Genomic DNA, 288,358 nt, shown 5'->3' with positions numbered 1-288,358 from the left:
TGGTGCTGTGCTGGTCACATGACAAAAAAACCCTTTCATAATAGTGAATTAATAAAGAATTGAAATATCTAATTGCAATCAAGTGTTTTAAAGCTTCATTCAAATCTGTATTTCAAAGCAAATGTTTATTGTTTTTTAGCAATAACATGGTGAAGGTGGAATTTAGGTAGACTGACAAAAGCTTTCGCAAAGCTGAACTCCAGGCAAACTGCTACATATACAGATAAATTAAATATATGAGAACTGTTCTACCTGCAAAAGGATTTGCATTTCTGGCCATCCCGTACTGAGATTTACACAGCTCTGCCACACCTCACAGTCATGTCTGGCAGGGATTTTCTCTGCTGCAGTTTCACTTTCATTTAACTGCTTGACCTCCAGAGGATTTACCCCCCTTCTTGACCAGGCCATTTTTTGCGATACGGCGCTGCGTTACTTTAACTGACAATTGCGCAGTCATGCAACACTACATAAACAAAATTTATAGTTTTTTTTCCCACAAATAGAGCTTTCTTTCGGTGGTATTTGATCACCGGTGCGTTTATTATTTTTTGCGCTATAAACAAAAAAAATCGACAATTTTGAACAAAAAAGAACAATATTTTTGACTTTTTGCTATAAAACATTTACAGTAAAAAATTTTGAAAATCAAATTTTGTCTTAAATTTAGGCCAAAATGTATTCTGCTCCATGTCTTTGCTAAAAAAAATCCCAATACGTGTAAATTAATTGGTTACCTGAAAGTTTACAAATGGTGGCATAAATACCCGAATTTTTATTTTAATTTTTTTTATACTAGTAATGGCGGTGATCAGCAACTTAAAGTGGGACTGCGGTGGGCATTCTGACACTGGGGGAGAACTGACTAACTGCCACTGACATCCCAATGATAATAATAGAGTGATCAGTGCTAATATAAAGCACTGACATTGTACTAATGACACTGGGCAAGAAGGGGTTAACATCTGGGGCGATCAAAGGGTTAACTGTTTGCTATTTTACATAATGTACTGTGTGTGTTTTACTAGGGAAAGGTACTGCTGTGTATTTCTCTGCTGTGCAGAGAAATACACAGCAGCATGTCCTTGCTGGCAGGAGGGAGACCTGTGTTGTTTACACACAGCTCTCTCCTGTCAGTGTTACTTGGTGATCGCCGGGAGCCAGCGGGGAATCTCCGGCCGGGACCCAGTGATTGACATCCATAGCCGCCAATGGCGGTGTGGCCAGGACGGTGTGCGCACGCCCCCTACCCGGAAATGCAAATCACCCACACACACATATATACGTGATTTTGTGCAGCCCTGCTGCTCTGTAGCAGGTCTGAAGAAGTAGCTGAGGTCTGAAGAAGGAGCCTACTGAGCATACTCCGAAACGCGTTACCACCCCCTTCACCTCCTACATCCGACTCTGCTCTCCAAGCCTCATTTTGATACACAGGCACATCCTAGGCTTTACTTCCTGATCCTATAGACAGAGTTTGCTGCTGGACGGCTGGATGTGTCCCCTGGAGGATCTTATTACACCACACAATGAGTCTTTTTAACTTTTTCTTGTAAGTGCAATTTATCTATTGCTCAAAAATAAATTGTCCATACTGCACTTAAGAGGCGCCTTCCTCTCTTTTTCATGTTTACTGCATTAGAGCCTTGCTTCCATTCTAAGAAGAGCTGCCTCAGTGTTACTGCTCCTGTAAGGGACCACCTGGCGGCACCTCTAGCAATCCACTGGTCAGGTTTCCCCAGAGCGCGGAGTCTAAGTCCCGGGTCACTTGTTCACCAGGGCTCCTGATGGTGGGGATGGACTTGGAGCGTCCCGAGACCAGGTCACAGCTACTGGGTATACCCACCAGTGGTAGAGGAGCCCGCCAGAGGTTCCTGCAGGGTAAGAGCCTGACGTGAGGAGGCCAGGAGATCCCGGCGGGATGAATGGATGAGCAAGTGCAAAGTCAGACAAGCCGAGTCGGTAGCCGTGGGGTCGGTGCGGTACAAAGCAGCGGGCAGAGAATGGTCGGGTCACACGCCAGGTCAGTAACAAGAGGTCAGATCTACAATGGGGCATCCAGGAGCAAGGTCAGGCAAGCCAGGGGTCAGGACAGGAGAAATCAGCAAGGTCAGGCAATCCGGGTCAGCAATACTCACAACTACACAGGTTCAGGAACAGGGATATCAGAAAGACCATACGGCAACCAGTGACAGCACAGGGGGGATTTAAATACCGCGCCCTGCGCTGTGATTGGTGCCCGGCGCGTACTCGCGAACGCCAGTGCACATGCGCAAACTCCGTCGCCGCGGCTGGCCAGGACCTAGCACCCGCATCCCCGCATGAGACGGCATACTGCGCCTGCGCCGGGACAGCTCCCATCCATCCCTGATATCCATCTGGCACCTTTATCCTACAGCTACAGAGGTTGGGCTCTAACAAGCGCGTCCTATATAATATACATTTTAGGCTGTACGGAGCCCCGTGATTTCTAACAGCAGTCCTGCATACCTTGTGATCAGGCCTTAGACCTCCGTAACGTTAGTCTGCTCCCGGAGAACGGAGGAAACGGACAGCTAGGGAGCGAATCAGAGCACAGACCCCCCTTGCTACCAGAGGACCTGTCACCTACCAGGTACCACACCAAAGGGCTGGTTGCTGCAGCTGTTCTTCCTTTCAGTTACCCATGGAAACTACCTTCTCTCATTTGCCTTTGTGAGTTAAACTTTCACAGTGGTGTTATACATACCCACAATACCATGCAATTACAGATCCAAATTCTTTAGGAATACTCCAAAACCCAGCATGCACCCCTTGAATAACTTCAGGCCAGGCTCAAAGCAGTAGAAACAATTTTACTGTAGACTTTGCATGGCAGATACAACAGAGCAAAATGTACTTTCCCTAACTAAACCTTACTGTGGCTGCCCCAGCATACCTGCGCAGGAAAAGTCCTTGTGGGTGTAGTCCATATTTGACAGATCCAGAGTGGCAGTTTTTATCATTACGGTGTCCCAACGAATCAGTGTTCCTTTAGTAGACCTCTGGTCCTTGCAACCTTCTTCAATAGTTCCCGTTCACCCCGGGGCCCGAACCTCTCCCCTTTTATAATGCAGAAGGAAAAAAAGCACACGAATTCGCCCAGAGAAAACAGCAAACTGTTAACCCCTTCTCCCTGCTTGGGCAGCCAAGCTGCTAATTAAATATAGTAAGCAATCTGCCAACATGTCGCTCTCAGCCTCCTCCAAATTTCTTTTTTTTTTTCTTTTTTTTTTAGCTGCTGTGATTCGACTCCCTGTTAGGGGGTAGCTACGTTTGTTCTCCATGGTCCCACTGTGTGAAGGAACCTAGCCACCTTCTTGTGCTCACTGCTGAGATAGACTCTGGGATGTGTAGTGTACCTAGAGCAGTGCACATGGTTGCTACTACTATACACTGCTTGTTCCAAACATATGGAGGTGAGAGCAGTGGTGTATTTAGGATTTGTGCTACCCTAGGCAACACAAAAATTGGCGCCATCCGCCAGCAAGAGCCTGACATTGACCAAGAGCATCCCTGCCCTCCACCTGAGCCTTCCACTACCACTGCCCCCCACACCATCCCTCATGGCGAGAGAGAGAGAAAGACACTCACTTCACAGCTCCAGACACCCCCAGGAATGGGAGTCGAGCTGTGCATACACCATCATGAAACCCACAGCCTCTCTCGGAACCCACTAGGTCCCCATGCCGCATGTGTCCCTTCTTCCATCCCTTCTTCCAAGGGGTAGTGCTGCCCCCCCTGAAAAATGCTGCCCTAGGCAAATGCCTTGTTTGCCTTGTGGTAAATACACCTGTGGGTGAGAAGGGAAAGGATAGGTTCAAGAGCTTATGGAGGATGTTACAAGGAGGAAGAAAAACACAATAAGAGACAAAAATAGATTACAAGGCCATTAACCTCTCTGGCGGTATTCCTGAGTGTAGCTCGGGGTAAAGTTTCAGCACCACAAGCAGTAACCCTGAGCTACACTTGGTAATACACTGCAGCGTGGCTCCGGGATCCCTCCTGCACTTACCTTGTCCTGCGCTACCGCGATGTCCCTCCTGCAGTGTCCCCCGCCATCTCCTCCAGCCGATGCCGGCATTTGTCTTCTGGGTTCCGTTCCCTGCGACGTCAGGACGTACAGGGGCCGGAACTGGCAGGAAATTTAAAAATGTTAAAAAGTGACATTCACTAAATACACTAAAATCACATAGTATTACATTACTGTATCAAACCATTTCACATACATTTTGTCCCGAGTGCTTTGTCCTGTGTCCTGCCTGCACTTTTACTGTTCCTTCTGCCTGGAAACTGAGAAACGTTCATGGCGTCCAAGAAGCGTCCCTTTCAAAAGCGGTTTTAGACCAACTAGAGAACAGCGATAGTAAATCAGAACCACTTGCAGAATTGAGTAAAAATGATTCGTGGGGAAAATTCGTCATCAGACACTGAAAACGATTCTGCGGCTTTGCTCAGTGATGTGCGAACTTGGCGCTCTATTTCAAATTTCAGTGTTTTTGGTTTGATTATATTATTGAATTAAATTTATTATTATTATTTTTTATGATTATTTATTAAATTATAATTTATGATTTCGTGTTTCAAATTTTATCATACCCGGGATGTTTACTAGACTCTTGTCCTGACAGATTTCAGTGAGTTATTCCTAAAAATTACAGGCCTACAATAAAAAACTACATATTTCAATTGAAAACAATGTACTGCTTTGAGCACAGAAATATGGACATAATCAGACCGCTAGGGAGGTTAAGTAGTGGATGTGTATGGATTATTTTTGGAGAATAAAGATTTTGTTTAGTTTCCCTTTAATTCGTGTCTTTTATATTTCTGCCCGGAGTTCAGATTTAAGAGTTCCATGTAGTCTTCAGTCACGATATGTCTATTCTATAAAGCCGCCTACCTCGCCTACACCACCTCCCTCCACGCCGCCAAGCAAGCCTATTTCATAACCCTTATCCGCACCCTCTCCACCTGTCCTCGTCGGCTCTTCTCCACTTTCAAATCCCTGCTCTCTCCCCCCCCACCCCCACCCAGCACCTCACTCACCGCCCACGAGATTGCCACTCACTTCCAGAACAAGATTGACGCAATCCATAAGGACATTGTGAACTCACAATCCACCTCTCCACCCAGCCTCCCACCCTCCTCCAACCCCTCTAACCTCCCCTCCCCTGACCTCATAGCCGCACTACCCCCCACTATACCCAATGCCTCGCACACCATCACCTCCCCAACACTCCGCTCCTTCAGCCCAACTACCTCTGAGGAGGTCTTCACCACCTGCCCCCTGGACCCTATCCCCTCACAGCTCCTCCAGTCACTCCCCCCCCCCCCTCCATCATCCACTCCCTCACCCACATCTTCAATCTCTCCCTCTCCACAGGCACCTTCCCCTCCCCTCTAAGGTTGTTAAGGTTAGTGGGGTCAAGGGAGGGTTTTTTGAGTATGGGGGTGATGTGTGCGTGCTGCACACATCACCCCCATACTCAAAAAACCCTCCCTTGACCCCACTAACCTTAACAACCTTAGACCCATCTCCTTGTTGCCCTTCACTTTCAAGCTCCTTGAGCGCCTGGTCTACAATCGCGTAAGCGCCCACCTCACTGATAACATCCTCCTTGACCCCCTACGGTCCGGCTTCCGCCCCCTGCACTCCACCGAAACCGCCCTACTTAAAATCACCAATGACCTGCTAACTGCCAAAGCCAATGGCCACTATTCTATCCTCCTGCTCCTTGACCTCTCCGCGGCCTTCGACACTGTTGACCACCCTCTCCTCCTTGCCAAACTGAACTCCCTTGGCATCAAGGACGCTGCTCTCTCCTGGTTCGCCTCCTACCTATCCCAACGCTCCTTCAGCGTCACCTACAACACTGCCACCTCCCCCTCCCTCCCCCTCTCTGTCAGGGTCCCCCAAGGCTCTGTCCTTGGGCCCCTCCTCTTCTCCATCTATACCTCCTCCCTTGGCAAACTTATTCACTCCCACGGCTTCAATTACCACCTCTATGCCGACGACACCCAAATTTACCTCCCCACCCCCCACCTCACGCCCTCACTCTCTGCCCGCATTGCCCACCTCCTAAATGACATATCAGACTGGATGTCGCTCCACTTCCTCAAACTTAACCTATCCAAAACCGAGCTCCTGGTCTTCCCCCCACCCCATGCCCCCCCATCCTCTCCATCACTACTAACAACGCCACCATCTCTCCCACCCCACACGCCAAAGTCGTGGGTGTCACCCTGGACTCCCACCTCTCCTTCCTACCCCACATCCAACTGCTATCTAGATCTTGCAGGCTCCACCTCCGCAACATCTCCAAGATTCGCACATTCCTCACCCCAGACACCACCAAACAACTCGTACACTCCCTCATCATCTCACGCCTGGACTATTGCAACTCCCTTCTCACTGGCCTATCCAAACGAATGCTATCCCCACTCCAGTCGATCCTAAACTCAGCGGCCAGACTCATCCACCTCACCAAGCGCTCCACATCTGCCACCCCCCTCTGCCAATCCCTTCATTGGCTCCCGATTGCCCAACGCTTCAAGTTCAAGCTGCTAACCCTGACCTACAAGGCCACTCACAATGCCGCCCCGAACTACATAACTGACCTGATACCCAGATACTACCCTACCCGTGCCCTCCGCTCCTCACAGGACCTCCTGATCTCTAGCTCCCTGGTCTCCTCCTCCCACGCCCGATTGCAGGACTTCTCTAGGACTTCCCCCATCCTCTGGAACTCCCTACCCCAATCCATCAGAATATCACCTAACCTCCTCACCTTCAGGCGCACCCTGAAAACCCTCCTCTTCAGGGAAGCCTACCCCAACCTCACCTAACACCCGACCTCACCTAACAACTAACCTCCTTTACTCCACCCACCACTCCATCCCCCACAGCCATCTCCTCCTGTGCCACCTTCCCCTCCCTCCTAGATTGTAAGCTCGAAACAGCAGGGCCCTCGAACCCCTCGTGTAGTGTATTGTTACTGTATTGTCTCATGTTCTGTCCTCCTTGCTACTGTACAGCGCTGAGCATACCCTTTGGCGCTATATAAATACTGTATAATAATAATAATTTCTCTTTGTTGCTGCAAAGTAAATGACATGAATTCTTGTATCGCTGACATTAAAATGAATGCTTTTAGGATGCCCAGAATTTTGGCTGTTGCAGCTTATTTATTCTCCATCTGACTTTCCCAGATCTGTCTGCTCCTTTTCAGGGCACGGCTGGGGAAAATTCCCACACTCCTCCAGTATGTGCCCTGCAGCCAGTATTTACATAACGGCATTCGCAAGATCATGTGACCCCGGCAAGCCGAGGGGAAGCGCCTTTCAGCCTCGTAGTGTCATCATAAACCAGCGGCAGTTTTATGTGAGATTTTTATGGTTAAGGCTTAAAACATATTCCACAGAAATTAATTCTTCATCTAGAAAAAACCAAATATATAAATATATAGAGAGAGAGAGAGAGAAAAAAGAGAGAGAAGCAACACTCTTTAGCTGCAGGAAGTATGCCAATTATTAATACATGAATGAAACTTGTGCTTGCAAAATACTTGATGAGATCTTACAAGGAGACTTAAGTTGGCCATACGCCGGTAGAATTTTGTTACAACATTTTTCATATCTTAATTGTACAATACAGGACAGAGGCTGAGTATACATAGACCCTGCGTTATAGGCTTGCACCTTCAGGTGATTGGACACTGGCAAACCTTTGGAGCAGCCTTTCTCAACCAGGGTGCCCAGGCACCCCGGGGTGCCTTGAGGTTTCTTCAGGGGTGCCTTGGCAAAATGTCTAAAAATTGCCAAAAACTTGTATACAAGCCAGCGGGTGGAACAAGCCTGACTTTTAGTTACACAAAGCCACAGGTCTTCATTGTGCACCATTACGACCTTCTAGCCACCGGCGTCCTGACAACCAATGACATCATCAGTTGATAAGGAGGAGGTCAGTTGCCTGCACAGCATCCTAGTTTGACCCTCCCCACCCCTCTCCATCAGTGCTGGGGTCACAATAGCTCAGTGATGGAGAAAAACTGAGAGAAACACTGTAATACTACAGTAATCAGGACCAGTGTGCAAAAGTGTATTTGCTTTGGAAGAATAAATCACCTCAAATGTTGGGTGTCCTACATGTGTGGATGTTGCTGCGTTATATTAAACTATTAGAATAGTTTTTTACATTTTAGAATGGGGTGCCTCAAGTCGGTCCATCATTTTAAAGGGTGCCTTGAAATTGTTCATAATTGTAAAGGGTGCCTTGACTGAAAAAAGGTTGAGAAACACTGCTTTAGAGGACACCCCTGGGTGCCTCCCCTATAACCCGACCTTACTTTGTGAGTCCTCCGTTTTTTGCTAGTGTCCTAAGGTGATGGACCCCTTCTATAGAGAAATCACTCTAGCCTATCTAGCTTATTAATTTATCTTTAGATTCTTCAATCAGCTCTTCACTTTATTCACCAAAATAGAAGCTGTCTTTCTGCATTGGTGCAACCTCATAAAACCATATCTGGACCCCCATGCCATGGGGCCTTTAACCACTTTCCTAACGGGCACTTTTACCACCTTCCTGTCCTGGCCAATTTTCCGTTTTCAGCACTGTGACACTTTGAATGACAATTACGCGGTAATGCAACACTGTACCCATATGAAATTTGTATTACTTGTTTGAGACAGACAGAGATCTCTTTTGGTGGTATTTAATCAAAATTGGGGTTTTGATTTTTTTTGCTAAGCAAATGAAAAAAGAGAAAATTTTGAAGGTAAAATTTTTTTTTTAGTTTCTGTAAAATTTTGCAAATAAGTAATTTTTATTTTTTACTGATGTGCACTGACGAGGCTACACTGATAGACTGCACTGATGGGTACCGATAGGTTGCACTGATGGGCACTGAAGAGGAGACAGTGATGAGGAGGCACAGATATGTGGCATTGATGGGCACAGATAGGAGGCACTGATGGGGATTGATAAGCTGCACTGATGGGGAACGTTAGGCTGCACTGATGGGGAATGATAAGCTGCACTGATGGGGAATGATAGGCTGCACCGATGGGGCTGCACTGATGATCAGTGCCCTGATTATCCGTGAAAACGATGTCCTCTCAGGTACAGCGTGGGAGGAAAGGAAAGCCGATAGCTGGCAATCTGTTTACATGTGATCATCTGTGGTTGGACAGAAATTAATTCATGGTAACAGGACCCAATTTGAACACCAGTCTCTGCATCTGATTCTAGTTCTATTTCAAGCAAGTAAGAAGCGGCCTACCGTACAAAGGCAGATTTTTCTGTAACTATGTCACTAATTCTCTGACAACTAAGGGCTTTATTGCAAACAAGAGAACATGAAACAGGCTCAAATATTCCATAGTGTAGTATTGAATAAAACCATGGAAATGGATGAAAATAATACATTGAACTCACATGGGCAAATTGGGGCAGGTGGGTAAAGGTAATTGTGGTCAGATCAGGGGACCAGCAGCAAGTGGTGGTAGATGGTGGACCTACATCACAGACTAGTAAGATGGAACAAGTAATGCTATGATGGAACCAAAACTCATCCATAAACAGAAAGTGTGGCTGCAGCATCTGGGTCCTCCTCTCTCTGACGTCACGCAAGCAGCATGTGCAATCGATACACATTTTGATGCATGAGCGCCTCTTTATCAGCCTCAAGTATATCCACTCAATTTATATACAGCTACTTGCAAAGCATGCCAATGCAGGACCCCTAGCAGCTAGGCACAGTAAAACAGCCAACACCACAGGAGGCTCCAATAATCCACTGGAGAATCCAGATAAAATGTATACATATACAGTGAAGGAAATAGGTATTTGATCCCCTTCACAAAACATGACTTAATAGTTGGTGGCAAATCCCTTGTTGGCAATCACAGAGGTCAGACGTTTCCAGTAGTTGGCTACCAGGTTTGCACACATCTCAGGAGGGATTTTGACCCACTCCTCTTGGCAGATCCTCTCCAAGTCATTAAGGTTTGGTGGATGACGTTTAGCAACTCGAACTTTTAGCCACCTCCACAGATTTTCAATCGGATTAAGGTCTGGAGACTGACTAGGCCACTCCAGGACCTTAATGTGCTTCTTCTTGAGCCACTCCTTTGTTGCCTTGGCCGTGTGTTTTGGGTCATTGTCATGCTGGAACATCCATCCATGACCCATTTCCAATGCCCTGGCTGAGGGAAGAAGGTTCTCACCCAAGATTTGACGGTACATTGCCCTGTCCATCATCCCTTTGATGCCTTGCAGTTGTCCTGTCCCCTTAGCAGAAAAACACCCCCAAAGCAGAATGTTTCCACAACCATGTTTGACAGTTGGGATGGTATTCTTGGGGTCATAGGCAGCATTCCTCCTCCTCCAAACATGGCGAGTTGAGTTGATGCCAAAGAGCTTGATTTTGGTCTCATCTGACCACAACACTTTCAACCAGTCCTCCTCTGCATCATTCAGATGTTCAGTGGCAAACTTCAGACAGGCCTGGACATGTGCTTTCTTGAACAGAAGGACCTTGCGGGCACTGCAGGATTTCAATCCTTGTCGGGGTAGTGTGTTACCAATTGTTTTCATTGACAAGATCCTCACGTATAGTTTTGGGATAATTCCTCACTGTTCTCATGATCATTGACACTCCACGAGGTGAGATCTTGGATGGTGCACCAGACCTAGAGAGACTGACAGTTGTTTTGTGTTTCTTCCATTTGCGAATGATTGCATCAACTGTTGTCACCTTCTCACCAAGCTGCTTGGTGATAGTTTGGTAGCCCAGTCCAGCCCTGTGTAGGTCTACAATCTTGTCCTTGACATCCTTGGACAGCTCTTTGGTCTTTGCCATGGTGGAGAGTTTGGAATCTGATTGTTTGATTTCTCCTGTGGACAGGTGTCTTTTATACAGGTAACAAAATGAGAATAGCAGCACTCCCTTTAAGAGACTGCTTCTAATCTCAGCTTGTTACCTGTATGAAAGACACCTGGTATCCAGAAATCCTGCTGAATGATAGGGGATCAAATACTTATTTCCCTCATGAACATGCAAATCAGTCATCATGTCTTTTGAATTTTTTGTTGCTATTCTGTCTCTCAGTGTTACAATACACCGAACATTCGATTTTTAGACTGATAATTTCTTTGTGAGTGGGCAAACATTCAAAATCAGCAGGGGATCAAATACGTATTTCCTTCACTGTACAGTATTTAAAAAATGGTTACATAAACACCAAAATGAAAAAACAATCAGGAAGCAAAAGATTAATAAGTGAATTATTGTCAAGGTGTTGGTGGAAATATGTAAATGTAAAAATGTGTACAAAACACATTTGCGTTTGACCTCGTGGTCTGTAAGGGATTGTTGCCCGTGTGTGACAAAAAGCGCATGTCAGACAATTGTATTTTTTACACTGAAACATACCATTAAGGGCTAGAAAGGTGAGTAATTTGGGTCTGGAACCAGAATTGTGCTGGGTCAGTTTGCTGGGAGCGATAATGTTTTCAATGTTCCTGGATCTTCTAAAACCCACCTTAAGATAATCAGGTAGCCATGGACTCAGCTCTTGGACACACTTAAGCATGCTCTAGTTTTTCTTGAAGATCTGTTTGATGGATTGAAAACCACTATTTACTACATTTGGTTTACTGAATACCAAAATTTGGATCTCTATTCTCCAGAATTTTTGTTTGTTTCTGTTCTTGTGGCCAGGGCATCGTCATTATACTTGTCCAAGTACCTGTCAAAGGCTAGATCGATTGAGTCACTGCTATAGCTTTTCTGGTAGATTTGTTCCCTTAGAACTTGATTGGGAGCCCTTGCCTCCGGCTCCCAATTGTTAACAATGACCTGGAGCTCAGCGAGCACACAAAGGAGCAGTATGGACACATTCCTGCCCCTGGTCCCTCTGTCCCGGCCCCCGGCCCCTCGGCCCCTGGTCCCCCTGCCCCTACCCCCCCTTGCCCCCCTGCCCCTGCCCCGGTCCCACCCCCCCCGGACCTGTCCTCCCAGGAGGACTTCCCGCCCCTTCCCCCTGTCACCCCTGTCAGCAACTCTGCGGCGGGGTACAGGAAGCGGAAGAAGGAGCAGGCCAGCCCGGCGGCGGAGGACACCTCCTCTGCCACCAAGCGGCCTGCCGTCCTCCAGAATGCCGCAGGCCCCGACCCCGTGGGGGAGGACCTCGACACGCTGGAGGAAGAAGAGGTGGAGGAAGAGATGGCTCTGACCCAGTCGGAACCAGATCTCTCCACCGACTTCAATGAGGTCCTCAACGAGGTCCTCAATCAGATTGGTCTGGGCCAGGACACCTGTCAGGCTGCAGAGGTCACAGAGGTCGCCCCCCCTCCCCAGGGGAGGTAAGCACAGCCCCTGCCGACTAACCCCTTCATCTCTTTCCCATGATGGCTGAGATATCTATCTTTTCCATTAATGTGAGGAGCATAAAGGACGTGTCTAGGAGGCAGACTGTGCTGACCTTTCTTTCCACACAGCAGAGTGATGTGTACATGCTTCAGGAGTGCGCACTTCCCCCTCTGAGGAGGTACACTCATTTGTCCTCCCAGTGGACCCATGGTCCCTCCTACTGGTCTGGGGGTGGCGATTGCAAGTCCGCAGGGGTTGCGGTTCTTATCAGGGGAAGACGTTTCACTGTTGACTCCGTCCATGAGCTCGTCTGTGGCCGCCTTCTGGTCATAGATGGTTCGTGGGCGGGGAGCCCGTTAGGCTCATCAGCGTGTACGCTCCCCCGGAGAAGAACGCGCGGCTGGAACTTTTCCAAACCCTGCGGACGCAACTCGCCACAACGAGAACAGTAGTAATCGGCGGTGATTTTAACTGTCCGATAGAGGAGGATGGGCGCAGCTCCAGCATGTACGCAAAACTCGACGCCACCTCGAAGCTGCTCCGGGAGATGATTGCAGAGGCCTCCCTGCGAGACGCAGTGGGATCCGTGGGGCGCGGTTCCGTGAACTACTCATGGAGCCGCCCCGACGGATCCGTGCGCTCCAGGATTGACTTTGTGCTCACCTCCAGGGCAGTCAGGCACCGCGGGTTCTCCATGGTTCCCTGCTTTTTCTCTGACCACAGGGCCATTCACTTTCAAGGTGATCTGGGAGAGGGCTTTGCCCCGGGCCCAGGCTCCTGGAAGCTGAATTGCACCCTGCTGGGCGATGAGGAACTGCTAGCGGAGCTCAGGGAAATCTACGGTGCCTGGCGAGAGGAGAAGTCTTTCTTTCCTAAGGTCAGCGACTGGTGGGAGTTCGTGAAAGTCAAGCTGCGCAGCTTCTTTCAGGCCAGGGGACGCCAGCAAGTGTGTGCCAGGAGGAAGGAACTCAGGAGGCTTCAGCGTCAGCTGCAGTCCCTGCAGGACCTTCACCACTGTGGCTGGGACATGAGGCAAGACCTGGAGGACACCAAGAAGTGCTTGAAAAAGCACTTTGAGGAAGAATCCAGGCACATTGTCTTCCGTGCCAAAGTGGAGCATCTCGAGAAAGGTGAGAAGTGTAACTCTTTCTTTTTCAGGAAACTCCACTCAGGACACACACCCCTGTCGGAGCTGCGTGACAAGACTGGAACACTCCAGAAGGGGAAGGAGGCCGTGATGGAAGTGGTCAGCGACTACTACTCCGACCTCTACTCCCCTAAAGAAACAAACTCGGAAGCGGCCGACAGGTTCTTGTCAGGTATCTCTAACACTATTGATCCTGCAGGTTTGTCGGCCACCAACGCCCCCTTGACGTTGGAGGAGCTGCACTCTGCCGCTAAATCCTTTAGGCAAGGCAGGACCCCGGGCTGCAACGGTCTCCCAGCGGAGCTTTATGTAGCGCTGTGGGATCTCGTGGGCCCGGACCTGCTCGAGCTGTACGAGGAGATGGTGGTGGAGGGCAAGATGCCTCCTTCGTTGAGGGAGGGGATGATCACGATCCTGTACAAGCGTAAGGGGGAGAGATGTGACTTGAAAAATTGGCGTCCCATCTCTCTTCTGAACGTGGACTACAAGATCCTCGCCAAGGTCATGGCGAACAGACTGAAGGCTGTCATCGGACAGATCATCAACCCGGATCAGACTTGTGGCATTCCTGGCCGCAGGATTGCGGACAGCCTAGCGCTTGTCCGGGACACGGTCCAATACATCAAGGACCGCCGTGTGCACGCGGCCCTGGTCAGTCTTGATCAGGAGAAGGCCTTTGACCGTGTCTCCCATGGGTTTATGTGCAGAGCCCTGCGCAGGTTTGGTCTCGGGGAAATGTTTTGTTCATATGTTGACATCATGTATAATGACATCTGTAGTTCCGTGCAGGTGAACGGCTGGAAGACTGACCCCTTCCCGGTTCTCTCCGGGGTCAGACAAGGCTGTCCTCTCTCACCTCTGCTTTTTGTTTGCTGTATAGAGCTCTTCGCCGAATGCATCAGACGGAATCCAGAGATCGGGGGAATCACCGCACCGGGACCAGACAGACGGGAAGTGAAGTGCTCGCTCTACATGGACGACGTGACGGTGTTCTGTGCCAACCAGCGCTCCATCGACCTGCTCGTCCAGACCTGCGAGGACTTCGGCCAAGCTTCGGGGGCAAAGGTCAACTGCGGGAAGTCATGCTCTTCGGAAAGTGGTTCCTGCCTTCTTCTGCATCCATGCCCTTTGGCATCAAGACAGACTTCATGAAGATTTTGGGAGTTTGGTTTGGTGCCGAGGGCGCAGCCCTGAAGTCTTGGGAGGAGAGACTGGCCAAGATGCGCCAAAAGTTTGGACTCTGGAGCCTCAGAGACCTCACCATCGAAGGGAAGACACTGGTACTCCGCAGCGAGATTCTCCCTCTGTTGCAGTACCTCACCCAGGCCTGGCCCCCTCGGGTCAACACCTGCAAGGCCATCACCAGGGCGGTGTTTCACTTCATCTGGGGCTCCAAGATGGACAGAGTGAAGCGGGCAGTCATGTTCAAGGAACCCCTCAAGGGCGGTAAGGGCGTGCCCGACATCGCCACCCAGCTGAGGGTGTTCTTTGCTTGCAACTGCGTCCGCAGAACTTTGCCAAGACGGACTACGGACTCTGGCGGGAACGCAATGTCTCGCTTCTTCCTGTTGCCTCTCTGGAGGTCCCTGGGGTGGGACACTTGGGATAGTTCCATCCCCTACAACTGGGACACTCCTTGGTTCTACTTGGATACCTTCAAGTTCATCAGGGAGCAAGGGCTGCAGGGAGTCAAGCCGGACTTGTGGAAGCCAAAGACGATCTACAAGCTCATCCGAGCCAGCGACATTTTGGAGTCGGTTCCAGGCCTGCCTTCAGACACCTGCAAGGTGGTCTGGAGGAATGTTTCTTCCAACATCCTCTGTAGAGAGGCCACTGCTTCCTTACGGAGAGCAAGCATCCTCCCCTGTAACATGCTGGCAGGGGACAAGCTTTTTTTACTAGGGCTGGTTAGGGTGCATTCACAGTATTGTGTGTATTCACGTAATGCGCAATAAAAAACACGTGTTGCATTTCCAGTGTCATTCGTTGTTAATGCCATCCCAAAATGCATCAAGTAGACACAAAAAAATTGCAGCAAAGTGAGCAGTAAAAAAATGCGTGGAGTTAGAGGCTGAAAAAAGGTGCCTGAGCTACCTTGTCCTGCATAAGGTGGGTCATTAAAATGAATGGGCTGCCCCATGTATGTAGTAGGAGATTTTGCATATATGCAATGCCTGATGTTGGGCGTCACAGTGTGAAGGGGTATTTGTTTAGATTGTACGCCCCTTGAGGGTTAGGGACTGATATACAATATATATATACAATATATATATATGTAAAGCGCTGCGTAAATTGATGGCGCTATATAAGTACCTGTAATAAATAAATAAATAAAATGTAATCCTTCTTCATGGTACAGGTCTTTTGGAGCCTACAATACTGGCTGGCAGGGATTTTGCATATCCAAGGAGGGTAGTGGTAACTTTTCCGATGTAAATATTAGTTCCTCGCTGTTTGTTTGAAGTTTAATTTGGATCTGTTAACACACAAACCTTCCCTGCTGAAGACTGAAGTGAACTGCATGCAAAAGGGATTATTGATGCAGAAGTTGGCAAACTGGAGTCCTCAGACCATTGCCAGATGATGATAACATCACTGAAGTATCGGCCAGAAAAGATGATCTGTTTAAGGAAAGGATTATTTGGCCATATGTATAAGTCCTGCCAATATCCCTTGAAAATGTTTGTATAACTGGGAGCAAAACTTGCCCCCATAGCAGTGCCGACCCTCTGCAGAAAGAATTTGCCCAAAAAATTGAAATAGTTCTGTTTTAGTATGACACATGTGGCTTTGACTATGAAGTTGGCTTAATGGTTGTTAAAACTATTGCTTTTAGCAAAGAAATACTGTAGAACTCTAAGGCTCCATGCACACGGGCCGTATTGATAACGCTGGAAATGTTAGCTGTGTAAAGTCACTTTAAAAATGAGTTTTTTCATCTTTTTTAGTGTTTTTGCATTAGCGTTTAGTGGCTGTTTGCCGTGTTTAGCAGCAGTATCCCGTGGTTTTTTTAGCATTTTTTGGTGCAAAAAATGTCAAAAAATGCTGGTTTGCGGCGTTTTACTGCATTTTGCCACGTTTTTCAGAATTAGAGCGTTTTTACAGCTAAAAAACTCCTCTAGAAACCCACTAGTCCTGGGTTTTTTTCCAGCCAAAAAACGTCCCAGCCAAAAAACGTTGATTACAGTCTATGTGTACATGGACATATAAGATAACATGCTGGGGGGTTTACTAGCTGTAGAAAAAAATATCAAAAGCCACAAAAACAGGAGCTGGAAAAACGTCCCGTGTGCATGAGGACTTAGGTCAAACTCTGGCAGGATAGAGGTGTACTGTGATGTGGCGTCCACACATACCCAACCGCAATCTGGTTCCCATTGATAATGTGTACGGGTATCCAGTATGTGGCCTGTATCTCTGGTGTGAGCAGATAAGGCTGTAACTAGTGGCTGCAGGTAGAAATCAGAGTAGCCACATAGCCCACTGTTAGACAATCCATTGAAGCCGAATTGGAATGAACCAGGGGAAAGTAGTATGAATTTGTGCATTTTCGGCAAGTGGTCCTTTTTTCGTCTACTATTACCTAACGGCTTTATTACAGCCATCTGTGTCCAGCGCTCCAAAATGCCAAGCACCTTTTTCAGTTCCTCAATCTCTACCTGAGCCAGGTCCTGATATGCCCGACCTAGAAAGAAAGAAGAGGCAGTGTTGGAGGAGGCTGCAAAGATTTCTCACCTCCAAACTGCTATGCTTTTGAAGCTACAGCTTTTGTCCTGATAGCTGATCCTGCCATCTCAGTCAATAAACATTGTACCAATTGAAGATGTTCCTTCATTTAAAGATTCTGAAGATAGGAAGTTTGTGATACCCTTAAGGGCTCTCTTTACACTTGCAGGCCCAGCTTCAACCAGCTATGGCTGTGATTTCTGTCTGTAAAACTGCAGCTAACTAGATTAGGGCAATGAGCAACCAACATGATCCTGTATTCCAGGACCATGCTTTAACTAAGCAATTACTGCAATTGTCTCCTGCTCTGCTTTTCTGTGTAGATGCCCTAGAACATGGGTGTCACGTACCTGGTTGGGGAGCCTGATGTGGAGAGAGGGCGTCCTCTTACGACTCCCGCTCGGAGCCCCTGATAGTGGGAACAGAGGGCGCAGAGCCAGGAGTGGCACGAGTGCCGGGTGGATCTGGAGCTGGTGACAGGTAGCTAAAGATCCAGGAGATCCGGATGCAGGCCAGGTGTGGATGCAAGAACGTAGGTGCAGCAGCAGGCAGGTATGGCGGCAATCAGGAAGCAGACTGGGACTGGACACCAGAGCGTGGATGCAGTAGCAGGCAGGTATGGCAGTGACCAGGATGCAGGCCAGGTGCAGGACCGTGGGTGCAGCGGCACGTAAGTATGGAAAATGTCAGGATACAAGCTAGATGCAGGATCGTGGGTACAGCGGCAGGTAAGTATGGCAGCCGTCAGGATGTAAGCCAGGTACAGGTGCAGGTAAGTAGATGCGGCAGAATCAGACAAGCCGGGTCAGTATTAAGCAGGCAGATCAAGTACAAGGGAGCAGGGATAGCCAAGGTCGGTGCAGGCAGAGTTCTTTCTTAGGCAAATCAGAATACAGACAACAGGATCAGGTAATATGTGCGGGAACGTTGTAGACCAGAAGGCATTGATTGTCCTGTATTGCAGGTTTAAATAGCCCGCTTAGTGGTGACGTGGACTCTACTGCGCATGCGCACTTCCGTGCTTCTGCGCATGCGTGCCCGCACGCTCCCGCGCATGTGCACTCGCACCGTCGCGATCTGAAGGGACCTGTCGCCGTCGCACGGCAACAGGGTCCCTGACAATGGGTGTCAAACTGGCGGCCCTCCAGCTGTTGCCAAACTGCAAGTCCCATGAGGCATTGCAAGACTGGCAGTTAGAAGCATGACTCCCACAGGCAGAGGCATGATGGGACTTGTAGTTTCAGAACAGCTGGAGAGCCGCCAGTTTGACACCCCTGCCCTAGAACATGTAATGAAACAAATTTCTTTTTCCCATTGAAGGGTTTCCTCTACTCCTAAGAGTGGTTGGGGGGGGGGGGTAGCTGTTACAATTTGCCTCTCTCTGGGACCCAGGCCTATTGGTTTAATCAGTGGTTTCAAAGGGGTACAATAGAGAGTTGAAAACTCTACCGCCTCACTGCTTTCTTCTCACAAATCTGCCTAAGGACGGTCAGATTTGCAGAGTATCCTGAATCAACTCTTGTCCCAAGTTGTAGTTATACCAATACCCTCATGAGACAGCTTCAAATGATTCTATGCAACTATGTTCATGGTACCAAACCCAAACAGGGGTATTTGTCCTATTCTGGACCTAAAATACCTCAACCATTTTAAAAATTTTGCATGGGATCTGCAAGGTTAGTTGCCTCTCTGAGACAAGGGGAATACCTGGCATCCGTAGCCATCCAAGATGCCTATTTCCAAATTTCCATGTATGCACCTTATCAGTGCTTTCTGCACTTTGCAGTGGAAGACAATCATTTTCAGTTTGTGGCACTGCCTGTTGTATTTACAAAGGTCCTTGCACCTCTCCTTGCCCTTCTAAGAGGTTATCTGGATGATCTCCTTTCCAGCTGTCTGCAAACATCCACAAAATAATTCAGATGCTCTGAGCCTTCAGTTGGCTAATGAATTTTAAAAAATCTGCTCTACAACCACAAGAAAGGTTTTCCATCCAAAGAAGCTCAGAGTTAAGATCTTCTTCTCAGAGCTCACCCTCAGAAACTGATGTCAGAGAGACATTCCACAATGAGATTCTCTATAAGAGTTCTTGGCCTCATTGTTTACTCCTTGAAGGCTGTACAATTAGCCCCATTTCATTCAAAACCTCCAGCCCAACATCTTGTTGACCTGGAAGAAGCATGCTCCTGACCAGCCAAACAAGGAATTCCCTAGCTTGGTGGATCTCCTGCTCAGCCTTAACAATGGGGAAGTCTTTCCTTCCTTATCACTGGAAAGTGATCACCACAAATGCCAATCATTAAGGCTGGATAGGAGTGTTCCAGTCCCCCACAGACCAAAGAAACATTGCCATCTGTTTAAGTCAAGCTCCCCATTAACATCCTAGACCTCAGAGCAATAAGGATGGCTTCTTAGCTCTGGACCCTCCTTCTGCAAGGACTCTTAAACAAGGTGCAATAATAAAATGACACAGCTCTGGTTTACATCAACCACTATGTGGGCACCAAGAGACATGCAGCCTTGAAGGAAGCAAGCCAGATCATCTCATGGATGGAGACTCAATGTCCACTGTGGTCCACATTCCAGGAATGGACAACTGGAAAGAGGACTACCTAAGCCACCACTGCCTAGATCAAAAGGAATGGGCCCTTCACCCAAACATCTTCAACCTGATATATCAGAGATAGAGGGCCCCAGATGTCGATATCCTGATCTCCAGATTCAACAAAAACTACCTCTGTTTGTGGCCAGGACAAAGGACCCTTTATTGCTGGCATTTGATACCTTGATAATTCTAGGTCTTGTATGCATTCCCTTTAGTGGAAATTCTACCTTGTTTACTCCACAAAATAGAGCAAGCTAAGAAGCTAGTGATTCTCATTGCACCAAACTGGCCCAGAAGAACATGGGAGAAGATGTGTAGGCTTGCTCCTGAACAGGGCAGTGTGTATCCATAGATACATACAGTGAGGCTCTCTGCTGCCAGGATTTGATTGACAGCAGAAGGAACTAATGGCTCCGGCCATTGCTTTTCTGTCCTGTGAATGCAGGGAGAGAGCTGCAACAAATCAGCACAGCGCTGGATTGTGTGTGTATTTAAAGGGTTGAGGAGGAAATACAGCTACTGGGACATTTTTTTACTTTAATGCAGGGAATGCATTAAGATAAAATTGTCTAGCCTTAGAACCACCTTAAGCACTCTGAAAGGACAGGTTTCAGCCTTGTCTAATCAATTTAAAAAATATCTGGCTTCGCTCTTCCTTGTCAAAACTTTTATTTAAGGTGCATCTCAGATCAGGCCTTCCTTGCCGCATTTGGACAGGGTCTACTTACCCTGCACGTGGCGATACTTCTTCCCATGAACGCATTCACCAATGCCCAGGACCAGGCAGGGCTGTGTTCATGTGCTAGTCAGCATTAAGATGAAACCCTGGCTTAGAGGTGAGACGAGCCACCTGTAACTTCCTTCTGTATTATACTTCGTCCCATATAGCTGCACACCTCATCTTCTCCCAACTCTTAGGACATCTACTACATACCAACCTGATTTCCCTTCCTTCTGTAATTCCTGTATCCAGTTTTACCCCTCCTTCTACCAAGCATTTTTCTCACTGCAAGTGTAGTTTCAGTCTCCGGTTGGCATTTGGAACCTTAATATACAGAGAAATTTTAGGAATGTACAAATGTAACCTTAATAGGGTCTCATGGCTTGAAAAATTATGTTGGTGGACTAAAGCTGGCCATACCCTAGTATTTTGAACAAACGTTTGTATTAAAATTTTCAGCAGTACATGCAATGATATGGTGAATGCCGTTCAAAATTACTATTTTATTATTATTATTATTATTATTTATTTCTTGTTGGATGTTTATTTTTCTTTTTTTGTATGTATATTATGTATAATTGAAGTTATATTCTGTTTCTGTTGTAGAGAATTTCCATCTGTGATGGTTAAGTTTGACATAATAGCATCCAAAGTCCTGAAGAAGCATCTTTGTCCATGAAATGCGTAGACCACAGTCATTTGACATCCAGGATGCAACTAACTCTATCAATTTAAAACTTGTTACATTGTTGTTTTTAATTGTACATATTGCAATCATTCATGGGTCACAATTTTTATGGGCTATGTGATTATACAATAAAAAGCAATGTTTATAACATCTTTTGGTAATTTTGTGTATACATATGAGTTCCCAGTTGGCCTCAACAGAGTCCTATATATCTGAGGACTTCTTGTTTACTTCAAAATTGGGCATTGGCTTTTAGCATTCGATTTTGGAATGGTTGGATATTCCTGAATCAAAACAGCCTGTAATGTTAGAACTTTGTTCAAGAAAAAAATTTCCATCCTAATAGTCTGAATTTTCTTGTCAAAAAGGAATACTTTGACCCCACTAATGGTGAGAAAATCAAACAAACATTCTTACCGCTTCACGCACAATCACATACATGAACCTCATTGTGTTCAAGCGGTTATGACATGGCCATGGCTGCAACTGCCAGCTATAACCCCGGTATTAAAATGTTCAGCCCGCAATTGCCTAACCTATAAAAGTGATTTCAGCGGGTGATTATCTGCTGGATCACTCTTACAAGCAGTGGGAGGGGTCATTCTCCCCCTCCTCCTGCAGCTCTCTGGTGGGCGTACCTGTCGTACCGAGGAGCCTGGGACCCGATCCGGCGGTTGCAGCCACTTACAATAGAGGAGCTAGGAGAAAAATGTCCCCGATCATCTCTATGGGTTTGGAGACTGGATATGATGAGTCATTTGTCAAGGGTAGAGGAAAGATCTGGGGTCTTAAAGAGGACTTGTCAAGCTTTATTATTATCACAAGGGATGTTGACATTTCTTGTGACAGCATTAAAAGTGAATAAAGAAAAAAAAATTAAAAGGACAGTGAAAAAAAGTAATAAAATAACATTGATTTTTAAAGCGCCCCTGCGCACGCATACATAAACAGTGTACACACCACACATGTGAGATGTTGCTGTGAACAGTATATCGAGAGCGATAATTCTAGCTCTAAACCTTCTTTATTACCAGGGATGTCCCTAGGGTTGGTGTCACCCGGTGCCGGAACACTTGGTGACACCCTCTCCGTCGATCCCCGCAACATGGATCTGATTTGCGGATTGAGCATAATGGGTTGGAGTCCAATCCATTATGTTCCCCACTCCTCAGATCTGATCCATCCTACAGGGATCATCGGCTTGCAACCTATATGGGGTTAACTGATCTCTCCACGAGCTCCATGAAAAGGTACGTTTTAAAGCAAGCCCACAATCCTCTCAAGATGGATCGGATCTGCGGATTGGGGAGCGTAATGGATCGGACTCCGATCCATTATGCTCAATCTGCAGATCCGATCCAGCCTCCAGGGATCGTCGACTTGCTTTAAAACTTTTCATGGAGAGGGTCCGGTGTCACCCCGTGCAATAGGTGTCACCCGATGCGGCGCGCACCCCCGGCACCTGCCTAGGGACGCCCCTGTTTATTACTCTAAGCGTTGCCTATGGAGCTTTTTAAATTTCATAGTTTGTCAGCATTCCACAAGCATGTGCAATTTTAAAGCGTGACATGTTAGGTATCTATTAACTCGGTGTAACATCATCTTTTTATTTTAACAAAAAATAGAATTATATACACATTTAATTGCATTAAAATTCAATAATGTGTATCTTTTCGAAAAAAAAATAGCATTTGAAAAACCTCTGCACATAAAAAATTGCAACAACTACCATTTGATTCTCTAGGGAATCTGCTAGAAAGTATATATAATATGTGGGGGTTCTAAGTAATTTCTAGCAAAAAGTGTGTCAGAAAAATCCTGATCTTCAAATGGTAAACAGTGATTTCAAACAAAATTCTACTAGTGTATAGCCAGCTTTAAGCCTTCTTTTACGTTCTTGCTTCCCAATATCTTGCAATATGATGTTTTCATACCGCATATAAAAATGTAGGAAATATTTGCTGCCGTCCTATTTAAATCTGACTTTTCTAAGCGTGCGTCTGTTCAGTGTAATCGGTCCATCACTAAACAGATCTGTAGCTCTGCATTAATAGAATCTGCTGCTGCAATGAATTACTGCCAAGACACACTGCTATTTTAGTAACCAATCCCGAGATGCAGTCATCATCATCATCATCATTGACTTTTTATTTTCTGTTACTTATTTTAAAGGTCAAACAAGCAGTCCAAAAAATGCATGGAATCTGCAACAAAAATATTTTTTCTTTTGATTTAATCTGCAAACTGGAAGCATGAGAAGCAAAAGAGATGGTAACAGTATTTTAAAGCACAATGCAAGTCAGAAATACAACAAAATACGTGAATATGCCATTCAAAGATAAACTAAAAAGCAGCTTTTGTTACATATAGTTACATAGTTAGTCTGGCTGAAAAAAGACAAAAGTCCATCCAGTTCAACCATAGGAAAAAAAAAAAAGTTATATACCTACACCCACAGTTGATCCAGAGGAAGGCAAAAAAAACCAGCAAAACACAATCCAATTTGCTCCTGCTGGGAAAAAAATTCCTTCCTGATCCCTCGAGAGGCAATCGGATATTCCCTCTCTCCTTCGGTCTGGAATTGTCCTCCAAAGTAGTTCTACACCAGATGTCCTTGGTTTTTTAGGGGTTGAATGGCAGCCAGAGTCATTTAAAGTGGATGTAAACCCTTACATATACTCTTTGAAGGGACTATCCTCAGGTGATACACACAAATGAAACAAATCCTCCTACATAAGTTGTACCTGTTTGTCCGCAGCCCTCTCTTCTCTACATCCATTCAAAGTGCTGAGTTTATACGCTTGTCTGAGAGTTTTGAAAAAAGGGGATTGGGAGCTGAAGTTACATTCTGCAGAGCTCAGTGAAGAGAGCTCTGACAGTTGATTGGGGGTAAGAGACACACCCCCTTCACACAGCTCACAGGAACAGAGCTGCGGCTGTTGATCTGCTGGAGGTCCCTCCCTGTCACAATTTTTCTCTTGATGTCAGTAAAACTCATCAGAAGTGTCTCATGCTGATAGCAGAGGAGCAAAGCAGCAGACAGAAATAACACTTAGTGCTCTTAAAGTGTTACTAAACCCAGGACCCTGCATTCACTATATCTGGTCTCCCCGGACCCTGCATTCACTATATCTGGTCTCCCCGGACCCTGCATTCACTATATCCAGTCTCCCCGGACCCTGCATTCACTATATCTGGTCTCCCCGGACCCTGCATTCACTATATCTGGTCTCCCCGGACCCTGCATTCACTATATCCGGTCTCCCCGGACCCTGCATTCACTATATCCGGTCTCCCCGGACCCTGCATTCACTATATCCGGTCTCCCAGGACCCTGCATTCACTATATCCGGTCTCCCAGGACCCTGCATTCACTATATCTGGTCTCCCAGGACCCTGCATTCACTATATCTGGTCTTCCTGTACCCTGCATTCACTATATCTGGTCTTTCACAGTACACACAACATGGAAATGCAATTATTTTAGTAAATATAAACTGCTGTATACCTTTTCTTATCAGCAGTTAGAGCAGTCTGGTGACTTATATCAGTATTCAGCCAATCTAAACTTGTAGGAGGACTTTTATTTCTGCTCTAGGAGGATGCAGAACCCCTGACCCTCTGTCTGGACAGTGCTGATTGGCCCTGTGCTGATCACATGCACCCTCCCAAGAAATAAAAAAACCTTTCTAGCAATACACTAAACTGAGCATGTGCAGAAGGGCTACGGGTTCAGTCTGTCTTATCAGGAGATAAGATGTGGACATTTGAACAAGAGGAGGAGCAGAGAAGTCAGGATCAAACAGCCTTTTTACACAATGCAGAGGATTAACCCCTTAGGCTCCACAGTGAGTATAACAAGCATGCTTTACTGCATATACATTCTCATTTTACTGTTGTGGGTTTAGTAACACTTTATCCCCTTGGCACCAGTGTCTCCCAGCCCTTTAAGGGCTTTGAGACTCCGGGAGACAGTGCGAGGTTTAGGATCATGTGACCGCAGTGGTTGGCTGTTCAGTATTCAGCGAAGCACTAGCTACAGCTTGTAGGAGGAATTTTCTTTCTGCTCTAGGAGGATGTAAAACACCTGACCTCTGCCTGGACAGTGCTGATTGGCCCTGTGCTGATCACATGCACTCACCTAAGATAAAAAAAACCTCTCTATCAATACACACTAAACTGAGCATGTGCAAAATGTCTACGGTTCAGTCTGTCTTATCAGGAGATAAGAGGTGGTCGCTTGAAAAAGAGGAGGAACAGAGAAGAAAGGATCAACCGGCCTTTTTACACAATGCGGAGGATTAACCCCTTAGGTTCCACAGTGAGTATAACAAGCATGCTTTACTGCATCTACAGACTGATTTTACTGTTGTGGGTTTAGTAACACTTTAACAGGTTCCGTCCCACCCTATAGCAGAAAGTCTGCTACATGGCATCACAGGTGCATAAAAGCATGTACCGTATTTGCCGGCGTATAAGACGACTTTTCAACCCGTGAAAATCTTTTGAAAAGTCAGGGGTCGTCTTATACGCCGGTATACGAGGGGCGGCGCCGCCCCCCCTCCTCCTCCAACGGACACCAAGTACAGGGGTGGGCAGAGGGGCTGCTGTACCTTACCTGGCTCCGGTCCCGGTCCCACGACGATCCGGACCAGGAAGCGCGGCTGCTCCTTCTTTCAGTTCGGCCGCTCGATGGTCCCGCCGCCCGCTCGGCTCCGCCTCCTCACCGGTGATTGGGCGCCAGCACTGGAAAGGCACACAGGCGACCAATCACCGGCGAGGAGGCGGAGCCAAACGGCCCCGCGAAAATCAAGCGGCCGAACTAAAAGAAGGAGCAGTCGCTCCTCTCCCCCACTGACACTAACGATGGGGCACTATTCCTCCTCCACACTGACACCAACGATGGGGCACTATTCCTCCTCCCCACTGACACCAACGATGGGGCACTATTCCTCCTCCCCACTGACACCAACGATGGGGCACTATTCCTCCCCCACTGACACCAATGATGGGGCACTTTTCTCCCCACTGATAAAAAAGATGGGGCACTATTCCTCCCCCACTGACACCAACCATGGGGCACTATTCCTCCTCCCCACTGACACCAACGATGGGGCACTATTCCTCCTCCCCACTGACACCAATGATGGGGCACTATTCCTCCCCCACTGACACCAATGATGGGGCACTTTTCTCCCCACTGATACCAATGATGGGGCACTATTATCCCCACTGACACCAACCATGGGGCACTATTCCTCCCCCACTGACACCAACCATGGGGCACTATTCCTCCTTCCCACTGACACCAACGATGGGGCACTATTCCTCCTCCCCACTGACACCAATGATGGGGCACTATTCCTTCCACTGATACCAATGATGGGGTGCTATTCCTCCCACTGACACCAATGATGGGGCGCAATTCCTGCCACTGATACCAATGATGAGGCGCTATTCCTCCCACTGACACCAATGAAGGGGTGCTATTCCTCCCACTGACACTTTTGATGGAGCACTATTCCTCCCACTGACACTAGTAATGGGACACTATTCCTCCCACTGACACCAATGATGGGGCACGATTCTTCCCACTGACACCAATGATGGGGCACTATTCCTCCCACTGACACTAATGATGGGACATTATTCCTCCCACTGACACCAATGATGGGGCACGATTCTTCCCACTGACACCAATGATGGGGCACTATTCCTCCCACTGACACTAATGATGGGACACTATTCCTCACACACTGACACTAATGATGTGGCACCATCATTGGTGTCAGTGGGAGGAATAGTGTCCCATCATTGGTATCAGTGGGAGGAATAGCGCCCCATCATTGGTATCAGTGGGAGGAATAGTGCCCCATCATTGGTATCAGTGGGAGGAATAGTGCCCCATTATTGGTGTCAGTGGATGAAATAGTGCCCCATCATTAGTGTCAGTGGGAGGAGTAGTGCCTCATCATTGGTGTCAGTGGGAGGAATAGTGCCCATCATTGGAATACCATACTGAAATACCATACCATATTGAAATCAAATCTGATGTTTTTTCATTTTTCTTTGGTGTGTGTTGTAAGAGGGGTAGTCTTATACGGCGAGTATAGCTCAAACCCTATATTTTAACAGGAAAAGTAGGGGGTCGTCTTATACGCCGGCAAATACGGTATATATATATGATTTTGCAGCTCTGGGTAGGGGGCCCACGCCCTACCCACGCCGCCATTTGCGGCCTCGGCTGTCAATCACCGGGTCCCGGCATTCGGCGATCTCCGAGGATTTCCAATGGGGGAGAGACCTGTATATAAACAATACAATTCTCTCCCCTGTCAGCTTCTGCACACTACTTTGTATGGCTATGCATAGCAGAGCCATACAAAGCAGTGTACTTACAGTGTAAAGCACACATAGTAAAACAGCACACAGTTAACCCTTTGATTGCCCCAGATGTTAATCCCTTCCTGCCCAGTGCCATTAATGCAGTGTCAGTGCTTTTTATTAGCACTGATCACTGTATTGGTGTCACTGGGTATGTCAGTGACACCAAGTCAGTTCCCCCCAGTGTCAGAATGCCCACCGCAGTCCCGCTATAAGTCGCTGATCGCTGACATTACTAGTAAAAAAAAGATTCCAGTATATACACCGCCATTTGTAAACGCAAAGTAACTTTCACGTAAACCAAATACTTTACACATATTGGGATTTTATTTTTTAGCAAAGACATGGAGCAGAATACATATTGGCCTAAATTGATGACAAAACTTGATTTTTAAAATTTTTTTTACTAGACATAACAAAAAGTCAAAAATATTGTTTTTTTTCAAAATTATCAGGGGTTTTTTTTTAGTGCAAAAAATTAAAAACGCACAGACGATCAAATACCACCAAAAGAAAGCTCTATTTGTGATAAAAAAGGACATAAATTTAATTGCATGACCGCGCAATTGTCAGTTAAAGCAACGCAGTGCCGTATTGCAAAAAATGGCCTGATCAGGAAGGGGGGTAAATCCTCTGGAGGGCAAGTGGTTAATAGAGACAAGTACACACTATAGAGAGATATGATTTGTTCATATTTCATGTCTGAGATTTACAATCCCTTTAACTCACTTTATCTGAGCCCAGGACATCATGGGTCTGCCACCAGTGACTGGAGCTCATTTTTAGATTACTCTGTGTTCTCCTCCTTTCAGCGCGTTTCTTGTCAGCACATGAACTTGTCACCCTCTGTGTGATCAATGTATATTGCAGGGATTTTACCAGCAGATTCCTACCTCTTGTTGGTCTGAAGAAATAGCTGCTTGTTTCACCATGTCCTTTGCAGGCAAAATGTGAATAGGAGGGTCTGGTTCATTATATTCACCCGGCAAGGGCGAATCAGGGGCAGACTGACCATTTGGAAACTCGGGCTCTGCCCAAGGGCCCGGGGTCAGTAGGGGGCCCCATGAAATGCCCCTGGTACCTTTTTCATAGGCTTTTTTGAGTTTGGGCAGGGACACAGGGGCCCCATGATCCCCTATTGCCCGGGGCCCCATGAGTTGTCAGTACGCCCCTGTCACCCGGTGATATTCATTGACATGGATGGAGGCATTTGAGGAGCAGTAAAGCAAGCTGACCGCTACACGTTGGATAAATTTAGGTGCGACACAACACAAACCAGGGGTGGACTGACAACCCATGGGGCCCCTGGGCAATAGGGGATCATGGGGCGCCTGTGTCCTTGCCCAAACTCAAAAAAGCCTATGAAAAAGGTACAAGTGGCATCTCATGGGGCCCCCTACTGACCCCGGGCCCTCGGGCAGTGCCCGAGTTTCCAAATGGTCAGTCCGCCGCTGACACAAACTAAAACAAACATGAACAATCCTGTCTGCTGCGATGTACACAACTGACGCAGAGTGTTGACAAGCGTTCGCAGGACTTCAAAAGCGCAGATGAGGCGCCTCCTTATGCGGCTAGTGCAACCTTCGCCTTGTTGCCTGTTCTGACTGTGGAATTCATTGGCAGAAATGTGCCTTGCTGTACATTGAAGTTTAGCAGGAACAAGTTTCACACTTCTAAACTCATTTTCAGCTTCGAGAGAACAAAACCAAAGCCGCTATTATTATCGTATTGTTACTTTCATGCAAGAAGAGCATTCTCACTCCAAATGCAATTTTGTTTTTGTGTGATGGGATTTCTCAATGCCTCATGAATAACTTATTAATCTCTCGGCTACTTTGTACCCTTTAACACATCCTTTATCAAAAACAAAGGCAGTTTCTCCTCTGCAGGTGGATGTAGTAATTGCTACGTTTTCTTCAATCTGCTCTTTAATTACTTTTCACTGTCTTCTCAACAAGATTTATTGTCCGGGGAGACATCAGCATCTTGTCAAAACAGCTAAGAATTAGACAATTTCATTTTTCTTGGTAATTGTGTGGTTCGCTCTGCTGTTTATTTGCTGCGTTCTAACGCAGAAAACCTTTTTTCTATTTAATGACACATTGAAATTAGACCCATCTATACTTAGACCAGCAAATAAAAGCATATATGATGTGAATAGTCAAAGTCCATCCGATAAGTTGTAAAAAATATGTTGTATTTTTTTTTATTGGACACCTCCTGCTGCACATACATCTCTTGGCTAGGTAAGGATGATACATGTAACTAATGCTTGGTATCTGTAGCCTTCTAATGGGTATTCTATAGAGATACTTTCTGGTTGAAACTCATAGAAAAATTAGCTGAACAAAGAGTACAAGTGTACCTCGGTTTACGAATTTAACCCCTTGACATCGCGCCTCCTGGCCCTTTAAGGGTTCCAGAAGTTGGGAAGCGGGGCAGGGTTTTAGGGTCATGTGACTGCTGTGATTCGCTGTCATGGCGGTCACATGATCGGGAAAGGTCCCTATCGAAGGAGGAGATCAGGATCTTTGCATAAGTACGGAATGTGTGTGCTGGGAGCGTGCAGGGCGCGTGCTCTCAGCACACATTTTTTTTTAATAGAACGCAAATGTGCAGCCGCTCGGCGTCTAGGCCCAGACACCGGGAGGCTGCACATTTGCGTTCGGCCAGCGCCAGGAGGTTAATGCGCTCTGCGGGACTTTTCGTATTGCAAAAAATTTGTAAACCGAAACCTGGTTTCCCATAGGAATGCATTGAAAACCAATTAATCCGTTCCAGAGGTCAGAAAAAAGTAAAAAAAAGTCTTATATGTTCAAAACTCTTTATAAAGTGCACTTTAAAAGCATAGTACTGTACAGGGACATGATTAAAAAAAAATTGTAAATGCATTGAAAACCAAATAATCCGTTTGTATTGCAAAAAAAAATTTGTAAACTGAGGCATTATTTTTAATGGATTTTCATTCATAAACTGAAAATTACGTTAACCGAGGCGTTCGTAAATCGAGGTATGCCTGTAGTTGTAAACAAAGAATAGGCCGGAAACTTGTCTACTTTAGTGATGGGCTAAACACCCCTCCCTGTTTGGTTCGTGGTCGAACATAACAAAAGTTCGACCGCAAACTTTGAACAGAGGGGATAATTCATTAAGTGGTATCTTAGTATGTGGTAAGATACCGCACAGCTACTCAGATGCGGTAAGATACTGCTTAGTGAATTTTCCCCTCTGTTGTTGGGTTTCTGGGTTCCCCGATGACAGCTGAATGTAAAAAGAACTGCCAGCAAAAAAAAAAAACGTGTGAGGTTCCCCCCCCATCCATCCATACCAAGCCCTTTGGGTCTGGTATGGCTTTTAAAGGGAATGCCCACACCAAAATTTCAACAAAAATGGCATTCCCCCAAAACCCATACCAGACCCTTATCTAAGCTGCAGCCTGGAAGGTCAGGAAAGAGGGGGGACAAGCTAGTGCCCCCCCTCCTGAACCATACCAGGCCACATGCACTCAACATGGGGGGTGCTTTGGGGATGGGGGGCTCCCCCTCAAAGCACCTTGCCCCATGTTGGGGGGGACAAGAACCTCTTCCCCGCAACAGTGGCCAGTGGTTGTTGGGGTCTCCAGGCAGGGGGCTTATTGGAATCTGGAAGCCCCCTTTAACAAGGGGCTCCCCAGATCCCACCCTCCCTTATGTTAATGAGTATGGGGTACATGGTACCGCTACCCATTCACAAAAAAAAAAAAAGGGTGGAGGAAAAATGACAGGAGACAGTCTTTGACAAGTCCTTTATTAAAAACAAAAATTAAAAAATGTCCCCCAAAGTAGATCCAACATCAAACATGATGCCCTCCACCACCATCGACCTAAAAAAAAAAGAAGTTCCGCTCTCGACGCTGGCTCTCGCCACCTGACAGCTGCGCCAGAATGACAGTTCTTAAATAGTGTGATGATGTCACAAGGGGGCGTGGTCACCCCACCCTTGTGACATCATCATGCGTTGTGATTGGCCAAAGCATTGCACCTGACCATATCTGGCCAATCACAATGCGTCAGGGCACAGTGCATTGTGGCGTGTGTGTGTGTGTGGGGGGGTGTATAGACCCTTGCCTTTCATGTGTTCCCTCCACTCAACTCTCAGATAACACTCAGCTCTGTGCTCTATGCTGTGCAGTGTGTGACATCAGATCCACACCCCTTCTTTCTGAGGATCAGAAATGCTGTGTAAATTGAACACTTTGAATGACAGTGAATAAAAGAGTGCTATAGATAAATAGGTGCAACTTATGTTGGATAATTTGTTCTACCTCTGTGTATCACCTGAGGCCAGTCACTTCACTGGGTATATGGAAGGATTTACAACCACTTTAAGCACTTCAGGATTGGCATGTTATACTCAGGGGTGGACTGACAACTCATGGGGCCCCCGGGCAATAGGGGATCATGGGGCCCCCGTGTCCTTGCCCAAACTAAAAAAAGCCTATGAAAAAGGTACCAGGGGCATTTCATGGGGCCTCCTACTGACCCCAGGCCCTCGGGCAGTGCCCGAATTTCCAAATGGTCAGTCCGCCCCTGGTTATACTCCCTTCCTTACCAGGCCATTTTTCAGCTTTCAGTCCTGCGATAGTGTGAGTACTCGGTCATACAATGCTATACCCAAATGAATTTTACATATTTTTTTAAGACAGTTGGTGCTTTCTTTTGAATGGAAAAAAGACAAAACACTTAAAAAAAATCCCCTTTTTGGATTGTGAACACCTCAAAGTGATCTCATTTTTTTCACAGCTTTCTGGAAATGTACAAACTGATACTGCATTGGCCAACAAATAAATTACCGTGCACCTTAAAATGTCGTCCACTGAAGCCAAGTGCAAGTCTACTGTTATTGGCGGATTATGTTCCCTGGAGATTAAAAATTCATTGTACTGAAATTGCATTGTATGATATGACTAGAGGCCAAGGATAAATCCAAAACACTTTACCACCCCCCAAGACACTCCCACAATTATTGGTGGTCAGTGTTACTTTAAAAGAGAAGTTTTTTGGTTGTTTTTCAAATCATATCGAATCAAATTGATCTGATGCTGCATCTGTCCCCCGCCAGCTCTAAAGGTAAGAACTGAGTGATCGGACACAGGTGAAAGTCTAAAATTCATGAGATTATTTATTTATTTATTTCAGGCACTTATATAGCTCCGTCAATTTACACAGCACTTTACATATATATTGTACATTCACATCAGTCCCTAACCCTCAAGGGGCAGGGGCAGGGGCAGGGGCGGACTGACCATTTGGAAATTGGGCACTGCCCAAGGGCCCAGGGTCAGTAGGGGGCCCCATGAGATGCCCCTGGTACCTTTTTCATAGGCTTTTTTGAGTTTGGGCAAGGACACAGGGGCTCCATGATCCCCTATTGCCAGGGGGCCCCATGAGTTGTCAGTCCACCCCTGGTCTTGTATCAGTGAGAGGAATAGTGCCCCAAGGGCTGGATAAAGGCAAGCAAAGGGCCATATCTGACTGTCAGGCCACAGTTTGGAGACCACTGCTATAGAGGAAGAGTTACTCCAACATGTGAGGAGGGCCTGGGGTCAGTAGAGGGCCCCATGAGATGCCCCTGGTACCTTTCATAGGCTTTTTGGGTGTGGTTTGAGTGTGGGCGAGGACACAGGGGCCCCATGATCCCCTATTGCCCGGGGGCCCCATGAGTTGTCAGTCCGTCCCTGTCAAGGGGTGTACAATCTAAGCTAGAATATGGTCACTATGGTTCTTATCTGACCTCATTTCAACTGATCCGTCTGTTATTGTCTGGACTTGACTTGCCATACCCTACTTGGAAAACCCTTGGGTTGTTGCTTACTCACCCATCCTCATTTCCCTTCTCCATTCCACCACAGAGCACGCCATAGCTCTCCTCTATACCTTGCTAACCTCACTTCTCCTTCCCCCTATCTCTCAGCCTCCAGCTCTCAAACACTTCCAATTCTTTTCTACCCTACCCTACCCTACCCTACCCAACTTGCAAGTCTGGTGGCTTCTTCCCTTCTGTTCTGCAACAGCTACTGTATGTGTTCAACAACTGAAATGCCAATTTATATTGTCCTTGTATTTTTCAGAAACACTATTACTACCTATATTTTTCCATCAAATATTAAAATAGAAAAAAAAATTAAAAGATAGAGTCCTATTGTTATGGTGGGCATACCATTGACATTTGTTCCTACAGACAATTTCATGCATCATCTATTTCTGTTCTGATACCATAGATAACTGCTGTGTGTAAGAGCTGTGAATAACTTGATATAAAACTGACAAAAATGTAAACCAATGAGAGTCATTTCTTCACTGGAGAATTCCATCGCCGTTTCCAAGAGGGAAATCACGCTTGAAAATAAACAACACAGTGGATAAAAATAAAACTCAATAAAACTTGTAAAAACACAGCGAAAATTTCCCATCCCGATGAAATGTATTCAGCACTCTGCGCCTTGTTTGCTGCCATTGTTTGCTATTTATGTGCATAATAATGTTATTTTATTGGTTTGCCGTTTTATCGCGTCTCAGGCATTCAGAAGAGGCTTTTCTTAACAGAAGCCGATCAATCATTTTTTTAAGATCCTATTCATATTTAATAACAGGCTTCAGCAGTTTAATTTTATTTTTTGTGACAGTTTACATTGGTGATAAGTTAAATGCTGCCACAGCTGCTTCTGCATTAAAGGTAATATGGATTTACAAGGATCTCAGTCTTAAGCCCCTGTTCACACTTAGCGTGAGCTTAGCCAAGCTATTATTGAGGCTTTTCTCTTGTTCCTGCATTTTTTTGCATGTTTTATGTGCTATTTGTAGTAAAGGAGAATCACACATTTTTGGCCCATAGACTTTTAAATGGGATTTTTAAATGTGTTTGAGCCGCCCCCATGTTTTATGACTGCAAACGTCCGCATGCATGAAGCCGTACAACCAAATACATGGATTTTTTTGTTTTTACAGAGCTAATTTAATAAAACACTATCTGCATTGTCAATGGGTCAGATTTTTGTAGTTAATTAAATAGTCACCTAAAGTGAACCTTGCAGTAGCAGGCAGTCTGCTTACATAGTCCAGGCCCCATCTCCCTTCACAAATCACCTGCTATTTAAATGTACTTGTAAAAAACAAAAGTTGGGGTTATACATTATATTGGGGGTTATATGATCATTGTCAATGGGTCAGATTTTTGTAATCAATAAAATAGTCACCTAAAGTGAACCGTGCAGTAGCAGGCAGTCTGCCTACAGAGTCCAGGCCCCATCTCCCTCCACAAATCACCTGCAATTTAACCACATACCGCCCAGCCACTGTATAAATACGGCGGCAGGGTGACATGGCTGGGCAAAACCACGTTTTAAAATGTGTGTTTTGTAAACAGGTAGGGGGCGCGCGATGTAGATGTCAGTCGCCGGGTCACAGCCGGTCGTTACCGGCTATGTCCCGGCGATCGGCGGCAATCGCTGACAGAGAGCACAGCTGCAGTAGCTGTACTTTCTGTCAGTTCCCTGACAGCTCCAGGACAAGCTGATCGGGACAGAAGAGTTTCTCTCTCCCGATCAGCGGTGTTCCCTGCAGTACACACCCCCGCCCCCTAGTAAAACACTCCCCTTACACAGATAACCCTTCCCTGAAAAATAAACTTAACCCCTTCCTCCCCAGTGCCATTAGTACAGTGTCAGTGTTTTTTTGTTGTTGCACTGATCACTGTATTGGTGTCACTGAGGATGTCAGTAACCCCAAGTCAGTACCTCCCAATGTCAGAATGTCTGCCGCAGTCCCGCCATAAGTCCCTGATTGCCGCCATAAGTCGCTGATTGCCGCCATTATTAGTATAAAAAAAACCTAAAAATCCCAGTATCTTTCCCGCCATTTGTAAACGCTATAACTTTCATGTAAACCAATTCATTTACACGTATTGGGTTTTTTTTTTTTAGCAAAGACATGTCGCAGAATGCATTTTGGCAGAAATTTATGACTAAATTTGATTTTTAAATTTTTTTTTACTGGACATGTTTTATAGCAAAAAAGTCCAAAATATTGTTTTTTTTCCTCAAAATTGTCAGCCTTTTTTTTATAGCGGAAAAAATAAAAACCGCACAGGCGATCAAATACCACCAAAAGAAAGCTCAATTTGTGGGAAAAAAAGGATGTAAATTTCATTTATGTATAGTATTGCATGACGGCGCAATTGTCCGTTAAACTAGCGCAGCGCTGTATAGCAAAAAAATGGCGTAAATTGCAGTATCTATACCATAGTTTGTAGACGCTATAACTTCCACACAAAGCAATCAATATACACTTATTGGGATTTTTTTTACCAAAAACATGGAGCAGAATACATTTTGGCCTAAATTATAACCAACTTTGAGTTTACTATATATTTTTTATAGCTGAAAGTAAAAAATATTGTTTTTCTTCAAAATGTTTGGCCTTTTTTTGTTTATAGCGTGAAAAATAAAAAGCGCACAGGTGATCAAATACCACCGAAAGAAAGCTCTATTTGTGTGAAAAAAAAGACGTAAATTTCGTTTGGGTGCAGCATTGCATGACCGCGCAATTATCAGTTGAATTAGTGCAGCGCCGAGTAGTAAAAAGAGGCCTGGTCATTAAGGGGGGTAAATCCTCTGGAGGTCAAGTTTAAATGTACTTGTAAAAAAAGAAAAGTTGGGGTTATACATTATATTGGGGGGTTATATGATCAGACAAACAGCAAGATGCAACTTGAGGTTTACTGAATGACTAAAGCAGGCTATACTGACAATGCAAACAGGATGGTAACTTAGGTATACAATAAGCACAGAACAACTAATAACAGACAATGCAACTGTCACAATAACAGGTGCTGCCTAGGAGAAGTGTCCTAAAAGGGCACTAAGTGGAACTACAGTAAAGTCTATGGGACACTTAACACCTTTCTGCCTGCCCCGTTGTTACTTTAAGAAGTTCTAAAATAAGGGACAGGAAAGATCGGTGATCATGTGTCCACTCTGATTGGCTTTCACAGTGGTCACACGATGTGGAGCTGGCTCTTACCATCTACTGATCTTTATTTGTGACCAAGAGCTGTCTTTGACAGCTCAGTCTCTGTATTGGGAGTGCACAGTAAGCACACTTTCAGCACATAAACAGCGGCCACCCAGTAACAAATATGTATTGTGGGCGCAGAGGTGGACTGACAACTCATGGGGCCCCCCGGGCAATAGGGGATCATGGGACCTCTGTGTCCTCGCCCACACCCAAAAAAGCCTATGAAAAAGACAATGAAAGGTACCAGTTGCATCTCATGGGGCCCCCTACTGACCCCGGCCCCTGGGGCAGTGCCCGAGTGCTTGAATAGTCAGTCCGCCCCTGTGTGGGCATTAAATATATGTGGTGCGTGGGCGTTAAAACCCACCCTTTTGCCCCCACACATACACTATATTGCCTAAAGTATTGGGACACCCCTCCAAATCATTGGATTCAGGTGTTCTAATCACCTCCATGGCCACAGGTGTATAAAATCAAACACCTAGGTATGCAGACTGCTTCTACAAACATTTGTGAAAGAATGGGTCGCTCTCAGGAGCTCAGTGAATTCAAGCGTGATCCCGTGATAGGCTGCCACCTGTGCAATAAGTCCATTCATAAAATGTCCTCGCTACTAAATATTTGGACAATTTCATGCTCCCAACTTTGTGGGAACAGTTTCGGGATGGCCCCTTCCTGTTCCAACATGACTGTGCACCAGTGCACAAAGGAAGGTCCATAAAGACATGGATGAGAGAGTTTGGGGTGGAGGAACTTGACTGGCCTGCACAGAGTCCTGACCTCAACCCAACAGAACACCTTTGGGATGAATTAGAGCGGAGACTGCGAGCCAGGCCTTCTCGTCCAACATCAGTGCCTGACCTCACAAATGCGCTTCTGGAAGAATGATCAACCTTGTGGACAGCCTTCCCAGAAGAACTGAAGCCGTTATAGCTGCAAAGGATGGGCAAACTCAGTATTGAACCCTATGGATTAAGACTGGGATGCCATTAAAGTTCATGTGCGTGTAAAGGCAGGCGACCAATACTTTTGGCAATATAGTGTGTGTGTTAAGTGGGTTGGCAACAGGTTAAATAAACTATAAGGATGGCAAACGACTAATTGCATTTCCCTTGGTATAACGTCTCTCACAAGGAGGTAGACTGTCTCCAGGTAGTCCAAGTGACCGGCTTGAGGTTTCCCCAGATCTGTTCCACAGGCAAGTAGCATGAAGAGTTCCTGGTCTGGACCCCTGAGTGGATAGCTGTAGGTGTAGGAATACCCCACGGGAAGCTCAGCAGCCTGCAGACAGTTCAAGCAATGCCCTCTTCAGTGACTAAGTGTTCTCCTGAGGTTGTGTGCTACTGTGCCCTGAACTGGCTACCTTCAAGCAAGATAAAATAATGGTGGACCAAACATCTGGTGACAGACCTTATTCACAGTCATCTCTTTCTCATCAGGTGCAATCTCTATCGACTGATGGCGATGGGAATCAGGGATGCTTATATGGTGTGTCCAGGAGCCCAGGGGATTGTGGGAGGAGGAACTGAAGGAGTCTGCACCCACCACTGAACAAAGCCATACGATAGTGACCCAAATGCTTGGCAGGGTGCATAATGTGCCAGGGCACCCCACTTATGGAACCTCTGTCACCAGCCACCACCTACTCCCTCTACCGAGCTGGCTGCGCCTCCTTCAATTTACTTCAAACTCTTCACCATCCAGAGGGTTAACTTTACACTTTGTATCTTAAATAGTTTTCACTGTAGCAATTAGACCAGATGTTACTTATTTAAAACTTCTTCTACAGAAGTAAATCACTTGTACATACAGTTCCTTTAGTTGTTAACTACAGAACGGTGCAACATCCCAAAGAAACATGGTATTGTCCATTCTCTATTTTAAGTGCTTTGACTGTGGTGCTTGTACCTTTTTGTTGTACTTATTCCCCAACAAACGTATTGTGAGATTTAGTCCTTCGTCCCGTTTCAGGGTCCCTTTACAAGATAGCTCCACTCTTTGCAAGCAACTACTTCTCCGTGTGTATGGTCACACCCGTTACTCCCAACAGACCACAAGACCCAACCTCCTCCTGCATACGAGGTGTGACAATTTAACCTCCCTAGCGGTCTGATTATGTCCATATTTCTGTGCTCAAAGCGGTACATTTTTTTGCATGGAAATATGTATTTTTTTTATTGTAGGCCTGTAATTTTTAGGAATAACTCACTGAAATCTGTCCAAACAAGAGTCTAGTAAACATCCCAGGTATGTTAAAATTTGAAACACAAAATCATAAATTATAGTTTAATAAATAATCATAAAAAATAATAATATAATAATAATAAATTTAATTCAATAATATGATCAAACCAAAATCACTGAAATTTGAAATAGAGCGCCAAGTTCGCACATCACTGAGCAAAGTCGCAGAATTGTTTTCAGTGTCTGATGACGAATTTCCCCCACAAATCATTATCATTCAATTCTGCAAGTGGTTCTGATTTACTATCGCTGTTCTCTAGCTGGTCTAAAACCGCTTTTGACCTAAAGGGACGCTTTTTTGGACGCCATGGACGTTTCTCAGTTTCCAGGCAGAAAGAATAGTAAAAATGCAGGCAGGGCACAGGACAAAGCACTCGGGACAAAATGTATGTGAAATGGTTTGATACAGGAATGTTATACTATGTGATTTTAGTGTATTTAGTGAATGGCACTTTTTGTAATTTTCAAATTTCCTGCCAGTTCCGTCCCCCGTACGTCCCGACGTCGCAGGGAATGGAACCCAGAAGACAAATGCCGGCATCGGCCGGAGGACATTACAGGGGACACTACAGGAGGGACATCGCGGAAGTGCAGGACAAGGTAAGAGAAGAACAGATCCCAGAGCAGCGCTGCAGGGTATTCCCGAGTGTAGCTCAGGTTACCGCTTTTGGTACTGAAACTTTACCCCGAGCTACACTCGGGAACACCGCCAGGGTGGCTACTTCCTGGAATGCCTGCGGTGTAGCACTACAGTGTTGAGTTACACACCCATTCACCTTCCAGCGTGTTCTGGCCTGTTCTATCTTGCACTCACCTGGGTCACAGAGCAGATGACTCAGTCCTTACAGAGTAATAGAAGAAATAACATGTATGTGCATTTCTCTGTTAGTGGAAAATCTGAAGCAGTGGATTGACATCAAATTTTGAGTGAAATTTGGCAAAAGTGTGGGTGAAATTTTAGCTATGTTACAACAGCCTTGTGGTGAACAATGCATGAAGAAATCAAGTGTTCCTGAATGGCATAGGTGGTTTAAGGAGGGGCCAGAAGATGCCTACAATGATACAGGAAGTGGACAACCAAAAACACAAAGGATGGATGCAAATGTGGAAAATGAAAAGGTTTCAGGAATCTGTTTGGAGGAAAAGACCAGAACTCTGGCCTGTCAAGTGGATTCTCCATCAGGACAATACTCCTGCACATGATGCGTTCAGTGTTTTCACGAGTTCCTGGCCCAGAAATCCATTCCAAAACTCGACCAACTACATTATTCCCCTGACTTAGCACCCTGCAACTTTAGGCTGTTTCCAGAATTGAAAAATGCCTTAAAATGGCACAGATTTGATGATGTTCCAGACATCCAGCACACCACGGCAAAGATACTGGAAACGAATTCCAGAAATGTTTCCAGCAGTGGTACAGTCTTCTAGAAAAGTGCACAAGGGGACTACTTTGAAGGCAACAACAGCCACTAGTGTACAGTTGAGTAAAAATTTTTTATTTACAGTCCAATCCCGGAATTTAATTCCTGAAATCCCCTCTCAATGAAAAGTGACACATACAGGGGGGAAGACACCATCGAACACCATTACCGAACATTTAACCGATTTGTACCCAATATTATAACATTTAGGCACCTGCCAAGGCACTGTGTAAACTAAAGAAAATACAGCGCTAATGAAAGAAAATTAGAAAATGATAAAGTCCAAATTAAAATCTTGAAAATCCCTCAAAACATTATAAAACAAGAATGTAGGAGACTGGTCTTGACCATATACACCAACACCATACACCCGGAAATGATGGCCCCTTACCAGACACTTTGACTGTATATAGCGGTCAGTATGCGCAGTGTGATGAAGAGTAGATATGAAGACTAGTTTCAATGGATATCATCTCCCAGATGCAATAATGGCTCCGTGATGGAGAATCTTCCATAGTACCAGTCAGTAAGCACCATATAATAGGGACCCAAAATGACAGGTGATCCACAGAGGAAATCCTCTTGCACATATAAAATGAGCTTTCCACTTTACGATTAATTATACTTCCAAGAATCTCCCATCCAATGATCAGAAAAGGAATATAGAACAGAAAAAGCTCATAGTGTAGTAATTAATCAAAATGTTGGCCAATTTATTAAAACATCCATGTACATCAACTAGTAATATAACCAGCAAAACAAAAGTTTCCAACCAAGAAAATGGCCAGCCTCCCTCCAGAACGTGGTGACATCACATGCCGAACCTGCCAACGCACTACTTTCAAATAGATCCTGGGGAAACAGAGCAGTCAAAATAAAATTTTGCATGAAAACGCTCTTGTAATGGACGGGAGTGTTTTCACATGAGATTTTGCATGTTCTGCATTCCTTGGGAGTCTTTATGGAAGGACGGTGACGTCACTCCCAACCAGAAATTCTGAAGGACCCTCTGCACACTGGTATATACCCTTTCAAGCAGACTATGCAATAATAGGGATATTTAGTTCACACATATTGCAATACATGCTTAAGCTGGCCAACTGCGTCAAAGTAATCCCTCTATGGCCAGTCCTACTCTGCTCTGCCTACGCAAATGCTACTGTGGGCACAATTGTCACTCCCAACCAGGGGCGGACTGACCATTTAGGAACTCGGGCACAGCCCGAGGGCTTGGGGTCAGTAGGGAGCCCCATGAGATGCCCCTGGTACCTTTCATAGGCTTTTTTTGGGTGTGGGTGAGGACACAGGGGCCCCATGATCCCCTATTGCCCGGGGGCCCCATGAGTTGTCAGTCTGTCCCTGCTCCCAACAATACGGATGACAGGTTAAGGTAAAGAATAAATGTAATTTTTATTTTCAGGTAACTTTTACACCAATATCATGATATCATTTGTAGAGGGGGCCCAAGCCATTTAATTAGACCTTGCATTTTACTGCGTTTAATGTGTTTACAGTCCTTTCTGTCCACTATCATTCAGTCTGCACAATGTCTGTCCTTCAGCACAACTAGAAAGACAGCAATGCTTTCAGCTGCACTATTGTTCCATATTGTTCATTTGAGGTACACACTGTTCCGACATCGCAGATGTGTTTGTTTTTTTTGCAATACCTATTCCATTTTTACTCCAGCCTTATTATTTTACTCCTTAGGATGAAAATTGCAGCAAGAACAAAATGTCAAGCCCAGTACACATTTCAATCCGCTTACCGTAATTATTAGACTAACGAGGTCTGGAAAACACAAGACTGCCGAGGGAGTCTGGGGGGGTTCTGTCACAGTTGCTCACATGTTTGCCTTGAATGAAGCTTTCTAATGTAATAACTGATGGATGTTTTACTTAGGTAGGATAAGTGAACCCGGCAATTTTTCTCCCATTTGCCAAGAAAGCCTTGTTTCACTAGTTTGTAAATAAATAGCTGAAATAATGTAAGAGTGCTTTCCTTTCTTCACATTTCCTTCTATGAATAGATTCCGTGAAGCTTTTGAGAAAGTATATCACCATGCCAAACTTTTTGTGTAGAGTAGAACTTAAAGAACCCCTATCAGATTTTTTTTTAATATTTGCTGTTTGCATCCTGTTTTCCTTATACATCCTGTTTTGGAAGCCCAACTGAAAATGAGTGTAAATATCCCGGTCGAAATTCGACTGATTTTTCATCCGAAAATCGGACCTAAGAATAATCGGATGATTTCACTCTGTTAGTGGGTCAATGGCACCGGCTGAAAATTCATGAAAAACTACTGATTTTCGACTCAATGATGGTCAAATTGTACGATCATTTTTCCAAAAAGAATATGCGCATGTTATATGGGGTGAGCTTTATGACTTGGTCAGCCGATTTTCGAAATCATTGTTGGCACCATCGGATTACCGAGCGAACGACGTTTTCAATTTTCGGACGAAAAATAGTTCAGAATTCGAACCATGTATGGCCTGCATAAGGCCTCTTTCACACGGGTGTTCCATATGTCCGTTTTTCATGTGTCCGTTTACGGATGAAAAATAGACAGCCATGTACAGTTGCAAGAAAACGTATGTGAACCCCTTGGGATTACGTGGAGTTTTGCATGAATTGGGCATAAAATGTGCTCTGAACGTCATCTAAGTCACAACAATAGAAGAACAAAGTCTGCTGAACATAATACTACACAAACATTAGATGTTGCCATGGTTTAATTGCACATAACATGTAAACATTCACAGTGTAGGGAGGAAAAAGTATGTGAGCCTTTGGACTTAATAACTGGTTGACCCTCCTTTGGCAGCAATAACCTCAACCAAACGTTTCCTGTAGTTGCAGATCAGACCTGCACAACGATCTGGAGTAATTTTGGACCACTCCTCTTCACAAAACTGTTTCAGTGTAGCAATATTCTTGGAATGTCTGGTGTGAATCGCTCTCTTAAGGTCATGCCACAGCATTTCAATCGGGTTGAGGTCAGGACTCTGACTGGGCCACTCCAGAAGGCGTATTCTGTGCTGTTGCAGCCATTGTTTTGTTGAATTACTTGTATGCTTTGGGTCATTGTCCTGTTGCATCACCCATCCTCTGCGGAGCTTCAGTTGGCGGACAGATGGTCGTACGTTTTCCTGCAAAATGTCTTGATAAACTCTGGAATTCATTTTCCCATCAATGACAACAATCCGTCCAGGCCCTGAGACAGCAAAGCAGCCGCAAACCATGATGCTCCCTCCGCCATGTTTTACAGTGGGGATGAGGTTTTGATGTTGGTGTGCTGTGCCTTTTTTTCTCCACACATAGTGTTGTGTGTTCTTCCCAAACAACTCAATCTTGGTTTCATCTGTCCACAGTATATTTTGCCAGTAGTGCTGTGGAACATCCAGGTGCTCTTTTGCAAACTTCAAACGTGCTGCAATATTCTTTTTGGACAGCAATGGCTTCCTCCGTGGTGTCCTCCCATGTACTCCATTCTTGTTTAATGTTTTCCTTATTGTAGATGTGTCAACAAAAATGTTAGCATGTGCCAGAGATTTCTGTAGGTCTTTAGCTGACACTCTGGGATTCTTCTTTACCTCATGCAGCATTCTGCGCTGTGCTCTTGCAGTTATTTTTACAGGACGACCATGCCTAGGGAGAGTAGCAACAGTGCTAAACTTTCTCCATTTGTAGACAGTCTGTCTTACCGTGGACACATGAACATCAAGGCTTTTGGAGATACTTTTGTAACCCTTTCCAGCTTCATGCAAGTCAACAATTCTTGATCGTAGGTCTTCTGAGAGCTCTTTTCTGCGAGGCATGGTTCACATCAGACAATGCTTCTTGAAACCAGCAAACCCAAAACAGGTGTGTGTTTTTTAAGGGCAGGACAGCTGTCAGCAACACATCCAATATCATCACACTGATTGGAGTCAAGGTTGGCTCACTCCTGGCTCCAATTATCTCTGGGAGAAGTCATTAAGCTAGGGCCTCACATACTTTTTCCTCCCTGCACTGTGAATGTTTACATGTTATGTGCAATTAAACCATGGCAACAGCTAATGTTTGTGTAGTATTATGTTCAGCAGACTGTGTTCTTCTATTGTGACTTAGATGACGTTCAGAGCACATTTTATGCCCAATTCATGCAAAACTCCACGTAATCCCAAGGGGTTCACATACTTTTTCTTGCAACTGTATTTCTATGGACTTGTGGATGTAAAAGGATGAACTCTTTATATGATCTTTTTCCATCCATTTAAATCCGTTTTTTTCTTTCCCCCTCAAAAAAAACACGGAATGGATGAAAAGCGGATGGCAATGGATGTAAATGGATGCAAACAGACTAAAAATGGATGTAAACAGACATAAACTGATGAAAAATGGATGTAAACTGATCTAAATAAATGAAAACGGATGTAAACCAATGTAAACGGATGAAAAATGGATGTAAATGGATGTAAAATGGAAATAAATGGATGAAAAACGGATGTCAACGGATCTAAACGGATGTAAACCAATGTAAAAGGATAAAAACGGATGTAAACAGATGAAAAAAGGATGAAAAAATGGATATAAACAGATAAAAAAAATGGATGTAAACTTTTTCTTTGAAAAAATGTGACTGAACTGAAGAAAAAAAAATGGAAAAAACCCTAAAGTCACTGGAAATCCCACAATTGCTAACAGTTGTTTCAAATGTTTCAGTAAAAAGAGTGACATTTTGGATTTTCCATCACTATCTGTCCTACTGACTATGGTCACCAGAACAAATAGGGTGGATCTCTCCAATGAGGATACAGACAACCAGAAAAATGTAGAAAATACATTTGAAAGGATAATGCTGGAACCTTAGGATTATTATAATAGAGGAGTTATAGGGGTGTAAAGGTATTTGATTAGGCTGTCTAGATTCTTAGGCCTGGCAGCATAGGTGTGCTGGCTAGACCCGCCTCCCTGTGCTACCATACCCCCCCCCTTCCCTCTTGCCATCTTTCCTCCTCTCTTTTCATGCCAGCTGCTGCTACGGAGACATAGAGTAATGTTTCAGGATGGAGAGTGAGGAAATGGGGCTGGCAATTATGTAATTTACCAGCCCCTTCTTTTCTGAATGAACACAGTGAGTGATCGTTACTGTGTTTGACAAAGTCCACTGCCCTATTGAAACCATTTTCTGCTCAACTGACTGACTCCAACCACTGTCCTACTAAACACATCCAATGCTCTACCAACATCATCCACTGCTCTACTGACTGATACCCTTCACTGTCCTACTGACACATCCAATGCTCTACCAACATCATCCACTGCTCTACTGACTGATACCCTCCACTGTCCTACTGACACATCCAATGCTCTACCAACATCATCCACTGCTCTACTGACTGATACCCTTCACTGTCCTACTGACACATCCAATGCTCTACCAACATCATCCACTGCTCTACTGACTGATACCCTCCACTGTCCTACTGACACATCCAATGCTCTACCAACATCATCCACTGCTCTACTGACTGATACCCTCCACTGTCCTACTGACACATCCAATGCTCTACCAACATCATCCACTGCTCTACTGACTGATACCCTTCACTGTCCTACTGACACATCCAATGCTCTACCAACATCATCCACTGCTCTACTGACTGATACCCTTCACTGTCCTACTGACACATCCAATGCTCTACCAACATCATCCACTGCTCTACTGACTGATACCCTCCACTGTCCTACTGACACATCCAATGCTCTACCAACATCATCCACTGCTCTACTCACTGATACCCTCCACTGTCCTACTGACACATCCAATGCTCTACCAACATCATCCACTGCTCTACTGACTGATACCCTCCACTGTCCTACTGACACATTGACCGCTCTACCAACATGTTCTACTAGCACTATCCACTGCTATACTGACACCGTCCACTGCCCTATGGACGCTGTCTATATTTTACTTGTATTTATAAGAGTGTGTGTGTCTGTATATACTGTATATGTTGAACTTTGGGGTGCACACCCATGCAATAGGCCGCACACACCTATGGCTGTCCATACCAAATGACTTCAACTGTCTCCTTGGTTTGCAAGTGAGAGAATCTAAGACTAAAACACCACAACAAAATTGAACTGTCCAGACAGGTCAGATGAGATAAACGTTGTCAAGACGTTAACAAGTTTCAGGGGCTCAACATTCTCCATTCATCAGGGAACTCTGCAGTTTTAAAAGTTAATTCAATGCTCATTCAGTGCACATGAAAAGGAATCTGGGGCAGGGGCGGACTGACCATTTGGAAACTCGGGCACTGCCCGAGGGCCCAGGGTCAGTAGGGGGCCCCATGAGATGCCCCTGGTACCTTTTTCATAGGCTTTTTTAAGTTTGGGCAAGGACACAGGGGCCCCATGATCCCCTATTGCCCGGGGGCCCCATGAGTTGTCAGTCCGCCCATGATCTGGGGGTTCTGTTCACTCATTCTCCATGTGTAACAGTAAGTTCATCAGAGGTGACCTTAACTTATGGTACTGTGAGGTTCCCTGATAAAGAGTGTTGAGCACCTGAAACTTGTTGACTTTGTGACAAAGTTCATCGGATCTTACCATTGAATAAATCTTTATTTGGATGATAACATTTTGGTGTGGTGCTTCAATCTCACATTCCAAGAATTAAAATTTTGCAAGTTATCTAAACCTTCCCCACTATATCCAAACCCCCCAAAAATGTTTTGGCTACAAATACACTTTAAACATGACAAAACTACACAGCCCAAGTACAAGTACATGACCCTGATCCATTTGATGGACTGATGGACTTGATGGAATTCAAAACTGTTTGCCAGCTCCTGAGAGTAGTGTCAATCTTCTAGGTCCCCCACAATGCTCACTGGCTCCTGCTGCTGCCCACCAGGTCATTACTGGAAAAAGTGTTACCATGGAGGTACCAGTAGGAGGAAGCAGTGAAGCTGTGGGGGAACCAGGAGATTGACACTCTCATACGCGTCCCAGTGGACTCTGGGAAACCATTTCTCAGGATCGGAGTGGCATTTGGCAGAATGGATGTTTTTTTTTACAGATATCTATTCATGGGAAAAGTTTTCTATAGTGACAGGATAGCCTAACATACAGTTGTGTCCAAAATTATTCAACCCCCAATGCTGTAAAGGGGTTTAGGGACTATAGTGTACATTTGGAATTGTATTCAGAATCAAATCCTACAAGGACGTTGTAACTACCCAAATGCAACTAAAATGACATCAATTGTTTATGTAATACAGTAGTAAATGGTTCTTATGTGGTTTCTTCATTGCCACAATTATTCAACCCCTTAAAGACTACCACTCTGAAGAACAGAGGTTCATACAGGTGCTTTCCATCAGGTATTGAAAACACCTGTGGATGTCACCGAGCAGCAATCAAGCATAATAAGCACCAATTAGGCAGCTTTAAAATGACTGTGATACTCAGCTCCTTCTAGACATTTACTGGTGTGGTTACAAACATGGTGAAGGCAAGAGAATGGTCCAGGAAGACAAGAGAAGAGGTGATTTCTCTTCACAGGAAGGGCAATGGCTATAAGAAGATTGCAAAGATGTTAAACATACCAAGAGACACCTTAGGAAGCATCATTCGCAAATTCAAGGCAAAGGGCACTGTTGAAACGCTACCTGGTCGTGGCAGAAAGAAGATGCTGACTTCGACTGCTGTGCGCTACCTGAAGCGTAGAGTGGAGAGAAGTCCCCGTGTGACTGCTGAGGAACTGAGAAAAGATTTGTCAGATGTGGGTACAGAAGTTTCAGCCCAGACAATAAGACGCACACTGCGTAATGAAGGCCTCCGTGCCAGAACTCCCAGGCGTACCCCCTTGCTGTCTCCAAAGAATAAGAAGAGTCGACTGCAGTATGCCAAAAGCCATGTGGACAAACCACAAAAGTTGTGGGATAGTGTTCTGTGGACTGATGAAACAAAATTAGAACTGTTTGGGCCCATGGATCAACGCTATGTTTGGAGGAGGAAGAACAAGGCCTATGATGAAAAGAACACCTTGCCTACTGTGAAGCATGGTGGAGGGTCAATCATGCTTTGGGGCTGTTTTGCTTCTGCAGGTACAGGGAAGCTTCAGCGTGTGCAAGGTACCATGAATTCTCTTCAGTACCAGGAGATATTGGATGGAAACGTGATGCAGTCCGTCACACACCTGAGGCTTGGGAGACGTTGGACCTTTCAACAGGACAATGATCCCAAGCATACCTCCAAGTCCACTAGAGCATGGTTGCAGAGGAAAGGCTGGAACATTTTGGAGTGGCCATCGCAGTCACCAGACTTAAATCCGATTGAGAACCTCTGGTGGGACTTAAAGAAAGCAGTTGCAGTGCGCAAGCCTAAGAATGTGACTGAACTGGAGGCCTTTGCCCATGAAGAATGGGCGAAGATACCCGTAGATCGCTGCAAGACACTTGTGTCAAGCTATGCTTCACGTTTAAAAGCTGTTATAACTGTAAAAGGATGCTGTACTAAGTACTAAGATTGAATGTCACTTGGGGGTTGAATAAAACTGATAATGCTGTGAGCACAGAAAAGACATTTGTGGTTATTTCATTATAACTGTTATGTTATATTTGTCTGACCTACAAGTGCCTCTTTAATGTAAATGTAAGCAAGATGACTGAATGATCAAAAGCAATGTCAAACTGGCCAAAACACTCAATTTCAGTGGGGGTTGAATAATTTTGGACACAACTGTATAACTTAAATAGGGATTAGAACACCTGTCAAGTTTTTATTGCTGTTTGTTTCCCAAATAGGGAGATTCACCCTCTCTGTTTATTATGTTTACCATTATTACCAAAAGGGAAAGTAAAAGAAACCCCCAACCTCCAGTTTGGGTTGTCCCCAGAACAATAAAAGAGGTGAAATCTTCCAGAGAGGACACTAGATCTGCCAACCCTGGTGTTAACCAGGGATTCTTTCACTTTGGCTTAGGGACAGGAAGTGAAGGGAAATCTCCCTCATGGGACACATATGGCAAAAATGGGTTATAACCCTACCTTACCCTATCCAAAATAAAAAAAAAAAAAGGTTTTGCCTTTAGTTCTACTTTAATTTGTGTGCTTAGTCATTTTTTAAGCTGTGTCCCCAGTGTGGAGTTTTCAATGTAGGTAATGTTTCCTTAAAGTGTCCCTTTAAATGAAGTGAGGGTACTTAACCCCATTCTGGCATGAACCGAAAGGCCAGCATGTTACATGGATCACTATGAGGTCTATAATTAAAGAGACAACTCATCTTTGAGTCTAATGGTGTTTTGTCTTAGCTCGTATTGAGTGGGTTATATTACCTGCCTAAATGATATATGCAAGTAATTTTAAACCTGACCTGATAACGACTTGCAGATATAAAGCTTGAGTGCCGTTTGAGGACTGTGTCCTCGTAGCTTGGAGGCACTGTTTTACTCATTGCAGATTTAGAACACTGCTGTAAAACATCATAGAAGTCTGCCAAGCTGCAGTGTCACATCTTGAAGTGCCCTTGCATTATTATATTATTTGCTTCATTTATGTGGATTGTTTTATGGTCAGGATCCAATTATCCAATGAAAGCAGCAGTCAGTACAGTCAGATATTGATAACTGCAAAATGGATACAATAGGGATGTACCTTTTCCCCGATGACTTTCACGCTCCTGCTAGAAGCTCTATTGCATAAAATTAGACACATCATAAGACTGTAGCTTTTGCAGATGATATCCTGCTTTTTGTAACCAAACCACGACTTTCACTTCCAAATATTATGGCAGAACTGGAGAGATTTCATGCTTTGTCAAGTTTTAAGATTAACCTCGGAAAAGTCTGAAATCATACCAATCACCCAGTCAATCGAAAACATATTTCATTTTAAATTGGTGTTCTCTTTCTTGTGGCAACAGCAGGTCATAGTCTACTTAGGAGTCAAGTTTAGGAATGATTTTAGAAGCTTCATTTCCTTCCACTCCTGTAAGCCATTCAAAAATATTTGCAGGCCTGGAGAAACGGATTTCGCTTGACTAAGCAGAATACAAATAAATGCATATTCTTTGCAGGAAAATGTTACAGACCTTTTTTGTAAAGAGCAGAGAATATGAATTGCTTACTACATTCAAAGGAGAACCAAAAAGGCAGGTGGGCTAGGACTGCAAGATCTTAAGTTTTGCTATAATATGATAACAATGCTATGCATAGATATTTATTTATTACAGGTACTTATATAGCTCTGTCAGTTTATATATATTGTATATTCACATCGGTCCTTAACCCTCAAGCAGCGTACAATCCAGGGGCGGACTGACAACTCATGGGGCCCCCGGGCAATAGGGGATCATGGGGCCCCTGTGTCCTTGCCCAAACTCACAAAAGCCTATGAAAAAGGTACCAGGGGCATCTCATGGGGCCCCCTACTGACCCTGGGCCCTCAGGCAGTGCCTGAGTTTCCAAATGGTCAGTCCGCCCCTGGTACAATTTAAGTTCCCTAACTCACATTCATATACTAAGACCAATTTAGACAGGATCCAGGTTACCTACCAACATGTCTTTGGAGTGTGGGAGGAAACCCACGCTAACAATTTAGCCACTGCTGCCCCAATACCTGGAATGCCTGCACAAGAGATAAACAATCAGGGGCGGACTGACCATTTGGGAACTCGGGCACTGCCCGAGGGCCCGGGGTCAGTAGGGGGCACCATGAGATTCCTCTGGTACCTTTCATAGGCTTTTTTGGGTGTGGTTTGAGTGTAGGGAGGATACAGGGGCCCCATGATCCCCTATTGCCCGGGGGCCCTATGAGTTGTCAGTCCGCCCTTGGTATCTACAGTATGCAAAGCTTCACAAGAGGACATAATGAAGCACATGCATCCTGGCTAGCTATTAGTACATGGGTCTGCCTCTGTAGTCCTTACCATTACACACAACACATTGCGGACATAGAAGACAATAAATGGCAAATACTCCCTGGTCTAAGCATATTCCTCTTTTTCCTCTTTAGACTTGGGTTATATTGGGATTTCATTAGTTTGGCCAGGGTGAAAATTTCTGCTTCTTGAAAACACAGGACAGATGGAGATCTGCATTACATTTACAGTAAATGGTAAATTGAAACCCATGACCATCCATGGAATGGGGACCATTTCTGATGGATACCTGGAGGTACACTCAGCTTGAACATTTTTTTGAGTTTGAAAGATACCTGTAGAGAGTTAGATTAATTGACAAAATGTTAAAGATTATGCTTTCTGCAAGACCCAGACATTAAACCCCTCTTGTTTTCTAATAAACTGCTCCTTTGAGTAGAAAAACATGAGGACCTGTACTTTCTCCAGGAGTGGATGAGGGACCTGGGAAATGGGGAGAGCCCAGATGAATATTCAGAAAATTAAAATAAGTCAACCTGTGCATGTTTCCTTCATGAGCCAAACTGCAGGAGACCTGCTACAAACTTTATTCCAGATGGTACAAAGTGCCAGCTTATCTGGCATCAATGTATTCTAGTTTCTTGGTGGCTTGCTGGAGAGGATGTGGAGTTGCAGAACATTCTTGTATTGGTGGTGGGAATGCTCAATAAAAAAACCATTCTGGTCTGCACCAAGGAACATTATGAACATCCCAATCCACAATGACCCACTAGTGTTGTTATTTCTAATTCCATCAAATTGTATACAAAATCTGTATGTGGGTAGTGCCCAAGTGGGCACAGGGAGTAACGCACGCTCATGTCCCTAGAGGCAGCCAGAGGCATATTTCAAAATGCAGTATTGGCGTTAAGATGCACTCTCCGTCAATGCGCAGCACCTCTCCAGACAGACATAGATATAACTCTTCACTTTCATACCTTGGAATAGTGGAAAGTATGTAGAGTCCACAGAGCAATTGTACTAATCCATCCAGTTCTGGAATCCTGGCTAGGTTCCCGTCAGGGAGTGATATGATGAAAAGTAGCAATCACATAGTTACATAGTTAGTCTGGTTAAAAAAAAAGACAAAAGTCCATCCAGTTCAACCATTAAAAAAAGAAAAAAAAAAAAGTTATAATCCTACACACACAGTTGATCCAGACAAAGGCACCCCCCCAGCAAATCATGATCCAATGTGCTCCTGCAGGGGAAGCAAATTATTTCCTGATCCCCCGAGAGGCAATCGGATATTCCCTGGATCAACTTTACCTATAAATGTTAGCATCCAGTTATATTTTGTGTATGCAAGAACCAATCCAGGACTTTTTTAAAGAAATCCACTGAACTGGCCAGAACCAACTCTTGAGGGAGTCTATTCCACCTCTGTGATGACCTCAGGGTGAATAACTCTACACTGAGTTCACTATATGAACCACTGATGTATTTATACATGTTGATCATATCCCCCCTTATGTATTATACATGGAGATCATATCCCCACTTATGTATTATACATGGAGATCATATCCCCCCTTATGTATTATATATGGAGATCATATCCCCCCTTATGTATTATACATGGTGATCATATCCCCCCCTTATGTATTATACATGGAGATCATATCCCCCCTTATGTATTATACATGGAGATCATATCCCCCTTATGTATTATACATGGAGATCATATCCCCCCTTATGTATTATACATGGTGATCATATCCCCCTTATGTATTATACATGGAGATCATATCCCCCCTTATGTATTATACATGGAGATCATATCCCCCTTATGTATTATACATGGAGATCATATCCCCCCTTATGTATTATACATGGAGATCATATCCCCCCTTATGTATTATACATGGAGATCATATCCCCCTTATGTATTATACATGGAGATCATATCCCCCCTTATGTATTATACATGGTGATCATATCCCCCCTTATGTATTATACATAGAGATCATATCCCCCCTTATGTATTATACATGGAGATCATATCCCCCCTTATGTATTATACATGGTGATCATATCCCCCCTTATGTATTATACATGGAGATCATATCCCCCTTATGTATTATACATGGAGATCATATCACTGCTTATGTATTATACATGGTGATCATATCCCCCTTTAATCTCCTCTTCTCAAGAGAGAATAAATTCAGTTCCTCTAATCTTTCCTCATAGCTGATCTCCTCCATGCCTCTTATCAGTTTGGTTGCCCTTCTTCTCTGCGCTTTCTCCAGTTCCCCAATATTCTTTTTGTGAATTGGTGCCCAAAACTGAACTGCATATTCCAGATGAGGTCTTACTAATGATTTGTACCGGGGAAATATGATATCTCTCTCTGGAGTCTATACCTCTATTAATACAAGAGAGGATTTTGCTCGCTTTAGAAACAGCAGCTTGGCATTGCATGCCATTATTAAGCTTGTGATCTACCAGAACTCCCAGATCCTTCTCCACCATTGATTCCCCAGTTGTACCCCCCCCAGTATGTATGATGCATGCATATTCTTAGCCCCCAAGTGCATCACCTTACATTTATCAACAATAAACCTCATTTGCCACATAGTTGCCCAATTACACAGTGCATTGAGGTCAGCTTGTAAATTGGAGATGTCCTGTAAGGACGTTATTCCACTGCACAGCTTGGGGTCATCTGCAAAGACTGAAATGGTATTTTTAATCCCAGATCCGACATAATTTATAGATATATTAAAAAGTAAGGGTCCCAACACTGAACCTTGGGGTACACCACTAACAACCCTAGACCATTCAGAGTATGAATCATTAACCACTACTCTCTGAACGCGACCTTTTAGCCAGTTTACATACGGATTGTTCCAAGCCTATAGACTTTACCTTACACATTAGCCGTATGTTGGGTACTGTGTCAAACGCTTTTTCAAAATTCAAGTATACCACATCCACCCCTCTGTCCAAGTATACCATGTCCACCCCACTGTCCAAGTATACCACGTCCACCACCACCCCTCTGTCCAAGTATACCACATCCACTGCCACCTCTCTGTCCAAGTATACCACATCCACTGCCATCCCTCTGTCCAAGTATACCACGTCCACCGCCACCCCTCTGTCCAAGTATACCATGTCCACTGCCACCCCTCTGTCCAAGTATACCACGTCCACTGCCACCCCTCTGTCCAAGTATACCACGTCCACCACCACCCTCTGTCCAAGTATACCACATCCACTGCCACCCCTCTGTCCAAGTATACCATGTCCACCCCACTGTCCAAGTATACCACGTCCACCACCACCCCTCTGTCCAAGTATACCACATCTACTGCCACCCCTCTGTCCAAGTATACCACGTCCACTGCCACCCCTCTGTCCAAGTTTACCACGTCCACCGCCACCCCTCTGTCCAAGTATACCATGTCCACTGCCACCCCTCTGTCCAAGTATACCACGTCCACCACCATCCCTCTGTCCAAAGTTTTGCTCACCTCCTCATTAAAAGAAATCAGATTTGTTTGACAACTTCTGTCTTTCATATAATCCATGCTGTCTGTTGCCTAACCACTTCCATACCGGGCACTTTTACTCCCTTCCTGCCCAGGCCAAGTATCAGGTTTTAGTGCTCTCACACTTTGAATGACAATTGCGCGGTCATGCAACACTGTACCCAAATGAATTTTTTACCATTTTTTTTTAGATAGATAAAGCTTTATTTTGGTGGTATTTATTCACCACTGGGATTTGTATTTTTTTTTGCTATGTAACTCATCCAATCATTTCCCCCTGATGAAGTCACATGACCCTGTGACGCAACACGTAGGGGAGGGGCTCTGACGTCACGACGTTGCATCGGAAAGGCTCGGTGATTCCAGTACAGACAGAGGCAGACAGCACTGCAGGGGCAGAGGCAGAGTATTTCTGTAGATTGTCATCTATGCTGACCTGGATTACAATAGAGCTGTATACCATTGTGCAACACCGCAATTGGCAGCAATAAATCTCCTTTTATGCACAAAGATAAGGCACCATGGTCTGTTTTCTTCTCTTTTTCAATTGACCAACACTCCTCAAGCTGGTATAAGGAGGATTGGAGAAGGTGATAACCCCAGGAGGGGAATTAGGAGATCCTTAGAGAGCTGGTCAGGATATCTATTCATGAGCAGCTGCACAAGGGGATAAAGGAGAGAACAGGAGAACCCCTATAGATCCACACCTACCTTCTGGAACAGCTTGTATAAGAGTATCATCCCATCCCATCAATCCTGGAAGGATTAAAAGCGTATTTGCCTGGATTTATTCAGGCAAATATTAAGGTGAGCGCATAGGGAGACCACTAAGCACTCGGCGAGAGGGAATAAGGAATCCACCTGCACACTGCACTTTATTTTGAAAGACTTTTGATATTATTATTTTACTATATGCACGTGCACACTTTTATATGCTTTTGCACAATATAAATGGAGTGATCACAGTAGATCAGAGGGGCACTTATTTAGATTATATGGATTTGAATTTAATTGTTAATTTTCACAGTCACAACCAATTTAGGATTGATTGTTATCAGTCACATGTATGAAGGTTCTTGATTTATTTATATTTATATAATTTGCTTGATTCACTAGTCATAGTGATTCACTATTAATTTATTACTGTTATTTTTATTTTTATTTAATAACTGTATGTATTGGTCACAGAGATTTATGAATTGTTATAGATAAAATTTCATGCACCTCTAGGAGTAAGAGATATATATATGAGTTAATAGGAGCGCGGCACTATTTATTTATAACATTGTATATAAAATAAAAACACGTTTCTTTGTTTCTGTTATAAAAGTTTGCAAATAAATAATTGTTCTTCATAAATTTAGGCCGAGATGTATTCTGCTACATTTCTTTGGTGAAAATAACCCAAATCAGTGTTTATCATTTAGTCTGTAGGAAAGTTATAGAGTTCACAAACTATGGGATATATCTGAAAATTGATCAATCCTGAAGTACTGACGGCCAATCTAATTTCTTAAGGCCCAAAAATGTCAGAACAGTACAGATATCCCCCAAATGACCCCTTTTTGCAAAGCTGAAAGTCCGATGTATTTCATAAGAGGCATGGCGAGTTTTTTGAAGTTGTAATTTTTTTGTCATAATCTTTCGGAAAATGAAGAAATTAAAAAAATTATTTTCACATTTTTTTTACATACTGTCACCAGTGCAGTACAGCATCATCATATAACTGGTGTGGCAGTGATCAGGGACACTGACTGGTGACAGTACGAAAACAAAAATTGATAATTTTTTTAAATGTTTTGTTTATTTTTTTATTATTTTTGTATTACATTTTGTTCTCTTTTTTAAGATTTTGTTTTCATATTGCACTATGACCAAAGTAGTATAATGTTACCATAGTAACATTGTAATACTTTAGGGAAGTGATCAGTAATTTTTTTTTTTTTTATACACAATTTGATTGCTTATTGCAAAGAATTTCTTTGCTATAAGCAAGCATTTAACTGAACGAAATCGATTCATTCAGCTTTTTCTGTTGTGATTAGCTGTGATTGACCACTGCTAATCACATGACACAGATGGGCTTTGACTGGCCCAGCCTGTGCATGTGATCACTGTGACCATTCACAGCTTAGACACACTTGTATACAATGGATGGCATGAAAGGAAGCCATCCATTGTATACAACTGTCATGTGACCAGCTGTGATTGGTCACAGCAGGTCCCATGGTACTGGCAATGGGGCCAGTACACAGATCTGTCATCGGCCGTGTCCGAGGTACACAGCCAGTGACAGATCTCGCCACAGCGTGGCCCTGTATGCACGTGCAATGAGCGATCCGGGAAGGACGTCATATGATGCCCTCCTGGAGGGATGAGAGGTTTCCCTGGCCATCATATTGCTATAGGCCGGGCAGGAAGTTGTTAAAATATTTTTTTCCAGCAAGAACTCAGCTATGTGGTTTTTTTTATTAAACTCTCCAGTATCTTCCCAACTATAGAAGTTAAACTAGCAGGTCTAAATTTACTTGGTAAAGATTTTGACCACTTTTTAAATATTGGCACCACACTGGCTTTACACCAAACCAATGGTACTATGCCAGTCATTAAAGAGTCCCTAAAAATTAGAAACAATGGCTTTGAAAAGACAGAGCTCAAATCTTTAAGGAACACAGCTCCTGCTCTCTTCCCATACCTGGAGCCACCTAGACTGACCACAGATAAGGGCAGTTCCTTCTTTTACACATTTGCCCCAGCCAAGGGCATACCACTAGAAAGCCTGGGAAACCTGGTCAGCAGCATTAACCTTTGACTTCCAGGAGGCACCACCTCAGGAGGGCAACCTTGACCAAACTGTGCAACAGTCAATACATTAAAAACATAATAGAAAAACAGAAAACAAATAACACAGTAACCTTTTTGGAAACAACTGCCTACATGTAGTTCCCCAGAGTCTGATGACAGCCAAAAGTCTGGTTTTTGGAACACTGGCAGGGCTCCTTTCTTAAGGGAACAGGTTCAAGAAGGTTAATGAGATCATGAGTAATAAGAGGTGGACATACAAGCTGAGGGACCAATATGATACTTTCTAAGGCATGTGGGCCACCTGGCTTCATTTTACATCTAAAGATACTAACAAGGAACTGAACTCCTAAACAGGGAGCAGGGTTCAAACTAAGATTAACATACATAATTAAAATTCATCTTTTGATGAAAAGGTAGACACACCTTGGTCAGTGATTTTTTTTTCTCCATAATAATTGGTCAGTGAATTTTGTTATTTGTTGATTTGTCTACTGTTTTTGGTTATAGAGGTATGCTGCAAATAGATATAGATTCACCAAAACCTATGTATATGTACACATAGTTGTTGGAATGTATTATTTTTCCTGATACTGCATAAATAAGTGCTTGGCTAACTCTCTCTCTCTTTGTTTAGCGGAGAAAGTGGTGGTGGTCCTGGGGGCGTGGGGGGGTTGGGTGCTGGTGGTGGTGGAGGTGGCAGGCGCTCAATTATAGTAGCAGTAGTGGCAGGGGCCTGGTGGGTGCCCAACTGTAGTGGTGGCCGGGAGGGGGATGGGGGGTGTGCTGGTGGTTGTAGTGGTGCTAGCGCCCAATTTTAGTGGCGGAGGAGCCGGGGGGCTGCTGGTAGTGGTGGTGGCGGCACCTAATTTTAGTGGCGGTGGGGGCCAGGGAGAAGTGGTGGTGGAGGGCGCCTAATTTTAGTGCTGCCTAGGGCTGTACAAGAGCTAAATACACCACTGGGGCCACAAATATAATACACTAACAGTAATGATAGCTGATGAGCAGAGAAATTTGGGCAGATCACAAGTTAACAATCAGTGATATAGATAATGTACCTACCTGAGTAATAAAACTTTAGTTTTTTGTAAAATTATTTATTATAAAAGCAAAAGAGGGTAACATAAAACTAGTGCAATATTTGACAGTTTTTGATAAACTAACACATCATTATCTGGTTTGATGGATGTAGTAGCAATTCCCAATGAATTCTCAAGGTACTCATCAGATATTTTGGTTTTATTGTTGCCCTCCGTGTGCTTCATCCTTGAAAATAGTTGCTCACAAATATAGATGCTGCCGAAAACTGATGACATAAATAAGGGGATATTATGAAGAGTGGAAGATTTTTCTTTGGGAAGATAAAAATTAAAAGTCCAGTAAAAAGACTGTCAAATTTTTCTTCAGCCGCATATGTTCGCAAAGTGTAAACGCATTTTTAAAAAAGAAAACCAAAAAAATAAACATTTTTAAGCAAAATTCAGCTTTTGTTTTGGGCTACATTCATAGCCATCTTGAGCCCTATGTGGACCGTGGGCTGCGTTTTGGATACCCCTGACGTACAGGGAGCTATATGAAAGAGGTGGGCTGGTGGTCTACATTAAGGATCAGAGTCTAATAATGGTGCAGCGCTACAAATACATGTGCGTGAAAAATAATTGTAAAGACATAGGTATTATATGGGAAAATCAATGCCAATATAATGCCCCTTGCAGAACCTCATGCATTACAGGGGGTCTCTCCTAGTGACACATAGGCCCTGATTTACTAAGACTTGAGTGTACCAGCAGACTCTGAACATTCAGGCAGACTCAATTAAATCAATTAAGACCTGTCAGTCTTCTGAGAGGCGTCTAGCAATCTCATTGAAAAGCGTCTACTTTCCTGTTAGTAAATGTGGAATATACAGTCCCAAATAAGTGAGTCCCAAATAAGTAAGTGTCCTGTAGGTGAAACAACATAACACACTCAAAAAACTCTTCATGCAGGTGCTCCAAACTCTGTGTGAATCCACAGTGACAGGGGTGCCCCCTCACCTTCCTGGCCAGGCCCCTCAGGACCATTGAGCTAAATATGCCTCTTTATAATCCTCCAAAGGATGGAATCCTTCTTAGCTGGGGTAATGCAACTCTCTCCTCCTCTGGTGGGTAAGCATCCAGAGACTGTCTCCTAATACTGGGACGAGTATCACTCCATATACATCCCCAGTGAAGCAAAGAGATCCAACATAGTGTAAAATCATTTATTGCAAACTGTCAAAGTAAAAAGTGCTTACTCACATTGCATCAGATATAAATCGGCGTTTTCACCACACTATGGGTGTACTGCATGTGTGGGCAATGCTGGGGTGCACCAAGATGGTGCCCACGCCGGATGTGATGTCACTACGTGAACTGCTTCGGCCCCTCCTGCTGGCGTATCTACGCATTACGTCACGATTAGAACACGTGACTTCCTCAGGATATATGGTGGTCTACATCCCAAGGTTTTGACTTGAGAAAGTCTTGCATATGTCTGAATTCCTATCTTGTCTATTTTTCTAGGACAGTGCCTCACTGGGTAGTGAAACCAAGTTCAGGATGACAGGACCAGATCGGGTACCTCTTAAAGAAAATCATCAGTGGAGCTAACATGTTTTTTTAGGTTCCCTATAAATGTCCTGTTTTATTTCCAGTATGATGTACTTTACATTAGGCCAATGGTGTAGGCAATATATAGGACTGAGAAGGATCGGTGTAAGCTATTTTAGGACATGTTTAGCTATTAAAATAATCAAGTACGATGTGGTAAGGCCTTTCCTTGTAATGTAGACATTAATATTAGGAGTAAAATAAACAAGTTGGCTGTTTGAACTTCATGCACAGTGAATAGTTCTCATATATACAACTTGAATAATTACAACTTTTCTGTATATGGGGATTTTAACGTACTGTCTACTGGTGTGTTGGCAGCTCTCAAGTGTTTCCATTCCCAGTGTACCCTTTCAGTGTAGCTAACCTCTTCAGCACCAGACTGCCTAATAGTCACTATAAGGAGCAAAATAATACACTGTGGTTATATATTTCCACAGGGACATCATTAATCCAATACAAAACTACTCCACAGAATAATACTGAAAAGTAGTTTTGTGATGAAGACCACCTGATTCATAATAATGAAACAGTGACAAAAGAATAATGTCAACTATAACCTATCGCCCTCTGCCCTTCCTCTGCCCTTCCTCTGCCCTTCCTCTGCCCTTCCTCATTTTGTCTTTTAGCCTGAATTCCCAGGACAGAATAATATTATAAGCCCCATGTACTGCACAGGTAATTGTGGCTCGGCCTTTTGGCTAAGATCAAATGTAGTATCTGTTCTTATCAGTGTCCAGTGGGGGTGCTCCTGGTCATTCTAGCTTTGCGGGGATGACTGTTGTATAGTACCCTCACTGGTATGATGGGGGTCTGGAAGGCTAGTACCGGGGGGACAGAAACCGGGATGCCCACACGTAGCTGGGACCTGGGAGTAATTCCCCCGAGGAGACCGGAAGGACCCAGTACCTCCTGATTTGAACGGATCTACTTTATCTGGCCAGGGGTCGGGAAGGCAGAGAGTCCGCAAACCAGTGCCCCCTGAGTAGTCGCCTCAGGGGTGCCACTAGTAACACCTGGGTGTGGGACCCCACTGTGTGAAGATGGCACATGGTCACTGTGTTTTCAACTTTTTCTGCACAGCGCCCTTACTGGGTGTCTGGCTTCGGCTGGACACAAGGAACGGTGGTCCACCAGGCCTTTTGGCCAGGAGGACCAAATGGGAACCTTGTCCCCATCAGGAGCTTCGTGCCCCGGGGGATCAGGGTAGTGGTCCAGCCCCTTTAGGGGTACGACAAAGCACACCCCTAAGTGCACTTCTTCGTGTGGTGTTTTGCACTTGCACTTTTTTTGTGATTCACTTACAGGTTTTTCGTTATAGTTGCACGTTTGCGGACTTAAAAAAAAACAAAAAAAAAACAAAAACAGGTAATTGTGGCTGAATCCAGTTATAGGGACTGTGCCGGATTCAACCAGTTTTGATTTCCAATACTCCCTTACATTTTATTCCAGCCATTCATGTTAAATATGATCCTTGTAAGATGATTTTAACTTACACGCTGACCTGTTTGCATTGGACATCTACATGAAAAATGAAGTTTAAAATGAAAGTTCAGCTAAATCCTAAAGATACTTAAACCTGCTCCCACCCCCATTCTAAGCCTACTCTAACTACCCTGTAAAAAAAAAGATGTCTATACTTACCTATAGGACAAAGTATTTTTTTCAGGGGGGGGTTCCCTTTCTTTGGTATGGAATTTAGGGGGGCAAACCTATTTTTTTGTTTTTTGTGGTACCCCTGATCATGCATACCTGAAGGGCTTGGTAGGAATTATGGGGAACCCAGCCCACATGCTTTTTTTTTTCCTTTTAACTATCCCCTGCTCCTTTGCTTACATACCTAGGGAATCCCAGCCATGTAAGTGAATAGAGCCGGGTGATGTCTCTAGCACCCGCCTATGTCCTTACAATCATTGCCAACAGGAATCCTGGGATTCATCACCACTGATTGTCAGTGAATTTCTTTTTACTGTATGTTTTTACCTATTATATATGATACACTTTATTTCCCTATAAAACACGTTTATATCATTTGGATTGTATTACTATATACAGTATTTCATCTTCCAAACCCATGACACTTCCTAGTGATGCATTCCATAATGAACTGTCAACTCATACAGGATATATTATATACCATGTATATTTGCAGTGCAATATTTTATTAAATTAAAATATATTTTTATTTGTTTAAAGCAGACTTTAAACTCCTTCAGTCAAAATTAACAAATTTTTATGCTGCTAGCATTATTATATATATAAGAAGTTATATAATATTTACTTGTTTTATTTTTTTTTTACATTTCTTCATTTGCGTCCTGGTTTCTGACCTAGGCCAAAATTATGTCATACATCCCAGGAGTCATCATGGGCATTTTTTTTTCTTTCAATTGGAGGAGGGGATGAGGGGCTTTCTCAGCTAAGCACACCTTCTTGCCTGCATGCTTGGGCTAAGGGCAGATGGATTCCAGGATAAATGCTACACAAATCATTTTCCCTTTCTCAGGATTGGTCAGTAAGGATTTTTTGTCCTATTGGTGTAAATTAGACCATGGTTTACAGGGTTTTAATCACACCTGTGCATTTTATATTTTTGTCTTGAAAAAAGTCCTGCTTGCTGTACTTTCAAACTAAACGTGCATTATCTCTGGATAGATTTCTGAAGGTGCACAAGGGTTGTTTTTGGGTTGATCTTGCTAGATGTATCTTTTTCCAGTCTAAGCCCCATTCACACTAGTGTAGGAAGTAAAAAGTATGTATTGTGTTTGCAGAACCATCCATTGTTAGTGGAGCCCCAAATACGCCAAGATGCGCACACTAGAATGCATGACAAGCGCGCAACCCCTTGAAACATGCAATATGCGTAAAACACGTGTAAGAAACGCCCAATATCTGGTTACAGTATACAGTATGTCATCATGTGATTTTATACAATGAGAAACCATCATATTTAAACATCCCCAGCTTCATCCTCACTAGAGACGTTAGACTCCATGGAAAGGAAACAAAGATAAAATAATTGAGCTAATTTTAGTGTTTCAGTAAATCCATAAGAAGTGAGGTTAGCATAGATCAATTTCCTCTCACTGCTTGTGTGCATTTCATTTCCGTTACTGATCTACTGTGTATAAAGTAATTAAAATAGAAATACATGAAGTATCTCATTGCCAGAGCTGCTCTCCCCCAAGGCATCAGTTGCTCTGGAAACCAGGTAAAACATGGAGAGATCGCAGTCTACAGTGCTATTCTAATTAATAGAGGCAGCGTCACCAAGACATACTTCACGACTGTGCCTCTGGTGGAAGGAGCTGATCCTCTTTTACACACAACTCCCTATGTCCCTGTTAGCATCCAAATTTACCGTCTTTGTACTGTTTGGTGGAAGCTGCTCAGTTCTTTGGAAGTTTTTGAAAGGTATGAGAATAAGGACATTGCTGCACAATGGAATACAGAAATGCAATGCTCAGGTTCATCCTTTTTGCCTGAGTAACCTTGACACATAGTCTAGCCAGTCTGGTGACGTCACTCTTCTCTACTGCAGTTAAGCAATAAAACCTGGTCAGCTCCCTGCCTTCAGTCTGGTGACCTTACCCTTCTCTACTGCAGATACGCAATGCAGTGTGGTCAGCTCCCTGCCTTCAGTCTGGTGACCTTACCCTTCTCTACTGCAGATACGCAATACAGTGTGGTCAGCTCCCTGTCCCCAGTCTGGTGACCTTACCCTTCTCTACTGCAGATATGCAATACAGTGTGGTCAGCTCCCTGCCTTCAGTCTGGTGACCTTACCCTTCTCTCCTGCAGATCCGCAATACAGTGTGGTCAGCTCCCTGTCCCCAATCCGGTGACTTTACCCTTCTCTACTGCAGATACGCAATACAGTGTGGTCAGCTCCCTGTCCCCAATCCGGTGACTTTACCCTTCTCTCCTGCAGATACGCAATACAGCCTGGTCACCTCTCTGCCTCCAGTCTGGTGATCTTACCCTTTTCTACTGCAGATACGCAATACAGTGTGGTCAGCTTCCTGCCCCCAGTCTGGTGACCTTACCCTTCTCTACTGCAGATACACAATACAGTGTGGTCAGCTCCCTGTCCCCAATCCGGTGACCTTACCCTTCTCTCCTGCAGATACGCAATACAGCCTGGTCACCTCTCTGCCTCCAGTCTAGTGATCTTACCCTTCTCTGCTGCAGATACGCAATACAGCCTGGTCAGCTCCCTGCCACCAGTCTTGGTGACCTTACCCTTCTCTACTGTAGGTAATCAATACAGTCTGGTCACCTCCCTGCCCCCAATATGGCGACCTTACCCTTCTCTACTGCAGTTAATCAATACAGCCTGGTCACCTCCCTGCCTTCAGTTGGGTGATCTTACCCTTCTCTACTGCAGATACGCAATACAGCCTGGTCACCTCCCTGCCCCCAATATGGTGACCTTACCCTTCTCTACTGCAGTTAATCAATACAACCTGGTCACCTCCCTGCCTTCAGTTGGGTGATCTTACTCAACTTTACTGCAGTTAAGTAATACAATCTAGTCACCACCCGCCTCCAGTTTGGTGACCTTACCTTTCTCTACTGCAGATATGCAATACAGCCTGGTCACCGCCCTGCCCCCAATCTGGTGACCTTACCCTTTTCTACTGCAGTTAATCAATACAGCCTGTTCAACTCCCCGCCTCCAGTCTGGCGACCTTACCCTTCTCTACTGCAGATAATCAATACTGCCTGGTCACCTACTGGCCTCCCTTTGGATAACCTTACTCTACTTTATTACAGATAAGCAATACAGCTGGACACCTCCCTGCCCCAAGTTTTGGTGACCTTATTCTACTTTACTTCAGGTGATCTTACCCTTCTCTCCTGCAGATACGCAATACAGTGTGGTCAGCTCCCTGTCCCCAGTCTGGTGACCTTACCCTTCTCTACTGCAGATACACAATACAGTGTGGTCAGCTCCCTGTCCCCAATCCGGTGACCTTACCCTTCTCTCCTGCAGATACGCAATACAGCCTGGTCACCTCTCTGCCTCCAGTCTAGTGATCTTACCCTTCTCTGCTGCAGATACGCAATACAGCCTGGTCAGCTCCCTGCCACCAGTCTTGGTGACCTTACCCTTCTCTACTGTAGGTAATCAATACAACCAGTTAAGCAATACAGCCTGGTCTCCTGTCATCCTGTCACGTACCTGGTCTGAGGCCAACTTGAAAAGAGGGCTTCTCTTGTGGCTAAGTGCCAGGCACCCCTGAAGGTGAACAGAGGGAGTGCTAGGCTCAAAGAAACACTGGTGCTGTTAGGTAGATCTGCTGGAAGCTGCTCGCAGCACTGTCAACTGGATATTTAGTCTTTTCAGAACAGATGGCAGGAATTCCGTTGCCCCTGGCAATGTATCGGGACCAGGGCAGCAACCAGGGGCGGACTGACAACTCATGGGGCCCCCGGGCAATAGGGGATCATGGGGCCCCTGTGTCCTTGCCTACACTCAAACAAGCCTATAAAAAAGGTATCAGGGGCATTTCATGGGGTCCCCTACTGACACCGGGCCCTCGGGCAGTGCCCGAGTGCTCGAATGGTCAGTCCGCCCCTGGCAGCAACCACAGGCAAGGTGGTACCCGGGTAAGAAGCAGGATTAGGCTGCAGGAACAGACTGAAGAAGAGTAGTCAAGATGGCAGCCGAAGTCATACACAGGAAGGCAAACCAGTGAGTAGGAAGGAGCGAGGTCATACGCAGGCATCCAGTGGAGAAAGCGCTAGAATACTCAAGAGCAAGCCAGAGTTATGCACAGTAGAGAAAGAGAAGCAGAGTCCTTAGAGCAAGCTGGGGTCAAAACCAGAGATCAGGCAGCAGGGAAGTCGGTAACAGGTAATCCAAGGAACAAAAGAAACACAGGAGCAAAGAGTACTAGTAGCTGAGATCACCCAGGAAAGTCTGAGTGCAGCCATTTTCCTTGTATAGGGCATTTGGTGGCAGTTCTGGTAGCACGTGCTGCATACACGCATTTCTGTGCATCCGAGCATGGAATTGGAAACTATATCAGGTCTTTTCTTCAGCACATGTACATGTTTATTTTGCTGTCTCCTTTTCAGCACATGCTCATGTTTGTTCCAAATCGCACCCTGACACATCGCCTAGGCTGGTGACCTTACCCTTCTCTACTGCTGATAAGCAATACATTCTGGTCACCTCCCTGCTCCCAATCTGGTGACTTTACTGCAGTAAAGTAATACAGCCTGGCAGGGGCGGACTGACAACTCATGGGGCAACTGGGCAATAGGGGATCATGGGGCCCCCGTGTCCTCACCCACACCCAAAAAAGCCTATGAAAAAGCCGAAGAAACATACTAGGGGCATCTCATGGGGCCCCCTACTGACCCTGGGCCCTTGGGCAGTGCCCGAGTGTTCGAATGGTCAGTCCACCCCTGCAGCCTGGTCATTTCCCTGCCTCAAATTAGTGAATGGACAGTGAAGGCACAGCTGTACACTAATAAGTCTTCGCTCTCTCCTTCTGTCAGCATGCTCTTTCTTCCAATCTGGGTTATACTGTACAGAACATTTCACAACACTGATACCAAGTCTGCTTCATGTAATTATAAATGTAATGTTTGTTTTGTGTAGCTGCATTAGCTGATGTTTTCTGCCTGAAGAACAGCTTTAAAGAACAACTTTGCTTATACAAAACCCCACAGCTCAACCTCCCTAGTCCCCTGACCTAAACAGACCTGGAGACCCCTGCCCAGACGCTTACCTTTATCATCACTACAGCTGCAGACAAATTTGTTGTTGACCTCCCCTGGTCCAAAATCTTTTTAGCTGCTGGCTAAGTCTATGCATTGAGTTCCTTTAGACTTACATGGCACAGCACTCTAGGACTTGGGACTCTTGGAATAAGCCTCATTTAAGTCCAAGGGAAGAGGTGAGGCCAGTGCTGCAGACAATTTTAGGCATGAGGTGGTAAACAGCAAAGGAAGGCTAGGAAGTAGATGGCCTACTGAGACACTAGGGTTATTTTAAGTGAATTTTTACTTTAAGCTCTACAGCTTAGTTGCCTCCTTGCCCCCAGCCTGTAATTTGACATGAAAGGAGCAGCAGCAGTCATTTTTTCTTCTTACTCCTCCTGTCAGCATGTATCCTATGAGCATGCATCCATTACTTGGCCCCTAGTCAGCCAGAGGTTAGACTCATTCCTCCTCCCATCTCTCTCCCTTCCTACTTTGTAGAGCTGTGCACAGAATATACAATTAGATAGGAAGAGTCTGAAGGCAAGCAGCTACTTCCTTACCCTCTGTTTGCAAATCACATAATACTCACTGGCATCAATGTCATGGGTGCTTCTCAAAGTAAATGATTATTGTAGTAAATAAATAAATACAATTTAAAAAATTTATATATATATATATATATATATATATATATACACACACGCACATACGCTATATTGCCAAACGTATTGGGACAGCTCTCCAAATCATTGGATTCTGGTGTTCCAATCACCTCCATGGTCACAGGTGTATAAAATCATCACCTAGGCATGCAGACTGCTTCTACATACATTTGTGAAAGAATGGGTCGCTCTCAGGAGCTCAGTGACTCCAAGCGTGGTCCCGTGATAGGTTGTCACCTGTGCAATAAGTCCATCTGTAATATTTCCTGGCTACTAAATATTCCACAGTCAACTGTTAGTGGGATTATAACAAAGTGGAAGCAACTGGGAACAACAGCAACTCAGCCATGAAGTGGTAGGCCATGTAAATTGACAGAATGGGATCAGCGCGTGCTGAAGCAAACAAAAGTGCAAAAGTCACCAACTGTCTGCAGAGTAAATAGCTAAAGACCTCCAAACTTCATGTGGCCTTCAGATTAGCACAACAGTGCATGGAGAGCTTCATGGAATGGGTTTCCATGACCGAGCAGCTGCATCCAAGCTTTACACCACCAAGTGCAATGCAAAGTGTCAGATGCAGTGGTGTAAAGCACGCCGCAACTGGACTCTAGAACAGTGGAGACGTGTTCTCTGGAGTGGCGAATCACACTTCTCTATCTGGCAATCAGATGGACGTGTCTGCATTTGGCAATTGCCAGGAGAACGGTACTTGTCTGACTGCATTGTGCCAAGTGTAAAGTTTGGTGGAGGGGGGATTATGGTGGGGTTGTTTTTCAGGGGTTGGATTTGGCCCCTTAGTTCCAGTGAAGGGAACTCTTAAGGCATCAGTATAACAAGACATTTTGGACAATTTCATGCTCCCAACTTTGTGGGAACAGTTTGGGGGTGGCCCCTTCCTGTTCCAACATGACTGCGCACCAGTGCACAAAGCAAGGTCCATAAAGACATGGCCGAGCGAGTCCTGACCTCAACCCCATAGAACACCTTTGGGATGAATTAGAGCAGAGACTGCAAGCAAGGCCCTCTTGTCCGACATCAGTGCCTGACCTGACAAATGTGCTTCTGAAAGAATGGTCAAACCTTCCCATAGACACCCTCCTAAACCTTGTGGACGGCCTTCCCAGAAGAGTTGAAGCTGTTATAGCTGCAAAGGGTGGGGCCAACTCAATATTGAACCCTACGGACTAAGACTGGGATGCCATTAAAGTACATGTACATGTCATGTATAGGCAGGCATTCATTCTCTCTCTCTCTCTCTATATATATATATATATATATATATATGTATATATATATATATATATATATATATATATATATAAAACATCAGTCTATGCTGAATCCCTAAGGCCTAGCCTAGCCCCTAAAAGAACACACATTACTAAGTAAGTGTGACCCAGGTACTTATTAGACATGCAAGTAGGGCAGAAAAAACTGCATAATCTCATTTTTCTTTTTCTCTCAATGATCGCAATAGGTTTACAGAGATTCATTTATCTGGGCATTTCTTTATATAGAATGTAGTATTGCATTCTGAATACATGTATCTTTTACAACCAGCACCATAACCACTTATATATGTAGAGTTGTATTTCTGCTGTAGAGTTGGTACAAAGTCTATACTCAGTGGTGTATTTAGGTTTTGTGCTGCCCTAGGCAACACAAAAATCGGCACCCCGCATGAAGAGACCCTGACACCGACCAACACCGCCCTCCCCCACGAAGAGTGCCTGACATTGACCAATAACACCCCAGCCCCCACCCAAGAGAGCCTTCCACCACCACCGTCCCCACATACACTGGCAAAACCCCCCCCCCACCCTGGTGAGAGAGAAGGCACTCACTTTCAGAGCTCCGGACATCCCCCGGGAACAAGAGTCAGGCTCTGCATACACCATCAAGCAGCCTGTGGACTCTATCAGATTCCACCTGGTCCCCATGCTGCTTGTGTCCCTCCTTCCATCCCTTCTTTAGGGGGGCAGCAATGCCCCCCTGAAAAATGCTGCTGCCCCCCTGAAAGATGCCGCCCTAGGCAAATGCCTTGTTTGCCTTGTGATAAATACACCCCTGTCTATATTATGTTATTAAACTCAGTGTTCCTTCACATACATTGTTGCAATCCTGAAATACTAAGCACTACTATTGTATTTTCTACTATACTGCTTGAATCTTTGTTCAATTTTCATGCTATGAAAAACTAAGAAAATCAGTTATGGTCAGCTAAATAAAGTATATATTAGGGCAAAATAATAAAAACAAATAACTATGTGCAGTACATCTCTGCAATACATGCACATTTACCCAGGTAAGATGTCAGGGCAGGGCTGTGGAACGGACAGGTAGGCCTAGTGGCAGGGTAACGCACTGGCTGACGACAACCACCACCAACAGACCGAAGTCCCTCAGGGCGCGGAGTCTAAGTCCCAGGGTGCCCTTCACCAGGGCCCCTGATGGTGGGATGGACTTGACACAGCCAGGAACCAGGTCGCAGCCCCCGAGACACCCCGGCTGCAGTAATGGCCGCCGCCAATGGCGTGTAGCTGGTAAGAATGACAATAGCGTAGTCAGGCAGGCCGGGTCGACAACAATGGGACAAAACGGTACAGAACAGTAGACAGAGAATCACAGGTCACAGGCCGGGTTCAGCAACGGAAGGTCAGATCAAAGGAAAACACAGAGAATGGTCTTAGTCACAAGCCGAGTCAGATACCAGAAGAGTCACGAGAGCATACAAAGAGCTGTAGCAAGACAAAGGCACAAGTGCAAAGAGCATGTGCGGATCACAGGCTTACATGTACTCAGCCACACCCCTCTGGGGGATGGACCTCAGAGACCTGAAGGCATAAAAGATTCCCACCATGCTCAGCAGAAATCCAAGATGGATGCCAGCACATGGAGTAACATAACCTCTGGGAAAAGGTAGGACCTTGACATAAGACCCCGCAAGTACAGATAAATGCTTGCTGATCTGCTAGAAATACATTCAGTTCCTATGTTATAATGTGGACTGGCAACACAAAGCTTTTTTCTCAGTGGAATGGTGTCAGCTTTTTCCAGTTTTCTATTGAAAAACTACTCAAACCTGCTCACTCTTCAATTCTACAACATAGACACTTATAATTCTACAGTCCAAGTGCTAATTCCTCTCCTTGAGATATTACAGGCAGTGTACACAAGAGTGGTGTCAGCTCTGCCAGTTTTCTTTTGCTAAACTTCTCAAACCTGCCCCCTATATTATTTTCCACAACATTGTGACTAATCATTCTGTAGTCTCCCGATAACAATTGGGAGGGCTCATAACTCTGCTTGAGATAACACAGGAAGTGTGCACAGTACATCGGACAGTCCTGAATTTCTGATAAAAGAAAGAGGTATAACAAGATGCTTCCAATAGTATATTTAAACCACTTGCATGCCAGGCACTTTTACCCCCTTCCTGCCCAGGCCAATTTTCATCTTTCAGTGTTGTTGCACAATTGAATGACAATTGCGCGGTTATACAACATTGTATCCATATGAAATTTTTATCATTTTATGACAGACGTGAAAGGGTCTGGAGAAGCCGTGGAGAACATTATGCTGCCTGTAATATGGTTCAGCATGACAGTTTTGGTGGTGGTCAGTGATGGTCTGGAGAGGCATATCCATGGAGGGACGCACAGACCTCTACAGGCTAGACAATGGCACCCTGACTGCCATTAGGTATGGGGATGAAATCCATGGACCAATTGTCAGACCCAACGCTGGTGCAGTGGGTCCTGCGTTCCTCCTGGTGCATGACAATACCCGGCCTTAACCAGCAAGAGTATGCAGGCAGTTCCTGGAGGATGAAGGAATTGATACCATTGAATGGCGCCCATGCTCACCTGACCTAAATCCAATAGAACATCTCTGGGATATCATGTTTTGGTCCATCCAACGCCACCAGGTTGCACCACAGACTGTTCAGTGATGCCCTGGTCTAGATCTGGGAGGAAATACCCCAGGACACCATCCATCGTCTCAGTCATGTTAGGCATGCATACAAGCACACGGGGGCCATACAAACTACTGAGGACCATTTTGAGTTGCTGCAATGAAATTTCAACAAAATTGACTAGCCTGCTGCATCATTTTTTCACTTTGATTTTCGGGGTGTCTTTGAATTTAGTCCTCTATAGGTCAATCATTTTCATTTCCATCAAACTATGGGTCATCCTTATGTTCCCAACACATTACCCATCCATGTCAGTATAGATATCCAGCATATTTTTCTTCATTGAGATATCATGTGTTTTCAAAGTGTTCCTTTAATTTTTTTGAGCAGTGTATGTACTGTATATATATTGTGTTGTGAAGAAGCAGCTCTAGGTCTAAAAAAGTTTGCAGCTGTGTTGACTCAACTGGCGAAACTTGAATAAAGAGACACATGGCAGTTTTATCTTGTATGAATTCTTCATGCTCATGAATTAATAAACAATAATCTCTTGTTCCACATGGAAAAAAAAACAACAAACTTGAAAGGTTTTCATTACTCCTCACATAACGCTAAGAATCGCTTCTGCTAATGAGGTAATATCGATGGCTTGAATGTTTCTCATTTAACGTGTAGCCTTCCGTGTGTACTTCTGAGTCAAGCCGCCATGTGAAGACATAACAAGTTATATGGACCTTTAAAGGATGCCATCCTATGCATCCTATAGAGCAATAAACAGTAAAAACAGGGTTACACATAGAAATATGACTACTGTGGGAAATGTAATAAAATATATCCACCCTATGGGTCTTTTGGCTCAGGAAGCAGCAAACTGATAATGAAAAAAGTGAAGCAATGAAGAAAATAGACGGTATTAAGAAAAAAGTGACATACATAGAAACAAAAATAAAGATAGCTGTATTCCATAGAGAATAGTTATAGCTCAGCAGAGGGGGTGCCAAGGAAGAAATGTCATTATGGTCACAGCTAAACCCAGAGTGGAACTCTTGGCTGGTTGGAGCTTCGAAAAAGTTATTACCAGATATAAGTCATCTGAGAGGTGTGCACAAATGGGCGGTAAAGTCCATAAGCAATACTACCAGATGTGCCAAGTTGGGTTTTTCCACTGGTGGATCCACAATGGGGCAATTCAGATGACTGACCAGGGCTCAAGTAAGAAAAAAGACATATATAAAAAAGCTAGTCCGATCGGCAGAGACACTTGTCATCTTTTAAGAAATCGTTTAAAAAAGGATCTGAGTTATTTTGGTTAATCAAACATCAAATAGTTTGATTACACCAAACCTGTTGATCCTGCCAATTAAAGTTATTGTAAACATATATTTTTTTTAAATAGCAAAACATGTTGTACGTACCTGCTCTGTGCAATGGTTTTGCACAGAGTAGCCCCAGTCTTCCTCAGCTCAGGTCCCCCCGCCGATGCTCCTCCCCCCCGCTGAGTGCCCCCACAACAAGCTGCTTGCTGTGGGGCACTCATACAGGTTCAATCCTGAGCCACACTCTGTGTGTCCATTGACACACAGAGCGCAGCTTGGCCCAGTTCTTTGCTTCCTGACTGTGATTGACAGCAGCAGGAGCCAATTGCTCCTGCTGCTACCTCTCTTTCTGGTGAGGATCCTCTGCTCTCATGTACATCGCTGGATTGAGATTGGTGTTAGGTAAGTATAAGGGGGGCTGGAGGAGGAGCTGCATACAGAAGGTTTTTTACCTTAGTGCAGATAATGCATTAAGGTAAAAAAAAACCTTAAAGTGGAGTTTCAGTCTCCAAAAAAACAATTAAAAATCAGCAGCTACAAATCCTGTAACTGCTGACTTTTAATATAAGGACACTTACCTATCCCATGATCCAGTGATGTCCTCTACAGAACCGATTTCCTTAATCGGCTTCCGGTATAGGCTCCTACATGTTAACTAAGGGAAACCAGCAGTGAAGCCTTCGGACTGGTTTCCTACTGTCATGCATAGTGGTGCTGTGCTGTGTGATTGGTCTGGGACATGTGATGTGTTCCAAAAGATTGCGGGGGGGAAGGAAGAGGGGCCGAAGATCGCTGCGGCAAACTCAGCCAAAGTGGGAGTGGGTACCTTTCAAAACCAGGTACCTGCTCCCGCATCCTCCGAAAGTGGGCCAAATGTGTCAGTGGAGGGCAAGGGCGGACTGACTTTTGGGGAACTCGGGCACTGCCCGAGGGCCCGGGTCAGTAGGGGGCCCCATGAGATGTCCCTGGAACCTTTCATAGGCTTTCTTGGGTGTGATTTGAGTGTGGGCCCAGGGGCGGACTGACCATTGGGGAACTCGGCACTGCCCGAGGGCCCGGGGTCAGTAGGGGGCCCCATGAGATGTCCCTGGTACCTTTCATAGGCTTTTTTGGGTGTGATTTGAGTGTGGGCGAGGACACAGGGGCCCCATGATCCCCTATTGCCCGGGGGCCCCATGAGTTGTCAGTCCGCCCCTGGTGGAGGGGGGAGGATACCAACAATCAGAATCTCCCCTTTTGGATAGAGTTCCACTTTAAGCCTTTAGAACTACATTAAGTCCTACTAATGCAGCTTCCTGGGATGATGTGACAACAATACTTCACTGCTCCTGAATTCAGAGCATAGTTGCCACTCTCATGTAGGCTGTGCCTGTTTATACTACAGTAGGATTAGAAGATGTTGCAGTGGCTTTGCCTATCAGCATTGTCACTGCTGATTCACAAGCCTAGCAAAAAGAACAAAAAAAGTCCCATGGTGATGTCACGTCACGTGACGCTCTGTGATGCCAACGCGTTTCGCTTACGTACAAGCGTAGCCTTAAGTAATTGTTATGCGATGTATTGAGCACTGTGTGTTAAAAGTTATGTGGAACTGTAATTTATTATCTTTCAATAACAATGAAACATTTTTTGTAATTCAATATACTTTTTGATATAAGCCTTGTTTGCCATTTGAGTAACTGCTTGACTCACACAGAGGGATTTACTCCTTGGTTGGGACTTATTCTGTTCTTTTTGCTAGAGATTTATGGTTAAGATGGCAACACTTAACAAGCGATTAGGCGGTCAATGGTAAAACTATTCCCTCATTTTTGTGCGTAGTTACTTTGATTCCTATAGCTTGCTCACTTTTGTTTTGAACATTGCACCTTTATATTGAAATGTATTGATAGAATGTTTGTTTGAGGCAAAATATATGTAAAACTCAAAATAGTATTTCTTGCAATGGAAAATAACAAACAGTATATTAGAAAATGCATTGTTAAGATGTGAAACACTGTTGTTCAGACATGTCATTTTGTAAAATGTAAAATAATAAAATTTGCCTATTTTTCTAGGGTTTTACAGATGCACAGAACTTCCTTCCTATTGGCCAGAGGAGAACTGATGCTGCAGGATCAATATGCAATAGATTTGAGTTACTAAAGGCAAATATACTGTGCTCTGGACGTATAGTTGCTCCAGAGCTTAGTAAATGAGGTAAAGCTTCACTTTGCAAAGAATACCCAATCACATGCAAGCAAAATAAAAAACAGCAGTTTTTCTTGCACAGTATTAGATGATAGAAATCAGCAGAGCGTCCCTATAGTTCAGAGAGTTTGCAACAGTTCCCTGCACACTGCTAATGTGTAAGGTGAAGTCTACAGGCTTGGAAAAATCTGTATGTAAATGGATAGAAAACTGGCTAAAAGGTCGTATTCCGAAAGTAGTGGTTAATGATTCATACTCTGAATGGTCTGGGGTCATCAGTGGTGTACCCCAAGGTTCAGTGTTGGGACCCTAACTTTTTAATATGTTTATAAACGATATAGGGTCTGGGATTAAAAATACCATTTCGGTCTTTGCAGATGACATCAAGCTGTGGAGTGGAATAACGTCCTTACAGGATGTCTCCATCTTACAAGCCGACCTCAATGCTCTGTGTAATTAGGCAACTATGTGGCAAATGAGGTTCAATGTTGATAAATGAAAGGTTGACCTACGCCACAAAAAAGCTCTCAGCCCTTGATCATCTCATTGGAATTATGCAGTGGAATAACGTCCTTACAGGAAGTCTCCAATTTACAAGCCGACCTCAATGCACTGTGTAATTGTGCAACTATGTGGCAAATGAGGTTTAATGTTGATATGTAAAGTTATGCACGTGGGGGCTAAGAATATGCATGCATCATACATACTGGGGGGGGGGTACAACTGGGGGGATCAATGGTGAAGGATCTGGGAGTTCTGGTAGATCACAAGCTTAATAATGGCATGCAATGCCAAGCTGCAGTTTCTAAAGCAAGAGATATCATTTCCCCTGTTACAAATCATTAATAAGACCTCATCTGGAATATGCAGTTCAGTTTTGGGCACCAATTCACAAAAAGAACATTGGGGAACTGGAGAAAGTACAGAGAAGGGCAACCAAACTGATAAGAGGCATGAAGGAGATCAGCTATGAGGAAATCAGTGGTTCATATAGTGTAGAGTTATTCACCCTGAGGTCATCACAAGGGGGCACTCTTTACGTCTGGAGGAAAAGAAATTTAATCTCCAAACACGGAAAGGTTTCTTCACAGTAAGAGCTGTGAAAATGTGAAATAGACTCCCTCAAGAGTTGGTTCTGGCTAGCTCAGTGGATTGCTTTAGAAAAGGCCTGAATTCTTTCTTGGATACACAGAATATAACTGGATCAGGGGCGGACTGACAACTTATGGGGCCCCCGGGCAATAGGGGATCATGGGGCCCCTGTGTCCTTGCCCAAACTCAAAAAAGCCTATGAAAAAGGTACCAGGGGCATCTCATGGGGCCCCCTACTGACCCTGGGCCCTCGGGCAGTGCCCAAGTTTCCAAATGGTCAGTCCGCCCCTGAACTGGATACTAACATTTATAAGTAAAGTTGATCCAGGGAATATCTGATTGCCTCTCGGAGGATCGGGAAGGAATTATTTCCCCTGCAGGAGCAAATTGGATCATGCTTTGCTGGGTTTTTTGCCTTCCTCTGGATCAACTGTGGGTGCAGGATTATAACTTTTTTTTTTTTTTTTAATGGTTGAACTGGATGGACGTTTGTCTTTTTTCAGCCAGACTATGTAACTATATGTAACTATGTAAGAACTTTCCATCAGAACTAGAGAAATTGCACTTGGAGTGCACATACTATTTGCCTTTAGTAAATCAACCCCAATGTTCTTTTCTAAGGCATTCAATACATAATGAAGCTAGCAGTTTGCTGAGCACATGTGTATTGACCCATTGGGTTTCTTTTTAGTACCTGTGTGTATAGATACAAGGCGGTTCTCTAAAAGTAATCTCTTCACTTTAAAATTATGACTGCATCTACAAACAATCAACCTGTTCAGTTACTTTCAATTAATTTGTTGAGTTCAATTTAAAAATGAAGCAATAAGACAAGTTGGGAAAGTTTCAATGGGGTTGGAAGGTGAGTGGTATATTGGTCTCTGCACATACTGTAATCCAGGGGACTCGATCATGCTTATTCAATAAAGCAATGCAAATCCGTCAGGCAAATATTGGACTCAAATCAAAGGGTGAGGGTGCGGAATTCTAGCCCCTAAAACCCCCAAGATTCTTAAAGTACATGTAGACCCTAAGGCCACTTGCACATGGTGCCATCTAGAAGCAGTGGGTCCCTTCCGAAATTTTAGTTTGCCTGGGGGTAATTGAAGCAGCCATCTCCACTGCAGGCAGCCTGTCAAAGTCTATGGGTGATATCGACATTTAGTGACCCGTGTATTTTAGGGACGAAGGTCCAGAATGAAGAAGACCTGCTTTCCAGACCTTCGTCCCTGAACAGCTGACAGAATTACACGTGACAGGGTTTCAATGCAAGAGCACAATTTTGAGACAGGAACAGAGAGTTGTCATCCTATAACAAGAAGTGCCTAACCAGGAGCTTCATAGGATCTTCAAATATTATTTTAATGAAAGCTGTAGATTTAAAACAATTCAAAATAACTTTTGAATTTACATTAGCATTGTTAAAGATAAGATTGTTTAGTTCACTTAATGTCTCTCAGAAAGTATCTCAGTTATATATTTTATTGAGAGCCCATTACGCTCCTTTTAGAAGCCATAAAATGGGTACGATAGCTGATCCATTATGTAACAGATGTAGATGAGATCATGGTGACCTTATTCATCTCATCTGGTGTTGCCCAAAGTTGCACCTGTATTGGACCGGGTTGCTGGATACCGTTAAGAGGGTGTTTCAGACCACCGTACCTCTAGACCCTGTTTGCTACCTACTTGGCATTCTCAGGGAGGTGATCCCAGAGGAGATGATGAAAGTTGTTATAACATAAGCTCTTTTCCTGGCCCATAAGCTGATCCTGCAAATGTGAAGGTCCCCTGACCCACCCTCCTTTAAGGCTTGGGTAACTCACATGGGTACCGCTCTCCTATATGAACGATATATTTATCAACATAGAGTATGCTTCTGGGTGCCATAGCTTGATAGTCCCAGCTTGTGCCCGAAGGAACTTGAGTTTATGTGACTACTGCAGTGCCCTTGGTAACTCTCAGAATGGGTGTTGTGGGTAGTGGGTATGGTAACCTATGTGTCCATTATTGTATGTGACCCCACTGAGATTGTATCTGTTTAGAAAAATGTGTGGTTTGCTCCATTTTTAGATCTTTTACACTTCTTTGAATGTAAGTACACTGGAATGTTACAATCTGTTCAACAAAAACCTTTTGATTTAAAAAAAAAGAAAAAAAAGATAAGATTGCAGTGATTGGGTTTACATCTCCAGTATACATACTGAAGTACCTATGGGAAGCAGGGGCGGACTGACCATTTGGAAACTCGGGCACTGCCCGAGGGCCCGGGGTCAGTAGGGGGCCCCATGAGATGCCCCTGGTACCTTTTTCATAGGCTTTTTTGAGTTTGGGCAAGGACACAGGGGCCCCATGATCCCCTATTGCCCGAGGGCCCCGTGAGTTGTCAGTCCGCGTCTGATGGGAAGTATCAATGAACACCCTTCTAGCGCCAGAAGTAAGCTGGTAATAGGTCACAACTGTAATGAACAATCTCTCACGAGCAGTGTAAATCAAAAACTATGAGCTACAATCCTGAAAGCGACTCGCACTACCGCATACTCATAACATGTGCACAAACACTAATTATATACATACAGTGCTACGCTTCCTACTACACAAATTAATAAAACAAAAACATGTGTCAACAGATATCAATGTGAAATAGTGACTAAAATGTATTAAAATATAATGTTTTAATAAAATAGAGTTTTTAAAGGCTAAAGCACTATTGTGTTTTATATTTTATTTCATCATGTATGCTGAGTGGAGGGGGAGAGATTAAGGAGATTGGTGATCTGTGAAGGAAAATTCCATTGCCAGGATACTCCGGCCTGTACATGTCCATTTCACAGGACACATGAGTTTTTTGACCAAACTTTTTGTGAGGTCAAAAACTGCAGGTGAGGGCACATCTGATGTTAATTTTGGCAGAGGATTTAATTGCATGAAGAAGATGAAATACAAAATGTATTTTAGTTGAAGAAATTACTATTTAGAGACTTTTTTGTTCAATGATTTGTAGTCACTATTTCACATTGATATGTGTTCACACATTTTTGGTTTTATTAATATGTGTAGTAGGAAGCGCGGCACTGTATGTATATAATTTAAACTGGTAATAGGTCCTGTAGATCACTTTACTGGTTAACCACAAAAGTGAATTACTGCTTCTCAGCAAACCCAAGATTAGAACACAGATTAGAATTTGTTGACATCACACAAATGGATTTACTCATCTCTACTTGCAATAGGTTGACTGTCTCTCTGGGTCACTGCCTTTGCTCTGTGCCTTACTGAATAAGCATGCATTAGTCGTTAGATAATAACTGCACTCATGATGCTGACTGGTATATTCATAGTGCCGTCGTCTTTCAGAAAGAGAATCCATTTTACAGACAGAAGCAGAACCCTAATTATCTCCTGTGATTCACAATTCAAAAGTCACATGAATTACGGAAGAAGAGGCCGTGCATGCGACCCATTTTGGCAAGCGTGGGTGGTTGTTTCGGTAGTTGTCTGGTTGGATCATATGTTCCAGGTCCAGGATTTTTCTAAAAAAGAAGAAAAAAAAAAAAAAAAGAAATGTGAGATAAGTGATGCAAATGGCAACTCAAATGTTTGACAAGGAGCAGAATTCTAGACACCACGTGGCCCTTGTGAGGGTAAATGAAGTGGCTACAGACAGGTTTTATTAGTTCCCCTGATAGAACACATTGTTTCCACCAGGCTTTTAATGCTTTGCTCCAGGCAATGCTGCATGGGTCATCTCCTCGTGTACTAATTTAGATGATCTTCCAGATTGTCAGAAGAGTCTATATTAAATTATAAATTATATTTTATAAGACTTGTGCGCCAATGTAATATTACCATTTAATAATTCCCTTAGACGTTTGGGGAAGAGGGAGATATTCATTAATTAATTCTAAGACCTGATGGGTTTTTTGCCTTCTATAACTGACTTTGTAAAAATTCAGGCCGTTATCTCCTTATCTTTCCTGCTGTCTGCTCCTTTAGTCCAACCACAAAAGAGCAGGAAAGTGCGTAGCACAGCACAGAATCATGTGAGAAGAAGACACAGTCCCTCCTAGAATTCAAGTGAAAACCTTGTTTATGTAGAGAACAGACCCTCCAACATGCCTTTCTTATTAGACTCACCTAAATTTGGTCATTTAGCTCTTGGGAAAGGACTCTTTAAAGCCCAACTCCAGGAAAAAAAATAAAATGAAAGTATTGCCCTGTACATCAGTTACCTTATACCCCTTCCACTTCATTCTGCAGTGCAATGGTTCAAAGACATCATTTTCTCTATGAACCAAGCTACTTTTTTGCACTGAGGACAAGGCATTTCTTCCATAGAAAGACCCTGGGAATAAACATGAGAAGACAGTGATTGTCATGTGACAGTGGCTTCAGGTAAGTAAAATGGGCTTTTCCCTGCTTACTGTCTTCTTTGGCGTAGGTCCCATCACAACCCGTCTGAGTTCTTCTGCTTCTGCTTCTATGAAAGAGGACCTGGCCACTGAAAGGGTTTCCTCTATCAGTTGGAGATGTCCACATTATGCAATGATGTGAACACCTAAAGAAGGACCCAATGAATAAACAGAAAAAGACACAGTGGCTTCAGGTAAGTGAAATGGGCTTTTCCTTGTTCATTATATTCTTCGGCACTGGTCCAATCACAACCCCTGTGAGTTATTCTGCCTCTGCAGCCTATGAAAGAGGACCTGGGAACTAGAAGTGTTGCCTCTACCAATTGAAGGTGTCCACATTATACAATAATGTGGACACCCAAAGAAAGACCCCATTAATAAACAGAAGGAGAAAGAAGGATCGTTATGTGATCTTGGCTTCAGGTAAGTAAAATTGGCTTTTGGATAGTTTTATTCATACCAGAGGTTAGATGAGGGGGGAGGGGGAGTGGTGGAAAATCTCATGGAGTTGGACTTTAAATAACAGGTAAAAGTAATGAAAAAGGCAATGAGATTATCAGAACAGTAATACAGGGCAGTGATGCAACCCTGAAGATCTGATCACATGAGGCAAATTTATATACTGGTGCCCCACTCTTTGCCTCTGCAAACTGACATCACACAAGAAAAGTCAGCAACTCGATGAACTGCAGTTCATTTTCTTCATTCAGTATATTCAATACAGAGGTAAAAATCCAGGAACAGAGACGTTGACGCTCTTGGAGGCTGAAACTTGTCAACGCCTCTGTTCCTGGATTTTTACCCCTCTGCTGAATAAACTGAATAAAGAAAATGAACTGCAGTTCATCAAGTTGCCGGCTTCTTTGATTGATTCATAGTTACATAGTTAGCTTGGCTGAAAAAAGACAAAAGTCCATCTAGTTCAACCATACAAATAAATAAATAAATGTTATAATACTACACCCAGAGTTGATCCAGAGGAAGGCAAAAAAACAGCTAATCATGATCCAATTTGCTCCCTAGGGGAAAACATTTCTTCCAGATCCCCCAAGAGGCAATTAGATATTTTCTGGATTAACTTCATCTATAAATGTTAGTATCCAGTTATATTGTGTGCATTTAGGAAAGAATCCAGGACTTTTTTAAAGCAATCCACTGAGCTGGCCAGAACCAACTCTTGAGGGAGTGAAGAAACCTTTCTGTAATTTGAGTTGGCCCCCTTGTCCTCTGTGATGACCTTAAGGTGAATAACTCTACAACAAGTTCACTATACGTACCACTGATGTATTATACATGGAGATCATATCCCCCCTTAATCTCCTCTTCTTAAGAGAGAAGAAATTCAGTTCCTCTAATCTTTCCTCATAGCTGAGCTCCTCCATGCCTCTTATCAGTTTGGTTGCCCTTCTCTGTACTTTCTCCAGTTCCCTAATGTGCTTTTTGTGAATTAGTGCCCAAAACTGAACTGCATATTCCAGATGAGGTCTTACTAATGATTTGTACCAGGGTAGAATGATATCTCTCCCTCTGGAGTCTATACCTCTTTTAATACAAGAGAGGATTTTGCTCGCTTTAGAACCCGCTTGGCATTGCATGCCATTATTAAGCTTGTGATCTACCGTAACTCCCAGATCCTTCTCCACCATTGATTCCCCCAGTTGTACCCCCCCTAGTATGTATGATGCATGCACATTCTTAGTCCCCAAGTGCAGAACCTTACATATCAACAATAAACCTCAGTTGCCACATAGTTGCCCAGTTACACAGTGCATTGAGGTCGGCTTGTAAGTTGGAGACATCCACTAAGAACATTATTCCACTGCATAATTCAAATGAGATGATCAAGGGCTGAGAGCTTTGATGTGGCGTAGGTCATATAGAGGGTCTGTAAAGGTAAGTTAGTGGATTTTACATCAGAAATATTTTAGATTTTCTTCCTGCTCTTCAAAGTCAAAGGCTACCACCAAAAATAAAAAATCCACCCCTGAAGTGACTTTCTGTGTTGCCAGGGATAATTGCTCGTCATGATGAAGAGGCTATTTTCACTCACCTGATCCTTTGCTCCACCTGGCCTGATAACTTCCTGTACTGCTTGTGCTGTTATTAGTTACATTGTTTCCAGATATTTCCTATTTCTGTAGACTAGGGGTCTTGGCTCCAAACTTTCTAAACTGAGGACCAGGTTATTGGCCTTCAAGATTTAGGGGGGCTAGACTGTGGCCAGTATGAATAGAAAATGTCCCATCATTGGATTTATTGGGAGGAATAGTAACCCACGGTTGGTGTTAGTGACATGGATAGTTTCTTATTGATGGTATTAGAGGGAGGAAAAGTGCCCTACCAATGGTGTCAGTGGGAGGAACAGTGCCCAATAATTGGTGTCAGTTGGAGGAATAGTGCCCCAAGGGTTCGATAAAGGCAAGCAAAGGACTGCATTCGGCCCCAGGGACTGCTGTAGACTAAAGACCTCCCCTAGTGTTATAGAGATGAGGAGAGCAGTATTCTTTTTAGCCTTAACACACTTCCTGTCATAGGTTGACAATGCTGATCATCTATAAATATAGTACAATATGTCACCCTAGGACAGGAAGTGTGTTACAGGAGAATTTCCTTTTGAAGCACAGTGGCTAAATGGTTAGCACTTCCGCCTGGCAGTACTAGTGTCGTTGGTTCAAATCCCAACCACGGCACCACCTGTTTGGAGTTTGCATGTTCTCCCTGTGCCTGCCTGGGTTTTCTCCGGGTACCTCGGTTTCCTCCCACACTCCAAAGACCTGCTGGTAGGTTAATTGGATCCTGTCTAAATTGGCCCTAGTATGTGTATGTATGAATGTGAGTTAGGGACCTTAGATTGTACACCCCTTGAGGGTTAGGGCTGATGTGAATGTACAATATATATGTAAAGTGCTGCGTAAATTGATGGCGCTATATAAGTACCTGAAATAAATACATTTTGAAGACAAAAGAAAAATGCCTTAAAAAGGTAAGCTGCAATATATTAACTTTTTGTTATTGGAACAAGATACACTTTAAAGCTCAACTCCGGGGAAGCTTAAACAGTATTCTTTGAAGTAGGCGTACCCTGTTTAGGTCTAGGGTACATAAAAAGTAAGACTTATTTACCCGATCCTCCATGCCACTATGCTGCTAGACTGATCCTCACAGTGTCTTCTCCCTCATGCTCCAGAGGGCTAAGGTCAAGATCAAGGCAGGGTCTACAGCCCCCCCCCCCCTTGTGGGGGAGAATTTTCAAATTTCCCAGAGTTGGGCTTTAAACATTGGTTCCTTGGCTATACAGATGTCTTGCTAACACCAGACTTGCTATCAATACCACCTAAAGCAACCTATAACAACATAACTATGTCCCACAAAAAATGTGAACTCTTCTGCGCAGTCCTCTTAGACTGACACTTAAGTGGAACTAGACTCCCAATTATAATGAACTATTTAATCCTTACACTTTATTATACAGGATTTATTATATTATCCAGGATTTATATAGCGCCAACAGTTTGCTCAGCGCTTTACAATATAACGGGAGACAATACAGCAACAATACAGTTCAATACAAGAGGGTTAGGAGGGCCCTGCTCCTTGGAGCTTACAATCTAAGAGGGAGGGGCTAGTGGTACAAAAGGTAATAACTTTGGGGGATGGACTGGTAGGAGGAGTAGAAGATTCCATTATTATCTGAGGGCAGGATAGGCTTCCCTGAAGAGACAGGTTTTCAGAGATCCCCTAAAAGTGAGCAGAGTAGGCGATAGTCTGATAAATTGGGGTAGAGAGATCCAGAGGATGGGGGAAGCTCTGGAGAAGTCCTGGAGATGAGCATTGGAGGAGGAGACGAGGGAGCTAGAGAGCAGGAGGTTGTGTGAGGAGCGGAGATGACGGTTTGAGTGATAGTTGGAGACAAGATCGGTGATGTAATTTGGGGCAGAGTTCTAAATGGCTTTAACTGTTATTTTTAATGGTTTGAATTTTATCCGTTGGGCAATGGGAAGCCAGTGGAGGGATTGGCAGAGAGGGGTGGCAGATATGGAACGGTTAGTAAGGTGGATGAGTCTGGCAGCAGCATTCTTGATAGACTGAAGAGGGGTTGGCCTGCGATGAGGTCGGCCAATGAGCATTAGTAAATAGACAGGATGGTATAATATATTTACTTGTTTAAAACCTTTTTTTAACATTCTTTTAGTCGCTTCCAGGTTTCTGGCCTAGGCCAAAATGATTTCATACTTCCCAGGAGTCTTCAAAGGAGGAAGGGAGGAGGGACTTTTTCAGCTAAGCACACCCTCCTGCCTGCATGCCTAATCTAAGCGCAGATGGATTCCGGGAAGTAAATACTACATGAATAATCTACCCTTATTCAAGATGGCTGCAGCTGGAAATGCTAGGGGTGTGTTTTTCAAAGTGAGTTCTCAACAAAACAAAGCATGGAGACATGGATGGTGATGGCATGGGTGATATTTTTTTTTTTTAGTTGAATGTTAAAAATGAATGAAATGGCGTTTTTGGTTTGTGGTGTTCAGATACAGTTCCGCTTTAATGTGGCGTGCCACCACTAGTTGATGCCAAGACTTCACAAAGCTGATGCTTACAGCTGCGACATGAATAAATGGAATCCAAGCTTTACTTTAAGTAACTAATGATACACAGGAGAGTGAGTCACCAAAGAACGACAACTATATTTGGCTCCGTCTCTCTTTCTCTCTTAATGTACTACTATATAATAACAACTAGTGCTTGAGGCGGCGGAGCAGGACTGTGGAAAGAAAATTCCCTTTGAGAAAGCCAACTCCTCTGTGGGCCATGGTGGAAATGATTAGAGGTGATGCAAAAATAGCCTTTTACCCCATCTCCCATCTAATTACTGACAAATCAGGCAAGCCTTGCTGCTACATAGCATATTATATGGCAGGTTGCTGAACATAATTGTATCATTAATATTACAAACTTTTTCAGCAAGCATTTGCTTTTTCTTGCATCTATATAAAGGACCATTGTTGAAGGAGTTCTATGGTCACAGCATACACTTCATTTTGTAACATCAGATTTGTAATACTAATACAAATGTAAATAATAACAGTGCAGCGCTCCTTTAGGAGGAGCTGTGCAGAGCGTGACGTCATTTTCACCGCCGGAGCCACGAGGAGGCCCGGCGGCCATCTTTATTGGGGTCAGTACTGCTGTCTTTCACTTCTTAATCTATGTTGTGATGTGCATACTGCCCTGTTGTGCTGTTGACCAATAACATTTATCAAAGAACATACTACACTATCTCTGGCACCTGTTTCTTGGGGCTCCTTTGTGGAGCTATTACCCCCACAGAGAAGGTACCTATACCATCCAGAGGAGGGATCATTACTACCAGTGTGGATTACCTGACTAACCTTAAGGGGACCTCTGGACCTGATTTGGAGTCTTTGATGACCCACTGTGAGAGGGATGCCCACCACTTGGTCTTCGATGGATCTGACATCTGGGATGATTATTCCTACATGCGCATAATCCATGCGTTTCTGGTGAGTGCGCATTGCAATTATTTGAAGCAGTAAATATTCTGGATGTTTTTCATCAAATCCAGACAACACCGTGGATATTGCATAGACTTTATACTGCCTTTAATTCATTTTGAGCGCTGCACTGTTATTATTTACATTTATATACATATATTTTGAAGGTATTATGGTTACCTGGAGTATTCAAGCTGCTGTATGTATTTAAGAGCGCTCACTACAATTTGTTTTATTATCTGTTTAATACTAATACAAACAATAGATATTTTTGACAATCCAATATAAGTTTACTTGGAACATCCCCTTTCATGGTGTGAGTTCTGCCTGTCTGCTGGCCATCTCTTTCCCCAAATTCCTGGATTCCCTGCATGCTTGCAGCTTCTCCTCAGTCTCTAAGGACTACATATCCCATGGTACCAGGTGATCGAGAGCTGACACTTGACTTGAATTTCTTTTTACAATGTAATAATAATAATGATAACCAGAAAAGCTACAATTTCCGGGGAAATTGTGTGAAGTGTTCTTGCCTCCACCAGTAGTCTACAACTGGAGTGGGCATTGAAACACCTCAAATACTCTCTACTGTAGAAAACTTATTTCCAAACCTTTAACCAGAAGCCGGCCAAACTGACACAAATTCAAAATTAGATTTCAAATAGGGCAGAGAAGAGCGGTTAAAAACAAACTGCTCCAAATTGCTCACTTCACTGGCATCTTCAAATGGTTGTAGTTTTAAAAACTTTAAATCCTACAGTGAAGAGCTTTATATTGTGAGAATCACAAGACCCAGACCTACATTTTGATGCATAGTATGTCTCTGAAATATTAAAAATGAAGGCACAGTCGCAGTTTAGAAATTGCCCTTCAAATTTGAGGTGGCTAGAGTGGAGTTTCAATGAATGTCAATGGGGGGCGTGAGTTGCAAACAAATTGTCATATTGTGAAAACTATCAGGACTATGGCTTAGCGGTGGACATTTTTAGTGGCAGCAGGGATAGCTGAACGTTTTGATATAAGATTTGTGTAGGTGGGCTTGAAAATGAGGGAGTGATGGCAGTTTAGAAATCATGTCCTGATTTTTCAGCTCACACTCTAGCTTTTGTCAGCTCCCACTCTAGTTTTGAACATTCCGCCATTCATTCCTATGGGACCAATTTTATCACAAAAACGCCGATATTTCGTGAACCATTTGGGGAAACGTTCCACAAAGTAATAGCACACCAATCGGGAACAATCCGCACGTTTCGGTATATTACTGTCTATGTAGTGTAAAAACTGTGGGAGGAGTTAGGGTGGTAAATTTGGCTATAATAATAAGAATATATATGTGAGATAACAGTAAGTGGTCTGCCATGCAAGAACACTTAATAATTTATATAATGTAAAGAACACAGAGTCAACCAGGGGCGGACTGACAGATCATGGGGCCCCCGGGCAATAGGGGTTCATGGGACCCCTGTGTCCTTGCCCAAACTCAAAAAAGCCTATGAAAAATGTACCAGGGGCATCTCATGGGGCCCCCTACTGACCCCGGGCCCTCGGGCAGTTTCCAAATGGTCAGTCCGTCCCTGGAGTGCTGTTCCAAATGGTCAGTCCGTCCCTGGAGTGCTGTTCCAAATGGTCAGTCCGTCCCTGGAGTGCTGTTCCAAATGCTCAGTCCGTCCCTGGAGTGCTGTTCATTATTTTTAATAAAAAACTAAAAACTAAAAGACAAAACAGCTACAATAAAAACCTATACTACAATAAAATCCAACTACAATAAAGCAATGAAGCCTCAAACCATTATAGTTTCAATACTTGACATCCATGTTTAGGCCACTATTCTTCTTAAGTAGGTCATGTTTTCATATCAACATAAAGCATAATAGTCATATTGACTCATTCATCAGTGCCTGTACAGAAACCAGGCCTGGGACATTGTGTACCTGTTGCACTGCTTCTACACGGAGCTGTTGCTAAATGTTCAGACAGCTGAGGGATTAACATGTTGGCCTGGGTGCTATACACACCATCTCTGAATAAATAGGTAAAGTGTTTCTCAGTGGGGCTGTGAGGCGCCGTTTTGTCAGAGCAAATGGAGGTGCAATATTCCTGTGAATTCTTTCATTTTCAGTGACTGTAGGCCTCTAAAGAGCTCGAGACCCTTAGAGAGGGCTATGGACATTAGTCCTTGGGAGTTCCTTTTCCCCAAAAGTTTCCTATTTTTGTTACTGAAGAAAGCTGAGATCTGGTCACAGAGCTGAAGACCTTCATTAGCTTACTAATGCAGAACTTTAACTAAAAGATTTTTTGGTTTCACAAAAGATTTTATTTGTTTTTTTTAAAGTTTATTTCAGAACAATGCATATAAAAGCATCTAAATAGCACATAAAACAACCAGTAAACAGGCAGGATGATTGTAGAAACATGCCAGAGCACATCGATATGAGGCATGAACAAAGAGTAAACAGCAGTAGTGAAACGTAAGACGCCATTTCCAGTGCAGGAAACCGGGGTACTGATGATTCCAATGAGGGTACCTCTACCAAGTTTGAGAAGGGAAGAGTGCCAATCAGTTCATAAAAGAGGCACTAGAACAAAGGAGAGAAACGGAGGGAAGTGGAAATGACAGAGAAAGAAAACATGGAGAACCAGAAATGAAGGAGGAGAAAGTGGGGGGGGGTTTGCCTGGGAGACAGAAAATGGGGAGGGAGGGCAGGGAGGATAGGGAGTAGGCCTGCATAGACCAGCAGCCAGAGGATAGTGGTAAGTGATATCAAACTGAGAGCAGGGTTTGGTCTATATTCAGGTGGGCCTTGGAGGTTATCAAGGGATCCCAAACCTTACAAAAATTTAGCATGAGAATCTTGAAGTATGGAAGTGAGCTTCTCATGGACCATAGTCCCAAAAAGTTATTTTTGTAATTTTTCTTCTTCTTTTTATTGTCCATTTGTAGTCTTTGTCACCTCTTGTCATCAAGTTAGCAAGTGGGGAAGAATCTACCTAACAAGACCTACACTAGGGGTCTCTACATTTTCTAAACATAAGATCAGTTTACTGTCCTTCAGAATTTAGGGAGGCCAGACTGTGGTCAGTAGGAGGAAAAAATGCCCCAATGTCAATGGGAATAAATAATACCTCAGGCTTGGTGGTTAGTTGTGGTCAGTAGGAGGAGGAATAGTGCCCCATCAGTGGAAGGAATAGTGTACCATCATTGGTGTCAGTGGAAGGAATAGTGTACCATCATTGGTATCAGTGGGAGGAATAGTGCCCCATCATTGGTATTAGTGGTAGGAATAGTGCCCCATCATTGGTATCAGTGGGAGGAACAGTGTACCATCATTGGTATTAGTGGTAGGAATAGTGCCCCATCAATGGTATTAGTGGTAGGAATAGTGCCCCATCATTGGTATCAGTGGTAGGAATAGTGTACCATCATTGGTATCAGTGGGAGGAACAGTGTACCATCATTAGTATTAGTAGGAGGAATAGTGCCCCATCATTGGTATCAGTGGGAGGAACAGTGTACCATCATTAGTATTAGTGGGAGGAATAGTACCCCATCATTGGTATTAGTGGTAGGAATAGTGCCCCATCATTGGTATCAGTGGTAGGAATAGTGTACCATCATTGGTATCAGTGGGAGGAACAGTGTACCATCATTAGTATTAGTAGGAGGAATAGTGCCCCATCATTGATTTTAGTGCAAGAAAAAAATGACTTATCATTGATATCAGTTTAAGGAATAGTGACACGTCATTGGTATCAGAGGGAGGAACTAAGCCCTATAATGAGTCTCAATACAGAATAAAGCTTAGATAGACTCAGAAAACAATGACTTTACAGATCTATACTATAACTAGTATTAAACGCTCCACATGGAGTAGCAACTTGACAGCAGTTGCTGAGCAGCAGCTGCTGTCATGTTGTTACTCCACGTGGAAAGCTAAGCCCTAATGAGTTGTGCCCTAATCAAGAGGGAGTTGTGTTTCCCACTGAAAAGCATTGGATGTTTTTATGACTTTTTCTGTGTACAATTATCCAGTATACAGTCTTTTATCTGGTTTTGCTGTGGCACTCCTTTCTGTATTTCTGTGGTTTGAGACACTGTTGGGTGCCCATTGAGTGAAGCCTTGCTGTGTGGGAGCCACCTCACCAGAGTTATTGAGCTTGTTTGAAGTTTTCCCTTCATCTGACCACGCTTGCAAGTCTAAAAGTTTCTAGCGCCAGCTTGACATGTTTTGTTCTTGAGTTCTTTCTGCACTAAGACTCTACCATTGAGCTTTCAAATGCCAGACCCTAGTAGCGTTTAGAGATTGGCGTTTGACAGGTAAGTGACAGGTGGTGAGGCTTAGTGCTGGAAAGTGGTGGGTTTCTATTTGGAAAGCAGTCAGCCTGGACCTGGGTTCCTTGTTTCCAAGGTCCACTTAGACAAATAAAATGATCTGAAGATACATCACCTTGCATTTGCACTGTACCACAAATGTTGGTGTGTATACTTGACATGGCATGACCAGCTCACTTTAAATCAGGAGTGTCCAACATTTTGACTTTCCTGGGCCACATTGGAAGAAGAGGAATTGTCATGGGCCAGGAGTGTCCAACTTTTTGACTTTCCTGGGCCACATTGGAAGAAGAGGAATTGTCATGGGCCAGGAGTGTCCAACTTTTTGACTTTCGTGGGCCACATTGGAAGAAGAGGACTTGTCTTGGGCACACATAAAATACACAAAGAATAAGGATAGCTGATGAGCAGAAAAAGTCAGACAGATCCCTAGTTAATGATCACCGATATAGATAACATGCCTATCTGAGTAATAAAACTTTATTTTTTTTAAAAATATGTTTTATTATGTTTTAAAAAAAAGGCAACATAAAACTAGTGCAATATTTGACACTGTTTTTTATAATCTAACGCAGGGGTGTTAAGCTCAATTTCATCAAGGGCCACATCAGCATTATGGTTGCCCTTAAAGGGCCAATTGTATCTGTAAGGCTAAATGTCCAGAGCATCCCAACCTCCCTTACATCAGATGCCAAGAGCCCCAACCCTCCCTTAGGATCTGGCAGAGGAGTTCTGTCTTCCTTTCTGCTGCAGAGACAAGGGGGGTGCTGCAGCTACAGGAGAGGTGCAAGAGCCGCATGAAATGGCCAGGAGGGCTGGATTCGGTCCACAGGCCTTGTCTTTGACAAATATAATCTAACGCATCAATATCTGGTTTGATGGATGTAGTAGCAATTCTCAAGGTGCTCATAAGATATTTTGGTTCTAATTTTGCCATTTGTGTGCTTCATCCTTGAGAATAGATGCTCACAAATATAGGTGCTGCTGAAAAGTGATGACATGAATGAGGCATGATTGTGAAGAGTAAAATATTTTTCTTTGGGGAGATACTGTAAAATTTTTCTTTGGCAGAGTGTGTTTGCTAAGTTTAAATCCATTTTTACAAACAATTTTCCAAAAAATCAACATGTTTAAGTTAGTTTACGATTTTGTGTTGGGTCGCAGACAAAGCCGACCCGGGAAGGGGGGGAGGGCGCAGTTTGGACACCCCTGCTTTAAATAATCTTGGTTGTATCCTTCTTTTGCTGTCTAGACTTTGTGCCACTTGTTTAATGGAGGTTTTCCTGTGGAAGCATTTTAGACTGAAAACCAGCTGAATTCAGTGAAGGACCTTCTTGCATAACGACTGTTTTCTTAAATACTACCCATAACCACCTGAAATGCTTACATTTTTATAAAAAAATGTGAGGAAAAAGATGTCCCTGATGACCAAAAACCTCAGAACTGTGACTTGCTCTCCGATTTCTGCAAAAGGTCAATTTCTATAGCAAATTACTGAAGCATAGTAAAATTGATTTTATTTTTCAGAAGAAAAATGGAGTGTGGAAAGAAACAATAGCAAGTACTCTACCTATTATACTTTTCTCATTAAAACACATTTTCTATCATCAAAGCACTGGGAAAAGAATCAAATATATAGCATGAGGAATGGGCCAGTGACAGTATAGGTAAAAGGACATCAACTGAAATACCGTTAGGAGCTCATTCCCTACATGGCCAATCCTGTCAGTTGTCATGTGTGTGACACACGGTTATGATTGCTGCCAGATTATCTGCAACAGGGGCAGACTGACCATTTTGAAACTTGGGCACTGCCTGAGGGCCCGGGGTCAGTAGGAGGCCCCATGAGATGCCCCTGGTACCTTTTTCATAAGATTTTTGAGTTTGGGCAAGGACACAGGGGCCCCATGATCCCCTATTGCCCGGGGGCCCCATGAGTTGTCAGTCCGCCCCTGATCTGCAAATTTGGATTCTAAAGGGAAGGGGGATGGGGAGGGGTCTATGCGAAATGTCTCAGTCCACACTTCGCACCTTAGGGCTCGTTCACACTAGGCTGTTTTGCCAACGCTTGCCAAACGCCCCTATAGCGTTTGGCAAGCGTTGGTCCGGTGTTTGCGGAGCGTTTTTAACGCTCGGCAAACGCTCGGCAAACGCCGCATGCGCGGTTTAGCGGCGGTTGCTAGGCGTTTGCCGAGCGTTAATAACGCCCCACAAACGCCTATAATGCATTTGAGTGGTGTTACCGCTCCTCAAACACCCCGCAACCGCGTCGCAACCGCACCGCAAATGCCGGCCAGGCGTTTGCGGAGCGGCACCATAGACGAGAATAGGAGGCTTCAAAGTCTCCTGACTCGACCAGAGGCGTCCGTTTTGCCGCGACGCAACGCGACGCGACGCAAACGCTCCTGTTAGAACAGCACCATGTGCTGTAATGTGCAGAATTGGCAGAGGCGTTTGGGAAGCGGTAAAAATGCTTCCCAAACGCCTCTCTGCCGCCTGCACACAAGGCTAGTGTGAACGTAGCCTAAGTGTGTCATGACAGAATGAACTCTATTTGCGGCATTTAATCCATGAATGTTAATTATGTACACTATATTGCCAAAAGTATTGGGACGCCTGCCTTTACAGGGATACACTGTTGGGTATTATTTAAATTAAACCATCACATGCTGCAGGGGATAGCACAGCCGGATGCTTTCCAAACCAACAGGATTAATTGTTTTGTTTAACATCAACGGGTTATATTGTTTCTTACAGAGATGCCCAAAATCCCCTGAAAAATTTAAAGGAACATTCCAGTGGTGGCATTTCTATTGTTAGTGTCATGCTTTATATGTGTTATTATTTAAAGTATAATGTCACCTTTGTTCCTAAACATACACTGTATTCCCAAAAATATTGGGACACCTTCCTTTACAGCACATGACTTTAATGGCATCCCAGTCTTAGTCCGTAGGGTTCAATATTGAGTTGGCCCCGCCCTTTGCAGCTATAACAGCTTCAACTCTTCTGGGAAGGCCGTCCACAAGGTTTAGGAGGGTGTCTATGGGAAGGTTTGACCATTCTTCCAGAAGCACATTTGTGAGGTCAGGCACTGATGTCGGATGAGAAGGCCTGGCTCACAGTCTCTGCTCTAATTCACCCCAAAGGTGAGTCAGGACTTGTGCAGGCCAGTCAAGTTCCTCCACTCCAAACTCGCTCCTCCATGTCTTTCTGGACCTTGTTTTGTGCACTGGTGTGCAGCCGTATTGGAACAGGAAGGGGCCATCCCCAAACTGTTCCCACAAACTTGGGAGCATGAAATTGTCCAAAATGTCTTGGTATGCTGACGCCTTAAGAGTTCCCTTCACTGGAACTAGGGGGCCAAGCCCAACCCCTGAAAAACAACCCCACACCATAATCCCCCCTCCACCAAACTTTACACTTGGCACAATGCAGTCAGGCAAGTACCGTTCTAATGGCAACCGCCAAACACAGACACGTCCATTGGATTGCGTGAGAGAGAAGTGTAATTCATCACTCCAGAGAACACGTCTCCACTGCTCTAGAGTCCAGTGGCAGCGTGCTTTACACCACGGCATCCGAAGCTTTGCATTGCACTTGGTGATGTAAGGCTTGGCTGCAGCTGCTCGGCCATGGAAACCCATTCCATGAAGCTCTCTACGCACTGTTGATCTGCTAATCTGAAGGCCACATGAAGTTTGGAGGTCTTTAGCTATTGACTCTGCAGACAGTTGGCGACTTCTGCGCACTGTGCGCTTCAGCATGCGCAGATTCCGCTCTGTCATTCTACGTGGCCTACCACTTGGTGGCTGAGTTGCTGTTGTTCCCAGTTGCTTCCACTTTGTTATAATACCACTAACAGTTGACCGTGGAATATTTAGTAGCCAGGAAATGTCACGGATGGACTTATTGCACAGGTGGCCACCTATCACGGGACCACGCTTGGAGTCACTGAGCTCCTGAGAGCGACCCATTCTTTCACAAATGTTTATAGAAGCAGTCTGCATGCCTAGGTGCTTAATTTTATACACCTGTGGCCATATAGGTGATTGGAACACCTGAATCCAATGATTTGGAGGGGTGTCCCAATTATTTTGGCAATATAATGCATATGGTTTTTCCCACCTAGACATTGGTCCTTTCTATGAACAGCTGTCTCTAAAACATAAAATTATTATTATTATTATACAGTATTTATAAAGTGCCAATGGTTCGCTCAGCGCTGTACATTACAGAGGGGGACAGAACATGTGACAGAACAATACCAATACAATGCAAAACATGAGGGGATTGAGGGCCCTGCTCTTTTGAGCTTACAATCTAGGAGGGAGGGGATGGTGGCACAGGAGGAGATAGCTGTGGGGGATGGGGTGGTAGGAAGAGTGGAGGAGGTTGGCAAGTTAGCAGGGGGTGGGGTAGGCTTCCCTGAAGAGGTGGGTTTTCAGGGTGCGCCTAAAGGAGAGGAGAGTAGGTGATAATCTGATGGCTTGGGGCAGGGAGTTCCAGAGGATGGGTGACACCCTGGTGAAGTCCTGGAGGCGGACATGGGAGGAGGAGACCAGGGAACTAAAGAGAAGGAGGTCTTGTGAGGAGCGGAGTGTGCGTGCTGGGTGGTACTTGGATATTAGGTCGGTGATGTAGTTCGGGGCAGTATGGTGGACAGCTTTGTACGTCAGTGTTAGGATTTTGAATTTGATCCGTTGTGCAATCGGAACCCAGTGGAGGGATTGGCAGAGGGGGGTGGCAGAAACAGAGTGGTTGGAAAGGTGAATGAGTCTGGCAGCCGTATTCAGGATCGACTGAAGCGGGGATAGCCAGCGGAGAGGCAGGCCAGTGAGGAGGGAGTTGCAGTAATCGAATCGTGATATGATGAGGGAGTGGATGAGCTGTTTAGTGGTTTCTGGGGTTGAAAATTGAACTGGTTACCCATGACAGGCAGTGTTGAGTACAAAAACCTTTAAAATGCTGAATTAATGCTTTCTTATGGAAGGCAATTGGGCAAAGGGGATCTTACAGGGGACAATTCACTATTGGTTATCGCATGCATTATGTCAGTCACGTGACCACACATCACATGTTATACTGAAAATGTTTCATATTCATATTCGATGTTTCATATTCATATTAAATTCACTATTGCTAGTATGCGGTATTTACCGCAAATAGCAAGAACGCCCAGTAAATACTGCATAAACAGATGTTAAACTCAATTCACAGAAGGAAATAAATTATTAAATGCATGCAGTAATTAAGAAATGTTCTAGGCATGCGATATGCACTGGTTTTTAAGGAGTGGACGGCCGCTGGCATCCTTAACATCCAGTAACTGTCATGGTTGTTAAGGAGCTGGCAGCCATTGAGTCCTTAACAACCGATGAGTGGTTCCCCACTGACAGCTGACTATAAAAAAAAGAATTGCGGCAATTAAAAAATAGGAAAGAAAAAAAAGCGTGGGGTCCCCTTCCAAACCATAACGGGCCCTTTGGGTCTGGTATGGATTTTGAGTGGAACTCCCACACCAAAATTTAAAAAAATGGTGTACAGCCCCCCAAAATCCATACCAAGCCCTTATCCGAGCATGCAGACAGGCAGGCCAGGAAAAGGGGGGGAACGAGCAAGCTCCCCATCTCCGAACCATACCAGTCCACATGCCCTCAACATGGGGGGTTGCTTTGGGGCAGGAGGGGCTCTGTCTCCCCTAAAGCACCTTGTCCCCATGTTCATGGGGACAGGGGCCCCTTCCCGACAACCCTGGCCGATGGTTGTGGGGGTCTGCGGGCTGAGGGCTTATTGGAATCTGGAAGCCCCCTCTAACAAGAGGGCCCCCAGATCCCAGCCTCCCCTTGTGTGAATAAGTATGGGATACTCATTCACCCTAAAAAAGTGTAGTGTAAAAAGACACAGGAGGCAGTTTTTGTCATCGATCGGGGGCATGCTGGGTTGATGACGTCTCAAGGTGGCCCCGCCCCTTAGTTATGTAAGAACTGTCAAATGGACAGGAACAAGGTGCTTTGGGGGTGGTGGAGCCCCCCGCTCCAAAGCACCCCCCTCATGTTGAGGGCATGTGGCCTGGTAAGGTTCGGGGGGGGGGGGGTGCTTGCTGACCTGACTTTCCTGACCTGCGGGGTACAAAATCCATACCTGACCTGCGGGGCTGGTATGGATTTTGGGGGAGACCCAACGCCATTTTTTTTAAATATTGGTATGGAGGTTCCCCTCAAAACCCACACTAGACCCATTTTTTTTCTTAATTTTTAATTGCCGGCAATTCTTTTTTGTTTACATTCAGCTGTCAGCTGAGAACCCGCTGATAACTCATTACATTACCGCATGTTTTCACTACTAAAATGCTGCATAACTTCATAAAATAACTCATGCAGTCTTTTAGTAGCAATTTTTAGTGAATACCAACAATATTTTTGTATCTTACCGCATACTTGGATGCGGCAACATACCGCTTTGTGAATTGTCCCAACAGACTTTTTGACATTGCAGTAACATGAGTTATGGCGTGCAATAAAGCAGAGTTCCAGTCACACTGTAAAAAAATAAAAGTCAGCAGCTACAAAACGTGTAGCTGCTGACTTGTAAAACACAACCACTAACCTGTCCCTCAACCGCGCAGTGTCCTCCCCGCAGCCTGTTTCACTGGCCATCCTGTGTCCCCGGCGCCGACATCTTCAGTGTGGGTAGCTTAGCCTAGCTTGTGGCTTCACAGCCAGGTGCCCACTGCGCATGAGCGAGTAGGAGTAACGCTGCGCTTTCTAAATGGTCCCAGAAGACTACGGGGGGGGGGTGCTTCCGCTTCCGATCACCCAGGTGATCACAGCAGAAGTGGGGGCGGGTACCTGTCAATTTCGGATTCCCCCCCCTCCGCTCCCCAAAGGTGCCAATCCTTAATGGGGAGCGGGGGACCAGTCTTTAAAGCGGAACTTCCTCTTTTGGGTGGAACTCGGCTTTAAAGTGCATTGTCTAAAGGGCTAAAAATTGGGCATGCACCACTTTCTCTGATGCAGTGCACTACAACACACAGTAGTTGCCTTGTTTAGTGTGTTGGGTTGCCATTGAGATTTGTTGCTATAATGCATTAAATGCTATTGAGTTGCATTGGTTGCTATTGAAAATGAATACCATCACAGCAAGCTAATGCATGTAAGGGCTCATCCACACAGGCGGTAGGGAGGTGGTACAAGCAGATGGTAAAAGTAACCCCCCCCGCCTGCTTGCCTAAACAAGGGCATGAAGCTGTACATATGCTGTGGCCATGAAGCTTTGTTTTGTGACCGCTGCAAAATTTAAATGACATGCCGCATTCATCAGGCAGTATCACCACCAAATGCAATCCATTCAAGTGACTGGGGCTGTGCTGCAATTGCCCTGCAACCGCAATGCATGTGGTTGGGGCTTTGTGGGTTGGCATTTTCAGAGTTAAAACATAATGCCTCCTTACTGTCTGGCTGTAATCATTATTACCTCTTTAAATATATTTTTAAATACAAGCAGTGCAAGTACATGAATGTGATCTGGTATCAGCCTCTGGTAGTCCTTGTACAACAGGGCTGGAGTGTGAGTGGAAGAAGCAGCACATGAAGCCAATCAGTTCATGTGCTCACAAGATGCAAGCTGATAGGAGGAGAGAGCAGAGTGACAGACATGAACTCATCCCTGTGCTGCTTCTAATTTCACTGTCCAATCACAGGCTGACCAGGACAACCTGGGCTCAGAGGAAGTGAGTTGAATAATGCTGGTCATTAGACTGAGGACATCTAGCAGCAGAAAATAAAAGTACTGTGGATTGAAGGTGAGTATTGCAGCTGTTTCTTCTTACCTTTTAATATGCTATGCATGTTTGTCATGTTCTTTTTTGCTGGAGCTATGCATTAAATACCTCTTGCTTGTGAATAAATAAGGTATTGATATTTATGTGTGTGAATTGTATATTTTGATGAGAATATTGTCATTACGTGGAAGGAAAACAGGCTTATAACAACCTATAAGGCTTGGTAAATGGATGTCGACGTCTGAACCATTTTCTCTTTTCTGTTCTATTTCAATATAAAAACACACATAACCATTTGCAGGAACACACCAAACTGGCCTGCAGCAAAACAATAAACATGAGCTGTAGACAGGCTGCATTTTAATTAGCTAGTAATTAACTCTCTAAACAATAATTAACTCACAAATGTTTGAATGTTTAATATGGAGGTAATGTTTATATCTGTGGGTAATAATTTCATGGTGAACATGGTTTCTATTGTTTGTAGTAGATGATGGAGGTACATGGCCGACAGTGTGTTGTTTCTCCTGTTTGTACATACATATGAATAAAATAATTATATGGGGAACATGTAATTCCCCTAAACGATCATGACCTCAGAACTCCATCACCCAAGGAAAAAAAAAATTCTATTTTTGTGAACATTGCTTATAGTACAAACTATAGTAAAAAGGGATATAGATAGAAAAGCTTGTTGGACCATAAAATAATACACATAGGAAAAAAAACATAAAAGGTAAAGAAAAATTATATATATATATATATATATATATATATATATTGTAAGCTCTAACCAGCAGGGCCCTCTGAATCCTCCTGTAATATTATTATTATTTCAGGTACTTATGTAGCTCTGTCCATTTACACAGTGCTTTACATAGTACATTCACATCAGTCCCTAACCCTCAAGGGGCTTACAATCTAAGATCCCTAACTTACATTCATACATACACATACTAGGGCCAATTTAGACAGGAGCCAATTAACCTACCAGCATGTCTTTGCAGTGTGGGAGGAAACCGGAGTACCCGGAGGAAATCCACGCAGGCACAGGGAGAACATGCAAACCCCAGGCAGGTGGTGCCGTGCCTGGGATTCGAACCAACGACCCTAGTACTTAATAAACAACGTTTTTTACTTGTGAGCCATCGATTTATATATAGATATACTGGATCGCTGACATCCCACACATCCTCTATTTATGTGCCAAATTATCCAAAATAAAACTCAATAAACTGAATGCCGCGCTCCTACTTCAGATACATAATTCTGTACAAAACAATATATATATTAAAAACAAAAATTATATTTTGCTAAATATTGAGCCCACATCAAACATAAATAATAAAATTATTATTTGTGAACGACCCTAGTACTGCCAGGCAGAAATGCTAACCCTTTATTATTTTGTAATATATATATATACTGTCACACTTAAATGATTCAGATAATCAAACAAATTTTAATAGTACACAAAGATAACCTGAGCACATACAAAAGGCAGTTTCTAAATTATGATTTCATTTATTAAGGGAAAAAGCTGTCCAAACCTGCCTGGCCCTATGTGAAAAGTAATTGCACCCCCCCCCCTCCTTACTAAATCATGAATGAACTGTGACTAACCACATTTTTTGGAAAGTGAGTTAACTTTCACTTGCCCCGTCCAGGCCTGATTACTGCCAGACCTGTTGAATCAAGAAATCATTTAAATAGAAGCTGTCTGACAAAGTGAAGCACGCTAAAAGATTTAAAAAACAACACATCATGCCACGATCTAAAGAAATTCAAGAAGAGAGGAGAAATAAAGTAATTCACATGTATCAGTGTGGAAAGGGTTACAAAGCCATTTCTAAGGCATAGGGGCGCCAGAAAATCATGTTGAGAGCCATTATCCACAAATGGAGAAAACTTGGAACAGTGGTGAACTTTCCCAGCAGTGGCCGGCTTACCAAAATTACTCCAAGAGCACAAGGAAGACTCATCCAGGAGGTCAAAAAAGAACCCAGAACAACATCTAAAGAATGGCAGGCCTCATGATTTCATGTTATTTAGGGAAAAAGCTGTGCAAACCTGTCTGGCGCTATGTGAAAAAGTAATTGCCCTCCCTTACTAAATCATGACCTGTGAATAACCACATTTGTTGGAAAGCCGAGGTAAAGTGATACTATACCCATGACCCTGCATTCAGTATAACTGGTCTCCCCGGACGCTGCATTCGCTATATCTGGTCTCCCAGGACCCTGCATTCGCTATATCTGGTCTCCCAGGACCCTGCATTCACTATATCTGGTCTCCCCGGACCCTGCATTCACTATATCTGGTCTCCCAGGACCCTGCATTCACTATATCTGGTCTCCCCGGACCCTGCATTCACTATATCTGGTCTCCCAGGACCCTGCAGTCACTATATCTGGTCTCCCCGGACCCTGCATTCACTATATCTGGTCTCCTTGGACCCTGCATTCGCTATATCTGGTCTCCCTGGACCCTGCATTCAATATATCTGGTCTCCCCGGACCGTGCATTTACTATAACTGGTCTCTCCCAGACCCTGCATTCGCTATATCTGGTCTCCCCTGACCCTGCATTCACTATAACCGGTCTCCCCCAGACCCTGCATTCACTATATCTGGTCTCCCCGGACCCTGCATTCACTATATCTGGTCTCCCCGGACCCTGCATTCACTATATCTGGTCTCCCCGGACCCTGCATTCACTATAACCAGCCTCCCCCAGACCCTGCATTCACTATATCTGGTCTGCCCAGACCCTGCATTCACTATATCTGGTTTCCCCGGACCCTGCATTCACTATATCTGGTTTCCCCGGTCCCTGCATTCACTATATCTGGTCTCCCACAGTACAGAGAACATGGAAATGCAATTATTTTAGCAAATATAAATTGCTAAATACCTTTTCTCATTAGCAGTATATAGCAGTCTTGTGACTTCAAGCAGTGTCCAGCGAGGCACTGGTTAAAGCTTGCAGGAGGAGTTTTCCTTCTGCTCTAGGAGGATGCAGAACCCCTGACCTCTGTCTGGACAGTGCTAATTGGCACGGTGTTGATCACATGCACTCTCCCAAGAAAAAAACAAACTTCTCTAGCAACACACACAACTGAGCATGTGCAGATTGTCTCCACACGATATGTCTTATCAGGAGATAAGAGGGGGGCACTGGAAGAAGGGGAGGATAAGAAAAGTCAGGATCAAACAACATTTTTACACAATGCAGAGGATTAGCCCCTTAGGTTCCACAGTGAGTATAACAAGCATGCTTTACTGCATATACAGACTGGTTTTACTGCTGTGGGTTTAGTAACACTTTAATGTAGCAAATGTGCATGCAACAAAGCCTGATTAGCTAACGTAGCTACGGCTACCTCTGGAAGGTCTTACAAATCACTTGTGAAAAACCTATTTAAAATTACCAGTGTGAATAACAAGCATAGGCTAGCTTAAAACACATGTAGACATACATATAGTGCAGGCAAACAGAGAAGACAAAACATAAACAAATATACAAATTGATGACGTCCGGACACCTATTATAACCATACAATGGGATATACCGGAACACCTGACAGATGTGACTGTGAATAAGAACAATAAGTATTACCAATTGTATGGATATTGGGGGGGGGTGTAGTAACCTAAACTCCAATAAATGTTCCTGATTAATAGTAAGGACCCTGATAGTTGTAATGGGTTCAGGAGGAAAGGATCAATAAAGCACAGATGATGTAGTCATATTGCAGTCCTATCCATTCATAGATGGTAGCCTCCTTGTCGATACAAGATATAATAAATATACAGTCCACGGTAAGTGGAATATAAGGCCTGATTGGGATGAGTGGCGTCCAGTCCTTACTAATGAAGCAGCAGTTGAAGACACAGTCGAGATAAATTAAGGACATACAGTGCAATAGCCTGAAGAGCAAAGCAGTTATAGTGTAGCGGTCAGAGCAGAGAGCAAGAGGATGACAGTCAAGGCTGTAATGTGGCTTAATGGAATAAAGAACGACTTAAATGTAGAAGTTCAATGATCGAGTGCAAAATCGGCTTACTCATCCGCCATACCAATGTGTACATTCATTCGTCTCCGGCTAACACTCAATTAAGGACATGCAGCATAATAACTAGGAAAGCAAAGCAGTTCATGTATAGCAATAGTGGTCAGAGCAGAGAGCAAAATGTATACAGACCGGGCTGGTTCCAGAAGCGAAGTGGAATGGGAAATGGTATATGTGAACAAAAGCAAAAAAGGGCGCATTCTCATCGTGCATTATCGTGGTACACAGGGGCGGACTGACCATGTGGAAACTTGGGCACTGTCAGGAATGGACTCGCCAATAGTGGTGGGAGTCACCTGCCTTGTGGGTTGCAGTGCCAGGACTGGCCAGCGGGTGCTCTCAGCAGCCAGAGGCTCACTCCTGCAGTCAGCCAAAACACCTGAGGCTGATTGCAGAAGGTGCATATAAGGAATGGCCAGACTTGCAATCAGGGCCTTGGTGTATGTTTCCCAAGAGCCCCTGTACCTGCATCCTGTCTGCTTCCTGTCTGATCCTGCTTCATCCCTGACTCTGATTGAACTCCGCCTGTCCTGACCTCTGCTATTCCTGACCACTCTCCAGTCTGCTCCTTTGTACCTTGTCTGCCTGATTGTTCCTGACCCGGCCCGTCTGACTATGCTCTGCCTGCTCCTTTGTACCTTGCCTGCCCGTTTGCTACCGACCCAGCCTGCCCGACTACGCTTAGTATTGTTCTTTTGTTATCTGTTGGGGGTTTTGGTTTGGTTTGTTTGCACTGTGTTTATGTTTAGTCTTGCACTGCGTTTATGTATTGTTTAGTCTTAAATAAATTATATTGTTTATACTATATCTGAAGCCTGCGTTTCCCTGTGTCAGTCCACACATTTCTGGTCATACCCGGAGCCCTGACAGGCACTGCCCGAGGGCCCAGGGTCAGTAGAGGGCCCCATGAGATGCCCCTGGTACCTTTTTTATAGGCTTTTTTGAGTTTGGGCAAGGACACAGGGACCCCATGATCCCCTATTGACCGGGGGCCCCATGAGTTGTCAGTCCGCCCCTGGTGGTACACCACGTATTTATTGAAAAAACATATAGATATACAGTATACTCACAAACCAAAAGAGAATAAAAACAGAACAGGTAGTCCGCAATACCAGTCCAATGAAATACTGTGCCCTAAATAGGGATAGGCTGACGCGTTTCGGGAGATGAACTCCCTTCTGAAGAGTTTGTCTCCTGAAATGCTTTTGTTCACCAGTACCCAGATTTCCCGATCTTTGAAGGGCTGCACCTCACCGTTTGGCATTACGAATACCCTTTAGTCTGCATGAAGATTTGAGTGCTGGTTTCGTTTGTTCTTTTGGGAAACGTTATATGTATAAAGCTTCCATCGCGAAGTGTTAGTTCGGCTTACCCATCCACCATTTGTGAATACAATTCCTTACATCTCCAGCATATATACGATTGTTCTACCAACCATGTCATATGATTTGCTGCATGTCTCGCTGTCCTTCGGTTTGTTAGGAAGCTGCATGGAGTGCCCTCGTAGTGAGCACGGCGTCCTATGAAGTGATGTATGACGTCAATGCGTTTCGCTAGAAGGTAGAGTAGCTTCGTCTGGGCATAGGTGATCCCTTAAAAGTCCATAATCATCACCTTAGCTCCGTCCTGGTTACTCTTCTTAAAGGAACAAAGTCTAGTGTGTTTACCTTTGTTACAGTAACTGACAATTGATTTTTTGATTAAGAATTATACCAATAAACTGTAACAATTTTTTATATCAGTCCTTACATTTTGTCTTCATAAGTAACCACTATATCCCCTCTATGGGGATTCGTTTTTGTGATGGGTACAAAGATAGCACCGAATTTTAGGTGAAGGTATACTGGGTTACTAGCTCTTTATTACCCTCGTATTGAGTTTTTGTTAATACTTCTGGAAGGTGCCTGATATTTGCTGAGAGTTGCAGCTTAAAACATTGATAATGAGTACAGGCTTGCTTAAAACTGTCAGCATTTGCTCCTTCTAGAAACGTCTTGGACTGTAAGTCCACAGTGAATATAACAAGCATGCTTTACTGAATATACAGACTGTTTTACTATTACTAGTTTAGTAACACCTTAAATTTCACTTGCCACATCCAGGCCTGATTACTGCCAGACCTGTTGAATCAAGAAATCACTTAAAAAGTGAAGCACGATAAAAGATTAAAAAAAACAGCACATCATGCCATGATCTAAAGAAATTCAAGAACAGAGGAGAAACAAAGTAATCAAAGTAATCGACATGTATCAGTGTGGAAAAGGTTACAAAGCCATTTCTATGGCTTTGGGACTCCAGCGAACCATGTTGAGAGCCATTATCCACAAATGGAGAATACTTGGAACCAGGGGCGGACTGACAACTCATGGGGCCCCCGGGCAATAGGGGATCGTGGGGCCCCTGTATTTTTGCCCATACTTAAACCACACCCAAAACAGCCTATGAAAGGTACCAGGGCCATCTCATGGGGCCCCCTACTGACCCCGGCCCTCGGGCAGTGCCCGAGTTCCCAGATGGTCAGTCCGCCCCTGCTTGGAACAGTGGTGAACCTTCCCAGGCATGGCTGGCCTACCAAAATTACTCCAAGAGCACAATGATGACTCATCCAGGAGGAAAAAAGAACCCAGAACAACATCCAAAGAATGGCAGTCCTCGCTTGCCTCAGTTAAGGTCAGTGTCCATGATGATTCAACAATAAGAAAGAGACTGGGCAAAAATGGCATCCATGGGAGAGTTCCAAGGCGAAAGTCACTGCTGACCAAAAAAGAACACAAAGGCTCATCTCACATTTGCCAAAGAACATTTTGATTATCCCCAAGACTTTTGGGCAAATATTCCGTGGACTAATGAGACAAAATTTAAACTTTTTGGAAGGTGTGCATCATGGCCGGATCTAGGGGGTGCTGGTATGAGCTACGCCTCCCCAGATTTCAGTGGCGTCCCCCATACTACTTTGGATGTCGTGCGGAGCTAAGTGCTCCTACTCCTCTACATGCTGCAGATCACCTTACTGCAAACCTCCCCTGCTAAGTAACATTACTAAGACAATTGCCCCACATCCCAGGTCCCATCACAGCTCAAGGTGCCAACGTTGCCCTGAAATGCTTCCTTCCAGACTGCCACTGAACTAGAGGAGCAGAGCTGGGAATGTGTTGCTTGCAGGGGCGGACTGACAACTTATGGGGCCCCCGGGCAATAGGGGATCATGGGGCCCCTGTGTCCTTGCCCAGACTCAAAAAAGCCTATGAAAAAGGTACCAGGGGCATCTCATGGGGCCCCCTACTGACCCCCCGGGCAATAGGGATCATGGGCCCCTTGTGTCCTTGCCCAAACTCAAAAAAGCCTATGAAAAAGGTACCATGGGCTTCTTATGGTCCCCCTACTGACCCCGAGCCCTCGGGCAGTGCCCGAGTTTCCAAATGGTCAGTCCGCCCCTGGCTGCTTGTTTAAAAAAAAAATCCCACACTGACCACTGCCTACTAGATCCGTGTTGGCTCCTGTAAGGAGGAGGATGGTCAGTGAACTAGAGTGTGCAATGACCAAAGGTGAGCATTGTGGATGAGTGGCCGGACACAGGAGGAAGAAGTGTGTATAGGAGGAAAGGGAAACTGTTGGTTGCAGAGATTAGAGCTACTGTATAGATAGATGGGGACTAGGTACAGAAGTGAAAGCTTTGAATGAAGGGGGAGGGGGGGGGCTTGGTGCAGAGTTGAGAACTGTGGATGGGTGAGGGCAGGTTGCCAAGTAGGAACTTTGGATGGACTGGGATGCAAAGGTGGCAGGACACGCAGAGGTGAGTTGTGGCCAGGGATGCAGAGGTGAGTTGTGGCCAGGGATGCAGAGGTGAGTTGTGGCCAGGGATTCAGTGGTGAGTTGTGGCCAGGGATGCAGAGGTGAGCTATGGCAGGGCGTGCAGAAGTGATTTGTGGCCAGGGATGCAGAGGTGTTAAATTATGTTAGCAGTTCATTATGTTTTATTTTTTTAGTTTGGAAAGCAAGCCCCTTTCTTTTTTCCACTGCACCCCAGATCAGACTGGCTAGATTCAGACCTAGTGTGCTTCTTGTTACATCTGGCATAAAATTAAGACAGCATTTCATAAAAAGAACATCATACCAACAGTCAAACATGGTGGTGGTAGTGTGAGGGTCTGGGGCTGCTTTGCAGCTTCAGGACCTGGACGACTTGCCGTAATTGATGGAACCATGAATTCTGTGCTCTATCAGAACATCTTGAAGGAGAATGTCCGGCCATCAGTTCGTGACCTCAAGTTGAAGTGCACTTGGGTTATGCAGCAGGACAATGATCTGAAACACACCAACAAGTCTACCTCTGGGTGGCTCCCAAAAAACAAAATTAAGGTTTTGGAGTGACCTAGTCAAAGTCCAGGCTTAAATACGATTGAGATGCAGTGGCATGACCTCAAATAGGCGGTTCATGCTCAAAAACCCTCCAATGTGGCTCAATGAAAACAATCCTGCAAAGAAGAGCGGGCCAAAATTCCTCCGCAGTGATGTGAAAGACTCACTGTCAGTTATCGCAAATGCTTCATTGCTGTTGTTCCCGCTAAGGGTGGCACAACCAGTTATTAGGTTTAGGGGGCAATTACTTTTTTGCATAGGGTCAGGAAGGTTTGGACAGCTTTTTTCCCTTAATAAATGAAATCATTGTTTACCCTCTTGGAGCCGGCCAAACGCAAATATGTGGCCTCCCGGGCGTCTGGGCCTAGACGCCGAGCGGCCACACATTTGCGTTCTATTAAAAGAAAACATATGTGCTGAGAGCGCGCGCACTGTGTGCTCTCAGCACACATGTCTGATACTCATGGAAAGGTCCCGATCTCCTCTTTTGATCAGGACCAGGGGCGGACTGACCATTTGGAAACTCGGGCACTGCCCAAGGGCCCAGGGTCAGTAGGGGGCCCCATAAGATGCCCCTGGTACCTTTTTCATAGGCTTTTTTGAGTTTGGGCAAGGACACAGGGGCCCCATGATCCCCTATTGCCCGGGGGCCCCATGAGTTGTCAGTCCACCCCTGATCGGGACCTTTTCCAATCATGTGATTGCTGTGACGGTGTGTTACAGCGGTCACATGACCCTAAACCCCGCTTCTGAAACCCTTAAAGGGCCGGAAGGTGCAGGCGCCAAGGGGTTAAAAACTGCATTTTGTATTTATATACACATTATACAATATGTTCAAACATATATTCAAAAACGTATCCAACATTTTTTATATAGATTAGAATTTATTTTTAACTTCTTTATTTTTCTTCTTGTGTGTATTATTTTATGGCCTGACATGTTTTTCTATTTATATCCCCTTTAATATAGGAATAAAATGCTTTGTGTATTTCTATTGGGCCAGTCATGATCCTAGCAATAGATAATATGTAAACACAACATTTCATATTCCTGATATGTGCCCGCTGTACCATGTACTTGTATGAAAAAGTATTCTGTTCTTTGCAATACTTCCTTTGTGTGAATTCCCTGGTGTTCCTGCCAGTTCCTCTGCTTTCCTATTAAAACCTGACCACATTAGGCATGAGAGCACAGTGTGGCAAGTCTTCTATCTGTGCTGGGAACTCAGCCTGCTCTCCTCCAATGATCAGACTTGTCCTGACACCCCGCCCCCCGCCCTCCCTACACAGCCATTCACTGGGAAGTTCAGTGTACTGCTATTCCTCCTCCCTCAGCTCTTATGTAGCTGAGAACAGAGGGCATGTGATCACTTATAAAAAAGGGGAAAAAAGGTATTTATAATGTTTTTTATACGTATACACAAATGTTTTACCTTTCGTTTCTATTTTAAACTGAATGGGTTGATTTACAAGGGGAGGGTTTACAATCACTTTAATTAAGGCATGCATAGTTCTAGGGCTGTGACTTTTGGCACAATAGGGAAAAGGCCTCCTTAGGAAAGTGAATTGATGATGATGGTGACACAGGGGTACTTCGGCCTGTGGACCAACTGTCCTGTGATCAGCAAGGCTGTGCTATGTGTAGTCATACAATGGCGGCTAAAGGAACTAGGCCGCAACGTCTAATAACTATGTGCAATGTCCGCAACTATGTGCAGGAAAGTAGCAAAGGTGGAGCAGGTGTCAGTGTTCCCTGTCCTTGTTAATGCTTGGGACTCTCTCAACCGGGGGATGGCGTCTGGTGAACTCTGGGGGTCTGTCTCTCCCATTTACGACAAGGCCGCCCCCCACTCTCTGGTCCCGCCTGCAGCACTCGGTCAGGTCACTTGCTAGCACATTAACTTTCTCCATGATGCGGCAAGGTCAGCGCTCAGTAGACTTTCCTTCTCTCCTCTTTCTCCCTTTCCATGGCCTGGTTCGGTCCTCCCACAATCAGTGCACTCCTCTCTCAAGATCTCTCCCCTCTCACTTCCTGTCTCATCTCTTACCCTCACACCAGCCCCTCTGGGAAATGTGGTTGTTTTCTGCTCTGCTCCTTAACAAAGTCCTGCGATTCAGCATACAAGTTCCATGGGGCTGCTATACAGAGCGTGAATGCCACTGCTCTGCAGGACACTGCCATCTTGTGTTCAATTTACCATTCTGCATCCTATTAGCAGGGTGTTACACATGAAGTATGAACAAAGCATATCCTTCTATAGTGTGTACTTATCTCAATTAAGAGCACTAAGTATCATTTCCATCTGCTGCTTCATTTCTCTGCTAACAGCATAAATCACTGTCGTCAAGTTTTCCTGACACCAAGAGAAAAATGGTGTCAGGAGAGGGATCTCCAGCAGATTGACAGCCTCAGCTCTGTTCCTGTGCTGTGTGAAGAGGGTATGTCTCTTTCCTCCAATCAGTTATCCTCACTGAGCTCTGCAGTGTGTAATTTCAGCTCTCCGCCCCCTTGTTTCTGAACTCCTTAAAAATTCAGCACTTTGAATGGATGTAGAGAAGAGTAGACAGCAGATTAATAGGTACAACGTATGTAGAAGGATTTGGTTAATCTCTGTGTATCACCTGAGGCCAATCATGTCACTGGGTATATGCAGGGCCGTGGATAAGGGGGTACCACCAGTCCTCTTGTACAGGGCCCAGGCCAGCAGGTGGGCCCAGGCAGTTAGGTTAATTGTATGTGGACAGGGAGGATGATCAGCTCATTGTGGGGGGGGGGGGTTGACAATTACTGGAACCGATCTCCTGTATGGCTCTCTCTGCAGCAGCTAAAGGTTGGCTTCTTCTCCTTTACCTCCTGCTGGCCTTCAGCTGTTGCAGAGTGAGCCATACGGAGGACCGGTTCCAGTAATTGCCCCCCGCTGCTCCCATGACCATCCCTGTTTACCATACATTTCCCCCTGCTGCCCAGGCCCCCACCCCGCAGTGCCACTGCCTCCCTCCTCTGCTTCCTAGCAGCAGCTGCAAGCACACAATAGGATCCTTCAGGATGGAGACCGGGAGCAGGGTCCTGTAAAAATGTCACATTTACCAGCCCCTTCCTTTCCTGACACAATGAGGGGCCAATCAGGGGTGGACTGACTATTTGGAAACTCGGGCACTGCCCGAGGGCCCGGGGTCAGTAGGGGGCCCCATGAGATGCCCCTGGTACCTTTTTCATAGGCTTTTTTGAGTTTGGGCAAGGACACAGGGGCCCCATGATCCCCTATTGCCCCGGGGGCCCCATGAGTTGTCAGTCCGCCCCTGGTGCCAATCACTCACTGTGTTCATGCATAACTGAAGCATAGTAAACTGTTTTTTATTGGGGGGGCAGGAAGTGGGCCCTGGCAGGTTGATTGTACGGGGCCCTGGGTACATGAAAGGGTTTACAACCACTTTTTACTGGTTGTCTAGAATTGCTCTTTTATTTCTTCAGTATAAATATCATGATTATGTTTTCTAAACCTTTATTCAAGCCTGTATTATTAGTTGTGAACAAAATACAATCCAAAGCAGCAAACTGCTAATACATGATCTAAACACTGTGCTATCTCCTAATCTGATGGGAAATGTATTTCGTCTGGCAATGTTTTTATCCCGCCCTAATCCCGAAAACCGCAGAAGTTTGTAGAACTAAAACGAGTGCGCAGTAAAAGTCACATAAACCGTGACATGCCTGCCAGTCGGATGGGCCTTCCGAGGTACAATTGGTTCCCTGCCAACATTTCAAGGCTCTGGATTACATGATCTTGCCTTTGTGCTCCGTCTCGTTTAGTGGAACCAGAGAAGGCAAGGCAGCTGCCTTATTATCTGGTGCTAAGCCATTAGATCAGCTGTAAATTATGTATTTCCTGTGTCTGTAGACAACCAAATAAATGATATGTCCTCACTAGGATCTCTGGTCTTCTCTGTGCCAGGCAAACGTGCATTTAGTTTGGGGTTTGTTTAATTGTAAACATTTTATTTTCTCTACTTTTTCAATACCTGCACTTTGGTGTCATACTATAGCAATATATTTTACATATTCTGCACTAATGTTCACTTGGAATCAGGGGCGGACTGACCATTTGGAAACTTGGGCACTGCCCGAGGGCCCGGGGTCAGTATGGGGTCCCATGAGATGCCCCTGGTAACTTTTTCATAGGCTTTTTTGAGTTTGGGCAAGGACACAGGGGCCCCATGATCTCCTATTGCCCGGGGGCCCCATGAGTTGTCAGTCCGCCCCTGCTTGGAATATACGGACTTTTGGAACTGTGAAAGCAATAGCAATATAAACCTGTGGATAACAGTGGTAAGTTCCAAGTTCCAGAATTAACCTCAGGCATGAAATATGAACAGAGCATTTCCCTCTATAGTGTGTACTTGTTTCAATTCAGAGCACTACGTGTCATTTTTGTCTGCTGTTTCATTCCTCTGCTATCAGCATAAGTCACTTCTGATAAGTTTTCCTGACACCAAGAGAAAAATGGTGACAGGGGATGGACCTCCAGCAGACAGACAGCTTCAGCTCTGTTCCTGTGTGCCGTGTGGAGGGGAGGGGGGGGCGTTTGTCTCTTGCCTCCAATCAGGGGCGGACTGACAACTCATGGGGCCCCCGGGCAATAGGGGATCATGGGGCCCCTGTGTCCTTGCCCAAACTCAAAAAAGCCTATGAAAAAGATACCAGGGGCATCTCATGGGGTCCCTACTGACCCCAGGCCCTCGAGCAGTGCCCGAGTTTCCAAATGGTCAGTCCACCCTTGCCTCCAATCAACTCTCAGAGTTCTCATCACTGAGCTCCACAGAGTGTAATTACAGCTCTCCCCCCTCTTTTTTCTGAACTCTAACACAAGCTTTTTAAATTTAGCACGTTGAACAGACTTAGAGAAGACTGAAGGTCCAACTTATGTAGGAGGGTTTGGTTCATATTTGTGTATCATCTGGGGCCAGTCACTTCACTGGGTATATGTGAGGGTTTACAACCGGGTTTCCGATCAGGTCTGCCTGCCCATTTTTCCAGCAGACCCGATCAGAACCTCTATTCACCTTTATTGAGCGGCGGGTGTAAACGGACATGTGTCCGTTTACATCCCCTGACATTCAATCCGATCCAGGGGTGGACTGACCATTTGGAAACTCGGGCGCTGCCCGAGGGCCCAGGGTCAGTAGGGGGCCCCATGTGATGCCCCTGGTATCTTTTTCATATGCTTTTATGAGTTTGGGCAAAGACAGAGGGGCCTCATGATCCCCTATTGCCCCGGGGGCCCCATGAGTTATCAGTCCGCCCCTGATCCAATCTAATCAGCCAAAAAAGAGATGGATGGGTATCCCCTAGTGTCCGTTGGATCAGGTCGGATGGCAGTCAGATGGAAGAGGACAGATGGTCTGTTTACATCTGACCGCCGATAGAGGACAGCGGGCGGTGTCCGTGTCCGCTCTGCATAGGCGGAGCGGACACGGACCTGTCATCCACTTGCTCAGCAGACGGGTTCACCCCGTGTGAAAGGGGCCTAAGTCCTTTTGTCAAAGCCCGTTATGATCACATTAAAAGAAAATATAACCCTTGTACTGAAGTGCTTTGCTTAATTGTGTAAAACTCCATAAAAGTGGAAAAGATCAAAGATCAAATATTCACTAAAAAGTTAGTTACCAAAGAAATGTTCCAATAACTACAACACTTCTATTATACCAACATCATTGCGTCAATATACCGTATTTTCCGGCGTATAAGACGACTTTTTACCCCTTGAAAATCTGCTCAAAAGTCGGGGGTCGTCTTATACGCCGGTATACGGCATACTGACACTTTTTAGGGGGGCGGTGCCACCGCTGCCCCCCCCCCCCTTCCAACGGAAGGGACACTAAGTACAGGGGTGGGCAGGGGCTGTTTCTTACCTGGCTCCGGTCCCACGACGATCCGGTCCAGGAAGCGCGGCTGCTCCTTCAGTTCGGCCACTGGATGTTTGCGCGGCTGCTCGGCTCCGCCTCCTCACCGGTGATTGGCAGCCAGAACTATAGCTCAGGAAAGGCACACAGGCGGCCAATCACCGGCGAGGGGATGGAGCCGAGCGGCCCCGCGAAAATCGAGTGCAGGAGCAGCAGGTAAGTGTTCAGGGTAGAGGTGCTTCTGCAACCACATATGCTGGCTGCAGCAGCACCATACTAGAACAGGGTCAGCAAGTGTAATTGGTGTCAGTGGGAGGAATAGTGCCCCATCATTGGTGTCACTGATACCAATGATGGAGCACTATTCCTCCCACTGACACCAATGATGGGGCACTATTCCTCCCCCCAGTGACACCAACGATGGGGCATTATTCCCCCCCCCACTGACACAAATGATGGGGCACTATTCCACCCCCCACTGACACCAATGATGGGGCACTATTCCACCCCCCACTGACACCAATGATGGGACACCATTCCTCCCACTGACACCAATGATGGGGTACTATTCCTGCCACTGATACCAATGATGGGGCACTATTCCTGCCACTGATACCAATGATGGGGCACTATTCCTCCCACTGATACCAATGATGGGGCACTATTCCTCCCACTGACACAAATGATGGGGCACTATTCCACCCCCCACTGACACCAATGATGGGGCACTATTCCACCCCCCACTGACACCAATGATGGGACACCATTCCTCCCACTGACACCAATGATGGGGTACTATTCCTGCCACTGATACCAATGATGGGGCACTATTCCTGCCACTGATACCAATGATGGGGCACTATTCCTCCCACTGATACCAATGATGGGGCACTGTTCCTCCCACTGATACCAATGATAGGGCACTATTCCTCCCACTGATACCAATGATGGGGCACTATTCCCCCCACTAATACTAATGATAGGGCACTATTCCTCCCACTGATACTAATGATGGGGCACTATTCCTGCCACTAATGCCAATGATGGGGCACTATTCCTCCCACTGACACCGATGATGGGGCACTATTTCTCCCACTAATACCAATGATGGGGCACTATTCCACCCACTGACACCAATGATGGGGCACTATTCCTCCCACTAATACCAATGATGGGACACTATTCCTCACACTGATACCAATGATGGGGCACTATTCCTCCCACTGACACCAATGATGGGGCACTATTCCTCCCACTGGTGTGCATTGGAAGAGGGGTAGTCTTATACGGCGAGTATAGCCCAAACACTACATTTTAGCAGGAAAAGTAGGGGGCCGTCTTATACGCCGGCAAATACGGTAATAAAGAGAGGAAATACACTCACTGGATGCTGCTATTATTAAAAAACTCAAAATAATAATAAAAATGTGAAAAATATACAAATCACAAATAATAGCGCAAACCAAATCACACAACTAAATATAACCACCTCCAGATCAAATATTGCTTCTGTGGACTTACATTAACAGATGAGCGGAACCTGGGCACACTTGATTTGAAACTTGAGGAAATACTCGGAGAAGGAACACCTTTCAGATTATAGTCTCCTGGTCCAGGGCCTTCTTTCTGTTGTATAAACAGGATTAGTGATTAGCCATTTGTCCTCTAGCATTGTCATTCACATGAATAAGTAGCAATTACCAGTCCCATTTAATTGAAGTAGGAAATATCTTACATTATTTACATTAGATATTCAGATAGCTGAGCTGACTTGTTGAACTTGTAATCCTTTAATGATATCTTTCTGATCTGTGTTTTTGTTACTGAAATAACAGCACAACGAGTTATTGGTGAATTAATCCCCCGTCTTGCCATGCTCAGCCAATAGGATGTAAGTATTGCAGTGGAAACAGTATGAGTTATTTCCATGTTGTGTCAGATTTTCTAAAGAATTTGTTGCTACCCGAAGCCTGATGCTAGATTGCTAATGCTTTGTAATGGCTTCTTTTGCAGCACGTGTCAACCACAAGGCCCGTGGGCATGTGTCCCTCACACCTCTCCTGCAGCTGCGGGACCCCACTCATCTCCACCCCCCACCTTGTCTCAGTAGTCAGCAGCAGGCAAGACAGAACTCCTCCGCCACATCCTGCACTTCTTCATGCAGCCACAGAGAGGCGCGTCTCTGCCCCCCCCCCCATCTCAGCATTTGGCAACAGAGAGGAGGACAGAACTCCTCTTACAGATCCTTTGCCCCTCTGTGTAGCTGCAGTACTCGCCTCGTTTTTGCCTCCCCTGCTCTTAGCATTCAGCAGACTCTGGCAGCTGACTCCAGCCCTCCTCTGCTGGTTCTCCTCCAGACTCTGCACAGAATGGTTCCCAGCTCCATCGCCAGCTTCTTCCCAGCAGCAGCACAAGGTAAGGGAGTGCACTGTGATGTAGGGAATGGTGGGGGACTGTTGAATTCTGATAATGGGGGAGCACTTGACAACTGATGTATGGGGGGGTGGGGTGCTCTGGACATCGAGACTTACAGATAAAACCAGCCCTTTGAGGCCAACCATAATGCTGATGAGGCCCACAATTAAATTGAGTGACACCCCTGCTTTACAGGAAACACCTCACTTACAAAGAGTAAAGGGCTTTTCTTAGAAGTGGAGTAACCTTTCAATAGAAATCCATCAAGTTGTACCTCCACTGGGGCCCAGCAATAGAAAGATCCCGTGGGTATTTTCCCATATTCGGCCCCACAGCCAGGCACACAAACACAGTCACTTTCTGGCTCCGTAAACAGTCCAGGGGTGTTTTTTTTTGGTGTTTTTATTTTTGGGGTAACTTGAATAGGGATTGGGGATGAGTGGCCTGCTCCAAAAAAGGACTATGTACAAGATGAGGACACTAACTTTCTTCTTTTTCAGCACTTTAAGTACAGTCCTTGCAAGGACCAATAATTCATTTGGCTTAGTTGAAGCAAATGAAAGCCACAAACTTCTTTAAGTGACTTGAGCATAGTCCCTATAGCACAAATAGGATGGACAAAGCTCTTCAGGATACCAGCCGGTACCCCTTTTTTCCTGCACTCTCAGCTGACTCTCAAGAACCAGAAGGGTGGGTGGAAGCAGACCACAGACTCAGGCTCTAGGGTCTCTCATACAGTCTGTACTTAGACGCCCTCAGACGATTGGATTCCAGTGTCTGCTAGTAGTCCCAGACAAGATCCAACGAGAGAAAGTCCCTCAGTCAACTTCCTGGTCTCTCAGCTAGCCCAGCTGGGGCCTCACAAACAGTAAGCACATGGCAGGGTTGCTTGAAAGGTCAGCAAGCCCTCCAGGCTGGACTCTCTCCATTGAGGACAACACAAGATTGCTCCAGAGCTCAAACTATTTATACCCTTATCCAGCGGTCACCTGTGCAGGGTCCCACAAGATTGGCTAGGGCAGTATAAATATTCATACTAGAACTAAATTTGCCTAACCCAGGATTGAAGCCAGACTGATTACAGTGAGACAAGCTAAATTTACCTAACAACAAACATACAGCCTCACAGACTACAGTGAGCAAAACTAAATCTATCTATTCCTAGCACCTATCTCAAAGGGAGCTACACTGATATGTTATCTACACTATATGGATAACACTGCGTGGACACGAGACCATTAAACCCATGTGAGTTTTTTGAAAAATCCTATTCCAAAACCATAGGTATTAATATGGAGATGGCTCCTTCCCAGCAGCTATAAAGGCATCCACTCTCCTGGGAAGGCTTTCCACAAGATTTTGGAGTGTGTTTGTGGAAATTTATGCTCGTTCAGCAAAAAATGTGTGAGGTCAGGGGCGGACTGACAACTCATGGGGCCCCCGGGCAACAGGGGATTATGGGGCCCCTGTGTCCTCGCCCACACTCAAACCACACCCAAAAAAGCCTATGAAAGGTACCAAGGACATCTCATGGGGCCCCCTACTGACCACGGGCCCTCGGGCAGTGCCCGAGTTCCCCAATGGTCAGTCCGCCCCTGGGTCAGGTACTATTGTTGGATGAGAAGAACTGGCTTGCATTTGGTGTTCCAATCCATTCAGAGTTGTTCAGAAGGATTAAGGTCAGGGCTCTGTGCAAGCCACTCAAGGTTCTCCACGCCAGAATCATCAAACGATGTCCTTATGGAGCTGGCCTGGTGCACTTGAACTCAATAATTAGAAGGGGTGTCCACACTTTTGTCAAAATAGTGTAGATATACTGTAAAAACTATAAATTCTATATGACAATTTGGTAATTAGCATGCTCCCTACAAGTTTCACCCATGTGCTGGCATTACAGATTAAAGCCATGAAAAACTCTCTCTTTTTTATTTCACAACCACATGAGTATGGTCAAAAATGTCTGTAAAAACCAGATGACTATTACAGTTGACAGAAGCCATACACTGATTTTATTTGACAGTATCCTTATGGTGATATGTCTAGGACATTGTCTAGATACCCATCACTCAATGTTGAGATACCCATCATTATTTTTTCTCCCATACAATCACTTGGCAGCAGCTTTTCTCCCTTATTTTTGGTGTCCCTTGTCTTCCATATGGTTGGCGAGGCTCCTGCTCTAGTTCTCCATGTTTTTATTATTTTTTCATTAAAGCTCAGGATCTGCGGCAGACCTAGAGCTGAGCTTTTCTAAGTTGTGCAGAGCTGAGAATGGAGCTGAGTTCCAGAGCTGGGGGTCACATTCTACAGATGCTTCTCTCAATGCTACTACACATGACTGTCCTAAAATATCACAGGGCACCATGTAGGTCATTTTGTGTTGGCAAAATAACTGTACTTTATTAAAAACGTCTTAATAGCTGGAATAAGGCATTGTATTTTCTTTCTTGGATCTAGAGTTGATTACTTCATTTAGAAGCCTACAGTATTTATAATATCTAAATTAAGTTTGCCCTAAAAGTGGGCAACTTGCCTTTGTGACCAATCTGTATTTCCCCTTTGGGGAATTAAACTAGTAAACTGTTTGTTATCTATGAGAAAGTTCTCTCTTTTCTTTTCTAGTTTTTAAAGATGTGCCCTTTGGTGTAAATATCTGTAAATATCTTGTGAAACAGCTTAATGTGATGGCATTCCATTTCTTGTCCTGGGGTCAGCGACTCATCAACATGTCAGCCAGGCAAAAAGCATTTGCAGCAGAGGTTAGCTAGTCCATAGATGGTCTGAATCTCGGCTGCTTCAGCAGGGACTGTTCAAGATTCGAACCATCTATGGGCAGGCTGATTGTGCCCAAGTCACTTCATTGATTGACATGGGTATGCCTAAATATTTTAATAATGACAGGTTATCTTTAAATAATAGCAGTTCCACCTGATTCATTATACAGGTTATCAGCCCTGAGACCAACCCTTCTCATGTGTTTTTTTTGTTCTGCATATTAATTCACAGAGGGTCTAGTCTCTTTGATTGGAGAGTTTAGTAGAAGACAGGCCATACTGGGCATGGTGTGATCCCTCAGGTAAAAACAATATATTAGTACTGATAGTCAATGTATGACTTTGATCTTTTCGAGTGGTCCGTTAGAGGAGCTGGAAGGTCCATAGTGTGCAATTTACTGTATATGTCTTTGCTCAAATATACTAGGACTGTACCAAAAGTATTACAAAAGTGGGTATAACTTTTCTTATTAACTTACATAGGTCATTCAAATTTCACATATGTTGGAGTAACTCTTCCTCTATAGCAGTGGTCTCCAAACTGTGGCCTGACAGCCAGATACGGGTCTTTGTTTGCCTTTATCCAGCCCTTGGGGCACTATTCCTCTCACTGATACAAGACCAGGGGCGGACTGACAACTCATGGGGCCCCCTGGCAATAGGGGATCATGGGGCCCCTGTGTCCTTGCCCAAACTCAAAAAAGCCTATGAAAAAGGTACCAGGGGCATCTCATGGGGCTCCCTACTAACCCCGGGCCCTCGGGCAGTGCCCGAGTTTCCAAATGGTCAGTCCGGCCCTGTACAAGACACTCTTCTTCCAACTGACACCAACAATAGGGCACCATATCTTCCATTGACACGAACAATAGGGCACCATTTTTCCCATTGACACCACCAGTGGAGCACTATTTCTTCCAGTGATACAAAGAGGGCACTATTCCTCCACCTAATACCAAATGTGATGTTTACTCCCACTGATGTCAGGAAAAGTTCCACTCCTGCTTCCCACGTTTCAGCCCCCCCTAAGTCTGAAGAAAAAAAAGTTTGGAGTTTGGAATTTGTTCCTCTTATACTTCTTTTTTCATTGCAGGTAAATAACGGATTCCAAGCAGAAGCAATGTGCCGTCACTGAGTTCTTGATGAAGGAGGGGTGCAGGCTTTCTGACATCCACAGAAGGTCACATGATGTTTACAGAGATGACACCATTTAAAATTTTTCATCCATATGTGCACATTGGTCTTGTCAATGATGTCATCTCCTGAAACATTCTATATGTAGCCTTCTGTGGATGTCAGACAACCTGCACCCCTCCTTCATCAAGAACTCAATGATAGCACATTGCTTCAGCTTGGAATCCATTATTTATCTGTAATGAAAAAGAAGAAAAAGATTACTATATAGAGGAAGAGTTACTCTACCAACATGTGAAACTTGAACGTCTTATTTAAATTAATAAAAAAAAGTTATGTCCACGTCCACATTACTTTTTGTACACTCCTCTTATATTACCAAATAGCAGTTTTGATATTTCCCTTTTGGAGCCCTCCTTCCTATACAGTAGGATCATTATTCTGTAACAATTAAAAGAATAAATTAAAAACCTAATTTTGTAAACATTCATATATAACAATATCTATTGCCAGTGCCCAAAGTGTATAGTCGTATGATGCTCTCCATCCATAATTAATGACAGAAGGTGTATTCCAGTATAGATGAAAACAGTTATACATAATAAATGCCAGTCACATATATATTATTACTTACACAAGAGCAAATGTCATGCTGTGTAATAAGAAGTACAATTTGAGAGACCTGTGTGTGTAATACAAACCGGTAACATCAACACACCGTATCATATTTAAAGCTATAATGAGTTTTGAACATTTATTTATTTCAGGTACTTATATAGCTTTGTCAATTTACGCAGCACTTTACATATATATTGAACATTCTCATCAGTCCCTAACCCTCAAGGGGCGTACAATCTACAGTCCCTAACTTACATTGGTACATACACATTTAAAGAGGATCCAATTAACCCCTTCACACCTAAGGGTAAAACAAATCTAAATGCCTAAGCACAATTTTGAAACGTTGACATGTGTTAGTAAAACCATCCATATCATCACAACTACTTTGTACATCCAGGTGAATTATACCACGTTTTTTTCAGAACAAATTGGGCTTTCATTTGGTGGTAAATGGTAATGGATATCTCCTAATTTTTTTTATTATCAAAGGAAAACTGGCCCAAAATAGTAAAAAAAAAAAAATCATAATTTTTTTTATTTAGCTGTGTGTTTCTTGTTACTACCATAACCTACCATCAAAGAACAACCAAAAATAAATTTTACAGCTATTGACGATCGCAGCAATACCATATATGTGTATGTTATTTGTTGTTTGTACCCGTAGTACAGCCCAGAAACAATAGTGTGCATTTTGTTTTTGTCTTTTTTTTTTCACCTAAAACACTGACATTGACACTAACTGACACTGATACCAATTTTTTTTAAATCCTGACCTTTGACTCTGACCTTTTGATCTCGACCTTTGACCCTGACCCTGACCCAAACACTAACCCTGGCATTGAACTAGATCAAACCTTGATCTAGGTATTTTTTCTTTATTTTTTATTTTATTTTCTAATATTTATTTATTTATCTTTTTTTTTTTTTTTTTTTAACACGTTTTTTTTTCTCTCTATGCCAGGAGTTAGAGAGATACAATGTATCTCTCTCCTCCATTCATAGAGAGAGAAAAAACAAGGGGGCCGGGCTGCACAGTGACTGATCACTGTGATAGCCAATCAGAGGCTATCTCAGCGATCATGTGACCCGGAATCGGGTATCCCAGGTCCCGATCATTAGAACAGGACTCGGGGCTCTCAGTGACAGTCAAAGGATGAAAACTGACCACGCTAACACAGATCAGCTTCCTTACGTTGTGTGGTCAGTTTAGAAGAAAGGTGAATGGCAAGATCAACCAGATAGTTCAGATGGAAGACGTACATGAAAATGATAGATAATGATGATTTATAAAACACATATATGTGAATACACACATAGAAAAAAATATTTAGGGTAACATACAGTATACATTAAGATATGTATGGTTCCTCTGGCATAGATATTTGTAAGGATTGGTTATAATACATAAATTAACCTTCAGTTTGTTCTGAGTATTTTGTAAGGCATGCTATGATCCATTGTGAGTAAATCTGTAAATTGTAATATACACATATTACAACAGTTGACCTACCACACAAAATTGTGCTGCTTTAATTATCACATAAATCTGAATATTATTTTGGTCCGTTTTGCTTCCCTGGCTTCTTTAGAGCAGTAAGAAAAGACCTGCTGTTTACTTCCTTGTATAAGGTCTGATCTGTCACTCAGGAATAAAGGGCACACTTGAAGCATGAACTAAACAAAGGGTATCATGGTGACTTTATTATATTTTATCCTCAGCACAGGCACTCAGGCCGCATTGGGGACCATAAAATGAGGAATTAGTGCAATAAAATGTAATAGGGTGTCACCTATTATATTCCTGTACTAAACAAACTGTTCCATAACAATAAAAAGCATTCATTTTATTAGTTTATACAGTATTAACAAATTACACAGCACTTTTCCTAGCACCTTACAGTCTATCTCAGCCTTTTCCAACCTTCTTAACACAGAGGAACCTGTGTTGGAACCCCACTAAAGTTATTAGATCTACAGCTCATGGTACATTAGCGTGATCTATAGGTTATGGGGACTTTTAAATAAAATAGCTAATTACGGAACAATTATAAAATGAGATGAATAATAATAATAATGTGCAAGAAAGAAACATAGACTGAAAATTGTATTGCCCCCTTATGTTGCTGGTCAGAATAGAAGTGAACCCTTATATTGGTGGTGAGTGTAAACGTGACCCATTACATTGGTGGTCTATGTAGAAGTGACCCCATTACATTAAGTAAAATAAATAGATGCATAATAATAATGGCCAGAAAAGAAAAACCGACTTTGAAAGCTGCAGTGACACCTTACATTATAGGTCAGTGTAAAAGGGACCCATTACATTGCTGGTCTATATAGAAGTGGCCTTTTACATTGGTGGTCAATGTAGAAGTGAGCCCTTACAATGGTGTTCTATATAGATTTGACCCTTTACATTTTACCACTTTATTAGGTACATCTTACTAGTACTGGGTTGGACCCCCTTTTGCATTCAGAGCTGCCTTAATTCTTCATGGCATAGATCCAACAAGGTGTTGCAAACATTCCTCACAGATTTTGGTCCATATTGACATGAGTTACTGTTGCCTTTCTGTCATCTAGAACCAGTCTGCCCATTCTCCTCTGACTTCTGACATCAACAAGACATTTTCATCCACACAACCGCTGCTCCCTGGATATTTTCTCTTTTTCGGACTATTCTCTGTAAACCCTAGAGATGGTTGTTCGTGAAAATCCCAGTAGATCACCAGTTTTGGAAATACTCAGACCAGCCCGTCTGGCACCAACAACAATGCCACGTTCAAAGTCACTTAAATCTCCTTTCTTCTTCAACTTCAGCAAGTTGGCTTCTTCAACTTCAGCAAGTTGGCTTCACCACGTCTAGATGCCTAATTACTTTGAATTGCTTCCATATGATTGGCTGATGAGCAATTTGTGTTACCAAGCAATTGAGCAATTGTACCTAATAAAGAGGCCGGTGAGTGTATATAGACTTGGGCCTTACATTGGTGGTCAGTGCAGAAGTTACCCCATTGCATTAAAGTGTTACTAAATCCAGGACCCTGAATTCACTTTATCTGTTCTCCTACAATATACAGAACATGGAAATATGATTATTTTAGTAAATATAAACTGCTAAATACCTTTTCTCATTAGCAGTTAGAGCAGTCTTGTGACTTCTATCTGTGTCCAGCTGAGCAGTGGTTAAAGCTTGTAGGAGTTTTCATTCTCTTCTGATTGTCCTGTGAAGCTGCATAACCCCTGACTCTCTGTCTGTCTGATTGGCCCTGTGCTGATCACATGCATCTCCCAAGACAAAAAAAAAACCTCTCTAGCAATGCACACCAAACTAAGAATGTGCAGCTTGCTCCCAAGGCTCTGTTATATCAGCAGATGGATTGGGGACAGTAGAGGAAGGGGAGGATAAGAGATGACAGGATTAAACAGCCTTTTTACACAATGCGGAGGATTAACCCCTTAGCTTCCACGGTGAATATAACAAGCATACTTTACTGAATATACAGACTGAATTACTGTTGTGGGCTTAGTAATACTTTGAATAAAAGAAACAGATGAATAATAATAATTGCCAGAAAAGAAAAACAGACTCTGAAAATTGTAGTGACTTCTTATATTGTAGGTCAGTGTAAAAATGACCCTTATGTTGGAGGTCAATGTAGAAGTGAGCCCTTACAATGCTGGTCCATATAGACGTGCCTCTGACATTGGTGGTCATTGTAGACAGGACCCCTTACATTGGTGGTCAATATAGAAGTGACCCCATTATTTTAAATGAAAGAAATAAATTAATAATAATAATGGTCAGACAAGAAAAACAGACTGTGAAAACCATAGTGACTTTTTAAATTGTAGGTCAGTGTAGAAATGTCCCCTTACATTGGTAGTCAGGGTAGAAGTGACCCCTTATATTGGTGGTCAGTGTAGAAGTGACCCCTTACATTGGTGGTCAGTGTAGAAGTGACCCCTTACATTGGTGGACAGTGTAGAAGTGACCCCTTACATTGGTGGACAGTGTAGAAGTGACCCCTTACATTGGTGGACAGTGTAGAAATGACCCCTTACATTGGTGGACAGTGTAGAAGTGACCCCTTACATTGGTGGACAGTGTAGAAGTTACCCCCTACAATGGTGGCCAATGTAGAAGTGACCCTTTACATTGATGGTCAGGGTAGAAGTGACCCCTTACATTGGTGGTCAGTGTAGAAGTGACCCCTTACATTGGTGGTCAGTGTAGAAGTGACCCCTTACATTGGTGGACTGTGTAGAAGTGACCCCTTACATTGGTGGACAGTGTAGAAGTGACCCCTTACATTGGTGGACAGTGTAGAAGTGACCCCTTACATTGGTGGACAGTGTAGAAGTGACCCCTTACATTGGTGGACAGTGTAGAAGTTACCCCCTACAATGGTGGCCAATGTAGAAGTGACCCTTTACATTGATGGTCAGGGTAGAAGTGACCCCTTATATTGGTGGTCAGTGTAGAAGTGACCCCTTACATTGGTGGTCAGTGTAGAAGTGACCCCTTACATTGGTGGACAGTGTAGAAGTGACCCCTTACATTGGTGGACAGTGTAGAAGTGACCCCTATATTGGTGGTCAGTGTAGAAGTGACCCCTTACATTGGTGGTCAGTGTAGAAGTGACCCCTTACATTGGTGGTCAGTGTAGAAGTGACCCCTTACATTGGTGGACAGTGAAAAAGTGACCTTTTACATTGGCGATCAGTTGGGCAGAAAATCAATCTGCCACTGCTCTCTTTTCAAGGAACCCCTAGCAAACTCCGAACTTAACCTCTGAAGGAACCCCCATGGATCCCTGGTTGGAAAAGACTGATGCAATATTATCTACACAGTCACATCACTTGAGATTGTTTGTATGGAGGCTTATTAACTTACTTATATGTTTAGGGCTGTGTGAGTAAACAGGTGTAGAAAAAAAGGAGAAACATATCTGCTTTAATGTTAGAGTATCACCAGCAAAATGTATGTTCAATATGGAGACCTAAACAAGCAACATAACAGAGCCCTTATATCATCTCCATCATCTACAGTGACAGAGATAGGGATTCTGGATGAACAGAATTGTTTGTCATTATTCAGTGCAAATTAATTTGAAAAGGGTATCTATGGGGCAACAGAACTGTAACCATGTAGATCAGCCTTTCTCAACCTTTCTACTGCAGCGGGACCCTGAAATAATTTTCAGGTCTCAAAGAACCCTTACAAAAATCAATTTATTGGAGGTCAGTGTAAAAAATGCCACTTACAGTGGTGGTCAGTGGAAAGAATGTCCCCATACAGTGATGGCCAGTGGGAAGTATGTCTCCATACAGTATTGGCCAGTAGGAAGAATGTCCCCATACAGTGGTGGCCAGTGGGAAGTATGTCCCCATACAGTGGTGGCCAGTGGAAAGAATGTCCCCATACAGTGGTGGCCAGTGGGAAGAATGTCCCCATACAGTGGTGGCCAGTGGGAAGAATGTCCCCATACAGTAGTGGCCAGTGGGAACAATGTCCCCATACAGCAGTTTTCAGTGGGAACAATGTCCCTATATAGCAGTGGCCAGTGGGAACAATGTCCCCATACAGCAGTGGTCAGTGGGAAGAATGTCCCTACACAGCAGTGATCAGTGGGAAAAATGTCCCCATACAGTGGTGGCCAGTGAGAAGAATGTCCCTATACAGTGGTGGCCAGTGGGAAGTATGTCCCATACAGTGGTGGCCAGTGGGAAGTATGTCCCCATACAGTGGTGGCCAGTGAGAAGAATGTCCCTATACAGTGGTGGCCAGTGGGAAGTATGTCCCCATACAGTGGTGGCCAGTGGGAAGTATGTCCCCATACAGCAGTGGTCAGAATGTCACCCTTACAAACAACTAAAATGGGTTCAGGCAGATGGCCCTGCTAAGTGGTATTGACCCAGGAACTATGCAAGCACCATCAAATGGGAGGTCAAGCAGTCATAGTTCAAGGAACCTGGAGCAACCTTTGGAGGAACCCAAGAGTTCCACTGAACCCTGGTTGAGAATGGCTGGTGTAGATAATAAAGGTTAATAGAACAAAGTGACAGTGTCTTTCTTCTCCACCACCTGCTCCTGTGGCAGTGTCACCCTTCTATCTGCCCTATTACCACCCCCCCCCCAGTCCCCCCTCACATTACATGTTTATACAAGTGGCTTTGACGTGTGCACATAGGCAGTGTACAGCATGTAACTGGCACAGGTCTTCCATATTCACCGTGCTAGACACTACACACAAGTTCTCTTCCTGTTGCCCAGCAACAATTCAAGAGGCAAAAATTCCACCAAACACTAAACATCTGAGAGCGGAGCAGTGTGATACGGCATGCAGCATGTCAGCAGGTTCAAACGTGTTATTATATGAGGAGCAGATCATGAAATGTACGCATCCTTCACCCACATATAACAGAGGCTTCTGCTATGATGAGATACTGACACATGTATACATCTCCGGATCATTTCTAACTTATCATCACATCTCGTCTTCCTGGTGCATTGTACATGTACGTTATTTGTCCAGTCCATTGTACCCCTAACAGAGATATGTGACCCCCCCAAGACATGTCAATTCTGCTTGGAACAGCTTCACAGCAGGGTTTAGCTTTGGGAAGAACCAGGGGTGGACTGACAACTCATGGGGCCCCCGGGCAATAGGGGATCATGGGGCCCCTGTGTCCTTGCCCAAACTCAAAAAAGCCTATGAAAAAGGTACCAGGGGCATCTCATGGGGCCCCCTACTGACCCCGGGCCCTTATATATATATATATGTGTGATTTTGCATTTCCAGGTAGGGGGCGCTCACACTCGGCTGTCTTTCCCCTGTCACCTCCTGCACACTGCTTTGTATGGCTCTGCACACAGCACACAGCCTCATAGTAAAACTACACAGAACAAAGTTAACCCTTTGATCGCCCCAGATGTTAACCCCTTCCTTCGCAGTGTCATTAGTACAGTGTCAATGCTTTATATTAGCACTGATCACTGTATCGGTGCCACTGGGGATGTCAGTGACACCAAGTCAGTTTCCCCCCAGTGTCAGAATGCCCGCTACAGTCCCACAGTCCTGTTATAAGTTGCTGATCACTACCATTACTAGCAAAATAAATAAATAATTCTAGTATATATTCCGCCATTTGTAAACGCTATAACTTTCACATAAACCAATTAATTTACATGTATTGGGAATTTTTTTAGCAAAGATATGTAGCAGAATACATTTTGGCCTAAATTTATGACAAAATTAGATTTTTTACATTTTTTACTGGACATGTTTAGTATCAAAATGTCAAAGATATTGGGTTTTTTTTTCAATATTGTCGGGTTTTTATGTTTTTTTCACATTCATTTGCCTATTAGCCCTAAAAATGCCCAGAATTTACTATGAGGATTCTCTCCCTCCTTGACTTCAATGGCATTTGCTGCTAAGATTGTATTTACAGGGTTTCAAACAGAAATTACGTAATCCTCGGTGAACCAAACTTGGGCAGATTTATTTGAAAGTTGTGGTTTTGGATATACATTAAAATGTATACAAAGGCATGGTTTGGGGCCTGTTGGATTTCTACAAGGCTTAGCTACAACCTTCACATTCGTACAGTAAACCAGGGGAATAACGCAAATAATCAAAGCTGTGCACCTGACAGACAATTCTCAAAGGAGAATGTACTTGTAGACAGTTGGCATCTGATGGCACAGGCAATGCCAGTCAATCAAAGGCATGGGGGGAGGGGGTCAATCTGCTACCTCACTTAGAGGCTCAGAAACAGAAAATGAGGTTTTATAGTTGTCACCAGAAAAAATCTACCAATGAGAATAACTGTTGTGGTGACAAACCTCTCTAATGGGAAATTCCACTTTAGAGAGCATTCCGCTGACTTTCTGTTGTGTCTCCAGGTCAGGAAGTGTAAGGAAATCTCCCCAAGGGGACACAGGTGAAAAATTAACCTGACAATGTTTTTAACTATTCCCTACTCTATCCATTCAAAAAACGTTTTGGCTATACATAAACTTTACCTACGTTACAAATACATTGTAAGCACCTAAATATATAAGTAATTTTAAACTTTGGAAAGCTATGATTTAACAGGAATTAACCATGCTCCTAACTTTGTGGGAAGAGTTTGGGGATGGCCCCTTCCTGTTCCAACATGACTGCACACCAGTGCACAAAGCAAGGTCCATAAAGACATAGAGGAGCGAGTTTGGGGTGCAGGAACTTGACTGGCCTGCACAGAGTCCTGACCTCAATCCCATAGAACACCTTTGGGATGTATTCGAGCGGAGACTGTGAGCCAGGCCTTCTCATCCGACATCAGTGCCTGACCTCACAAATGTGCTTCTGGAAGAATGGTCAAACCTTCCCATAGACACCCTCCTAAACCTTTTGGAACGGCCTTCCCAGAAGAGTTGAAGCTGTTATAGCTGCAAAGGGCGGGGCCAACTCAATATTGAACCCTACGGACTAAGACTGGGATGCCATTAAAGTCATGTGCTGTAAAGGAAGGTGTCCCAATACTTTTGGGAATACAGTGTATGTTTAGGAGCAAAAGGTGACATTACACTTTAAATAATAACACATGTAAAGCATGACACTAACAATAGAAATGCCACCACTGGAATGTCCCTTTAAATTTTTCAGGGGATTTTGGGCATCTCTGTAAGAAACAATATAACCCGTTGATGTTAAACAAAACAATTAATCCTGTTGGTTTGGCAAGCATCCGGCTGTGCTATCCCCTGCAGCATGTGATGGTTTAATTTAAATAATACCGAACAGTGTATCCCACTAAGTCAGGGCTTAGCTACATAATAGGTTATGTGACTCGTCTTACTTTTTTCCTTTCTGTGCCATGTTAGCTATGTGAGCTGTGATTGCCTAAAATATTTCTCTGTGCGTTCAGCACAATGTTAGGCAGCAAGCACATGACTGTAACTACTGTTTAGGCGCTGACAACAAACCATTATAGGGCTTTGGGATCTTCTGTAAGTAAAGACTCGCATTAAAAGGTATATAATCAGAAAGCATTTTCTCTTGTTAGGGGCTTTAACCACATCATTAGGTCTTTTACTCCATTATTTAAAGGGAAGGTTTTATGCATTTGCAATTTTTTTTTCAGTGTTTATCTTGCTTACTACTAGATTTGAGTATTTTGATTTGGGGACAATTGATTTTTAGACATTTACAGATTTATTTGTGAGTGAAATTTTGCTTAAACAGACCCTGTTGCCAACTTAAAGAAAATGTGTTTTTTTTTAACACAGAAAAATCAAGTGATTTTAATGCTTACTTGTGGTGTTTTTCCATTCCATGAATAATTTTAACTCACTTGCAATGTACCTTTGAACTTGCTAGAAAAATGGATTAGATCATTTTCTAGTGCAGCCCCCCCCCCTCCTTGCAAGTAGCCCTATCTTCTTCTAGGGGGTTCTAATTACTCCTTCTGCTAGCTCCTCCCCACACCACCCTACATACTGGGAAACTGAGTTCAGTACTCACGGTAATTTTCCTTTCCTGGTGCCTACCCATTGCAGCATACATATGGTATTAGCTCCGCCTTTAATGACCAACAGAACCAATATTATCTATATAAGTGTTTGAGCCCAACATCAGCCATTTCTTCAATAGATTAAAACATCAGCCATTCCTTCAAAAGATTAAAATTACATGGTTAGGCACCATGAAAGGAGAATTACAATAAGTATGCAATTACATTTTTCATTTTCCTGGTGCCTATGTGGCAGCATACTGTACATATGGTAAATAACTAGCAGAAATGGCAGGGTAATGCTAATGAAGATAAATGTACTAACTGAATAGGGAAGCGATAAGGCTCTCCTACCAACCTCCACTTGTGTTATTCAATCCAGATCTATCCTGTAGTAAGAAACAAATGCTCCTTCTAGAAACGTCTTGGACTGTAAGTCCACAGTGAATATAACAAGCATGCTTTACTGCATATACAGACTGTTTTACTATTACTAGTTTAGTAACACTTTAAATTTCACTTGCCACATCCAGGCCTGATTACTGCCAGACCTGTTGAATCAAGAAATCACTTAAAAAGTGAAGCACGCTAAAAGATTAAAAAAAACAGCACATCATGCCATGATCTAAAGAAATGCTAGAACAGAGGAGAAACAAAGTAATCAAAGTAATCGACATGTATCGGTGTGGAAAAGGTTACAAAGCCATTTCTATGGCTTTGGGACTCCAGCGAACCATGTTGAGAGCCATTATCCACAAATGGAGAATACTTGGAACAGTGGTGAACAGGGGCTGACTGACCATTTGGAAACTCGGGCACTGCCCGAGGGCCTGGGGTCAGTAGGGGGCCCCATGAGATGCCCCTGGTACCTTTTTCATAGGCTTTTTAGAGTTTGGGCAAGGACACAGGGGCCCCATGATCCCCTATTGCCCGGGGGCCCCATGAGTTGTCAGTCCGCCCCTGGGTACAAGAGAATCATGTAGTTTTCCTGCATATAGTTTCTGTCTGAACTATTCCATATGCCACCCAGGAAGGTGAGATGCCTCTCATGGAGTGTGCAGTAATTCTTTTGGGTGGATCCAACTCATATGCCTTGTAATCCCTTGGATGATCTTAACAATTCACACGGAGATTGTCTGTGATGAGGCCTCCTAGCCCCTGTTTGCTCCTGTCGGGATTATGATCAGTTTCATCTGAGTGCCCAAAACATAGGATGATTTTGAGTAAGTAGCATAAAGCTCTAGAAACACCAGACTCATTCACATATTTTAGGTCTGAATCATCAACAAAGGCTGGTAAGACCCAGTCTTGATCTACGTGGAATTTGAGGCAGCTTTAGAAATAAAACACAGGACTGGTCTCAATGTAACATATATATGTCTGAGCAAAGTCAACTGCGGGTAGTTCACCTCCTAGAAAATTAAACTCTGAAGCCCCTTCAGGCAAAGGTGATTTCCTCCAAAAAGGTGATCTTTAGTGTCAAGTCTGTAGTGGCACATTCCTCCACTGGAATTAGTGGAGGCTCTAAAAAGTACTTGAGGCCTAGGGACAGGTCCCACTGAGAAAAAGAGATTTTAATTGGGGGCCAGATGTAGGCAGGTTGCCTACTACTAGTTAGTTTAGATGCTGCCGGAAGGGATAGAGTTAACTCTGCCATTACCAAAGGCTAGTCAGATTTGAGGTTGAAGATGTACAGAGCAGTCCACTCCAGAAGATCCTCAGGCTTGTCCACCTGCCCAGCCATTCTCTCTTTTGCATTTTTTTTATTATACATTGTGAAGAGTACAACAGGAGCAGTGAAATTAATTCAAAGGGAAGAGCCAGGAACTCTAGCTGCAACATCCCACTCACCAGTAGACCTAAAAAGCTAAGGAGTGATTTAGTATCCAATGGTCTAGTATCCAATGGTCCTTTAACATCAATTGATCTAAATTACATTAAGTATTCTGTGTCGCCACCTCCCTGCCTTCCCTTCTTGGTTTAAAGTGGCTAGCTGGGTTTTTTTCTACTGAATTTCAAAACTATTTCAGCACTCTGGAGCTTTAAAAAGATTAGATCTTTTTAAATTCATACAAATTCCACAGCAATGCTGATGATCTCAAGTACGAGAGCAAAATCCTTCCCCTCCAAACTAATAAGACCAGAAACACTTGAAATCAATTTCAAATATATTACACAAGGGAATAGAGAGATCTTTGTTTCTCAAAGGTTGAAAGAAATGTTCTTCTGGAAGAAAAGCAATATTCTAGGAGAGATTTGTGTCTCTACTTGAATAAAGAACATCAATTGTTGCAAGTTACAAGTTTCAGGAGATTGTACATGAAACACATTAGCAGCAGAAACTCATTATACTGGATGATGGGTCACAGTGAAGACGTAGTACTATAGGCACTTTATATCATATCACATTTATAACCACTCTGGAAAAGTGAAAAGAAATATCAAGCATAAGGCTTACTGAGTTATCGAGGCCTGAAATATTAATCTGAAAAATTGTGATAATGTAACCGGGCAAGATCTTCTCTGTTCCTTCAGAAGATGATGGAGGATTCTACAGGGAACTTTACAGCAGAGGAGTTTCTAGGAGAGAAGATGCTGGACATGGAGGAAAGGTCACATGTTTGCAGGAGAGAACACTGATGGTCTCAGCAGGGAAGTCCCCAGTAAGGAATCCTCTGAAAGTCTTATTATTCATCAAGAGAGCTGGAAGAGAAAGTTCCAAGCCAAAATATAAAAAGCGTGATCTAAGGGGGGGGCTCACATGTGTGCTGAAGTATGCTGCTGCTTTGATTGGAGGGAAAAGCTGATGCAGGATTGAGTGACCAGGCTGCAAAAGGAGTGTAGCGCAGACCCCAAACTGGTCCTACTGTTTGTCCCAGGTTCTGTTCCCTATTGGGTGCACAGCAGCCAGGCACACAGTGGATCATCAGCTTTTCCACACAATAGCCAGACAAAAAGTGTCTTTTAGAATTTTTTGCTAGAAGAACTTGGATAGGGTGAAGGGTGAGCCTTGGGATACCCCAGAACTTTTCTTCTAGCTTTAGGAGTCTACCCCCCCCCAGCTCTCTGGAACTGGGACTGCGTTGAACCACTTGTTGGCTCCAACCGTATGGCCCAGGAGGGCAGACAACCCCTCCAGGCTGGGACTTTCTTCACCAGGAAGAAGGACCCTACGGTTTTAGGCCCCAGACTATTTATGCACAGCTCAGCCCCCTACTGGTATCTCTCTTGATCAGCGATTGGGTGAGTCAGCATAAGTATTCATGCTGCCCATTTGCTTACTCCACACCTATGTTCCAGAACAGCCCAGAGAGTTCTGGAATGCAGGGAGGAGCAATCAAATCTGCAGCCTGTGAAACCCAGAATAGACCAAAGCAAGCACTCTGTTCCATTGGCTACAGAGGAGCCAAAACTAAATTTGCCTATACCTACTAGTCCTTAACTAGGAGGGTGCTATAGGAGCAACAGAGCATTTTTTTTATATTGAACAGATCAAAGGGCCACAAGTAAGGATACCAAATACAGTGGATTATGAAGGGACATTTGTTGTGGTGCACAGCCCTGTTACTGTTACTGATGCGCATATTACTATTAATGTAGAGAACCCGAGTATGCTGGGACTTTGGGATTTAAAACCCCTGGATTGCTGGGACTTGATGACCCAACTGGATTGGCTCCTAGATGCGGCTTGCTAGGGGGCACTCGATGTGGGGAGGAGCCAGGAGTGCCAGTGGGGGACCCAAGAAGAGGAGGATTGGGCTGTTCTGTGCAAAACTACTCCACAGAGCAGGTGAGTATACAATGTTTGTTATTTTTTTTAAAAATGGAACATTTACAATCGCTTTAAAAATATATTGGAGGGACATGGAGCCACTTCATCAGCTGCTGTGGTACGCAAATGTTTTTTTGCCCATTTCCAGAGGGAAGGGGAAATCCTTACTTAGTGTGCCAACATCCTGCAGGTGCTGAAGAAGAAGAAGGTCACAAACAACTTGCAGGCAGTGGAGGAGACTGATCAGTTTCTATGTGATCAGTTTCTACTTGGGCTAAGAAATGTGCCCCTGAGGCAGATGCTCCATTAGAAGGTGTATGATGACTCTGCTAGAAGCTTCCACCAGCTACAGAAGGAGGCCATGAAGCAAGATGGAGAAGAAAGATTTAGGTCTGGTATACACGGTCTGAAAATCGGTAGTTCAGCAGGAACCTGTTGACTTTGAATCCATGTGCACAGCTTTTTGCTCTGTTCATGGTAAAACGGGCATGTTGGAAAGGTAACATTCGATCAGCAGCGAATGTACATTTTCCTCAATGTTTTTTTTTTCAATATAAAGCCCATGACTTTACAAATAATAATTTTTAATAACTTTTGTGTTCTACCTGTTCCTAAACCACCAATGACCAAAAGCCAAATCTTATTTCTTCTGTTGTGGGATGATGGAATAATAGTTTTGACCAAATGTTAGGAAATTAACAATTGATGATTGATCTTTTTCTTTCATCCAGTGATTGACCATATAAACAACCTAGTATCCTGCAAAGCTATTCATTGCCAGTAGGGATCACATGTTCCGCCTGGCAGTACTAGAGTCATTGGTTCAAATCCCAGTCACGGCACCACCTGCCTGGAGTTTGCATGTTCTCCCTGTGCCTGTGTGGTTTCCTCTGGGTACTCCGGTTTCCTCCCACACTCCAAAGACATGCTGTTAGGTTAATTGGCTCCTGTCTAAATTGTCCCTAGTATGTGTATGTATGAATGTGAGTTAGGGACTTTAGATTGTACGCCCCTTGAGGGTTAGGGACTGATGTGAATGTACAATATATATGTGTAAAGCGCTGTGTAAATTGACAGTGCTATATAAAGTACCTGAAATAAATAAATGTCAAAAATGTTCAGTATAATCCTGGAAATTCATCATTTTAAAGGCATCCATATACAAAACGTATACCTGTTCCACCTCCATTGTCGTCTGTTCTGAGGGAGACCACTGGTGCTGGGAAAGATTTCTGAGATCCAAACCACAGAGTACATATGGGTGATCCCAAACAAAGTTCAAAGGTTCCAAAAAATGTATTGATCCATACAAAAGCATAAAGCTAATAGTCTATGTCTAGAAAATGATAAAATAAAGCGAGCGCTAAATCTGAGTAATAGAGTAAGCAGCTGAACACACTAAAAGGTAAACCACAATGCCTCTAAACAACAAAAAATAAATATTGGTGCAGCGCTGAACATTTAAACAAAAGACCTGCTGTGTGTTTTATAAACACATATACAGCAAAAATGCGTTATTTATATATGTGGAGTGATCAGACAAGATGTAACGCTGAAGATGCACTAGAAATAAGAATATAGAAAACGCATGATCATGACATGCGTGGAAGTATCCAAATGTCCAAAATGTATGAGGATCAGGTACAACCTTCCAAAAGTTTATATAGAATCCAAATGCGTATATATATTCTCCTCTGGATGATGTAATTGATGTACAGAGTGCGCACTTACCAGATGCGCTAATAAAAAGCGCGTTGTTATATAGTATTCCTGGTGTGAAGAGGTCCCTCGGGTATGGATGACGATACAGCCTAGGGGTGGGTGGTTCTCCTCAGGGTCCTGGGGTGCGTTAGTCTTTCCAGATATTTAGCCTCTTTAAGGTACCGGTATACTGACTGGAAGAGGTGCTGAGGGATTTAAATCTGATCACTCCACATATATAAATAATGCATTTTTGCTGTATATGCGTTTATAAAACACACAGCAGGTCTTTTGTTTAAATGTTCAGCACTGCACCAATATTTATTTTTTAATAGTCTTTGTCTGCCACCATGTTTTAGCCCTAAAAGAGGCTTGATAGAAGACCATTTTTTAGGGTTGAAACATGTTAGTGAACGCAAACTTTGAGCTGTATGTCTTTGTTCAGATAAATACTTTTTTTGGAATCTTACATACTGTAGAATTGGGATGGGTTAGAAGCTCATTGAGGCTTCATTGTTGTATTTGTTTCTGCTGGGAAGCAATCTCCTTCACATCTTGCCCCAGTGCTAGGGGTCACATCATCAGAAAGTGGGGAGAAACACACACAGCACAGGTAACCCTTTTTTGTAGAGAGAAAAGGATCCTCAGAGAAACCTTTGTCAGATTGTAACTGTTGTCTGAATCCTAATGGAAGGTATTCTCCTGACTTCCCATGGTATCCAGTTGGAGATAAAAGGGAAATTTTCTCAAATATGATCTATACCAGCAATGGGCAAACTACGGCCCGGCGGACCTTTTAATCCGGCCCGCGGAGCTAGGCTCCCGCTAGGCTCCTCTCACAGTCCGCCCTGAAGACCGGTGTAGCATGAAAATCTGTCTCCTATGAGGATCTGCCCCCTTCGACGTATCTGCGCATGTGCCGGAGATCGCCGATCGGCTGTTAATGCCTGAAACTGGCACATGCGCAGATACGTCGAGGGGGACAGATCCTCATAGGAGACAGATTTTCATGCTACACCGGAACGGCGCGGGAACACGGCGAGAGGAACGCGCGGAGCAAAGGTAAGTGAATTGACACAGGGGGGACTTGGGGACTTAATATGGGGGATGAATTAATATGGGGGATGAATTACTATAGGGGGGATGAATTACTATAGGGGGGATGAATTACTATAGGGGGGATGAATTACTATGGGGGATGAATTACTATGGGGGATGAATTACTATGGGGGATGAATTACTATGGGGGATGAATTACTATATGGGGGATGAATTACTATATGGGGGATGAATTACTATGGGGGATGAATTACTATGGGGGATGAATTACTATATGGGGGATTAATTACTATGCTTACTATTGGGGAATATTACTATACTTACTATGGATGACACATAAACATCATTCATCTACTCTTGGTCCGGCCCCCGGGTCCAATATATGAACCCATTGCGGCCCTCAAGTCAAAAAGTTTGCCCACCCCTCATCTATACAGTAATGAAAACCTGAAAAAGGTTCTAACCTTTCTCCTCTTGCAAAAAATGCAAATTGCCCTCATTAAATAAATGTAATGAGCTGGCTAAAACTGATCAGCTATATGACCTGTATAGTTTGAATAACGTGTGTTAGTAACAAGGGGAATGAGTTGTTAACCTTGGTCACCCCTTGGATATCTGCAGATGCTGGTACTCTGTAGGCAACCCAATTATCATTTCACATCTGCTGATCCTATTAACAAACACTGTATTTGTGCTTACAGCAAAACTTCAGGCAAACATAGAAAAAACACAGGTGAAGTACATATGAGGAAGTTTTATTTCCGATCAAAAGATTTGTATTTTGCTTTATCCAGTTCTGAGATTTACAGCCCTGCCACACAGCCAAGTAAATTAAACCATTTTCTCTGGTTTTTGTAAAGAATACTGTAGTGTCAGTCATGCTGTATACCCCCAGCTTGCTGCTTGGATATTGAAGGAGAAACAGGAAACTGGAGAGGTCATCCTTCTACTCAAACTTCTCTCCTCTCCTTTCAAATGTAGGTAGTTAGTCTAGTTTATTTAAAAAGTAAATCGAATGATTTTTAAATGAATACAGAATTGTGTTAATTTGTGTCTTTTATATCAGGGGACTGATGAAGTCACGTAATTCGTTATGATATGTGTGGGGAGGAGCCAGGTGACATCAGAGCCGGACTGTCAGAAGTGCAGTAGGTGTGCCGGAACAGGGCTACATTTTACCAATGTGAAACTACTTCTTGTAAATGTGAGTGTTATTTTAATAAAATGGAGTCTATCATTTTAACATACTACAGTACACTATGGTGGCTTTATATGGTGTGAATTATGTTATGGTGGTAAAGTGAGAGACAGATACCTCTTATGAGTTACTGATGCAAGAGGAGGATCGAGACCTGTGAGAGGACTCACCATCTAGAGAGAAAACGTGCAATTTGACCTATTATAATTTATGGGTCAACTCATGGAGGAGAGGGTCCATCTATAATATCACCAGTGTGGTGGTGGTGCACTTCTAAGGTTTACAGCCCCCGGAAAGTGCAATCACTTACACATCAGCAGGAAAATGGCTATATGAACATTAGCTTTACGTGGAAGAGACTTTATGGGACTGTTGACCCATAATTTATGGGTCAGCTCACGGAGATAAGGGTCTACCTATAATTTCACCAATGTGGTGGTGGTGCACTTCTATTTTAAGGTTTACAGCACCGGGAAAGTGCGTTTACTTACAGATCAGCAGGAAAATGGCTATATGAACATTAGCTTTACGTGGAAGAGACTTTATGGGACTGTTGACCCATAATTTATGGGTCAGCTCACGGAGATAAGGGTCTACCTATAATATCACCAATGTGGTGGTGGTGCACTTCTATTTTAAGGTTTACAGCACCGGGAAAGTGTGATCACTTACACATCAGCAGGAAAATGGCTATATGAACATTAGCTTTAAGTGGAAGAGACTTTATGGGACTGTTGACCCATAACTTATGGGTCAGCTCACAGAGATAAGGGTCTACCTATAATATCACCAATGTGGTGGTGGTGCACTTCTATTTTAAGGTTTACAGCACCGGGAAAGTGCGTTCACTTACACATCAGCAGGACAATGGCTATATGAACATAAGCTTTAGGTGGAAGAGACTTTATGGGACTGTTTTGTCTTGACTTTATGTTTTGATGAGGAATGATTTGGCACTTTTCAGCACTATATATATATTTTTGGCTATGTAATATTATTTTTGGAGTAGCAAAACACTACCCATCTTTTTGGTTCTAGTACCTCCCTGCACACCATTATTGGCTCCATCACTTGCAGGGAGATCATCCAGTGGGGGTGTCGGCATCTGCAATGCACCCCAGACACCTGCATCTCCCTTGTCCCCATCCTGTGCTCAGTGGGAACCACCCAGGAGATCAGATCTGTGGGAGCCATTGGGAGACAAGCTGTCACTTGTAAACACAGAAACTGGACTTCTGAGTTTACAAGTAGTATACCTCCCAACTTTTTCAGATGGGAGTGAGGGACACCTATTAGCAAAAGTATGCAGGCATAAGGCACACCCTATGCCATGCCCCCTTAAAGAAGAATTATACAGAAAAAAATATTAGCTAAACCCACAAGTGCTTTTTTTTATCATTACTATTTCTTTATACTGGCTTTAAAAATTTACAAATGCAACAATTTAGAAACTGGATGAAAGGTTTAGCAAGATTTAAATACTTTTTGAAAGATAAATAATGCATTTTATATACAACTATATAGATCAAGCAAAACTGAGAGACAAATGAGGAGTAAAGAGGGACAGGGACTTTGTTCGAAGTCAGGGACAGTCCCTCAAAATCAGGGACAGTTGGGAGAACTCAAGTAATAGTGGTGAGCAGGGAGCAGAGTGCCTGATCCAGAGGTGGTGGAACAGAGTTTCATCAAGTTCCAGCTGAAAAAAGTCCTGGTTATACATATAGTACATTTTAATTTTGAGACTGATTTAACCAACCTGACATTTCGGCTTGCTGTTGACAGCTTATCCACTATTTCTGGTCTAGAAACCTGTGAGATTCCCAGATTCCCAGTGACACCAGTGAGAAGCATTGAGGGCCGCTCCCTCCTTCAGGTGTTGCACCTATAATTGATGTTCTCAGTGCACCACCCAGGCCTGCAGATCAGGGTAAACTCTCTGAAGTGTTTCTAGATACACTTTTGAACTATAGGGTTTGCTCAGTGAGGCAGTGCAGAGGGTGAGGAAGGCATACATAATGCAGTAGCTCATAACATTATTAACATTATTATTTCAGATCAGTATAAGACAACTTCTGATTGGTTGGAAATGATCAGAACACTAATGTCACTGGTCTTGAAGAATACACCATAAGGTGCTCATAGTTCCAAAAATACTGATTTTCAAAAATGCAAAAATAGCTGTTGGCCTTAGCAGCTAATAAGATGCTTCCATTTTGTAATTAACAGCCGAAATTTAACTTGGTGGAAAGTTAAATTATATATATTTGGTTTTAAATACAGGAAGGGGTAAGGAGCAGTATTGTGTCTTAGAGACTAGTACTGTGGGCTTCCAGAGCTCCTGAAAGGAGTGCTCTTTGCATGGTTTGTTTTCACGCTTTCCTTTTATGACTTTCCTCCACATGATCCATTGTCTTCTAAACATACTATAACGTTTTCCGTTGTGCAGCCTGAGCTTTTTGACTATGTAATTTCCTTACAGTTCCTGCACCCATAAACGCATTGCGGGTCGAGATGTGTGGGGGTGCTCTCCCGTGCATCTCGTCAGAGCAGCGTGATTTGGCTGTGGGCGGTTGCGGGTGCAGGAACTGCAAGGAAATTGCTTGGTCAAAAAGCTCATGCAAGCGTGTTTTTTGGCAGAAAACTCAGGCATGATATCCCATTCAAATTAATAGGCTGCCTTGCCCGTGCAAACGCGGGCCGCATGGCTCGCACAAGTATGAACCACAGCTTAATCAGTTCTTCTCTAAAATTGTCCCTGGCATATGTGTATGACTGTAGCAGGGACATCAGACTAGGGACTGATCTGATGAGTGACTGTTCTCAATAAACACTGTGAATTATGCAGGCCAGCCTTTCTCCACCAAGGTTCTGTGGGACCCCAAGGTTGCTCCTGAGCAGGGGCTCTTAAGTTGGGGCCCTGGACCCCTAAGTTGAAGTTACACTCTGCAGAGCTTGGTGAGGAGAGCTGGCTGAGAGCTGATTGGAGGGAAGAAACACCCCCTCCTCCACACAGCACAGAGCTGAGGTTGTCACACTCTTGGAGATCTCTCTACTGTCACCATTTTTCTAATGGTGTCAGGAATACTTGTCAGAAGTGATTCATGCTGATAGCAGAGGAATAAAACAGCAGACATAAGTAACACTTATTCCTCTAAATTGAGAAAAGTACATACTACAGAATGATATGCTTTGTTCATATATCATGTCTGAGGTTTATAAACACTTTAAGAACCAGTGCTCCAGAGGTTGCTAGGGGTTCTTGAGCAATCTGGCTCTCAGATAAGCAACTAATGACACCAATGATCTTTTCACCTATCTGTAAGGGGCTTTCTTTCCACTGACCTACATTTGAAGGAACATTCTTCCTACTGATCACCAATGTATAGAGCATTCTCCCCACTAACCCCAATGTAAGGAACATTCTTCCTACTGATCACCAATGTATAGAGCATTCTCCCCACTAACCCCAATGTAAGGAACATTCTTCCTACTGATCACCAATGTATAGAGCATTCTCCCCACTAACCCCAATGTAAGGAACATTCTTCCTACTGATCACCAATGTATAGAGCATTCTCCCCACTAACCCCAATGTAAGGAACATTCTTCCTACTGATCACCAATGTATAGAGCATTCTTGTCAAGGTCCTACCTTTTCCCTGAGGTTATGTTACTCCATGTGCTGGTGTCCATCTTGGATTCTGCTGTGCATGGTGGGAATCCTTTTATGCCTTCAGGTCTCTGTGGTCCATCCCCCAGAGGGGTGTGGCTGATGACATATAAGCCTGTGGCCCGCACATGCTCTTTGCATTTGTGTCTTGTGTCGCTATTACTCTGTTCTGACTCTCTTGACTCTCCTGGTATCTGATTCGGCTTGTGACTCGACTATTCTTTGTATTCTCCTTTGATCTGACCCTCTGTTGCTGAACCCGGCTCGTGACCTGTGATTCTCGTCTGCTGTCCTGTACTGTTTTGTCCTGTTGTTGTTGACCCGGCTTGTCTGACTACTCTTTTGTCTCTTCCACCAGCTACACGCCATTGGCGGCGGCCATTACCATAGCTGAGGTGTCTCGGGGGCCGCGACCTGGTTCCTGACTGCGTCAAGTCCATTCCCACCATCAGGGGCCCTGGTGAAGGGAAGCCTGGGACTTAGACTCCGCGCCCTGAGGGACTTCGGTCTGTGGGTGGTGGTTGTCGTCAGCCAGTGCGTTACATTGTTAGGCCTGCCTGTCCGTTCCTCGCCCCTGCCCTGACATTTCTCCCCACTAACCCCAATGTAAGGAACATTCTTCAAGTTGACCATCAATGTAAGGAGCATTCTTCCCACTGATCACCAGTGTAAGGGGCCTTCTTCCTACTGCCCACCAGTGTAGCAGCATTTTTCCTACTGACCACCAACATAAGGAGTATTCTTCCCACTGATCCCCAATGTAAGGACTTTTCTTCCCACTGACCATCAATGTAAGGGGAATTCTTCCCATTGACCACCAATGGAAGGAACATTCTTCCAGTTGATCACCAATGTAAGGAGCATTCTTCCCACTTATCACCAATGTAGTCAGGTCCTTCTCTCTCAGACTCTCCATGGGACAACCAATATAAAGGGATTCTTCTCTCATGGATCACAAATCTATGACTACTGACCACCAGAGTAGGGGAACACTACACTGACCACTAATGTAAAGAGGCACTTCACCGAGCACCAATGTAAGGCAGAACTTTTCCATTGACCATCATTGTAAGCAAGCATCTCTCCACTGACCACCAGTGTGAAGGAACACAATGGTTTTCACAGTCTTATAGCCATTATTATTAATAATAGTTTCATTCCTTTTTCTTACTGAAAATAATTTTGTTCTATAATGCAGCCCTGGATGTTAAGTATATTACAGTCCTTTTTTGTTTATTCTTTTGTTATATTGCAACTTATTGTTCACACTAATGTACCGTGAGCTTTAGATATAATAGTCATTAGCAGGAGTTCTCTGAGATCTGAAAGGTATTCCAAGGGTTCCTCAGTGTTGAAAAGCTTGCAAAATGCTGATGTAGGCTATGACTGTGTAGTACACAGAGCAAGCTGATTTACATCGTATTACATGGTATTCCCTGTTTACACGATGTCAAGATAAATCACAGGAAATGATTGCACTGCTATCCAAAAACACCTTTGTAGCGTTGCCTTTACATGTTATAACTGAACATTTCCAAAATGGGTGGGTGAGTTGGACAGGTAATGATCAGAGCACAAAAGTCTGATCCTCACTAAGCTTACATACAACAGGTTGTGGAAATGGCAACCATGGATACAAGCCGCTGGTTCCAAGAGGACGTAACCTAAACCTCGCAAGGCAAACAAATCTAAAATTTCAATGCATTATTCACATAATCTCTAAGTAGAGGACATGAATGGGCTTGACAGTGCACCGAAAGTGTTTCACCATGGAGTCTATATTGTAGGAGCACTATGATATGTGGCAGTTATTGTTTAATTTCTAAACGATTAACAGCCATGGAAAGACAAAGGGGAGGATTTAATAAAACTGGTGCGCTCAGAATCTGGTGTGGCTGTGCATGATAACCAATCAGCTTCTATCTTCAATTTGTTCAATTAAGCTTTGACAATAAAACCTGGAAGCTGATTGGTTTCTATGCAGAGCTGCACCAGCTTTTGCATTCTCTAGTTTTAGTAAATAACCCCCAAAGTGTATTAAGCTCACAGTTTTAGGGCTTTTTGTTTGAGCTTGAGCTGCTTTTCTTTCCCATAAAGGTCAATGTACGGGTGAAAGCAACCCCAAGCAACTGGAAGCAGTTTTAACCTCCTTAGCGGTTTTCCCGAGTGTAGCTCGGGGTAAAATTTCAATACCAAGAGCTACACTCGGGCTTACCATGCGGCGTTGCTCAGGGGGTCCCTGCAGCACTTACCTTGTCCTTCGCTCCCGTGATGTGTCCCCTGCAGTGTCCCCGGCCATCTCCTCCGGCCGATGCCGGCATCTGGCTTCCGTGTTCCGGTCCCTGTGACGTCGGAACTTACGGGCGCCGGAACCGGCGGGAAATTTGAAATTTTTAAAAAATTTCATTTTTGCTGTCATTGCTGTTTCAATGCATTTCACATATATTTTGTCCCTACTGCTTTGTCCTGTGCCCTGCCTGCATTTTGACTGTTCTTTCTGCCTGGAAACTTAGAAAGGTCCATGGCGTCCAAAAAGCATCCCTTTACGTCAAAAGCGGTTTTAGAACAGCGATAGTAAATCAGAACCACTTGCAGAATTGAGTGATAATGATTTGTGGGGAAATTCGTCATCAGACATTGAAAACGATTTTGCGACTTTGCTCAGCGATGTGCGAATTTGCCTCTGTATTTCAAATTTCAGTGTTTTTGGTTTGATTATATTATTGAATTAAATGTATTATTATTATATTATTATTTTTTATGATTATTTATTAAATTATAATTTATGATTTCGTGTTTCAAATTTTATCATATCCGGAATGTTTACTAGACTCTTGTTCGGACAGATTTCAGTGAGTTATTCCTAAAAATTACAGCCTACAATAAAAAACTACATATTTCCATGCAAAAAAATGGTACCGCTTTCAGCACAAAAAATCGGAAAGAATCATACCGCCGAGGAGGCGAATCAACTCAATAAAGCAAATCAAAGGAGGTCAGAAGCAGGTCAAAGCAACTCAGAAGCACATGAAAGCAAGAACTTGTCTAGTTTCAGAATCTGATGGCCAAGAACAGAGGTCCTTATTGTGGCACCCTCCTAGATAAGTGTAAGGTTTAGATAGATAAGATTTAGTTTGTATTTTGATAGGTAAATTTAGTTGTCATGCTGTAGACAGTGTGGGTATAAAACACAGCTGAGGTAGTGCTTGTGGCTTTGCAGAAATGGCGCCTCTACCAGTGAGTATTTGGTCTTTACCACCATTACATGGGTCTCTCTGATTACACTTACTGGAATAAAGTAGATGGTTGGAAATCTCTGAACCACAGAACGAAACATGAAGTGCCTGCAAACAAAAAAGAGACACACCACCCATGGCTTGTTAGCAGTACATACAAAGGTGCACAATAACAGAGAATAAGAGACAACAGAGCAGACTTTCTCAACCTTTTTACCTTACATGAACCCTTGAAAAAATGTTCACACCCATGGCGTGTTATCATTACATACAGGGGTGTACAATAGCAGAAAATAAGAGACAATAGAGCATCTGTTTTGAACCTTTTTACCCTAGAGCAGGGGTGTCAAACTAGCAGCCCTCCAGCTGGTCCCATCATACCTCTGCCTTTGGAAGTCACGCTTGTAATTGTCAATCTTGCAATGCCTCATGGGACTCATAGTTTGGCAACAGCTGGGGGTCTGCCAGTTTGACACCCGTGCCCTAGAAGAACCCTTGAAATAACTTTCAGGTCTCGGGGTACCCCTGAATTACTAGGTGTCAGCAGGAAAATGCCTCTTACATTGATGGCCAGTGGGAAGAATGCCCTTCATACAGTGGTGGTTAGAATGTCAGCTCTGTGATACATGCAGGCACCATCAATTAACCACTTGAGCTCCAGAGGATTTACCCCCCTTAATGACCAGGCCTCTTTTTGCTACCCGGCGCTGCAGTAATTCAACTGATAATTGCGCGGTCATGCAATGCTGCACCCAAACAAAATTTACATCCTTTTTTTTACACAAATAGAGCTTTCTTTTGGTGTAATTTGATCACCTGTGCGCTTTTTATTTTTCACGCTATAAACAAAAAAAGGCCAAAAATTTTAAAGAAAAACAATATTTTTTACTTTCAGCTATAAAAAATATATAGTAAACTCAAAGTTGGTTATAAATTTAGGCCAAAATGTATTCTGCTCCATGTTTTTGGTAAAAAAAAATCCCAATAAGTGTATATTGATTGCTTTGTGTGGAAGTTATAGCGTCTACAAACTATGGTATAAACTCTGCAATTTACGCCATTTTTCTGCTATACAGCGCTGCGCTAGTTTAACGGATAATTGCGCGGTCATGCAATATGGTACATAAATGAAATTTACATCCTTTTTTTCCCCACAAATTGAGCTTTCTTTCGGTGGTATTTGATCGCCTGTGCGGTTTTTATTTTTTGCGCTATAAAAAAAAGTCTGACAATTTTGAGGAAAAAAAACAATATTTTGAACTTTTTGCTATAAAACATGTCCAGTAAAAAAAAAATGCAAAAATCAAATTTAGTCATAAATTTCTGCCAAAATGCATTCTGCGACATGTCTTTGCTAAAAAAAAACCCAATACGTGTAATTTAATTGGTTTACACGAAAGTTATAGCGTTTACAAATGGCGGGAAAGATACTGGGATTTTTAGGTTTTTTTTATACTAATAATGGCAGCGATCAGCGATTTATGGCGGCGATCAGGGACTTATGGCAGCGACCAGCGACTTATGGCGGGACTGCGGGACTGCGGCGGACATTCTGACATTGGGGGGTACTGACTTGGGGTCACTGACATCCCCAAAAACACTAATACAGTGATCAGTGCAAAAAAAAAAAAACTGACACTGTACTAATGGCAATGGGGAGGAAGGGGTTAACTTTATTTTGCAGGGAAGGGTTATAGGAGTGAGGGGAGTGTTTTACTAGGGGGCGGGGGTGTGTGCTGGACGGGACAAGGCTGATCGAGAAAGAGAAACTGTTCTTTCTCGATCAGCTCATCCTCGAGCTGACAGGGAAGGGACAGACAGCACAGCTACTGCAGCTGTGCTGTCTGTCACTGTTTGCTGCCGATCGCCGGGACATAGCCGCTAAGGACCGGCTGTGACCCGGCGACTGACATCTGCGGCGGTGATTGGCGGGACAGATAGGGCGGCGGCGCGCCTCTCGCGCGCCCCCTATTTGTTTACAAAACACATGTTTTAAAACGTGGTTTTGCCTGCGAGTGCCGCCCTGCCACCATATATGTACAGTGGCTGGGCGGCATGTAGTTAAGAGGTTATTTTCCCACAGGCCAAAGAACCCCTAGCAACTTCTGGAGGAACCTTATAGTTTCATGGAACCCTGGTTGAGAATGGCTGCAATAGAGGGACACTTATGACAGGACCGAGATATATTTGTTTGTATTACTTGGTGCACACTGAAATATCTCCATCAGTAAAAGGTTCCTCACCTTTACATTCTAGCCAAACCGTCGCTCTTTTTAGGCTCCATGCACACGGGACGTTTTGATAACACTGGTAACGTTAGCTGTGTAAAGTCACATTAAAAACGTGAGTTTTTCAGCTTTTTTTATTGTTTTTACATTGCGTTTTGCCGCAATTAGCGTCGTTTTTCAGTGTTAGAGCATTTTTACAGCTAAAAAACTCCTCTAGAAACCCACTAGTCCTGGTTTTTTTATCAACCAAAAATTATCCCAGCCAAAAAACGTTGATCACAGTCTATGTGTGCATGGACACATAGGATAACATACTGGGGGGGTTTAATGGCTGTAGAAATAAACTTCAAAAGCCAAAAACAGCCGCTGTAAAAACGTCAAGTGTGCATGAGGACTAAAGTAGAAACCTAGTCAAAACTTTACCAAATTTGTATAAAGTATACATTTCATGGCACTTTGTATCCCCATTGGGGAAGCAATTGAACTTTTTCATTGCACTTTTTCCCCCATTGGGGAAGCAATGGGGTAGATTTACTAAAACTGGTGCACTCAGATTCTGATGCAGCTGTGCATGGTAGCCAATCAGCTTCTAACTTCAGCTTGTTTAATTAGGTCTGGGCTATAAGACCTGGAAGCTGATTGGTTTCTTCAGCTGCATCAGATTTTGCAATGGCAATTTTCTTACTGTTGTATAACGATGGACCAGCTATCTGGAGCAACACAACAGAATAATTTCACCTTGGTACCAAGACCCCAGTGAGTAGGGTCCCAGCACAGGGACTGTTATGGTACGGGATGCTTTCAATGCCAATAAGCTAAGAAGGGTTAAGTAATAAGCAATTTGCTTATAGCAAAGTAATTCTTTGTTATAAGCAAATTGTGTAAAAAAAAAAAATACTGATCACTTCCCCAAAGTAGTACAATGTTACTATGGTAACATTGTACTACTTTGGTCAATAGTGAAATATGAAAAAAAAATCTTAAAAAAAAGAAAAAAATTTAATAAAAAAATTAAAAATAATAAAACAATTTAAAAAAATGTAAAACAAATTATATATTTTTTTTCATACTGTCACCAGTCAGTGTCCCTGATCACCGTCATGCCAGTTATATGATGATGCTGTACTGCACTGGTGTACAAAAAAAATTGTGAAAATAATTTTTTGTTTTTTCATTTTCCGAAAAATTATGATAAAAAATACAACTTCAAAAAACTTGCCATGCCTCTTATGAAGTACGTCGGACTGTCTACTTTGCAAAAAGGGGTAATTTGGGAGATATCTGTACTGTTCTGACATTCTTGGACCTCAAGAAATTAGATTGGCCGTCAGTACTTCAGGATTGATCAATTTTCAGATCTATACCATAGTTTGTGAGCTCTATAACTTTCCTACAAACTAAATAATACATCCTAATTTGGGTTATTTTCACCAAAGACATGTAGCAGAATACATCTTGGCCTAAATTTATGAAGAACAATTATTTATTTGCAAACTTTTATAACAGAAACAAAGAAAAATGTGGTTTGTTTTCAAAATTTTTGGTCTTTTTTTGTTAATTTAGCAAAAAATAAAAATCCCAGTGGTGATTAAATACCACCAAAAGAAAGCTCTAGTTGTGTGAAAATATGATAAAATTTTAGTTTGGGTACAATGTTGTATGACCGCGCAATTGTCATTCAAAGTGTGATTGTGCTGAAACCTGAAAAATGGCCTGGGCAGGAAGGGGTAAAAGTGCCCGGTATGGAAGTGGTTAAATTGTTTCCCTGCACTGCTGTGAATCTCTTAGTGCTAGTAATAGACATATAATTCTGATAGGCAGCAACTTTGCTGTGTGGAATAACATGAATATCAGTGCAAATAAACAATCCAGGCAAATTTAGCTTTCATGAAATGGTTCACATCTACAACAGGGCAATATTTCTGACTTACTTGCAAGGGAGAATATCTACAGGGCGTGCACTGAGATTATACCGGCAGGGATCTGTGTTTAGGTCCTGCAAATATAAAAGTGAAAAATGAGCTCTGTAGGGTTCATTCACAGAAATTCAGAAGAGGGGGAGTTGGTTCTGTAGCCAGCGAGATGCCTATGAACTCATCAAGCTGCCGAGGGTCCCAAGCAGGGCAGTGGATAAGGGGGTACCACCAGTCCTGTACATGTACAGGACTGTACCATGTACAGGGCCCAGGCAAGCAGGGGGGCCCAGGCAGCTGGGTGAATTGGATGTAGGCAGAGAGGGTGATTGGTATGGTGGGAGGGGGTAAGTACTGGAACTGATCCCCTGTATGGCTCTCTCTGCAGCAGCTGAAAGCTGGCTTCTTCTCTTCTCCCTACTGCTGGCTTTCAGCTGCTGCAGAGAGAGCCATACAGGGGATCAGTTCCAGTACTTACCCCCTCCCACCATACCAATCACCCTCCCTGCCACAGTGCTGCTGTTTGCTTTCAGCAGCTGCCAGCACACAATAAGATCTTTCAAGATGGAGAGTGGGGAAAGTGTCTGGTAAATACATCACATTTACCAGCCCCTTCCTTTCCAGAATGAACACAATGAGTGATTGGTACCAACCACTAGCTGTGTACATTCATAACTGAAGCATAGTAAAATATGTTTTTTTAGGAAGGGGGGGCCCTGCAAGGTTGGCTGTATGGGGCCCCGTGGTTTCTAACAGCAGCTCTGGTCACATGTATAAAGGTCTTTGAAAAAAATAAATGATTCTGGTTACCTATCATAGCCAGTCATATTCTTCCACTGATATTCTGAAGAACAGTATGAAAAAATAAAAGTGGGGAACTCCCTGGCTGGTGGTACAGAGAGGTGTTCTGTCTCTAGATCCTTTTTTTTTAACAGAGTAGGTAATTGGCCGAATGGTCAGACAAAGAGTAAACTGTAACGTGTGGTTTATAAAACAGGTGTGAAGTTTGAACCAATAATGCAAAAAAGGTCCAGGATGGCAAAAGCTATGCATACACTGCAGAGTGATGAAAGCTGCACAGACATGGATTCCTCACAGCGATGTCCCTGTGTTTCCATCATGTGGGTGCACAGCATGGTCTCTATAGGATTCTACAACAGTGGTTTCCAAACTGTGGCCTGAGAGACAGATGTGGCCCTTTGCTTGCCTTTATGCGGCCCTTGGGGTACTCTTTCTTCCACTGATACAAGGCTTTTTACCTGCCAGTGACACCAACAGTGGGAAACTATTCCTTCCATTGATACCAATCATGGGGCGCTATTCCTCCCACTGATACCAATGATGGGACACTATTCCTCCCACTGATACCAATGATGGGGCACTATTCCTCCCACTGATACCAATGATGGGGCATTATTCCTACCACTGACACCAATTATGGGGAATTATTCCTCCCACTGATACCAATGATGGGACACTATTCCTCCCACTGATACCAATGATGGGACACTATTCCTCCCACTGATACCAATGATGGGACACTATTCCTCCCACTGATACCAATGATGGGGCACTATTCCTCCCACTGATACCAATGATGGGACACTATTCCTCCCACTGATACCAATGATGGGACACTATTCCTCCCACTGATACCAATGACGGGGCACTATTCTTCCCACTGATACCAATGATGGGGCACTATTCCTCCCACTGATACCAATGATGGGACACTATTCCTCCCACTGATACCAATGATGGGACACTATTCCTCCCACTAATCCCAATGATGGGCACTATTCCTCCCACTAATACCAATGATGGGCACTATTCCTCCCACTAATACCAATGATGGGGCACTATCCCCCCCCACTGATACCAATGATGGGCACTAATCCTCCCACTAATACCAATGATGGGGCACTATCCCCCCCCCCCCACTGATACCAATGATGGGCACTAATCCTCCCACTAATACCAATGATGGGCACTATTCCTCCTACTAATACCACTTATGGGCACTAATCCTCCCACTAATACCAATGATGGGGCACTATTCCTCCCACTGATACCAATGATGGGCACTAATCCTCCCACTGATACCAATGATGGGGCACTATTCCTCCCACTGACACCAATGATGGGGCACTATCCCCCCCCCCCACTGATACCAATGATGGGACACTATTCCTCCCACTGATACCAATGATGGGGCACTATTCCTCCCACTGACACCAATGATGAGGCACTATTCCTCCCACTGACACCAATGATGGGGCACTATTTCCCCCACTGATACCAATGATGGGACACTATTCCTCCCACTGATACCAATGATGGGGCACTATTCCTCCCACTGACACCAATGATGGGGCACTATTCCTCCCACTGACACCAATGATGGGGCACTATTTCCCCCACTGATACCAATGATGGGACACTATTCCTCCCACTGATACCAATGATGGGACACTATTCCTCCCACTGATACCAATGATGGGGCACTATTCCCCCCCACACTGATACCAATGATGGGACACTATTCCTCCCACTGATACCAATGATGGGGCACTATTCCTCCCACTGACACCAATGATGGGGCACTATTCCCCCCACTGATACCAATGATGGGGCACTATTCCTCCCAGTAATACCAATGATGGGGCACTATTCCTCCCACTGACACCAATGATGGGGCACTATTCCCCCCACTGATACCAATGATGGGGCACTATTCCTCCCAGTAATACCAATGATGGGGCACTATTCCTCCCACTAACACTAACAATGACCCGCCTGCATTGCGTAGAGAATCATAGAGGCCCAGTGATGACAAGGTTTAATTTAAAAATGTCATTAGAATGTTGATGGTGTGTGTGTGGGGGGGGGGGAGGGGTAGTGGGAGCAGGAAAGGCAAATTAAAGGCATACTACATTTCAAGAACATTCCACAGTGTATTTATTTATTACAAATATCATTATATATCATATTTATTAGATAGGGAATGGAAGAATTCTCCACTGTGTTTTTTTTTGCTGTCTGTGAGATGTCTTTTTACTTTCTAGCCAGTAACTGCAGCCAATCAGAAATCAATTCACTGAGGTCACTACAGCAAATTAAAATCTGATTTGCTATGCCGCGTATGACATTTTTTATGTTTTCTATGCTCTTTGCATTTTTGAATATTTTGGTTTTCCTGTTCAATTATGTTACACATGGCCAACATTCCTTGCTCAAAACATCATCTGGGTATAAGGACAAATATAATATTTCACATTTAAAATGGGGCCGGTGTGGCAGCCTTCTGCAGCTTGTAATGAAGGGTCTGTACTTTTCACCATTGTTATGTATCTGTCGCCATGGGCAATTTTATATCGCTCAGAGCCAGGCTGTCAACTAGCTGTATATTAGTGAGCGAACCTTTCACCTTTCCTTTCAGCGGAATATGTGTGTCCTGTTTCACCATGCAGTTGGTAAATAAAAGACAGACGTATTTAATGTCACCTTTCCCTCCAGGGTGAGCTACAAATATCAGAAGTACATAGCTGAGCGCCAGCAATCCTACTTCTTCCTCTGCCGCTTGTCCTCTGCAGATTTACTGCTACTTGCTTTCTATTTATATGCAATTGGAGCTCAAATAAATATGTTTTAGTGTAAAATGAACTCAATTTCAAGTATGCAAAATAAAAAAATATAGTGTGTGTATATATATATATATATATATATATATATTTATGTATAAATATATATATATATATATATATATATATATATATATATATAGTGACAGCAGGCCAATAAAAATCTCAAACTGTATCCACCATAGGAAGTATGTCCCAGATTCAGGCAGTTTGCTGAATACTTTTCTTTCAGTTTGGAGAGATGAGGCTGTTTGGGCTGGCTAATTAGACAATGAGCCAAGCTCCACTTTGGAACTAGATCTGTGTATGACGAGCTAGGGAGCCCTGAAATAGAGATATGGTGGAAGACAGTTCCGATTTGCTTGCTTATGCCCCACATGGAAGAAGAATACATTTTAAATATATTTTAAAAATATTCTTCCCAAATATATTGACATATATTTAAAATATCTAAATTTTGGCCATATTCAATATGTTTCAAAATATATTTATAGACTGTATGTTGAAATGCGTTTTAATTACAAACTATATGAAAAATATTTAAAAAAATACATTTTCAAATATACTGTATGTCTTTAAAAATACATTTAATCTACTACAGTTATGGAATGCATTTACAAATATATGTTAAAATTACTTTTTTATATGTTAGAAAAAATCTGAAGAACTTATTTCAAAAATATATATTTTTAAAAATATTTTTCATATATTTTGTAATATATAAAAAATGCATTTCAACATGCAGTGTGTCTATATATATATATATATATATATATATATATATATATATATATATATATATATATATATATATATGTATTGAAATATATTTTTAAATATATTGTATACGACCAAAATTGTAGTATTTCAAATATATGTCAATATATTTGGGAAGAATATTTTTAAAATATATTTCAAATATATTTTTCTTCCATGTGGGGTGGCACCCTTATATGCAGAGAGTATGGTGCCCTTGGCAGCAGTAGGTTGCTCCAGGTTTGTTAGCTAGGGATCCTGTACAGTAAGATGCAAAGCACCAAGGTTTTTTTTTGTCTTTCCTGTTTTCTGCTCTGTACATAGTGTATATAGTCTGTGTAAGTAAATTGCATTTGTGTTTCACTGAGAACTGTTGCTGCCGTGCCTGTTTAAAGTGTTGTCAACTCATCCAAGGGGTAACACACACCCCTATGCCAAGATAATCCCTCACACATGGTGGAGGATGCGGGCATCTGTGTAAACAGATGTTGTTAAGGCCAGCATGAAAGAGTTGCTGAAACAGCAAATGCCAATCAACAGCAGGCAAATGTCTCGCAAAAGCACGCAAATGAAAAATTTCAACAAACTTTGCAACAGAGATCTGTCAGCAGTAGCTGAAGAAGCACTTGCAACAGAGCCTTGCATACCAACCACAAGCTTTCCAAGAAAGCTGATTATTGACAAAGGTGTTTGAAGATCATGATCCAGAGGTAAAAGCAAAAGTTGGCCTAAAGAACAGTAGACAGAACTGGTGGTCCCAATATTTTCTGGAGAATCCCAAAAGGCCAACTATGACCAGGAATCTGTGGAAACAAGGGACTATACTTGTACTGGGGCAGAAATATTTGCACAGGTGGGTGTAACCTTGGCTGTCCAAGCTTACCATGTTCACTACTGAATTTATCTTGGAAAATTGCCCAGATCACAAACCTCATCTATTTGACCAGGAAGCGGCTGCAGCCAGAGGCCTTGTCAGATCCACAAATTGTGAAACGTGATCGTGGACTGGTTTTGGAGCTCCTTCTCTAGTTCTATTCAAACAAGGGTGAGCCATGGTGGTTTGGAAACAGCTGAAAAAATTGTGGACCTGGCTGAAAGGTACTTAGCCACATAGAACCCAACTACCTCTCTCAGAAATGCATGAACTTTACTCCTAAAGATCAAACCATCCCCAGCTACAGGTAAGGTACCATGGTGCGGGGTGGAGAGAGTGAAAAAGAGAGAACTGTGGGGACTCCATTGTCTGGAAGAAGCGGTTAGGGAACAACTGAAGGTTTCCAATCTGATAAAGTTCCAGGTTGTAAAAATGATGTGGTTATAACAGATGAAGAACTAGTTAACCCAGACAGGAGGGCTGCCCTCATCTACTTTATAATTAAAAGGAATTTATTATACAGGGTGTCACAAAAGGGGGAGGAACCTATTGAGTAACTGGTGGTTCCCAAAACTTACTGGAAGTTGATATTGGAAATGGGCCATGGGGTACATTCCAAGAGACAGAGAAAATCAGAATGAATAGTACAGAGATTCTATTGGCCTGGGGTTTCCAAGAAGGTAGAAATGTATAGACAGTCCCTGGAGTATGAACAATGTAGGTTCTGGAGGTTTGTTGTTAAGTTTAATTTGTATTTTGGAACAGGTACATTTTTTAGGTGTAACTCCAGCCAAAAAAATATTTTTACGTTTTGGATAGCATAGAGATGGGTTAGCTGACCATGCAGTGATGTGGGATTGCTGATAGATGCGTTGGACAGTAGGTGAAGGCATGCGGTGAGCAGCAAGATGGCCACTCGGCAGTTTCCGGGGCCGTCTTGCTGTCTCCATTCCTAAGTACAAGTTGTATATAAGTCGGATGTTTCTAACTCGGGGACTGCCTGTACTGTTCTTCCAGCCCTGTGTGTCAGATGTCTGCACCAATGAAACATTTCCTTTTACCTTTGTTTCTCCTACACATTTATTTTATTTATTTTGGGTACTTATATAGCGCCGTCAATTTACGCAGCGCTTTACATATATATTGTACATTCACATCAGTCCCTAACCCTCAAGGGGTGTACAATCTAAGGTCCCTAACTTACATTCATACATACACATACTAGGGACAATTTAGACAGGAGCCAATTAACCTAACAGCATGTCTTTGGAGTGTAGGAGGAAACCAGAGTACCCGGAGGAAACCCACGCAGGCACAGGGAGAACATGCAAACTCCAGGCAGGTGGTACACATCATTGAGGTCCCTATTGAGAGGATCTCCATGGATTTGATCAGTCTTTTGTTGAAGTCTGCTAGGGGGCATTAACATATTCTAGTGATAATAGCCTATGCCACCCTTTATCTGAAAGTGATTCCTCTTTGAAGTACCTTGGTCAAAACAATAGCCAAGATCTGTTCCTGGTGTAGTACAGGTAGTACACATCATTGAGGTCCCTATTGAGGGGATCTCGATGGATTTGATACGTCCTTTGTTGAAGTCTGCTAGGGGGCATTAACATATTCTAGTGATAATAGCCTATGCCACCCTTTATCGGAAAGTGATTCCTCTTTGAAGCACCTTGGTCAAAACAATAGCCAAGATCTGTTCCTGGTGTTTGGCTGGATAGGCCTTCCCAAAGAAGTCCTTACAGACCAGGGTATCCCATTTATGCATTGGGTAACTAAAGAGCCTTTCAAATTACTTAAGGTGGCGCAATTACATACTTCAAGGTACCATCAGGACTGTGTAGTAGCTGACTTGATGTTTGCTATCAAAGAGAACTCACAGTCGTTCACATGGTTCTCTGTATGGGAGGCATCCAGGGAAGCTGTTGAATATTGCTAGAGAAACTTGGGAAAGTGAGTTTCTTCCATAGAAGCTGGTTTGAGCATGTTGTGCAAATGAAGATAGAATTGGGGAGGTGATGCCTATTGTTAATTAACATTTAGGCTAAGCACAGTTGTCTTAGAAGAGGATTTACAATCATGGGGTCCAGCTTGATAAATCCCCGGTATTACTGATTCAAAGTTCCTCTGGTTTACCTCCTCCATTTAGGAGAAAATTCTGTCTTACATACACTGGAAAGCTGCATGCATGCCTGAGCAAAACAATTTTCAGGTGGATTTAGGTGTATTTTTTATTTATATGTAAAATGCAGCGCTATTAATATATCATAAGTGGTTGTGGTGGTATTAATAAATGAATAATAATAATAAAACACAGTCCAGTAAAAGGTGCTCGTTGATTCCCAGTGCAAATGGTAGAAATGCGCACTAACCAGAAGCGTATGGGTAATACGTCCATGGACTCTAGCATCAGACTTGATGGGTGTGACTAATTACTCCCCAGACATGAAAACATTGTGAATGAAGGTGAAGGTCAAATTTCTGCCTGAAGCTAACTTTTAAGCTTCTTCAACCTTTACAGCCCTGAGTGATTCCTGTGTCATCTCCTGAGAGGGGGAACTACATCTTGGCAAAGATTTCTCTGACCTGCCGAACCACATCTTCACCACACGAGGGCGCTTGATCTTCATTCTTTCCAGTTTTTCCCGTGATCAGACCAGAAAGGAGAGGGGAATCTTCAGGATATTTACTCACATGTGTATTACCCATACGCTTCTGGTTAGTGCGCATTTCTACCATTTGCACCTGGAATCAACGAGCACCTTTTACTGGACTGTGTTTTATTATTCATTTATTAATACCACCACAACCACTTATGATATATTAATAGCGCTGCATTTTACATATATATATTTCTTGGGACTTTTATGCGTTTTCCTTGAATGTTCAGCTGCTAATTATTGAGAGCGCTCACTGCAGTTTTATATTTTCCTTTATCTGTATTTTTTATTGTTTCTATGCTTTTTTTTATATATAAACATATTTCAAGTGTTTTACATGGGTATTCAAGTTTCAGGTGCTTTTATTTAGCCAAAGGAAAGCACTAAAGTGAGGAGATCAGATCTGCTCTTACAAGCTAAAAAAAACTTGGAAAAAAATGTGTAAAAATGCTTGGTTTGTGTGTTTTCAGGCATTCCCATTCAAATCTATGGAGCCACTACAACCAATTATATCTCAAAAGTAGCTAATGTAGCTTTTGTTGCACCAGGCATTGAGCTAAATGCATTTAAGTGGTCATATATGAACAACCACAACTGAAATTAGGATTTTGCATGATGGTCGTTTTGGAGCTTCAAGTTGGGAATTACAAAACACTAAGGTGTGAATGAGGCCTAATGAACCAGAAGTTACACTAAGCACACTCTTGAGCAACTGCACCCTTTCTCAAGTTGAGCCTGCTACACATACAATATGTATTTTATATTTGCAGCACACGGACAATGGCCTCTTCATAGGGGTGGCTGAGGGGGCAGTAAAAACAAGCAGCTGAGCCACAGTTTTATCACCACCTGGATGCCCACTGAAAGCGTAAAATACATCTGGAGGGGGGTTACATTCCACAATGCTTTGCATTGCAGTCACAGAAAATTTATTGCTGACTTGAAAGGTGGCACCGGCTGTCAAACGTAGCCATTCAAGTCAATGAGGACAAATGCTTAGCTTGTGTTTGCAGCACATTAGCCTCATTATAAAAAAAGACATAACAGGCATTTAGGATGTGGCAGGATTGCATTCCGAATGCCAAACAGCAGCTGCTTAGCCACACTTTGGCTAATATGAAACAAGCCTATGACCCAGTCTGAGCACTCAAAGAGACCTGTACTGTAAAAATAGGTAGGCTGCCATTTTTTTTCCATAATATTTTTATTAGAAAATGGGTACAGAAAAAAATACAACAAACATAACAAAATAGGTTATCAAGATATCATAACCAATACTAGAGTCCTCAAGATAGTCCATGGGCCATTACAGACCAGCCAACCGTTCTTGGAGGGTCCAAACCAGAACATATACACTATATTGCCAAATTATTGGGACACCTGCCTTTATACGCACATGAACTTTGATGGCATCCTATTCTTAGTCCATAGGGTTCAATATTGAGTTAGCCCCGCCTTTTGCAGCTATAACAGCTTCAACTCTTCTGGGAAGGCTTAGGAGGTCCACAAGGTTTAGGAGGGTGTCTATGGGAAGGTTTGACCATTCTTCCAGAAGCACATTTGTGAGGTCAGGCACTGATGTCGGATGAGAAGGCCTGGTTCACAGTCTCTGCTCTAATTCATCCCAAAGGTGTTCTATCAGGTTGAGGTCAGGACTCTGTGCAGGCCAGTCAAGTTCCTCCACCCCAAACTCGCTCATCCATGTCTTTATGGACCTTGCTTTGTGCACTGGGGCGCAGTCATGTTGGAACAGGAAGGGGCCATCCCCAAACTCTTCCCACAAAGTTGGGAGCATGAAATTGTCCAAAATGTCTTGTTATACTGATGCCTTAAGAGTTCCCTTCACTTGAACCAAGGGGCCAAGCCCAACCCCTGAAAAACAACCCGGCACCATAATCCCCCCCTCCACCAAACTTTACACTTGGCACAATGCAGTCAGGCAAGTACCGTTCTCCTGGCAACTGCCAAATCCAGACACGTCCATCGGATTGCCAGACAGAGAAGCGTGATTGGTCACTTCAGAGAACACGTCTCCACTGCTCTAGAGTCCAGTGGCGGCGTGCTTTATACCACTGCATCTGACTCTTTGCATTGCACTTGGTGATGTAAGGCTTGGATGCAGCTTCCATGAAGCTCTCTACGCACTGTTGTTGTGCTAATCTGAAGGCCACATGAAGTTTGGAGGTCTTTAGCTATTGACTCTGCAGACAGTTGGCAACTTCTGCACACTGTGCGATTTAACATGCTCTGACCCCGCTCTGTCATTTTACGTGGCCTACCACTTGGTGGCTAAGTTGCTGTTGTTTCCAGCTGCTTCCACTTTGTTATAATCCCACTAATAGTTGACCGTGGAATATTTAGTAGCCAGGAAATGTCACGGATGGACTTATTGCACAGGTGGCAACCTATCACGGTACCACACTTGGAGTCACTGAGCTCCTGAGAGCGACCCATTCTTTCACAAATGTTTGTAGAAGCAGTCTGCATGCCTAGGTGATGATTGTATACACCTGTGACCATGGAGGTGATTGGAACTCCAGAATCCAATTATTTGGAGGGGGGGGCCCAATACTTTTGGCAATATAGTGTACATGTTAGGAAAATACAAAACCAAAATATAATGACAAAAGAAAAACAAAAACTGAAATCACTTTGAGATAAATTAAGAGAATAAACAGTCAGAGATGAGTTCCAGGGGTACCCTCTGGATAGTGATAGTACCACAATCTCAGTATTATACTCAGAAAGCCCCAATGACAGCAAGAACAGTGCACATGCTTGAAAAGTAGAGGAGACTCATGCATCACCAAAGCATAAGGAATGATAAAAGAAATAAAAGGGGGGAGGGGGGAGAAAGGAAACTTTGTAAGAAGAAGGGAAGATGGAGTGAGAAGGACTGGAGAAGGTGGGAGAAAGAAGGAAACATAGGTTGAAGAAAGTAGATTAAGAAAACGGAAGTGGGTGCCATGTTCGCTGCACATCGCAGATGAAGTCCACCCCAAAGCTGCCATTTTTTACCTTAACTTCAAGACTAGTTGCCTGGATTTCCAGCTGATCCCTTTTTTACAATGTTATGGGGATAGCCACCATCTCCATCAACCTTTTAGGCAAACTTTGTCTTTCAAAACAGGATTAAAAATTCAAACTATGTAACATTTGTTTGTCCTCAGGGATGAAAATATTATATCAAAGATTTAAACATAATAAAAACATCATGTTAGTCATTTTTGTATTTCTCCTCAGAGATGAAGGTTCTTCTTCATCTTCCTGGGAAATTATAATGTATGGTCGTGTTTACTTTGAAGTTGCTTTGAAGTGTTTTATTAGCTGCATATTCCTGTACATCAGTCTCTGGATAGCGGTCAGTCCTGAAAAAAGTCTGATTATCAACATTCCAAACATAATTTCTTACATAGGAACCATTGAATTGAATTTTGATTGAATCAGTGGAATGCACACCTCAATATCAGACTCTACCAAGAAAATTAATTGTTTCAGAATTCCCATGATCAGTTCAATCAGCCACAGTTTGCCATTTATTTCTTTGAATTTACATACTGTTTACAGCTGGTAAAAGAAATTACATGAATACACAGGCATTATAGATTATTTACTGAGTTCAGAAATTGCAAATCTTTTAAAGTTAACTTTACTTAGCTTTAATATTTAAACAAGCTTCACTCTCAGATCCTGAGCAGGAGATCAAGGCTATCACTGTACTAGAGCTGACTACTGCATCATTGATTGTCAGCTTCCCCAGCATGCAGTCTAAAAGGTATGAAATATGCATACTTTCATCATGCCAAGCTGGACCAATGTAAATATGCAATACAGTTCTTACCTGAAGTTCACTTTTAAAATGGCATCAAACCCAAAACCAAAAATGTAATATATTGCAGCTAACCAATCGTTAGATGTGATGGCTACATTAGTTTTTTTTTGCATTTCTCCCTCTGTCTTCACCTTCTGTATTAGAGTTCCCCCACTCTGGATAAATCAGCACAGGAAGTACAACAGACAGCAGCATTGTCATTCGGGGGGGGGGGGGAGTGCAAGATGTATTAGTAGATTTAAATACAATGCATCCAGAAAGTATTCACAGCGCTTAACTTTTGCCACATTTTGTTCTGTTACAGCCTTATTCCAAAATGGATTAAATTTATTTTTTTCCTCAACATTCTACAAACAATACCCCACAATGACAACCTGAAAGAAGTTTGTTTTGAAATCTTTGCAATTTATTAAAAATAAAAAATGAATAAAACCCCATGTACATAAGTATTCCCAGGCTCAATACTTTGTTGAGGCCCCTGTAGCACCAATTACAGCCTCAAGTCGTTTTCAGTATGATGCTACAAGCTTGGCACACCTAGTTTTGGGCAATTTCTCCCATTCTTCTTTGCCGGACCTCTCAAGCTCCATCAGGTTGGATGGGAAGAGTCGGTGCATAGCCATTTTCAGATCTCTCCAGAGATGTTCAAACGGGTTTAAGTCTTCAGAACATTCACAGAGTGGACCCGTAGCCACTCCTTTGTTATGTGGGCTGTGTGCTTAGGGTTATTGTCCTTTTGAAAGATGAACCATTGCCCCAGTCTAAGGTCCAGAGCGCTCTGGAACAGGGTTTCATCAAGGATGTCTCTGTACATTGCTGCATTCATCTTTCCTTCGATCCTGACTAGTCTCCCAGTTCCTGCCACTAAAAAACATCCCCACAGCATGATGCCAGCACCATGCTGCCAGCACCATGCTTCACTGTAGGGATGTATTGGTCAGGTGGTGAGCGGTGCCTGGTTTCCTCCAGACATGACGCTTGGCATTCAGGCCAAAGAGTTCAATCTTTGTTTCATCAGGCCAGAGAGTTTTTCTTTCATAGTCGGAGAGTCCCTCAGGTGCCTTTTGGCAAACTCCAGGCAGGCTGCCATTTGCCTTTTACGTCTGTCTGGCCACTCTACCATACAGGCCTGATTGGTGAGGTGGTGCAGAGATGGTTGTTCTTCTGGAAGGCTCTCCTCTCTCCACAGAGAAATGCTGGAGCTCTTTCAGCATGACCATCAGTTGCTTGGTTACCTCCTCCCTGGCTAAGGCCCTTCTCCCTCGATTGCTCATTTTTGCCAACTCTAGGAAGATTCCTGGTGGTTCCAAACGTCTTCCATTTACGGATGATGGAGGCCACTGTGCTCATTGGGACCTTCAATTCTGCTGAAAATTTTCTGTACCCTTCCCCAGATCTGTGTCTTGATACAATCTTGTCTCGGAGGTCTACGGACAATTCCTTGGACTTCATGGCTTGGTTTGTGCTCTGACATGCACTGTTACCTGTGGGACCTTATATAGACAGGTTTATGCCTTTCCTAATCATGTCCAATCAACTGAATTTCCCGCAGGTGGACTCCAATCAAGTTGTGGAAACATCTCAAGGATGATCAGTGGGAACAGGATGCACCAGAGCTCAATTTTGAGTGTCATGGCAAAGGCTGTGAATACTTACGTGCGTGTGGTTTTTACATTTTTCATTTTTAATAAATTGCAAATATTTCAAAATGAAGTTCTTTCACGTTGTCATTATGGAATATTGTTTGTAGAATGTTGAGGGAAAAAATGAATTTAATCCATTGTGGAATAAGGCTGTAACATAACAAAATGTGGCAAAAGTTAAGCGCTGTGAATACTTTCTGGATGCACTGTACACTAACATATTGAAGCCAAACACTTCAATCACACTGTATATTTAGTTATAGCAAACAGTTTTTTTCCCTTTTGGGATAAAGGTTTTACATGAATAAATAAAAGTTGATCATTGTAAACACCACTACCATTGTTAAATGGTTTGTCTCATCCCTGTAAACATCTGGAAGAGAACCTGTTCCTTTGAAAAACAACAGACTTACTGGCTGGATCACCAGGTGAAAATAGAAGGAAGAAAGCTTAAACAAAAGAAAACAAATGCAGCTATCATATCTAAAAATTAGTAAGCTGCAATATAATAAATGTATGCTTATGGGTTTAATGCTGCATTAAGTCTGTGATCTACCCGAACACCAAGGTCCTTCTCGACTATTGATTCTCCCAGTTGTACTCCTCCTACTATGTATTATGCATGTATGTTTTTAGCCCCCAAGTGCATAACTTTACATTTATCAACATTAAACCTCATTTGCCACATAGGTGCCCAAATAAATAGTGAATTGAGGTCAGCTGTGCATTGAGGTTGACTGTAAGAACCTTATTCTATTGCATAGCTTGGTGTCATCTGCAAACACTAAAATGGCACTTTTAATCCCCAAATCTATATAATTTTAAATAGGTTAAAAAGTAAAAGTCCCAGTGCTGAACCTTGGTGTACACCACTAATAACCTCAGGCCATTCAGAGTATGAATCACTACCCTGTGAAAACAGTCTTCACACCAGTTTTCTACCTATTTAAAGACTACACTTTTTAAGCCTAAGGACTTCAACTTACATAATAAATATGTAAATATATCACATTTACCAGCTCCTTTTCTTCCTGAATGAACACAATGTGTGATCAGTACCAATCACTTAATGTGTTCATTCATAACTGCAGCATAGTAAACTGTGTGGTTTTTTTTTGGTGGGGGGACTGCCAAACATGCTAAACAAATTAGAATGATATGGAACCATTTAACAACATTGTAAACATATCTAATATATATATATATATATATATATATATAGATTGTACGCCCCTTGAGGGTTAGGGACTGCTGTGAATGTACAATATATATGTAAAGCGCTGAGTAAATTGATGGCGCTATATAAGTACCTGAAATAATAATAATAATATATATATATATATATATTTTTTTTCTTATACCATCAGTACCATCAGCTGTACTGATTCACATCATACGTTTGTGCACTGATAGTATTAAACAATATATATATATATATATATTTTATTATTATTATTTATTTTTTTATACCATTAGTGCACAAACGTATGATGTGAATCAGTACAGCTGATGGTATTGATGGTATAAGAAATAAAAAAAAATATATATCTATTTAATAGATATGTTTACAATGTTGCTAAATGGTTCCATATCATTCTATTTTGTTTAGCATGTTTGTTCTGACACCTATGCCCCTCCTTCTTTGTTAGGACTGACCAGCCCATTTAGGAGGGCTTATTCTTAGTTGTACGATATAGAGAAGAGGCCACTCATGGTTTTGTTAGCTCTGAGGAAGAAGGGACTCCCCTTCGTAATGCGTCAGATGAACTTTGAGAGTCTCCCCTCTTGATGTGATTCGCACTCGTCTTACACTTCAATGTTCCTTTTAGGATTTTATACGCTTGTTATACTGCTTTGTTTGTGAGTATACATCACATTTTCATAAAATCACAGCTTTTTATTGAGGTAATGCGCAAGGTTGGTGCGCTTTCGTTTTGTCTTCAATCTGCAGTACTGGTCGGGCCTCCTCAGCCTTGTTAAGAGCTGCAAAACCTTTGATCCATTGGTGGACGAGCTTCCTGAGTGGTCTATCCATCTACCCACCCTTGATCTGGGTCCCTGAGCGCAGGAGGTGTTGTTTCTGTTTCTCGGACACTCTACACGTTGCAGCAGACATTCAAGAGTCTGTTTAAGAATTCTTTGTTCCTAGCAGGCTTTGCTGTAAACAAGATTGGAGAGCAGGCAGATGCCCAACCTCTTTCTGTCATCACACTAGAGACACTTTACACCTCAGTTACCGGTAGACTTTTGCTTTGAGCAATACCACAGCCTGTCTGCTTAACTTCTTTGAATTACCAATATTCAATAATGTTTATGGGCCCCACCACTGCTAGCAGAAGACAGCGGATACCACCCTCTTGGGAACTTTTAGGATCATAGGACTCAAGCTGCAATCTCTAGTTAAAAGGACCACTTCCTTTTTAAGGCCATTGTTACTCAAACAAGAGTACCTACATATACTTATGCTGGAGTATACATTTATGTAATTCTCTGCATAACCCTGGTAAAACTGGTGGCCCAGAGGGAGCTGATAAGCCAACAGGTCTTCTCTGCCCCCTCTTACTACTGGTGTTGCATTTAAATGGTTGAAGTTTACTACTCATAACTGTATATTCTGTTAAACTTTGCTAATTGACTGTCTTATTGTATCAGTGTTTCTGCTTTCATGTGTTGCACCTAATCTCATTATGCCTTTGTCTATGCCAGTGTTTCTCAACCTTTTTTCAGTCAAGGCACCCTTTAAAATTATGGACAGTCCCGAGGCACCCCATTCTAAAATGTGAAAATCTATTCTAATAGTTTTATATAACGCAGCAACTTCCACACATGTAGGACACCCAAAATTAGAGGGGATTTATTCTTCCAAAGCAAATACACTTCTGCACACTGGTACTGACTAGTATTCCAATGTTTCTCTTCTCTCTCAGTTTTTCTCCATCACTGAGCTAATGTGACTCCCCAGCACTGATGGAGAGGGGCAGGGGAGGGTCAAACAAGGATGCTGTGCAGGCAACTGACATCCTCCTTATCAACTGATGATGTCATTGGTTGTCAGGATGTCGGTGGCTAGAATGTCATAATGCTGCACAAGGAAAACCTGTGACTTTGTATAACTAAAATGCAGGCTTGTTCCACCCGCTAGCTTGTATACAAGTTTTGGGTCATTTTTGGACATTTTCCCAAGGCACCCCTGAAGAAACCTTAAGGCACTCCAGGCAGCCTGGGCACCCTGGTTGAGAAAGGCTGGTCTATGCTTTTGAGCAAGCACTAATATAGAGCTGTTACTAAAGTAATTGTATCTCTTGCATTATTATCCTCTACTATTGAAATATGCCAGAACCCAGAGTGTCACAGGTGTCGGAAGACTTGCAAGGTCAGGGCAACCACAGGGGACGAGCATCATCGAGTGGCCCCTGTTGGGGTAGCTCTACAGAAGAAAGGAAGCTTAACCTTAGATTGAGGAAAGGGTTATTTACTGTTAGAGCAGCCCAGGAATTGATACTTGCCAGGGGGGTCAACAACTTAAAAAACCTAGACTAGATGTCTTCCTCAGGAACAGAATATACAAGGCTATGGGAATTGTTAGAGAATAAAACACACACACACACACACACACACACACACACACACGTTGAACTGGAAGGATGTGTCTTTTTTTCAGCTTTATAAATGATGTAACTACAGGTATATTAGCCATCTGGGGGGAACAGTGTCAACTTTTTGGAAAGTCCAACAGCCACTCCTTTGTCTACTTTTGTGCTAACTTCCTCATAAAATGAAATGAGATTTGTTTGAGACGTTCAATGTTCTGTAAATCTATGATGATTTTCACTCATAATATTGTTTTTCAGCAAACAATACAAACTTCTTCAACCTGTGTGGGTTTTTAATGCAGAACTGCAAACAACCTGTTAGGGCAGGAGCAGTGTGGTGCGGCGCCACAAAACACACAGAGTCCTGGGTTGGACCTCTGTGGATAGTGCTCTGCTTCCACACAGACAGCAAAGGTCTTTCTCTATGGCAGGCTGGCAGGGGACAGGCTTTTCTGTTCAGGTTGTGGCTGTTTTGTATGGAAAATGAAACGTAAGACTTTGCAAACATTTTATTAAGCACCTAGAATGTATTCAGCTGACCTTTAAGTTTAGCTCGGTTTTAAGTTCAGATGATGATTCACTCCAGCTGATAATGTGAAAAAAACATTTAGGCTCATTTCACACAGGTGGCAAGGGAGCAGTAAAATCAGGCAGTTGATCTGCATTTTTTTCACTCCCGACTGACCATTTACAAGCCCATATGGTACACTGGGGAGATTTATCCTCTCTATGTGTCCTGGTGACCTTCAGGGAGATTTATCCTCTCTGTGTGTCCTGGTGACCACTGGGGAGAGTTATCCTCTCTGTGTGCCCTGGTGACCACTGGGGAGATTTATCCTGTGTCCTGGTGACCTTCAGGGAGATTTATCCTCTCTGTGTCCTGTGACCATCGGGGAGATTTATCCTCTCTATGTGTCCTGATGACCATCAGGGAGATTTATCCTCTCTGTGTCCTGGTGACCATCGGGGATATTTATCCTGTGTCCTGGTGACCATTGGAGAGATTTATCCTATGTCTCCTGGTGACCATACCATGGGGAGATTTATCCTTTCTATGTGTCCTGGTGACCATTTTGGAGATTTATCCTATCAATGTGTCCTGGTGACCAGTGGGGAGATTTATCCCGTGTGTCCTGGTGACCAGTGGGGAGATATATCCTATGTGTCCTGGTAAACATTGGGGAGATATATCCTATGTGTCCTGGTAACCATTGGGGAGATTTATCCTATGCATGTGTCCTGGTGACCATAGGGAGATTTATCCTATCTATGTGTCCTGGTGACCACTGGGCAGATGTATCCTCTCTATGTCTCCTGGTGAGTTTTGGAGAAATCCCAAATTCTCCAGTTGCCCTGGTATAGGAAGAGGAGGGAAATCTTCCAATAGGTTCCCTTACTTTCTCCAGCACATACAATGTTTGATGGGAAGCACTGAGTGCCTGTATTTGTTACCTTATCTCTAACCCCTAGTTGTACAGCACTTCTTGGGGTGTTCCGGAATGAATAGGTTAGTGGGATCTTCTCCACCAGATCACCGAATTCAGGAAACTTGTAGCAGCCTGGCAACAGAACATCACCAGCCCCGGGCAGATTCAGTGGCTTTTTACGTCCTTCCCCTTTGAAGCTGTAAGATGGCTGCACAGGGTTAAGCTTTGAGTCTTGTAGGAAGTCACGAAGGTCATAAGCACCAGGATGGGGGGATTCCTGATAACAGAAACAAGACATTGTTATTAGCTGTGTGCATGCATGAGGAAAGAAAAATCTTCAGATGTTTGTCTTCCGACAAATGTCTTAAAGCAGAACTCCAGTTTAGAATTTGTTTTGCTTATTTTTGAGGCAGTGGGGGGCCTGACCCTACCAGGGGCGGACTGACCATTTGGAAACTCGGGCACTGCCTGAGAGCCCGGGTCAGTAGGGGGCCCCATGAGATGCCCCTTTTTCATAGGCTTTTTTGAGTTTGGGCAAGGACACAGGGGCCCCATGATCCCCTATTGCCCGGGGGCCCATGAGTTGTCAGTCCGCCCCTGGACCCTACTTTATTTTTCCTATTCAATACAGCCCCATGGTCTGCAGGTCTGCATGTAGGGCACATTTGTGTGTCCTCATCCAGCAAAAGCTTTGTGGGCACTTCTAGATGCGTGACATTGACCATCAGTAGCTGTCAATGCCTTCCCATAGTTCTCAATACAGCAGGGTTGACATTATAATGCAGCCACTGCTGCCAGTGGTCTTTGTTACTGGTCAAAAAAGCACAGTAGCCACACCAACAGTAGCCTGAACCACACATATGTTGCTGCTGCTCCCTACCAACCGCCATAGCACAAGAAGGATAAGAATAGGACTGGAGCGGCCACATGACTGCTACATTACAGTCCTAAATGTATTTAGCTAAAAATTTAAAGTAATGGTAATTTTCTAAAATGAAAAATGAACAAAGCATATCCTTCTATAATATGTACTTGCCTCAATCCAAAGCACTTAGTGTGAATTGTGTCTATTTACTCATTCCTTTGCATGAGTCAAAGCTGCCCGTCTATGCTGATACCAAACAACCCTGGAAGACAGCTCCGCCATCCCAGCACACAGAAGGTGATTGACAGTCTGTGCATGTTTCCCTATGAGACTTGGTAGAAGGCATGTGACCATTTCCTCCACTAAGATCTCAAATTACACTCAGCTCCCTGATCTATGTTGTGCAATGGGTAACATCAAATCCCCACCCACTGCTTTCTGAAGCTCAGAAAAGATGTGTAAATTGTGGACTTTTGGTAAGAGAGGCTGCAAATAAACAGGTGCAACTTATGTTGGAGGATTTGCTTCATCTCTGTGTATCACCTGTGGCCAGTCACTTTAGATAAATAAATAGTACTTTGTCCGGGGGGCATGATTCATTTAATTCCTGGAGTCTTGCTTTAAGCAATTGCCTTTCATATTCTTTAAAGTGTATGTATAGCAAAACTCATTGGCTAGACTAGATTTTTTCCCCATCTGTGTCCTTGTTGGGGAGGTTCTCCCATATTATAGTCCTGGTGAATATTTCAGCCCTTGTGACCGTTGTCTCTGAAACAGAAAGTGATATCCAAAATTTCACAGTTGTCATCAGAAACACAGGCAAAGGGAAAATCTTGCAGTGGGTACACCTATTTCGGAGATAGCTGTCTAAGAGGGAAATTTTCTTCTTTTTAGAGCTTTCCTCCCACTTCCTGCGCACTCGCAGCAGATATGTCGGTGTCTCACGGAAAGGTCCCGATCTCCCCTTGCGATCAGGACCTTTTCTGATCATGTGATCACCGTGACAGCAAATCACGGCAGTCACATGACCCTAAAACCCTGTCCCACCTCCCGGCATCTGAAACCCCTTAAAGGGCCGGGAGGCGTCGGCATGAAGAGGCTGATTTAATTTTTGGAGCAGCATGTGTACAGGTCTCAGAGGTTCCAGGTCAGTGTTCAAGTGGGGGGTTTGGGGGGTGGGTAATCCTTGGCTCAACCACTTGGTTTTATCACTGGCCATCTCGCTCTATCTAAAATGTTTTAAAAAGTTTTGCCTACAGTTCTACTTTAAATATTTTGCAGTGAGAACAATGGATATTGGAATAGTCACAAGTACACGTTATAAGCCTAAAGAAGCAGGGCAGGTAATAAAATTGGGCTTGAAGAGTTCATGGGTATAATTACATACATGCATGCGTGTACATGTACATGCCTGTATAACCTTACCCTGAGTGAGAATAACCACCAGGCGTCTCGGTCCGTAAATTGATGTTTCTTCTGTGTGTCCAGTTCCTGATCCTGTAGACAAGGACACAACAAGGGGCTCAACTAAAACCAACCACATCAAAATATAGATCCATTTGTACTCTGCAGAAGTTAATGCTCTACAATGAACAATCAATAAGACACAATGTGCTTTTCTAAATAAAGGTGCAGCCTGGTATGCATTATTCAGCCTACAACCATTGCTTTCATGACGCCGGTAGCTCAGTCCAGTGTAATTATGCAGTTCACTCATTTCTGAAGTTCTGACATTCAGTTCACAACAATCACACCCAGATCTGCAAAAAGCTGGAACCTAAACACCTAACATCTGAAACAAATACACATTGGGACAGGATCAAGTGATGGCTTTTCCTTTTAGATGATGAGCAACTGTATAACATACTGTATGAAATTATAGAACCAATAGAATGGGGGAATTCAGATCTAGCTAGAATATGTCATCTGTACAGAAGAGCGCCGGGGCCATCCTAAAAGAAATTTACAAAACAAAATTCTGATTTTAATGTCAGAATTCTGAGTTTCAAAAGTAGAATTCTGAGAATAAAGTCAGAATTCTGAGGTTCCCTATATCATGTGTGTTGGCACTAAACTACATTGTTGCTCATTGGTCTTATGATCTTACAAGTGACAGCCCTCTTAGTAGAGGCTACTACTGGTATAAACTCTGAATTCTGACTGTGAGATTCAGGAATTCTGACTTTTTTTCCCTCAAAATTCTGACTTTAAAATACAAAATTCTGACTTTTAATCTCAGATGTCTGACTTTGACTCTTAGAATTCAGATTTTTAATCTAGGAATGCTGACTTTTATTCTCAAAATGCTGACTTTGAAATTCAGAATTCCGACATTAAAACTCAGAATTCTGACTTTGAAACTCAGAATTTTAACTTTGAAATTCAGAATTATGACTTTTTTCCCTCAAAATTCTGACTTTAAAATACAGAATTCTGACTTTTATTCTCAGACGTCTGACTTTGACACTCAGAATTCTGATTTTTAATCTTGGAATTCTGACTTTTCTTTTCAAAATGCTGTTTGAAATCCAGAATTCTGAGTTTGAAACTCAGAATTCTGACTTTGAAACTCACGATTCTGACTTTTTTCCCCTCAAAATTCTGACTTTAAAATACAGAATTCTGATTTTTAATCTCAGATGTCTGACTTTGACACTCAGAATTATGACTTTTAATCTAGGAATTCTGATTTTTATTCTCAAAATGCTGAGTTTGAAATCCAGAATTATGACTTTTCTTCTCAAATTGCTGTTTCAAATCCAGAATTCTGAGTTTGAAATCCAGAATTCTGACTTTGAAACTCAGAATTCTGACTTTGAAACTCAGGATTCTGACTTTTTCCCTCAAAATTCTGACTTTTAAAGTACAGAATTCTGACTTTTAATCTCAGACGTCTGACTTTGACACTCAGAATTCTGACTTTGAAACTCAGAATTCTAACTGTGAAACTCAAAAATCTGGAAGAATTTTGACATTTAATCTCAGAATTCTAACTATGAAACTCAGAATTCTCATTTTGAAACTTAGAATTCTGACTTTTAATCTCAGAATTCTAACTTTGAAACTCAGATTTCTGATTTTAAAAGTCAGAATTTTGTTTAATACATTTTAGGATGTCCCCAGGGCTCTTCTGTATATCTGCAACTTGGCTTCTTCAAAAAATGATTAAATTGCATAGAATTCATCCTTTGATGCAACTGCTAAACAATGAATTCAATAAATGTTCTGCAAAAAGGATATCAACTGCTTCAATTTTACTTCCGTGCAAATTGAAAACTTTACTTTCTGGGAATGGACTAGCACACCATGCATACATTCACAACGGCCACATCATACATAAAAAATGTACATACAGTACATCAAATAAGTATACACATCAGATGCAGCATACAGCAAAGTGTCACATACAAATACAAAAGTATAAAGCAGTGTTACCCAAATAACAGAACAGGGGGAGGGAAAAGGGTCCTTCTTCAGCAAAGACCTACTGAGCATGTGGCAACCCATGCCTGCAGATTCCCAGGGATTGGCTGTTTTGTGCACATAGTAGGTGTGCAGTGCACTGCAATGCCATGTTAACTGCACTATAAGACCTCATTCCCACGGACGGCAGGAGGGAGAGAAAAATTGTCAGCTGACCCATGTTTTTACTTTTCTCCTACCACCTCCAAATGAGCATGGTGGACATTTGGGTGAGCACAATTTACCTTGGCATTGCAGAAATGTTAACTTGGCATTCCAAATTTAAACCGGTATTAAACCCAAAATCAAAATTTGAATACAATGTCGCTTATTTATTCTTAACTGTGATGACTGCTTTGGTTTTCTTTTTCAGACTTTTCAGTAGCATTGTTAATAAGGGGAGAGGGTAGTATTAGGTAGGTGGGTATACCTTTCAGGAGCCATTGCCTATCAGAAGTTACACTATCAGGGTGGAATTAGAAGGACTTTAACAAACTAAAGTCAAATTCTAGCTAACACTTTTTATTCAGTTACAGCAACATTTGTTTTTATAAATGAATGAAAGCTGAGCATTGTAAGCACACCCATGGGTGGTAAATGGTTTGTCCCAACCCTCTAACTGACACTTTTGTTGGACAGCCTGTTAAAAATGGTTATTAAAGAACTGGTTTACTGCCCAGACTGCCAAGAGAGATTAAAGGAAACATAAAACTTAAAGAAAAGAAATTGATTTTGAAATGTTGTTTTTGGGTTTAACACAGCTTTAACAGACAGCACAGCCTGTCAAACTCAAAGCATTCTTTGACTGAATGAAGTGGAGATCAGGACATCACTATCTACTTCTCCGCCTCCTCCAATCAGAAAAAGCCTGCATTCATTGAGAGAATGCAAAATTTTCTCTGGATGGCGCTCCTGCCAAGTGAACAACCTCCTATGTTCACTAAGCAGCAGGGTGGCTGCTCGATAAAACAAAAGCAAACTTATATTGGCCAAGCTGGACCAACATAGATATGCAAAAATATGATTTCCTGGAATTCAGCTTTAACGGGGAAGCACTGCCTGACAGGAATGTGGGCAGTATATATATATATATATATATATATATATATTGTGGGAACTCAATTCAAATGGTAGAGCTTTTCTTTTCAAAAGCACACAGCAACTCGGTTCTTTTTAAGGGCCTTTTTGCCCAATTGTATTTAAAGAAAAAAAGTTCCATAAATCTTCCCACGCAGGGGTATCCACCATCAAACAAATGCAAATAAATGTTCAGCCTCCTGGCTTGTACACAAGTTTTATGTCTGCCTCCTACAGACTCTTTGCAAAATGGCTTTTCCACACACAGTTAGCCAGTAGCACACAGCTAGTCTGGCTTCCACCTCTCCTTGGTGAAGACCTCCTGACTCCAAGACAGAGACCTCCTGTCTGCCAGGGTGGAGCCCTGCTGACTCCTGTCTGCCGGAGTGGAGCCCAGAACCCTGGTCCTGACTCTAGAAGATTGCCATACACACCTGAGCAATCAGTATCCTGGCCATTCCCAAAACCTGGTCCCAGGATGGGAGATTTCATCCCTCCCAAATCGCTTTGAAATCTCCAGGCTCCAGGTCCCAAAATGGACCTTACAAACTTAAGAGGATAGTGAAAAGCCACTTTCCTCTGTATCAAACACTTACCCTGGAGCCCTTCAACATGCGTTGTTGAGAATCCCGGGTGAAATAACCTTTCAACATCGTTACAGATCACCACACTGTCACTATACAGTCATGGCCGAAATTGTTGGCACCCTTGATATTTCTCCAGGAAATCATGTATTTCTCACGAAACGTATTGCATTAACACATGTTTTGCTATACACATGTTTATTCCCTTTGTGTGTATTGGGACAAAACAAAAAAAGGGAGGAAAGAAAGCAAATTCGACATAATGTCACACAAACCTCCAAAAATGGGCTGGACAAAAGTATTGGCACCCTTTCACAACTGCGGATAAATAAGAATGTTACAAGCATGTGATGCTCCTGTAAACTCACCTGGGGCAAGTAACAGGTGTGGGCAATATAGAAATCACACCTGAAAGCAGATAAAAAGGAGAGACGTTCACTTAACCTTTGCATTGTGTGTCTGTCTGTGCCACACTAAGCATGGACAACAGAAAGAGGAGACGAGAACTGTCTGAGGACCTGAGAACCAAAATTGTGGCAAAATATCAACAATCTCAAGGTTACAAGTCCATCTCCAGAGAACTAGATTTGCCTTTGTCCACAGTGCGCAACATTATCAAGAAGTTTGCAACCCATGGCACTGTAGCTAATCTCCCTGGTCGTGGACGGATGAGGAAAATTGATGAAAGATTGCAACGCAGAATAGTCCGGATGGTGGATAAGCAGCCCCAAACATGTTCCAAAGACATTCAAGCTGTCCTGCAGGCTCAGGGAGCATCAGTGTCAGCGCGAACTATCCGTCGACATTTAAATGAAATGAAACGCTATGGCAGGAGACCCAGGAGGACCCCACTGCTGACACAGAGACATAAAAAAGCAAGACTACAGTTTGCCAAAATGTACTTGAGTAAGCCAAAAGCCTTCTGGGAAAACGTCTTGTGGACAGATGAGACCAAGATAGAGCTTTTCGGTAAAGCACATCATTCTACTGTTTACCGAAAACGGAATGAGGCCTACAAAGAACAAAACACAGTACCTACGGTAAAATATGGTGGAGGTTCAATGATGTTTTGGGGTTGTTTTGCTGCCTCTGGCACTGGGTGCCTTGACTGTGTGCAAGGCATCATGAAATCTGAGGATTACCAAAGGATTTTGGGTCGCACTGTAGGGCCCAGTGTCAGAAAGCTGGGTTTGCGTCCAAGATCCTGGGTCTTCCAGCAGGACAATGACCCCAAACATACGTCAAAAAGCACTCAGAAATGGATGGCAAAGAAGCGCTGGAGAGTTCTGAAGTGGCCAGCAATGAGCCCAGATCTAAATCCCATTGAACACCTGTGGAGAGATCTTAAAATTGCTGTTGGGAAAAGGTGTCCTTCCAATAAGAGAGACCTGGAGCTGTTTGCAAAGGAAGAGTGGTCCAAAATTCCGGGTGAGAGGTGTCAGAAGCTTATTGATGGTTATAGGAAGCGACTGATTTCAGTTATGTTTTCCAAAGGGTGTGCAACCAAATATTAAGTTAAGGGTGCCAATACTTTTGTCCAGCCCATTTTTGGGGTTTTGTGTGACATTATGTCATATTTGCTTTTCTGCCTCTGTTTTATATTTGTTCCAATACATACAAAGGGAATAAACATGTGTATAGCAAAACATGTGTTAATGCAATACCTTTTTTGTGTGAAATACTTGATTTTCAGGAAAAATATCAAGGGTGCCAACAATTTCGGCCATGACTGTATATATATATATATATATATATATATATAAATATATATATTACGTAGGTTTCTAACATAAACATGCTTGTGGGTTCCAGGGTTTGCAACTGACGTGGAGAAAACAAACCTTTTGCATTCTCAGAAGCTTAATAAATTGTGTTCTTGGTCCTGAAACCCGGAACCTGGAGGCTTTGTAGAGCTTTGGGTGGGATAAACCCTCCATTTCTAGGTCCACATATCACCCAATAGCCAGACTTCTTTATTAGTCCCAGTTGTCCGCAGGCCTTTATATGAGAGCTGACTGAGGCTCAATACTCTCTTATTCTCTATGCTGTGAGAGTCTGCTGCTGAGTGAAAAGGCTGAGTGCTGTCAGAACACTACAAAAGGAACAAGGACTGTTTGTTTTGGGGAACCCATTAGGGGTCACCCCTTTATAGTCAGGAACTAACCAGAGTTAAGCTAGATGCTCGGATGAGCTTTGATACTTTAGACTTACTGTGGAAAGCCCTACTACATTAATTCCATGTTTGTTTACTGCTTTGCCGAATAACAGTGCAGGACAAAACCTGCTTTCAGTGTTCCTGGGCATTCCTGGCTTATGCATGGCTTATTGATGCCAATACCAGTTGTACCAGTCCACCCTTACATCAGTGATTTGCATTATCCTAAGTCAGCACATGCAAAATGGGAGTATTCAGCTATAAATTTATGTAAGAAATTGTTACTTTTGCCATCTGGGGCAAAGTATTTGTTTATTACAGGCATTTATATAGGCCCAAGAACTTATGCAACGCATTTTGTCCATTCACATCAGTTAGGGTTGCCACCTCATCCCTTTAAAAACAAACACATTAATTACACAGGTTCTGTGGCTGATTAAGGTGGTATTTAAACTCATGGAGTGCCTTATCTGCATTAAATTAGCCTCAGAACCTGTGTAATTAATATGTGTTCGGGTTTTAAAGGAATGAGGCGGCAACCCTAGCATCAGTCCCTGCCCTCAAGGTGTTTACAATCTACATTCAGATACTAGGCACAATTTCTAGACAGGAGCCAATTAACCTACCAACAAGTATTTGAAGTATGAGAGGAAACACATGCAGGCACAGGGAGAATATTCAAATGCCATGCAGGCAGTGTCCTTGTTGGGATTCAAACTTAAGACCCTAGTGCTGCCGGGAAGAAATGCTAACCACTAAGCCACTGTTTCGATCTGACATGCTTCCTTCTACTCCATGCCCCCAGCAAGGTATACTCACCTATCTTGTCTCCCTTGCCTCTTCCCCATTCTTGCATGGCTTCTTGGTACAAGGTGAATACAACCCTTCCTCAGGTACATTGATTTGGCCTGAGCAGTCAGTTGTTATTTGGGGTGTCATCTTTTACCTGCGTAAGCTCCAACACCATAACTTTCTCTGGATAGACTCCTGCAGATGGGACCTGCAAGGAAGCCTCACAAGGTATACTCATCTATCTGAGCTCCCTTGATATCTCTTTGTTCTTGCTGTAACAGAGTGTGGCTTCTTGGTATGGGGTACATGCGACTTCCTCCAGGTGACAGTAGTTTGGCCTAAACAGTCAATCGTCCCTTGGGGTTTGGGGCACAGTGTCATCATCCATCTGGGCAAGCTCCAACACAATAACTTCCTCAGGATGGACGCCTGCAACTGGAAGGTGGTGCAGTGTAGACATCCACCTGGGTAAACTCCAACACAATAACTTACTCAGGATGGACACCTGCAGCTGGAAGGTGGTGCAGTGTCGTCGTCCACCTGGGTAAACTCCAACACAAAAACTTACTCAGGATGGACACCTGCAGCTGGAAGGTTGTGCAGTGTAGTCATCCACCTGGGTAAACTCCAACACAATAACTTACTCAGGATGGACACCTGCAGCTGGAAGGTTGTGCAGTGTAGTCATCCACCTGGGTAAACTCCAACACAATAACTTACTCAGGATGGACACCTGCAGCTGGAAGGTGGTGTAGTGTTGTCATCTACCTGGGTAAACTCCAACACAATAACTTACTCAGGATGGACACCTACAGCTGGAAGGTTGTGCAGTGTAGTCATCCACCTGGGTAAACTCCAACACAATAACTTACTCAGGATGGATACCAGCAGCTGGAAGGTGGTGCAGTGTAGTCATCCACCTGGGTAAACACCAACACAATAACTTACTCAGGATGGATACAAGCAGCTGGAAGGTGGTGCAGTGTAGTCATCCACCTGGGTAAACTCCAACACAATAACTTACTCAGGATGGACACCTGCAGTTGGAAGGTAGTGCAATGTAGTCATCCACCTGGGTAAACTCCAACACCATAACGTATCCAGGATGGACTCCTGCAACTGGGAGCTGGCAAGGAAGCCCTCAGCAAGGTATACTCATCTACCTACCTACTTCCTTGTTCATGCTGCAACAGAGAGCGCCTTTTTGGTATGGGGTACATGCGACTTTTCTCATGTGACAGTGTTTTGGCCTGAGTGGTCAATGGTTTCTTGGGGTTTGGGATGCAGTGTCATCATCCAACTGGGAAAGCTCCAACACCATTACTTCGGGATAGACTCCTGCAACTGGGAGGCAAGGCAAGGAAGCCCCAAACAAGGTATACTCATCGATCTGGGCTTCCTTGCCTCCTCCCTATTCCTGCTGTAACAGAAGGTGGCTCCTTGGTATGAGTGAACATGCAACATCCCCCATGTGACTGTGTTTTGGCCTGAGTAGTAAATCCCGGCTTAGGATTGGAGGTGCAGTGCCACCATACACCTCAGTAAGCTCCAACACCAAATCTTACTCAGAATGGATTCCTACAGCTGGGAAGTGGCAAGGAAGCTTGCATCAGTAATATTTCCTTGCTTGGGGAGGTATTGTCGGTTTTCCCAGAATGGGCACAAGCTATATTTATGGATTTTTATTAGCTGTAAAGTGCTTTTTTGAATAAAATAATATACTCTCTTGGTACTCTAGTCCAATTTGTGGACTTTCTCTGTGTTTCTTTATTAGAGGTAGGTTCACAATTGCTTTAATGTCAGATTTTTAACAAGTCAGAGCTAGCATGCCCTGTGACACATAAAAAATTGTAGCAAAATCTTTGTAGGCGTTTGAACAAAGGTAGAAAAACGATTATGTAAAACTGGATTGAATTTGGACTTTCTCTTCATCAGAACGACAATATCTGAGTTTTTTACATTGCTCAAACAATGTCAGTATTGATGGTCATTGGTCAGGTCATGTTGCAGAGAACATAACTACTTTAGGCTTTTTACTGCACTGTATTATACACCAACACATTACAATATCATCATTGTGAACTGACAATGTCAGACTGCTCTCATCCTTTCTAAATGATCATTCGTTACATTTCTTACCTTATTATTCAGCATAGGTCGAACGTTTCTTCTTAATTCCACTGCAGCCATTTCTGTTTCTACCAGTAACTAAAACAAGTCATTCTAAAACAGCCCAGCTATACGTCGTCATGTGACCCAACTGGATTGTCAAGACAATACCCCCACCAGTGTCCTCAGGGCGCTTTTGACACATAACCACAATATGTAATGGATACTTACAATGGGCTGTGCTAGGTACTGCATCTCACAATGAGGTCAAGATTAGTAGAAGATCAATGGATGTTACAAAATTCCTCTACACTTTCATTTGGATGAATGTTAGTACATGATATACTGTACATCAGAGGGACCAAGCAAAGTTCCGTTACACTCCATTTTGGAGTAATGACCTTTAACCCCTACACGTGGATCGTGGAAACAGGTCCTGTACAGTGGGGATCGAAAGTTTGGGCACCCCAGCTAAAAATTTGTATTAATGTGCATAAAGAAGCCAATGATGATTTTCAGTTTCAGTTTTCTAGACAACTGCTTAGAAGAACCCATGGTGCTGATTGTTGGGGCAAGGTCAGATGAGTCTGGGCATTTAAAACCTTTGAGATTGACATCACCTGGTCTTCCCAGATGATGATTGAGAACAATCCATGACACTGGCAGGTCTCAGCTTGGCAAAGGGGGCAGTGCATGCTATAAATTTTGCAGGGTGCCCAAACTTTTGCAGACGCCATTTTTTTGTTTTCTGTTATTTTGAAAGTGTAAATGATGGAAATAAAATCTAACTTTTGTTGACATATTATAAGAATGTCTAATCTGTAATTTGATGCCTTTTGGAGATTTTTCCATCTTTCCTTGGCTTCTTTATGCACATTAATACAATTTTTTAGCTGGGGTGCCCAAACTTTCGATCCCCACTGTAAGTGTACCGTGTCACCCAAGGCCAATAGGAGGTGCCCTAGATCATGTGGTACTGTGATTGGTAATGATGTTATTGATTAGTGATAACCACTGTGGAGACATCATTGGGAGCCAATCCTACTGGCTCAAGATCACTGGTAATTGACTGTGAGCTGATGGTGACAGCTCAATCACTCTTCGGGGGGTGTCGACTTAGCATGCCCGCAGAATAATGCAGCAACAAATATATATGTGACGTGTGGATGCAAAGATCCACCCACCATTCTGCTATGTGTAAGCTGCCATAAAGGGGTTAAATACACTCTGTAAGTGTCCATCCACTGATGCCCAACTTGTGGCCCTTTGATACTTGTTGTGTGGACCTCAAATTGCAACAGTCAAAAGAATGAGTAGAATTACCGGTTTGTAAAGAGGCTGTTATGGCAGTGATCCCTAATAATCTTAAGTACCATGCCCTTAGTCTCATACTGTCTCCAGCAACATGTCTTCAGTTTCCAAATACATCTTTAGCACATCCACAGTCTTTAAATATCTACTGATGGATGTTGTCCACTGTCTCTTACAGTCTTAGCACTGCATATCATTGATAGCACTGCATATACACAGTATGTGTGGCTCCTTGATAATATCAGGGGCCACAGCTGAGGTCCCCACACCTCGTTAATTGATCAACAGGCTCCAGAGCAACAATACAGGAACCTGATGGTCCATGCATAGAGATGCACATAACCTTATTCTGACCCAGGCGCGGACTGACAACTCATGGGGCCCCCGGGCAATAGGGGATCATGGGGCCCCTGTATCCTTGCCCAAACTCAAAAAAGCCTAGGAAAAAGGTTCCAGGGGCATCTCATGGGGCCCCCTACTGACCCCGGGCCCCTCGGGCAGTTCCCGAGTTTCCAAATGGTCAGTCCGCCCCTGTTCTGACCACACATTCATGTACAGTTTTCTTTTGGATATACCAACAACAGCATTGTCCAAGACTGATTTGATACAAATTGAATGGAAAGTTCAGGTAGATCCTCATATTACCTTGTTATGGTAAATCTAAAAGGGATTGTACAATGAGGCTGAAGTGTGTATGGTGAGCTTACGATGCACCCTTTTGCAATCCGGGTGCTCAGATTCTGGTGATGCTTTTAAACAGCAGGTTTTGGCATCTTCTAGTAGTGTAAAGTGTTGTTCCTGCACTTTGCAGGTTCCTGTTGGTCAATTACTATAAGTGGACTTATTGTACTGGTAGCCTACTAAAGCCTTGCACCATAGACCTCGGCATCAGTGAACAGGACTACAGATCCACCAATTAGTTGGAATTCAGCAGAGGGATGTATTTATTGGAGAGGGAGTACGAGGGGGAAACAACTGGATCCAACTTAGCAAAAAGTACTGATATTCTTTAACCCCTTCACTGCCACCAACATAAGGCATACAGTGGAACAGAATCACTTGCCAGGTAAGTGGGCTAGATTCCCCCTTCTGCCATAAGCTCATGATCACCTCAGTTTCTTTCTCTCATTCAGCTAATGTAACCCCAGTGTGGATGAAGAGGGGCAAGGGAAGGCCAAACAAGGACATCCTCAAATGCCCGATGAACTCCTCGTTAAGTCTTCAGTTGTTAGGATGCCAGAAGCTGGCCTACACAGTGTCCATGGTTGTAATGCTGCAAAAAATTCTGTGGCCTTGGCAACCTGGTTGAAAAAGGATGCTTTACAACATCCGGCATACACATTTCCCTGCAATGTTTGGGTGAATGAAATGGACACCTGTATCCAAAGCTTCACTCTAGAAAACCTGTTTTTATGATTAATAGTATAAGACTGGGTACTGGAACATAAATCCCAAAAATGTTAATACAGGAAGCTGAGAACTAATGGAGGCAGGGTGTACCAATTTGTAGCTTATTGCAGTGTTCTCCTCTTTTATTTTTTAAATTAAAGCATTATTTTTCACATAATCAGTTTTACAAAAATCAAGGTTTATAAGTTTTCGAAACATTCTTCTGTTTTACGTTTTCAAGAGATGAGTAAATTGAGCAAGGCACTTTGCAAGTACTTCATCGTACACCCATGACACTCAACAAAGTTTATTCAGCCAGCACAAACAATGTCCTTCCCTACAGACCACCCCACTTATGCATTTCACTCTTGGGTAAGCCATAGATGATGCATTTTTTTAGTCAACCAGGAGGGTTGAACAAAAGAAAAATTATTTATTCCCCCATCAACATCTCGGTGTTGTTGGGAAAGTTCTTCCCGTGAAGCTATTGTATTCTGACAGCAGGGAGAGTTTCCCACCATCAGAATACGATGATCAGTGTTGCCAGCTATAGCTGGTGGCAGAGATCAGGCCAAAAACCTCAACAGGGCTGAGAGATTGACATTTGTACAACCACCCTGCCCATACCCTGAACCAGTTATGGCCAGCCTTATTGGGTTAATCAAAGATTAAGTCTGTAAGGGTGAAATTACAACATCACATCAGTGTGGGACTAGAAGGTGATGGCAGAAATGAGTGTAGAAAGGCTTCCTCTAATCTGCACCTGGTTTGATGGGCAGTGTAGACAGAGGGTGTAGACAGGCTTCCTCTAATCTGCAGCTGGTTTGACGGGCAGTGTAGACAGGGAGTGTAGACAGCTTCCTCTTATCTCCACCTGTTTTGCCTCACACTTGACAGACAGGCTGACTCTTGAGTTCCAGTGAAACACCATAGTTTCTGCTGGTGAAAGGCTGCGTTCCAGGCTGGATGGGCAACAGCTGGAGCATCTCCCTATCACTGATGACCTTGTCTTCAGGTCCTGACACCAAGATGGACACTGCATCGTGATCAACCTCAGGGGCCCCTGTAACTGGACTTTGCTTCAACATTCATCTGGAAGTATCTCTATTAACCCCCCTGGCGGTATTCCCGAGTGTAGCTCGGGGTTAACTTTCAGTACCAGAAGCGGTAACCATGAGCTACACTCGGGAATACCTTGCAGCGCTGCTCCGGGATCTCTTCTTCACTTACCTTGTCCTGCACTCCTGTGATGTCCCCCCTGCAGTGTCCCCGGCCATCTCCTCCGGCCGATGCCGGCATCCGTCTTCCAGGTTTGTTCCCTGCGAGCAACGGGACGTACGGGGGATGGAACCGGTGGGAAATTCAAAAATTTTAAAATGTGACATTCACTCAATACACTAAAATCTGATAGTATAACATTCCTGTATCAAACCATTTCACATACATTTTGTCCCGAGTGCTTTGTCTTGTGCCCTGCCGCATTTTTACTGTTTTTTCTGCCTGGAAACTGAGAAACGTCCATGGCGTCCAAAAAGCGTCCCTTTAGGTCAAAAGTGGTTTTAGACCGGCTAGAGAACAGCGACAGTAAATTAGAACCACTTGCAGAATTGAGTGATAATGATTCGTGGGGAAACTTGTCATCAGACACTGAAAATGATTTTGCAACTAAGATCAGTGATGTGCGAACTTGGCGCTCTATTTCAAATTTCAGTGTTATTGGTTTGATTATATTATTGAATTAAATTTATTATTATTATATGATTATTGTTTATGATTATTTATTATATTATAATTTATGATTTCGTGTTTCAAATTTATTCATACCCGGAATGTTTACTAGACTCTTGTTCGGACAGATTTCAGTGAGTTATTCCTAAGAATTACAGGCCTACAATAAAAAAAACAACATATTTCCATGCAAAAAATGTACCACTTTGAGCACAGAAATACTGACATAAACAGACTGCTAGGGAGGTTAATAACTATATATATACTTGGGTATATGTGCACAATGCCACCAGGATTCTTGTGGGGCCCCTTTGGTGATAATATCTGTTTGAACATTGGATGCATGTACTATTATTAATCATTTCTTATATACAGATTGTATTATTAATGTACAGCGCTGAGCGAACTATTGGCGCTTTATAAATACTGTGTAATAAGAGGGAATATTTTGCAGATAAGTTACAGATAAGTTACAAAGAAAGGCAACTAAACATATTTGTACAAGAAATGTAACGCATTCTGTACAGTTTTCACATCGCCGTCCTCATTTGTACAAAATCTGCAAAGAGAAACATACAGAAGTTAGTCAATGTGTCAAATCAGCAACTATTCAAAGGAGTTCTTTGACTAGCCAATATTACAGAGTAACTCCACTTTTGTTGAGAAATAAAACAATCCCCTCTGGGTGATCAATCAACATTACAAGGATTTCAACAAACTCCGTGGCAGATCCCTACTTGATTCTCCTCTGAAGGAATAGATGTTTGTTCTTCTATGTCATTTGGGTACAGACCATCAGTGGGAGAGACTTTTTCATTTTTGATCAGCTGATGCACTTGCAGGGCTCTAATGAGGAAAGTTGCGGGGCCTGCATAAGTTTAGAAGTGATGAAACTTTTAGGAGCATCTCACCAAATACATTTTGTTGCAGAAGATGCCTAAAATATGACTTAGGGCAGACTTCTGGAAAAATCAGTCAATTTTCTGGGGAATAGTGATGGGCTTGATATTCGAGTTGAATGTAAGTTCGACTCTAACTTCAGTCGCTTGTGTGTTCGGCAAACACACAAACGGTAAGGGCGTTCGGAAGGCTGTTCGCCCGCCACCCCCCACAATGCACTATGCTCTCACGGTGCATTGTGATTGGCCAAACCAATGCACCTGACCACAGGTCAGGTACAATGCTTTGGCCAATCACAGCACAATGTACTGTGAGAGTCATGATTGGCTAAAGTCATGGTGACTTTGGCCAATCATGGCTCACGGATAAGTTCACGCCCCATACTATATAAGGCTGCTTACACAGTGTGCTGCTCCAGTTTAGTGGATAGTTAGTGGTGTGTTAGGAGTGTAGTTCACTGTGAAGAGCAGTGCAGTGGTGTCAGTGAAGTGTTAGTGTGCTTTACAGCACTTCTTAATCACTGCTGTTCCCATTTTTTTTCTTTGTAACTTTTTTTAAATATTTTTTTTTTATTTTTGCATCATCGGGTTCTGTTGCTACATCATTAGTGTTCCCCCTTCTGTGTCACAATTTAATTAAATTTAATTTTTTTCACCACAGCAGCTGTAAAAATATTTAGGGCATAATTGCTGTTCCCCCTTCTGCATCACAGGTGTTCCTCCTGCATCAGCAGTGGTTCCCTTTTTTTTTTTTTAGCTTTCTGAATTTTTTTTTTCCAGCAGTGGCAAAAAAGATTTCTCCATAATTGCTGTTCCTCCTTCTGAGTTGCATGTGTTCTTCCTTCTGAATCACCAGTGTTTTTTTTTTTTTTTGGGGGGGGGGGTCTTAATTTTTTTACATTTGGTTTATTTTAATTTTTTTTTTACAGCAGCAGCAATTTTTATTTTTTTATATCTATATAATTGCTGTACCCCTTATTTTCTTTATTGAAAAAAACACAGCAATAAAATGGTTTATAGTGCACCAAGCACAAATGTGTTGCACCCAAGCACCAAATTCCCATCCCAAACTCTAAAATAAAGCATTTCAAAAACCCCCCGAAAAAATCGCCATCATGTCCAAAGGGCCAACAAGGAGAGGCAGACATTCACAGGCAGCTAAAAGTGGGCAAGTAGCCTCTGTGTCCATAGTGAAAAGTGGTTGTGGACATGGTGCATCTTCTGCAGGCACGCTTGTCCTTTTTTTCCGATGCTGGCCGTGTTATTCAGCTACAACATGCAGAATAGGTGGTGGAGTGGATAACTAAGCCATCCTCATCCTCTATCACCCACGCTGACATTAGTTCGCCTTCCATCGCAGCTGCCAAAGGGGCCTATTCCACGGGCTCTTTGTCCACAGCTACTCTTTCCGTAGCCCCATCATCATGCATGGAGGAGTCACTTGAATTATTCAAACATAATGTCAGTTACATGCTGTGCAATTTCAATGCTCCATTGTTGGTTCTGCACCAAATTTTGCACTCTACAGGTTTGGTAAATGAGCCCCAGTTTCTTTTCCTTTTTGCAAGTGCATTTTTATAATAACATCCTCAAATGTTAGGCAACAGGTATGACCGTGGGCAGCTGACGGGTTGATCAGGAACACAGCCCTGCACAGAGTCGTTCCCCCCCAGCCTCCGCCGCTCCCCTCTTCACTGCAAAGCAAGAAGGATCACCGTACTGGAGAGGTGGTAGGGGCAGGAGCTGCTGGAGTTAACTTTGATTGGTTGCTGGGCAGTCCTTGCAACCAATTACCAGCTTGTTAATGTAGAAAGTCAACTCTGACAGCTCCCGCCCTCTATCCAGTACTGTCATACTTTCTGCTCTCCACTCTGCTATACAATAATGTACTGGTATGAAGGAGACATAGGACACTACAGTGGAGGGGAGGGGTGTGTGGAGGGGACAGAAGACATTGCATTGGGGGGGGGGACACTACAGTGGGGGGGTTATAAAGGGAACAGAGGACACTGCAGTTGGGGGGGTGTAAAAGGGGACAGAAAACACTGCTTTGGGGGGGAGCAGGACACTGCTATAAGGGCAGGGGACCCTACTGTGGGGTGGAGGGGGGCAGAGGACATGGCTATGGGGGGTAGATGACACCATAGTGGAGGGGGGGGATGTGAAGGGGGACAGGATACTGCTATGGGGAGGCAGAGGTCATTACTGTGGGGGAGGAGTGGAGGGAAACTGCTGCAGGGAGGAGGGCAGAGGACACTACTGTAAGGGGGATGATGTGAAGGGGAACAGAGGACACTAGTGGGGGGGGGGGACACAGGACACTATGCTATGTTTTTATTGGGGGCTTAATAGTTATTTTTTTAAAGGGTGCCCTCCCCTTCCCCTGGGGATCTTTGATTTCCTCCATGTTGTCCAGGTAGATCTCAACCTCTGAAAGGTTATCTACTCCTGCTTTAGGGACTGCCACCAACTTCCAACAACTAAAATTTGATTTCAAACAAAGCCTCATTGGCCTCTAGCTGCAGGCAACGTGGAACAAATCATCCTCACCATTGCAGCAGCAAGTCCAAGCTCTACCCACCAACTAATGCAAATTTTAATATGCAATAAAGCGCTCTTCAACCCAAAGGCAATCATTATAACGCAGCTTACCAATTTTTAGATGTGGTGTTCTCCTTTTCATGTTCTTTTTTATTTTCAAGTAGGATTTTCACCGGACCAATCAATCCTGCAGATGTTACAGTTAGGACATCTGTTGAGACAAACCATTTAACCAATGTTGAGACAAACCATTTAACACTTACAGGGGTACTTACAATAATCAGCTTTTATTTATTCATGTAATTTTTTTTTCCCCAAAAGAAAAAAAGGTGTTATTAACTGCTTAAAAAGTGTTAGGGCTGGTTCACACCAGATGCAGTCCTATGCATTTTTTCCTGCATCAAAAATGCATGCACAATGTTTTCCATGTATTCCAATGTCTCTAGTTCACACCAGTGCAGTCAGTTCTAGCGCAGTTCCAATGCAGAAAAGAAAAGTAGAACATACTGCATTTTTTGTACACAGAACTGTACAGGAATATAGCAAAACGTATAAAAAATGCACCGGAAAGGAATGTGGTGTGAACTGTAGGCAAAAATGCATCCGAAACGCATCCGGAGTGTGTTTTTGTGGTGTGAACTGGCCCTTAGAGTTTGACTTCAGTTTAGTACATCTAAATCTGCTAGTACATCTTACACTCCCTCCCCCCAGATTAACAGTGCTCCTGTGTCTGTTGCACCTTCATCTAGAGAGTAGGTACTGTAATACAGAAGTGTGTTACTGGCCATATCACCAAAAGAAAACAGAGGGAAAAAAGCCTAAAGAGAAAACTAATATAGTCATTACATCTAACGATTGGTAAACTGCAATATATTAAATTTTTTATTTTGGGTTTAATACCACTTCAAGTGCATCTATGGCCAGGGTATGGACATTCCAGCATTTACGGATTCCCAACAAGCACGTAACAAATTCCCACTAACCTTTGCAGCTGTAGGCATTGTGGAACAATCATCAAATTAACAGCAGAAGTACTACATTGTTTTGCATCCCCAGCAGCTTTGCATGGCCTTCTGAACCCTCAGCCTTCTGTGCTAGCATTAGAGAGCAAAATGCTGCAAAATCACTGCTGAAACCAGTAGTTGCTGGAGGGGACACAGAGCTGGCTTAGACAATGTGAACTTTGAGGATTTGCGCCATAGTGTATGTAGCTCAGGGGTGGACTGACCATTTGGAAACTCGGGCACTGCCCGAGGGCCGGGGGTCAGTAGGGGGCCCCATGAGATGCCCCTGGTACCTTTTTCATAGGCTTTTTTTTTAGTTTGGGCAAGGACACAGGGGCCCCATGATCCCCTATTGCCCGGGGGCCCCATGAGTTGTCAGTCCGCCCCTGATGTAGCTTCATGTGCTCTAAGTGTCAGGAGCTACAGTACTTGAATGGATGAAAGGGGGCCACACCATAGTACATTGGTATGTATGGTCTATCCTGTAGTAGTAACCAGTGGGAACTGACTGGATTCTATAGTCAGCCCAACTAAATCCCCCCCCCAAAAAAAAAAACAGAATCAAGATGACTGCTACATTTGGCTGGAGAGGCACTTAAGACTTCAGTTAGCTTCCAGGTTTTACTGCCAAAGCTGAAATTAGAAGCTGATTGGCTACCATGCACAGCTGCACCAGATTCTGAGTGCACAGTTTTAGTAAATCTCCCCTAACCTGTCCGGGGAGCATCAGAGGTCCTAATGCATGATTACATATGAACAGCTGCAAAGCAGGCCACTGATCTGGACAGGGTACAAATCTGGCTGTGCTCACACAATGCAGTTGATTTACTAAAGTCAAACAGACTGTGCACTTTGCAAATGCAGTTGCACTCTGTAAATCTCCTCCATAATGTGCATCGTAATAGTTTCCCTGTTGGTAACAACTACATATTTGCAAGCACCAGCCTGTGTGAATGAGGCCCAACTTCCCAATACATATGTAACAAAGCCCACTTGGGGTCAAAGACTGATCACAAACCAACCTACCTTCATAATGTATGTGATCATCTCCATCAATACCTGCTTCCTGCATTTTTTCATCAGCCTCTTCATCTGTTAACTTCTCAGCAAAATCTGACATAATTTGATTGAGTTCACCAGCACTAAGGTATCCATTATCGTCCTAGAAACAGAAATCAGGTTAAGGTTGTAGAGGACTTTGCAAACTGAAGGACAGCACAAGTCTGCCTTCCGTATCAATGCACCTGTGGAGTTTATTCACTAAAGGCAAATAGACTGAGCACTTTGCAAGTGCAGATGCTCAGGAGCTTGGTAAATGAGGGGTAGCTCTGCTGACTTCCATCATCCAATGATGTCCAAGCCAAAATGCTCTTTTATTTCCTTGCATGTGATTGGGTATTCTTTGCAAGGTGAAGCTTTACCTCATTTACTAAGCTCTGGAGCAACTGCATTTGCAGAGTTGTAAGGAGGTGCTTCCAAAGGGTTACATTTTTTTATTTTGTGGACTCTGCTTTGGTCAACTGTGTTATTTGCATAAACTAATTGCTACAATGTAGATGTGTGTGCTGTGTCCTTAGGATGATCTGCTAGGTTGGTTGATCAAAGACGTAAGGGTTAACACTGCTGAGTAAGTTTTCCCCGCTCTTTCCCAGGAGGTTCGCCCCCTACAGGTCATACCATATAAATAGGGGCTTTTTAGTGCCCCATAAGGGAGAGGTTGGGGAAAGACTGCCAAGATGTAGCCATTAATCTGTTGGTCTGAAGCCCCATTGGGCTTCCCTACGGGGCCTGGAACCCAAGGGCTCACATGGATTTGTTGCTACCAGTTATAGCCTTACTGCTTTTTGTAGATTACTGCCTAAATGGCCTTTAAGGGATTATTTGCGGCCTCTGTGGATTTACTGCCTAAATGGATTCTTGTCTTGAAAAGATTGCTTATGGACTTTGCTGCTAACTCAGGTATGGCTACCTCATGGGCACTTAGAGAACTCTGTACAGGAAAATGTGTGGAAGATGTCCATGAGAACTGTTTGTTGCCTTTAACTACTTTAGGAAAAGAGCTTTGTTGTTCATCTAAAAGGCCTGGTCTGAAGTCTCTCAAAAGGGGTGCATGCATGCAGGGGCGGACTGACCATTTGGAAACTCGGGCACTGCCCGAGGGCCGGGGTCAGTAGGGGGGCCCATGAGATGCCCCTGGTACCTTTTTCATAGGCTTTTATGAGTTTGGGCAAGGACACAGGGGCCCCATGATCCCCTATTGCCCAGGGGTCCCATGAGTTGTCAGTCCGCCCCTGCATGCATGGCATACCAAAGAACAAGGCTTACATTAGGCATAGCTGGTTATAGAAGATACAGGACACAGTCTAATGAGCAAAAGCTGTCCAAGAAGTGGCTATATTGCCATTGCTAGGGACTAACCTATTTATGTCACCTGCTAAAGCAATCAACGAGCCAGGAGATGGGTGACATGGCAAGGGGTGTTATGCTTAGCCCCTTCACTAGCATCTGGGGACCCTTATCTGGAACTGACCTTGTGGTACAGGATGCCTAGAGACCTAGCCTGGAGTCACAGAGAGAGAGAGATGTAGAGGGACTTCGGGAAGAAGTGCCCCAGAAGGGAGAGGTACAGGATGCCTGGAGACCTAGCCTGGAGTCACAGAGAGAGAGAGATGTAGAGGGACTTCAGGAAGAAGTGCCGCAGAAGGGAGAGGTACAGGATGCCTAGGGACCTAGCCTGGAGTCACAGAGAGAGAGAGAGAGAGAGAGAGATGTTGAGAGCCTTCAGGAACAAGTGCCCCAGAAGGGAGAGGTACAGGATGCCTAGGGACCTAGCCTGGAGTCACAGAGAGAGAGAGAGAGAGAGAGAGAGATGTTGAGAGCCTTCAGGAAGAAGTGCCCCAGAAGGGAAAGGTACAGGATGCCTAGGGACCTAGCCTGGAGTCACAGAGAGAGAGAGATGTTGAGAGCCTTCAGGAAGAAGTGCCCCAGAAGGGAAAGGTACACAATGCCTAGGGACCTACCCTGGAGTCACAGAGAGAGAGAGAGAGAGAGAGAGAGAGAGAGAGAGAGAGATGTAGAGGGCCTTCGGGAAGAAGTGCCCCAGAAGGGAGATGTACAGGATGCCTAGGGACCTGGAGTCACCAGAGAGAGAGAGAGATGTAGAGGGCCTTCGGGAAGAAGTGCCCCAGAAGGGAGAGGTACAGAATGCCTAGGGACCTAGCCTGGAGTCAGAGAGAGAGAGATGTAGAGGGCCTTCGGGAAGAGAACAAGCATAGCGTATGGTAAGTGTATTTCCTGTATCCAGTAGCAACAGTTGGACCAGTCACTGGGAGTGAGGTGACAAGACTTACTGAGTTGGTGGAGACCGGTACATGCTCCATGAAATGCTGCACACCTGGGGAAGTGGTGTTCGCTAATAGAAGTTGTGTCTGAAAAGCATAGTCACTCACCATCCACTTTATTAGGTACACCTTGCTAGTGCCAAGAAAATCTCCCCCACACCATGACACCACCACCACTAGCCTGACCCATTGATACAAGGCAGGATGGATCCATGCTTTCATGTTGTTTATACCAAATTGTGACCCTACGATCTGAATACTTTAAAGTCACGTAAATCCCCTTTCTTCCCCATTCTGATGTTCGGTTTGAACCAGGGGCGGACAGACAACTCATGGGGCCCCTGGGCAATAGGGGATCATGGGGCTCCTGTGTCCTTGCCCAAACTCAAAAAAAGCCTATGAAAAAGGTACCAGGGGCATTTCATGGGGCCCCCTACTGACCCCAGGCCCTCGGGCAGTGCCCGAGTTTCCAAATGGTCAGTCCGCCCCTGGTTTGAATGTCAGCAAGTCGTCTTCACCACGTCTACACACCTAAATGCATTAAGTTGCTGCCATGTGGTTGGCTGATAAGCAATTTGTGTTACCAAGCAATTGCACAGGTGTACCTTATAGTGTAGTGTTAGCAGTGTAAGAAAGTGGGCTGCAGATCATCTAAAGAGTTAACTGTGCAAGTTGCAGCTGTCTTTTGAGTCTGGAGTGTCATGGAAATTTTGTATTTACAGGTTGAACTTTAAATGTGTCATATATTAGTGTTATTCATATGTCTCTCGTGTGGCTTAATTAAAGCTCTGAAGGCTGCAATTGGGCCATGCGCATTTACAATGTATATATTACAGTACTCAGCTCAGTAATGGATGAGATGGCAGATCTGCGCTTATAGACCGGCGTGTATACCACCACGGCATTCGATGCGAATGCCGCCGGCAGTAGGCCGCGGGCCTGTATCCACATATCAGCAGCATAGTACCACATGGACTTCGTATCGCCAGGCGCCAAGCAGTGCGAACTCCGCGTGTAGGCTCATGTATATCTTACAAGCCATTACCGACCTGAACTGTATCTGGATGGATGTGTTTTAATAAAGATTGTATCGGGCCCATTCAGATACAGACTGACACTGTTTAATCTAGGGGATGCTTGTACAGAGAATAGACATACTGCTAGGAGCTGATAGGATAGGGGGAAGTTTACTCTCCTCAGAGAGCTCACCATGGGAAAGGGGGAGGGGAGAACTGGTTTCCAGTATAGATAAAAGGAAAGGCTATGCTCCAATCAGGATGTACATTCTGTGTATAGACACTCCCCATGCATTGTTCTGTGGGAGGGGATTGACCTGACTCATGTGGGGGGGCGTGTGTGTGTTTGTAATAAAACCGGAGGCTGAGAATGGAAACGGTCTCTATGTGAATTCCAACAGCAACCTGAGAGTGTCGTGTGATCATTCCTAGGTAACTGGAGCTCCATTTTCCCCACATCTCGAGATAGCTAAACCAGTTGGAGGCGCAGGAATCGTGGAGTTTAGCTGCAGTCGCGGTAAGCGAGATTCGCACAGCTTTATGGGGGATTTCTGCGCATCCAACTGCGAGTACTCACGGTAAGGAGAAATTCGTTAAAAGTGAATTTCCAAGACAGGAGTTATGCCTTAATGTTTATTTCACATGACCACAAGCTCCTGCCTAAAGTTTAGGCATCAGCGAATTAAGTTCCACAGTGTCCCCACTAGGGTACCTTGGGTCCCCACCACAAAGTGCACAGTCTATTTACCTTTAGTAAATCAACCCCATTGTGACAGATTACAAGGCTACAGCCTGAGTAAAATTCCTTCTTCGGTCGCTCTAAAGTAGCACCGACTAAATGAAACCTGACCTTGAATTTGCAGAGTGGAGATCTGCCTTTTCTTCAGTAACAGTCCTAACTTTTTAGAACTGTTGTACCTAGTTGCCCAGGACTACAGCCACACAGGTCTGTAAACCTGTCAGACTTTGCTGAAGGAGACCCAAACTGATGTGTGACTAATTGTTTCAATTTAATTGATGAATATCTGCCAATGTTTCACAATTCCCTAGAGACCCAAAAGATAAAACCCAGAAACAAATAACATTGCAAGCTTGACAATTCTTAAAATGTGGTGGCCGCACTTGTTTCTTGTAAGCCTTCCTTTATGTTGTCCTGCTGATCTGGCCATTAAGTGCAATTTTTTTGGTTTTAGGCCAAGCTGTCCAATAAAAGTGGCCTATGGATGGTTGAGACAACCCATGCTTACAATGGTCAGCTGTTATAACATTTATGTAAAATCTGTACCTCAATGGAAAAAAATTGCCATTAACTGCCTAAAAAGTGTTAGCAGGACTTCAGCTTTAATTTGTTAGTCAAGCCCATCTAAATAATTTGCTAGTTCATCTAACATTACCCTCTCCCCAGATAGACAATGCTGGTGTCCATTGCTCATCCATCCAGAGTGGAGACACCCTAAGAGATGAAGTGTGCTACTGGGTGGATCAGCATGTGAAAAAAAAGCCCCCCCCCCAAAAAAAAAAACTAATATGGCCACCACATTTAAGGATTATTAGGCTACAATTTTACATAATTTGTGGCTGAAAGGTACCACTCACAGCATTGCACTAGCACAGGGAATGTGATCTGACGTGGAGGCACATGTTCATTTTGCAAAGCTTTATGTCAAGACATTCTTCTAACCCGCTATGGCTAGAAAGGAGAACGTGGACAATGTGTTCCTAAGGACTCATTTACAAACTGAAACAAGCCTTGCCTGCACTGATTAGATTTCATTGATCAGCCAAGACTGAATCTCATGGAGCTACACGTTTCTCTACCACTTCATGAACACTTTACCTAGTTTGCATGGCACCTTCTAGCTCAGATAGGACATTACATACCTTGTCAAATTTACGGAATGCTTCTCTTATTTCCTCCTCACTGTCTTTCGTTTCCTTTGCCATTTTAGGTAAGAATTCAGGGAAGGCAATGGTTCCGTTGCCTGCTAATAGACAAGACCTGTAAGTCTTCGCTAAAACATGTACCAGAAGAAGAGCGAGCTTTGGACAATCGGAGAACCAAGTCACTGACACCAAAATCCTGTAAAGCCAAATTGGATTTAGATCCTGTAGATTTATAGTCCGAAATATTTACAGATTGATTAAGGCAGCCAATAGATTGTCACTGTCAAAACTGGTTTAGCCTGTCCCCCTTACAAAAGGTATTTGCATTATCTTATAGCAGGATTAAACCCAAAAGCAAACATTTATTGTATTGCAGCTTACCAACTGTTAGATGTGATGGCTGCATTCATTTCCCTTATTTAGGCTTTCTCTCCCCTATTTTTACCCGGAGGAAATAAGTCTGTTATTTTTCAACAGAACAAGCTGTCCTGCAAATGTAGCAGTTAGAGTTTTGAGACAAACCATTTACCACTGATAGGGGTGCTTACAATGATGAGCTCTTATTTATTCATGTAAAACCTCTATCCCCAAAAAAACTGTTGTCACTGACCGTGTAGCCATAGTGTGAGCCAGTGTTTGGCTTCAATTTGTTATACAAGTAGGGTCAACAAGTGGGTCCAAAGCACATTGTTACATTAACTGCTTGCCCGCCGCCTTATAGCAGAAATACTGCTACAGGGCGGCAGGGCTGCACAAAATCACACACACACACACACATATATATATATATACGTAATTTTGCATTTCCGGGTACCTGCGCTGCCATTGGCGGCTTCAGGTGTTGATCAACGGTTCCTAACAGGGGGGAGGGTCTATATGTAAACAATACAGATCTCTCTCCTGTCAGCTCCAGTACACTGCTTTGTATGGCTCTGCATAGCAGAGCCATACAAAGCAGCGTGGTTACACTGTAAAACAGCACGCCGTTAACCCTTTGATCATCCTAGATGTTAACCCCTTCCTGCCCAGTGCCATTAGTACAATTGCACTGCTTTTTATTAGCACTGATCACTGTATTAGTATCACTGGGGATGTAAGTGACAGTTAGTCAGTTCCCTCCCAGTGTCAGAATGCCCGCTGATCACCGGTTGCCGCCATTATTAGTATAACAAAAAAAAATTCCAGTATATACCACCATTTGTATAACTATATGTATTCTATAACTTTCAGGTAAACCAATTAATTTACACGTATTGGGATTTTTTTTTAGCAAAGACATGGAGCAAAATACATTTTGGCCTAAATTCATGATGAAATTAGATTTTTTACATTTTGTTACTGGACATGTTTAATAGCAAAAAGTAAAAAAATATAGTTTTTCTTCAATTACCCTAGGTTCACATCTATGCAGGTTGTGTTTGAGGTGTTTCTGCATTGCGTTTTGTGTTTTTGCACTTGCATTTTTGATACATTTTTGCAGCATTTTTTATGCGTTTTCATTAAAATTTTAAAAAAATTTTCTTGTTGCTGGGCAGATTTTAAATGCAAAGTGCATCAAAAGTGCATCAAAAACACACAAAAAAACACAGTAAAATGCAATACATGCTTTTCTGCAGCGTTCCCATTGAAGTCTATAGAACCAAAAACGCAACGTTTTGTGTTAAAAAAAAGTCCCTGTCCGTTTCCAAAAAATGCAGCGGGGGAAAACGCAGAGATGTGAACGTGTCCCATAGGAAATCATGTTAAATGGACTGTACTGCGTTTCTGCAAAATGCTGTAGAAAATGCTTAGGTGTGAACCCAGGGTTAGGCTTTTCTCTTCAATGGTAAGTAATTTCACAATTGTATTAACTGTTTAGTGTTTTGTATAGGGTGGTGTACTAATGGGTGGGTTTTTTCCCCGGAGTTCTTCTTTAATATTAAATGTTGGTTGCAGTAGTTCTTCTGTTCCCAATTACTTTGATAAGATTCTTGGTTCATTTCCCGGGAAGGTAATCCCCTCTGTTCACAGACGCCCTTTCTTAGATGGTGGCATTGCCAAGTATATTATCAAACCCACTCTTCCACCTAGCGAAGGTTCTGGATCTCCTATGGTTTACTGCAATTTCCTGTTCGTGGAGGGTCTTTTCTTATAACTGCCACCCCTAACCCCCTTCCACCCCCCCCCCCAAAAAAAAGAGGGCTACATAAGAAATCTTTAGAAGCCAGATATTCCATTGTGTGACCCAATTCATACAGCTCTTCCATGTGCACAAAGGGCTTTGAGAAAAATCCAGAGTTAGCCACATGCAGCATTTATTATTATTATTATACAGGATTTATATAGCGCCGACAGTTTGCTCAGCACTTTACAATATAACGGGAGACAATACAGCAACAATACAGTTCAATACAAGAGGGATAGGAGGGCCCTGATCCTTGGAGCTTACAATCTAGGAGGGAGGGGCTAGTGGTAGAAAAAGTAGTAACTGTGGGGGATGGACTGGTTGGAAGAGTAGAAGATTCCAGTATTAGCTGATAGGCTTCCCTGAAGAGATAGGTTTTCAGAGGGCGCCTAAAAGTGAGCAGAGTAGGCGATAGTCTGATAAATTGGGGTAGAGAGTTCCAGAGAACAAGGGGAAGCGCTGGAGAAGTCCTAGAGACGAGCATGGGAGGAGGAGACAAGGGAGCTAGAGAGTAGGAAGTCTTGCGAGGAGCAGAGAGGACGGTTTGGGTGATATTTGGAGACAAGATTGGTGATGTAATTTGGGGCGGAGTTATAAATGTCTTTATATGTTATTGTTAATGTTTTGAATTTTATTCATTGGGCAATGGGAAGCCAGTAGAGGGATTGGCCGAGAGGGGTGGAGGACACTGAGTGGAGGCCAGTGGAGGGATTGGCAGAGAGGGGTGGCAGCTACAGAACGGTTAGTAAGGTGGATGAGTCTGGCAGCAGCATTCATGATAGACTGAAGAGGGGATAGCCTGCGATGAGGTAGGCCAATGAGGAGGGAGTTACAATAGTCAAGGCGAGATATAACCAGGGAGTGAATAAGTTGCTTAGTGGTTACCAAGGTTAGGAACGGCCGTATCTTGGAGATGTTGCGGAGGTGAAGTCTACACGATTTGGACATTTGTTACTTTATCAACTTCTCATGGAAACCAAAAAGAAGGATGTAAAGAAAAAGACAGTGACAGTATGGGAAACATGTCTGGAATTCTAAAATTACTATACATGCAATCTGACAGTAAGGGGGAACATTTTACAGATAAGTTACAAACAAAGAAAGGCAAATAAACATCTTTGTACAAGAAATTTAACACATTCTGTACAGTCTTCACTTTGCCGTCATCATTTGTACAAACTCTGCAAGAGAAACAAACAGAAGTTAGTCAGTGTGCCAACTCGGCAACTATTCAAAATGGTTCTTTGACTAGCCAATATGAACCACCGCCCCCCATCCTGACCAGGCCATTTTTTGCGATATGGCTCAGCAGTACTTTAACTGACAATTACACAATCATGCCACGCTGCACCAAAATTAAATTTATGTCCTTTTTTCCCCACGACCAGGTACACGCTCCCCCAAAAAAATTGCCAAATGTGGCAGCAGAGGGGGTCAAGGAGGCAGATAAGCGGATTTCCTGACCAGGCCATTTTTTTGCAAAATGGTGCTGCGTTAATTTAGCTGCCAATTGTGCGGTCATGCAACACTGTACATAGATGAAATTTATGTCATTTTGTTCCCCACAAATAGAGCTTTGTTTCAGTGGGATTTGATCGCCTCTGCATTTTTTATTTTTTGTGTTATAAACAAAAAAGTTCCAACAATTTTGAAAAAAAACAAATATAGCAATAAAATTTTAAAAATCAAATTTCTTCATAAATTTAGGCCAAAATGTATTCTGCTCCATGTCTTTGCTAAAAAAAAATCCCAATACCTGTAAATTAATTGGTTTATGTGAAAGTTATAGCGTTTACAAATGTCGGTATAGATACTATGATTTGTTTTTTTTTAATAGTAATAATGGGGGCGATTAGCGACTTAAAGCGGGACTGCGGTGGGCATTCTGAAACTAACTGACACTGACCAACTGACACTGACATCCCCAGTGACACCAATACAGTGATCAGTGCAAATAAAAAGCACTAACACTGTACTAATGACACTGGGCAGGAAGGGGTTAACATCTGAGGTGATCAAAGGGTTAACTGTGTGCTGTGTGTGTTTACTGTGTGCTGTGTTTTAGACATGCTGTGCAGAGAGATACAAAACAGAATGTCTATGCTGACAGGGGAGAGACCTGTGTTGTTTACATACAGACCTCTCCCCTGCCAGTGTTCTTTGGTGATTGCTGGGTGCCAGCGGGAAATCTCCGGCTGGGACCCGATGATCGACAGCCATAGCTGTCCATGCTGACAGGGGAGAGACCTTTGTTGTTTACATACAGACCTCTCCCCTGTCAGTGTTCTTTGGTGATCGCTGGGTGCCAGCGGGAAATCTCCGGCTGGGACCCGATGACCGACAGCCATAGCTGTCCATGCTGACAGGGGAGAGACCTATGTTGTTTACATACAGACCTGTCCCCTGTCAGTGTTTTTTTGGTGATCGCTGGGTGCCAGTGGGAAATCTCCGGCTGGGACCCGATGATCGACAGCCATAGCTGTCCATGCTGACAGGGGAGAGACCTGTGTTGTTTACACACAGGTCTCTCCCCTGTCAGCTTTCCCTGACTATGTGTGCAGTGAGTGATTTACTGTATAGGCATGCTGCTGTGTATGGCTCTGCAGAGCAAAACAAAGCAGCATCCTGGAGCTGACAGGGGAGAGATCTGTATTGTTTACATACAGACCTCTCCCCTGTCAGTGTTCTTTGGTGATCGCCAGGTGCCAAGGGGAATCTCCGGCTGGGACCCGGTGATCGACAGCCATAGCTGCCCATGGCGGTGTGGGTAGGGCGGCGTGCATGCCCCCTACCTGGAAATGCAAAATCACATTGGGGTTTGTGCTAGAAGAGGTGATATGGTAGCAAGGGGGAGGGAATTTGTGTTAGGATGAGAAATTTTATTTGGGGGGATTTGTGCTGGTAGGGATGACTGGGGTGTATTTGTGTTAGGAGGGGGAAATTTTTTACAGGGGATTTGTGCTAGTAGGGATGACTGGCGGGGGTATTTATGTTAGGGGGTGAAATTTTATTTGGGGGGATTTGTGCTAGTAGGGATGATTGGCAAGTATTTGTGTTAGGAGGGGAAATGTACTTTTGGGGGGGATTGTGCTAGTAGGGATGATTGGGGGGGGTATTTGTGTTAGGAGGGGAAATTTGGAGGGGAGGATTTGTGCTAGGAAGGCGGAATGGATGGAGGGATTTGTGCTGCAAGGGGGAGATTTTGAGTGGGGGAAGAGCATTTGTACTTGGAAGAAAAATTTGAGGGGTGGAGGATTTGTGCCAGGAGGGGGTGATTTTTTGGTGGGAATTGGAGAGAGAGAAGATCTGAGCTGGGAGGGGGGGTGGGGGGGGCAAAGATTTGTACTGGGAGGAAGGGAAATTCATGCAAGGCATTCAGATTAGTGCTCGATTTTCTTTTTTTTTGGAGGGGGGGGGGGTTCTGAAACATAATGCTCATTTATCTTGGGGGGAGGTGCAGTTTGGCATATTTGCCCTGGGCTCTAGATGACCTTGTCCCAGCATTGCCAATTTTTGTTGCAGACGATGCCTAAAATCTAACTTGTATCTTTTTTGCAGACTTCTGGGAAATCAGTGAGCCACGTTTCTGGGGTGTTTTTTAACAACATTAACCACTTCCCAACCGCACTATAGCCGAAAGACGGCTACTGCACGGTTGTCCAGTTCTGAGAGGACGTCCATGGACATCCTCCCAGAATGTGCCCCCAGAGCACCCCCAGCACTGCTGGTGATCGCTGTGTCCTACGGACACAGCTGATCATGTGCTGAGGTAAAAGTCCAATCACAGCGGCATTTTACCACGTGATCAGCTGTGTCCAATGAAACAGCATGACGAAAGTACTGCCGTTAACCGGCAAATGTGACAGGGGAGATCTGCACTAATAATCAAGGCACTAATTATCAGTACCCTGATTATCAGTGCCGCCCAGCAGTGCCCAGCTATGCCACACAGCAGTGTCACCCATAAGTGCCCAGCATTGTCACCCATCCGTACCCAGCAGTGTTGCCCATCAGTGCTGCCTGTCAGTGCCCAGCAGTGCTGTCAGTCAGTGCCATCTGCCAGTGCCTCCAATCAGTGCTATCAGTTAGTGCCACCTATCAGTGCCATCTATCAGTGCCCATCATTGCTGCATATCAGTGCATCATCAGTGCCTCCTCATCAATGCGCACCAGTGCCACCTCATCAGTGCTACCTATCAGTGCTGCCTCATCAGTGCCCATCAATGCTGCCTATCAGTGTCTATCAGTGCTGCCTATCAGTGCAGCCTCATCAATGCACATCCGTGAAGGAGAAAAATTACCTGCTTGCAACATTTTATAATAGAAACAAAGAAAGCCTTTGTTTTTCATCCGTTTACATCCGTTTTTCATCAGTTTATATCTGTTTTTGTCTGTTTGCATCCATTTTTTGTCTGTTCTGGGTTTCTGTACGGAAGAAAAATAGGGGTTTCTTCCGTTCAAAAAAATGGATGTTAACAGATGCGGACATTAACAGATGTAAACAGATGATCATCCGTTTACATCAGCTAGTCCATAGACATACATGGGTGTCCATTTTTCATCCATAAATGGTCAGATGAAAAACGGACATATGGAAGGCCTGTGTGAAAGAGGCCTTAGAGCATGGGTGTCAAACTGGTGGCCCTCCAGCTGTTGCCAAACTACAAGTCCCATGAGGCATTGCAAGATTGACAGTTACAAGCATGACTCCCAAAGGCAGAGGCATGATGGGACTTGTAGTTTCGCAACAGCTGGAGGGCCGCCAGTCTGACACCCCTACCTTAGAGTGTAAGAGCACTTTGATTGCAGCTGCTCTTGTGCATATGAACATTCATCCTAACGCAGGTGTATAATTTATCTTGATGCCATCCAATCCAATTTGCTAGATGGAGGGGGAACGGATCCCCATCCGTTTGCTTTTAGTGGATTGGATCAGATTGAATGTAGGCGGGTGTAAATAAACACATGTCCATTTACACCCGCCTCTCTATAGAGAATGGAGGGTCCAATCTGGTCTGCCTGAAAAACTGACAGGTGGACCTGATTGGTCTGCTCATGTGAAAGGGACCTAAATGATACTTTACATTAAAGCAGTCTTCAACCCAAAAGCAAGCATTATATTATAGCTTACCAATTCTCAGATATGGTGCATTAGTTCCCCTTGTCATGCTTGTTTTACTACTTTTCAAGAAACTTTTTCACGGGACCAATCAATTCTGCAAATGTAACGGTTAAGAGTGTTGAGATAAACCATTTACCACTGACAGGGTTGCTTACAATGATCATCTTTTATTTATTCATGTAAAACCTTTATCCCAAAAGAAAAAACTTTTCGGGCTCTTTCATACCGGAATGCGGTGCGGTAGAGCCTCATTCCCGTGCTGCGTCCTGCACCGCATTCCAATCGTAATGCCCTTGCAATCTGCTGTGGGGGTCAGTTAACGTTAATGACACCCTGAACGCAGGTCACAAACGCATTAAGAAAATAACTGCTGCAAAAGTCACTACTGAGCTTAATCTCACTCCCACGAAGACTGAGTCCCATGAAGACTGAGATTGAGCTCTGCAGTCACTTTTGCAGCAGTCGTTTCAGTTTTCCGGACCGCAATCCTGCGCAATGTCCTTTTGCCTCTTTTTGTCTATTGAGCATATCGACCGCGTTTATGTTTATCAAATGACGTTTTCCCGGAATCTGTATATGTCGTCATAACCTTTGATGCTGGACCTCACAACACGGCAAATAAATTGGCAACTTCAGTCACAGAGGCACCAGCTAAGCAGCACCAACAATTTGCCCTCTTTGAAGCTCAATAAGCTCTGACATGACTCCATATTACTAGCAGCACATGCAGTGAGTGACAAAAGTGAGGCCTCACACCTGTTAGATAGGTGTCTCATCACACAGCAGAAGCAAAAGAATGCTACATCACTTTCACTTTCAACGCAAAACATCATCACTTTCACACTTGCAAATCATGTAATGTTTCTGTTTGTTTTTGTCTAACCCCTGTATGTAGCCACATGTGCTTTAAGTGTCAGAAGCTACAGTGCTTGACTGGAGAGAAGGGGGCCACACCAGAGTGCATTGGTGTTTATGTACTATCCTGCAGTAGTGACCAATGGGAAATGACTGGATTCTTTGGTCAGCTCAACTAAATCCCACACAAAAAAGTAACAGAATCAAGATGACTTCTACATTTAGCTGGAGAGGCACTTAAGGCTTCAGTCAGGCAATTAAGCTGCTGCGTACAGATGCGACTAAACTATACAGCCATAGATGCAAACTGGACTGGGAGCTGGAACTGCCAGCCCAAGACACAAAGGGGTTTATTTACTAAAGCTGGAGAGTCCAAAATCAGACTCCTTTCTGCATAGAAACCAATCAGCTTCAAACCTCAGCTTGTTCAATGAAGCTTTGGCAATGAAACCTGGAAGCTGATTGGTTTCTATGCAGAAGGGAGTCTGATTTTGGACTCTCCAGCTTTAGTAAATAAACCCCAAACTGTCCAAAGACCATCAGAGGCCCTAATGCACTGGCGCTCAACCTGTGGCCCTCCAGATGTTGCCAAACTACAAAAAACCCTATCATGCCTCTGCCTTTGGGAGTCATGCTTGTAAATGTCAGCCTTGTAATGCTTCATGGGACTTGTAGTTCCACAACACCTGAAGGGCCACAGGTTGGGCACCCATGGGTACAAGGGAAATGCAGCAGAGCAGGCCATTGAGGGTAACAAATCTGGCTGTGTTCGCACAAAGTGTGCATGGGAATAGTTTCCCTGCCAACAAGAATTAGTGTGAATGAGGCCCAACTTCCCAATACATATCTAAGCAAAGGCCACTTAGGTTGAAAGAGTACAAAGACTGATCACAAAGCAACCTACCTTCGTAATATACTTGACCTTCTCCATCAATATCTCTTTCCCCGATCATTTCATTAACCTCTTCATCCGTTAACTTCTCACCAAAGCTTTCCATAATTTGACGGAGCTCAGCAGCACTAATGTAGCCATTACCGTCCTAGAACAGAAAACAGTTAAAGATTCTACAGGACTTAACAAAGTGAATTAGGACAGACGTCTGCCTTGTGTATTAATGCACCCATGGAAACCAGTTTGTATGTCATGTCTTCAGTAGATTCTCTGTGATAGTGCATTGGCTGAAGAATGATTGCTATGGGGAAATTTTGTTCCTTCATAGTGACAAAGGCCGGCTGCCTGGTCCGAATCTCTACAGGAAGTTTGACATTTAGAAGTGTTTTAATAGCAACTCTTTTTCTCAATATAGGTTTAGAGGTGCTACAGGCAGAGTTTTTGCTGTAATCCCACATACAAATTCAAATACTAGGTAAAGCTGATTATCCTGCAAGGAGAGTTTAAAGTATGCATAGTAAGGAGCTGAGATAATGAGCCACAGCTATCAGTAACAGTGCGCTTCCATATAACAGGAAGAAAAAAAGCCTGGAGACTCCACCATATTAGAAATGTAAAATCTGGAGTGCAAGCTTCAGGCAATACTACCTCTGAATACTAGTCAGCTTTGGAGAGAGATTTGGTGATGTCACTGCTGTGCTGCTCACTGTTCTTGCTGAGAATCTGACATGAGGAAGCAGAGCCTTGTCTACCAAGATGGCTGCCTAATAGTATGGAAAGTCAGTAATCAGCAAACGATCAGCTGTAGGGAGCTTACAGGCAATACTTGCCATGGGTCCTTTTGTTTTTTGGACAGTTTCTAGAGTTTTATTCCTCTTTAAGGTCATGTGACTTGTGCATTGGGGACCCATTAAATTGGAGTTTTCTCTAAAGCCCCATGTGTCCTACAACATCAACATATCCAGTCTTTTCCTGCAAGACTAGACCTTGACCATTTCCACTTTCTTATTTTCCTTTGATCAATGAGGCCACCCATTACTTTACAGGGCCAATAGAAAAGGTGTCTACCAAGTATAGCACAGGTTGGCTACCACTATTCCTGATCTACTAATTGTTCTGACAAGCTTTTCCCTGAAGGAAGCCTTTTGGTTATGCATTGTTACATGCCCAATTTAACAAACCTGTCAGACTTGTACAATTAATGTGTAGACTAATCTGTGACCGGCTGAAATATTTCTTCAATATCACAAGTGTGTAACTCGTGTACATACCTTTCTATGCAATATTAGGGCCAAGCTCATTGCACTCAACAGAACCTAGCCATTAGCTGGCTGCCAAGGTAAACACGAGTGAGTGCTTTTTCAGCAACTGCCTGTGTAAAAGTTACACTGGGAAGACAACATACCAACCAAGACCTTGTCTACACTTCGTACATTTCCTATAATGCTTCCTGCATTCATAATGTCTGCAGTAGCACAACAAAATGACAACTTCACTCTGGTTCAATGACCCTGAAGTATATTCCAACAAAGGCAACCATGATCACCACTCTTAAATTTGCAAGATTGAGCCTTGTTTGTGGGCACAGCACATCCATATGGAAACTGGGATGTGCAGTAAGCTGATCAATGAAATGGACTGCTATCCTAGAACTGGTGTGCAGCCATTTATCCTTTTATGAATGGAGATGAGCGCAGAGCTTTAGTGACACCCTGGGCTGAAAATAGTCCAATGCTCGGAGCAGTATTTTGTTCTAAATTACTAGCAATGCTAACTGTCCTAACCTCAGCTTTTGCAGAAAAGCTTGACCTTTGTGGAAATGTAGCTATTTATATAAAGGAATTCATATATGGAATACTATCATTACATATTGTCTATTCCCCACAATACATACAATGGGGGTTCATTTATCAATCATGTTACAAGACAAAGCAATGCTAAGCAGGAGCAGCAAGATGCATTGTGATAGATTACAAGGTTACAGCCATGAGTCAAATTCCTCCTTTGGCTGCTCTAAAGTAGCACTGACTAACCAAAACTTGACCCTGAATCTGTGGAGTGGAAATCAGCCTTATTTTCAGCAATAGTTTTAATAGAGAAGTATGGGATTTTTTTAAAAAAAAATCATACTTCCCTTGGTGGATGCAGCATCGATCCGATGCTGCATTTGTCCTCCATTGGGTCTAAGGCTGAGAACTGAGCAATCAAACATCACTGTTTGCTCAGTTCTCCCCTTCTGTCTGAGCAGAGAGCCTGGACTGTCAGTCACCGCTGTCTGCTCTGCCCCTACAGTGATCACTGGAGCGCTTGGCTGTGGAGGGGGAGGAAGCGGCTGGCTCAGGCTCTCAGCAGATTGCTGAGAGGCTGAGCCAGGTGCTGGCCCAGGCTCCTTGGTGGATCCCGACCATATGGTCACTATCTTTCCCCATCCTGGACCAGCTCTGTGACAGCACCAGACAGTGGGCTTTAGCCTGCTGTCAGCTGAAAACGGAACAAACTGAACAAACTGCACTTCTGTGATCCACAGGAGAAGTACAGCCAAACGAGCTTCTCCTTCTCCTTTAATAATGAGAGGACAATCTCTTAGTCTCTTTATCTCTAGGTGATTGGGAATGTTGAACAGTCCAAGGTCTTATGGTACACCATAAGGAAGTTTCCTTTGGCATCTGGTTATCTTGCGTCCTTGCATAACAATTGGTATCCAATGTGATTTCCAGATTGCTGTACAGTAGCAATGGCACGTTTTCTCCACACTATCTCCAGGATCCAGCTGAGGACAGGGGAATGGCCAGAACTTCAAGACCCCTGTGAAGGCTGTCTCAGTCCATGGTTACCACTGGTACTAACATCCCGAGAATGCACACAGTCACTGGGAATCAATTCAGGGTCATTACTGTCCCCAGGACAGCTGCCACCTTTCAGCTTCCTCTGGACATGGTCCAGTGAGGGAAACAATCCTACTCCAGACCAGATCCTTTGGGGTGAAGTCCTACAGCCAGCTTCTCAAGAGACTTATCCAGATCCTCAGCACTGATGATGCTGAAGCATCAAGAACAGCCACACAGTCCATGGGCTGCCTAAGAGTAGCAGCCCATAAGACTTTGGAACCCTCCTGGGAGAAGAAGCAATCTCTCCAGGGCTTCAGACTATTTATCACCTCCCTGGCCATTTGCTGGACACGTCTCTCCAGGGATTGGCCAGAGCTTGACAACTATTTAGACTGTCTATTTGAATCTCCCTCCCCAAATTCTGGAAGCTTCATCCAGAGGCAGGGAGAAGCAGTCAAGCTCCCAGCCTGTGAAACCTGGCCTGAACAGACCAGAAAAAGCAATCACTGCTCCCTTGACTACAGAATAAGCCAAAAATTACATTTGCCTATCATCCTATGCTAGGAGGGTGCTACATACAATATTACATTGTTTTTGGTTTAAGCGCCACTGGAAATCTGAAAGGTACCACTACCAGCATTGCATTATCAAAGGGAATGTGGTCTGACATGGAGGAACATGTTCATTTTGAAAAACTTTAGGCGATGTCGAGGGATTCTTCTAACCCACCGTGGTTAACAAGGAAAACATAGACAATTTGTGCCTAAGGACTCATTTACAAGCTGAAACAAACATATATTTAATTACCCAGCCAAGTCTAAATCTCATTTATGGAGGTATGCAAAGTTACCCTACCAGTTTATATAGCAGCTTCTAGTTCAGATTGGGTGTTACCTTATCAAATGCACGGAATGATTCTCTGATTTCCACTTCACGGTCTTCTTCTTTCCTTTTGCTTGCCATTATAGTCAAGAATTCAGGGAAATTATTTGTTCAGTTGCCTGTAAAGAGACAAGACCTGTAAGCTTTTGTTCAAACTGGCACCAAAAGAAGAGTTTTGGATAATTAGAGAACTAATTCAAGTCAAGTCACCAATGTTCTGAGAAAGCCACACCCAAACTGGATTTACATCCTCTAGATTTATATAGGTAGGACTGTTTATGCATTTATAAAGGGAGCCAATAGATTATCGCTTTCAAAACAGGTTGAGCCTGTCCCCATTACTTAAGTAATTTGCATTATCTTAAGTCAGTATATACAAGCATGGTTGGATTGCTTAATTGTTGTATACACATAAAATATTGCACAAGAACTACATGTAATGCATAAACTCACAACCAACTGTCGGGATCTGCTGCTCTCTACTGTTTGTAAGTGGCTCTGCTGCTTATTGCTCACAGAGATTATTTATGTAGATCACTTTCTGTCTCTGTGTGTCTGGGTCAGAAACCCCAGAAGGTGAAAGTGGAGAGAGAGAGAGAGAGAGAGAGAGAGAGAGACAGAGAGACAGAGAACTGAGCCACATGGTCTTATGCACACAGGGGCTGCTACTACATTTTCACCCACACAGGGAGCAGAGACTGTTAGGCAAGTCTTCGTATTTTAAAAGTTTATCTGCAGCTGCCCATAGCTTCTTGAGTGTATATTTAGATCCTTGTGACAAACGTATCTTTGTGCTTTGGTTATTATGTCACATGTACAGTGTCAGAAAGGTAGGTCTGTGTTACTGTATGTATGTAATGGTCACCATTCAGCATATTAGTAGGTGAACCTGTTTATTGCGATAGAATTTATATGCAGCTCCTATTATTTTGGTTAACCCTCTCCCTTCTGGTCTGGGATCCTATAGCTAGTTTTAGCTCAGGGCTCAATAACCAGCTAGAGACAGGTTAGGCATCTGATGACCACTTCAGGTAGTTAGAGGTCCAGTTTCATGTCAGATTAGATGCTACTAGAGAATACATGCAGAGTAGATAGGCTGACTCTGAGATCCAGTTCCACACTATAGCTCATGCTGGCGAAAAGCCAGTCCTGCAAGGAAGCAGCGCTAACCACTAAGCCATAGCTTGCTTGACATGCTTCTTGAGAGCCCATGCCCCCAGCAAGGTAAATTTACCTACATGGGCTCCCTTGCCCTCTCCATTCCTACTATAACACTGTTGTTCTTTTTATAAGGAAAAATGCTAATTTCCCCATGTGACAATGATTTGACCTGAGTGGTCAGTTGCCACTTGGTGTCGGGGCCATAGTGTCTTCTACTTAGGTAAGCTCTGATAAAATAATATGTTGAGGTTGGACTCCTGAAGCTGGGAGGTGGCAAGGAAACTTGGATCAGTAATATACACTGATCAGCCATAACCTTATGAACACCCACCTAATATTGGGTATGTCCCCCCTTTTGCCTCAAAAACAGCCCTGAGCTTTAGAGGCATGGACTCCACTAGAAAAAGCAACACACTGCTTTTGCAGCTTGCCTTCTTCCCATATTGCATCCTGGTGCCATCTCTTCCCCTGTTAAACGATACATGCACCTGGCCAAACGTGATTCATCAGACCAGACCACCTTCTTCCATTTCTCCATGGTCAAGTTCTGATGCTCATGTGCCCATTGTAGGTGCTTTGGACTGTGGTCACGGGTCAGCATGGGCACCCTGACCAGCCTGCAGCTACATAGCCCCCATACAACAAAAAGCAATGCCGAACCAGCATTAACTTTTTTAATGATTTGAGGTACAGTAGCTCTTCTATTGAATCAGACTGTACAGGCCAGCCCTGTGTACATCAATGAGCCTTGGCCACCAACGAACCTGTCACTGGTTCCCTGGTTTTCCTTCCTTGAACCACTTGTGGTAGGTACTGACCACTGCAGACCAGGAACATCCCACAAGAGCTGCAGGTTTGGAGTTGCTCTGACCCAGTTGTCTATCCATTACAATATGGCTCATGTCAAAGTTGCTCAAAATCTTGAGCTTGCCCATTTTTTCTGCAACACACCAACTTCAGAGACAACACGTTCATTTGCTGCCTAATATATCTGCTATATCATTACGCTTTTCAGAGACATTTCATATGAGGCTATAACTAATCCTTTTCCCCCTAGTACCCAGTACTTTGACTGCTACATCTCTTCCTGTTAGTAGAGTGAATCCAGTTCTTCTGACCACAGAGGATCTTGGGACCTGTAGTCCTATAGCAAAAACATACTATATTTCTGAGTGCTGATTGAACTACAACTACCAGAGAGCTGGCGAAGCAAAAGGATGCTGAGAGAGCAGATATATTCTACAGCAAGGGACTGGCTCGCTCTTATAGCACAGGATTCAGAGCTAAATACAGGGGGACTGCCGTTCTTCTCCAGAGACAGATTGTTGGCCTACTGCTGCAGGACTCTTCACATCAGTTCAGCATGGCAGTGATGCCGCACCAGAACCGCATCAGCTTCTCTGCATTGGAACTGTCACTGTCCAATCTTCACACAGACATCTCTACTCACTGTGCTGACAGGCCATCAAGTGGTAAGTCTGCACTTCCCTGCAAACAGCCAAGAGCCTGGGCAAGAACTCTCGTTTCTAGGAGGCCGTGCCATCCATGGAATGGTGAGCGAACAGATGCCCAACCTCTTTCTGTTATCACTAGAGATGAGCAAAGTATTCAAAAATTCGATTCGACTGATTCGGCGAATTCGAGGAATAAATTCGATTCGATGCGAATATATTCGCTGCGAATTTAACTTATAAAAAGGTGTTTCTAGGCTTCAGAGAGCCTTTATATTAGTGCAGAACACTGTACCTTTAATTTAAATGCCCTTGGAGTCTGCTGGGGAAGAGAAATAATACTGTCAGTCAGTATGACATGCAGATGAGTGCCGTCGATCTTAGAATCACCGCACACTTCACTCATTTGGGCAGTCACGGGGCCAAAAGCAGAGTGTGGAGCCACAGTGTGGCGGTGGAGGCAGCAGCAATGGGAGGCCATACAGCACCCTATGACAAAATGGAACCCACCAGCAGTGTGAGGAGACCAGAAAGTGGCACATGGCAGAGTGTGGCGATGGAGACAGCAGCAATGGGAGGCCGTACAGGGACCCATGAGACACTCTGGACCTGGCAGCAGCATGAGGAGGCGGTACAGGGGCCCATGGCAGATTACGGGCCTGGCAGCAGCAATGGGAGGCCCGTAATCTGCCAGCACCCTATGACAAAATGGAACACACCAGCAGTGTGAGGAGACCTGAAAGTGGCACATGGCAGAGTGTGGCGATGGAGACAGCAGCAATGGGAGGCCGTACAGGGACCCATGAGAGACTCTGGACCTGGCAGCAGCATGAGGAGGCGGTACAGGGGCCCATGGCACATTACGGGCCTGGCAGCAGCAATGGGAGGCCCGTAATCTGCCAGCACCCTATGACAAAATGGAACCCACCAGCAGTGTGAGGAGACCTGAAAGTGGCACATGGCAGAGTGTGGCGATGGAGACAGCAACAATGGGAGGGCGTACAGGGACCCATGAGAGACTCTGGACCTGGCAGCAGCATGAGGAGGCGGTACGGGGGCCCATGGCACATTACGGGCCTGGCAGCAGCAATAGGAGGCCCGTAATCTGCCAGCACCCTATGACAAAATGGAAAACACCAGCAGTGTGAGGAGACCTGAAAGTGGCACATGGCAGAGTGTGGCGATGGAGACAGCAGCAATGGGAGGCCGTACAGGGACCCATGAGAGACTCTGGACCTGGCAGCAGCATGAGGAGGCGGTACAGGGGCCCATGGCAGATTTCGGGCCTGGCAGCAGCAATGGGAGGCCCGTAATCTGCCAGCACCCTATGACAAAATGGAACACACCAGCAGTGTGAGGAGACCTGAAAGTGGCACATGGCAGAGTGTGGCGATGGAGACAGCAGCAATGGGAGGCCGTACAGGGACCCATGAGAGACTCTGGACCTGGCAGCAGCATGAGGAGGCGGTACAGGGGCCCATGGCACATTACGGGCCTGGCAGCAGCAATGGGAGGCCCGTAATCTGCCAGCACCCTATGACAAAATGGAACACACCAGCAGTGTGAGGAGACCTGAAAGTGGCACATGGCAGAGTGTGGCGATGGAGACAGCAGCAATGGGAGGCCGTACAGGGACCCATGAGAGACTCTGGACCTGGCAGCAGCATGAGGAGGCGGTACGGGGGCCCATGGCACATTACGGGCCTGGCAGCAGCAATGGGAGGCCCGTAATCTGCCAGCACCCTATGACAAAATGGAAAACACCAGCAGTGTGAGGAGACCTGAAAGTGGCACATGGCAGAGTGTGGCGATGGAGACAGCAGCAATGGGAGGCCGTACAGGGACCCATGAGAGACTCTGGACCTGGCAGCAGCATGAGGAGGCGGTACAGGGGCCCATGGCAGATTACGGGCCTAGCAGCAGCAATGGGAGGCCCGTAATCTGCCAGCACCCTATGACAAAATGGAACACACCAGCAGTGTGAGGAGACCTGAAAGTGGCACATGGCAGAGTGTGGCGATGGAGACAGCAGCAATGGGAGGCCGTACAGGGACCCATGAGAGACTCTGGACCTGGCAGCAGCATGAGGAGGCGGTACAGGGGCCCATGGCACATTACGGGCCTGGCAGCAGCAATGGGAGGCCCGTAATCTGCCAGCACCCTATGACAAAATGGAACACACCAGCAGTGTGAGGAGACCTGAAAGTGGCACATGGCAGAGTTAACATGTTTGGGGCATGATTCATGGCGGATTTAGTCAGTTGTGTCAGGAACTGGTGGTTTGAAATCCAGACTAATCCACGCCTGATTCATTTTCACAAACGTGAGTCTCTCCACACTTTGGGTGGACAGTCGTGTCCTCCGCGGAGTTACAATACCTCCTGCCGCACTAAACACGCGCTCCGATGCCACGCTACTGGCCGGGCATGACAGCCTTTCAAGGGCAAATTCAGCTAGTTGGGCCAAAGGTCAAGTTTCGTTGCCCAGTAGTCAAGGGGATTGTCTACCTCGGTTGGCAGGGTGCTGTCCAAGTAGGCCCAAGCCTGTTGTTTGAGGTCCTGCTCCAGGTCCACCTGATGCTGCTGCTGCTGCTGCGGCTGGTTAGTAGTTTCCTCACTGCTCTGGTGAAGAAAGCTACTCATCATCGACTGCAGACTGAGGCAGCCGCTGCTGGTGGAGCTGCCACTGGTCCTATCACCCCACCCCTCCCCTGCTGCCATGGCAGCGGAACGCGAGCGCACAGGGCCCACAGTGTCTGAGGATGGACGTTGGCGCAGAAAGGCAGAGACCAGCTGACTACATAGGTGGTTTTTATAGTACGTTATTTTGGCCTCCCTCTCAGCAGGTGTGAAAAAGGCCACCATTTTTGAACGGTAGCGAGGGTCCAACAAGGTGGACAGCCAAAAGTCATCCCTCTGTCTGATGGTTATTATTCGGCTGTCGCTACGCAAGCAACCGAGCATGCTATGGGCCATTTGTGCCAAGGAATGCGAGGGACTCCCTGCCTCCATCTCCACAGCATACTGCCACGGTGCGTCTGGGTCCTCTGTCTCCTCCTCCTCCTCCTCTACCAGATGCTCCTGCTCCTCCACTCCTGTCCGCTGAGTGGAAAAACCACCCATTTCACTCAATAATTCCTGAGCACCAATGTCCTCCTCTACCTCCTCCTCTTCTTCCTGTCCTGCCCCCACAGGGGTCATGTGGCGTTGAGATCTGTGTGCCACGTCTACCGCACCCTGACCAGCCATTGTTAACAGCATTTGTTCCAGGACGTGCAACAGCGGAATGACGTCGTTCATCCCATAGTCCTGCCGACTCACGAATAGCGTGGCCTCCTCAAAGGGCCTGAGCAAGCGGCAGGTGTCACGCATGAGCTGCCAATGGCTGACATCTAAGTTACACAGGGGAGTACCTTTATCCGCTTGTAACATCAGGAAATCGGTGATGGCCTTTCGCTGTTCGTAAAGGCGGTCTAACATATGTAGGGTTGAATTCCACCTTGTTGCAACGTCGCAGATCAGGCGATGCTGTGGAATTCCGTTCTGCCGCTGCAGCTCAAGGAGGGTGTGCTTTGCGGTGTATGAATGGCTGAAATGCATGCAAAGTTTACGTGACATTTTAAGGATGTCTTGCAGTGGGATGGTGGATTTTAGGAACCGCTTGACAACCAGATTGAACACGTGAGCCATGCATGGCGCATGGCACAACCTTCCTTGACGCAGAGCAGACACCATGTTCTTTCCGTTGTCGGTCAACATGGTTCCGATTTTCAGTTTGCGCGGAGACAGCCATCTGTCGATTTCTCTGTTCATTACACTCAGAAGTTCTTCCCCTGTGTGACTACGTTCGCCAAGGCATACCAGGTGCAGCACAGCGTGACACCGTTGCGCCCTGCACATGTGATATGCCGGTCGGGTAATGGGACTTGGCACGGGGGTGGCGGCTGAGGACACGGCGGAAGAAGAGGTGGTAGAGGCGGACATCTTTGCTGGACCAAGGACGTGCAAACGTGGAGGCAAAAGCTGTCCAAGTTGACCTGTCCAAGTTGCTGGTGCGGCTGTGCCGGCACCACGTTCACCCAGTGGGCCATAAATGACATGTACTGTCCCTGACCGTAGTTACAGCTCCACACGTCGGCGCTGCCGTGCACTTTGGCAGAGACCGACATGCTCAAAGACTGGCCCACCATCTCTTCTACATGTGAATGCAGGGCTGGCACTGCCTTTTTGGCGAAGAAATGCCGGTTTGGCACTCTCCACCGCGGCGCAGCACAAGCCATCATTTCTCGGAAAGGTGCTGAGTCCACCACTTGGAAAGGGAGGGACTGCAGCACCAGCAACTTGGACAGGAGGACGTTCAGCTTTTGCACCGTCGGGTGCGTGCTCGCAAACTGTTGTCTCTTGGAAACGGATTCCAAGAAAGACTGCTGACGGAATACGTGAAGAGGAGTAGCAGGAGAAGGAGCATCTGAACGAGCGAAAGATGTCAACGAGCGACAACTCCCCTCAGCAGAGGTGTTGGAGCCTTGACTGGCTGATAGAGGGCGATTGACGTCGGGTGACGGAGCAAGTAACGGAGCGGATGATGGAGAGGGGGCTGGGGCAGGCAGAACCGCCGTATCTTTATCACGGTTTTCCCAGGCCACCGAATGGCGACGCTGCATATGCTGACGCAACGCTGTAGTCCCAACATGGGCCCCCTGGCCACGCTTGACTTTCTGCCCACATAGTCGACATACGGCTACGTTTACTTCCTCGGGCGGCTTGACGAAAAATTGCCACACCGCCGAGTAGGAAACTTTGCCCCCGCTACTCCTCACTGGCTGACTGCTACTTCCTCCGTGCACACCGGCACCACTACTGGCCGTGGTGGTAGGCTGCAGTGGAGCTGGTGCTCTACTCCGTGGCCGTTTGCCTCCACTGACACTGCTGCGACCCTGCTGTCTCCTGGGCAACCCACCGACTGTTTTGCTCGCTGCCAAGCTGGCACCCTCTTCTCCTGATGATGCGGAAGAAATAGCCTGATGACGACGAGGCTGCCAAGTGCGATCAGCCTCATCATCATCAATTAGGGTCTCCGCCTCACTACTAGCCCCCTCGGCTGCGTGTGGGTCAGGAGACAGACCTGTCTCTAGACCGGCTACCGAGCCACTCTCCTCGCCAGTACTTCTTCGCCTGGCTGCTGAAGAGGCGGATGTCTCCCCCCGTTCCTGACCGCCCTCTGTTAGCTCTTCCTCACTGTACAGTGGGGCTGAGCCCACAGCATGCGATACTTCGCTTGGTGAGGGAACACCAAAGGACAGGGGTAGGTAGAGGACACGTGATTTCAGTGGGCTTGCTCCCGGGCCATGCCAACTAACGGTTGTGTCTGACGTACCCACCGACCGTTGGCTGTAGGTGTCAGAGGTGACCTGGGAAGAGGAAGACGACCGAGCCAACCAATCGATGACGGCAGGGTTGTCGGTGGAGACACGACCGCTGGATGACACCAGGAGCACTGGCCTCTGGCTGCGACTAGTGCTGCCTCGACCCCTTCCTCTGCTGCCACGTCTGCTCGCTCCTAAAACATGGCCTCCTCTGAGACTCCTCTGCGTGTTGTCTGACATACTCTTTAATTCAACGATTCTGTGTCCCTGAGTCACAATTCTGTGTCCCTCAGTAACAATTCTGTGTCTGTCCCTGAGTAACAATTCTGTGTCCCTGAGTAACAATTCTGTGTCCCTCAGTAACAATTCTGTGTCCCTCAGTAACAATTCTGTGTGTGTCCCTGAGTAACAATTCTGTGTCCCTGAGTAACAATTCTGTGTCCCTGAGTAACAATTCTGTGTCCCTCAGTAACAATTCTGTGTCCCTCAGTAACAATTCTGTGTCTGTCCCTGAGTAACAATTCTGTGTCCCTCAGTAACAATTCTGTGTCCCTCAGTAACAATTCTGTGTCTGTCCCTGAGTAACAATTCTGTGTCCCTCAGTAACAATTCTGTGTCCCTCAGTAACAATTCTGTGTCCCTCAGTAACAATTCTGTGTCCCTCAGTAACAATTCTGTGTCTGTCCCTGAGTAACAATTCTGTGTCCCTGAGTAACAATTCTGTGTCCCTGAGTAACAATTCTGTGTCCCTCAGTAACAATTCTGTGTCCCTCAGTAATAATTCTGTGTCTGTCCCTGAGTAACAATTCTGTGTCCCTCAGTAACAATTCTGTGTCTGTCCCTGAGTAACAATTCTGTGTCCCTCAGTAACAATTCTGTGTCCCTCAGTAACAATTCTGTGTCCCTGAGTAACAATTCTGTGTCTGTCCCTGAGTAACAATTCTGTGTCCCTGAGTAACAATTCTGTGTCCCTGAGTAACAATTCTGTGTCCCTCAGTAACAATTCTGTGTCCCTCAGTAACAATTCTGTGTCCCTCAGTAACAATTCTGTGTCTGTCCCTGAGTAACAATTCTGTGTCCCTCAGTAACAATTCTGTGTCCCTCAGTAACAATTCTGTGTCCCTCAGTAACAATTCTGTGTCTGTCCCTGAGTAACAATTCTGTGTCCCTGAGTAACAATTCTGTGTCCCTCAGTAACAATTCTGTGTCCCTCAGTAACAATTCTGTGTCCCTCAGTAACAATTCTGTGTCTGTCCCTGAGTAACAATTCTGTGTCTGTCCCTGAGTAACAATTCTGTGTCCCTAAGTAACGGTTCTGTGTCCCTAAGTAACGGTTCTGTGTCCCTAAGTAACGGTTCTGTGTCCCTAAGTAACGATTGTGTGTCCCTAAGTAACGGTTCTGTGTCCCTAAGTAACGGTTCTGTGTCCCTAAGTAACGGTTCTGTGTCTCTAAGTAACGGTTCTGTGTCCCTAAGTAACGATTCTGTGTCCCTAAGTAACGATTCTGTGGCCCTAACTCTGTCCCTCAATACAGACAGGCGGTCTGTTTCTCTTGAATGACTGGAGGCTAATGGAGAATTCTAAAATGGCCGCAATTTATAGCTCGACCATTACACAGTGCTGGCTGGCTGCTGATTGGCTAATGCGATCACATGTCATGAATGAATGCATTATGGGTCAGCGCGCCTTGTCTGCGCGCCTTCCCACAGATCCCCGCTCCGTCGCCGCACATGTCGCCGCCATTTTTGGAAAAATTTCGATTCGCGCATCCGAAGTCTGCTAATTTTCGGATTCGGCGCAAATCTAATTTTTCCTAATATTCAAAACGAATTCCACTTCGCCAAGTTCGATTCGCTCATCTCTAGTTATCACTCTAGAGACACTGCATGAGACACTGCATGAGACATCATTCTAGAGACACCCTTATACCTCAGTTTCAGGAGATCTTTGCTTTGAGCAGTACCACAGCCTATCTGTTTAACTTTCTTGAATTACCAATATTCACTACTGTTTATGGGCCCCACCATTGCTAGCAAAAGACAATGAACACCACCATATCAGGAACTTTAAACATCACAGGACTCAAGTTGCAGTCTCTAGTTAAAGAGACCTCTTCTGTTCTAACGTCTTTGTTATTCAAATTAGGATACTTATATCTATTTATGTTGGAGTATATATTTGCATAATACTTTGCATCCACCATTGTGGCGTTAGTGGCCTAGAGGGAGCCCATATGTCAACAAGCCTTTTCTTCCCCTCTTACTGCTGGTGTTGTAGTTTAATAGTTAAAGCTTACTACTCATGACGGTATGATTTGTTAAACACTGCTAATTGGTTATTCCTATTTGGCATAACATTCCTATTTTACCATTTTGTCCTATTTTATTGTGTTAACTGGGGTTGATTATCTTAAACCCATTTTTCTTGTTGTCTACTCTTTTGAACAAGACTAATATAGAGGTGTTACTAAAGAATTGCATCTCTTGCATTATTATCCTCTACTCTTTACATTTGTGTAAACCCAGAGTGTCAGAGGTGCCGTGAGGCTTGCAAGGTCAAGGTAACCCCTAGGGACAAGCATTCTCAAGCGGCCAACCTCCATCTTGGCAAAGGATCATCCATCTTCTACAACCATATCTCCCCTCACTCTTCCCCCCCCCCCTCTGTGTGTGTTGGAAGTGTCACGGCAGGCCAGGGCACAGCAGGGTCCTCCGAGCTATAATCCATCTCTGAGCTAGGTGCCGGGCGTGCTGGGAAGCTGAGCAATCTGGCACCTCGTAAAAAGATAACCCAAGCCTTCCCCTGAGTTCAAAGACATTCCAGAGTAGTAAGACACTAGATAACACTTTTAAAATCCATTTTTACGCTATGTGTTATATCTTGGAATATGAGAGACTTACATAAAGACCAGGCATATCTTCAGATTGGCCACGAGAAGACAAACAGTTTGATAGGTCACACTCCCTGACTGGAATACCTAGGAAAGCAGAAAATTATATCTCTGGAACCCTTCAAGTATGTATTTTATATCTAACCATTCCTCAGATGCGTCTGCATAATAATCTACCCATGGGTGGAATGTTACTTGTGCCTAGGAAAAGTTATGAGCCAAAATATGAACTAAGAGAGATTTTGGTTCTAGTTTAGGTCTCCGCCCAGACAATCCCTCCCCAAATGAGGCATTGGTCCTTGGCTTCAGAGACACCCCCTGCTGGGGGACTACAAAATAGGCTGTCAGGCCTAAGAGTGGAAGTTGAAGAATTCTCCCGTTTAACATCAGAACCATCTTGGGAGACATGCCCTTTTGCTCTGAAACTTGATCTGCTTAACCCAAGGCTGATTGGCAAGTACTTTAACCCTTTAACCTCCTTTCTGTTACCTCTTTGCTGTGCTATTGTTCTCTGTATATTTTTATATATATTGGTTACATCTTTTTTCTGTAAATATTTTTATTGCACCCTTTTGACCTTTTAGTAATAAATCTTTCTTTCTGAAAGTGTTGAACTGTTTCCATAGCTCTTTAATGTAACTTACGAATTCCTGCCTCTAAAAGAGCGCTACCGTGTGTGTTTAACCCTCTGTATAACCTGTCTGCGGTGACAGTGCTATACAGACGATTATCTCAACCATCTTAGTGTTATTGCTGATATTGCCGAGTTTCCTCTTTCTCTGTACAAAAAGGAGGTGGTGGCAGTGTGAAGGGTTAATTGCGTAATTAACTTGACCAAGTAACAACCACATTTAGGCTGCCGGTACATCGATTGGCGGTCCATTAGCTGGAAAATCATTGTGCAGGGTGCGGCTGGGCATGGCATTGTTACGCATGTGACATCGCGGTTTCAGATTGGCTAGTCCTTCGGTCACGAGTTTGGTGAGAAGGTCAGGGGTCTGACGTGTGATCGTCACACCACCCATTTTCAGATGCCATTGTCATGAGATAATCTATGTTATTCACTTTAGCTATCCATGGTCATAATGGACACAGTGATCACAGATTGCGGTAAAGGGCCAATCACAGCGGCTCTTTATCAAGTGATCAGCTGTGTCCAATCACATCTGATCACATTGTAAACAGACTTGCTGGCTATCGGCAGTCCTTTCCTCACGTGTTGTCACAGCGTGAGGAGAGGAAAGCCGGTAACCGACAATTAATAAAGGGAACGTTTACATTAATAATCAGGCACTCATTATCAGTGCAGTCCATCAGTGCCACTTATCAGTGTCCATCAGTGCCGCTCATCAGTACCCATCAGTGGTGTCTATCTGAGCCCATCAGTGCTGCCTATCAGTGCCTCTTCTTCAGTGCCATTAGTGCAAATCATTCTCATCTCATAAGTGCCTATCAGTGCTGCCTGTCAGTGCAGCCTCATCAGTGCCCATCAGTGCAGCCTCATCAGTGCCCATCAATGCAGCCTATCGGTGGCCATCAGTGCAGCCTATCGGTGCCCATCAGTGCAGACTCATCAGCGCACATCTATGAAGGTGAAAAATTACTTATTTGCAACATTTTATACAAGAAACGAAGAAAAACATGTTTTTGGTCTTTTTTTGTTTTTTAAGAAAAAAAATTTAAAATCCAGTGGTGAATAAATACTACTAAAAGAAAGCTCCATCTGTTTAAAAGAATGGTAAAAATTTTGTTTGGGTACAGTGTTGCATGACCGCACAATTGTCATTCAAACTGCGACAGCACTGAAAGATGAAAAGTGGCCTGGGCAGGAAGGGGATGAAAGTGCCCGGTATTGAAGTGGTAATGACAGATTTCTAACAAGGCAGAGCTAGCATCATATGTGACACTTCAGGAATGGTAGGAAGATCTTTGTAGGCATTCGAACAAGTGTAGGAATGTTAGTACATAATCTACTGTACAGCGGGACCAAGCAATGTTCATTCGCACTGCATTTCGGAGAAGTGTACTTTAACCCCAGTACCACAGTAGAAGCAGATCCTTTAAGTGGACCATGTCACCCGAGGCCAGCAGGAGAGGCTCCAGATCAGGTAACAATGTAACTGGAGATGATGTCATTGATTGGTGATGACCCCAGTGATGGCATCATTGGGAGCTCATCCAACTAGCTTCCAATTGTTTGTAATAGTGAGCTTATGGTGACAGCTCAATCACAGTTCTGGGGGGTGTAAACTGAGCATCCCCCCCAGAACAACAGAGCAACGTATACATGTGCCAGTTAAAGGATAAATTCACCTTTTGAAAAAAAAATAAATGCACATCTTTTTGCAGGTAAAAATATGTGCATTTACTATTTGTTTTTTTAGGATCCTGTAAAGCATTGCACCTGTGATCAGCAGATCGCTGGTGCCATGCAGGGCCCTTGCAGACTGTCAGTATAAGCTGTCTACCCGTACATCATATAGGCAGGCAGCTACACACTGACAGGAAGAATCAATGAACTACTGGAGCGCTCAACTGTTCATTGAGAACTACAAGCCGACAGCTGCTAAGAAGATTGGTACTTGTAGTTGAATCATTCACAGAACTCTGTGAGTGAATGATGCAGCCGTGTGGGCGGAGACCCACATGGCCGTGCTCTTTTCAAATTGTGAGAGCAGGTAGAAGATACCCGGCCTGCTGTCACAATGAGACGGGGGGGTCGGGGAGAGGCGGCAGGAGTGGTAACGTTACATATTCCTCCCTAAATAATGGGTCGAAAATGTAATATGTTCCAAAGGTGAATGTAGCCTGTAAGATCCACCCATTGTGCTGCCACATATCTGCGTTAGGCTGTCATAAGGGGACTAAGTACACTTGTCAGTGTCCAACCCCTGATGCTCAACCTGCACCCCTTTGATACTTGTTGTGTGGACCTCAGACAGCAGCAGTCATAAGAGGCAGTTTTTACTAGACTTAAAGTGGTTGTAAACCTCAGACATGAAATATGAACAAAGCATATCCCTCTATAGTGTGTATTTGTCTCAATCTAGAGCACTAAGTGTCAATTATGTTTGTTGTCTCTTTCTTCTGCTATCAGCATGAGTCACTTATGACAAGTAGTACAGGAGTGTATAGTGAGTCATTTGATTGGCAGACAAGCAGGCATTTAAAAATGCTTCCCAAGCATCTTATTGTGTCCATGGTATCTCCACAAAAGGGTAGTGTGCCTCAAAGTGGTTGTAAACCTCAGACATGAAATATGAGCAAAGCATATACCTCCATAGTGTGTACATGTCTCAATTAAGAGCACCAAGTGTCTGCATGAATCATTTCGGACAAGTCTTCCTGACACCAAGAGAAAAAGGGTGACGGGGGAGGGACCTCCAGCAGATTGACAGCTTCAGCTCTGTTCCTGTGTGCGTGTCTCTTCCCTCCAATCAGCTGTCAGAGCTCTCCTCACTGAGCTCCGCAGGGTGTAACTTCAGCTCTCCGCCCCCTTTTTTTAAACTCTCAGATGAGTTTACTGTAAAATTCTGCACTATGAATGGATGTAGAGGAATGACGGCTGTAGACAGACAGGTTCAACTGATCGAAGAGGATTTGTTTCAGCTCTGTGTATCACCGGAGACCAATGTCTTGACTGAGAATATGCAGGGCTGCTGTTAGAAACAAGGGGGCCCCCTCCCCCCCAAAAAAAATCATGATTTACTATTTTTCTGAAATGAATGAACACAGTGAGTGATAGGTACCAACCACTCACTGTGTTCATTCAAGAAAGAAGTGTGCTGGTAAATGTGACATATTTACCTGACCCTTTCCCCACTCCATTCTGAAGGATCCTGTTGTGTGCTTGCAGCTGCCTGTGGGAAGGTGAAGAGGGACGCCACCAGCACTGCGGGGGCACACAGGGGGGGCTGGGCAGTAGGGGGAAATGCATGGTGCACAGGGATGATAGGTGCGGCGAAGGGGGGCAATTACTGAAACCGATCCTGTATGGCTCTCTCTGCAGCAGCTGGAAGCCAGCCGAAGGGAGAGCAGAAGCCAGCTTTCAGATGCTACAGAGCCTCTCCTACTCATATCCGTTACACCTAGCTGTCTGGGCCCCCCTGCTGGTCTGGGCCCCGTACAGGACAGGTGGTAGCCCCCTATCCACGGCCCTGAGTATATGTAAGGGTTTACCACTTTAAGTACCATGCCTGCCTCCTACTGTCTCCAGCAACATGTCTCCAGTCTTCAACCATACCTGTAACACATCCACAGTCTAAACCTCCACTGTAGGATGTCCGCAGTCTGGCAGCCTTCTACAGCATAGCACATATTCAGTGTTAAGTGTTGCCCCTTTTTCTCCACTGTAGGTGGCACTCGACCGGAGCGGTACTGCAACTGGAGAGGAGAGCATTGTTCTGGTTGGCCTTTTAGGTTTTGGTGGGCATTTGTGAAGTGGCCAGTGTAGCAGAGATACCCCATCAGAGAAAACACCAGCGGAAGGGAAAGGTTCTGGAGGAGTAGGGAAAGCATCGGGCCTATGTCTACAGTTCCACAAGCTCCCTCTTGGGTTGGACTGACCACGCCACACTCCACCTCCCGTCAGGACTTGTCTTCAGCTTGGGCCTACTACTGCTGACTCTCCATTGCATTGATGGCGAGTTCCTGATGGGCGTTTTCCCATGTTGTGACTGTTCTGCAAGTTTTACATTGCATTCGTTTCTGCATCCTGGGCCTCTGTGTTATTACTGCCAACGCACCACGCTGCACCTAACCCACAGCTTGGTAACGTTGGTGGCCACAGTTGAGGCCACCTCTACCTAGGTGATCACCACAAAACCAAACAGTACCTGCCTGTTTAGACAAAATTGAATGGATAGTCCAGGTAGGTCCTTATACTACATTGTTATGGTAAATCTAAAGGAGGATGCACAGTTAGGTTGCAGCAGTACTGGGATAGGTTTGTGTAGTACCCAGGGCAGGGATGTAGAACACATGTCCACACTGTTAATGCATGCCATAGGATGGGTTTACTGCCCTGTATCCATTCTCTGCCCCTTTGCTCCATTGTGCCCAGGGCAGCTGTCCCTCCTGTCCACCCCTTGTCCCAGTTCTGGGTTGCAGCGTGTATGGTAAACTTCCAGTGTATCCTTCTACAGCCCCAGTGCTCAGATTACTGGGATGCTATAAAATAGCAGGTTTTGCCACTTTCTGGTAGTGTGAGTGGTTGTCCCTGCCAGTTGCAGATTCCACTTGGACTGTAGCATACTAAAGGCTTGCACTATTGGCCTCCAGCTCAGTGAGGACTACAGGACCATCAACTGATCTGAAGTCAATGTATTTGTGGGATGGGGGATGTATAGTATCTCACTTGATGCTATACTCTGATTATAAAGTGTTCCTTTCATTTTTTTGAGCAGTGTACTTAAAAACTGAGAAATCCAGATGTACTAACGTCCCTAAAATGACAGGACAGTATAAATACCCCTCAAATGACCCCTTTTTGGAAAGTAGACAGTCCAAGGTATTTAGTAAGAGACATGGGGAGTTTTTTTTTTTTGACGTAAATTTTTGTCACACTTTTTTGGAAAATTAAGAATTTTTTTAACATACTGTCACCAGTGCAGTACAGCATCATCATATGACTGTTGTGGCAGTGATCAGAGATACTGACTGGTGACAGTATGAACAAAAATATATTCAATTTTTTTTACTGTTATCAGAGTAGTTCAGTGTCACCATAATGACATTGTACTACCCTGGAGTGGGGAGGGTGATCTGGATTTTTTTTTTTTTTTTTTTTTTTTTTTTTTTTTAAGTGATTAACCACTTGCCCTCCTGATTTACCCCCCTTTCCTGAGCAGGTAATTTTTTTGCGATACGGCGCTGCAGTACTTTGACTATTGCACAGTCATGCAACTCTGTACACAAATTACATTTATGTAATTTTTTCTGACAAATAGAGCTCTCTTTCATAGTATTTGATCACCTGTTTTTTTTTTCTATTCACAACAACCTTGTACCATGTGGCAAGCTGTGACCAATCACAGCTCTCACAGTATTTCTCAATGATTGCAAGAATGCTGCCAGAGAGAAGGAGAAATGATTTCTTTTACAGCCTTTATGGGTGTAAAAGCAATCCGTGTTAAAAATCATCAACCCCCACAAATCTGACACATTCCACCCAAAATGAACTGGACAAAATTATTGGCACCCTCAATTTAATATTTGGTAGCACACCCCTTGGAAACAAAAAGAAAAACCAACAGCTTCCTGTAACCAATGTGTTTCTTCCAGCTCTCTACTAGAATTATGGACCACTCTTTTTCACCAGCTGCTCCAGGTCTCTGATTGGAAGGGTTCCTTTTCTCAACTGCTGCGGAGATCTCTCCACAGGAGCTCTATGGGATTGAGATCTGGACTCATTGCTGGCCACTTCAGTACTCTCCGGCGCTTTGCCTGAAACCATTTCTGGGTTCTTTTGACGTGTACTTTGGTTCATTGTCCTGCTGTAAGACCCATGACCTCTGGCGGAGATCCAACTTTCTGACACTGGGCCCTACATTGTACTCCAGAATTCTTTAGTTGTCTTCAGCTTGTATAAAGCCATGCACACAGTCAATACATCCAGTGCCTGAAGCAGCAAAGCAACCCCAAAACATCAGTGAACCTCCACCATGTTTGACTGTAAGGACTGTATTTTTTTTTTAAAGGCCTGGTTTCTTTTTCTGAAAACCGTAGAATGATGGGCTTTACCAAAAAGCTGAAATTTTGTTTCATCTGTCCACAGCACATTCTCCCAAAAGGAGTTGGCTTCTTCAGGTAAATTTTGGCAAACTCCAGTCTGGCTTTTTTGTTTCTCTGTCAGCAGCAGGGTCATCCTGGGTCTCCTACCATAGCGTCCCTTTTCATTCAGATGGTGACAGTGCGAGCGGACACAGGTGTACCCTGTGCCTGAAGATCAGCTTGATTTTGTCTGGAAGTTGATCGAGGATCTTTATCCACCATTCGAACAATCCTTTGTTGCAATATTTGATCAATTTTTCTTTCATCCACGTCCAGGGAGATTAGATACAGTACCATGGGCTGTAAGCTTGACAATGTTGCACACAGGAATATTAAAGATCCCTGGAGAAGACCTTAGCCTTGAGATAGTTCATGCTTTTCCACAATTTGCTCTCAAATCCTTAGAGATTTTTTCACTGCTTCTCTTCTCCATGGAGCATAAAGGCAAAACAGGAAGGTTGAGTCTTTCACCATTTTAACTGGAAGCCAGTGTGATTTCTATAGTCAGCACCTAGTAATTGATACAGGCACGTTAAATTACAGGAGCATCAAACTTGGAATGCAATTATTTTAGTTTTGAGAATGTGCCAATAATTTTGTCCAGTCCATTTTTGGAGTTTTGCATGGAATGTGTCAGATCTGGCATCACACCAATACAAAAAAAAAAAACACAAAAAAAAAAAAAAACACGAGAATGCATAAACATTTGTAACTGCAACAGGTTTCTGGGTGATTTAGTGCATTATGACAGAAATGCAGGGGTGCCAATAGTTTTGGCCATGACTGTATATACAGGTATTTATGCAGCTATAGACACTATACTGGTAAAGGCAGTGATCAGCAACTTATAATGGGACAGAGTGTTGTGGGCAATCTGGTGCTAACAGGCCTTGCTGGGAGGTTGCTAGTGACCAATACAGTGATCAGATAAACTATACACTAGCAATGGCACTGGCTGGGATGGTGTTAACTGCCTAAACAAGTGTAGTGTGTAATATGTGCTGCTTTTATTAACGGGTCTGGCCATTTTCTCTCTATGTGTTCACAGTAATCTGTTTCTTCTCCCTGCAGAGGCATACAATTGTCAAGAAACAAGTGTTCTGCGATTGGCTGTGGACCTGATCAGCTGTAGCCAAAATCATTGGCCAGGACCTGCTGACAAAATCAGCTGTAGCCAGCAACAGTAATGGCCAGCAGGGGGCATGCACATCCAAAAGTACATATAGTGTACTTGCCGCAGTATGGACTCATTTACACTCAATAGCACTTTTTTTTTTTTTGAAGCTTGGCCAAAGCCCTTTTCACACACGTGGTGTGGATCAAAGCTCAAATTTCACAGCGAATTGACACTAGCTCAGCAGGTCATGTCAGGTTTATATCAGGTTCAGGACAGGATTGTATCCTGTTCACATGTGGTTTAGAAACAGTTCCCATGGAAGTCAATAGCCTGTAATCCACACTGCTCAGAAATCATACAACTCTCAAACTGCACTGAATCCACACCACCAGTGCACTGGACACATCAAGCAGTTCAGACCACATGTGAACCAGTACTTAAGTAGCCCAGTAAAACCCTACCTCAGTAGTACCTCCATTGAGCAGACCACCAGCTTCTTAGCATCCATTTGGTGTTGGGACCCTTGTTCAGTAAATTCCCAGCTTAAAAGTACACCCTTTCAGCAGATCACCCCCCACTCAATAGTACCCCAGGCTCTGCTGATCCTTATCTGGTCCCTGCTTGCCCCATGTGACATTGCTAATTTCTCCTACTCTGGAGTGCCAGCTCTGTTGATCCTTTGACAGTCCTCACTCGCCTTCTGACATAGCATTTATGTTTCACACCATACAGGTGAAACTCAAAAAAAATGTGAGTATTGTGCAAAAGTTAAATTTCAGTAATGCAACTTAAAGGTGAAACTGAGATATACTCATTACATGCAAAGCAAGATAGTTCAAGCTGTGATTTGTCATTGTGGATTTGGAGTTTTCATGAGCTGTAAGCCATAATCATCACAATCTCAGAAAATGAGAATATTGTGAAAAGGTGCAATATTCTCGGTTCAAAGTGTCCCACTCTAATCAGCTAATTAAGCCATAACACCTGCAAAGGGTTCATGAGCCTTTAAATTGTCTGTCTGGTTCAGTAGGAATCACAATCATGGGAAAGACTGCTGACCTGACAGTTATGCAGAAAACAATCATTGGCACCCTCCATAAGGAGGGAAAGCCTCAAAAAGGTAATTTCAAAAGACATTGGATGTTCCTAAAGTGCTGTATCAAAGCACATTAATAGAAAGTTGTGGAAGGGAAAAGTGTGGAGGAAGAAAAAAAAAAAAAAAGCACAAGCAGCAGGGATGACCGCAGCCTGGAGAGGATTGTCAGGAAAAGGCCATTCAAAAGTGTTGGGGACTTTCACAAGGAGTGAACTGAGGCTGGAGTGAGTGCATCAAGAGCCACCACACACACACACACACACACACACACACACACACACACACACACACACACTTATCCTGGACATGGGCTTCAAATGTCATATTCGTCAGGCCGCTCCTGAACATCAGAAGCATCTTACCTGGGCTAAAGAAAAACAGACCTGGCCTGTTGCTCAGTGGTCCAAAGTCCTCTTTTCTGAGGAGAGCAACTTCTGCATCTCATTTGGAAACCAAGGACCCCGAGTATGGAGGAAGAATGGAGAGGCACACACTGCAAGATGCTTGAAGTCCAGTGTGAAGTTTCCAGTCTGTTGATTTGGGGAGCCATGTCATCTGCTGGTGTTGGTCCACTGTGCTTCATTAAGTCCAGGGTCAACACAGCCGTCTACCAGATTTTTGGAGCTCTTCGTGCCTTTTTCAGATTAGCTTTATGGGAAAGCTGACTTCATTTTCCAACAGAACTTGGCACCTGCCCACACTGCCAGAAGCACCAAAACCTGGTTCAGTGACCGTGGGATTACTGTGCTTGATTGGCCAGCAAACATGCCTGACCTGAAATCCCATAGAGAATCTATGGGGCATTGCAAAGAGAAAGATGAAAGGCATGAGACCGAACAATGCAGAAGAGCTGAAGGCCGCTATTGAAGCATCCTGGTCTTCCATAACACCTCAGCAGTGCCACAGGCTGATAGCTTCCATGCCACGCCGCATTGAGGCAGTAATTGCTGCAAAAGGGGCCCAAACCAAGTACATATGCATGCTTATACTTTTCAGAGTTCTGATATTGTTCTATGTACAATCCTTGTTTTATTGCTTGCATGTAATATTCTAGTTTTCTGAGATTGTGGATTTGGGGTTCTCATGAGCTGTAAGCCATAATCACAATGATGACAAATCACAGCTTGAACTATCTTGCTTTGCATGTAACGAGTCTCTCATATATTAGTTTCACCTTTTAAGTTGCAATACTGAAATAAATTAACTTTTGCACGATATTCTAATTTTTTGAGTTTCACCTTATGTACTGTGCTAGTTGCTCTGCTCCAGTCCAAACCCAGCTCATCTGTGTAATGTGTGACTGCTGACATCTCTGGTTCACTTTGTCTCCCAGTGCATTCTGGGATCTCATACCTGCAATACCTCCAAAAACAAAGCCTCTCAAAAGCTGCAGGCGCTGTAAGAAAGCTGTCAGACGTCTATGGAGGCTTTGAACAAAGCAACATGGGCTATAAATTTTGAAGTGAAGCAAACAGTACTTTAGCGACAGGGGCTTTGATTGGGAAAGGGGGGGAGGGGGGGTTAGTGCCCAATGCCAAAATTTGAAGCTAGTGTAAATTAGTCCTTAATGTACTATATGGCCAGGTGGCAAGCAGATACTTGGGCTCCATCCTGGCACAGATTTATGCGATTCATAGTCCAAGGCTGACTACCAGAATAGAAATCTCAATACTGTTAAATATAGTAAAGACACAAAATTGCGGCAAGGCTTACCAATGTGTAGGTTTTCAGCATTCCCCCTTCTATTTTGAAAAAACAAAAAAACAAACTTCTGAAAATATTTTAGAGCCATATAAAACCAGTTTTAGGTTAAAAAAAAAAAAAAAAAAAAAGTTTGAAAATGAGCAAGACTCATGTATTGCTTACTGATGCCACATGTAACCAAAGTTTATTCAGCAGTGTACTCGCCCTCTATCCTTACTAATGAATTTCATCCTACAATGCTTAATTCTAGAGATCACTAGGCTTGTAAGGGTGACATGCATTGTGTTACATCAGTGTGCAACTCAGTACTTGGGCAAACCAGGTGCAGACTATACAAAGATCTCCTCCTTCCATCACTTTTTAACTAATACTGGGGAGGATTGAGTGCATCTTGTAAATCTAGAAATGGCAAGGCAGTTAACAGCCCCTCAAAAAAAAAAAAAAAAAAAAAAAAAAAAGTTAGAGAAAATTAAGTTTATTGGCAGCATGATAAAGACTTTGCAGTCACCATCAGATTTCATGGTGTAAATTTTTATGGGCAAGATTATACTCCATATGGAGATCCTCTAATACAGTAGTTCTCACTCACAGCCCACAATAGCCAGTTTCAGTGCTAGTTCACACATTTTGCAGACTTGCACTGCATTCCTGTTCAAATCAAATGGGATTCTTTGGTTCAATTTGAGTCATGCAAAATGAATGGGCTCAAGTCACACAAAAAGTTTCAGGTCTTTAGCACACTGGAATCATATTGCGTTGGTGATCCAATTCAGCCAATTGCAGTTTTTTTTGGGGGGGGGGGGGTCATTAAACTTACATTGATAGCCATGGTGGTTCGCATGAATGGAATCCAAATGTGATCTGGGAAACTGCAAATCCTGCAGTGTAAACCAGCACTCTGATGTTTCCAGTGCAGAATAAAGACACTGCCATTAAGATCACAACTGCCATGAACCATGATGTAGTCTGAGACTGTCAAGATCATAAAGCCAAGAAAGAAAAAAAAAAAAAAAAAAACCCATCTGTTAGCTCATGCAACTAATTTAGTCTGATATGAGCCAGCCAATGAAGGATCCTGTCCCAAGCTCCAAAACATTCTTACTAGTAACAAGATAGACAGCAGTTTTTTTTTTTTCCATTTTTATTGTAAAACAAATATACAACTTGGAATGGATTTGAGGCAAATTGTGCCATAAGCAGGTTTTCTGAAAAGTGGCTAAACCAAAAGTAAACCTTTAACTGGTGAAGGAGTTTACAAATCACATGCAGACCCTTCAACAGTGGAGAGAAATAGAAAAAAGGGGGGGGGGGGGGGAGAAAAGTAAAAGCATAGTGATGATGTTCCATACGCAGGTCTGGAGCAAAGAAAATGGGAGGGAAGGCAAAAAGAAAAAAAAAAAAAAAAAAAAGATACAAGACATGAACCTGGATATACCAGCTTTGCATTAGTGCAACATAAGTTCAATATTGTTTAACTATCTGTAGTTTAGAGTTGTTTACTCCACATTCCAACAAGCAGACAAGTTACTTGAAGAAATCCAACTTTGGGAGAATAGGGAGGAAAATAAAAATCTGTAGAGCCCAGATAATCCATTGTGTGACCCAATTCATCCAGCTCTTCCATGTGCACAAAGGGCTTTGAGAAAAATCCAGAGTAAGCCACATGCAGCATTTGTTACTTTATCAACTTCTCATGGAAACCAAAAAGAAGGATGTAAAGAAAAAGACAGTGACAGTATGGGAAACATGTCTGGAATTCTAAAATTACTATACATGCAATCTGACAGTAAGGGGGAACATTTTACAGATAAGTTACAAACAAAGAAAGGCAAATAAACATCTTTGTACAAGAAATTTAACACATTCTGTACAGTCTTCACTTTGCCGTCATCATTTGTACAAACTCTGCAAGAGAAACAAACAGAAGTTAGGCAACTCGGCAACTATTCAAAGACCCTTGACTAGCAAATAAAGGACCCTACAGCAGATTACAAAGGCAGCATTTCAGGTTTTTAAAAAACACTCCAGGCATCACCCCTGGTTATATTAGAGGCACAACTGCCTATAGTGATAACACCTGATCTAACAGACATTTGGCAGCCTTGTTAGGGATCTGAAATCTTACTGCACACATTTAGGCTGGATATAAATCTTTGTTTGGGTATTCTAGTTTTATAGCCATACAGGCATCTCTAAGTGTTGCCTTTTCCTCCAATTGAGCTGTACAAGCTCAGAATGTGCAGAGCCCACTTTATACAGTGTAAAGTTAATAGAGCGACCTCCACACATTTGATTGCAGCCTTGACAGTCTGAGAAGCACGTTTTCTAGGAAGGTCAGCCAGAGCTACCTTATGTATGCAACCTTTTGGGCTGTTACTGTAAATTAATGCCAGTCTAAGTGTAAAGCATGTGTTTGAAAGTAAACTTTAGTTACTATAGAAATGCAAGCAAGGCCTCACCAATCTTAGCTGCAGGCAATGTGCAGCAAATCCTCATTGTTATAGCAGCAAGTTCAAGCTTCTCACCAACTAATGAAATGTATCATTTACAATAAAGTGGTCATTAACCCAAGGCAAGCATAAAATTGCTGCTGTTTTGATGGGGTGCATTCATTTAGGCTCTTTATTGCAAGAGGTTTCAGACCATTAGACCTATAGATGTGGCAGTAAATTGTAATCACACGTCAGTGGTTTGTCTCAACCCTAACATTTTCACCCCAAAAAGTAACTGCCTGAAGAGACTTGTGTAGTTTGCTATTGCATCTAAACCTAGTTAAAAAAAACTTCCCTCCCCACAGAGATGAACAATCCACTCTGAATGAAGGTGCAACAGGAACACCTTTGGCCAGCAGAAGGCACCCCACTAAAGGTGGAATGTTACCGATTGGAGCACAAAAAAAGCCCCCAATAACCTTCATAGCTGCAGGCATTGTGGAATAATCAAACTCAAAGCAGAAGCACTAAATAGTTTTGCACCCTCAGTAGCCAAGTATGGCCTGCTACATTAGAGATCAAAAGCTGCCTAGTTCCTACTGTGAGAAGCAGAGAGTGAACTGCATAGCCAGTCACTGCTGGAGGGAGATCAGAACTATTTTGACAAAGTGAACTTTAAGGATTTGCTCCAGTGTGTTTTGTAACTATGTTCTACCCCAACTAGTATGTTTTATCCTGCATTAGTAACCAATGGTTACTGGCTGGATTTAGTATAGTCAGCCTAAGTCCCATGCATAAAAAAGTAACTCAAGATGACTTCTACAATTAGCTGGAGGTGCAGTTAAAGTGGTTTAAAGGAAGCACACTTCCCTAGCCATTTGCAGACAGGTACAGCACTTTATTAAAAACAAGACTTTTTAAACCAAAAGGGTAGAAGCAGCACTGCCCTCTTCCTGGTTTAATGGGGCAGAGTGACAGGAGCCAACCAAATCCAGTGCTGGATACAGCAGAACTAGGCCGTGTCCATATGCATCGCATGGCTCAATTCTCTACTGTATTGGATTGTGTTTGACAGGAATGAGCCCACACATCTGCCCATAGCAAGCAGCTTGCTATGGGGCACAAGAGGAAGAGTACCAGAGAGCACCAGCATGGGACCCCAGAAGACGTTTGGGGCTGCTCTAAGTGCACACAGCAGGCAAGTACAAACCTTATTTTAGGTGACAGTTTAGCCACATCTGTACAGCCTTAGAGTGCTGTTGTCGAGATGCAACCCAGACTGAGAGATGGAACCACAAATGCCACCCTAGACAGACTGTCCAGGGATTGTGAGAGGCCCCGATACATGGTTACAAACCGCAGCAAAGCAGGTCACTGTGCTCATAAAGTGTGCATAAGAATAGTATCACTGACAGCAAGAATTGCATATTTGCCAGTGGTAGTCTGTGTGAATGAGACTTAACTTCCCAATACATATGTAGGCAAAGCCTACACAGGTTCAATGTACAGTGACTGATCACAAGCAACCTACCTTCGTAATTTACTTGACCATCTCCATCAATATCTGCTTCCCTGATCATTTCATCAACCTCTTCATCCGTTAACTTCTCACCGAGATTTGTCATAACATGACGGAGCTCAGCAGCACTAATGTAGCCATTACCATCCTAGAACAGAAAACAGTTTGTATGTCATGTGTCCAGACCAAACGCATGGCTGAAGAATTGTCATTGGGAGGAAACAAATCTCCCATAATAGACCCACTGCATCTCTTCAGAAAGTGTTTGAATAACAACCCTTTTACTTATATTGACCCAAACCAAGCATACAGAGCTGCAGATAAGCCACATGGGGATGAAGCTCTGCAGTGTCTCCACTGGTAGCGTTTTTCTGACTGGCACAGGGTCTATGCTGTAATTAGCTCAAATTAAAACCCTAGATAAACTAGTGAATTCTGCAGGGAGAAGTATGCAGTTATGAGGGACAGTGTTTCTCATGTCCTTATTTTTGCAAACAAAAGCCTGGAGACTAAAGCATTTTAGAAATGTAAAATTATATGGTGCAAGTTTCAGGCATTAAAGCCTCTGAATACTAGTCAGCTTTGGTGATGTCATTGCTGTGCTGCTCACCATTCCTATAGAGAGTCTGGCATGAGCAAGCTGAGCCCTATCTAACAGGATGGCTGCCTAAAAATGTATAGCAAGTCAGTACCAAGGAAGAGATCTGTAGGGAGCTTACAGGCAGCACCTGCCCCTGGCCATAATCCAGTTCCTCTTTAAAGAGGAAACTGAAAAATCGCATTTTAACTGATGGAAGTCTTAGGCTGGCCATACATTGTACAATTATCAGATTTTTGGTTTAGATTTACCAAAAACCATATAATAGGAGGACAAACCTAAACTTTCAGTTGCATCCAATTAGGCAGGCCCTTGCACTACACAGTTGAAGGTAAATCTAAAGGAAATTGGGCAGAAAATTGGAAGATAATTGTATAATGTATGGCCAGTCTTAGTCCATACATTGTCGATTCCCAGTTTAACAGACCTGTACAATTAATGTGTTGAGTAATCTGACCAGCTGTATGTTATACTTCATCAGTACCACAAGTGTGCAACTTGTGTACATACCATTTCTATATAATATTAAGGCCAAGTCCATGGCACTCAATGTTGACATAGCCTAGCCACTAATTGACTGCCACAATTCCCTAAGTGTGAGCCTGTGTAAAATCAAACTGGAAAGGCTTATATGCAGACATTATGAATGCAGGTGTCTGATAAAACAGACAAAAAAAAAAACCCACACACAGCAACTTTTGGTTTGGTTCAATGGCCCTGAAATCTACACAAAAGGCAACCACAAGTGCTCATGAAGATTAAGTCGTGTGCATGCCACAGCACATATTTAAACAGATTTGAACCAGCCCAAAACAGAACGGACTGCTGAGCTAGAACTGGTGTGCAGCCATTCATCCTTCAAAGAGTGAAGGTAAGCTCAGCTGTAGTGGGACCCTGGGCTGGAAAGTCCAATGCTTGGAGCAGCATTTTCTTAAACTATCAATGCCACTGTCCCAACCCACCACTTTACCTGAAAAGCCTGATCTTCATGAATTCATGAAGTGTAGCCCTTTGAGAATTCATATATTGAATCACATTACATCCATTTTCAATGCAATGAATTTGGGGGGGGTGGAAACCAAGCTGTCTAGAAGTGGCAGTTTGAGGCTACAACAACCCAACACTGTCTGGAATGCTAACAGAAATTTTCTAGCTCCGGTGGCATAAAAAAAAAAAAAAAAAAAAAAAAAAAAAGGCGCATTACCTTGTCAAAAACACGGAATGCTTCTCTGATTTCCTCTTCACTGTCTGTGTCCTTCATTTTCCTTGCCATCATAGTCAAGAATTCAGGAAAATCAATTGTTCCATTACCTGTAGAGAAACAAGACCTGTAAGCCTTCATTCAAACGTGCACCAAAATACAGGAGTACAATTGGAGTCATTGACTCCAATTTTCAGCAGAAGCCACTCAAACTGGATTGACATCCTCTAGATCAGGGGTCTCCAAGCTTTCTTAAAAAAAAAAAATAAAAAAACACACACGACATTTTATGGTCCCTTTGGGGGCTGGAACGTGCCCAGTGGAAGTAAATGCCCAATCTTTGGCATTAGGGGGAGAAATTGTGCCCTATCAGTGGAAGGAATAGTACCCCCACCATTAAGGTCTTTGGCAGGAAGAATGCCTCAAGGGCCAGATAAGGCAGGCAAAGGGCTGGATACCACTTTAGATTTTAGTTAGACCCTTACAGTTTATTCATTGATAAAAGCAGGCAATTTGGGCTTGTCCAAGAGGTTTTGCGCAAGTACAGCACTTACCATCTGCATCTACTTCATTGATCATGTCCTGCAGCTCTGCTTCTGTTGGGTTCTGCCCAAGCGACCTCATCACTGTGCCCAGCTCCTTTGTTGTAATAGTGCCATCACCATCCTTATCAAATAGTGAGAAGGCTTCTTTGAATTCTGGAAACAGAACACTCGTTTAAAAATGTATATAACCAGACAACTACACAAGAGTATTAAGACTACAGTAAAGCAGCAGTTACACATACAGCCAATAAGGGAACCTCACCTGGCCAAAGCTGTTTAAAAGCAGCATTAAATAAACTGTTGGAGACATTTATGCTGAAGGATACCATTCGCCTTCTGCCATAAATACTGCCTGCCATTTATGAATTGCACCCAAACAGTTTCAGAAGCACAGCTCTGTATAATCCCAGCAAGCCTACAGATGTTGGGATGAATTTCTGTGCATGTCTGGGAGTTGGGTCACCTTGGCCCAGCCAAACAAGACAGCTGAAGAAACTGGGACCTGGCAGCAGATGAAGAAACCAAAGGACCAGCTACAGTGACAAGGCAGATGGGACATTACAGTGATTAAGATGCACTTTACAATAAATTCCCTAAAATTGTTGCACACATACTATTTCAGCTGACCTGAAATTTTAATTCCCCTTCAAGGAATAATGCCACAGTGCCAATTACTTTGTTCCACTTCAGGCCATAAAGCCACAGTGCAAGCTTCTTCTAGTGACTGCAAGTACCCATATTAGTCTTAGAATCCAGTGGGGACCCCCTTAGATTTGAAGCCCAGGAAATGTATGGCATGTCACAATATTCAGGATTAAGCCCAGAATCAGGACTTCAACTGTCAAAATGCCTCTGATGCCAGCTGAACAGGAATTGTAGGTTTTAGTCTATTTGGGTTGAAGACAAGGATCCATGTAGATGCTGGCTGTACCTATGCACTGCCGTTATGCTGCCATTCCCAAAAATCTGTACTTTAACTTGTCCCAATGCAATAAAAGCAAAAAACAAACTTTACAGCAGGGGTAAATATGGAGGGATTTTAGTTTAACGGATAAGTTTACATCCATCCATAAGATCACTGTGCTATGCAGGTCTCCCCCCCCGACACATCAGCATATCTGCTTGCTCAGACATCCAGTACAGGCAAACCGATATGCACAGCAAGGTTCAATGAACTACTGCGGTGCACCATGAGGGGGGATGGCTGTTGGTGCTGCAGTCCCAAGACTGATTTCCCTGGTTTAGGGCAAAGCATGAGACACAGACAGGCACCACCACAATGGAAAGACTACATTCTAGAGATTTAAATAGACCCCTATGCCGTGAAGCAGTACTAAAAACACTATACCAAAGTGGGCAACTTAACTGGAGTGTCTTGTGTAAATCAGAAAAATGTTTAGATCCCAGGGAAAAGCTAGTCAGAAAATCCTATTGAGACAAGCTTCACCAATGAAGATGCATTAAAGTGGAACTAAACCCTACCAAGGAAGCTACCATCGTAACCTCTGGTTTGATCTGCAACTTCCATGGTGCTGCACATGTGATCAGTTATGACACCAGCACTGTGCTGGCTTGACAGTTTGGTTGAAAGCATACGCAAATATGACACTTAGCAGTCAGGCATGCCAGGAATGTAATTTTAAGCTGTTAAAATGGTGTGAAAAGGCTCTTAATAAAATGGGGGTATATGCAGTACTTCATTGCAGTATGTTTGGTAAACACAATGAAGTGTATTTTGTGACAAGTGATGCTCTCACCAGCAATGTACTATATAGCACACAATGCAGTTGATATGAGCAAGCCTTAAAGCAGACCTTCACTCAGAATTACAACATATTCTAACCGTCTCATTACATGTCATGTTCCCAAGTGCCCTTTCCAGTAAGTACTTGCTCCCAATTCCTCACCTAAGATGACCTAGCCCACAGTATGTATCCCACCCTGGAGGTATACAGATAGCTGGCCACAAACAGCTGTAAGACTCAGGTGCGTATTACATGCAGAGTTTAGAAACATACCTGCAATCTGCTCCTCTGTCAGTTGATCGGCCTGAAAACAAAAAGCAAAAGTGTTAGAAGTGTTTTCCCTCTGACTAAGCAGTATATAGTAAAGTCAAACACTTAGACCTCGGACTTTCACAGCTTGTAGTTATAAGTCAGCCTGCCTTTAACAGGCAATGACTGTCCCATCACATTTAGTTCAATAGGGTCCCCACATTTCCAGTTTCCCATCAAAACAGACAGTGCTGGCCAAGCACAGACTTCACAAGCATAATGAAAGTGTTTGCCTGATATCCAGAAGGATCCAATTTTAAAAGGCATAGAGCTACTCTACATCTTAAAGGCTTAGACATGCTGTATATTTTCAATGAAGTGACACTGTACTGATACAGACAGGACTTCCTGCAGACCTCTACATTTGGCATTAAACACAAAGTGAAAATGGCAACTATTCAGACTCATAGTAAAGTGACTGCTGATATAAAAACGCTAGATTCCCGAATGATCCTCATACAACCAGCTATGGTTATAGTACACCTGTTATAAAAAGTTCCAACACACCAGCTATGTACTTCACTGCCACCAAAGGAAGATGCAAATAGATAGCCCCATCTTAACGCAATAAAAAATGCCCAGATGTTAAAGTGGATCTTCAGTCTCAAACACCATTTTTAATCCTTATGCTGCTAGCATTGGTAACTAGAGATACCACCACTTGTTTTAAAGTCCCTCCCCCCCCCCCCCCCCAGTTACTGCCTGGTTTTCATGCCTAGGCAAATGTCATACATCCCAGAAGTCTTCAGAAGGGGATTCTCTCAGCCAAGCATGTCCCCCTATGTCTGAGAGAAGGGCAGATGGATTCCAGAAAGTAAATGCTACTAGCATTGTCTGCCCTTACTCAAGATGGCCACAGACAAATGAGAGGGACTTTACCAAAGTGATCTCAGCAAAATAAAGCATGAAAACACGGATGGATAGGGTAGTTTGCTTTGAATATTAAAATGAATTAAATTTGCGCTGCTCAGTGTAGTTCCACTTTAAGGAAGCCATTTAAATTCAAAGACAACTGATTAACTATTGAAGCAAGCTGGTCATAAAACTGAAGACATCAAATGCTAAATATTATGGACCAACTGGCAGCAGACATGCAACACTACCTTTGTGAGCGATGCAGCTGCTGATCAGCAGTCACTGAGGCATGTAATGTAATGAGCAGATTATCCTTATTCATGGTCAAGACCATGCTGACCTCTGTACAGATGCCATCTAAAAAGAAACCTTCAATTTTCTCTGCATTCACATCTAAAAATACCAAGAAACCATAAAGCCTGTAATCTGAACCACCACACAAAGCCCAATGCTGGTCATACACAAGGTAATAAGGAAATGTCAAGCAGCCTTCAATCACAACTGCTGCTGTCAGTCACATCATGTGAGCAGAAGAATAATGGGGCTGAGCCACACCGTCTTTGAACAGTCCAGCCTACATATCTGCCACCATAACAAGTGGCTTGCTATAGGGCAGACGAAGGAGCCAAGATCACCAGCAAGGGACCTCAGGAGAGGAAAGGCCACTGTAAAATATTGCAAGGATATGGTTTATTCAAAATTGCCTTTAGAAGCACTTCAGCTCAAATCAGTACCATCCTTTATAGGAAAGGTAGCTGCCATCTTTGCCTCTGATCTGCAGTTGCCATGGGGCAACATGTGAACAGCAGTTATGACGACACCAGCCATTTAATGAAAACCAACATAACCACAATAGTAACCAACTTCTAAAGACTTGCAGGCAGCTGAAATTTTGAAGTTGTATGAAAAAAAAAAAAAAATACTGCTGTAACTGTTTAAAGTAGAACTATGGGCAAAATGTTATTTTGGAGTAAGGGAGCGTTATAATCCCCGATTTATACACACGTCCCATTAGGGATATTTACTTTCACTTCCTGTCCCATAGACAAACCAGGAAGTGAGGAAAGTCCCACAAATTGAGGGAATTTCTTGGGGTCCCAAAGGTTACCAAACCAATTTCCCCATTCGCAATACTCTTTTTCTGGGGACAACAAGATTTGGGGTTTACTTTCACTTTTGAAAATGAACATGACAACTAGAGACTGAATCTCCGCAACAGGAAAGGGGGGCACAGACTGCAAGAAAAACCTAATCTACCTCCACTATATCCAAAGCCAAGAAAAAGCTCTTTGGTTACACTAGCATATGTAAAATCCATTGAACACAACCTTCTATGCTAACACAAGTGACCAGCTAAAGCTTAACTCCAGGTGAGACATTGATGCTCTCTATATTCAGTGATTGGTGACCCCAGTCTATCTAAAGGAATAAAATCTTAAACAACTAATGCAGACACCAAACCCAAAGAAGGTCAAGGTAATCTACAATACATTAAAGTTTATTTTTTTTTCTTTAAATCAAAAGTCTTTTGGTCCCCCATTGGTGCTCTTAAGCACCCTTTCAGCAAGCCCCATGCTGAGGAACACCCATGCAGGCATACTCCAGAGCCAGGCTGTGTCCATGGACCAGGGGTGGCTAACCTGCGGCTCTCCAGCTGCTGCAGGACTACAAGTTCCATCATGCCTCTGCAAGTCAGTAACGTCCCATCTTTGCAATGCCTCATGGGAAATGTAGTTCCACAACAGCTGGAGAGCCACAGGTTAGCCACCCCTGCCATAGACAATATGGTGACACCTGCCACACCAAATCGCTGACAGAACGCAGCAAAGGCTCCTACAGCAGCCAAGCACTGGATTGAGAGAACAAAGGCCAAGTGTTTAGGGATTATGGAGGTTGGAGATGCTGAGGTTTTACCTTCATGCAAGAAATGTGTTCAGGTAAAACCTTGTTTTTAGAACCACTTTAAAAACCAAACTTGTGCATTAAGGGGTAACGATCGGCTGGTTCAACAGAAAGCGGCTGACATTTGGCACATGTGTGCCAATGGCTGTGGGTGCTGACTGGTGAGTTCTGGCAGAAGACAATAGCTCAGCAACGAGATCACTGTACTAACAGATAGTACAGCAAGCTCCTCCCAAGCTCTCAATTCCAGCCCCTCCCCCAATCAAAAACTGATAGTGTGTACCCAGCATTAGGGGTAGGGGCCCTGAGGCTCAAGTTATGTGCATCCATGGTAAGAAGTATCTCCTCCACCAGCTAGTGGCATATTCATCTTTAGTTTAATACTTTGCTTTAAATAAAGGGCAAACCAGAAAATTTACAAGTTGGCGATACCACCACTCCCCTCCCCCACCCTTAATTCCTGCTCCTGTGACAACTCAATTGCAAATTAACCTCCCCAACAGGGAAACAGATCAAAAACCTGATGGTGGTTCTACTGCTACACCTACATTTTAGCAAAGCCAAACTAAAAAGGCAGTTTTTCAAACTTTTCCCTTACGGTGGCATGGTCATGTTACCATTAATTGTTTCAACAGTTTCTGAGAAATAACAGAAATCCATCAAATATGAATGTTCTTAATGTAAATCCCAAGACTAAAAAAAAAAAAAAAAAAAAAAAAGGAAAACATGCTTCTGTATGATACCTTATTCAATAAAGTGCAAGAATTTAGAGTTAAAGGCAGGCTTATGTCACCATGAAATGGCCCACAATGCCATGGCGGGAAACCCCAAGCCAACAGACAAGTCTACTTACTTCCCACCCCCCCTTTAGGGCTCATTCTTCACACCATGCTGCAGATGTCAGTTTTTCTGCACATGTTCTGCAAGGGCACAACTCCATTGTTCTCTATCCGCCCTAATCACACCACTAGACTAGTAACGTGCAGATTTCTTTCTGCAACATGTATAAAGCCCATTGAAGCACACATTATAAACAATGTTTCTGTCAGTTTTCAGTACATATGGTGTGACTAAGGCCTTACAGTGAAAGTCATCAAAAACAAGTCCTGGATGTAGTTTGAGAAGCATCAGTTGTTACTCATAGATAAAAATCCCAAAATTACCCCCCCCCCCCCCCAAAGCACTGCTAGATCCAACCAATTACATGGATGTCACAACTACACCTGCCTACAGAAGGCCACAAGCATGTTGCAGTTCTTTAACCCACTAACCGGGCAACAAGAGACTTGTTGCTCTGTGCAACAAACACTTTTGAAGATCCTAATGAATTTCTAATTCTAGGTTGTAACCACATGATTTAATGAGTGAACACTACAAAGCACTGAACATGAGGCACCCATAATTTAATACAAAGGTTCTGCTTCCTGTTCAGTAATATGGCACTTAGGCCTCAATTAGATGTGTGGTTTGAGGCAACAAAATGCAGTTGAACTGTTTTAGTGCTCCCCCCTCCACCTATAAAGGGCAGTGGATAGGGGCGTTTACAATGCTTTGCACCATTGGTAGGCAGAAAGCCTGCTAAACGTGACCCATTCAAGTGAATGGTGAAACACAAACACCCCTGATACAAGGCACATGACTGCTGTGGGGTTTTGGCAAAAATGGAGTTAACAGGTGGTGAGGGGGCACCACACTGCCTGTCAATTGCCTCTGAAAAGCAATATACACTGAATGCCCTTCAGAGATGCAGTAGATTTAGACATGTCAATCTGCCCTTACGGTTCTTTCCTCAAAGCTATAGATTATGCCTAATAAAGTTAAGCAACTTAAGAGCTCTATTCCATGTTAAACCTGCATTTTAACAATGCAAGGCAAAAGTTTCCAGGAGCTGCACCACCCCCAGCCCCTGACCCCCACAGCAGAATATATTTGTCTTTAGTAAAATAATCCACTGCCACAAAAAAAAAAAAAAAAAAAAAAACACACCACACACAAACTTATGGAGGCTACACCACATCAAAAAAGGAGGGAAGGTGCTGCTGGTGGAGCAAGTGAAAGCTTTGCCTGGAACCTTTGATTTTTGAACCAGATTTGCATTTAAAAGCAGAGAAGAGGCTACAATTTGCAGAGCTCTCCTTTAACGTGCCATTGTCTTAGCTTCAGCTCATGAAGTATAAAGACACCCCTTTGCAGCTGTGCTTGATTCAGGTCTGCAACAATGACAGCAAGCTACTTTGTGGAGGCCAGCAACATGACTACCATATACAGGGTTATAAAAGGACCAGCCCCCAAAACTGGTAGGGGCTCTGCCCACATCACTCATAGTATTTTTTGAATGGGAAAACTACATGTTCTGACAGCCTTTTTGGCTGTTTGTAGTTTGAACTACAAAGGTGCTGCTGAACGCAGCGATAGCTGATTCTTCCTGTCAGTGTGCATCTGCCTGCCCATATGGAGGTATGAGCAAACTGATACACTGACAGGTCTGCAGGAGTCCTGCATTGCACTAGCAATCTGCTGATCACTGGTGTAATGCTTTACATGCTTCCTCAGTAAGTGCACATTTGCCAGAAAAAAAAAAAAAAAAAAAAAAAAAAAAATTAACTTATCCTTAAGTCTAGGTTCACACACGTGTGCTGCAATTTGTGCAGACATGAGCCCATTCATTTGAATGGGCTGATGTGCCTCAAGACATACAGAGATGTCACTGCACTTTTTTTCCCCACATGGAAAGAAAGTTTCCCAGTACAGCTGTGATTTCCAGTGTGGGTTGCGTGCAGTTAGGATTCCGTGGGTGGCACATCTGTGTGGGTGGTTGCGGCAGCTGGTATTTGTGCAGGTCCCAAAGTGGCACCACCCACACAGATGTGAACCAAGCCCTAAAGAAAGCCCATTGCCATGCATTAATCACTTTATATAGATTTTATACACTATTCAGTGGTCATCTGCAGGAAATAATCCATTAACTGTGGTAGAACCTGTCAGGTATTCACGCTTTAAAGTAGAAGTCCTGCCCCAGAGAAGAGCTGCACGTTGGCTAAAGTTACTCAAAAGACCTTTGCCATGTCACCTGCCCAAAAACCTTGCGTCAAGATCCGGTATCCGTTAACTGCCACCTCACTACTAGGGAGAGATCTACTCATGAATAAAACAATGGAAAGCGCTTATTTCATGCCACTTGTCCTCAGTGCAGAATTTAAAGTACAATTTAAGAGAAGAGGGGTTATTCCAGTCAGTCTTCGTAAAGGGGTCAAACTGGGTGAATTGACCAGTTATCAAAAATTAAAGCAAGAAATAAATCACAAGTTTGGGGTTGTCCCCAAAACAGTAATAGAGGGGAAATCTTTTAATGAGGACACTAGGTCTGGTGACGAGCAGGGATTTCCTCACTTTTGTCTGAGAGAAGTGGAGAAATTGCCCCAAGAGGGGCACAGATAGGACAAAAACCCAACATGTTATAACCTTCCCTTACGCCAAGTTTTGCCAATAGTTCTATGTAACTGCTCTCCCAAAAGCCCTAGTTGGAAATGTTCAATAAAATGTTATAATCCATTAAAATCAAATTACACGAATGTCTGCAGCAGTCACACTGCATACCGGCTCTGGCATGGTGTAGGCTACATTCAAGGCATGTCTCTGGTGATAACTGGCAACCTACCAATTTGCCATGTCTACTCAACCAAACTTTCAATCCCTCAAATGGCTGGTGTCCTAGTGGTCACATGTGCAGCATATGTAAGGCCACTCAGTTCTGTGCATTGATTTCTCCTTACAGCAGCACTACATAAGGAGTCTAGACAATGTCTACCCCTCTCTACAAGGACTGTAGATGCTTGCATTCACATCCTAGTTTAGTTGTGCTGTGATAACCATTGCCTTCACTACCATAGAATAGACACTATGGCAGATTTACTAGAACTGGTGCAGCTGTGCATGGTAGACAGTTTCTAACTTCAGCTTGTTCAATTAAGCTTTAGCAATAAAACCTGGAAGTAGACTGATTTCTATGTAGAGCTGCACCAGATTCTGCACCCTCTGGTTTTAGTAAATAACCCCCTATATGCCTTCTGACAAGGCTTTTAGGCATGCTGCTCAGTTAAACGTGTCAGACAGCATTGACAAGATTATCTTCAGCTCAACCAAATACCTTTGTCCCAGTTGGGTCTGTCACCATGCTTACTTTTTTATATTCATTCTTGCTCCTAGTTTTAGCTTTATCCACTCCAGACAGTAGTACCTGTTGGCCTAGCTGTACAATAAAGATGTGGGGGTAAAGTCCAAAAAACTAGCAAGACAAGGGGTTTGTGGCAAGTATTAGCACACAAGGCCTAGGTTTAATAACCTTTTAAACTGAAAGCCAAGAAACCCTGTCACCAACTAAATGCAGGTAACATTTTGCTTACTTGCATTGTTTTCCAGTTTCATAATTTGAAATGAAGTATGCCTTACAAAAAAAAAAAAAAAAACCCCACACAGGGCAAGCCAATTACCTAACACAACCATCTTTGAGTGTCTGTATGCAGTCTGCTGTGCCCAGCATCCCTACCACCCCACTTTTGCAGGCATGAGAAGAGGCACAAAGGGGAACACTATAGTGCCAATATCACATCCAAGATGGTGGCACCTATCAGCCTCAGATATTTTGGATATTACATTTTTATACCTGTATCAGTAAAAGCCTTGAGTGTAAATTCCCATATTACATGGGATTTTTAAAAAAAAAAATTTAAGTTTTAAAAGCTTAGTTCACCTTCACTAAAAACTGTCTATGCACATAAGGAGTGCCTGTAGATAAAACATCTCTAAAAAGGAGGTCCTTACTACAGGTATACTCCATTTATGTGCCTCCCAAGGCCTAGTTGAAAAACTCCCACATGTGCTAGTAAAGCAGGACAGGAGGTCCCATTATGACAAGAGAAATCAGAATTGCATGTGGTCCACCCTCTCCATCACAGCATCCATGAGGTCAGATACTGCAACAAGGGAGAGCACAAACAGGGGTTTGAACCAGCTGGGAGTGTTTTGGCAACAAGGGAGGATAGGATGCCATCTCTGGGAGGAATGTAAATTGCCCATGTCTAAGCAAAGGCATTAATCAACTTTGTAGATGAAAGCAACTGCAGCCACCCCTTACCTGCATAGGCCGTTTTGGTAAAGGTTTTAAAACGACTCACTATAAAAAGACTGGCACCAAGAACCTGCAGAGACTGTCAATCTGAAAGTTGCAGCTAAGGAGAGTTCAGGACATTTCTTGCTTGTCTGCTGAGACTTTCAACCAAAATCTAACAATACTGTACAGAATCCGACTATTCAGAACACAGGCCTACATCAGTCCATTCCAAACTGGCAATCCCATTACACAAGTTACTCAGGGGAGGGAAGGAGTGGCTGACATGACCCAGTTTAGGATATTTTGTCCATTCCAGCAGTGTGACTGGATAATCCTTTAAAAGTAAAGTGAAGGGGAGGCACTACCCACTGCAAAAGCATTCCATCTACAAACGGAAGGTAGAACCTGTAGCTGTTCAGTGTAGCACGTTTCATCTTTGCATACATTTGTGGCAGTAGTAAGGTAGAAATCATGACTTTGCCACAAGGAGTTGGTTTTACTCAATTGCTACAGTAATAAAACTCCAAGTGGGACTGTAGAACACCTGGACAGACCTTTCTAAACTGTGCCAAGTGAAGCTAGCTTTGCTACATGGTGGCCTCTGGCTAGCCATCTCTAAACAGGTTCAAAATTATGGAAAAAAAAATGTCTAATATTTTGGGATTACAGCAAACTAAAATGTGACCAGTTTTGAATACCAGCCTCCCCAATGTCAGCCCCATCTGCTTTTGTATCGGGTTCCTGGCGATTATTATACTGCTTTGATTTTCTACCCCCTCCACAGCCTTTGAATGGTCATTAAAGCAGCTACCAGACTTGTCTGCAGATTCCCATCCTCCCACATGACCCACTGCCTTAGACATACTCCATGAGACATGGAGTGTGTCCGTTTCTGCTGTATCCTGTGTGGCACAACTTCCATTGAGCCAGTTAAAATGCAGAGCTGGTTTCCGGTGCACACTAATGTAGGCCATACATGGGTAAAATTCCAAACATCTTGAAAAATGTGCGTTCTGTAGATTTATATAGCACGTTACAATATAAAGTAGCACAGTACAATTACAAGACAGAAGGGATAGGAGGGCTCTGCTCATGGAGCCTACAGCCTAATTCAATGGTGCCACCATTTAATTTCAACCAATTTCACATCATGTTGCCACAGAAAAGAATGGCCAGGAATCTTTCCAGGTCACAGCTCATGCTCATTTCTTTGATTACCTCTCACATCATTGATTAGAGATGTCTCAAAATTTCCCAACATGCCTGATCACTCAAATTCAACGGCTGCATGAAAAGCTGTTGCTGTAGCCCACCAATTGTGCAAAATGCAAACAAAATTTGTAGTTATGATTTTTTTTTTTTAAATTTGTTTGGCTCCATGCACATTGGCTTAAAAACCACCAATGCTCTTGGCAGGGTAAAAAAGAGAGCCAATTTTAAGTGTTCTTGGCCTAGCTTTTTTTCCTGCCACCTCAAAAATGCAAGACACGTGTTTTTTGTGCCTCTAAATGCAGAGCTTAAAAAAAAAAAAAAAAAAAAGAAAAAAAAAAAAAAAAACACCTCTAGACTACCCAGCATGCATGGACAGAACATTAGCATTTTAAGCCAGTGTGCATGGAGCCTAAATCCTGGAACTCCCAACTACAGCACTCTATACAGACATGGACTACAAACTGCATCTGGTTTACTATGGTTACTAGGCATGGGGGAGAATCTAGATTATAAAGCAATTCTGCCTTAATCAATATGTAATTTATGCCAGGTGGGATCCAGGTACCAGATAAAGTAGGCAAAAAAAAAAAAAAGTTTGTTCTGGGGAACATCTAGAAGTTTTTCAACTACGAGTACCCAAAAAGTCTTCACCTGAAAGGCCTGAAAACAAAGCAGTGTCTTCTTGTAGCAAGTACCTACAGTGACGAGAATCAAGGACCACTGCCAAAACAGACTAGTCCCCCCCCGAATTGTGGCATCACTATTGTGCTGCTCACGGATGTCTGGAGACTCAAACATTAAGCAATGCCTCTACCATGGTGGGCACCAGAACACATCACTTCCTGTTGTATCTGCAACACCACAAACTGACTGGTCTATGCCGCTCTACTTTTGCCAAATTAACGTTTTGGCTTTACACTTACAGAACTAAAGCAGTGTTCACTCCTCTGCCTAATGAGAGAAGAAAAGCTAGACACCGAGGCAAAGTCTACTCACCCCCCTGTATGTACAGTATTGGAATGTACAGTAAATGCAGAAGTGTCTGAACACCAGCACCAAGCAGTGTATTGTGCCAATAGAGAGAACAGACTTGACAAGAGTTAACATGGTAGCCATGGTCTCAAGCTGCTACAATATCTCACAGCCTATGCCTGTAATGCAGTATACAGTTACAACATTGTGAAACTAAACTTCCTGTTCTTTTCCAGCCAATGAAGCTGCCATCTTGGCTGATCTTCAGTTGCCATGGTGCTGCACGTTTGATGGCTTAACAGTTAAGAGCACAAGCAACTGACAGCTATTTATAGATTACCTCAACTATTTCCTGCCCAGCCTGACAGCCAGGTGGGAGCTTATTCTGCGTGGATGTCACATGACATCCTCCCAAGAATGCACCTTGCACACCCCATGGGTTGCACCATGCACAAATCTGTCACCCACTGTGTCCAAGCAACAGATTAGTGTACTGGGCCGCCACTTGTATCATGTGACCACATGGGACACAAGCACAATAAAGGGCCTCCCATTCATAGCCACATTGTGTACTGCTGTAGTCACATGGCAGAGACATGGCCAATTACAGTCCATTTGCGCCATGTGATTAGCTAGTGGCCAAACAAAACCTATGGATTAATTCCAAACAAATGTTTGCCCGTAACAGTTATCACTTATAAGCAGAAAAAAAAAAAAAAAAAAAACCACCTGATTGCCATAGTAGTTACTAGGTTAAACTACTACCCTGGTCACAGTATGTAAAGAAAATTATAAAGTAAAAAGAAATTTAATTCTTACATACTGTCACCAGTCAGTGCAGCACTTTGTTAAATCTTTGAATTTAGTAGGGCAGTTGTCACTTTATATATAAAAAAAAAAAAAAAAAAAAGAAATAGTCCAAGGTAAGGTATTTAGAGGCATAGTAAGTTTTTGAAGTAAAGGGGTGTTTTGGGGTGTATTTGTACTATCCTGGCACTTTCAGGCATTTAATTAGATCAGCCAACAAGATTAATTTGCAAATCTATATTCCATATTTTGTAAACCAACTTTCCTACAGACTAAATATACACCAATTTGGGTTACTTTTACCAAATAAATGTAGCAGTATACATTTTGGCCTAAATTTATGGAGAGAGCGTTAAGGAAGCACAATGTATTTTAATATTAAAGCTTTTGTATTACTGTGGGAGTGTAGTCAACCAGAAGGGTGTATTTGGGTGCTTCTAGTGCAGCGTATACTGCCATACAAGACTTTGCAGTCCAGCAATGCATTTGAAAGTCCTAGCCATTGTTTGTACTACACAAGTGATACCAGTCCAAAAACCATGTGCAAGGTGTGCCCTACAGGGACTAGATTCCAAGCAACATTCTAGACTGAAGACAGAGGCAAGCAACTGGATGCTATGGACCATTATAGTGCATTACTCGTCACACCTAGTCTATGAAGTCCCAGGGATAGGTTGTCAATGGCATCCAGTTATCCTGGGACCATTCTTTTGCCGTCAGTGGCAGCTGGCTTCAGGTGTGTGATATATATAGATATATTTTCTTAAACCTAAACTCGAGCTTTACCCTCACTCAGTTGTACAGGCTCCCCAACCTGTACTGAAATAGGCAGTCTGCACACCAAGCTGCTCACTATGAGTTAGAAGCTGTAGCAAGGCAGAACCCACAATTCTAGGCTGGATGACATCAGCATCATCTAGCCCTCCTCCCTCACCCTGACTGTCCATGGCCCACCCCTTCATTCATTGCAATGAAGTTCCTCCAGTCAGAGGCTCAGCACCATATGGAGGTTAGATAGGGAGGTTTTAAAACTTTCCATCAAGACAATATTTTACCAACTCCACCCAATCCAGTGCTTGCATCAGGGCTGTTGGCTCATGGGGGAGGGGGCACAGTCTGCAAATGGCATGCTATGAAGTCTGCCCAAACTGCAGTAAACAGAGCAGTCAACTCAGCAGATAATCTTTGTACGATCTTACAATGTCAAATGAGTCTAGTGTGCGGTAAATTAGTAATCTTGGAGGTAGGTACATATACAATGTTACCCATTTGATCAGGGCGCTAGCTGAGAAACAAGTGGAGTCAAGAGCTCAATACATACTACCTGTAGTAAAAATAAACTATACAGAACAAATTGAGAATATCATCCTTATTGGTTTCCCAGAGCTGAAGTCTAGTTACAAGCCAAACCAACTGGAGAGGCTCCCAAAAGGTTACTTGTCTGCTTATGCCTTCCTGGAAGGATTCATTTTTATAGCGGCCCAACAGGTGGGCATTCAAGTAACAAAGCACGTTAATGTGCAAAGTAACACCACAGGATCCAGCCTAAAGGAACAGTATTTTGTATGTTAACATTAACTGTTGGCAGCTATTAGAGCTGACCACTCCGGCTCTCCAGAAACCCCATCAGCTGTTTCAGGTATCAAACATGCTTCCAACTACTCCACACATTAAAGTGGAACTACACTCCTACTCCAGTGATGTGGTGTCCAGGAGCTCCTTGCCAGCCACGGACATCTCGAGCCATATTCTTCTGGGTTTCAATCTTCAGACATTTTCATTGGCTGGCTTGAGATGAGACAGTCACATGTGCAGGAGTTCTGTAAACTGAGCAGATTCTGAAACTGTACATTAAGCACAGCTCCATGTACAGTGATCAAAGGCAATATTTTAACGAGACATAGTATGGTCTATTCTGTATTAAATTCTGCCTGTTTGCAATTCCTTTTTAATTGGAACACACACACACACACACACACACACACACACACACTTGAGCTCAACTATGTCTGTTTAACAAGCATTTGAGTTTCTGCCTCAACGCCCCTCCATGTTAACCTATGTCTTCATGTACACACAGGAGTTCACAGAGTTTAGAGGCAGAGAAAACCTATTGCTTGTGCATTCAGGAGGGGAGCATTTTGGCTGAACATACTGCTTGGATGCACCCAAACAAGTCTAGTGCCTGAGTTCCCCCCCCCCCCCCCCAATGTATGATTTATTACACAGGTTACAGTAAAGACATGCTGAACAAAGGAACAGAGGTGGTCACAGATTACTTGGCAATACAAGTTTGCATCTTTCTAGGTCACGGTCTCAAAGCCAGAGATGGTCAAAGGTCAGAAAAATCAGCTCTGTATGGTTGTTCCGTGAAGCCAGCAATGTAACCCATAACATCAGTACAGGTTCTGTAAACATAACACCTCACAAACCAGCCTTTTTATTCAGCTTCCAAAAGTCCTAAACTTACATTAGTAGACTGAAAGGGAGGTGAAAAACCCCCCAAAACAAACTCCGGATATAAAATGAACTGACCATGCCACCTCTCAAAGGAGTTGTTTCATGTTTGAGGTCTACAAGGCCTTGGGTATAGATAGTACCATCTGCTCACATTACAGGAGACCATGATGTGCATTTTTCGCTGTCAAGATTCAATAAAGTTACAGCATCCAGTAACTTTAGACTGCATGCCAGGCTTCTATGATCTTACACACCCGTGTCCCTAAACTGGTATGACTGCCAACATGCATCCTTCCAACTGTAGTCACCCGATAAAAAGAAAAAAAAATGTGCATTGTAAATATACTTAAAAACAGCAAGTGCACAAAACCTGTTCTTATATGGATTCAAGTTGGCCTTGCAGAGTAAAAAGGAATCAGGAAAGAAAGCATTTGACTCCGACCTAGAGCGGTCCCAGGGGGTAGCTACAACACCCAAGACTAAATGGGCAGGACTGAAACCCTTCCTGCCGGAAACTGCAGCACAATGCGGCTGGACCCACCCTGATCTAGGGAGGAGATGCCTGCCTCTGACAAGCCTTCTGGCCAACTCCCTCTCGGGCTTGTTGAACTTCCCTGCTGAACTTTGGCCAGGACAGCATACCAATCCTGCCATAGTTATTTTAAATTCAAAGCAGGCCATCATACAACCCGTTCTTTGCCATTTACCTAAACAAAAGAAAAGGCTTGCTGCAGTCTTCCATTTCTTAAGAAACCCCAATGTTATAACACATGAGCAATCAGCATTCACATACACAAGAACATTGTGCTCTGGAGCACACGCACATAAGTAACCATAATCTGATGAAAACCCCACCAAAGTGACAACTCAGGGCTGCGCTACAGTCCCCAATACACTACCCTAGAGCATCACTGATGACACGACCCAGTTTTTTTAGACGGGTTATTTCAGATTATGTAACAGCCACTCCAGAGCCTCTTCAGGCTACAAAGAGCCTGTCAGTCACCTGCAGGGCGTGGGAGGAGATCTGCATGCGGCAAGCCCTGGCTTTATTCAACCTCAACAAACCCTGGTAACTAGACACCTTCCTGCCCTGTTCTACGGGCTACACCTAGCAATGCTGAATGAATGACAGCATTCATTGATTTACTAGCACTGCCTAGTCCACAAACCCAGCAAATGGCAAGCCCTACTAGTACTCTGCCATTAGCTGTGCTAGGACAAACTCCCAAGAGTCCCCAAATATAGCAGAGCCAAAGAACCCCCCCTCCAAACGGCAATACAATACTAATCCACAAACAATAGCAACCCCTCTACCACCGCTTGTCCCCAAACCCAGCAAAGCCAACGGTAAACTCCTCACTAGTCACCAAACCAGCAAAACCAATAGTAGACCTCCACTAGTGCCTAAAACCAGCAGGGGCAACCCCTACTGAATGTATCAGGACCGGCGAGTGTACCAAGTACTAGCTGTCACCTATGCTAGTCAATCCTGACCGTACCGTCCTATTCTACATAACAATTGCTTGTACAGACCGAGTATTCCCCATAGCCATGCCACTTTAGCCAATCACAAGTACAGACTTCTAGGTCAAAGATCCCTTCCCAAGCCGACCTGTCATCCCCCATCTGTCCCTGTGGTGGACAGCTGTCCCACAATGGTCCCCGCTCCCTAGAAACCTCAATACCAGCAACCCATACCATTCATCTACAGCCTAATCACACCACTGTCCGGCCATATGAGGTCTACAGATGACCGTTCCCAGTCATACATCTGTCAAGTCTTGTTCTGATACAATGTATCCACCTGTCACCCCTCATACAATGTATCCAGCCACAAGTGTGAATATATCCAACCACCACCCTGCAATGCAACAATGTATCCAGACACCAGTGTGGGACTATATCCAGGGATCGCCACCCTGCAATGCAACAATGTATCTAACCACCACCCTGCAGTGCAACAATGTACCCAGCCACCAGTGTGAATATGTCCAGGTATCACCACCCTACAACAATGTATCCAACCACACAACAATGTATCCAGCCACCAGTGTGGGACTATATCCAGGGATCACCACCCTGCAATGCAACAATGTATCCGGCCACCACCCTGCAGTGCAACAATGTACCCAACCACCAGCGTGAATATATCCACCCAACAATGTACCCAGCCACCAGTGTGAATATATCCAGGTAACACCCTGCAACAATGTACCCAACCACCAGCGTGAATATATCCACCCAACAATGTACCCAGCCACCAGTGTGAATATATCCAACCACCACCCTGCATTGCAACAATGTACCCAACCAGCAAAGCTCAGTGGAACAAAGATGCATCCAATCAGCAGAGCCCTATGACAGCTGCCACATAGAATGAATGGGACCATGACAGACAACTGAGTTGCACTAGGGAAGTGCCTATAGCTGGACACATTACAATCAGATTTTGATAGAGGAGGCCGCTAGCATGACAGATCTAAAATATCGTACAATCAGATTGCATACAGCCAGCTTCAGGGTGATCGCCCCGAAGACAATCTGATCCTGTTTTGGATTCAACAACTACAGCAACCCATTTAATTCATAACGAAGGAGGGAGGCCCACTGCATGACAGATCGTACAATCAGATTGTATAGAGCCAGCTTTTAGGTGATCATACATTGCACAATTAGGTCTGTCATGCAATCAGCCTCCCTGCTTCCATAGGAACTAAATGGGTTGCTACAGTTCTGATACATCTAAACGAGACTGGATCGGACCGTATATGGCCAGCAATAGGGTGAGCACACCTACCACAATCTGATTGTACAGATTTAGCTTTCCATCAGAAGTATAGAAACCCATTTAATTCAAACAGAGGCAGGCCCATTGCATGACAGAACAAAAAAAAAAAAAAAACCTTCGTACAATCTGATTGTATCAGGTAGGCTCACCCTAAAGCAGGCTCTATACAACCCGATTGTACAATCTGTCATACAATGGGCCTCCTGGCTCCTCCGCAATTAAATGGGTCACCATGTGAGAATCGAAGGGTTACTCCATTTACAAATGTATTCACACACGAAGTTGTACAATTAGATTGCATACAACCAGCTTAAAACAAAAGTGACAAATATCTAATACAATGTCACTGATGGGGAGATCGTACAATCAGATCGTACACATCCGCCTTCAAAGGGACCACACATTACACAATCCCCTATACAATGGGACGCCACACCTAAACAAGCCGGCCATCTGTACCATGCAGCCGATCTAGGTGAGATTGTACGGCGTATGGTTGCCTAGCCGACCAGATCGCCTATGGCGGGTCTCCCTGCACACGTTGATGGTAAGGTGTGCCTGCGGCCAGATCCCGGCACATCCCCCGATGACAGGCGCCCTCGGGGGGTCTCAGACCCGATAGGTTATGAGGTGGGTGCGCAGAGAGTCCTCCGCAGGTGACAGGGCGGCCCCAGGACAGCAGACATCCCCATTCGGTCTGTGTGTGTGTGCCGGGCGGGCGTCACTCACCATGTCGAATGGATGACGGTATCGCGCAGCTCCAGCAGGCTCAGCAGTCACAACCTCACCCCTCGAAGGCTCGACTCGGACTACTTTCCCAACCGCCGCCAACCGCTCCTCATAAACACCTCCCTCCGCCCCGGATCCTTCCGCCGCCGCGCTGGCTCCACCCACCAGGAGAGAAATCGATGGCGCGGCTCTGCCGAGCGAGAGAACCACGCCGCCGCCCCTCTCTCTCGTACCCGGAGTCGGAAAAAACGGGAAACGGCTAGCGGAAAGTCGGGAACCCTACGGGGCTCGGACGCCGGGCGGCTCTCGGCGGTTGGGCGGACGGCGACGGGGACTATTTTCCGTGGACGCGGAATAGGCGAGACGGCTGTGAGAGGGAAAGAGCTGGGTGCTGATTGGTCGCTCGGTACCTGCAATGCGTCACTCGGACATGCACAGTGTGGTCGCAGCGCCTCATGCGCAGTACGGGCTGCTGATAAAACGCAGCAGCAATAGGGAGGGGACTGTAGGCTGAGGGAGCTCCGATCACGGCCTGAGCCATGCCTCCCAACTTCTACAGTACTATGCCAACACACGAGTCTACTGCAGACCTTATACAGCCTTGTCTGCAGCAGCCATGACACACTGGAGCAAATAGGAAGTATATCAGGAAATAGGAATACAGCATAGGAGTCCATTTATACACGTATTCACACAACGTTCACTCAGAATACAATTGGGTGAAAGTTGAGATGAAAACATTCATACTTTGCCTGGGATGAAGAAGGGTTATTCCATTTATAAGTGTATTCACACAGCTTTCACTCAGAATCGGTGAAAGCTGAGGTAAAAACATTCATACTTTGCCTGAGCCAATGAAGAGTTGCTCCATTTTATAAATGTATTAACACAGCTTTCACTCAGAATCCAGTTGGGTGAATGCTGAGGTGAAAACATTAATACTTTGCCTGGGATGATGAAGGGTTACTCCATTTACAAATTTATTAACAGTTTTCACTCAGAATCCAGTTGGGTGAAAGTTGAGATGAAAACATTCATACTTTCCCTGGGACGAAGAAGGGTTACTACATTTATAAAGGTATTCACACAGCTACACAGCTGTTAGTATCCAAATGGGTGAAAGCTGAGGTGAAAACAGTCATACTTTGCCTGGGACGATGAAGGGTTACTCCATTTATAAATATATGCACACAGCTTTCACTCAGAATCCAAGTGGGTGAAAGTTGAGGTGAAAACATAAGTACATTATGTGTTATAATGCATTGCCCTGAGGTACATTGCTTGGTACAATGAAGGGTTACTGCACAGAGGTTCATTTATAAATGTATTCACACAACTTTCACTCATGATTTCATTGGGTGAAAGTTGAGGTGGAAACATAAGTACATTACGTGTTATAATGCAAACATTGCCCTGAGGTAGAGGCCAGCCCGCCGCCACTACTGTAAGTAATAAGGATGAGCACATGCAAGTACTAACACAACTTTCACTTAGTATCCAATTGGGTGAAAGTTGAGGTGAAAACATAAATGTCTTATAGTGCAAATGTTGCCTGAGGTAGAGGCCGGACTGCCTCCAAAGCTGGCACTACACTCTAATCAGCAAATAAATGTTCCCCAAACTAGTAATTTAGGGCCCCTGAACATCCAATAAACTTTTCATAATATGTATTCACACCACTTTCACCCAGAATTCAACTGGGCTAAAGATGAGGTGAAAACATAAGCACATGTGTGGTATAATGTAAACACTACCTGAGGTAGAGGCCGGCCTGCCTCCAACGCTGGCACTACAGTCTAATTCGTAGATAAATGGTCCCCAAATGAGTCATTTAGGCCCATTAAACATCCCAATAACCTTTCCCAAATAAGTATTCACACAACTTTCAATCAGAATTCAATTGGGTGAAAGTTGAGGTGAAAGCATAAATATTTTGTGTGTTATAATGCAAACATTGCATAGAGGCTGGCCGTCCTCCGAAGTTGGCACTACAGTCAATCTAGTCAGCCAACAAATGGTCCTCAAATGAGTCAATTAGAACTCCTGAACATCCTGAAAAACGTTCTCAAATATGTATTCACACAACTTTCACTAACAAATCAGGTGAAAACATAAGTACATTGTACGTTATAATGCAAACACTACCTGAGGCACAGGCCGAACTGCCTCCAACTGCCTCCGAACTGCCTCCAACCTGAGGTACAGGCCGAACTGCCTCCAACGCTGGCACTACAGCAGGAGCGGACTGAAAACTCATGGGGCCCCCGGGCAATAGGGGATCATGGGGCCCCTGTGTCCTTGCCCAAACTCAAAAAAGCCTATGAAAGGTACCAGGGGCATCTCATGGGGCCCCCTACTGACCCGGGGCCCTCAGGCAGTGCCCGAGTTTCCAAATGGTCAGTCCGCCCCTGCACTACGGTCTAGTTAGCCAATAAATGGTCCCCAATTAGTAATTTGGGCCCCCCGAGCATCCAATAAGGTTTCTAAAATATGTATCCACACAACTTTCACTCAGTTCAGTTGGGTGAAAGGTGAGGGGCAATGGTGCCCTGCTGCCGGCAGCCTATGTACACTATATTGCCAAAAGTATTGGGACACTCCCCAAATCATGTGATTCAGGTGTTCCAATCACCTCCATGGCCACAGATGTATAAAATCATCACCTAGACATGCAGACTGCTTCTACAAACATTGGTGAAAGAATGGGTCGCTCTCAGGAGCTCAGTGACTCCAAGCGTGGTCCCGTGATAGGTTGTCACCTGTGCAATAAGTCCATCCGTGACATTTCCTGGCTACTAAATATTCCACAGTCAACTGTTAGTGGTATTATAACAAAGTGGAAGCAACTGGGAACAACAGCAACTCAGCCACCAAGCGGTAGGTCACGTCACATGACAGGGCGGGGTCAGCGCATGCTGAAGCGCACAGTGCGCAGAAGTCACCAACTGTCTGCAGAGTCAATAGCTAAAGACCTCCAAACTCCATGTGGCCTTCAGATTAGCACAACAACAGTGCGTAGAGAGCATCATGGAATGGGTTTCCATGGCCGAGCAGCTGCATCCAAGCCTTACATCACCAAGTGCAATGCAAAGCGGCAGATGCAGTGGTGTAAAGCACGCCGCCACTGGACTCTAGAGCAGTGGAGACGTGTTCTCTGGAGTGACCAATCACGCTTCTCTGTCTGGCAATCCGATGGACGTGTCTGGCATTTACCAGGAGAACCGTACTTGCCTGACTGCAGGGTCCGTAGAGACCAGATATAGTGAATGCAGGGTCCGGGGAGACCGGATATAGTGAATGCAGGGTCTGGGGAGACCAGATACAGTGAATGCAGGGTCCGGGGAGACCAGGTATAGTGAATGCAGGGTCTGGGGAGATCAGATATAGTGAATGCAGGGTCCGGGGAGACCGGATATAGTGAATGCAGGGTCCGGGGAGAGCGGATATAGTGAATGCAGGGTCCGGGGAGAGCGGATATAGTGAATGCAGGGTCCGGGGAGAGCGGATATAGTGAATGCAGGGTCCGGGGAGACCAGATATAGTGAATGCAGGGTCTGGGGAGATCAGATATAGTGAATGCAGGGTCCGGGGAGACCAGATATAGTGAATGCAGGGTCTGGGGAGATCAGATATAGTAAATGCAGGGTCTGGGGAGAGCGGATATAGTGAATGCAGGGTCCGGGGAGAGCGGATATAGTGAATGCAGGGTCCGGGGAGAGCGGATATAGTGAATGCAGGGTCCGGGGAGAGCGGATATAGTGAATGCAGGGTCCGGGGAGAGCGGATATAGTGAATGCAGGGTCCGGGGAGAGCGGATATAGTGAATGCAGGGTCCGGGGAGACCGGATATAGTGAATGCAGGGTCCGGGGAGAGCGGATATAGTGAATGCAGGGTCCAGGGAGACCGGATACAGTGAATGCAGGGTCCGGGGAGACCAGATATAGTGAATGCAGGGTCCGGGGAGACCAGATATAGTGAATGCAGGGTCCGGGGAGAGCGGATATAGGGAATGCAGGGTCCTGGGAGAGCGGATATAGTGAATGCAGGATCCAGGGAGACCAGATATAGTGAATGCAGGGTCCTGGGAGAGCGGATATAGTGAATGCAGGGTCCAGGGAGACCAGATACAGTGAATGCAGGGTCCGGGGAGACCAGATATAGTGAATGCAGGGTCCGGGGAGACCGGATATAGTGAATGCAGGGTCCGGGGAGAGCGGATATAGTGAATGCAGGGTCCGGGGAGAAGAGATATAGTGAATGCAGGGTCCGGGGAGAGCGGATATAGTGAATGCGGGGTCCGGGGAGAGCGGATATAGTGAATGCAGGGTCCGAGGAGACCGGATATAGTGAATGCAGGGTCCAGGGAGATCAGATATAGTGAATGCAGGGTCCGGGGAGAGCGGATATAGTGAATTCAGGGACCGGGGTTTAGTAACACTTTACATATGAACTATGCCTTTAAGTGCCTGGTCACACCGGTGCGATTTCAGGTGTGATTTGATAATTGAAATCACACCTGAAATCGCATCTAATGAATGTGAATGTCAGTGTGTTAACATTTGCGATTTGCTGCAGCGTGATTTCTAAGGCTACGTTCACACTAGCGTTGTGTGCAGGCGGCAGAGAGGCGTTTAGGAAGTGTTTTTACCGCTTCCTAAATGCCTTGGACAATTCTGCACATTGCAGCACATGGTGCTGTCCTAACGGGAGCGTTAGCGTCCCGTCGCGGCAAAACGGACGGCTCTGGTCAAGTCAGGAGGAGTTGAAGCCTCCTATTCTAGTCTATGGTGCCGCTCCGCAAATGCCCGGCCAGCGTTTGCGGGGCGTTTGCAGAGCGGTAACACCATTCAAACTTCATTATAGGCTTTTGTGGGGCGTTTTTAATGCTCGGCAAACGCCTAGCAACCACCGCTAAACCGCGCATGCAGTGTTTGCGGAGCATTAAAGAATGCTCCACAAACGCCGGACCAACGCTTGCCAAACACTATAGGGGCGTTTGGCGAGCGTTGGTAAAACAGTCAAGTGTGAACGTTCCCCTAAGTAGTTCTTGCATGACTTTTTCTGCAGTTTTATTGCAATTTCACATACATAGAATAGAATGGATATCGCACTGCAAATTGCAAGAAATCATTGAAAATCTTTACAAGTAGCAATAAAGTCTTCAGAAATCGCGCTGAAATTGTACGCAAATCATGCGATATTAAATTGGTGACGAAGTGTGGTTGGAAGGTACAGGTGCGCAATGGACATGTGCGATTCGTTTAGTTCCAAATCTAAATTCAGATGAAATTTTCCTTATTCAGAAATCTGGATGTATCTGAATTTGAGAATTACAGCAGCAACTAATTTAACCCCTCCCCTACAGGGCACTTCTACCCCCTTCCTGCCCAGGCCAATTTCCAGCTTTCAGCGATGTCACACTTTGAATGACAATTGCGAGGTCATGCAACACGGTACCCATATGACATTTTTATCATTTTTTTGAGACAGATAAAGCTTTATTTTGGTGGTATTTAAACACCTCGGGGATATTTATTTTTTTCTTATACAAACCAAAAACCACTGAAAATTTTGAAAAAAAAACGTTTTTTCTTAGTTTTTGTTATACAATTTTGTAAATAAGTGATTTTTCTCCTTCACTGATGTGCGCTAATGAGGCTGCAGTGATGGGCACCGATAGGTGGCACTGATGGACACTGATAGGTGGCACTGATGGGCACTGATGAGGAGGCACTGGTAGGTTGCACTGATGGGCATTGACAGGCATCACTGATGGGCACTGAAAGGCAGCACTGATACATGACACTGATATATGGCACTGATAGGCAGCACTGACTGGCACTGATAGGCGGCACTGACTGGCTCTGATAGGCGACACTGACTGGCACTGATGTGCACTGATAGGCGACACTGACTGGCACTGATAGGTGGCACTGATTGGCAGCACTGATAGGTGGCACTGATTGGCATTGATAGGTGGCACTGACTAGCACTGATGGGTGACATTGAAAGGCAGCTCAGATGGGCACTGATATGTGGCATTGATGTGCACTGGTATGTGGCATTGATGTGGCAATGATGGGCACTGGCACGTGGCACTGATGGGCACTGGCACGTGGCACTGATGAGCACTGACAGGTGGCACTTCTGGGGTCACACTGATCATCAGGGCACACTGATCATCAGTGCCCTGATGATCAGTGTACATGTCCCCTCTGCGGAAAGCCGATTACCGGCTCTCCTCTCTCAGCGTGACAGCTCGAGAGGAGAGAAATGCCGGTAACCGGCATTTCTGTGTTTACATGTGATCAGCTGTGATTGGACACAGAAGATCACATGACCGAGCCGACATCTTTGGCTCTTTCCGTGATCCGCTGTGTCCGAGGGACACAGCGCACCGGCGATTGCCACGCTGCGCGCTCCCTGAGCCGCGCATGCGCAGTGAGAATGGGAGGACGTCATATGACGTCCTATCAGAACGAGAGAACCACCTTGCGCCCGCCATTGGACTATAGGGTGGGTGGAAGGTGGTTAAACGAATCTGAAATAAGGAAACTAAATTTCGTCCAAAATTTGAATTGAATTCTACAAGAATTTGAAATAAAATCCGAAAACAAATCTGAACTGTAAACATATTGCAGACTACTGCTGATTTCCTTTAAAGACTTTGTGTACTACCCCACCCTCACCTAACTGCTGCTCTCCTTCATTCCTCCTACCACTCCATCCCCCACAGCCACTTCCTCCTGTACCACTACCCCCTCCCTCCTAGATTGTTAGCTCGAAAGAGTAGGGCCCTCTTACCCCTCGTGTGCTGTTCGTAGTTGCTGTAATGTTTCATGTATTGTCCCCCCCTCTATTGTACAGCGCTGAGCAAACCCTTTGGCGCTATATAAACTCAATGTAATGTAATGTATTAGTGTTAGAATGTAGTCATCTTCCAAAATTCGACTTTAGAAAAGAATAGAATAAAACAGAAAGAAATAGAAAATAAAGAATAGAATAGAATAGAAACTAAAAAAAATAGAAAAGAGTAGAATAGAACAAAATAGAATAGAAAAAAATAGGATAGAAAGAATATAGCCATCTTCCGAAATTTGAATTTCGAAATTTGAACAGAATTTCAAATTTAAAATGGAATAAAATAGAAAGAATATAGCTGTCTTCCGAAATTCGAATTTCAAAAAGAATAGAATAAAATGGAAAATAAAAGAATAGAATAGAAAATAAAAGAGCAGAATAGAATAGAAAGAACATAGCTGTCTACCAAAATGTGAATTTTGAAAATTCTAATAGAATAGAATGGAATAAAATAGAAAGAATATAGCCAACATTTGAATAAAAAAAAAACAGAATAGAACAAAATAGAATAGAACAGAAAATAATAAAATAAAATAGAATAGAAACTAAAGGAGCAGACTAGAATAGAAAAGAATAGCATAGAAAAAAATAGAATAGAAAAAAAAAAGAATACATTAGAATAGAAGAAAATAGCCTCCTTCAGAAATTTGAATATTGAAAAGATTAGAATGGAATAAAATAGAATAGAATAGAAAAGAACAGAATAAAATAGAAAAGTAAATAAAAGAATAGAACAGAAAATAAAGGAATAGAATAGAAAATGTTCTATTCTACTTCTTTCTATTCTATTCTTTTTGATATTTGAATTTCAAAAGGCTTTGAATCGAATTTGAATTGAAAATATCAATATACAAATTTATTGTGAAGAATAGCTGTAACTATTTTATTCAAATGAATGAATTTGAAAATTTGAACTTTGGAAGATATATATATTCTTTCTGTATTATTCTATTCTATACTAATTGATTCTATTGTTTCAAATTTATTCTATTCTTTTATTTTCTATTCTATGCTATTCTTTTTGAAATTTGAATGTCTGTCAGATAATGCACCATTTTGCCCAGAAAACTGTTACAATTACAAATGTTTAGGCATTCTCATGTTTATTTATTTTGTTTGTATGTATGGCTCAAATTGCACCACACAAAAATTTGCATATGATTTGCACAGGAATGCGGTGCGGTTCCTGTGCGACTCACGTCATGTGCTGCACCACAGAAGTGTGAACCCGGGCTTAGGGCCAGTTCACACTGCATGCGTTTCAGTTGCTTTGTTTCTGCATCCAAAACGCACAGAAAGTAGGTGATATGGTCGTCAATGTCATAGTTCACATCAGTGCTTGCAGTTCCAGTGTGTTCCGGTTGCAGAAAAAAAAAGAACAGGCTGCATTTTTTCTGCACAGAACTGTACTGAAATGTGGTAAAATGCATCAAAAACGCACTGGAACGCATCAAAACGCATAAAAAATGCACTGGAACGCACATGTCCCTATTTAATTTGAAGAAAAAGAGAGGGGAAAAAATGAACGGGAATGCATAAAAAACACACTGGAATGCGTAAAAAATGCTTAAAACGCACCAGAGGGCATCAAAATGCACTGGAACGCATCAAAATTGTATAAAAAATGCACCAGAACGCACATGTCCCTATTTAAATTGAAGAAAAAGAGAGAAGAAAAAATGAACTGGACTGCATAAAAAACACACTGGAATACGTAAAAAATGCATAAAACGCACCGGAATGCGTAAAAAATGCACTGGAACGCATCAAAAATGCACTGGAATGCAAATGTCCCTATTTAAATTGAAGAAAAAGAGAGAAGAAAAAATGAACTGGAATGCATAAAAAACACACTGGAATGCGTAAAAAATGCATAAAACGCACCGAAATGCATAACAAATGCACTGGAACGCAACAAAAGCACGTAAAAAATGCACCAAAACGCACATGTCCCTATTTAAATTGAAGAAAAAAGGAGAAAAAAATTAACTGGAATGTGTAACAAATGCATAAAACGCACCGGACAGCATCAAAATCACTGGAACGCATCAAAAACGCATTAAAAATGCACCGGAACGCACATGTCCCTATTTAAATTGAAGAAAAAGAGAGAAGAAAAAATGAACTGGAATACATAAAAAACGCACTGGAATGTGTAAAAAATGCATAAAACGCACCGGAAACCATCAAAATGCACTTGAACGCATCAAAAACGCATAAAAATGCACCGGAACGCGTCAAAAACACGCATACAGAAACACAAGCGGAACGCATCTGGACTGCGTTTCTATAGCGTGAACCTTAGTAAATCAAACCCATGGGGCTCATTTACAGGCAAATAGACTGTGCACTTTGCAAGCAAATTAGGTAAAGCTTCATTTTGCAAAGAATACCCAATCACATGCAAGCAAAATAAAAACAAAAAAGCATTTTTGCACGATTGGATGAGTAAATCAGCCCCTTATCCAGGCCATAGATGGGCCATTTGTCGGCCGATAAACGAAAAATCGGTCAGCACCATTGCCGATGCTGCCACCAATGCTTGCGAAAGAATGGGACAAGAAACCAGTTTGCCAGAGACAGGGGAGCACAGCATACAATGTGACAACAATACAAATACATTATGTTTTTATTTGGATACATTTGTTGCAACCGCAAGACTTTTTCATATAAAATATAATAGTGGACTAGACTTCCAGTCAGGGGCGGACTGACAACTCATGGAGCCCCCAGGCAATAGGGGATCATGGGGCCCCCGGGCAATAGGGGATCATGGGGCCCCTGTGTCCTTGCCCAAACTCATAAAAGCCTATGAAAAAGGTACCAGGGGCATCTCATGGGGCCCCCTACTGACCCCGGGCCCTCGGGCAGTGCCCGAGTTTCCAAATGGTCAGTCCGCCCCTGATTCCAGTTCGTAGGAAGGATTCAGGTGTCTCCCATTCCTATGATCGATTCACTTTAGTCTTCTTCTTCTTCTTCATTGCCGGGAAAATTGGCCGATCGTCCAAATCGGCCACAAATTTTCCAACATGACTATTAAAAATACTGCAAAAAACCTGAAAAACGGCCGACCAATTAACCCACTAACCTGCTGCTTGCCCACAGCAGGGCTAAAGGTTAAAAGAACTACCTGCTCGGTGTCTGGAACTACATGTGACAGGTGATATAAATGGAACACGGGCAGCACAGTGGCTCAATGGTTAGCACTTCCGCCTGGCAGTACTCAGGTCGTTGGTTTGAATCCCAACCACGGCACCACCTGCCTGGAGTTTGCATGTTCTCCCTATGCCTTCATGGGGTTACTCCGGTTTCCTCCCACACTCCAAAGACATGCTGGTAGGTTAATTGGCTCCTGTCTAAATTGTCTCTAGTATGTGTATGTATGAATGTATGTTAGGGACCAGGGGCGGACTGACAACTCATGGGGTCCCCGGGCAATAGGGGATCATGGGGCCCCTGTGTCCTTGCCCAAATTCAAAAAACCCTATGAAAAAGGTACCAGGGGCATCTTATGGGGCCCCCTACTGACCCTGGGCCCTCGGGCAGTGCCTGAGTATCCAAATGGTCAGTCCGCCCCTGTAATAGGAACCTTAGATTGTACGCCCCTTGAGGGTTAAGGACTGATGTGAATGTACAATATATACAGTTGCAAGAAAAAGTATGTGAACCCCTTGGAATTTCGTGGAGTTTTGCATGAATTGGGCATAAAATGTGCTCTGAACGTCATCTAAGTCACAACAATAGAAGAACACAGTCTGCTAAACATAATACTACACAAACATTAGATGTTGCCATGTTTTAATTGCACATAACATGTAAACATTCACAGTGCAGGGAGGAAAAAGTATGTGAGGCCCTAGCTTAATGACTTCTCCCAGAGCTAATTGGAGCCAGGAGTGAGCCAACCTTGACTCCAATCAGTGTGATGATATTGGATGTGTTGCTGACAGCTGTCCTGCCCTTAAAAAACACACACCTGTTTTGGGTTTACTGGTTTCAAGAAGCACTGTCTGATGTGAACCATGCCTCGCAGAAAAGAGCTCTCAGAAGACCTACGATCAAGAATTGTTGACTTGCATGAAGCTGGAAAGGGTTACAAAAGTATCTCCAAAAGCCTTGATGTTCACGTGTCCATGGTAAGACAAACTGTCTACAAATGGAGAAAGTTTAGCACTGTTGCTACTCTCCCTAGGCGTGGTTGTCCTGTAAAAATGACTGCAAGAGCACAGCGCAGAATGCTGCATGAGGTAAAGAAGAATCCCAGAGTGTCAGCTAAAGACCTACAGAAATCTCTGGCACATGCTAACATTTTTGTTGACACATCTACGATAAGGAAAACATTAAACAAGAATGGAGTACATGGGAGGACACCACAGAGGAAGCCATTGCTGTCCAAAAAGAATATTGCAGCACGTTTGTAGTTTGCAAAAGAGCACCTGGATGTTCCACAGCACTACTGGCAAAATATACTGTGGACAGATGAAACCAAGATTGAGTTGTTTGGGAAGAACACACAACACTATGTGTGGAGAAAAAAAGGCACAGCACACCAACATCAAACCTCATCCCCACTGTAAAACATGGCGGAGGGAGCATCATGGTTTGGGGCTGCTTTGCTGCCTCAGGGCCTGGACGGATTGTTGTCATTGATGGGAAAATGAATTCCAGAGTTTATCAAGACATTTTGCAGGAAAACGTACGACCATCTGTCCGCCAACTGAAGCTCCGCAGAGGATGGGTGATGCAACAGGACAATGACCCAAAGCATACAAGTAATTCAACAAAACAATGGCTGCAACAGCACAGAATACGCCTTCTGGAGTGGCCCAGTCAGAGTCCTGACCTCAACCCGATTGAAATGCTGTGGCATGACCTTAAGAGAGCGATTCACACCAGACATCCCAAGAATATTGCTACACTGAAACAGTTTTGTGAAGAGGAGGGGTCCAAAATTACTCCAGATCGTTGTGCAGGTCTGATCTGCAACTACAGGAAACGTTTGGTTGAGGTTATTGCTGCCAAAGGAGGGTCAACCAGTTATTAAGTCCAAAGGTTCACATACTTTTTCCTCCCTGCACTGTGAATGTTTACATGTTATGTGCAATTAAACCATGGCAACATCTAATGTTTGTGTAGTATTATGTTCAGCAGACTGTGTTCTTCTATTGCTGTGACTTAGATGACATTCAGAGCACATTTTATGCCCAATTCATGCAAAACTCCATGAAATCCCAAGGGGTTCACATACTTTTTCTTGCAACTGTATGTAAAGCACTTTGTAAACTGACGGCGCTATATAAGTACCTGAAACAAATAAATAAATAAACAGTGTGAAAATTGGCCGATTTTGTGACCCGTCTATGGCCGGCAATAGTCTGTGTTTTTCCTCCCTAGGTGCTTACTCCGGCTAGTGCAGGAACAATACTCTGTGGATCGGTGTCTAGGAATAAATGGTTTGGTTTATTGCTCTCTCACTATCTTTCCTTCTTCTGTGCTTTCCTTGTCTCTTATGTTTTTTCCTCCTCTGATCTTGTAGAATTGATCTTGCCATGGCACAAGTAGTTTGTAAGTGGGCTACAGGGAGCACAAATATGGAAGCATTGATTTATAAATGGGCTTTGATGGCAGTGTGATTTCTGGCACTCTAATGTAATGTGTCTCCAGACTGTGACGGTCTACGGAAGCATGTCCCCGCACTCCAACTCCTAGAGCATGTCTGTAGCCTTCTGTTACATGTATGCAGTCTCTTACACAGGGGCGGACTGATCATTTGGAAACATGGGCACTGCCCGAGGGCCCGGGGTCAGTAGGGGGCCCCATGAGATGCCCCTGGTACCTTTTTCATAGGCTTTTTTGAGTTTGGGCAAGGACACAAGGGCCCCATGATCCCCTATTGCCCGGGGGCCCCATGAGTTGTCAGTCCGCCCCTGCTCTTACAGTTTTCTGTAGTATTGCCTTCACTGATTATTATGTGTGGCCCTTTTTTTGAAGTCAAGGGGCTGCACTTAAAGCTGAACCTAACCCGGAATTTAAAATCGGGAAGGATTTTTAATGCAGAGGAGACACACTAGGGGGGCTTTGTATGAAAACTTTGCAGTTCGAATGTGACAACGAAAGAAACTTTTTTTTGTATAATATAATTATTTCCTATGATCATAAGTGCCCTCTAGTGGCTATAATGTTTTTTTTCCTGATTGAGGTATTTGAAAAAAATAAAAACCTCATTGTGGCCACTAGATGGCACTTATAGGAGATAATTATAGACTGCTAGAGGGCGGTATGGGTGCGCAAAATCATGTATATATATGTGATTTTGCAGTTCCGGGGAGGGGGCACGTGCACGCCATGCGCGCTCCCTACCCGCGCTGCCATTTGTGACCTCAGCTGTCAATCACCGGGTCCCAGCCGGTGATTACTTGCCGGCACCCAGTGATCGCTAAGAATCTCCATTGGGGGAGAGACCTGTATGTAAACAATAGAGATCTCTCCCCTGTCAGCACCTGCACACTGCTTTGTATGGCTCTGCATAGCACTATTCCTCCCACTAACACCAATGATGGGACACTATTCCTCCCACTGATACCAATGATGGGACACTATTCCTCCCACTGATACCAATGATGGGACACTATTCCTCCCACTGACACCAATGATGGGGCACTATTCCTCCCACTGACACCAATGATGGGGCACTAATCCCCTCACTGATACCAATGATGGGGCACTATTCCTTCCACTGATACCAATGATGGGGCACTATTCCTCCCACTGATACCAATGATGGGGCACTATTCCTCCCACTGATACCAATGATGGGGCACTATTCCTCCCACTGACACCAATGATGGGGCACTATTCCTCCCACTGACACCAATGATGGGACACTATTCCTCCCACTGATAGCAATGATGGGGCACTATTCCTCCCACTGATACCAATGATGGGACACTATTCCTCCCACTGATACCAATGATGGGGCACTATTCCTCCCACTGACACCAATGATGGGACACTATTCCTCCCACTGACACCAATGATGGGACACTATTCCTCCCACTGATACCAATGATGGGGCACTATTCCCCCCACTGATACCAATGATGGGGCACTATTCCTCCCACTGATATCAATGATGGGGCACTATTCCTCCCACTGATAGCAATGATGGGGCACTATTCCTCCCACTGATACCAATGATGGGCACTATTCCTCCCACTGATACCAATGATGGGCACTATTCCTCCCACTGATACCAATGATAGGGCACTATACTTCCCACTACTACTAATCATGGGGCATTGTTTACTCCCAAGTCAGGACATTTTCTACTCCCACTAACCACAGTCCGGTCCCCCTAAATTTTGAAGCACAGTAAACTGGCCCTTTCTTTAGACAGTTTGGAGACCCCTGGTCTAGGCGATTGGAATCGAAAGTTGTCCTCCCCCCTCCCTCAACGTAGTCTTCTGGGACATGTGACAGGTCCAAGAAGACTATGGGGCCATTCACAAAGTGCAGTGCTTCTGCACAGTGAGCACTCGGCTGTGAAGCCGCAAGCTGTCACAGCCGGGTGCCCACACTAAAGATGCCGGCGCCAGGGAGAGAAGATGGCCGGTGAAACCAGCCATGGTGAGGACACCGCTGGATTGTGGGACAGGTAAGTGGCCGTATTTTAAAAGTCAGCAGCTTTTTGTAGCTGCTGACTTTTATTTATTTTTTTTTTTTCAGCTCCACTTTACTAAATAAAATACATACAGACTACTGCCTGCAAGGGTCCAGAGGGCTGCCGTAGGTTGCAGGTTGGGCTCTAGGACCTCAAGAATCACCTTTTAATTTTAATACACGGGTTTTATATGTTGGCAGAAAGTAGATGAAAGATGCGCCTTTTTTTAAATTTCACTTTTAATCATTTTTTTTTAGCCTAAAATAACAGAAAAAAAAAATGAAACCAGAATGACGGCTGAATATACCAGGGAGAGTTGTTTAATAGATTGTTCAAAGGAGCATTAAGTGCTTGTAAACTCTAACCTAACCTCTAGCTACACCCTGCTGCCTAACCTGATGGAACACAAAGCTCACTGCAATTATCTGTCAGCGGATAATAGCTAGCTTTTGGTTTAGAGGCATGGGGGGGGGGCAGATATGTGCCTGCAGGAATATTGACTGACTACTAAAGCACATGAAGGCAATGAGTGCAGGCGTACACATCCCGTACACATCCCGTACACGTCCCATACACATCGCGTACACATCCAGTACACGTCCCACACACATCCCGTACACATCCAGTACACGTCCCGTACACATCCCGTACACATCGCATACACATCCCGTACACGTCCCATACACATCCAGTACACATCCCATACACATCCCGTACACATCCAGTACACGTCCCGTACACGTCCCATACACATCCCATACACATCCAGTACACGTCCCATACACATCCCGTACACATCCAGTACACGTCCCGTACACATCCCGTACACATCGCATACACATCCCGTACACATCCAGTACACGTCCCATACACATCCCGTACACATCCAGTACACGTCCCGTACACATCCAGTACATGTCCCGTACACGTCCAGTACACGTCCCGTACACATCCAGTACATGTCCCGTACACGTCCAGTACACGTCCCGTACACATCCAGTACATGTCCCGTACACATCCAGTACACGTCCCGTACACATCCAGTACATGTCCCGTACACGTCCAGTACACGTCCCGTACACATCCAGTACATGTCCCGTACACGTCCAGTACACGTCCCGTACACATCCCGTACACATCGCATACACATCCCGTACACGTCCCATACACATCCAGTACACATCCCATACACATCCAGTACACATCCAGTACACGTCCCATACACATCCCGTACACGTCCAGTACACGTCCCGTACACATCCAGTACATGTCCCGTACACGTCCAGTACACGTCCCGTACACGTCCAGTACACGTCCCGTACACGTCGTGTACACGTCCCGTACACGTCCAGTACACGTCCTGTACACGTCCCGTACACATCCAGTACACGTCCCGTACACGTCCAGTACACGTCCCGTACACGTCCAGTACACGTCCCGTACACGTCCAGTACACGTCCCGTACACGTCCCGTACACATCCAGTACACGTCCCATACACATCCCGTACACATCACTGGATTTTGAACTGATGTACTGAGATGATGCCTGCAGGTACCGTTAATCAGAACCAATGGTCGACTCTCTTGTAAAGGCAATCGGGCAACTAAATAGCCACTCAGTTGCTATTACAAGCAGTGGGAGGGGACGACCCCCCCCCCCACCTTTCATGAACCCTAGGTTCGCACTTAAGCATTTTCCGCAGCCTTTTTGAATTTGGCAGAAACGCACAACAGTCCATTTAACATGATTTCCTATGGGACAGGTTCACATCTCCGCGTTTTCACCTGGTGCGTTTTTGGGAAAGGGTCAGGGACTTTTTTTGATTCTATAGACTTCAATGGAAACGCTGCAGAAAAGCATATAGTGCATTTTTTCTGCATTTATGTACATGTTTTTGCTGCATTTTTTATGAGTTTTGCATTTTAAATCTGCCTAGCATCAAGAACAAAACGCAAAATGCAGTAAAAATCCATCAAAAATGCAGGTGCAAAGTCGAAAAACGCACAGCAGAAACAGGTAAAACGCAAACTGCATAGGTGTGAACCTAGCCTTAACAGGAGCTTCTGTCTTACCAGGAGTCCCGATCGACTTTTAAGGGCAGAGGAGGGATCTGGGGTCTTATATTTTAAAGAATGACATGTTTGGTATCTATTTACTCAGCATAACATCATATTTTATAGTTTACAGAAAATGGGTTATGTATTGTCTTTTTTTGCATTAAAATTCAAAAAAGGTTGTTTTCCCAAAAAAATTGCATTTGAAAAATGGCTGTACAAATACTGTGTGACATAAAAAAATTGCAAAACCCACCAATTTATTCTCTAGGGCCTCTGCTGTAAAAAATATATAATGTTTGGGGGTTCTAAGTAATTTTCCAGCAAAAAATATTGACTGTTACATGTAAACAAAAGGTGCCAGAAAAGGCTTGGTCTGGAAGGGCTGCACCCACAATGCAATGCTTACTTGCTTCTCTATAGGAGAGGAGAAACTATTTCACTTACCCGATCCTCTACTGGCAAAAGGGCAAAACATCATCACGTCTGATGCAGTCTGCTTTGGGTTTGATGATGTCAGAACCCTAGAATGCTAGACAGGGCTGCTGTTAGAAACTGTGGGGCCCCATACAGCCAAACTGGCAAAGCCTAAAAAAAAAACCAATACAGTTTACTAGGCTTCAGTTATGAATGAACACAGTGAGTGATCAGTACTGATCACTCATTGTGTTCATTCAGGAAAGGAAGGGGCTGGTTAATTTGACATATTTATCGTACCGTTCCCCCTACTCTCTATCCTGAAGGATCCTATTGTGTGCTTGCAGCTGGAAGGAGAGGAGGGAAACTGGCACTGTGGAGGCCCAGGCAGCTGGTGAATCAAATGTGCACAGGGAGGGTGATCGGCATGGTGAGCGGGCAATTACTGGAAGCGATCCCCTGTATGGCTCTCTCTGCAGCAGCTGAAAGTCAGCGGGAGGGGGAGGAGAAGAATCTAGCTTCAGATGCTGCAGAGAGAGCCGTGCAGAGGATCGATTCTAATAATTGCCCCCCCCCCCACCGTGCCGATCACCCTCACCCCCCACATCCGATTCACCCAGCTGCCTGGACCCCCTCTGCTGGTTTGGGCCCCATACAGGACTGGTGGTCCCCCCTTATCCACGGCCCCGCTGTTAGAGCATGGAGAAGATGCTGCGGGGACAGCATGGAGGAGAGAAGGATCAGGAATCTTCTCATATTGTTTCCCTAGACCCAAAAGAGCAATTACCCCTTACGGTGCAGGAGCAGCCCCACTGCAGGGAATGACTTTGTAATTGTCTGGAGGTAAACTTTAACATGTTAATATAATCTAAAACGTTTTAATTTTTCTTTTTTAATCTATAGCTTTCACTAAACTATTGCTAAAACTTTCACTATACCTGGTGATCCTGTTATAAAGGTCTTAGGTTGTCCTTCTGTGGTCTGTTGATCCCCCATCACACCCCGGGTCCCATACTGCCATCTTCCTCTTTGACATGATCAGGAGCTGTCTGTCTCCTACTTTCTCGCAGTCAGTCACTGATGATACAAAACTGGGTACACACTCCTCCAGCAGCTCACTGTAAGCTGATGCCTCCTGGGATATCTGACATGGATATCCCATGGGGCTGCTGGAGCAGGGTACACATCATTGCTGCCTAGGTAGAATAAAGGAAGGTGGACTGGGAAGGTTCAGATGATGCAAAGTGCTTTAAGGGAGTGAAGGTCCACTTAAAGGAGGAACTGAACTTTGGAAGCTGGCTCCAAATAAAAGGCAGGCATCAGGCAAATAACTAGTTGCCAGAATTGCAGGACTTTGCTTCCTCATGTGAGAGCCTCTATGGGCAGCTAAACAATGACATCACCAAATCTCACTCGCCTGAGACTAGCAGTCAGGACCGGGATCTGAACCCAAGACCTCTGCATTGTTTAGCCATAGCTCTTCTTGCTGAGCCACCAGGGATGCTGGGCAGTATCCTTTCAGATTCCTTGAATAATTTTGCCTTGTACCTTGTTTCTGGTGAATCTTGAACTCTTTGCTGCTTTGAACTTTCTATTTAACCTCTTTTTTTTTTTTTTTGCTTGCACTGTTTGTCAGATTTTTGTGCTCTCTCTATCCATTATCATTCTCCTTTGTGTACCTGCCGCTATCCTTATCTTCACTACCACTCATTATTGACCTTTGGCTTGTTGCTCGTCTGCCTGATCCCAGCCGGCAACCACTTGTTACCTTTGGCTTGTCTACTTACTACAGTTCTGTTTGATCTCTACCTGCTATATCTTATTCTGGGCCCCAGCTTGCTCACCTCCTGGTGGGGTGATCCTGAGGTCTGCAACCTGGTACTAAAGCAAAATCCATCTCCACCATCAGTTGCTCTGGTGATTACCGGTTAGCGCTTAGACCCGCGTCATCTGTCAGAGTGACCTGCTTGTGTGCTTATCCAGCTGGTCGGTGGGATGCTCTCAACTGCTATAGGTATTGGTCTGCAAACCTGGCTCCTGCCCACGACATTAGCAGGTCATTTTATCTCACAATGCAGATATCCAGCTATAGGACTGTAGGTACATGATTGCAGGGCTGTGGTTACAAATCACTGGGCCCCATACAGCCAATCTGACAGGGCCCCCCCCCCCCAAAAAAAAGAAAAGAAAAAAAGTTCTGAATGAACACAATGAGTGATTAGTATCGATCACTCACTGTGTTCATTCAAGAAAGAAAGGGGCTGGTAATTGTGATATATTTACCAGACCCTTCCCCCACTCTCCATCCTGAAGGATTCTATTGTGTGCTTGCAGCTGCCGGTGGGAAGGTGCGTAGGGAGGCAAGCAGCACTGCAGGAGTAAGGGTACACAGTGAGGCATGGGTAGCAGGCAGAAATGTGTAATGCACAGGGAAGGTGATGGGTGCGGTTGGGGGAGGGGGGATTACTGGGACCGATCCCCTGTATGATTCTCTCTGCAGCAGCTGAAAGCCAGTGGGAGGGAGAGGAGAAGAAGCCAGCTTTCAGCTGCTGCAGTGAGTGCCATACAGGGGATTGGTTCCAGTAATTGCCCCCCAGCTGTGCCCATCATCCTCCCTGCCCACATCCATTGTATTAATTTGACTAGGCCCCCCTTCTGGCCTGGGCCCCATACAGGAGGACTGGTGGTACCCCCTTATCCACGGCCCTGCATGAGTGCCTAGGCACGCTCACATACCAGGAAGTACAGGGCTATTTTTCAAAAGAAATTTAAGACAAATGGTAAATCTTTCAGGACACTGGGGCACAATTAACACTTTCAGATGTTCCCTATAATATAGAAAATCTTCAATTTTGAGTTCACGTCTTTTTTTATAATATAGTTATGTCTCTTAGAAATTTTAGAATTTTAGTCTTCAATGTCAGACCATTTTAAGAAAAAAGAAAATAAAGAGAACAATTTGGGGAAAAAAAGACATTTCTTCCAAAGAGAGACAGATGGAGTGTAAGTTATGTGCTCTGCCTCTGCACTTTTTAAAAAAAACAGGTGAAGCAGCTACAGGTCAGACCGGGACTGCCTGCGGAGATCTTTGTAGGTGAGTTGATGGATGAGATGCATACAACATGGAGGTATGTTATGGATTAGTAAGAAGTGACATTGGAAAGTTCCCATTGAAATGCATTTTCTGCAGTTTTTTTGGGAGTCCACTGTATAACTGCGTAGGGGTTGTTTATAAACCGTTTCACTTAGACGCAAATCAGCAAACTGAGACAAATTTGCAAAGTTCTAAGACAGATTCAGTATTGTTTGGAGTGAAAATCTGTCTAATGTTCAGATGTACAATTAGGAAATGAACAGTTGCAGGTTTTATTATATCGCAATGCTACTTGTGGGCCCGTTCACACCATGTTGCATTGTCACAACACACAATAAATGCATAAATGCGATGCACTTTGTGGCGGTTGTGTGTTACAACACAACTGAAGGCAACGCACTAAAATGCACTCTGGCGTATGGTCAGAAAATGGTTCATGCACTATTTTTTGCCAGTGTACTGCAACAACCGTTGCCATGCGCTAACATGCTTGTCTGTTGGTGATTGCATTGGGGTGCTATACAGAATGCATGAATGTTGCAAAGTGTTCTCTGATTGGACAAGGTGGAGAGTATGATTTCACTGCCCCACCTCTCCACCTCATATGGGAAGCAAGTGGAGATTACTAGAGTAGTGGTGCCTACTACAGTCATTTCCAACTTCCAGGAGCTTTAGCCAGGTATGGTATATACATACACTATATTGCCAAAAGTATTGGGCCAGCCCTCCAAATCATTGGATTCAGGTATTCCATTTCCCTCCATGGCCACAGGTGTATAAAATCATCACCTAGGCATGCAGACTACTTCTACACACATTTGTGAAAGAATGGGTCGCTCTCAGGAGCTCAGTGACTCCAAGCGTGGTCCCGTGATAGGTTGTCACCTGTGCAATAAGTCCATCCGTGACATTTCCTGGCTACTAAATATTCCACGGTCAACTGTTAGTGGTATTATAACAAAGTGGAAGCAACTGGGAGCAACAGCAACTCAGCCATGAAGTGGTAGGTCATGTAAAATGACAGAGCGGGGTCAGCGCATGCTGAAGCACACAGTGCGCAGAAGTTGCCAACTGTCTGCAGAGTCAATAGCTAAAGAACTCCTAACTTCATGTGGCCTTCAGATTAGCACAACAACAGTGCGTAAAGAGCTTCATGGAATGGGTTTCCATGGCCGAGCAGCTGCATCCAAGCCTTACATCACCAAGTGCAATGCAAAGTGTAGGATGCAGTAGTGTAAAGCACGCCGCCACTGGACTCTAGAGTAGTGGAGACATGTTTTTTGGAGTGATGAATCGCGCTTCTCTGTCAGTCAATCCGATGGACGTGTCTGGGTTTGCAGTGGCCAGGAGAATGGTGCCTACCTGACTGCACTGTGTCAAGTGTAAAGTTTGGTAGAGGGGGGATTACAGTGTGGGGTTGTTTTTCAGGGGTTGGGCTTGGCCCCCTAGTTCCAGTGAAGGGAACGCTTAAGGCGTCAGCGTACCAAGACATTGTGGACAATTTCATGCTCCCAACTTTGTCGGAACAGTTTGGGGATGGCCCCTTCCTGTTCCAACATGACTGCGCACCAGTGCACTAAGCAAGGTCCATAAAGACATGGATGAGTTTGGGGTGGAGGAACTTGACTGGTCTGCACAGAGTCCTGACCTCAACCCGATATGACACCTTTGGGATGAATTAGAGCAGAGACTTTTCCTCCGACATCAGTGCCTGACCTTTCAAATGCACTTCTGGAAAAATGGTCAAACCTTCCCATAGACACCCTCCTAAACCTTGTAGACAGCCTTCCCAGAAGAGTTGATGCTTTTATAGCTGCAAAGGGCGGGGCCAACTCAATATTGAACCCTACAGACTAATGCAGGCCATAGATGGGGAGAAAACCTGCCGATTTTTCTTTAAAAAAACGAAAAATCGGTCGTTCAAGCGGCCGACGTTACCAGGAACGGTAAAAAAAATCGGCCGATTTTCATCCCGTCTACAGCCGGCAAAAAGTGTCTCTACAGAGAGCTCCGCTATTTCTTTGACAGTTCTTTGACATTTATAGCGGTTGCAACAATGTATCTATTTGTATCCTTTTAGGATACAGATGTTTTTATTCAGAAACAAATAGATACATTGTTGCAACCGCTATAAATGTCAAGGAACTGTCAAAGAAATAGCGGAGCTCTCTGCAGGGACACTATTTGCCGGACTGGAATTCCTCTTCTTCTTCATCCTCTTCTTCATTCTCTTCTTCTTCTTCTTCTTCATCCTCTTCTTCTTCTTCATCATCTTCTTCTTCTTCTCCATCCTCTTCTTCTTCTTCATCCTCTTCTTCTTCCTCTTCTTCTTCATCCTCTTCTTCATCCTCTTCTTCAGCTTCTTCTTCTTCTTAATCATCCTCTTCTTCTTCTTCTTCCTCTTCTTCTTCTTCTTCTTCATCCTCTTCTTCTTCTTCTTCCTCTTCTTCTTCATCCTCTTCTTCTTCATCCTCTTCTTCATCTTCTTCATCTTCCTCTTCTTCTTCTTCCTCTTCTTCTTAATCCTCTTCATCTTCTTCTTCTTCTTCCTCTTCCTCTTCCTCTTCCTCTTCTTCTTCATCTTCCTCTTCTTCATCTTCCTCTTCTTCTTCATCCTCTTCTTCTTCCTCATCCTCTTCTTTTTCTTCATCCTCTTCTTCTTCATCCTCTTCTTCTTCCTCTTCTTCTTCTTCATCCTCTTCTTCTTCTTCATCCTCTTCTTCTTCTTCATCCTCTTCTTCTTCATCATCCTCTTCTTCTTCATCCTCTTCTTCTTCTTCCTCTTCTTCATCCTCTTCTTCAGCTTCTTCAACCTCTTCCTCTTTTTCTTCATCCTCTTCTTCCTCTTCTTCTTCATCCTCTTCTTCCTCTTCTTCTTCTTCTTCTTCATCCTCTTCTTCTTCATCCTCTTCTTCATCCTCTTCTTCATCCTCTTCTTCTTCTTCTTCTTCATCCTCTTCTTCTTTTTCTTCTTTTTGTCTTCCTCTTGCAGGTCACTGCTCATGCACATATTTTTTTAAACGGTAAAAAGATCGGCCGATTTGCCCATAATTGCAGCGAAAATTGGCCGATCGGCAAAATCGGCCGATTTTTTTCCAACTTTACCGATAAAAAAAATCTGACAAAATACCGAAAAACGGCCGAACAATTAACCCGCTAACGATCCGAAAATCGGCCGATTTTATTTTCGGCCGAAAAATCGGCCGATTTTCGACCCATCTATGGCCTGCATAAGACTGGGAGGCCATTAAAGTTCATGTGTGTGTAAAGGCAGGCGACCCTATACTGTACATTTGGCAATATTGTGTAGTTATATAGGTCCAAGCTTAACCAATGTAACTATGTAAAAGCATACCACACCTGGGATTTTATATGCCTCCAGTATCATTCTAAGGGGGGCATTTATCAATTCTATTGCTCAGCAGAACTAATGAGAAGCAGTGAGACAAATATTTTCTATAATGTAACAACAGCTTGATTCTTTTATATATACTGTATATATTATAAAACCTGCCCCTGACCACTTCCTAAAGTACATGTGAATCCTCCTCTTGTAAAACAATCCATACAATTTCAGTATGTGTGCTGTATATTTGTGTATACATACAGTATAAAAACATTATAAATACCCTTTTCCTACTTATTTTTATAAGTGATCACATATCCTCTGTTCTTTCTCAGCTGCATAAGAATCTTAGTGACCTGGGAGAGGAGAAGCAGCACTACACTGATCTTTCCAGTGAATGGCTGTGCAGGGAAAGCGGGGGTGCCAGGAAAAGTCTGATCATTGGAGGGAGAGCAGGCTGATTTCTCAGCACGGCCAGGAAACTGATCACACTGTCCTCCCATACCTAGTGTGGTCAGTTTTTAATAGGAAAGCAGAGCGGCTGGCACGAACACCAGGGATTTCACACAAAGGAAACAGTACAAAGAGTACAGGATATTTTTTCATAGAAGGACATGGTACAGCAGGCACATATCAGGAGTATGAAATGTTGGGTTTACATATTCTTTAATTGCATGTCTGTTTAGAGTGAATTCTGTCCTGTATTGAGTTGCTAAATTTGTCTTGGACTTTTACAAATCTGTTTGCTGCCTGGGATTCCAGATGTATAGGTTGCACTCACTCATAAAAACTGGCATATACATGACAGGCACCTTCATTTGCATCTAATTTTGTCTCTGCGCAGCTTGATAAATATTTCTCCTGTTTGCTGCTAGACTGGAGTTTTAACAAGCACATATTTTTCCCATATTCCATTAAGTTCTGTATTGGTACATTGTATCCCTACTGTACATTCTTCTGTAAAGTGTTACTGAATGTCAGGACACTATATAACTAAATGATAATAACAATAATTCTAATAGAACTCATCAGAGAACTTTACGTACTCTGCAGAACTCCTCTGGCACGGTCACAGAACAGCTCAGTCATGTGAGTGTCAGAGAACTAATAAGACAAATTTGCAAGCAATCCATGGTGCATCTCTTTTCAGAGGGCAGTTGACAGGCGGCTGGGAGATGATATGTCCTGGGCAGGGCGGACTGACCATTTGGAAACTCGGGCACTGCCCGAGGGCCTGGAGTCAGTAGGGGGCCCCATGAGATGCCCCTGGTACCTTTTTCATAGGCTTTTTTGAGTTTGGGCAAGGACACAGGGGCCCCATGATCCCCTATTGCCCGGGGGCCCCATGAGTTGTCAGTCCGCCCCTGGTCCTGGCTGTTGGTTTTAACCCTTAAATGGCCATAGCACTGCACTGCAACTTCATGCCTCACATACAGGGGCGGACTGACAACTCATGGGGCCCCCGTGCAATAGGGGATCTTGGGGCCTCTGTGTCCTCGCCCACACTCAAACCACACCCAAAAAGCCTATGAAAGGTACCAGGGGCATCTCATGGGGCCCTCTACTGACCCCGGGCCCTCAGGCAGTGCCCAAGTGCCCAAATGATCAGTCCGCCCCTGCTCACATATGGTAGCAGGGCAGTTGCGTTGCACCCACACTCCACATTTGAATGGGTTGCCTTTTGGCGGCAGTAATGCTCACTGAACATGACATTGGGTATTCTTTGTTCTGTGGCTGTGGTATGTGTACTACTCAGTCCATAACTGCATGTAGGGTAGATGATTGGAGAAGCTGATGGTGGGGAGTGTGCTCCTCTTGAACCTCAGCCTTCTGCTGTTTTTAGGCTTGTGCTCAAATTGAAATCAGATTTACAAAAATGGGTCTGCACAGAACACCAAAAAGTCCCAACCAGACCCAGGTCATAGAAAAGCTGACTGTATGGGTGGAAGGGCATGTCACTCCTGCCTGGTGGCATTAAGGCCTCATTCACACAGGCACTCATGTCCCCCATGAATGGGCTGTGTGTTTAAGTGGTTGTAGCCACCAGGTTCTGCATGCAGGCAGACAATTCAAGTCTATGGGGATGCAGCAGATGCAGAGGCACAGCCGCTAATCCCAATTTGTCAGCTGTGTGGGTGAACAGACCGCAATGCAGACAATTGCATTGGGGCACACTCACCCTAGCCACTTGGCCAGTTTGACAGCCATGTCCAAACTGACCAGTCCCATAGGCACACTGTCTGCATCCAGGCCACACATCCACATTGCTGCCAAACTGGGAAAAGGAGCTGTGTCATTACTTTTACTCATAAAGTAAAAAAAAAAAAATGTAGTAAAGAAAAAAATAAAAACAGGAAGGTAAGCAATGCAAACATTTATGAATGGAATCTAATTAGCTTCACGCAATGAGTATCTTATAATAATACAGTAGATCATCAAGTGCACCCAATCCAAATACTACAAACATCCAGGTACAGCGGCACTATAGCACTCTAAAGAGATTCCCAAAACAATCCAAAAATTGTCATATATTTACACCAAAAAATTGGAAAAATGAAAAATAAAAATAAATACAAAATATACTGTATATAGCAAAAATAAAAAATGAAAACACACCCAGTGTTTATACGTGATTCTCCATAAAGTGTCCAAATTAAATAGTCTTCATGAAATATAATATTCCTAATTGTAGTGACTCGTAGGAATATATTTCATGAAGACTATTTCATTTGCAGAATTGTGTGAATACTGGGTGTTTTTTTCATTTTTTGTTTTTATATTTATATTTTTATTTTTTTTGTCTTTCGTTTAAATATATGACAATTTATGGACAGTTTTGGGAATCTTTTTTTTAGAGTTTTATAGAGCCACCATACCTTGATGCTTGTAGTATCTGGATTGGGTACACTTGATGAGATAATTGTTCATTTTAGGGTGGCTGCAGTAACCTATGTGATTTTTTTTTAGGTAATCTTTTGTGCTTTTTTTCTGTGGCACAGAGCGGAAATGATTGAATACCAGTGCACTATAATTTTATTTTGGGTGCTGCACTTATAATAGTAGCTCATAAAGACTACACCTTTTTAAACTAGCTGTTTTGCTGTGTAATATTGCCATTTCATAATCTCCAAATGGTGATAAAGCAGTCATGATGCGGGGTCAATGAGGGTAAACTTTTTTCGAAACATTCTTAGATGGTGGATAGGCTGGGACAATATTCAACAACTTCAGTAGCTCGGAGAGTGATAGCAACTATGCTTGAGTGGTGATAGCGCATTCTACTTGAGTTTAAATAGAAGGAACTGTCATGTGACGCATTATGTTGCGTGTCATGTGGCACGTCATGTGATGCAGCTGCAACACTCCATGCGGTAGGCCGCAGTTCTCAGCATTGGTCTGTTATGTCTGGGTTTTTGTATGATTTAGGACAGGGGTCTCCAAACTATGGCCCCCCAGCTGTTGAAGTACTACAATTCCCATCATGCCTTTGCCTCTGGGAGTCTTGCCTGTGTGGAGTCTTGCAAGGCCTCATGGGACTTGCAATTCCTCAACACCTGGAGGGCCATAGTTTGGAGCAGGGGCAGACTGACAACTCATGGGGCCCCCGGGCAATAGGGGATCATGGGGCCCCTGTGTCCTTGCCCAAACTCAAAAAAGCCTATGTAAAAGGTACCAGGGGCATCTCATGGGGCCCCCTTCTGACCCTGGGTCCTCGAGTTTCCAAATGGTCAGTCCGCCCCTGGTTTAGAGACCCCTGATTTAGGATGTGGAGGTCCAAGGGACTCCAAGGGGTTCGTTCATAACAGGCTGGCTAATGCTCCGAAGGGGGCATTAGTGTCCACCGAAAGAGAAAGTAAGGAGATGGAAGAACCCTTATAGTGTAGTAAAAGGTGATTAATACAAAAAGTTTATTAATCAGATAAAATAGAAAAAAGAATGACTTACATCCTTCGAGGCTGTGGTCACCTTGCCAGATAGAGTTTGCACATGTGGAGAATACCCCGTTCCCATGCAGGATTAAAAAGGGTTTAATCTCGATGCCACAGTGGTTTTGTCAGCCTGGATCACACTATGAGAGAGGATCTTGTAGACATATTTAAAAGGCAAAAATACATGGGATGCTATCTCCTCTTCATTTCCTCATATCAGAATTCATTGATTATATTTATTTATAAATTGAGGGCTCCTTCCTGACAACAAATACCAATGTGCTGTAGATTACCCCCGAAAGGGTAGAAAAGGGCAGCCTGTGCTAAGTGAAGACCCCCTCAAAAGTTGGGGTCAATAGAAAAACTTCTTTAGAAGCTTATTGCTTAGGAAATTTGGCAGTTCTTGTGTGTTTCAGTAGTAAATACTTAAATTTCAAATCGTATCAGTTAATTGAAGAAGGCAAGTTGATTTCTCTTGCAGTTCTTAAGAGAAAAATGGAGCTTTGATCACTGGGCTAAAGGAAACCTATCATGAGCGACTCATACAGGCAGGGGTGGACTGACCATTTGGAAACATGGGCAATGTCCGAGGGCCCGGGGTCAGTAGAGGGCCCCATGAGATGCCCCTGGTACCTTTTTCATAGGCTTTTTTGAGTTTGGGCAAGGACACAGGGGCCCCATGATCCCCTATTGCCCGGGGGCCCCATGAGTTGTCAGTCCGCCCCTGCATACAGGCTTCCATTGCTGGGTTTGTCATCTGAAATTTCAAGCCATTTGACTGTCAGGTTGACATTCTGGTTTCTTTAGTTTTTTTTTTCGAATCACACCCTTTTTTTGCTCTTCCCCCCACACTTGTTTTTAAGAAAAACCCCCTCATGCATACCTCATACCAGAACAATTTCTGTGTGTCAGATAAGTTCCCAATAAAACTAGCGATCCTATTAGCTATCTGTAAGGGGAGAATTCTTTCCAATATCCACAATAGAAATTTTCATTATTCGGAGATTCTGATGTATCCATATTTCTGAATCGCAACAGTAAAAAATTTCAGTGAATCCGAAATAAATTATAATGAAACAAATGATCCAAACTCGAGTTAGAAAATGAATTCAAATTGAAAATTAATTTGAAATTAAATTTTTAATTCAAAATGGAAACATATTGCAATAAATACAGTAAGGTATAATAGTGAAATAAGATGATATTTCCTAAAAGAGAATAGAATTAAATAGAATAGAAAATAAAGGAATAGAATATGAAAGAATAGAATAGAACAGAGTTGAACAGAATAGAAAAAAAAAAACAGAAAATAAAGAAATAGAACAGAAAAGAATAGAAAATAAAGGCTCCATGTACACGGAACACTTCGAAACGATGGAAAATGTAGGTTAAAAAAGTCTGTTTAGCCGCATTTGCATACTGCGTTTATGTGCGTTTGCGTTTAGAAGCGTTTTTTAAAGATAACATCAGAAGACCTTCCAAAATGCCCAAAATGCACTGAAAAACAGTAAAAAGCTAACTATTTCAGACATTTTGAGAGGAATAGAGAGAGCAGAAGCAGAGAGAGCAGTATGTGTTGAGATGACCTGTCTGTTCTGGTTGTATTCACTATGGATCCCATCATGAGCATAATGCAGCACATTCTACTAACTGCTAAAACCAACGTCCATTACTCCATACTCATACTCCTTGACCTTTCCGCTGCCTTTGACACAGTCGACCACCAGCTCCTCCTCAGTAAACTCCACTCCATCGGCCTCCGTGACTCTGCTCTCTCCTGGTTCTCCTCTTACCTTTCTCAGCGCACATTCAGTGTCACATACAACTCTTCCTCCTCCGCTCCGCTTCCTCTTTCTGTTGGGGTACCCCAAGGTTCTGTTCTTGGGCCCCTCCTTTTCTCTCTCTATACCTCCTCCCTGGGCCAACTGATAACCTCCCATGGCTTCCAATACCACCTCTATGCTGATGACACCCAGATCTATCTCTCCACTCCCCAGCTCACCCCCTCAATATCCTCACGTATCACAAATCTACTAAGCGACATATCAGCATGGATGTCACATCACTACCTTAAACTCAATCTTCCAAAAACTGAGCTGTAATATTTCCTCCTCCCCAATCCCCCACTCACAACTTTACCATTAAGATCAACAGCACAACCATTGGTCCTTCCCCTCGTGCCAGGGTGCTAGGCGTAATCCTAGACTCTGACCTCTCCTTTGGGCCCCACATCCACTCACTGGCTAAATCCTGCTGCCTCAACCTCCGGAACATTTTCAAAATCCATCCCTTCCTGACCAATGACACCACAAAACAACTCATCCACGCCTTGGTTATATCCCGCCTCGATTACTGCAACTCCCTCCTCACTGGTCTACCGTTACACAGGCTATCCCCCCTTCAGTCTATTATGAATGCTGCTGCTAGACCCATACACCTTAACAACCGATCAGCGACTGCTGCCCCTCTCTGCCAATCCCTCCACTGGCTTCCACTAACCCAACGTATAAAATTGAAAATACTAACCACAGCTTACAAAGCCATCCATAACACTGCCCCTAGCTACATCACTGACCTCATCCACAGATACCGCCCAAATCACCCCACTCTGCTCCTCCCATGATATCCTCCTCTTTAGCTCCCTCATCACCTCCTCCCACGCTCGCCTCCGGGACTTCTCCAGAGCCTCTCCCATCCTCTGGAACTCCCTACCACAGCATGTCCAGTCAGCCCCCACCCTGTCTGCCTTTAGGCGATCTTTGAAAATTCACTTCTTCAGGGAAGCCTACCCCACCTCCACCTCCACCTAAGAACTGTACTTGAATCACCTCTGTCAGATCATCCCCCGCAGCTATCACCTTTTGTATCACCTCCCCCTTTCTTTAGATTGTAAGCTCCACGAGCCAGGCCCTCCTATTCCTTCTGTACTGAAATGTATTGTAATTGTACTGTCTCCCTTATATTGTAAAGCGTTGCGCAAACTGTTGGCGCTATATAAATCCTGTATAATAATAATTCTACCATTTTGTCCTTCACGCGAAACCTGGAACTGACTGCGCTGGTGTACCGGGTCCATTTGAATACATGGAAAACGCTTTGCATGCATTCCTGATGATGAAAAAAGGCTCTGGACAGCATTTGGATATGGAACAGTTAAAAAACGCTTCTAAACACAAACGCTTATAAACGCGGTTAACCTATAGAAAATATAGGGTACTGAAATTTGTCGCCATTTCACCAGCGCGTGTAAATTTTAAATTTGACATGTTGGGTATCAATTTAGTCAGTACAACCTCATCTTTTATAGTTGACCAAAAATTGGATAATTTATTGTGTTTATGTGCAATAAAATTACATTTAGTGTATTTTTTTAATTTTGCATTTCCTAGACTTTTGCAGGAATATCATGTGACATAAAAAAAAATGGAACTACTAATATTTTATTCTCTAGGGTATCCACTTTCAGAAAATATATAATATTTTAGGATTTATACTATATTCAGGCCTAAATTTATATTTTAAACATGTGCAAAAAGCACAAAAATGGCTCTGGCAGCAAAAGAGTAATACATTACACAACAAAAGATAATTTACAAATGCCAAAAAATACAAGGTGTACCTGTAATACCCACATGGAAGAAAAATATTGACATATATTTGAAATACTACAATTTTCATATTCAATATATTTCAAAATATATTTCAATAAATAGAAACTAATATATATATATATATATATATATATATATATATTGTATGTTGAAATGCATTTTTATTACAAAATATCTGAAAAATATTTTTAAAAATACATTTTCAAATATACTGTATGTCTTTAAAAATACATTCAATCTACATTTTTGGAATGCATTTACAAATATATGTTAAAATGACTTTTTTATATGTTAAAAAAATCTGAGGAATATATTTAAAACAAATATTTTTTAAAATATTTTCAGTTCTTTTGTAATATAAAAAAGAATGCATTTCAACATGCATTATGTATATATATGTAAATATATTTTTAAATATATTGAACATGGCCAAAATTGTAGTATTTTAAATATAGGTCAATATATTTGGGAAGAATAGTTTTGAAATATATTTATAAATATATTTTTCTTCCATGTGGGTACTTACTGGGCTTTCTTACATAGCTCCATCAATTTAAACTGTTGGAAATCCTTTGTTTAGGCGGGGGATCCTCTTTACAGTGTGTTGTTAGATACTTTAGCTTTTAGCCAACCCAACTAATGTTTTAAACTGACTTTCCTTGTACTGTATCTATTTCATGCAAGTCCAGTATCTTAGCAAATAATTATATGTTTCTAGTATGACTCACTGCAGTCACTATCACCGACGTACAACGTGTGTTAATGAACATTTTCCAAAGCCATGCGTTGTTGAGTAATAAAAATTGGCCCGTTGTCTTTGTAAAATGCTCTCCATTATGCCGTATTTTATCCCACATACAGAGCAAGTCTTTTGTGGCTTACAGCGTGGCAAGGATATGTATTGATTGTAGACAGTGTAATTATTCATTAGCTGCCATATGGAACAGGTGGGTGCAAAAAATTCAATTGCACTCATCCTTATTAAGTGAGGACTTGGAGACAATGGAGTTAGCTGCTGTGACAAGACAATCCTGTGCAGGAGGGTCACATTTCATGTGCTATGGTGTAAACCGAAAGAAAAGTGCTAAGGCTATAATGATGGTAAGTGGGGGTGTCTACTTTGGTTGGAGACCATGCATGTATAAAAAAATGAGCATTTTGCTTTTAATCTGACATTTTACAACAGACTGTTGCATGATAAATTAGGATACCATGTTATAGAGGGGAATATTTACAAGAAACGGTTTTTCCATGATACAGTCCATTGCTAAAATGTATGCAATGGAGTTGATTTACTAAAGCAGGAGAGTGCAAACTCTGGTTTTAACCAATCTATTAACCAATCAGCGTCCAAAGCTTCATTGAACAAGTTGAAGTTAAAAGCTGATTAGCTACCTTTATTATTATTATTATTATTATTATTATTATAATACAGGATTTATATAGCACCAACAGTCTGCTCAGCGCTTTACAATATAACGGGAGACAATACAGCAACAATACAGTTCAATACAAGAGGCTTAAGAGGGCCCTGATCCTTGGAGCTTACAATCTAGGAACCATGCAGAACTGCACTAGATTTTGCACTCTCCAGTTTTAGTAAATCAGCCTCACTGTTACTGGATAAAATTTATGTTTAAGGGCTCCATGTACACTGACGTTCAGGAGCTGTTCAGTGTTTTTTTCAGCAGCCCCTGAACTCTCCCTGTTTTCCTATGTGTCCGTGTACGCATCGTTGTTTACAGTCGTTTACAGTCATTTACAGGCAGTTGAGTTTACAGTCATTTTTTTTAACGCACCAAACTTGCGTTCAGGAGTAGATTTTACTGGCGTTTTACTTGTAAACGTGGTTAACTGCGTTTATAAGTGTTTGCGTTTAGAACTGTTCCATGTCCAGATGCTGTCCAGAGCATTTGCTCATCATCAGAAATGCATGCAAAGCGTTTTCCACGTATTCAAATGGACCCGGTACACCAGTGCAGTCAGTTCCAGGTTTTGCGTGAAAGAAAAAATGGTAGAACGCGCTGCATTGTACTCATGATGTCATCCATAGTGAATACAACCAGAACAGACAGGTCATCTCAACACATACGGCTCTCTCTGCTTCTACTATCTCTATTCCTTTCAAAATGTCTGAAATATTTAATTTTTACTATTTTTCAGTGCATTCTGGGCATTATGGGAAGGTCTCCTGATGTTATCTTTTAAAAACGCTTCTAAACGCAAACGTGCATAAACGCGGTATGCAAATGCGGCTGAGCTGATGTTTTGTAACCTACGTTTTCCAGCAGTCAGTTTCCATCATTCAGAAGAGTTTTCCAAACGCCCCGTGTACATGGAGCCTTAAGAGTTCTTTCACATGGGCTTCATCCTATCCAATCAGCTGGAGACCCATAAATAGATCCCTTTGCTAAACTGGAGCAGAACAGGACAGCTTTGGTCAGTTTTGTGGCATCTGAGACCATTCAGTTTTTGTGGCTACCTTCAATCCATCACGTTTAGACCCTGAAAAACAAGAAAAGCCGAAGTCCATTTTTTTTTTACGGACTCGGACGTAGGTGGATGTAAATGACCGAAGTCTGTCAACCACTCGCCCATAGACCTGCATGGAGCTTCTAATCAGGTTCACCTGAAAAACTGCCAGTTTGAGACTTTTGGGCCTCACACCACCGTGCTGCAACCACATCAATTATACACAGTTTTGCCATGGCCCTGTTAACTTGAATCGGTCGCATTTGGTAGTGGTGATGCCCTCCGATTACTTGTACAACCCCTGGTAAGGGATGCTCCCCATGTGCCCCCCCCCTGTCATGTATCCTGGGCTCCACTTGCACATCTGCATGACTAGGACTAGTATAGCGGGTGCCGCTGGGTAGGGGGGAGGCAGCAGAGGAGACACATGTCCGCTCTTCTCTCTTTCTTGGTGACCTGGAAGCAACGTGGAAAACGTCACTTCAAGGTCCCCATGCCAGTTTCTCCAGTATGGCCGGGAAAGAATGTATTGTATGCAGGGGTGTCCCTAGGGTTGGTTTCACCCGGTGCGATAACACTTGGTGACACCCCCTCCGACGATCCCCACAGAATGGAATCGGATCGGCGGATTGAGAATAATGGATCGGACTCCGATCCATTATGCTCAATCTGTAGATGCGATCCATCCTGCAGAGATCGTCGGCTTGCTTTACAACTTACCCTTTCGTGGAGCGGGTCTGGTGTCACCCAGTATAGGTTGAATGCTGACGATCCCCGCAGGATGGATCGGATCTGCAGATTGAGCATAATGTATCGGAGTCCGATCCATTATGCTCCTCAATCCGCAGATCCGATCCATCCTCCGGGGATCGTCAGCTTGCTTTACAACTTACCTTTTTGTGGAGCGGGTCCGGTGTCACCCTGTATAGTTTGCATGCTGATGATCCACGCAGGATGGATAGGATCTGCGGATTGAGCATAATGGATCGGAGTCCGATCCATTATGCTCCTCAATTCGCAGATCCGATCCATCCTCCGGGGATCGTCGGCTTGCTTTACAACTTACTCTTTCGTGGAGCAGGTCCGGTGTCACCCCGTATAGTTTGCATGCTGACGATCCACGCAGGATGGATCTGCGGATTGAGCATAATGGATCGGAGTCCGATCCATTATGCTCCCCAGTCCACAGATCCGATCCATCCTCCGGGGATCATCGGCTTGCTTTACAACTTACCTTTTCGTGGAGCGGGTTCGGTGTCACCCCACACGGTAGGTGTCGCGCGGTAGGTGTCACCCGGTGCGGCGCGCACCCCCGCACCTGCTTAGGGACGCCACTGATTGTATGTATTGCAATGCAATAGAAAATAGACAAATATAATTTGTCACCAAAAAAATCATCATATAGGGGACTTTTTTTCCCCTCTGTGATGAAAAAAATGTAAGTAACTTGAATGGGTCACATTTGGTAGTGGTGCTGCCCTTCGATTGTGACAACTATGCGGGTGCGTTGTTTTGTCGCTGTCTAAATGATTTATGCTTTATGTTGCTGTTATCTCTCTGTGTTGATTGTCCCTATTTACTATAATCCTTAGTTTACTGCATAACACTTCTGGGTTCTTTGTGTCCGTTGAAGACCTTTCTTGTCACCAAGAGGACAATCCAGTAAATGTGCCTGGAAATCACAAACCAGCAGCAGAACGAATGTGGAAGTTCCAGAAGGGAGCCCTTCACCACTGAGCTCGGGGGGAATCGTGTGGAACAATTCATGACTTTACATCCTTCTAGCACTGTCACATATTACAGTAAACAGCCAAAGTCTCAAAAAAAGGCAAAAACATTGCAATAACTACATTATGTAAAGTGAAAATATATTTACTTGTATCTGCATGTTAGTTTTCTTCGCACTCGGCAAGCTTGTCATTGCAAACAATGCTATTCAGTCCATCACTTGCTCTCCTTCTTTGGCGCATTTACACTTTTTTTCGTCATTACATGCACTAATGTATATTATCATGCATTTTTTTTTTTAATGGTTGAACTGGATGGACTTTTGTCTTTTTTCAGCCAGACTAACTATGTAACTATGTTAACACATGGTACAGAAACGTGCTGTGTATATGTTGGGCGATTCATTTTCAATGGCATCGCAATGCGCATGCACAACCAAAATAAGCATTGCGTCCAATAAACAGCACACACCACAATGCACGCAATAATAAGCACATGCATTTTCTTAAAGCGGAGTTCCACTCACGCTGTGAAAAAATAAAAGTCAGCAGCTACAAAAACTGTAGCTGCTGACTTTTAAAAAACAGCCACTTACCTGTCCCTCGGCCCCGTGGTGTGTCCCTCGCAGCCCGCTTCACCAGCTGTCCTGTATTCCAGGTGCCGGCATCTTCAGTGTGGGCACCCGGCTGTGACTGCTTGCGGCTTCACAGCCGGGTACCCACTGAGCATGTGTGCTTCATGAATGGTCCTGTAGTCTTCTGGGACCTGTCACGTGTCCCAAAAGACTACAGGAAGGAAGGGAGGACACCTTCCGTTTCCAATCGCCTAGGCGATTGGACCGGAAGTGGGAGCGGGTACCTGTCCAATTTGGGTACCCACTCCCCCCCGCCCCCCAAAGGTACCAATCCTTAATGGGGAGTGGGGGAGCAGTCGTTAAAGCGGAACTTCCCCTTTTGGGTGGAGCTCCACTTTAACTAGAACACAATTAAAACTGTGCTGTTGTGTAAAATAGATTAAAAAAAAATAAACTCAATACAACATATGTGCAGGGCAGGATCTAGCCTATCTGATCTTTGGGGTGCAGTAAAAAAAAAAGTCAGGGGGAATGTCAACCCTATGTTGGAGTCACTGACTGTCAGATATGTAGTAATCGCTGTTCACTCAGCGAGCTTCTGTACCCTTATTATGACCTGGAAGTGAACGTCTTACAGGCAGTGCAGGTGCAGTGCAGGACTGAACAGGGAACACCAGGGCTTGATTTACTAAAGGCAACTAGACTGTGCACTTTGCAAGTGCAGTTGCTCCAGAGCTTAGTAAAGCTCACTTTACAAAGAATATCCAATCCCATGCAAGAAAAATAAAAAAAACAGCATTTTTGCTTGCACGTGATTGGATGATGGGAGT

At 43.9% G+C, this 288,358-nt stretch overlaps 4 protein-coding genes and 1 pseudogene across 7 annotated transcripts; 1 reads left to right on the top strand and 4 right to left on the bottom strand.

Moving 5' to 3' along the window:
• Positions 1 to 60,908: 60,908 nt before the first annotated feature.
• LOC149445321 (U2 spliceosomal RNA) lies at positions 60,909 to 61,024 on the top strand (annotated as a pseudogene).
• Positions 61,025 to 76,419: 15,395 nt separating this feature from the next.
• On the bottom strand, positions 76,420 to 177,309 carry STPG4 (sperm-tail PG-rich repeat containing 4). Its single transcript, XM_089653909.1, has 7 exons — positions 177,212 to 177,309; positions 168,428 to 168,499; positions 166,163 to 166,414; positions 147,724 to 147,788; positions 143,618 to 143,672; positions 114,005 to 114,109; positions 76,420 to 79,653 (listed from the first exon to the last, which is right to left on the bottom strand). Exons 1-7 carry the CDS (start codon positions 177,260 to 177,262, stop codon positions 79,537 to 79,539), a joined length of 717 nt encoding a protein of 238 aa, XP_089510035.1. The 5' UTR covers positions 177,263 to 177,309; the 3' UTR covers positions 76,420 to 79,536.
• Positions 177,310 to 182,139: 4,830 nt separating this feature from the next.
• LOC149445319 (calmodulin-like) lies at positions 182,140 to 194,273 on the bottom strand. Its single transcript, XM_089653901.1, has 4 exons — positions 194,252 to 194,273; positions 192,292 to 192,392; positions 187,080 to 187,215; positions 182,140 to 182,168 (listed from the first exon to the last, which is right to left on the bottom strand). Exons 1-4 carry the CDS (start codon positions 194,271 to 194,273, stop codon positions 182,140 to 182,142), a joined length of 288 nt encoding a protein of 95 aa, XP_089510027.1.
• A 293-nt stretch (positions 194,274 to 194,566) lies between these two features.
• On the bottom strand, positions 194,567 to 205,295 carry LOC149445318 (calmodulin-like). Of its 3 annotated transcripts, XM_089653906.1 has the most exons (5): positions 205,248 to 205,295; positions 205,050 to 205,156; positions 201,340 to 201,475; positions 199,590 to 199,674; positions 194,567 to 195,639 (listed from the first exon to the last, which is right to left on the bottom strand). In XM_089653906.1, exons 2-4 carry the CDS (start codon positions 205,116 to 205,118, stop codon positions 199,637 to 199,639), a joined length of 243 nt encoding a protein of 80 aa, XP_089510032.1. In that variant the 5' UTR covers positions 205,119 to 205,156; positions 205,248 to 205,295; the 3' UTR covers positions 194,567 to 195,639; positions 199,590 to 199,636. The 3 variants fall into 3 exon arrangements, with proteins under 3 accessions (XP_089510032.1, XP_089510031.1, XP_089510033.1); XM_089653905.1 differs by lacking the exon at positions 205,248 to 205,295 and having other exon boundaries at positions 205,050 to 205,237; XM_089653907.1 differs by lacking the exons at positions 199,590 to 199,674; positions 205,248 to 205,295 and having other exon boundaries at positions 205,050 to 205,233.
• A 21,449-nt stretch (positions 205,296 to 226,744) lies between these two features.
• Positions 226,745 to 251,527, bottom strand: CALM2 (calmodulin 2). 2 transcript variants are annotated; one of them, XM_089653903.1, is made up of 6 exons: positions 251,510 to 251,527; positions 234,906 to 234,936; positions 232,897 to 233,040; positions 232,346 to 232,452; positions 230,556 to 230,691; positions 226,745 to 228,497 (listed from the first exon to the last, which is right to left on the bottom strand). In XM_089653903.1, exons 1-6 carry the CDS (start codon positions 251,510 to 251,512, stop codon positions 228,469 to 228,471), a joined length of 450 nt encoding a protein of 149 aa, XP_089510029.1. In that variant the 5' UTR covers positions 251,513 to 251,527; the 3' UTR covers positions 226,745 to 228,468. The 2 variants fall into 2 exon arrangements, with proteins under 2 accessions (XP_089510029.1, XP_089510030.1); XM_089653904.1 differs by lacking the exon at positions 251,510 to 251,527 and having other exon boundaries at positions 234,906 to 234,922.
• Between the last annotated feature and the right edge of the window lie 36,831 nt (positions 251,528 to 288,358).

This window comes from Staurois parvus, unplaced genomic scaffold (genome assembly GCF_062004578.1).
Source record: "Staurois parvus isolate SC_StPar_1 unplaced genomic scaffold, SC_StPar_1.0 ptg000727l, whole genome shotgun sequence".
In the NCBI taxonomy this organism is placed as follows: domain Eukaryota; kingdom Metazoa; phylum Chordata; class Amphibia; order Anura; family Ranidae; genus Staurois; species Staurois parvus.
This window is presented reverse-complemented; position numbering and strand designations above follow the sequence as displayed.

Coding starts and splice junctions, on each gene's coding strand:
- STPG4 (XM_089653909.1), bottom strand. CDS start 177,262: ATGGCTGCAGTGGAATTAAGAAGAAACGTTCGACCTATGCTGAATAAT. Junction 143,673..147,723: donor GTAGATATTCTCCCTTGCAA/GTAAGTCAGAAA, acceptor TTTTGTTTGCAG/GCACTTCATGTTTCGTTCTG. Junction 79,654..114,004: donor GGTTCCGCTCATCTGTTAAT/GTAAGTCCACAG, acceptor CTTCTTTTTTAG/AAAAATCCTGGACCTGGAAC.
- LOC149445319 (XM_089653901.1), bottom strand. CDS start 194,273: ATGAACCAAGAATCTTATCAAA. Junction 187,216..192,291: donor CATTCCGTAAATTTGACAAG/GTATGTAATGTC, acceptor TTCTGTTTCTAG/GACGATAATGGATACCTTAG. Junction 182,169..187,079: donor TGATCACATACATTATGAAG/GTAGGTTGGTTT, acceptor TTCTCTTTGCAG/ATTTTGTACAAATGAGGACG.
- LOC149445318 (XM_089653906.1), bottom strand. CDS start 205,118: ATGGCAAGCAAAAGGAAAGAAGAAGACCGTGAAGTGGAAATCAGAGAA. Junction 201,476..205,049: donor CATTCCGTGCATTTGATAAG/GTAACACCCAAT, acceptor TTTCTGTTCTAG/GACGGTAATGGCTACATTAG. Junction 199,675..201,339: donor AGGTCAAGTATATTACGAAG/GTAGGTTGCTTT, acceptor TTACATTTGCAG/AATTGATTGGTCCCGTGAAA.
- CALM2 (XM_089653903.1), bottom strand. Junction 232,453..232,896: donor CAATGAAGTAGATGCAGATG/GTAAGTGCTGTA, acceptor GTTTCTCTACAG/GTAATGGAACAATTGATTTT. Junction 228,498..230,555: donor TGGTCAAGTAAATTACGAAG/GTAGGTTGCTTG, acceptor TTTCTCTTGCAG/AGTTTGTACAAATGATGACG.